The 274,719-nt window shown below is 41.5% G+C and overlaps 20 protein-coding genes across 26 annotated transcripts; 8 read left to right on the forward strand and 12 right to left on the reverse strand.

Moving 5' to 3' along the window:
• The first annotated feature begins 8,220 nt into the window (after window positions 1–8,220).
• Window positions 8,221–11,517, forward strand: natd1 (protein NATD1). Its single transcript, XM_080043333.1, has 3 exons — window positions 8,221–8,344; window positions 9,175–9,293; window positions 9,804–11,517. The coding sequence occupies exons 1-3, from the start codon at window positions 8,236–8,238 to the stop codon at window positions 9,918–9,920; spliced, it is 345 nt and encodes a 114-aa protein (XP_079899459.1). The 5' UTR covers window positions 8,221–8,235; the 3' UTR covers window positions 9,921–11,517.
• An 837-nt stretch (window positions 11,518–12,354) lies between these two features.
• tmem11 (transmembrane protein 11) lies at window positions 12,355–15,054 on the forward strand. Its single transcript, XM_080043462.1, has 3 exons — window positions 12,355–12,379; window positions 12,681–12,850; window positions 14,356–15,054. Exons 2-3 carry the CDS (start codon window positions 12,804–12,806, stop codon window positions 14,876–14,878), a joined length of 570 nt encoding a protein of 189 aa, XP_079899588.1. The 5' UTR covers window positions 12,355–12,379; window positions 12,681–12,803; the 3' UTR covers window positions 14,879–15,054.
• Window positions 15,055–16,924: 1,870 nt separating this feature from the next.
• Window positions 16,925–23,874, forward strand: dhrs7b (dehydrogenase/reductase (SDR family) member 7B). Of its 3 annotated transcripts, XM_080043863.1 has the most exons (7): window positions 16,925–17,002; window positions 17,956–18,145; window positions 18,826–18,944; window positions 19,213–19,423; window positions 19,941–20,033; window positions 20,154–20,306; window positions 20,709–21,829. In XM_080043863.1, exons 2-7 carry the CDS (start codon window positions 17,992–17,994, stop codon window positions 20,912–20,914), a joined length of 936 nt encoding a protein of 311 aa, XP_079899989.1. In that variant the 5' UTR covers window positions 16,925–17,002; window positions 17,956–17,991; the 3' UTR covers window positions 20,915–21,829. The 3 variants fall into 3 exon arrangements, with proteins under 3 accessions (XP_079899989.1, XP_079899988.1, XP_079899990.1); XM_080043862.1 differs by having other exon boundaries at window positions 19,941–20,306; window positions 20,709–23,874; XM_080043864.1 differs by lacking the exon at window positions 16,925–17,002 and having other exon boundaries at window positions 17,978–18,145; window positions 19,941–20,025; window positions 20,709–23,874.
• On the reverse strand, window positions 21,879–42,449 carry cramp1 (cramped chromatin regulator homolog 1). Of its 2 annotated transcripts, none has more exons than XM_080043861.1 (20): window positions 42,362–42,449; window positions 40,172–40,548; window positions 38,209–38,411; window positions 37,500–37,653; window positions 36,977–37,060; window positions 36,729–36,777; window positions 36,297–36,382; window positions 35,637–35,760; window positions 35,011–35,092; window positions 33,565–34,521; window positions 31,974–32,151; window positions 31,100–31,272; window positions 30,494–30,565; window positions 30,244–30,325; window positions 29,895–30,005; window positions 29,131–29,291; window positions 27,245–27,431; window positions 26,668–26,835; window positions 25,635–25,780; window positions 21,879–24,012 (listed from the first exon to the last, which is right to left on the reverse strand). In XM_080043861.1, the coding sequence occupies exons 2-20, from the start codon at window positions 40,545–40,547 to the stop codon at window positions 23,899–23,901; spliced, it is 3,507 nt and encodes a 1,168-aa protein (XP_079899987.1). In that variant the 5' UTR covers window position 40,548; window positions 42,362–42,449; the 3' UTR covers window positions 21,879–23,898. The 2 variants fall into 2 exon arrangements, with proteins under 2 accessions (XP_079899987.1, XP_079899986.1); XM_080043860.1 differs by lacking the exon at window positions 42,362–42,449 and adding an exon at window positions 40,933–41,046.
• Window positions 42,450–43,210: 761 nt separating this feature from the next.
• Window positions 43,211–51,579, forward strand: jpt2 (Jupiter microtubule associated homolog 2). The gene is made up of 5 exons (XM_080044448.1): window positions 43,211–43,358; window positions 44,468–44,625; window positions 45,334–45,476; window positions 49,489–49,525; window positions 49,991–51,579. Exons 1-5 carry the CDS (start codon window positions 43,303–43,305, stop codon window positions 50,287–50,289), a joined length of 693 nt encoding a protein of 230 aa, XP_079900574.1. The 5' UTR covers window positions 43,211–43,302; the 3' UTR covers window positions 50,290–51,579.
• A 6,022-nt stretch (window positions 51,580–57,601) lies between these two features.
• On the forward strand, window positions 57,602–92,947 carry mapk8ip3 (mitogen-activated protein kinase 8 interacting protein 3). Its single transcript, XM_080044128.1, has 31 exons — window positions 57,602–58,189; window positions 62,496–62,616; window positions 64,304–64,374; window positions 65,259–65,338; window positions 67,463–67,517; window positions 68,610–68,832; window positions 68,935–69,037; window positions 70,132–70,250; window positions 71,679–71,690; window positions 74,061–74,118; window positions 76,714–76,866; window positions 77,549–77,609; window positions 78,262–78,413; window positions 78,513–78,569; window positions 79,142–79,312; window positions 80,411–80,537; window positions 81,014–81,064; window positions 81,598–81,687; window positions 82,561–82,710; window positions 83,212–83,377; window positions 84,107–84,307; window positions 84,872–85,049; window positions 85,175–85,288; window positions 85,885–85,965; window positions 86,069–86,136; window positions 86,682–86,830; window positions 86,978–87,149; window positions 87,577–87,690; window positions 89,635–89,799; window positions 90,921–91,067; window positions 91,593–92,947. The coding sequence occupies exons 1-31, from the start codon at window positions 57,884–57,886 to the stop codon at window positions 91,733–91,735; spliced, it is 3,858 nt and encodes a 1,285-aa protein (XP_079900254.1). The 5' UTR covers window positions 57,602–57,883; the 3' UTR covers window positions 91,736–92,947.
• On the reverse strand, window positions 91,006–97,023 carry nme3 (NME/NM23 nucleoside diphosphate kinase 3). 3 transcript variants are annotated; one of them, XM_080044126.1, is made up of 8 exons: window positions 96,944–97,010; window positions 96,791–96,837; window positions 96,466–96,575; window positions 95,754–95,884; window positions 95,032–95,133; window positions 94,513–94,625; window positions 93,791–93,942; window positions 91,006–91,097 (listed from the first exon to the last, which is right to left on the reverse strand). In XM_080044126.1, the coding sequence occupies exons 3-7, from the start codon at window positions 96,545–96,547 to the stop codon at window positions 93,825–93,827; spliced, it is 546 nt and encodes a 181-aa protein (XP_079900252.1). In that variant the 5' UTR covers window positions 96,548–96,575; window positions 96,791–96,837; window positions 96,944–97,010; the 3' UTR covers window positions 91,006–91,097; window positions 93,791–93,824. The 3 variants fall into 3 exon arrangements, with proteins under 3 accessions (XP_079900252.1, XP_079900251.1, XP_079900253.1); XM_080044125.1 differs by lacking the exon at window positions 91,006–91,097 and having other exon boundaries at window positions 93,042–93,942; XM_080044127.1 differs by lacking the exons at window positions 91,006–91,097; window positions 96,466–96,575; window positions 96,791–96,837 and having other exon boundaries at window positions 93,042–93,942; window positions 96,944–97,023.
• A 1,053-nt stretch (window positions 97,024–98,076) lies between these two features.
• On the reverse strand, window positions 98,077–99,820 carry mrps34 (mitochondrial ribosomal protein S34). The gene is made up of 4 exons (XM_080043560.1): window positions 99,761–99,820; window positions 99,291–99,631; window positions 99,077–99,119; window positions 98,077–98,550 (listed from the first exon to the last, which is right to left on the reverse strand). The coding sequence occupies exons 2-4, from the start codon at window positions 99,600–99,602 to the stop codon at window positions 98,255–98,257; spliced, it is 651 nt and encodes a 216-aa protein (XP_079899686.1). The 5' UTR covers window positions 99,603–99,631; window positions 99,761–99,820; the 3' UTR covers window positions 98,077–98,254.
• Window positions 99,821–100,192: 372 nt separating this feature from the next.
• Window positions 100,193–107,671, reverse strand: spsb3a (splA/ryanodine receptor domain and SOCS box containing 3a). The gene is made up of 7 exons (XM_080043814.1): window positions 107,551–107,671; window positions 106,360–106,556; window positions 104,304–104,484; window positions 103,817–104,004; window positions 103,581–103,683; window positions 103,355–103,480; window positions 100,193–102,497 (listed from the first exon to the last, which is right to left on the reverse strand). Exons 2-7 carry the CDS (start codon window positions 106,483–106,485, stop codon window positions 102,088–102,090), a joined length of 1,134 nt encoding a protein of 377 aa, XP_079899940.1. The 5' UTR covers window positions 106,486–106,556; window positions 107,551–107,671; the 3' UTR covers window positions 100,193–102,087.
• Window positions 107,672–111,296: 3,625 nt separating this feature from the next.
• Window positions 111,297–116,795, reverse strand: atp6v0ca (ATPase H+ transporting V0 subunit ca). The gene is made up of 3 exons (XM_080044374.1): window positions 116,574–116,795; window positions 113,651–113,834; window positions 111,297–112,505 (listed from the first exon to the last, which is right to left on the reverse strand). The coding sequence occupies exons 1-3, from the start codon at window positions 116,650–116,652 to the stop codon at window positions 112,301–112,303; spliced, it is 468 nt and encodes a 155-aa protein (XP_079900500.1). The 5' UTR covers window positions 116,653–116,795; the 3' UTR covers window positions 111,297–112,300.
• A 2,368-nt stretch (window positions 116,796–119,163) lies between these two features.
• Window positions 119,164–124,297, reverse strand: ypel3 (yippee-like 3). Its single transcript, XM_080043609.1, has 5 exons — window positions 123,956–124,297; window positions 122,865–122,983; window positions 122,602–122,645; window positions 121,750–121,858; window positions 119,164–120,306 (listed from the first exon to the last, which is right to left on the reverse strand). Exons 1-5 carry the CDS (start codon window positions 124,020–124,022, stop codon window positions 120,217–120,219), a joined length of 429 nt encoding a protein of 142 aa, XP_079899735.1. The 5' UTR covers window positions 124,023–124,297; the 3' UTR covers window positions 119,164–120,216.
• Window positions 124,298–125,736: 1,439 nt separating this feature from the next.
• Window positions 125,737–133,261, reverse strand: gdpd3a (glycerophosphodiester phosphodiesterase domain containing 3a). Its single transcript, XM_080043412.1, has 10 exons — window positions 132,820–133,261; window positions 131,795–131,837; window positions 130,892–131,027; window positions 130,512–130,557; window positions 130,170–130,288; window positions 129,553–129,642; window positions 129,256–129,389; window positions 128,871–128,930; window positions 128,565–128,616; window positions 125,737–126,969 (listed from the first exon to the last, which is right to left on the reverse strand). The coding sequence occupies exons 1-10, from the start codon at window positions 132,956–132,958 to the stop codon at window positions 126,841–126,843; spliced, it is 948 nt and encodes a 315-aa protein (XP_079899538.1). The 5' UTR covers window positions 132,959–133,261; the 3' UTR covers window positions 125,737–126,840.
• A 1,682-nt stretch (window positions 133,262–134,943) lies between these two features.
• mapk3 (mitogen-activated protein kinase 3) lies at window positions 134,944–146,746 on the reverse strand. Its single transcript, XM_080043264.1, has 9 exons — window positions 146,357–146,746; window positions 144,548–144,730; window positions 142,119–142,308; window positions 140,952–141,068; window positions 140,727–140,841; window positions 140,274–140,408; window positions 140,008–140,117; window positions 139,044–139,172; window positions 134,944–138,296 (listed from the first exon to the last, which is right to left on the reverse strand). Exons 1-8 carry the CDS (start codon window positions 146,545–146,547, stop codon window positions 139,053–139,055), a joined length of 1,161 nt encoding a protein of 386 aa, XP_079899390.1. The 5' UTR covers window positions 146,548–146,746; the 3' UTR covers window positions 134,944–138,296; window positions 139,044–139,052.
• Window positions 146,747–147,852: 1,106 nt separating this feature from the next.
• nudt9 (nudix (nucleoside diphosphate linked moiety X)-type motif 9) lies at window positions 147,853–153,282 on the forward strand. Its single transcript, XM_080044508.1, has 8 exons — window positions 147,853–147,994; window positions 148,484–148,771; window positions 148,858–148,947; window positions 149,916–150,002; window positions 150,116–150,227; window positions 150,726–150,872; window positions 150,970–151,054; window positions 151,418–153,282. Exons 1-8 carry the CDS (start codon window positions 147,894–147,896, stop codon window positions 151,561–151,563), a joined length of 1,056 nt encoding a protein of 351 aa, XP_079900634.1. The 5' UTR covers window positions 147,853–147,893; the 3' UTR covers window positions 151,564–153,282.
• A 753-nt stretch (window positions 153,283–154,035) lies between these two features.
• On the forward strand, window positions 154,036–159,514 carry LOC307262459 (uncharacterized protein). Its single transcript, XM_080043345.1, has 12 exons — window positions 154,036–154,274; window positions 154,862–154,973; window positions 155,316–155,409; window positions 155,688–155,742; window positions 156,101–156,241; window positions 156,807–156,967; window positions 157,094–157,192; window positions 157,340–157,485; window positions 157,644–157,815; window positions 157,902–158,014; window positions 158,611–158,695; window positions 158,805–159,514. Exons 1-12 carry the CDS (start codon window positions 154,157–154,159, stop codon window positions 158,862–158,864), a joined length of 1,356 nt encoding a protein of 451 aa, XP_079899471.1. The 5' UTR covers window positions 154,036–154,156; the 3' UTR covers window positions 158,865–159,514.
• Window positions 159,515–161,643: 2,129 nt separating this feature from the next.
• On the forward strand, window positions 161,644–170,565 carry rabep2 (rabaptin, RAB GTPase binding effector protein 2). Its single transcript, XM_080044786.1, has 12 exons — window positions 161,644–161,808; window positions 163,490–163,645; window positions 164,625–164,707; window positions 164,931–165,293; window positions 165,790–165,885; window positions 165,991–166,089; window positions 166,723–166,833; window positions 167,292–167,370; window positions 167,487–167,498; window positions 168,070–168,224; window positions 168,868–168,984; window positions 169,513–170,565. The coding sequence occupies exons 1-12, from the start codon at window positions 161,784–161,786 to the stop codon at window positions 169,615–169,617; spliced, it is 1,401 nt and encodes a 466-aa protein (XP_079900912.1). The 5' UTR covers window positions 161,644–161,783; the 3' UTR covers window positions 169,618–170,565.
• A 401-nt stretch (window positions 170,566–170,966) lies between these two features.
• atp2a1 (ATPase sarcoplasmic/endoplasmic reticulum Ca2+ transporting 1) lies at window positions 170,967–187,845 on the reverse strand. Its single transcript, XM_080043273.1, has 25 exons — window positions 187,754–187,845; window positions 187,523–187,659; window positions 186,407–186,424; window positions 185,800–185,882; window positions 183,594–183,698; window positions 182,053–182,191; window positions 180,658–180,738; window positions 180,476–180,561; window positions 179,723–179,878; window positions 179,410–179,551; window positions 177,959–178,125; window positions 177,776–177,864; window positions 177,567–177,669; window positions 177,327–177,458; window positions 177,030–177,155; window positions 176,220–176,438; window positions 175,971–176,082; window positions 175,634–175,857; window positions 175,298–175,518; window positions 173,860–174,062; window positions 173,672–173,757; window positions 173,410–173,543; window positions 172,650–172,767; window positions 172,231–172,348; window positions 170,967–171,095 (listed from the first exon to the last, which is right to left on the reverse strand). Exons 2-25 carry the CDS (start codon window positions 187,638–187,640, stop codon window positions 171,085–171,087), a joined length of 2,991 nt encoding a protein of 996 aa, XP_079899399.1. The 5' UTR covers window positions 187,641–187,659; window positions 187,754–187,845; the 3' UTR covers window positions 170,967–171,084.
• A 19,038-nt stretch (window positions 187,846–206,883) lies between these two features.
• nherf1b (NHERF family PDZ scaffold protein 1b) lies at window positions 206,884–232,276 on the reverse strand. Its single transcript, XM_080043663.1, has 6 exons — window positions 231,358–232,276; window positions 217,008–217,178; window positions 213,493–213,646; window positions 210,403–210,446; window positions 208,336–208,455; window positions 206,884–208,209 (listed from the first exon to the last, which is right to left on the reverse strand). The coding sequence occupies exons 1-6, from the start codon at window positions 231,979–231,981 to the stop codon at window positions 208,072–208,074; spliced, it is 1,251 nt and encodes a 416-aa protein (XP_079899789.1). The 5' UTR covers window positions 231,982–232,276; the 3' UTR covers window positions 206,884–208,071.
• A 2,207-nt stretch (window positions 232,277–234,483) lies between these two features.
• LOC307263567 (ras-related protein Rab-37-like) lies at window positions 234,484–244,785 on the reverse strand. 2 transcript variants are annotated; one of them, XM_080044746.1, is made up of 9 exons: window positions 244,481–244,785; window positions 243,036–243,146; window positions 240,584–240,625; window positions 239,804–239,870; window positions 239,537–239,589; window positions 239,040–239,105; window positions 237,886–237,942; window positions 237,724–237,800; window positions 234,485–236,493 (listed from the first exon to the last, which is right to left on the reverse strand). In XM_080044746.1, the coding sequence occupies exons 1-9, from the start codon at window positions 244,595–244,597 to the stop codon at window positions 236,388–236,390; spliced, it is 696 nt and encodes a 231-aa protein (XP_079900872.1). In that variant the 5' UTR covers window positions 244,598–244,785; the 3' UTR covers window positions 234,485–236,387. The 2 variants fall into 2 exon arrangements, with proteins under 2 accessions (XP_079900873.1, XP_079900872.1); XM_080044747.1 differs by lacking the exon at window positions 243,036–243,146 and having other exon boundaries at window positions 234,484–236,493.
• An 8,602-nt stretch (window positions 244,786–253,387) lies between these two features.
• xylt2 (xylosyltransferase II) lies at window positions 253,388–268,626 on the reverse strand. Its single transcript, XM_080043645.1, has 11 exons — window positions 268,489–268,626; window positions 263,754–264,291; window positions 262,492–262,667; window positions 260,507–260,709; window positions 259,463–259,543; window positions 259,055–259,271; window positions 258,501–258,677; window positions 257,772–258,028; window positions 257,462–257,657; window positions 256,751–257,084; window positions 253,388–256,381 (listed from the first exon to the last, which is right to left on the reverse strand). Exons 1-11 carry the CDS (start codon window positions 268,618–268,620, stop codon window positions 256,059–256,061), a joined length of 2,634 nt encoding a protein of 877 aa, XP_079899771.1. The 5' UTR covers window positions 268,621–268,626; the 3' UTR covers window positions 253,388–256,058.
• Window positions 268,627–274,719: the final 6,093 nt, after the last annotated feature.

Here is a 274,719-nt window from a genome sequence, read left to right on the forward strand (position 1 = left end):
GAGCTCCTCGCAGACTCTTTCGTAAGCGTGCTCCAGATTGTAGTATTGCGTCTCGTCCGTTTTCAGGCGGCTTTGAAGCCTGCCTACTTCTCCGTCAGCCTCAGATAACTGGTTCTGCAGATCCTGACAGCTACGGTCCAGCTGCTCTCTTTCCTCTTGAAGTTTCTCTACGGCAGACACGGTGCACGCTAGCTCCTCTTGAAGCTGTTGTTGGGCCTTTTCGATTTCCCTGCTCCATGCCTCAGTCTTAATCAGGCTCCCCACCTCCTCTTCAGCCTGGTCCAGTCTCTCCTGGAGGTCTAGGGAGTGTTGCTCGGCCTGTTTCAGGCTTGCAACCAAACGCCTACGTTCACGGTCCTGGCTTTCCTGAAGGAGCGTGAGGTGCTTCTGCAGGCGGGATTCTTTCTGAGCCTGTGCTTCCTGGTGAGCGTGAAGTTGGGTGGTCACCTCTTTGAGATGTTTCTGCAAGCGATCTGCCTCCCCCTGGAGACAGTGCAAACCCTGCAACTCCTGCTGCAGCTTTGTGGATCGCTCCTCAGCCTCCCTCCTGTGCTCCTCGCTGACGCCCAGCTGGGACTTCAGGGAGGCCACGCAGTGCTCCCACTCCAGCCGCTGCTCGTGAAACCACACGCGATCTTGCTCGAGGTGGGCTTGTGCCAGTGCTGTGGCATCACCTGTGACCAGTACCTGCGCTTGCTGAGCCAAGAGGTCAACTCTTCGCCGTAGCTCAGCTTCTCGGGCTTCCTCCTGACTCGTCGTCCGAGCCTCCAGCTCAAGCCGAAGGTCGTGGTTCATCTTCTGCAGCCGCTGTACAGTCGAAGCTTGTCCGGTAGATGAGTTGGAAAGATGATTGTTCTACAACAACAGAGTTAGGTAAGATAAACTATATTTTGCATTGACATTTTAGTGTATCTTTTGCAAATGAACTTTTTCTGTTAGGAGATATTTTTTTGTAAATATACGTGTTAAATCACTTTATATCCAAACAGCAATCAATTAAACAGTATGCACAGTTCCTAAAACAGGTCTCCCAGTCATTGAGCTTTACAGTAATTGCCAGATACATTTTGAGTATCCCGCTCGTTTCTATCCAATCAGGAGACAGAGCGCTATAAAGAGGCAGGTCTCTGTGCCTGTGAACGATGGCTCGCTGCTCTACATCATGGCACCATCGGACGAAAACAACTGCATGTTCATCCGGTGGTGACGTAAGGACAAGAGAGGGGACTGCTAACTGCAGTCACTGACAGCAAGTTAGCTAATCGGACCAAATCACTTACTTCTCCTTTAAGGCGAGACACAAAACTGTAAATTTTGAGATTTTTGTGTATTTTGCTTCCATAACATGTCTTCTTTCATACTGGTGTAAATAAAAGGTCCAACATGTAAATCTAGGTGTTTATATTACATAACTTTCTCTGTTTATATCTGTTTTTTTCCTCCTACACAACCATTTTTTGCCATTATCTCAACTTTTGTTTTTGCTTTCAATACTATGGAGCAACAGTCTCAATTTCTAAAGCACTTACATCAACTTTACATTCCATAATCATTCTTAGCACTATTCTGAAGGTTATTACAGATTTATTTGCTCAGTAGTTTATTTAGGCTGTAGCCAAAATCTTTTCTGTAAAAACTTTGGATACTAATTTGTTGTAAAATAAAATGTAAACATGTAAATTGTACGACAGTGATTTTCACCTAACAACGCCATAGAATACATCCGAGAGCAAAACCAAATGATCTTTTATCCAGTCTTGGACAATGTGCAATGGGGCATGCTTTCAACAACTGAAAATACCGTATCTGCAGATTCATCCTTACCCTCCAATGGCTCTCCCTCTCTTGTTGTAGCTCAGCCTGCAGATTCCTGTTCAGCTGCCGAAGTCGAGACAGTTCCTTCTGTGTTTGTTCCAGCTGTAAATAAATTAAACAAACTTTCATACAAAAACAACATATTCATATTTTTTATATATTCAGGTGAACATGCTTTGCTTAAACAAAACTACACATTTGCATACTTTTGTTTGTCACAGTGTCTGACACCAGATTAAATTGCTTGTTTTTTTTCCTGTTAGTGGCACCACATTAGTTTGGGATGGCAGAAATGTGGAATTACAAACACACATGGTCTCACCTCTTTGACTAGTAGCCCAGTTTTCTGTTGCTCAAAGGGCAGCTTTTCTATCACTTTCGTCCACTCACGGACCTTCAGTTGCTCCTTGCTCTCAGGTAGGATTTTAACTTGTACGTTTGATTTGTCATCAAAACATTCGTCATTTGAAAGCGTTGTTGTGGAAGTAGAGCCGTCACCTCCTGCACCGTCAACACATGATGAAGCATCTGTCTCACCTGCAACACAGAAGGTGAGGCACATAAATGAATTTAGCACAGTGTGAATGTTATCTAATGTAATAAGTATATGCAGAACTGAATAGGATGTAGGAGTAATATATTGAATTAAAGCTAATGCGTAAATTCTTCATATAAATAAATGTCGGTTATATTCACTATTGCTTTAAAAGTACAGGCCACTCATTTAAAAATCAATTATTAAAATAAATCTGTGATGACGTTATTCTTATTTGTCATTTCAATTATTCCCTAGTCTGTGTAGTTGCAACAAGAAGCCTACAGTGTTGACAGGAAGCACCTTCACCCTGGTCCCCGTGCTGTGGAGCAGCGGCGGTGGGAGACGGAGCAGAGGACGGAGAGGGGGAGACGGGGGAGGACAGAGTAGAGGGGGAGCTCATAGACGATGGAGAGCCTTCAGCAGGACTCTGCTCGCTCTCCGGCTGCAGTTCGGTTTCCTGTTCTGTCTGCTGTTGATGTGTTTCCTCTGCAAAGTCGCTGTTTTTCTGCTCATGAAAAAAGCTGTTTGGGTATTCGGCTTCATCCAGATTGTCAGCCGACAGCGGGTCCGGTGGCTGCTCTGATAGGGAGCTGTTAGGAATAATAAAAAATAAACTTCTTTCAAATGAAAAATCATTTTATACTCTGGGTTGTTCCTTTGTGCTCCCATGCATTACTTTACAGTGTGTATGGGGAAATACATATAAAACAAACACCACTCCAATCTTTATGCTTCAAAACAGAGGCTTAAGCATTGTAAAGGAAACCCCCCAGGGAACCAACAAACCTTTTTTTATTGAATGAATGTATACAGCAACAACAACATAAAAAATAACAAAAAGTATCCACAAGTTGTTTACAATAAGAGGATGTCAATATGACTTAGGAGGAACTTGTGTATTCAATAAACCCTAAGTGAGGAAAAATGCAAAATGTCATTGTATTTCAAGTAAAGGAGTTAATCTATGGAACAGCTGTAGTGAGGAATTGAGGACATGTTGTACATGTAAGTTAACAATACTGTTTAAAAATAGTATAGTGAATAATGTGTAGGTAATGACAAAAAAAGAAGAAAAAAGGAGGTTTACGATGATGAATACCTGTGTTTGTCTTGAACTTACTTTGCTTATACAGTATGATCGTTTTTTTTGTTTTTTGTTTTTAAAATATGTTTTTTATAGGAGTAGGCATTATAAGCAACAGCTGGTCATATGGGTTGTTAATAGATTGTATAGCTCAATTGTTGTTGTAGTTGAAGTCAGTCAGTCTGAAATGAACTTCAAACTTCATATACAAAACTATAATTCTGCCACTGGAATGCATTGTATGTACAACCATGTCTGACACCAATCATGCAAGAATTTAATAGTATTTAAATAAAATAAAACAGCTCTGTTTACCTTGAGACGTCAGTAAGACTAGGCCCCACATTTTTCAACACCGCTTGGACCAAGTTGCATTTCATCCCAGAGGTCATCGCACAGAGGGTGGACACTCCGTCTCTGGTCTGTGGGAAAATAAACATAATAAATTACTTTAAATCTTTAAAGATGCACAATAACTTTGGGTGTGTCCAAGAACTTTACTGTTTTTTTAAGATATATTCTCATAACTAAATAAATAAACTTTCCTCACTGGAAAATTGGATCATGTAACACTGTTTGAAATTAGAAAGCTACCTGAAAAGTAACTATATCACCTTTCTTTTTACGAACATAATGCCTCATTGCAGTCTAACTTTTGGTTCCATGTTCCTTCAAATCTTTTTGTTTTCATTTGGTATTATTATTCAATACTAAGAATGACATGTAGAGTATGTTTGGTAAATGAACTGCAGTGTCTGCAAATGTAAACAAATCCTGCACTGAAACTGTATAGTGCACCTTTAAAGTGTGTTGGTTTTAAAAATTGGATTCCAGTTGTATTAATGAACATATACATTTACCCTCAACACAGAGACAAAAGCAGAAAGCTGTCTTGACATCTCTGACATGTGTAGAGCCAATAAGTCCAGACACAGGTTAAAAGTGTGAATATATGTATCCATAAACAAACAATACAAGTAAACGCTAGTACCTGTGTATTTAAGTCGTGGCAATGATGATCACATGCTGTGGTGGAAACCAAAGACACCAGTGGTCTAGAGGAGCTGCTTGTTTTCATATTTTCAGCATCATCACCATGACACTGATCCCTGTAATGATGAACAAAACGGGTTATAACTGGTTGAAATAGCACGAAACACCACACAGAGTAACCACGAAAAAGAAGCCTTTGAAATAGATCAGCAAACCTGAGCTGCTCCTCAGAGGTGGAATTCAGGACTTTCTTTTCAGTGGTCTGTCCTTTTTTCACTTGTGAACATGAACACTTGGGAACCGGATGGTGTAAATCTGTTTCAGAGACAGCAGGACAGAAACAGCAGCTGTATATAAAACAGTTTTAGAAGCCCTTTTAGTGATATTTATCTTGGTTTTATTACATCACCTTTGCTGCGGTGCAACTCAAGAAATAACTAATAAATGGGATCTATTGAAAATACATCACATTTAGATTTACAGTATATAATTATAGGATTTCAGATTGGATAATTATTTTAAGTAACTACAAGGAACTTTTAAATATTTCTGAAAACGGTCTGATTTTTCTTCTGATGATCATACATTATATGAAACAGCAAACGACACCATAAGTGCAAAGAACACTATTTAAATAATCTTTCTAAATGCCTTTGTCCAGGTATGCTCACCCAGGAACAACAGCTGGCGTAATAAAAAAAAACAATATTTCTTTTGTCCAATGGGGGGGTGCAAGAATTAACACAAACTTAATGGTTCCTCGTAGCCACTTTAAGTCAGATAAATATTGTGTAAAAACTTTTGAGAACAACCTCGTAAATAAAAAAAACGAGTGAAGTTACCTTCTCGGCTGGACCTCTGGTCGAGTCTGTTGAGAGAGCGGCTGCTTCTCATGAACGGTGCTGTCGTGAGAGAGGAGGTGTTCAGGGACGAGAAGCTGCGGCTGCTGCAGAGGCGGAATGACGTCCTGGCTGGGCGAGGTGCTTGTTGTCTGGCGCTCTGGTGGCCAACGCTGCCTCGGTTCAGACTGCCACCAGCCTTAGTGCCACCAGCCTTAGTGCCACCAGCCTTAGTGCCACTAGCGGTCAAGTCACTTCCCCTGGGGAGGCTGAGGCTCCTTCCAAAAGCAACATTGGGTTTAGACACACTGCTGCCAGCCTGCTTACCTCCACCGGATGCAGGTGCTGTTACTGCTACTGCCTGTTCCTTTGAGAGACAAAAAAGAAAAGAGAGTGGTCAAGGAAAATCAGTCACAAAAAGACAGTTCTACACATTCTGCAGTTTTGAAGCTGCACCTCTTGTTAACCCAAATCCCAATTTAGACTCTGTGACACTAACAATCTAATCTCCATCGGAGAGAGAACCTTTTTAATCCTTACAAGAACTCTTAATTTGCTTAAGTACCATCTGACCGACACTGTGGTAATGGCCAAACACACACACACACACACACACACACACACACACACACACACACACATACACATGAACACACACGCGTGCGCACACACACACACACACACACACACACACACACACAGACACACACACAGACACACACACACACACACACACACACACACACACACACACACACACACACACACACAAACACTCTCACACATTACACTTAATCACACTTGAGCATTGGAAAGCCATCAGACAGACGGCCTGTCTATTCCAGTTTCAGTATGCAGCCTCACCGACTGCAGAGGTAATCAATCTGTGGCCGGACCACAACACAGAGAATCAATTAGAGGAGGTTTGAAGAGTCCTGACTTGGCAACTTGTGCAGGTTGTACCTCCACTGACTTGATCTTTGGACATTAATGGCTGTATAAATCAAAGCAAATGCATGCACGTCCAGCAATAATACACACCAACTCTGAGGAAATTGTGTCCATGTGAAATGGACAACAGAGAACATTAATATAGTCCAGTCATTTACATATTTGGCCTTAGCTATAATTGTTATAGATTGAGATGGAGATGAAGCACTTCACAGACCCTTTTAAAACAAGATCAGCAAAGGTATTTGCCAGTGAAAAAAATTTAAAATGTAAAACTCATATGAAGCCTTATCCACTTAATATAATCATATATGATTTTCAAAGTGACTGTGGGACTTACCTTTCCTCCTGTCTTCTGGGAAGGCTTTTGGGTCGGAGGGTGTACCAGGGTCTCCTGCCACCTGGTATAGAAAAAGATAAAGATAGTAAAGTAAAAATCATCCAGTCGTCCTTCAGAATTAAAGTGTTGTTAAAGAAAGCAGCAGTGATTATTACTGAATGTGTGTGGGTGGGTGTTACAGAGGACAAGAGATTCAGCCTGATTCAGATGAAGAGCTAAATTAAAGTTATTGATCATTGTTTTTAACTCATTATATCCTTGCCTGACAATGCATCAACCACCTTTGCAAAATCTGCCTTTCAGTGGTTCAGTAACTGATGCAACAAATGGTCATACATACATTATTCAACATGGGCGATGTCCTTTCCTATTGTTGTAACTCATGCATTTGAATAATATTAAGATGTTGTGGTCCCAGCAATGTATCAATTAGTTTGAGTTTCTATGTAAAACAAAACTAATAACATACTGTAGAAAAACAATGCTCTAAGAATAATTATCTTTGTTAACTAGGAAACAGCTATAAGGCTGGCTTACCTTTGCGTCTTGGACATCATATTCAGAAGTTAAATGAAAAAAACCAATAAATGAGAATATTTTGATGAAGTATGAAGACTATTAAGGAGATAATCATTAGAACTTGTGGCGTATGTTGTTATCAATTGACAAAAGAGGTGCGCTCCATCTCACTAGCAAAAACCAGACAGAAGAAATCACTAACAGGTCTTTACATCAGTGTCCTGAAAACACACACACACACACACACACACGCACACACACACACAAAATCCACCACAGAGTTGACAAACTCCATTAGAGTTTTGCAGGATTAGGCCAACAGCTCAACAGGATTACTACTTTGTTATTTTAATGAGCTTGATGAAGGCTACCTGCATACAATGTATCTAGTTACTCCCAATATTTATCCAGTTTATATCAAGACAAAGTGTTCACAGTAATTAACATTAATACAGTCTACAACAAATAGGCCTGCACACAGTCAAGCTGAGAAGTATTTGGTGGCTGACTGTGCATTTGCTCTGCTGGGGACACACAGCGACACAGATGTTGCTGTGCTCCTAAGAGCAATGTCCTCAACTGAACCATCTAAAACAATTTATATCACTTGCCTAGGTAAAATCGCTGCTCTTACTAACACTTAATAAATGATCATGCATTTTGGGTTGAGTGTCAAAAAATAATTAAGATAAATAGGCCTACATTACAGTAAGTCAAATTCCACAAACGGCAAAAAGCCGAACAATTTGCCTTTGATAGGCCTACTGAAATCAGCATTGTCTACCGTTGTTTTACTCAAGTTACGTGGGAGAAACTGCACATGACATTTACAACAACATTACTGTCTTGAATGCAGCATGTTTAGAATTTAGTTTCAATGTTTGATGGTTCCAACTCTAAACAACTCTACACAAACATTCAGACAATGTATGAGATAACTGCATCATACATTTTTCAATCTTTGTTTTCTTCTCTCTGACACGGTGACACCGCCGCCGCAGATTGGCTAAACGTCACGTGACCTCACAGCTGATTTGGCTGTGCCGAAGTGTTTTGCTTTGGCCGTTGGTTTGGTTATTTCATGTAGCCATTTCTGCTTAGCGACGCTGCAGAGTAGCGTAGCTATCCTCGTCTGGGGTGCTGTTCTCAGGCTACTATGGCACAGGCAGCTCAGGTAGCTCAGGCAACTGCCTTCGACGCCAGCAGCTCTCAGATCCAGGTGGAGCACGACAAAAGGCGCCGGCAGTTTGTTATCAGGCTAAATGGTGAGTGCAACATGTAAACATTAGCATAACTAGCTGGCTAATGCTAGCTCAGAGGCTGGTGGGGTTGGTTAGCCTCCCTTGCTGCCAACATCGTCGTCGTGCCCTATTGATAACTCCAGCTGCCATTTCACACACTGGGCGTTTGTTAGTGTCACACAGTGGGACTGTCACGTCTTTTTTTTCCAGCTATTATTTCTTGGCAGGGGCTATAAAGGCCACAGTGCCTTGTAACTTCACCAGCTTTGTTTTTTTTAGCCACGACGAAAACATTTCCTCCTCAAGCAAATTAGCATCCACCCACAATGCACAGTCCTGAACAGCAGCAAAGTGGAGTTCCCTTGTCACAGTTGAGTTGCTTTCCCAAAAATGTACAAGTTATGCTTCGAACACCACTGATTTCTAACCCCATAAAGGCTTTGGATTCTGGTACTTATTTTTTTAAATATTTATTTGTATTACTGTTAGCCCTTTGTTTATTGTTTTGAACCTTTCAAATTACGCATGTCAGCTATGTTACATTTGCCTATCATCTGTAGATTGCAAGCTGCAAGTGCGACTTGATCAATAACTTCGTGAAGTGGACTCACTCCTCTCTAATGACATAATAGTCAATCTAGCAAGGGACTGCATTGCATTTGTGAGGTTTTTGAGTGTTTTGATGGTTGTCAATTGTTACAATGAGCAACTTGTATGAATCTGGCTGTATTAGGTTTACCCAACTAAACATTGAGAGTTGCATGCAAGTATCATCACAAACCCTGGGCGAGCTGTCATCAAGTTTCTGTAATAACAAACATATCACACAACTGATGTTTTTTTCTGCCTCTCAGGATCTCACGACCGTGCAGTTCTTCTGTATGAATACGTCGGGAAGAAGACGGTGGATTTGCAACATACCGAAGTTCCAGATGCTTACAGAGGGAGAGGAATAGCCAAGCACCTGGCCAAGGTAAAACGTGTGTAATTCTGACCAGGTAGATCTGTAGTATGTTCACGTGCACAATTTATTGTTGTGAGCTGTAAATGGAAACAAAAACTGCCATGTGTGTGGTTTATCGGTCACTTTGAATATTAATCATGTTTGTTTTTTTGTTAGGAAACAGTTTTTTTGTTTACATTTGGAACACAGATTGTGCCTTTTCAAATGTTTGATTCAAGAAAGAAAAAAAGCTTTGAATCGGAATATATAGTTAATGGCATCGTGTACACATATCCCAAAATTAGCTGTAGTTGTGCAGAATTTATTATGAAAAGATTACTTCATTTCAATAACCTTACACTTACTTATGTGGTAAACTTACTGAAAAAATTATTCACACAGTTGAATATTGAAGGTACAATTAACATTATAATGAGTGCTTAAATATTGAAATCAATGATTGACCAAACAGTGTTGTCTGATAAAATGTCTTGTCGGAACAATTTAAGGTGTGATTTTTCTGCTTGTGTGTGTTGGCAGGCGGCCATGGATTTTGTTGTGGAAGAGGATCTGAAGGCCCACTTGACCTGCTGGTACATTCAGAAATACGTCAAAGAGAATCCTCAGCCTCAGTACTTTGAACATATTTATCAATGACTGTTAAAACCCGGCTCAGAGAGATGAGAAGGAGACAGAGACTCCGGGGGCGATAAATACCGTGTGGCAATCATGCTTTGGAGGAGTTACAGGCGGCTACACGACAAAGGACCTTCCAGGCATCGTTCAACATGAACTCCAGGGACGACTTAATATCACAGCCAAGACATCCGTGAGCTGAACGGCGGGGTCGACCAGGATTCACACACCCCAGAAAAGAGGAAGTGAACCGCTTAAGTCACAACATGAGCAAATAAACTAAAAAAACCAAAGCTGAAGCCTGTTACCTCGGACAGAGACCTGCACAATGTGTGTATACCCATCAATGACGGGAAGCAAAGAGGTTAGACGTGTAATGAGATGTGTGTCAAATCTTACGTTGCAAATTTTTTCTGCGGTGCTACAAGATGACCGACCTGGGCGATACTTCTCCATGATGGGGTTTTGGACAGAAGCAATGATGGCTTCACTCACGCTCCAACTGTGACGATTTTTATATTTTGGGGCCCCTTTTGATATTCTATACTATAGCTATATGTTATAGTCAGTCAATTTGTTTTGCTTTGCGTTCCCCCTCCTCACAAAATCATGTTTCTTAGGTCTGAAATTCTAATATGGTTGATGTGAATGCTAAACGTGTCTTTCACGATTCTCAAGTGAGTTATTTCTTTCTGGGTTTGCTGGTATTGCCAAGAGGTGTAGGAAATACATATGTGGGTAAAGGTTTTGTTTTTTTAACATTTAGTAACTCTCAATTTGGTTCCACTAGACTTCCATTATTCCCAGTAAAATACATTTATTGTCAATTTTTGGACCCATAAGTTAGTCAAGGGGGCAGGGACTTGTGAACCAAAGAACACAAACTGATGATGTTTGACTCTGGAGGTGCAATTGTGAACATACATTTTCTCCATTATGTTTGTTACAGAAATGCATGTGCATATGTTGGCTCCAGAGCTTGTCACTGTAAGGTACAACCACCTTAGTGTGGACATGCATATCTCCGCTCAAACCAGCATTTTAAAACATCACTGTTGTATTCAGAGAATTCACATTCAGTGGTGTCCACCATCTTTAGTTCCATCATTCAGGAAAATTATGGCTGAAATCTCACACAGTTTTTCTTTTCTTGTCATATGATATGTCATATTGATGTTACCGTCAAGCCTTCTTTTGCCAGCTGGTTTCAAATTGATAAAGGTCATCATAGAAGAGAGCGTTAACCGAAAAGAGAAGTTTTACTGTGGTTTCAATTTTTTGCTGTCGATAAAGTGTTGAGGAGAAACGATACCTCAGGTTTTCCACACATTGTGGCAGGACGTACATCAGCGTGCAGCGCAGACTCTCTACCTGCTTCGATCACATGGAGCTTATAGCAGGAGACCACTTTCCCTTTGTAAAATGTTGATTTACATGACACGCACACACACCTATTGATAGGCCAAGGTGTTCAATGTGTTTTGTCTTTATAATTGTTTTTTCTTGACCAGGTGTGTCAAACTGTACCATTCCTTTTTATATTGGTTTGTGCTTGAGCCTTTTCTTTTCTTTATTTCTTGTTTTCTATAGAAAAATAAATCAATACTCATCACATTAATCATGTCAAAGCATGTATTTATAATCAAACACAGGAAGATGCTTGAATAACCAACTTATGTTAAATACATGTAATGTGTTCCTGGTATTCCCACAATGGACAGATTTAAATCTTGAGTTTGAATACGTTTTTTAAGTCTTGAGAGCAGATGGCTGACAGGTGGAAAATATTTTGATTCACTTAAAAACTCCATACTCAATTTTGGTGCCACCTGGTGGCAGTCTGAAGAATGACTTTACATTTTAAAGCAATGGGTAGGTAGAAAAATTAGCAGAAGTATGATTTCAATAAAATAAAATATGTCACTGAGGAAAAAAAATCTAGTTCGGGTTATGAAACAAGCTTTGTCGATCTATTTGTTCAGCCCTTCTTGTAAAATGTTAAGGGTTGAATGCTCCACAGCATGTATCCTTCATAATACCCCGTGAATAAGGTTTGCAGATGGGTTAATTATTTGATAATCTGACCGAGCAGGGTCCACCAGCAGTAAAATATCACTGATGATGATGAGAAGCGGACTGTCACTATGTGTGCCCACATTTTACCAGCTTCCCATAATAAACTAATACTTGAGGTCCTAAATGGAACTAAAAACTCAAAGCCAAAGATGGCATAGCAGATACACTTTATTGATTGGATTGGTAGCCTAATAATACGTCATGCATGCATGCGTAATTGAGCTCCCAAAAACTACAGCTGGAACTAACAATTGTTGTCACAAGCGCAGGGTTGGTTTCAGCTGATCCGACATTCCTGAACGTGACCAATAGTTGTCACATCCACAGCGCATCAAGTTACTGCACGCAGACAGGCTCATAGTGAACGAGGACACAGAAGCAGAGTGCGCAAGGGCACAACATGGGTGAGTTCCCAGATGTCTACCTCCACAAACTAAAATACCAGGGTATTACAAAACGCCGCGACTGGGAAACAATAATACATACAGGTACTCTTATATGTTGAAGTCAAGGCATGTAATTTATTTGCACATTAATTGTGTCCGTAGCCTAATTATTTGCTGGTCCGTTTAGATATGAAATTGTGTTTTAAACACACATAGCTCCGCTCCTTTGTCATATATTTATTTAGAATATCGTCTGACCTCTCAAACTTCTTTACGCACTATTATAAAACACGTAACGGCATGTACTCTGTCTTTATAGCATCGTGGGAATTGTAGTCCACATTCTTGTCCAAAAGATGCATTGACATCGCTGACACACTACATTACCCAGAAGGCAGGGGAGCTGTCATACGTCAACCGAAATCACGGTTCTATCTCCAACATGGCGTCGCTGGGAAGGAGGCGCGGTGTCCCAGTAAGCAGGGAGAGGTCAGTTACTCCACATCTTGGCCTTTAAACGAACATGTTTTTATGTGATACATCGTGATGTCGATGTCCGCATTCTCCGGATCCTGAGCGTGCATACCGTTAGGGCCTTAAAGTTAAATGCCAACGCGACAAGTGGGAATTTTATCCCATGGTTAGCTCATGTTAGCTGGCTAACGTGCAAAGCTAGCTAACGTTAGCGAGGAAACAAACTAGCTGCTCATGTGATGTTTTGGTTATCTCGCACTAGCCGATTAACTGTAGAAAAAGTCGCGTTTTGCCGTGTGGCGGTGCGAACACTGGTGTGCTGAGTTCACATGCTCCACAGTGCAGGCTCAGCTAACAAGAGCTGTCCGTTGTGTTTTTTCGAGCTACTCTCAAAGTAAAACGCTTCTGAACTTAGCCTCCAACTTTCTACAATGCTGGCGAGTTAGCTAGAGTTCAGTCACTTTGAGACTCAGGTACAGAATGTTCTCTAGACGGTGATTCTAAAATGACTTCACTAGTATCCCATAACATCTTCAAATCCTTTGCCCCCTTTTTCAAGTCCCCGCACTCTTTGATGCTTTTGGTGTTCACCTAGGGGTTGCTTGTCAACAGGAACCTGAAGGCCTCAGTGTCGACACTGATCCACACATATGCGTTTGTCATAGTTGAAGATACTTAACAACAGGGTTCATTGATTGGCAAAATCTTTATTTTTTTACAGGCTTAAAGACGCTATGACCAGTAGGTTATTGTTACTATTATTTTTTTTTCTTTAGGTGCATTCAGAAAACCCTTTGGTCACATATATTTCAAAAGAATCAGGTTGAGACACATTAGGTTTTAGTTTGGCTTTTTAGTTGTGTTTTAAATGACCCGAATAAAATAATAAAACATAGCAAATCGATTGTTTTAAGTAGATCATCTTTGTACGTTTTTTGGTTACAATAACATTTGGGCAATTTTTTTTCTTCTATATTTGTTGTAAAATTAAAATTATTCTTAATTTTCCTTGAGTGACATTTAGGTCTTAATTATAACTTTCCTAATAATGGGAAACATACTGACCTGAGGTTCAACTTAAATATATCACTTTGAAATAATGGAAATGTATACTGTATGTTGAGTTGTATGTAGTGTAAAATTGGGTTTTAAAATGGGGTAGAAATTCTCACCACATGGTTCTAGAAAACATTGAAATCAACTTTTCATAGGGGAATGTATCATTTGAACCAAGAGCTACCAAGATAATGATCGTGGAAGTAGCATGTTACTGTTGAAGTTAATAGAGTATGTACAATGGAGCACTGATTAAAAAAACAAATTATCATTACATCTTAAAAATAATCTCTATTATTGGAGATCTGTGGATAACGATCATTTATGATAGCCTATTTTGCATCCCTGAGAAATGTGTTTTAAAAAGCCTTGTATTGTAGGCTAATAGCTTGCTCTTGTTAATAGTATCAGTATTTCTCTCACTGTTGCTCGCTGTTTTTTTTCTGTTTTTTTTTCTATTTCAGCAACAGGGGAGTGATGGCGGCGACAGACTGCTACATTGTGCACGAGATCTACAATGGGGAGAATGCGCAGGACCAGTTTGAGTACGAGCTGGAGCAGGCACTGGAGGCCCAGTACAAATACATTGTTATCGAGCCCACGCGCATCGGAGACGAGACGGCCCGATGGATTACCGTGGGCAACTGCCTGCACAAGACGGCCGTGTTGTCAGGCACCGCTTGCCTCCTGACGCCACTGTCGCTGCCAATTGAATACTCGCGCTACGTGGCGTTGCCCGCGGGCGCCCTCAGTGTGGCCTGCTCCGCCCTCTATGGCATTTCATGGCAGTTTGACCCCTGCTGCAAGTACCAGGTGGAATACGACAGCCAAAAACTCTCGCGGCTGCCCCTGCATACACTCACGTCCTCGACGCCCGTGGTGTTGGTACGCAGGGATGACGTCCACAGAAAGAGACTCCATAACACGATAGCACTGGCCGCCCTGGCGTATTGTGCCAAGAAGATCTACGAACTCTATGCGGTATGAGTGCACTCTGAAGACGGTTTAAGAACCAACAGAAAAAAAAGGAGAAAAAAAATAAATAAACAAAAAAAAAAAACTATCCACCCCCAGATTTATGTAAAGTGGAAGTCACAATCAGGCCCAGCAGTAAGCTCCACACACATGTGGTGGGTGCTTCCATTATGAACTTTGATCAAAGGGATATAGTTAAAACTAGAAGGAATTGTTTTTTTCCCCTTACATTTCCTTTACTTGTATGTGACAACAAATGGCACACGTATCTTCGGTGTACACCTCGGTCTCCTCTCCTGCGTCCTCCACCTTGCATTCTGGACACAAAAAAAAAGCTAGTGCACAAGTGTATGGCAGCAGCAGCTCCTTCGGACTGAAATGTATCACAGTTGACACCGCCAGACAATGTTTCCAGTACCAAGGTCATTCCCCTTTCCCTCGTAGTTTTACTGTACCCCTTGATGATCAGTACATCACCCTTTCATTAAACATTAGGATGTTTCAAACTCACTTTTTTTCTGTATTTTCTTTTTCTTTTTCTTTTCTTTCATTAAATGGATTCTAAATGATGTCCAGAAAAAAAAGCAAATAGCTACAACTTATTTGAGATTTTGTGTCTTGTTCATGTAGATTTTCTTGTTGAAAGAGTGCAAGTAAGCTCGTATGCGTTAAATGGTCTGGCTCAATGTCCTCTTTTAAAACACTATGAAGATACAGACATTTCACACATGCTTCTAATAATGTATATTACATTATCATTAAGCCGAACCCTCATCATTTAAATTTAAATGTTGACTTTTTTGGAAACTGGATAATAAATACAGAGCAAATTCTAAATTGATACTTTATTGTATATGTTTATCCAGTGGTGCTTGTTATGAGTTGTATCAAATTTGGGTTCCCTGGAGAGATAATATAGGATGTACGAAAATAATTGAATACATTGGAGGAAGAGCTATAATATAGAAAAGACTGGCAAGATTTGAAAAATAAAGTGGCATTCAGATGTGAATTAGTTGGACACAGTATTTGCAGCACAGCCACTCATGTAAAAATAAAATAGTAATAATCTTATTTCAAATGACTTTCCCTCAAACTCTTTCCTTTGAATGCAGGGAATTAGCAACTTAAAAACTCTTTGTGGTACGTCTGTTCATGAAGAGTTTCCTGAAGAGAATTGTGTGTAAATCCCTGAAAAGCTCCATTAAACAATGTATCAGAAATCAATTTCATCTTTTATCTTACTTTAAGGTTTTGAAAACTTTGAACCATTGTTTAAGAAGTGTGATCGCACATTATTCAATCAGACTGTTATGTTATTGTTAGGGTCACAAACACTTCAGTCTATTCTAAAACATTGTACAAGGGGTTAAAATAACTGCAGTAGATCAGATTTTTTATGAACATTTTCAGCAGTTGATATTGATAATGTCAAAGTGTATTGACATTTTAAACAAGGTGTTTTTTCTTCAGTAAATGATGTTTATTTAGATAAAGTGCATAGTTTATTCAATAATTGTGCAGAGTAGGAAAGTAACACCTCAGACAACTGACCAAGTTGCATCAAATGAAATGCAAACAATGCTATTAGTATTTCCTTAATGCGATGAGCAAAGACAGCAACACTGAAGACGTGCTGTTTATCAGCTAGTTTAGGGGAGAAATGCTGCGGTCTTGTGACATCACACAGATACCATTAATTAGGAAGGCTAGTTGACAGGTCTGTATTTCTTTACTGTCAGTCACTGTACCCAGAGTTCTTCCCCCCTCTCCAATACATTTTAGGTCAATTTTTTTATATAATACTCATGCCTAAATTTCACATTCCCAAATGGTCCTGTTTTTGATGAGCAATGAATCTCTTAAAGTTTATTTATCACTTATGTTGTCTTTTACCAGAAGAACAATCACCACTAGCTTGGCAGCAAAGACTTACTTACTGTAGAAACAAACAGTGGGCACATTTTGCACTTGCTTTGCGTACTGATATAACAAAACTCCAACTCCCACAATTCCTAGCGCGTGATACAACCGGAAGTCCTTCGGTTACCAGACAAGTCCGGAGCTGCTCATATCCATGCTCATATCACCCACACGCTCCAGTTTACTACTGCACTGGACAGCAACACAACTCAGGTGAGCTCAATCTACAGACGAAAACTGATGTATGAGTAAGTAGTTTGTTACAATGTGGAAGTTATTTAGCATTAGCGTCCACATCCGTTTACCGTTTCATTCTACACGACCAGCTTACTTGTGCAGTGCCTGCTGAGGTCAATGTGTTTTGTTAATTGTAAGGTAAACTCCTCCTGACATGTAAACTGTTTACATTATCGCCATTGTTATAACACCCGATACTAGTCACTCAATGTAGTTACTTACTAGCACCAAACGCTTATATTTTCAGCATGGTTTCAAGAAACAGATCTATTGTGAGTTGAGTCTCAATTCTTTTTAAATCAGTGTGTAAAGAGAAACTACACTTTCTTCATAAATATGCAGATTTATGCAGCAACTCCAACTGTAGTCAAATTAGATCATAGTGTGGATAACTTGTGGTTCAAGTGTGAAGTTCATGTGAATTCTCTGTTGGGAAAAATCAGCAGCATTCATTGAGGTTATGAAGAGTGGTATAAATGCTTGCTTATCTATGTAGCTACCTGTGAGATCCCTGATACAAAATTAAGACGATATCCAAATTTTGCATGTCGGTATTGGTATGGTACTGACACACACTGTGTGTGTGTTTATGTTTGTGTGCTACTTTGCTGTCAATTGCTTGACATGTAACTGAGACCTGCTTATTAATATTCTGTTGAGCCACTAATTCATTACTTATTTTCATTGATGGAGCTGGACTCGCCTATTTTGGATTGAAGACAAAATTAAGTAGTTTTCTTTGTATGTTGGAAACAGTGTTGACTAGACAGAAAACTACTGGTTGAAAATGTTAACTTTTAACAGACCTTTGTTGGGTGTCTTCTCTGTAAAAGAGCAATGGATTTGATGAATCTTGTGCTACTGCAAGTCAGTAGTTGCAGTCCAGGTAAAACTCTTCCTCAATTAACGTTTTAAACTTGTTTGTGCAGGTAGCTGGTGTGGAGCAGGGAAGTTGATTCTCAACCATGGAGCGTGTCACTGGAGGAGGGCTGCTCCAGCTGCTTTTAGCCAGTGCTGGCGTCTTGCTGCTTTACCGGATACTTGTACGCCTCAGACCGGGAGCCGCCATTCAAGATGCTGTGGTGGTCATTACAGGGGCCAGCTCTGGACTGGGGAAAGGTTGGCCAACCGCTCATAACTTCTTCTCTTCAGTTCAAGCATTGATGTATTCTACAATGAATGAATTATTTTTTCTTAATTTACTTGTCATGGCACTAAGTGACCCATCCCACACGGAATTACATGACACCAACTTAAAAGACATTGATCGACAGCTTCCTGTCTAATATCCACACACAACATTCTCTACTTTGCACCAAATAAAGAGCAGCCACAACACAATAGCGCAACCCCTAAACCGTCCATCTCAAACTCAACATTTCATACATAAAAGAAAACTATTGCCAGTGAACACCCACAGAAATAAAAAAACAAGAAATGTAACTTCCAGACAGAAAGTCATCGATTTAATGACATCTTTCTTTTCGCCCATGCTTGTTATTAAAAGTCTACAAAGAAAAAAAACGTTTCATGTTCAAACAACCACTCTCACAGATCTGTATCCTTCCTCATCTCTTTTACTTCAACTTCAAAATAATTGCAACTTTAAATCGTGATAATATCGATAAAGCAAACATTTAGATTTTGTTGAGATCACATTTGACAAAGTCTATACACGACTCACACTGATTTGCTGCATTTGATTTTACTTGGTACTATTAAGATAACGTGTTAGTCCATAACATGTTTCAGTGTTTGATAATACACCATCAACAAGAGGTGTCTTTTCTCTGTTGCAGAGTGCGCGAGGGTCTTCCATGCTGCTGGAGCACGGCTGGTCCTGTGTGGACGAGATGCAGCCCGTCTGCAGCAGGTGGTGGAGGAGCTTCCGGCTAGTTCAACAGGCTCTGGGAAGCAGGTCTGTTCACTGACCACCAGTGTTCTCTGCACTGTGCCCGTCTGTATATTGTTTTATCTGAAAATTCTGAAGTTTGAAGTGGAAAAGTATCTCTTGTATGAGTTCACATTTTTCACATCCTGTTGTGATTCTGTCCATAATTATGACTTCTCTCTGGGCATTTGAAATATATTTTTTTTCTGAGAACCTGCTACCGTTTCTGTCAACTTCGCTATGCCAGATAATTCATGTTGGGCTCCATTTTGTCTCAATGTTGTTCAACCACCAGACTTACACTCCCAGCACCGTCATTTTTGACCTGGCGGACACAGACACAGTGGACAAAGCTGCAGAGGAGATCCTCAAATGTTACGGACAAGTGGATGTCCTCATTAATAATGCGGGCATCAGTTACCGTGGCAACATACTGGAAACGCAGGTGTCAGTTCAGCGAGATGTTATGGAAACAAATTACTTTGGGCCGATTGCTCTTACTCAAGGTGAGTGGCTGTGCAACTTTGAAACGCTTTTGGGTTCTTGATCTGAAAATGCTTGTTTTTGAATTTTCTTTCGGGAGAATCAGTGAATATTTCGTCATGATCCGCTACCTGTACAAACTGTGTGCGCGCTGAAAGAAAATCCAGTGGTATTACACAGCCTAGGCTCTGTAAATGGGCATGTTGCTACCAAAGGTGGGCCCTCCTTTTTTTCATATCCTTTGTTTACAGATTCTAGGTTGTGTATTAGAACCAGATTTCTTTTCAGTGCATACACACAGTACGGACAGGTAGCCGAGCATGAGATCATCACTGATTTTGACAAAGTGATTTCGTCAACAAGCACTCTCCAGAATGGCAGACTCCACCTTTAATGTTATTTAGCTGTTGCTGTGGTTCCACATAGACATAACAGCTGGATTTTCATGATCATTTTCTGATTTCTCATGAGAGAAAGAACAATATTTTCCGTCCGTCAGGTCTTTCTCCACTCACTCATTCTTCTTCCCTCCCTCCTCAGCTCTCCTGCCCTCCATGGTCGTCCGGCGCAGTGGCCACATCGTTGTCATCAGCAGTGTGCAGGGCAAGATATCCATTCCTTACAGGTCCGCTTGTAAGTTGTCTTCACTCTCTGAATCAAAGCAAACAAATATCCCAGAGGTCCCCCCCCCTCCCCATATGTACACCCAATGGGATTTGAAGCAGGACTCAGATTTGTACACACTGTGTTCAGATGCAGCTTCTAAGCACGCCACCCAGGCCTACTTTGATTGCTTACGGGCTGAGGTGGAGCGCTACGGGATCCCAGTGAGCGTGATCAGCCCCGGCTACATCCGAACCAACCTTTCGCTCAACGCCGTCACGGGGGACGGATCCGCGTATGGAGGTGAGAGAGTGAAAGCAGTGTGTATGTTGCTGTCAGAACATCTTAAATCAGCTCAAATGGAATGAGGCTGAACTAGAACTACTGCCTGGTGGTACAATAGCCAAACAGTGAAAGTACGAAGGTGGTAGGCAATGGTTTAAAGAAGGTGAAGCTCCAGAGTAATACTTATGATCACAGTAACCTTTGACCTCGTAAATCTAGAGTGTGAGTTTGTGCCAAATTGGAGATATTGGTATCTTGAGACATAAGGTCACAGTGACCTTACTACAATAAACTACTTGAACTGTACGATAAGAAAAGGAATACCATCACAGGAACCTAAGTGTTCTTTATTATTTGACCTACTGACTCCCCAGTGTAATTGATGCAACATGTTTTTGTTGTGCAACCCTGCTTTTTTAGTTTTGGATAAAACCACAGCAATGGGTCGAGACCCGCGGGACGTGGCTCTTGAGGTTCTGAAGGCTGTCCGTCAGAGAAGCAAAGATGTTGTATTGGCGGGACCGTTGCCCAATTTGGCCATCTACCTCCGAACAATGTGGCCTGCACTCTTCTTCAAACTCATGTCATCTCGCGCTCGCAAGGAGCACAAGCCCAAAGACCAGTGACGCAGTAGCAGCCAAGGATGAGAAAGGATCACAGTGGAATATAAGAGGATCAATGCATGAACCTGACCGCTTCACATGGTGGCCAATTACAGAGTATGTGAACTGATTTGAGCTCTTCTGTAACACTTTGCCATAGTATGGCTCTTTGCACTGTAAGTCTAGCATCTGAACCAAATTAGAAACCTGTATTGTTGTAACGAGACTCATGGTGAGTGTTTTTATTTTTATTTTACTAACATCTTATTTGCAGAAGCCTGAATGTTATATTAATAATTTAAATGTGGCTATGGCCTGTCAGGTAGGGGTACTGCTTCTCTTATCTCCCTGTCTTCTACTGTCCCATTCATGAAACTGAGCCAAATAAGTCTGCAATACCACATTCGAATGGCATGTAAACATCACACGTATGGGAAATAATTGGATCTACATAAATGCAGGACATGAAAGTTATAGTGTGCACTGTTTTGGCAGAGGATATAGCCACACCACACTAGGGTTTATAAAAGAGAAACAACACTGTCAATGATTATGTATCTTATAGTGAAGTTGTCTGTACCATATGGCACACACACCATACTTGAACATGAGCCTCAAAACAAGGCAATTTTTAAAGATGTGGAGGAAGGAATTTCTGTTCATCTGTCATGAAAACAAAACACATGGTTTTTTTGTTTATATAAATTTGAATTCCTGTTCTTGTCAATAAGTTTTCAACCAGTTTTGTACCTTAAACATCACAAACCCCTAATAGTTCTGCCCTGCACATTATTAACCAAATTAATATAATAATATACTATATTCTATATTGTTTTGATGTCATTTTTCGGTGGAGACTACTTGGTTGGAAATGCGGACACAACTTTAAACTCTTGGTGATAACTTGTAGGCCAAATACTCTCTTTGTAAAAGTTTACACTTGAACTGGTATTTCTGCCTCAAAGTAAACACAATGAATTTTAAAAAGCAGGTTTTATAACTATCTTTATACACAGAATAAAAACACCTTTTACAAACTGAAAACTTTAAACAGGGTTTTTCCTTTTTAGAAGAAATTTTCATATTAAGTTAAAGAAACTTTTTTTTCTGATATGTTAACAATAAATAGTCCAAATAACAATTTACATTATGTAACAAAAGAAAAGTGAATACTGGAATTGACATTTGTACAAAGAAATCCTTCAGCAGAGGAGAAAAAAAAAAAAGTAAGCGTTATCTTCATTGTTATCTAGTGTGCGAAGAGGAATCCTTTTCAAAAACTGAACATAGAAGAAATCACAAGAGCTTTTAAACTGTAAAGTCAAAGCCCCCAAGGTGCTTAAAGGAGAACAGCGTTTTAAATCCCAATTGTGGAATGAAGACAAGAGCTCTCAGACAATTTACACTCATGAGATGAAGCTCACAATACTGCATATCGATGATGCTGGTTGATTGAAAATCAAAGAACATCTGGATGCGACGTGTCTCTGGACTTAACATGGTAATGTGTGTATTTTGCCGTGAACAAACAGTACATCTTAATATTGAAACTGAATGTTAAAATGAAGGTTAAAACAATAACTTAAAAGCTTTAAGTATATCACATACAGAGTGGCGACATTAAAGGGAGGCGGACCATGTTGAGAAACCAATCATGTTGGAATTATTTGTCAGCTTCCACTTCCAGTATCATTAATAGCCAATGGGGATTCATGTTTTAAGCGCAACAAATCACAAGGTTTTACTAGTGATTTAAAGTGACAATGTTATTTTAATCAAATTAAAATAAGTGGAGTGTCAATCATGGCTTTTAGTGTTTGATTAAATTACGTATTTCTGACTGCTTGCTAGTGGAGTTAAAACAGAGTGCGACTCTACTGGGAACTTTCAATGGTACCCAATACCTTTTTAATCGTACTCCGTCAGTGGAAATGCACACTTGGTTGGTCACATTTTGGGATGACGGAATCTCTGCTCAACAAGCAGGAGGGAGAGTGATAAGGTCAATGTTAGTTGTCATAGTAGTTGAGTGATAGGACTCCCATGTAAAAGAAAAGATTTTAAAAAAAAATGTTTTAAATGCAATAACAAACCAACCAGAAGACCATTGCGATCTGCATTATCTCGACGTTCATTAAAAGTGGTAAAAAATTGTATGAAGCGACTGGACACTGAACTCCCAGTAAGAGTTCAATTAAAAGGGCCGGTACTGCAGATGATCACGTCTGAAGAGCTGCCTACAAATGTAGTCAACCAACAAAAAGCTGCCAATTTACGTGAGACCGTAAGAAAAGACAAACCTGATTCCAAACACACACACAATGGAAGGCTGCGTTACCTGAAATGATCGAGCACGTGAAATGAAGGGTCAGAATCGCAGAATTGTACTTCCACCTGCCCCGCTGTGTTGTGCGGAAACTGAATATACTAATAAAAACAACGACATGTCTCACTCTCACCACATTGGACCTCTTTCTCACTGCTGTTATTTTCAAAAATCTCTCACGGCGACTGTTTGCCACCAGCAGGGATCTGAGCTGCACATTTAGGTGGATTTACACATTTTGGGAGTTGATATATGAGAGAGTAGAAGACACAGACACAGACACACACACGTAAAAAAAAAAAAAGATCTGAAAATATTTTTTTCAGATATGGCATAGTATTTTCCTGTACATGAGGTTGTGTTTTGTAAACGCATTTGTTATTTTCTGAAGTGTTTTTAAAGGGGCATTGCACCTTTTATAGAACATTTTGGCGAAACCAACTCTTTTCAAACTCACTTTAAACAATGGTCAAGGTTCACCATTATTATTGCACTTTTATAAAACAGGGCAGGGATGGCTTTGGGGGGGGGGGGGATTGGTCTTTCTGCACGGCCATCTTTTTTTCTCTCCCACAGTGGAAGGGCACGGCGTGGCAACACTTTGGACCGAGGGGAGATACCTCCCCCTCGGGTCACTCAGCAACTGGTGTTCCTCCAGATGGCCCTGGGTCGGCCATCTTGTTCAGGGCGGCGGGATGGAGGGCTCGGTCACGGCCAGCTCCTGTGCAAGGTCATTGAAGCGAGCGATGTAGTCCACGCTGCTCTCGCTCATCATACAGGCAAGCTGAGAGTCCATCTGCAAACACCACCAAAACAGATTTCATTGTACAGTAACATCCTGAACAGCAGCAAAAACAACCTTTCTTGGGACAATTAAAGGGGCACTATGTCACTGAGTGTGTCAGAGAAGTGAACATTTTCTAAAGGTATTATTCTTATAATTGAATAAAGAAAATTGGACACCTTGAACACTGTCTGAAGTTAAAAAACATATTTTAGAAGTGTGTTTAAAATTCATTGTGCTTTGATTTATGAGGATCTGTTATTCAATACTAAGAATTAAATGTAGAGTAAATATGTTTTGTAAATTAACTGCAGGCTCTGCAAATGTAAACAAATCCCCTACCCCTGAAACTACATAGTGCACCTTTAAAGGAATAGTTTGACATTTTGGGAAACAGGCTTAATAGCTTTCTGCTAGAGATTATAAAGAAAACTAGAAAATCCTGCAGAGATTTTAAAAGTACGGGCCCCTGGCGTTGCCCGCCAGCCCCGCATCGGCGGCGCTCCACCCGTCGGCCTGGCTCAAACGCTTCTACGAACCGCCGCTGCGCGCTTTCCAAACTCGAGTCCCAAGTTTCGGCCGATTGAAGGTTGCAGTCGTGGCATATCAGCAACAAAGGCCCATTCATGCAAAGACGTTTTGGCCAAAGACGTTTCTCGAGCTATCTCGCTATTACTTTTTACACGTGTATGTTGGTTCCCTAAGGCCGTGTATAAAATTTGGTGATGATAGGTTGGAAATCCATAAAGGAAATGTCACGTGACTGTTTTTCAGGTTATGCAAATTAGGGTGGGGGGGGGGGGGGAATCATGGCTGACCCCTTTGGTCCGAGAGGCTTTATTGTAGAGCACCATGAGCTGTACATGTGTAAGAAATTTCAAGTCAATCAGAGTTAGGGGGAAAGGGGCGTGGCCTGTCAAACATAGCATTTTTTTATTATGGTTTTCGCCCCTATGGGTTAATCTTGAAAAGCCTGCTACCACACGTGTCCTGCACATATCCAGCAAGTTTTATGATGATAGGACCTATGGTTAATGAGTTATGGCCAGTTAGCTGCTAAGCCCCAAAACTAAGTAAACGTTTTGGTCAATGTTTTTCAAGCTATCCTACTAATCTTTTTCTTCGTGAGAAATTTGTCGATACAGTGAAATTTGAGAAAGTTTTGGTTACAATATGTTTTTCAGTTTATGCTAATTAGCGGAAAGTACCCTCAACTGTACCTGTGTGAGAAATTTCAAGTCAATCGGAGTTACGGTGTGAGGGGCGTGGCCTCTCAAACTTTTTTCAGTCAGGGCTTAATAACAGCGCCTCCTTGTGGAAAATCAAAAAACTGAATAATAGCACACTCTGTGGGGTGGGGACGGTCGTTCTGTGACATTTTTGCATTTCTTAGTGCAACGGTGTAGGAGGAGATAGAGCTAGAAAAAAGGGACGGAAGAGTAATAATAATAGGAAGTATGGTGGATAACAATAACTTAAAAATGTAAAGCTACAGCCACTAAGCTTAGCAAAAAAAAGATCTAGGGAGAAAGAGCTAGTGTCCAAAGATACCAAGATCCTAAAACCTCCTAGTAATGAAATAGTCTGGTCACAACCCCCATGTAAGATTCAAAATAGAATTTTTTTCTTCTTACTTCTGCCACATCAGGAAGGCCACGGGACTGAAAGGAATCATGGGAGTTGCAGTCCAGGAGGCTAGGACCAAGCAAAGCCGTGCCGCTGGAGGGGCCAGAGGGGGTTAGGGTGGTCCGCTTGCCCTTATCAGGAGAGACCATGCTGGCTGGAAGGAAAAGAGAAAAAAAAGACTGAATGAATAGACGGGACAATTTTCATGAGGAGTGAAAACAAAGTTGTCAATGGGACACCGAAAGAGTTCTCTGTGAAGTTTCACTTAAAGCCCCTGCAAACCCATATCCAGAAAATCCTTCTAACTATGTCATTTGGGAGAGTTAGTTGCATGATAGTAAGCGTCTGAAAAGAGTTTGGCATATTTATCAATCCAAATGAAAGATATTATCACTTAAGTTTGATAAGCCTAAAATAAATGTGGCTAGGATGAGGCGGCTATGCTCTGGTTCTTATTAAACAACAGTATTTTGAACATACCTTCATTTTACAAAAACAATGACAGTTGCCAAAGACACAGTCAAACGGACAGTTCAAAAGCATTGTTTTGGAATAAGTTTTACAATATTTATGAACATTTATTTTCAATCAGATTTTTGTTGAACTCTATAGAGACACTATTTTAAGTTTTCAGATGCTTTAAAATAAAATGTGCTACGGGGCGCCCTTAGCTCAGTTGGTAGGGCGTCCCCCCCATGGGCCTCGGCCAGCAGCGGACCCGGGTTTGATTCCAGCCCGCGGTCGTTCTCTGCATGTCACTCCCCTCTCTGCCCCATTTCAACTCTGTCTCTACACTATCAATAAAAGCATAAAAATGCCCAAAAAATATCTTAAAAAAAATAAAAATAAAAAAAATGTGCTACTCATACGTGTCATTTTTACTTGTCTGACACATTTTAAAGAACAATTGTGTTTCGTTTTACAGTCAGTTCGACAAAGCGTTTTCATTGACACAAAAGGGAGGTTCAATAAACCAATTTGAAAATGAAAATTTGTAATGGTACCTGCTTGTATATGATTACGTAAGAGAAAACCACTTACAGAGGAGGCATCCGAGTGTGGAGTCAGATGAGTCGCTGGGGTACCACTGAGGGTCGTGGCTGGGCGAGGGGATCCAGCCTCTGGACGGGCTCACCGATGGAGACGACGCCAACAGTTTGGAGCCGTCGCTGTTGCTCAGTTTGGCTGGGGAGAGAGCAGCCTCCTCGCCTGAAGTTAAAACAGGCAAACAGCCATTAGACCACACACACACACACACACACACACACACACACACACACACACACACACACACACACACACACACACACACACACACACACACACACACACACACACACACACACACACACACACACACACACACACACACACACACACACACACACACACACACACACACACACACACACACACACACACACACACACACACACACCAATATGCCCACTTTCTCATAAATTGAGCTGGTTTGCTTAATGTCCACATATTTCTTCCACTTTCTCGATAAACAAACAGCGCTCCAGTGTAAGCATTTTAATTCACTGCTTTAGGCTTCCAAGTAAATGTTAGCATGTGGGGAGGGGGCATACACACACAAACACACACACACACTCACCATAGTGGGCAGAGTTGATGGCAAGCTCAATGATAGAGTCACTGATGTGTGTCTGACGTTCACCAGGTGCGAGAGCCTCTTCGGGGGGGCCAGGGAGAGAGATGTCCAGGAGCGAGGCCACACTAGGTGGGGAGAGGAGAGAGTCTCCACCCCCGGTCACTCCAGGAGACGGTGGAGGCACACCATTCTGCAATAACAAAAGAGCAAGTGGAACACTTCACTTGGGATGCTTATGATAAAAAGCATTTGCAGACAAAAACGAAAAAACATTACTTTTTCCAGTGTTAGGTCCCATCAAGCAGTTCATTACTGTAGCATTCCTCAATGTAGCAAAGCATTCATTTTTCACTCTGCTTCTCAAACACCAAGTTCAACCAGCACTGATCTGGTGTTCAGTGACCGGGAATGAAAACCGCTGCACTATTTCCCTAATGTCTGACCTAGTGGTTTATTATTAAAAATGAAGCTTTGATTGATGACACTGAGAATCCCCAGATGGAGGCATAGCTGTTAAATGGTCAGTTTTGTTTATTTTAATCTATGTTGGGTAAATATTAGAATCAAACATTTATTTTCCTTTTTGAAATTTAGCAAGATAAAGTTAAATAAATATATAATAGGGAAACTGATGGGCATGGGTTATCCTCTAAAAAAGACTAATTAAAGCAGCTCCGAGTAACATTTAAATATCTTTTAAACAGCCTCATGTTTCCTCTCATAATCATAAATTACCTTTAACAGCAAACGAGACCATCAGTGCAAAGAAAGACGTTTTTATATAGTTTTTATTACTGCGTTTGGTCTGGTCGCACACCCAGTCCGATTTTTGGTTCAGACGTGCATGCTCTATGGTCACATATCCGTATTGGTCGCAGATTTCAGTGTGGCGCAACAACGCGATTTGAGAAGCCTATCCCTCCAGGTGAGGGAAGGGGAGCGGGGGCCTTGTTTGAGACAGTTATTTGTCGTCATAATGACTGATAATGGGGCTGAACCATCAAAGAAAAAAAAGAAAATGCAATGAAGAAAAGCTAAAAGGGAGAGTGATAGGCGGGCGTTGCCAAGCAACGTATACACAATTTCACAGTAGCGAACTAGACTGCAGTGTTTACTCCTAAATGAAGGAGCGATAGCCTACTAAAACAAAGTTTACTTTGCCTCACCAGCATCATCAGATGACCATTATTCATCTGAAATAGTCATTATTTACAACAACATAAACACATTACCTCATCGAGATCCATACTAACTGCCGTTTCTCGTTCATTCGCTTTGTGGGAGGACACGTAATCTTTCAGCTCCGTGAGAGAGAGTAGTTAGGTGACACTGCTGCATCAACTCATTGCAATCAGGTGTGTGTAGCACTGACTGGCATTAGTTGATGCTGTGTCACTAACCACTCTCACGGAGCTGAAAAGAGTCCGGTGCCCTCACACTTTCAACACACGGACATGCACTATATTGCTTCCTGATCATTTGAATCTTGCATTTTGTCCAAAGGGGTCGCCAACGTGCCATGTTACTCGTAGTGGCTTTAATGTGTGCAGTATTATTTTGCTAGGAAATAATGCTCTACTCCATTAAAAAAAATAACACTGACTTTGTGCATGACCAGAGTAATTCACTAATTGTATTAAAAAAGTTAATAGTTACAGTTAGTCTAACGATTTGGATAGGTCAGTTTCTTCATGAACGTATCAGTAGTTGGAGTATTGCCTTGCTCTCGTTAATTAGGACGCATATAAAAGGCACAGTGTTACTCTAAGTACATACGTGCAATAGCCATTTAGCATTTAGCAGACGCTAAACAAATGAGGAAGGTATGTGCACCAAGTCAAACAAAGCGCCTAGTTTGTATCTGTGTGTGTGTGGTGTGTGCTGCTGACCTCTGGGACATTGTGCTGGAGGAGCTGAGAGTCTGTTTCAGCATCAACACCGGGTGTGTGTGTGGCGAGCAGGCTGCCGTTGTCGACGGATGGAGCGCCCAGCTCCAGTCGGGGGCTGCCGGGGATGATGCCTGCAGACTTAGCTGCCAGGTCAATGGCACCTGAAAGAGATTTAACAGTTTAGAAAACACAAGGGATTCATCACATACCTGATGAGCAAATGACAAAGTAAGTGCTTCATTGAGAAGATTAAATACATTTTATTAACAGTAAATCTTATTTCTTCTTCCAAAAGAATTTCAACTTTAAACTTAAAGCAGGGGCAATTTTTTTTTTTTCTTCAAAAAGTTGTTCCTCCAGGAGAGCGAAGCTGGAGGAATGTTTTTCGCCTTGTTACTTGTGCACACGAGAGCTTTGAGCATATTGAGCTTTGAGGATCATGTGGGACTAAAGAAGACGATGATTTGTATTAATTTGAAACTGAAAAACCAGATAATCCTGTGTCTTAAACAATAAAATTACTTATTTTTGGTATTACAAAACATGAAGACTACTTCCTGTTTTTTAGAGCCATCTCAAAAAATATCTGTTTAAAAGCCTAATTAGAATGTCAAATGAAGAAATAAGCATATTTGTATGTGCTAAGGTTTTTTTTTTACTAATACTCAACCTGAAACGTCAAGTTTACAAAACTAATGACATTATACTGTATGTACTTTGAAAAACTTAAAAATGGATGAATAAGAAATAAAAGCAGTACATACTGGAGAGCTGGCTGGCTGCTGCAGAGCTGGACGCTGTCGGAGAAGCTTTGGACAAAGCTGGGCGGGAGGGAGGTACTAGGCGAGTATGGATTGGCCGGAAGGATCCAGTTCCTGACAGGGAGAAACAGGAAATGAGATATTATCAGTTGTTGTTTAAAGGAGAAATAACATACAGTTATGTACAAGGAGCAAATGACATAAGCAGAGTGTAAACCTGTTGATGAAGATCGACTTTTAAGAACAAAGAACCACAAAGTATAAGTTTGACGTTACAATGTAGGGGAAAGTACAGTCATTTCAACATTGTACTGACGGAGTGTACAATAGGATTGTGTTGTATGAAGAGTACCTGTGGCTGAGGAGTTGGAGAGGATGGAGAAGGAGCAGACATGCTGAGGAGTGTCTCCTGTCGTTCTGGGTAGGAGTGTTCGCTGTGTGGACAAAAACAGAAACAGTGGGATTAAATGCACAGTTTGAGGAACTATGTTTCCTCCATATTATTCATCACAGCCCTCTCATTTGTGCAGAAGGCATTACAAAAGGACAGTGCATCAAAGCAACCAAAATGGTGTTGATTGCGATACTGCTGCTCGTCTTACCTGAACTACGAGTGGTTTCCGAAGTTGTCTGTTACGAGGTTTTCTCTGTCTAAGAAAAAGATCAGACTGCATCTGTGATTTAAAAAAAAGAGATGCTGATTAAAATGTTTTCTTCCCCCCATGAACAATTTAAAAGGAATAGTTAAATTTTTTATTTATTTTTAGCTTGTTGCCTCACTCTCGGGTGCAAGACAAGGCAACCTTTATTTGTTTATTCACAACATTAAGTTGCACTCTAATACATACCGGAAATAATCGCAAAGCATGCAGCTAATCGTAAAGGCAGACGTTTTGTTTTGTAAACCTACTGACAGGCCCATCCTCAGTGGTTTGGGCATACAAGTGGTAAATCAAACAAATCACACCATTTAGTGATGATGTGAGTCTCCGATTGATAACCAGCATTTGAGCTAAGCTAACTAGTGATGAGCGACCTTTGCTCATGTCTCCTCCAAAATTGCAGGCACAGTTAAAGGAATGGTTTTCTGTCACCTTGTCTTGAACACGAGAGTGAGGTAAAAGGCTTGAAAAAAAAAAAAAAAAACTATTCCTTTAACAATTAAATCTTTACACAACTGTCTGCTCCTTATTATTGCTCTGTCTTACACTTATAGAGTCGAGCTGTTGTCTGAAGGCCAGCTCGGCTTCCTTGTTGGGGGAAAACATTCGGTTGTGCCGCGTGCTGTTGGGAGGAAGCGTGGTGGGAACTGCAAACACGCCGCCTTCTTGCTCGCCGCCCGCCGTCGAGCCCAGCAGAGAGCGGGGGAGGTTACGTCCGCCTGCAGAGGAGAGGAACCAGGTATAGCAGGAGGGGATTTATTTTGAGAATAATAGCGACGACTGTTTATATGTACTTTTATAACAATACGGTACACAAAATAAATATTTAAACAATCATCTTTGAAGTAGGAAAGATGTTGCACTGCATTAATACTTCCCACAGTAAAGTAAAACTGACAGCAGCACCACATAATCACAAACCCACCAGATCTGTTGAAAGTGGAGCCAGTGATTCTGGTGGAATGCTTGTCGTCAAAAAAAAAGTTTAATCTTAAAATCAGTGAATATCTCTTCTCGATTCGCTACTTGTCTGTACCTGTGTGCTGAAAAACAATCTACTGTTAATACACAGTCTAGACTCTGTAAAATGCTATGTTTCTAGCTACCGTGGGCTGCTTTGTTTACTTTCATTGTTTTCAGAGCATAAGATGTGTATTAATACTGGATTTTTTGTCATCGCAGACACAATATGGAAATGGAGATTAATGACAACAATCGTTCAGCAGTTCAAAAGGACATCTTGTTGATTTGGAAAAAACTGTAAAAACCCAGACAAGTTGTTAAGAAAAAGCTGAACAAGTAGCTACTTTGCTTTAAACCACAGGTCCTATCTTTTTAGGGCATCATCTTTACTGAAGGTGAACACACATCCGGTGCTCTTACAAAGGATTTACAGTACGTGAGAGACACCAACAAGTACCTGAGGCTCCAGCGTTTGGCAGGTGTAGCCTGGCCCCTCGGAGAGAGGCCTGCTGCCGGCCACAGTTGGGGCTGCGGGCGCCTGCTATGGGAGCCTTGCTTGGGGGTGTGAGGGCCTGGCTCTGCTCCTCTTGATTGGTCTTGAGTGGTGATGTGGCAGTGGAGCACAGCTCTGGAGCCTGAAATGAGAAGACACAAAACTGACACCATTTGCTCTATATGTACATTGCATGTACATTGCATGAGCATCTACTGTTGAACATGCCCATGTTTGAATGTTTGCATAACATAGCAATAAATAAAATGTGATGTCCAGAATATGTGTGTACGCAAATACAAGTTAAAAAGGTGCAGTGTGTAATATTGGAATATCAAGTGGTGAACGTTTTAGACTACAACTCTCCCTTGGTAACACCTCCCTTTTGAATAATGGCCTACAAGGACAAGAAGCTAGTTACTCAAGACGGCATCATCCGCCATTGCCTCAAGTCTTTCCACAATATCAAGTGATGAGGAGAAGGTGTTTTTAGTTATTTATTCTATAGTACTTCTTCTACATCTTCCAACAGGTGCATTTCCCCAGGACACTAAAAAACGCATATGGCATTGGCCATTAAGTTTGTCTATTCTGTGCTACTGTAGAAACATGGCAGTGCAACATGGAGGGCGAGACACTCCTATGAAGATAGACATGCTCATTCTAAGGAAATAAATTAAATAACAACTTTTATTTTCAAGTAAGTAAGCGCTTATCATAACATACTCATTAGGGATGCATTAAGCGTCTAATTTTCCCAACGTTTAAGCGGAAGTTTATATTAAGACTAGTCGACCAGTCTATTAAAAAAACGATGAGAAAAGTATGCACAATGTAAACACTTTAGGAGCTCTTCAGCCTTAACATTCTTCTAAACAATTACCAAGCCGTTAATGTAAATACTGTTGTAATGAGCGGTGCGCTGTTTATTATTTATATAATGGCCCATCATCAGACACACTTAACGGATGGATTTACACACAATCAATCGCTCCGTCAAGTTATCCAAGTCAGAGCTTTTTGTATGGGCAGATCGTTTTTTAAGTGTGTTTATAAAGTTTCTTGTTAATCGTTTGTGTAGGCTACTGTTTGCTTATGGCCGGACTGCCGAGTCCTGCTGTGTGTTGTTTAGGGTGCGTCCCCATCGCCGCGCATAAGGCAGCATTAAAACAGCTGACAGGAGGGAAAAAAAATAATAATCACAGCGGGCCTTTAGGCAACAGCCAAGAAAACCTCACCTTTTTATCTCTCTCCCTCTTTTACCAGCCCACACCTATAGGCATACACACACACACACGTTCATTCTCACACATTTTATGTTCAAGTCAAAGTGATGGGCAATAAATTACTAACCGACTAGTATTTCTTGGGCCGGATAGTGAGGCAGCGGTCTTAACGTTTAACCGACTAGTCGATGTGCATCTAAGAATATATATTCCATTTCTACCAAGTCTGTTCTGAAAATGTAATAAGTTCTACACACAGCACTGCACCTTTAAGATTGGTATCTGGCAACAAGATAAAAGCACTGTAAGAAGTAACAGTTAGGACCTACCAAAGGTTTAGGATTGACCTCGGTGGCGACCAGCTTGAGCAGGCAGCGCAGAACTCGCTGTGTCCTGCTGGGATTAGTCTGTGCCGAGGCCTGTCCGTTTTCCTGGTGGTTTGAGGGGACGGCGACGGGCTGCCACTCGTACTCCAGCTGCAGCTTGCCAGGCTTCCCCAGCATCAGGTAGAGCTCGGCCAGGGTGACGTTGTCGGCGTCGCGGGGGCTCCAGCCGTCCTCTCTGATCTGCTCCACGGCCCGCTCTCTGCCCTGCGACAGTCCCTCGTCTGAGCAGGACAGTGAGGCTTTGGCTGGTGGAGTGTGGCCGGCTTCTGGGGAGGAAGTGATGGTGTTCTGCTGCTCCTCTTTGCACTGCTCCGACAAGCTTTCCAAAGTACCGCCGCCGCTGCACCACTTCTCCACGCTTTTGGTCACAACTGCTGAACCACCGACAATGGCCTCCACACCCGGACAAGTTTTGCCCCCCTCAGAGGGCCCCGTTCCAATTCCCTCGTCCACAGTCTGCAGGGAGCACGTAGCGATCGTAACACATGGAAGTTTCTTCTCCTCTGTTCTTGTAGAACTGTCTTGTGAAGGCTCAAGATTGAGGGGCTCAGTTCGACGACTATCCCCCAATAATACAGTCCCTGAAGCACCACCACTAGCAGTAGAAGCAGAAGTGCCTCCCCGTCCAGATTTGATACCGGTCCGAAGTGGCGGAGCCGTGTGAATGCCCAGAATCTGTGCAGCCGGCAGTTCCTTTGCATTGGGCCGGCTCTTGCCACTCTCCAGCCAGTGTACGGTGCAGGAGGCCTTGGAGTGAACCACGCGCGCCACACCGGGCAGCGTGGTCAGAGCGCTGCTCTCGGCCGGGTACAGAAACAACTCCTCCTGACGGGATCTACTGGGACAGGCAGCCCCGGACAGGCCGCTCTCCAAAGCCTCCCTCTCCATCAGACTCTTGAGCTAAAAAGCGTCAATGTCAAGGACCAACAAAAATATTCACTGGTCTAATTCACATTACAAAGACGATTTAAGTACACTACTATTATAGCGATATAATGTATGGGTTATTAGGAGTTGGCTGTATGAAACTTGCTGTATGAACGAGTCATGTAAAAAAAAAATATATATTTTAATGTGTGTTTCTGGTCATATCAGAAGCAAACATTGGATAGTTTCTAAAAAATGTTGGACAGTTTCTAAGATTTTTTTTTGTTTAGTTCACTGCTACACTTAGACAAAACGACTTTGCTTCACAAAGAGCTTTAAAACTGTACACCCATTTTTCTATACTGAAATGCGACCAATACTTATGGTATATTAATAGTCCAAAACAGAGCATGTACCCTTAAACAATGCATCTGGTTCTTCCGATGAAATTTAGAAGTCCATGTCAAATAAAATCTAACTAACTCTGTGAAATTGCTATCCATCCGATGTTTAAAAAGATACAATCCGCTGGTCATGGTAGGCCCACTTCTGTTTCAGATACTCAATGAGGCTGGAGACTTTCCTGTGGAGCTCGACCACCATCCTAGGTTGGAAAAGACACATACGGGATAGTTGTTGATTTATAAGCGTCTGAGGTAAAAAGCAGCACTGCCTGGGTAGTATTGTGTTCATGATCCTGACATATAGCACTGTTATATCTGGACAATCAACTCAAACAATCAAGAAAGTGGACTTCAAAAGTGGAGTCAGCGATTATGGAGAATGCTCCTTTTTTAAAATCAGTGAGTATCTCTTCACGATCTGCTACCAGTGCGTACTGTGTGCACCAGTTTAGAGCCTAGGCTGTGTATTAACACCAGATTTTTTTCAGCGTGCACACACAGTAAAGACAAGGAGAGTATCGTACATTAACGGCTTGGTTATTCACTGATTTGGACAGAAAAAGGGATTTTGTCTCTGTTGTCTCCAGAATCGCTAACTCCACCTCTTATGTTTATAGATTTGAAGCAATTATGAAATTGCTGCTAAATGAATCTCACGCAGTGCCGATTTCTTTTTTAAATGTCTGCTTTAAAGCAAACTATTAAAGACATTCTTGTGATACAGACATAAAAGCCATGCCTGACCTGAGGCGCGGGTTGTGGGCAAGACTCTGAACGCGGGCCCAGGAATGGTTGCTGCGTGGTTGGAGCTCCACGGCAACCTTCAACGGTAGACGCACCGGCTTCTGATCCTCCTCGTCGCTCACTCCTTGCAGGGACACCAAGACAACAGGGTGAGATTAAATTAGAAACGCCAACAGAGCCCTCCAAGGAGAAAAAGGGTCGGGTGTTCTTTGAGGGGCGAGAGCAGACGCCCAGTAGCTGGTAATGTACTGAACCTGAATAGCCACAAAATTACAACGTGAACAATACAATGCAGATGACATTGCAATTTCTGAAGACTTGCTTCATGGAATATCAGGAAACAGGCCAAAACAGTAAGCAAAATGGGTTGTATTGAAGGGGCAACAGGACAAGATCCTTAGCCAAGTTTCTTTTTGTGCAAAACACCGATACAGAACTGGAAACAATCACGAATACATGAAAAAATATGGCAGCCCTACTTCACTTGCTCCCACAGAGTAACCGTGGAAACGCCACTAGCCCACACGCTGCCATTGTTTTTGCCAAAAAATGTATTTAAAAAAAACAGACCCTGTGCCTCGCCATCACCATGTTGTTGTTTTTGTTATTTTAGCACTGATGTTTGTTTACTGTGTATTTTAGCATGTGTCGGGTGCTCACCATCTGGGTCACAAAGTTTTTTCAGTGCACGGCACATGGGCGCTTTGATTCGCAAGTTCCTCCCTTTTGATCGCACAGTGGTGGCCCTGAACAGACAGAACAGAGGAATCTTCAGTGTCAATGATTTTTTTCACAGAGTATGTAATCTTAAAAATAAAACATTTCACAATACAGTTATCATCATGCAGTAAGTAATATATACCATTCTATCTTACAATAGTCCCCTTTATGTATTCTTGATACTACTGCACTTTTCTTGTATTTGGCATGTGTCATCAAGCCATCCCCACAGTACTAATAAAACCAGTCTTCATGCTCAACAATTCAAGGTGTGCGAGTGAAAAGACACACCCTTTGTGTTATTTAGACACAGAAATTGAAAATGGTGTGCGTGGGTATGGATTTTTATTTTTGATCCTACCACCGACTTACCCTTGCTGGATGAGTTCGTTGAGCTTTGCCGCGTTCTTATCATCCATTACTGTGAAAGACAGAACACAAAACCGCCAGAGACGTTTACGTCAACGTCCCTCAAGAGCAGATGTCCCCAATGACTGGGAGCGTGCTGCGTTTAATCACATCCCTTGTGTCTCCCAAAACAAACATCAGAAAAACACACTCACACACTAAACACATCTTAGAAGGCATGCATTGAAAACACATGTACGGCGTCCACTTACAGCCTCCGACTTTTTTGCGGAGCTCGGCATAACAGATAAGGCCGTACAGCTCTTGGGAGGATTTCTTCAGTGCTCTGGAGTATGCTGAAGGAGAGGTGGCAAAAGACACAACAAACGCTGTAACCAGACATGTGTATGCTACATAAAGATAACACTAGAGTGACACTGAGGGTTGTATGTACTGGGAATGGGTTCAAGCTTATCTGGAGAGAGGTTTTTCTTTTAACATGTGTTTTGGTACAAAGTCTCCCTGCCTTCCAACGTAAACATAAACATTCGTTTGGTAATTAATGACAAATATACAGTCCACTATGTAGTACACAGTGGACTAAATACAGAAGGAAACAATCATATTCTCTTGTTTTACAGCAATAATTGGAACTAATAGATAATTGTTTAAAACACATGTTGATGTTGCAAAATAATTATAAAAATACAAACTGGTCTCCTTTCCAACTTTCACAGAGACTCGGTAAGGTCCCCCTTTTTTTCTTGGGGCATCAAAGATAAAGGGGCAGCTCACCGTTGGCAAAGTCAATGTGTTTGGAAATCTTGTGCCAGGTCCGGTAGTAAAAATGGCGGACCTGCTCCTTGTTCTTCACCATGTTGGCTGGCTTGCCTCTTTTCTTGTACTTAATTGCAATGTTGTTCTGGATAGCTTCAAAGTCCTTCCCATACTGGAGACAAGAGGAGCAGAGATGAGAATGGGATATCAAGATATACATGTGAGGAGACATTTTAATAGGTTCTGAGTGTCCTTTGATTTGTTACATAAACAACAATGCCAACAATTGATTGTGAAGGTCACATAGTATGCTAATTTCCAGGTTCAATATTGTAATTCAGTCTGAAACTCTCCGTTTAATATGCTGTCTCTATAAGCCCCGCCTTTAAACTGCCGGTTTGAATCCGACTGCCAGTTAGATTCAGGGGCATCCAAGGGTGTGCTTATCACAGATGGAGGAAAAGCTAAGTTAGGTTGGTAATGAGCGAGTGTGTCTTATCCCCTTGTCACATCATAAGGGGATAGAAATCTGTGTTTTTGAACACAGGTTTTCAAAAAGATGGAGGCGGAGAAAAAGAGAGGGGGTTGTTTTTTTCTCATGCTACTACTCACTCTACATATACGGTGGACACATATTAATGTTGAAAATAGATGAAAGGTGCATTTTGCATACTAGGTGACCTTTAAAGTTTGCGCCACACAGGGTACATGGTTCTACCCTCTTTACCTCATAGAGCCCTTCGAAAAAGCTGTTTTTGTCCTCTGCGCTCCAAGACTCCCACTGCCGACGGGCCCTCTTCTGGTTCCCAGCTTGCTCCTCCTTCTCAGTGGAGCCTTGGCCCTTGGATGCCTTGGACACGCCCCCCGCAGAGCCGGCCACGGGCCCCGACTGTCCCACTGTCCCCTGGGAGGAAGAGCCATTCTCTGCCCCTGTTTTACACAGAGACGGGGAGTCCACAAATCCATCAAAAAAAAAGTATCAGAAGTATAGAAAAAGCCAAATGTTTTGTTGGACCACCCTGTTTTTTGTACAGCATGGGGGAAAGAAAATACTCTTGTCGTTCTGAGGTCTGTGATTTATACAAATACGTGCACACAAAGCAAACCACTGCAAAACCTGCCGAGCTTCCCCCGTCTGTGGTTCAGCTCTGGCAAGGAGGCAGGAAAAGCAATCAGTCCCCACGGCCAGGTCCATAGCAAAAGGGTCCAAAACCAACTCGTGGTGGGGCTCGAGGGCCAAGTTCACCCCAGCACAGTGCACAATGCCAGGAGGCACACACACAAGTAGAGAGGCAGTTCCTGTTGCAGGCAGCCCTACACTATGTTAAGGCAACTACAGAGTTTCAGCCGAGAGAAGGAGTGGCCATGTAAAAATGCTAATCTGTGTGTCGGATAGGCACTAACCTAGAAACGTCTCTTTTAAAATAGATGTGAACCAATATAGCATCAGATCAAAATAAGTAGGGCTTCCTCGGTCAACTGGTCGACACCAGGGCAATCTAAATATACATTTAATGAAACAATCAGTCTCTTCCCCCTTTCCAATCCACCCGTCATACCCATCAGAGCCAAGCAAATCATCTATATACTGTGTCAAGTCTCAATGTTTACTTCTGTCTGATCCGGGTCTGATTAATTTATAAAGACGGTAATGATTAATTTGTAAATCTGTAAGAGAGAAAAAATATCTGAATAATGAAAACACAGGTTTCATTAGCTTTATGTTTTAACCATAGTGAGAATTAATAATCATGCCACGCCTTTGTTTGCTTCTTGTCAGATTTGTGGAGAGAGTCGCCTAATAAATATGGATTTATTGAAAAGCTAATTGTCGTTTAGTGTTTACCATTATTTATTACCAGGATTTGATAATAAGGCAATGTTCCAGTGTGTTTAAAATGCCAGGAAAGTTATTTCTAAAAAGGTGTTTTCAGCTCAAACACATGTGACTATTTCAACTCACTAATGTCAGTGTTACAAATCTGCTGAAAATGAGAATGACCCACTTGCGTCAATATTATCTGTGGTGAGGTTTATGGATACATTTGTATATGATGTGTATTTTTCATTGTTCGTAAATAAGCTCAACACGAACTGTTAGTTTCGCCACTGGCTGGATTTTTGGGTAAATTGAATTACTCGCTGCTGAGGAAAATAAGTCCATCCTGTTCTTTTGTCTATTTCCTTTAAAAAATGTATTAAAAAAACACAAACCAAAAACAAAGGAATAAAATAAAGAACATAAAAGACTGATAAATCAGCCTTCCTGCCCTGTTCTCAGCTTCAAGCAGAAATACTGAAGTCGTAAAAGTGGGGTTTCATTTTCTACTTCACTAAATTGATAACAATCATAACAGCCCCTCTTTTTTGTTTTAGAAAACCCTGGTGGCAACGCTTTAAGAAACTGACACAGAAACAGTAAGTTGTATCTTAATTAAAATGTAAGTTAACTCCTCCATTCCAAACAAATGGTTCACAGGAAGGTGTTGCAACTTTGATGCTGGAGCAGCCAGTAAATCTACAACTCCCAGCCAGCAGCAGCAGACCGCGGGGAGAATTCACATGCGACAACAAAAAAACATTTCACCAGCTCAGCCATCACTGATAAACAAACTGTACACACAATGACACACCTGAGAGCAAGACCCCCTGCTAATCCCATCCCACCTATACACACTTTTCTTTTTTACCTTTAGATTTTGCCCCACCATGTCCATTGATGGTCGAGCCGATGGAATCCTTCCGGATGCGTTTGCTCGGAGGTCGAACGCTTGATCGCAGAAAATGATGCTGGTCGTGACCGGGAGGGTTGGTCTCCGCTGAGGTGAGGGGATGCTGGGTCGGACCTAGCCCGGCTCGGTTCGGCGGAGAGGCGGGCCCCCCCGGAGCTGAACCGGGGCTGAGACCCGTGGCTGATGGATTAAGAATTTCCACTCCGCCGTCTCCCTTTGTACTGCGCTCCTCGCTCGCCTGCTCTCCGCTCTCCTCCTCGTCGCAACCTTCGGGCTTTCTGGACGGATCTGTCCCCCCATCGACACCGATCCCCTCCCGGGAGCCCGGTGTCATGCTGCCAGAACACAATCAAGGAACATTTGTCACATTGGGAGCAAAGCAGTGTGCAAAAATTAACTTCTAAAGACGACGTTCACTGGCTCTCAAACATGGCCGCCGCTGTTTGTTTCAAATCCCCTCTCCAGTCCCGACAAAACAACACAAAATATATGCATTAAACGTCTCGAGATGAATTATGTTCAACAACCGAAATAGTTTGGGAAGTGGCGGCGGCCTTTTACTACGTGTCTCACGGCTCGAATGGGCGAAATTTGAGGTTGAATTTCAACTAAATTTCAAATGCGAGCGCTTTTCAGTTTAGCGCCCTGCAGAAACGACAACGAAACCCCTCGGTGCATTCGACCTCTAAATAAAGTGTTTATTTCAAACCCTACTTTACCCATTTTCGTGCTCTTCCGTAGTGGGCGACGTCTTCTTTCTCTTCACCATGAGTCCGAGCGGTTATATAGGCAAATATGGATAAAATTGAGCATAATAAAAACGAGAGCGTTCTCTCCGCTTTCTGCCCTCTCCTTGCTCTCGCTTCGACTGAGCTGAACTCTCTGCGCAGTTCAACTGTTTTCTATCAGCAACAACATTACTAAATGCTTTATTTTAAAATGAAAAATAAAAAACTATAATGCCACCGACACAGGATATAATTAATGCATGCACTGGAGTAGTATCTGCTATATGGCACGTGTCAGCAGAGCTCAGCTGAATTGATAAGAGTAGATAGTTGTATTAACCTAGTGTGCAAGTGGACTTTGCTTGTCACTACGTCACCATCGCCTGCAGAAAATAATGTCTGCTAATTTCTTATTGAGTGTAGGATTTTTGATTTCATATGCATCCAGGAATGTTAAGGCTTTGTGACAATAACACATTTGCAAACATAACAAACGCCTCTTACAAATAATAAATAAAACGACAAGATCAGGATCAGGCTGTATATACCCGGTGCACATCAGGACAAGTTATACTACTACATTATTAGAACATAGTTATACAATGTAAACATCACAGTATTTATAATATTGTTTTGGCTCTATTGTTACTCACTAACTATTCATTTCTGAATTATCATGGTATTGGCAGAGCAGAATGATGAAAGAAAGAGAAAGCTAAACAAAAGATGAGTTAGACAATTGTAGCTTGAGTATGAAAGTGACGAGGGATGCCCCACTTTCTGCATCTCGAAACAGCAATTCTATTCCTGTTTAGTGTCATCGATTGCGCTTTTAAATCTAAGACTAATTCAATCAGCCACAAAATATATGTGATCTGACAGCAGCAACAACCCGAAACTACTAGTGAAGCTCGTCAATATTCAACGCCCCTCTTTTGAAATGTTACAACCCCAAGTCATTGTAATGATAACAGATTGATGTAACTTCAATTGAATTCATACTCAACCTCAAAATATTGTTTCAGTGTAACTTCAGGTTGATTTAAAATCTCACAGCAACACAATGAAATGCACTGCACAGAGATGACAGAGACAGACTATATCATGTGCAATGTTTCAATCCTAGCAGCCTAGTTATTATTATGGACTGGTCAAGTTCTTCAGACGTGCATGTGCTAAAAGTTAAAGTTATTGATAATAATTGCCTTAAACGTTGTTTTAGTAGGCTGTGTATTACATGTAAACAACAGCAGTCTTCCTACATAACGTGGTGACTAGCATGGCTGCTGTTATTGGTTAGCTAACGTAACGCTGTGGCAGTAAAACAAGCCATAACGTAACCAAACTGCTGGTAACATAATGAGTATTTCCTGCAGAGCCTTAAACAGCTTGTTAGAAGTATAACACTATCGGGACATACCTGAAGTTGAAGCCTGTCGGTGGTATTCCCAATCGAGACACAGGCTAGCATTGCTAGCTGACGGTGGCCGTCCAGCTCGATACCGATGACAGTTCCTGCTGTTCGCTTGTCCACGCGCTTAGGGCACGCCTACGACATCTCGAAAACAAACCCCGTGATTGGTCAGAAATACACGAGGACGACGGTTACAATTTGATTGACAATCGGCTCCGCCAATAGTCAGTAAAAGACATCCAGCGACAGACCAATGGACATTCTCTTCCTGTTCTGCCGTGTAAGGTTCCTGAAAAGTATTTAAAACTTCACTGTCAGTTTCACTCCTCGATTATCTCACCTTTTCAATAAGTGATTTAGCATAATTTAAGCGAAATTTTATTACCACAACAAAGGGATTTGGCGCTCTAAAAATAAGTTCCGCCCAGAAATTGATTGACATGTTGAAGATCATATCAAGAAGAGGTCTTTCCGAGGATGCGCTTGATTTAAATTTTGGCATACACCGAAAACCAGACAACTAGGTGGAGTCAAAATTGGATATTTACGACAGTCAATGACCAACTATGAATACAAGTTAGAATGCACAGCACACACCATCTGTAACAATGGGTGGTTGGATTTAATTGCATCTGCAAATGTTATACGTTTGTGTATTCAGTGCTGTCGTGACCAGAGAACAGTTTAATTTATAAGGCTAGTTAGCATAGATAGTATAGTTAATCTGCTCTGCTGGGATCTCGTGTGCCATTAAACGAGCGCACCGCAACACTCAGCAGACTGGCTGTGGTCCAATTATATTCATATACGTCAAAGCGGGGCGGACCAACATTCTTCACTTTGGAGTTTGGTCGTGCACGCGCAGGCAGAGGAACTCGCGCGGTTAGTCTAGTTGGCAAACTGACGAAGTTGTCTTCGGAAACTTGAAGGCTCAAAACAAAACCACTATGACTTCGACGAACATATTTCAAGGGATGGAAAGTGGTTCAAAACCGAGTTCAAGGTAAAGAATGTGGGGTCGTGTAGCTTTAAATAAAGGGCCTACGATGTCTTATTTCGAATGTAGTAGTCGGCCAGTCAGCTCGTATCTTAATGTAGGTTAACGTTATGTGACAGCAGCTAACATTTGAATTACCAGTGCCTTCAAATATAGTGCTAGTACTCGGCTATCTAATGAGTAAGTTTCGCCAAATATCGGTCTGGTTGCTCCGCTTGAGCTACCTTTGCTCGTGTTGTCTTCAGTTAGCAAACTTGGGAGTGAAGGAGTGGATTAGCTTTTAAGCTAACCGGCCAGGCGTTGTCTGCTGCGCCTGCGGAAGTATGAAAACAGATCATGCTGCTCCTCTTTGTGCCGCTTTGTACTCGCCAACAACGGCGATGTGGCCGCATTGTCCCAGTTAAAGGCGCTTCAGTTTCCTTTGTACTAACACGGAAACGTCTGTTCTTGGACAGCACTGCTTGACAGTGGGTTTCAAACATTCACGTATGTTGCGGCTTTAAATACCGCTATAAATTGAAGCGCATACACACTACTAACTGGAGAGCTTTCAGACGTATGGCGCCATTCACGGTATATAATCAAACAAACCTGTTATTTGGCTGCGTTGGCTGCAGCTGCACTGTACCCTATTTATAGTCAGGTCACCCTTTGTGTGTCGAAGTGCAAAAGATAAAATAGTATTACTATGCTTATTACTGCTTGATTGATATTGGTGTAATCGTGGCAATATTTTTTTTTAACACATTACATATTTCGTAATGTTATTAGCACATTGTGTACAATCGAATTTCTCCCCCTTGGATTAATAAAGCATTTCTGTTACTGAAAATATGATATCATCTCTACAAAAGTGAATATGAACCTCCATCCAATATACATCCAGCCATACATTTGGCAAGGATTAGCCCTCTCTGGTTAATGTTACCCGTTACACATTGAAAATAGTATGTTACAGTGTGTAGATAAAGTGAGATAAATCCTTATTAAATTTGTACAAACCCAGTATTTATATTTAAAGCCTCTCCCACTTGCACAAGATTATTGATTCTAAAGAAACCTGGATGAATAATTCAATTCCTTAAAGTGTTCCTATATTCCCTGGTCTTCTGCAGGGTGTTGCAGCCTCCTGGGGGTGGCTCTAGTAACCTGTTCGGTGGCTACGAAGACGACTCAGCAGCCACAAGAAGACCTCATAAGATGGCCTCTAAAGTGTTTGCCCCACCGGAGGAGGCCCAGAGTGCACCCACTACAAGACGTTCCAATCCTCCAGGTCTGAGCAGCAGTTCAATGGTTTATGACACAGGCAGGCCATTCAAATGGTCTATGTCCAGGGTGTGAAAACTGTTACTATAATGTGATAATCCTTATATAAACACGTTCACTGTTCTCTGCATGTTACCCACCTTCAGATGTTGTGATCTAGCCGAGTATTTTTTCAGTCCAGTCTGCTGTTGAAAAATGGTCTGAGTTTGCAGACAGGGAATGCTGTGTCACCCTCACTGCTTTATCTAACAGTGGCATTAGCATCCCAGAAATGCTCAGTGAATGGCTGCCAGCATAGTATCTGTACTGTATATGGCACTTTCATTTGCTTAGCACATCAATGGCATTTTGAGATAATAGGCATCGGCTGATATCGGCTCTCACAAGGTGGATTAAAAATAATGTCTGTCTGCCGACATTGCAGTCAGAGCCTCGTCAGTGTGGCTGCTTTGGAGCAATGCTAGATATTTTTTTTTACCCAAATAATTAACTTATATTTGTTTCTATTTTAATGATCACACACAGCTGTACAGCAATCCCTTATGGCAATATTTTACAGAGCCAACACCAGGAAATCCCAAGTGTAATGGACAAAGCACATTTTGTATTCAAAATTCAAATATTTTCTGACCAAAACTAAAAGTGACAGATGATGAGTGTGTCTTTATGTCCCAGTTGCATCATGTAACATGCGTCTTGGTAATGCTTTCTGTAGGTGGGAAGAGTAGTGGAATATTTGGGGGACCTGCACCCTCGGCTCAACCACAGAGACCCATACCTCCAGGTGGACCAACCAGCAATATATTCGGGGCGGCATCTGTCCAAAACCCAACCCGAAGCCACCCCAACAAGCCAAAGGTAGGCCATGCTTCTCTCAGTTTTGTCTTGTGTTTTATCTAGTTTTTCCTTATTGTATACAGTTTAACCCATGACTCTTAATGGACACAAACTAACAAGCTTTTAAAGGAATAGTTCATCCCATAGAAGAAAAATCTATTCGTCCACCATAACACCTCATGTATCCTTTATTTGATCCTCGTTTGCCCCTTTAAAGAGGACCTATTATACTACTTTTCTGGTCTTAATTTCTTGTTTTACACTGCTATAGAGCAACCTGACACGAATCACATCACAAAAAACTATGTAGATTTTCGGGAAGCTCTTTCTCTTATTTTGGCGATCCAGCACATCCTGTCAACACTTGAGTGTGTGTGCTTCGGCAATCTCCGCTCCCTCCGCCTGTGCATCGGCCATCTCTGCTACCCTCCCCCCCCCCCTCTTGCAAACCCCACTCCGTTGTGATTGGTTACCTTCCTTCCGGAACACTTTCAGTGGCGGGAAGCGCGAGCATGGACCTATAAAGGCGCGAGGCAGACGCGAACAGGGAAGTGACAGCATTACCATACATGGAAACATCCGCGTGGTCACGTCACAAATTTTTATGCGACGTCACGAATTATGAAAGGGTAGACCGCTTTGAAGACGTGACTTCTCGACTGGCTAGAATAGTGTTTAGTGCTCTGCACAGACACCCCAGACGGTCAGCAGGGAATACGTCGAAATGCATGTAAGTCATTATTTGATAATTTAGTATGGTTAAGCATGACTATGAATCATCATAACAACGTTTATAGGTCATAAAAGTCAAAAAGCATCATAGGTCCTCTTTAAGACTGAAAAAGCACAAACTGTGTCACATACCCGAGTGTATCGATCATTTGTGCAACCAAAGCTGTCTTCATTGCAACGGTCTTACTTACCGTTAGGTAGCTATGGCCTCTTAAGTGGTTTACGCAAAGAACATGTGATGGAACTGTATGAACACGGTGGAACATTTTCTGTTCAGCCATATTAAAGGATGTGTTATTGACCTTAAACGTGTATTTTTAGTAGGGGTGGGGAAAATAATCGATTCTCCGATGCATCGCGATTCTCTCTCGAACTAGTATTTCCTGCGCCACTGCGCATGCATAACACAAAAGTGCAAGTTGTTAAAAGTGGCGACAAAAGGGCTGAGAGCAGCAAACCCATATGACATGCACCGGCTTTGTTTCTGTTTACGTTTTTGTATGAGAGCTGAATTCCAAGCCATACTTTTTGTACCCCAGGTGTAGGTGTTGAAATGACACAGAAAATAATAGAATAGAAATCCTATAGAAACATGATTTACAAGAGTAGAAAGAAAATAAACTGAATCGGTTTAGTTTTTATATACTTCTATATTGTGTTGAAATGCAAGCTGCATTGATTATTGCACTGTTCATAGAAAAGCTTTTTCTCTAATACAATATTAGAGAAGGCAATTCATCTGTTGATTGTATTTAATGATCATCACAAAAGTAGGAAGTGAGTAGCAAACTCAGATGTGTATATAAATATTGGGGATGAGCCCGAATCCGAATATGTATTCGGATAAGCACGGATAATGAGTTAGATACGGATACGGATAATTTCCGAATTGTCCCGTTATTATTCGGGGATTTAAATGTTTTTATATTATGCGCCTAATTGACGCAGCGCGTTCCGCCTCAATGACACAACAGGTAGAATGACACTAACAGCTGTTCTGCGGTGGACACGAGAGGACCGGGCGCGACCCGTGACCCGCGGTCTCTCTCTTTTCATCCACTGATAAACGCAGCACGTTCGCCCTTTCCCTTGAATAGAGGGTTCTACCGGTCACATTCGCTGCCGTTTTTATTTGAGTTTCCTCGTAACCCGCTGCCGTGGCGGAGAAGAGACGAACCGATGGAATATGCTGCACCCCGAGTCACCGTCAGCCTTCCCTGATGTATTTACATTCACTAGGCCTACTGCTTAAACTCTTTCAAACACCACAACGTTTCCATCAAACTAATGCTAAGGACCTGTACTTTTTCAGCTGTCAATCAATGCGTATACGCCTAGGCCTACTTCAGGACCTATACAATAAAATCGGAAACTGCAAACTTAACCCATTAAAATCACATATGGCTTTGTGGAAAGGCTAAGATATCATTTAGGGTTTATGAGATTGGTACGTTGATACAGATTGTTCCTAAATCTTAGTTTAGTAAAACAAATGTAAAAGAAGAGGGAGGGGGAGAGATAGAGATAAAAAAAAAAAATCGTGAAATACAGCTGTATTTCCCCCAGTTAAAGGGAGACCTTAATTAAGTTAAAAGTAAAACACTGGCCCTCATTTACTAATAGTGAGTAGCCTATGCACAGATTTGGGCTGTTATTTATCAATATTTTCGTTCCCTGAATTTCTTCGTATTCTGAGAACAAAGAAGAGAGAGATGAAAAGGTAGAAATGTATCTGACTTTTTGACTTATATGTCAACATTACATCAATGTGATGCTTTGGAGGGACAATTGTCCCTCCAAAGCATTGGCACTAATATTCATTGACAATGAATATTAGTTTAGAAAATCAATTTAGGTGTGACTTCCTTTAATGTAGGCTAATGTAAAAGAAACTTCCGGTATACGCCACGCCCACTTCTTGTTGTGTATCCGGATACAGGGGCACTTTACACGACAACACGAAACGGTGCAAACGCGGAAAAATTCCCGCGGTTGCACTATATAATTTACAGGAAAACAGCAAACGCAGGCATGAAACCGCAGGTTTTTGAGATCACCTCCCAGGGAGGATTTTTTGGAAAACTTAACGGTTTTGGTTTCCTGTAAACACCGAAACCATTTCCCCTGATAACGCTGACGTCACGGCTCCACCCTCACACATGCGTAGTCTATAACATTTGCTGTCAAAATACCCACAAGCGAGTTATAAAGTTAGAAGACGACATGAACGGTGTCTCCACGGCACCATCACTGTGATCAGCGGAGAGTGTCGTGCAGCGCTAAAATATAGGCTAACGCTCGCCAATTTAGTTCAAGCGATTACCGCAGTAAGTTATTGAGACCACCCGCCACTTTGGCTGGGGAAAGATTTGTGCTCTGCCTGTTTTTCTAGCTAAATAAACGTGTGTCACTTCTATATGCCAGGGACACGGCTCTCTACATTAAAAACACTATCAGCGTGCAGCGGTTAAGCTAGCGGCTACTGTTCAACAAAAGGAGCATTAAGGCTACGGCTTCAAAGTAAAAGCATTTCACTGGCTAAACATTAATAGCATTTCACTGGACACACGTGAGTTGACTTTTATTTTGAAGTACGCCTAACAGGAAGGTATCCGCTCACGAAGCCCCTTCACTATCAGCAAGTCTTCTGTTTTTACGAGTTCAATGCGGTGAAATAAGAGGACAGAAAGCTTGTCTTTTACAATATTTGTAACCCCAAGCTTACACCAACCGCTTTATGAACGTTAGTGGCATTAATTTTCGGTTACAGTAAGGTTTTATGCATCAAATTGTACCGGAAGAGCTATCTACTAGGCTGTCACCGCTGACTATTGGCTTGGCACTGCTGCTACAGCGATTTCGGCCCGTTTCCTCTGAAAACTTGTGTACGGGTGAAGATGTCAGATAAATTGTGTCTGAACGGGTTTTTTTTTTTAAACCAAAAACTGGAAAACTGTCACGTTTTCACAGTGTAAAGTGCCCCACAGATACAAATAATTTTGTTGGTTGAACAGATACAGATAATGACGTCCCCGCACACCCCTAATAATTTTTTTTTTTGAAAATCACTCATGGGTATGTACTGTATGTAAAAATAAAAAAATTGCATCGAGATGCATTGATAATCGATTTTGAATCGAATCGTTGACCTCTGAATCGGACTCGAATCGTGAGGTGCCAAGAGATTCCCACCCCTAATTCTTAGTATTCTGAGATTGAAATCTGTGATCAAGAGAGACCTGAGAAGGACTTTCATTCATTGTTTACACTGTAGGAAATCTCTTTTCTTTATGTTTTACAGGACAATCTAAGTGTGAAAGCTGAACCCGAATCACCAGGTGAGATTGTATAAGTAAATTCTTATTTATTTACTACACAGGTTAGACTAATTAGCACAAAGTGCCTTTCTTCTTAATCATTTAGTCCACAGAGTGTTTGATGAAATTTATATTTTAAGTTTTTCAATCATCAGTTCTACTAAAAAATAGCAACTGTTGGTCAAAGGTGAAGTCAGTGATTCTGGAGAACGCTTGTTGTCAAATAATCTTTGGTCAAAATCAGTGAATATCTTCTCACAATATGCTACCTGTCCATAATATATGTGTGCTGAAATAAAATCCAGTGTTAATACACAGCCTATTGGCTAGAGGGCCCACCGCATAGCTAGCAACATGCCCATGTTGCCAGCTACAGGATGTAGTCTCATTCCACTTGTGAAGATGTGATTTCTATTGTGTCACAAATGGAAATATATGGTATTTTTATGGTATTGTAATTATTTATTTATTTATTTTTACTCAAAGCACCCGCAGTCAAGGTTATTAAAGCTGAGGTGAAGGTGGAAGCCGCTGCCCCCCCAGCTCCTGTGCCAGCTAAGGAAGAGCCCCCTGCTGCTGCTGCTGCTGCTGCTGCTGCTGCTACTGCTACGGTGGTTCCTGCCCCAGCTCCAGTGCCTGAGCCGTCTCCTTCTCCCTCTTCCCGTCCACCTGCTGTAGAGCCCGTTGATCTGAAGAACCACGAGCCTCACCTGGGCCCCCTGCCTCGCGCCCACAACAGGGTCCTCAACCCCCCCGGAGGAAAGTCTAGCGTGGTATTCTACTGATCAGCTTGAACACACCACAACTCCTCCAATCTTTTTGTCCATCATTACACTCCTTGTCTGCTCCCCCTGTCAATCTTCTCTCATTCCAACTTCCTTTTCCCCTCCCCTCCCAACGGTTACTTCACCTCTGCATTCAAAACCCAGACCAGGAAATACCACAATTCCTGATCCAATGTGTTATCCTTAACCTCTTGCACTTTTAGCCCTATTTCTGGCTCCACCCATTTCTGTTTCTCCCAATCTGTCATATTCCTCCTCATTGAAACCTGCAGTCATACAATCACCAACTGATCAATCAACAGGCTATCACTTTATTACTTGAACTGTGACACTGATCAATCTCTTAAAGCGGTGACGATTGTCTGTGTTTTAAGCACTTGTACACGTAGTTGGGTTTAAGACACAATTATTTGTCACTTTGTTAGACGGTTTTGCATCTCAAATTGTTTAAGATGTCGGAATTCTTGTGCAAACATTTAGCTTTAAACAGTCATGGATTTAAATGATATTATGGCGTAACAACAAAAAAATGTTGCTCAAAGTTCAGGGTGTTTGTTTTAAACCCTAATGTGTTGGCGTTAGGTCAGGAGGAGGGTGAGTAGATCCTTCACCAACGTAGAATGTTAATCATCAATGTAGAATGTTTCAGTGCCACTTCTTATGCTTTGCCACACCCTTATTTGTTGACCACAATCAAAGCTTTTGTTTGGCCTTCTACCAAAATAATACATGTTAGCCTACAATTAATGACTGTTCAATCAAGTCTTCTATCAGCCTAACTATGTTTTCATCTCTCTTGTCTTCTCAAATTCAACATGTGTAACGTTAATTCTCTGCTGTTAGAGTACAACCTCTGTTGAATGATAAGGAGCCAAATTTTTTTATTTGAAACAAAGACGAATGCGGTTGTTGACTCCCAAAAAATGTTCTGCTTCCTCAAAAAAAAATTCCATTTTGATTTATATGCGATTGTATTGTGCAGGTACTTTTCTGCTTTGTCCTCATTGCTTGCTTTATCCTAGAACATGCCTTTTTATTTTCTTTGCATGGGGTAGGCATCTGTTTATGTTTTAAATTAAAACGGCTCAAGACAAGTGAACTCTGGACAAACGTGTGGCCTACCTGAGTCCAGGTGGGCTAATTGATAATCACCTTTTCACCCACTTCATGACCCACATTCATGTTTATTCTGGTGCCAGCCTGTCCCCTTTGCGTTGATGTGCCTAGCAGGCAATGAGCACTGCAGAATAAAGAAGTCCTGTGTATTGCAATAAAACTGTTGTTTTGCAATTTAGAGTTTGCTTATTTTGTTTACTTTCCAAAGAACATACACACCTTCCTCTCAGAATACATATGATTCGGTAATTATTCATTAAAAGGTGTGTAGTGAGTGAAACACTTTGGAATGTACTTCTTAAAAATAGAAATACCTTGCAAAATGTGTTAATTATGTGTGTGGATCAGTGTAAATGTGACGTACAAACTATGCCTTGTCTGTTCCAGAGTTATAGTGGATTCTTGAATCACTGGGGCTTTTGTCCAGATTTGCCCTTTGGCAGCACAATGTGCAAGCTCAGCTGCTTGTTCCAAATACAAGATGGCCTCCAAGGAAAATTCTGTTTCAGCTTTGCAACTAACTATTAGAAGCTGTGGTCCTATAGCAGCACTACAGTGTGTAAAAGCCTGTGAGACCGTGCAAATAGTGAGATGGGTCCTATTTGAATGGCCACAAAACTATGTCACAAATATAATTTTTTATATTGATAAATAATGATGTGGCTTTGCAATGTATGATACATACGCTTGCAAAATGACTTGGCATCAGTGAGGAACAATGGATGAATGAAATAATGAGGTTTGAGAAATATTGTAGGTAAATACAAAAACTGGTCCACCACAATGACTGTGTATTTGTGTGTGGTATGAGCGCAAACAGACAAGTGACTCAACTGAATAACTACAGACTCATATCACAATACAGATTGGGATGTGTTGCATTTCAGGCAGTAACAACGTTGGGGTAAATTACCAACACTTAACTCACACAATTGGTTTTGTTTATTGTGTCACGTTTGCAGTATCTGTATTAATGTTACTCCAATTATTAAACCAAAAGCTGAAGGTGTTAATATCACTTTATATCTGTCCAGTATAAAGCCAATTTTTGTGCTTCATCATTTAAAACTATCTCCTCTACTCTTCATTTGGTTAGGTTTTTCTGCTGGTTGTAACTTATTACCCAGATAATAATGAATGACAAGATAATGTTTAAATAGCATTTAGTTAGGAACAAAGGAAACCTAGATCCTAAAGTGACCGGGTAAATTCATTGAGATCAGATTTTTCATCTTTTACACGTTAAGAAAACTTAAAGCTTATTTACATGTCAAGACTTGAACTTGGCTCATCATCTGCTTTTGTCCACTCTTGGTGCGATAGCAAGCAGCAGGACGACCCACCTTCTACTGTGAGTATGTAAAGAATCTGAAATATTGTCAGTATTTCACTGCCACCTACTGAATGAGATAGGAAGAACAACCGAAATTTTATGCTGATGAGAAACATGATGAAAATACAAATAGTCTATATTTAAAACCTTGATTTCACTTAAGGTTTGCAATTAATTCTATATATGACTTTGGCTCTGTTGACAAACATATTTTACATTAATTCCCTTTTAGAGTGGCACATTAACCATGTAAGGATTGATAAAACATTGTGAAATACCAGGGACATAAGTGTTAAATATAGAGGTGGTTAAAGATTCATTTGGCTTTAAAGCTGTCTCTGCTTTATGTGGCCAGTTTTTATGCTTCATTGACTGTTTTTTGTCTCCATTGTTAATCCTCTCCACAGCAAACAATAGCCCACGCTACGCCTGTCCGCCTGAAAGAAAGTTCAAGTGAAAGATGTTTGCTCTCAACTCCTTACTTCTTTTTTTTTGTCTGGAACTGTTATTTATGCTCTCCTATCTGTGGGGTCTCAAAAGCTGCAACCAACCAGACTTGTGCATACATTCCCCTACACTACATTCTATATCTGCAAATGGGTAATTGGGTCATTTCACATGAAGTTTACATTTTCTTTTAAAGGATAATGAAATTAAAGTAACTTGTGTAATAAAGCATAAGGATCAAATACATTTTAGAATAAGGATCTGCTTTGAAAGGTGGCTTTGCATTATGTTTATCCAGGCATTTTCACTGGAAGAAGATTTTTCAACTCATCTCATCATTTCAACTTAATTTATTTTGCAGATTCAAGTGCAAAGTCTGACCAAGGAGCCATGTCTGGCTGAATAGAACTTGATCTTCATCCAATCACTGGAAGGTCCCGACGTGGAGGTAAATCTCTTTTTCTGACCATATTTTAAATTGTGTCAAAACTTAGGACGCCATAAATCGAACTGTATGTGCTTCTACATGAGACTGGTGCTTGAGCCACTATTGATCCAAGCAATTTCTATGTTTTTTTCTCTCTCAAGCAGCACTCACTATGGGTATACATATTAATCATGATGGGGTGATTTTCATTATTTACTACAAGAAACCAAACTGAGAAGAGACTTTTTTAGGAACAGAACTATTGACTAATTTCCTCTGTGCTATACATCGACACGTGTTCATATCTGCTTCTCATATGCTGACCCCCCCTTAAAACAAGGCTTTTTAATATGGACCACCAATCCTTTAAAAATCACAACTTTATAACAAGGCCCCTTAGACATTTGTTGATGGCGTTTTCATAAAGTTGGACACAAATGTGTTAAGGTACTTTTAATCTCTCACTTGGGAAATATCATCTTTAATGTTTTTTAACTTTTAACTCTAAAATAATCTTATAATTGTCAATAATCTGTTTTATAAAGTAGGTTGCCGATAGTGACTATTGTTTGTGTGGATGTTGAAGCATTTCATTTCGTTCTGGGAGATTGCCTTGTCATTATTGTTAAACTGTAGCACCAGGTACTGCAAGCGGTTGTGTGGAAAAACTTGGACTTCCTGTTTCAAATTCCAAAATAAAACTCCTTGCAAGCGTTCTACTATTAAGGACGTGTGTGCTTATGGAAATCATGTACAGAGCTATTCTGGATCTCAGCTGGTGTGAAGGCTAAAGTAACCAAAATTAAAATACAGGTCCTTCTCATATAATTAGCATATTGTGATAAAGTTGATTATTTTCCATAATGTAATGATAATAATTGAACTTTCATATATTTTAGATTCATTGCACACCAACTGAAATATTTCAGGTCTTTTGTTGTTTTAATACTGATGATTTTGGCACACAGCTCATGAAAACCCCAAATTCCTATCTCAAAAAATTAGCATATCATGAAAAGGTACTCTAAACGAGCTCTTAACCTAATCATCTGAATCAACTAATTAACTCTAAACACCTGCAAAAGATTCCTGAGGCTTTTAAAAACTCCCAGCCTGGTTCATTACTCAAAACCGCAATCATGGGTAAGACTGCCGACCTGACTGCTGTCCAGAAGGCCATCATTGACACCCTCAAGCAAGAGGGTAAGACACAGAAAGAAATTTCTGAGCGAATAGGCTGTTCCCAGAGTGCTGTATCAAGGCACCTCAGTGGGAAGTCTGTGGGAAGGAAAAAGTGTGGCAGAAAACGCTGCACATCCAGAAGAGGTGACCGGACCCTGAGGAGGATTGTGGAGAAGGGCCGATTCCAGACCTTGGGGGACCTGCGGAAGCAGTGGACTGAGTCTGGAGTAGAAACATCCAGAGCCACCGTGCACAGGCGTGTACAGGAAATGGGCTACAGGTGCCGCATTCCCCAGGTCAAGCCACTTTTGAACCAGAAACAGCGGCAGAAGCGCCTGACCTGGGCTACAGAGAAGCAGTACTGGACTGTTGCTCAGTGGTCCAAAGTACTTTTTTCGGATGAAAGCAAATTTTGCATGTCATTCGGAAATCAAGGTGCCAGAGTCTGGAGGAAGACTGGGGAGAAGGAAATGCCAAAATGCCTGAAGTCCAGTGTCAAGTACCCACAGTCAGTGATGGTCTGGGGTGCCATGTCAGCTGCTGGTGTTGGTCCACTGTGTTTTATCAAAGGCAGGGTCAATGCAGCTAGCTATCAGGAGATTTTGGAGCACTTCATGCCTCCATCTGCTGAAAAGCTTTATGGAGATGAAGATTTCATTTTTCAACAAGACCTGGCACCTGCTCACAGTGCCAAAACCACTGGTAAATGGTTTACTGACCATGGTATTACTGTGCTCAATTGGCCTGCCAACTCTCCTGACCTGAACCCCATAGAGAATCTGTGGGATATTGTGAAGAGGAAGTTGAGAGACACCAGACCCAACACTGTGGATGAGCTTAAGGCCGCTATCGAAGCATCCTGGGCCTCCATAACACCTCAGCAGTGCCACAGGCTGATTGCCTCCATGCCACGCCGCATTGAAGCAGTCATTGCTGCGAAAGGATTCCCGACCAAGTATTGAGTGCATAACTGAACATAATTATTTGAAGGTTGACTTTTTTGTATTAAAAACACTTTTATTTTATTGGTCGGATGAAATATGCGAATTTTTTGAGATAGGGATTTTTGGTTTTTCTTTACTTTTTTGCCAAAATCATCAATATTAAAACAATAAAAGGCTTGAACTACTTCAGTTGTGTGTAATGAATCTAAAATATATGAAAGTGTAATGTTTATCAGTACATTACAGAAAATATTGAACTTTATCACAATATGCTAATTATATGAGAAGGACCTGTATTTGGATCACCATTTAGGGAGACCATATTTACAGGAGATATATCCTCTCAAATAAATAAACATAATGTGAAAAATTTGTTTTAGCGTTAAATACCTGGGGGAATTTTGAATTCTAGATCTCAGTCAATTTAAAATCATGGATATGACAAAGTGGATTTTACATGTGCTTCAGATTGGTTTGGCTTTATAATGATGCTGTATTTTTTCAGACTGTATTTATTATAGAGATGAAAAACTATCATACATCTGTCCGTGCCATTCTTATGAGCACAATATATCATGAACATTTTGAGGGATCTACTTCAAACATTGAACAAATATGATTAGATTAGATTTAAAATGTATTAGATTTTAGAGGTTAAAGTTTAAGGTCATTGTGACCTTATGCCTCATGAACACAATATCTCAAGAACGCTTGAGGGATCTTGGTCAAATTTGGCACAATCTCACACTTGGACTCAAAGTGACACCGGAGATTGTGATTGCAAAATCACTAGTGCGCAGCACGCTTGAAGGGATTTCTTTCTATAATAATATTTTAAACATTTCAACGTAGCAAAGTGGGCAGTGCAGTAATTGAGCAATGCACACAAAAGAGAGAGAGGGTTTCAAATGAACCCGCAGAGGCTGATGTATCCTGCCTTTTAGTCCAGTCATGGGTGAGGCTGAAATACATTATCCACAATGCAAATACTAGCCTGAAAAAGGCCCAAGCCTTTTAAACTTCACACTCAGTTTGTCGCTCAAGTTCTGTTATGAATTGTACTCTACTTAATACTGTTCCAAGACTTTAGAAAGCGCTCCCCAGAGGATCTTATAAATAGGCTATCGTCAGAATGAGAAGTAAGCCTATAGGTTAGGCTAGGCCTACTCCACTGATAGCCTAGTTAATGTGTTACATAGGCCTCATTTTAACGACAATCTATGATATTAAAATATTTGTCAAATTTGAAATTCTCAGATAGGCTATAGTGTGGCTTTATTGTGAAATCTTGGAGCCGACCTCCGGTGTGGCGTGTGTCAGACTTGACGCAGTGGCTCCGCTCGCTCAATGCAGACTGTGTGACGTGAGCCAGAGTCGGTCAGCTGGCTCCTCCATCGGAACAGCAGGGAGAGAGCCTCTCCCATAGGGCGACATCACCATCAACGCCCGAGCGTGGCCGGCAGCAGCAACAGCATCGGCAAGCAGCCCGCTGGAAGGGGGCGACGAAACGAAACATGAGAGAGACGCGCTTATAGAGACCGTGGATCGGGGCGTCGGCGGCGATCTGGAGCGTTCGCTTATTTTTTTATTTATTTACCTAGCCTATTTATTAATTTATTTATTTCCCCTGCCAGTAATGGCTGGGGTCCATGGCTGCGGCTGCTGCTGAGAGGCAGGTGCAATACCATCGACGAAGGCATTTCGCTCCTCGGCATGGACTCTACGAGGGCCGATCCGCTGGATCAGATGCTTTCTGCGGGAGGAGAGCCATAGCCGGGCCGCGTTTGGAGGCGATACAACGGGCTAGAGGAGGAGGGGGGCCTTCTTTACATCCAAATAGGCTATAAGAGCCATATAGCTTATTTCCACTACCGACCTCAAGGTTATGCGCCGTTACACACAGCAACAGCCACTCTTGGTTCAGCAAAAATCCTAGGCTATGTGTTGCTGACAAAAATGGCATAAGTGGTTTTATTAATTTGTGGGAAGGGCTGTGATTGAAGGTCCCACTTTCTTTCCTGCATCTGAGCGGATATAAACCTTGTGACAAACTCGCCTTAAAGGCCTAGAGAAAGAAAGAAAAAAAACAATTTGAGTAGCGCAGCAGCCTCCTCATCTGGGTAAGCAGTTTCGTCGGCTGCCAAGATGATGGAGCTCCAGATAGACGAGGTGGTCTACCAGGACGACTACGGCACGGGCTCCGTCATGTCGGAGCGGGTGTCGGGCCTGGCCAACTCCATCTATCGGGAGTTCGAGCGGCTCATCCGCAGCTACGACGAGGAGGTGGTGAAGGAGCTGATGCCGCTGGTGGTCAACGTGCTGGAGAACCTGGACGCGGTGCTCACCGAGAACCAGGAGCACGAGGTGGAGCTGGAGCTTTTGAAGGAGGACAACGAGCAGCTCATCACCCAGTACGAGCGCGAGAAAGCGCTGAGGAAGCAGGCGGAGGAGGTGAGTGTATAGGCGGATAAATGCATGGCTCCTGCCCGGGCCTCATCACCGCATCATCCCAAGCTTCATCTTCCTTCACTGTCTGTCACGGTGCCTCCTCAAAACATGTGACTCATGTTAGTTATAGGGCCTGTGACATGGAGTTTATTTTTACTCTCACTCAAAGCACTGACATACACAATTTCAACTCTGTATTTTTAAAAGATGTGCAGGTTTCAATCACAGAGTAAATATGTAGTTTACATAAAAACAAAAAGTCCATGCAAGTAAACAGTAGGCCTACTCAAAGGTTAAGCATTTTAAGTTCTACTTTTTACCAGTTCTGCCACTACCAGGCTACTACTAATAGTACTGCATATATGCCCTACCACTAAATTACAACTGGTAACACAGTGATTACTACAGATTTTACTTTCAGGATTACCTCTGTAACTAATACCACTAGCTCATTTACCTGAGCTGCCACAAGTCTCACATGCAAAAACAATACGCAAAACACAGAGTCAGGACATGATAGTGTACACATGTGATGATCAATGGTCAGTTTTGACAGATGAAGGGGTGTAGGCGCGACCATCAGTGGGTGTCACACTCTAAAAACAGGGACACACAACAAAAGTGGACATCAATATGGAGCGATCACATTACCGTCCAAACTCCACCTCCAGCAAATCTTGTTTATGTTTTATCTTTTTCTTTTCCCCATTACGCCCACCACTGTCTTTTTTCCTCTGTCATCATAAAGCAACTCTAATCCTCCTCTCATCCAAAGAGGCCTCAGGATATCACTCGCAGCCTTGCTACTGTCAGCTTAGCTCTGCTTTTAGTCTGTGTCATCATCTGCTTTTGTGTCAGTTAGTCCATTTTCACTCTGAGCTGTTGATCGAGAGAGGACCTGCTGGTTCATAAAACTAGTCAGAATATCAGTGTCGGCATATATAGGCTAGTCTTATTTTGATGACATGCCAGAATAAACTAAAAGCTCTGCATCTTAAAAATGTGTTTGCATTGTAACTTCAAAACGCCAACAGGTGCTGCAGGTAACATAGGCATATTGCTGGTTATAAGAGAGAGGGGAGGGGGGGATCACAATGACTGTAAATCCTTTCAAAATGCACAAGTTAAATTTACTCTGCATATGCGTAACCCATGTAGCTCAGTAAACCAAAACTCTCACTGATGAAACAAGCTTTAAAAGGAGAATATTGGAAATGACATTATTGTGTTGTTATTGTGTTGTTATTGTGTATTGGACCCTTCCTTCCTTTTCTGGTTTATAACACAATTTGGCTGACCGGACTAGAGGCAACTCTACAATTTGCTTCATATTGACCAACCTTGCAAAAATCAATTAGGTTTAAAATTGTTATATTCTTTATCCATGTAAGAATTTTGCTGAGAGCACATGGAATGAAATTTGTGCAGAATCCGTGCCTTGCTGAGTAAAGCTAGCAATTACTGTTTTATCTCACTTTTATTTGTCATCACTTGAATTCACATTGGCCCCCACGCCTATTAAATGTGAAGTTTTGGGCTAATTTATATCTGAAACTTTAATATGTTAAAGTTGTCTTATTTATTGTCAGGTTTATTTAATGTATCTCGATTTTAATTGGTGTTAAGTTTAATTTAGCAGACAGCGAGAAAAGTAAATTTTGATCTCAGATCAAATTAGGTGACAACATTTGATTGGGACAAATAAACAGAGAGAGAGAGAAGTTTTGTCTTTACTAGCAGAGGGGTATAATGGGGGGATGGGATGGTGTGCAAGGGGATGGGGAATCATAGGAAATCAATAGTGCACAGAGCACAGACTGAGGTAGCCTGGCACTGTAACCTGATTTGTGCTTCAGAGGGGCCGAGAAAGAACAAGAGCAAAAACACACTAAAAGAAATGGACGGAGGTTTAGAAAGATGCAGTATGAGGAATACATGCACTGGCCATATCGAAAATGAGAGGAACAAGAGAGATAGAGAGAGAGAGAGAGAGAGAGAGAGAGAGAGAGAGAGAGATAGTTGAGAAGTGAGAATCTCAGAGCCTGAGAAAAACAATAACAACGCCCTCTCGCAACGAGCATAGAGCGGCTCAGATTACAAGGTTATTAGGCTCACGCTAATGGTACACAAAGCCACAACTCCCACCCTGTCTGCTCATGTTAGCCTTCACCAAGACATCCAGAATTACACTTTTAGTAAAGCGAGCTAAACAAATTCAGCCATTTTTCTTGCACATTTTCATCTTTACTGTCTGGTTCGGAGGCCTCCTGCTGGGATGATCCATCCCTTTTGCATCACTTACCGCGCTGATGACACACTCCTCATGGTGTGATGACAGTAAAACATTGATCATGTCTGCCCTTGGCTTTATCAGACCACGCTCTTGTCGCCTTCTCTCTCGGTGTGAGTTGATTTAGTTTGTAGAGAAAAAGCAAAAGCACTGATTTCACACAGTAGCTTCAATCCATGTCTCCTTGCCCTGCAGAACATGGCCACCAATCCGTAGAAACGCTGTCTTAACATATGACCCGACAACTTTTCCTCAAGGTTTTATAAGTTGGGGACATATACAGACATAGTAAAATGCTATTGTGAGATCACTCTCTGTTTAGGTAGTACAAGGTGTAAATAGTTGGACCACAACATCTCTGGTTTGTCAGAGAAATTAATTACAGTAAAGATACTGCTGTTTGCATCAATCATATGACGTTTATGGAGATTGAAGGGGTTAGGCTTCAGATGCAGGTGGAAACTGGGGATAGAGAAGTGCATTATGGCACTGCTACTTTTAAGTTTTAAATGATCGAACATAAATACTCCCGTCCCGACATGAGCAGAAGAAATCTCTGCTTATATGTAGAGAAGAGTTATTCTGAATGTGTGAAGCATTACATTTCAAACACTACAAATCGCACCATGACGTCCCTCCGATATGAACATTAATTGTAATGACGATGGAGAATATAATTGTGTGTATTGTCAGATTTTTTTATTTGATTCATACACAAATTCTCCTTTGATTGGGTTTCGGGTTTAAATCCAACCCGTGGACCCTTACTGCATGTCAATCCCCTTTCTCTCTCTCCATTTCCAATCTACTCTCCCCTCTCAACTGTCAATAAAAGGTTAAAATACCTTAAAATATATATATCATTGATTGAGCCAATAAGAAGAGTAATATATCTTATTATTGGCTAATATACATGCTGTATATGAGATATTTTAGCTTCTTTTTGCACTCAGATAGACAGTAGCTAAAACGACGAAATGGCTCACGTATTATAAATATATGTCCAGAACTCCTAAATGTTGTCCAGTGTTGGATATCAGAACTAGTAGTCGTTTCACAATACTATAGCAATGGCCTCTTTGTGCTGTGCATATCTGCTGCATATTCCTGGTTGCACGGTCTCCTTGCAGTCAGAGGATTACAGTATTAAGCATTCAAGGACTTGCTGCACTGGGATAAGGAAGACATTGTAAACAGCTTTTATAAAAAAAACAAAAAAACAAGCGATGTGAAAGGGAAGCACGTTAGTTCTGTGTTATTGGCTATTCTGGTTCCTCAGTTAATGAGTTTATGTGTACACTGTGGGTTCTGTTTTATTAGGTATTATTGAGCTTTCTGTTAGAGACAAAGGTATTGGAAATAACCCCTGCGTTCCAATACCCATACTTTCAGCTATTTAGTATGGCAGAATTTTTCTTAGGATGTCCCAATTCTTGTAGTCAGATTTAGCATGCTTAAAGATACCCCAATGCCTACTACATCCGCCAGAGATCTTTAGTATTGAAATCAGCATGCTATTTGGGCAATTATGACCCACAATCAAGTGCGCATCGGAAAGGAGCGCACTTGATTGTCCACATCTCCGCATGAATACAACCAGGGATGGGAAGGATATATAAGCAGGAGGCAAGATCAAACTGCCATGTTATGATGAAATAAATAAGTAAAAGTATGTCCCAATTGTGGTATACTGAATACTAACTAGATTATTTTATTGATCAGCTGTTGTATGTAGAATAGAAAAAAGAAAGAGTATGCGATTTGGAATGCAGGAAACATGTTTGTATCATGCAGGTCAGACTGTACAGCTTATCTCAGATTGTCCTTATCGCAGCTGTTTCCTAATTTCAGGACAACGCTGTGTAGTGACCACAAACATAGTAACCTGAGTGTTTCCTTCCATATACATTCCACAAATCCAATACATGTACAATAAATTCAGTATTATTCATTTGTCACTTTAAGCACAGTGTGTGAATGAATTTCCATCCTAATCTTTGCCCGTGTGTCATCTGTCAGAAATTCATTGAATTTGAGGATGCGTTGGAAGCAGAGAAGAAAGACCTGCAGGTGCAGGTGGAGTTTCTAGAGCTGCAGGGGAAACAGCAGGAGCTCAAGACAAAGAACTATAACGACCAGAGTGAGTTGACAGACATCCTCATTTGTGTATTAGACAGATTTTGAGCTTGTGTTGATTGTTGTGTGATGTATTGTCTTTACTTTTGTTATGAATGCTATGTATGTAAGTTTTACCTTTGATGTGTGTTTCATGTTTATGTAATGAAATAATAGAGACCCCAGGAAGAGTAGCTAATGTTTAAGACAGACATAAGTTAATAAGGATCTTAATAAACTAAACTAAACCTAAGCCTAATATACTGCTCGGGCAGTACCAATGGCTTGGCTTCTAAGGAATGTCCCAGGCAGAGCGGAAATCAGGATGTTGTGGTCCGCTTTAATTTCAACTCCATGTCCATTCATTAAAACAATAATTTGAGTTAAAGCAGGAACATTTTTAAATCAACATCCAGCTGTGAGTGAGAAAAGTAAAAGCCTTTACAAAACATGGAACATTATAGCTGAGAACAGTAATATAGTTCCTTTACCTGGAAATTTAGTTTTTAAAATATTTGATTAATTAATGTACAGATCTGCATCTCTGTTTTTGTTTGTGCACACTACAGTACAGGAGGAGCAACACTTCCGCTGAGGAATACATTTCTATTTTATTTCTAATGGGAAGATGGAAAGGGCAGTTGTATTTTTCATGATGCTTTTGAAGATGCTTTTTCTTAGACCCAATATTTGAACATATACAGTCGTTCCTTCAGGTATTAACCATACCCCATCCAATTGTCATCTATTTGTACTTAACTAGCCAAGCCATCCTATTTAATACCCTGGCTCCATCTACACTCAACAAAAATATAAACGCAACACTTTTTTTTTGCTCCCATTTTTCATGAGATGGACTTAAAGATCTAAAATTCATTCCAGATACACAATTGTACCATTTCTCTCAAACATTGTTCACAAATCTGTCTAAATGTGTGCTAGTGAGCACTTCTGCTTTGCTGAGATAATCCATCCCACCTCACAGGTGTGCCACATCAAGATGCTGATCTGACATCATGATTAGTGCACAGGTGTGCCTAAGACTGTCCACAATAAAAGGCCACCCTGAAATGTGCAGTTTTGTCTCACAGCAAAATGCCACAGATGCCACAAGCATTGAGGGAGCGTGCAATTGGCATGCTGACAGCAGGAATGTCAACCAGATCTGTTGCTCGTGCATTGAATGTTCATTTCTCCACCATAAGCCGTCTCCAGCAACTTCGCACAGCCATTGAAGAGGAGTGGACCAACATTCCACAGGCCACAATTGACAATCTGATAAACTCTATGCGAAGAAGATGTGTTGCACTACATGAGGCAAATGGTGGTCACACCAGATACTGACTGGTTCTGAGTCCCCAGACCCCCAATAAAGCAAAAAAATGCACATTTCAGAGTGGCCTTTTATTGTGGACAGTCTAAGGCACACCTGTGCACTAATCATGATGTCAGATCAGCATCTTGATGTGGCACACCTGTGAGGTGGGATGGATTATCTCAGCAAAGCAGAAGTGCTCACTATCACACATTTAGACAGATTTGTGAACAATGTTTGAGAGAAATGGTACTATTGTGTATCTGGAATGAATTTTAGATCTTTAAGTCCATCTCATGAAAAATGGGAGCAAAAACAAAAGTGTTGCGTTTATATTTTTGTTGAGTGTATCTTGCATGTTTGTTGCCTGTTAAACTTGTCTCCCTCTGTCTCTCAGTCACTCGGTTGGAGGAGCGAGAATCCGACATGAAGAAAGAGTATAACGCTCTGCACCAGCGCCACACTGAGGTAAAAGCGACAGTCCCCCGACCTTCCCAAGATAATTTATTAACACATGTATTTCTATAGCTCCAAATACACCAAACATACAAGCCTCGTAGCAACCATTTAAGTCCTTATAACATTCTCAAATAGCCCCTAGGCATTAAGGAAAAATATTGCTGTAAAGGGTCATACCACCGTTCTGCTTTTTTAGACAATTTTCAGATGGTCTAATGCTCTTACAGTGGAGCTTACTATTTCTTCCCATATTATTTTACGTTTGAATGTGGCCATAGGTTTCATCTCATCCGCTTCAATACTTGGCTCTTTTAAATCAGGTCTGAAGACCGTTCTGTTTCCGAATTAACCTGAAATTTTAATTTCTCATTTTGAATTAAATCTTTTTTATTTATTTTTTTGTTGGAATGTGTGCTCTATACTTGATGTATTTTTTTCTTGCTTAAATTCTTTTTTGAATGTGTGCTCTATGCTTGATGTATTTTGTTCTTACTTGATGTATTTTGTTATTGCTTATGTAAAGCACCTTGAATGGCCTTGTGTCCGAAATGTGCTCTAAAAATAAACTTGCCTTGCCTTGCCTTGCCTTATGGATTACCCAACACAATCAACGTTCTGTGAATAAATGAAAACAATGGCTGCCTGGCAACACAAACAAAACACAATTTGAAGTAAATAGATCGCAATATACAAAAGTGCTACTTTATACCTCAGAGATAATATAATCGTTTATCTGATTGTTGTTAAGACTTCCAAATTTTTCCAAATTTGTCATTAAATCTCTGTCATCAAAGCAATCTTCTACATTTTAATCCTGGGGGTATCTCTTGTCCTTGAACATCTTACCCTCTTTTCTCACGTATTTTTCTTTCCCTCACTAATGCTGCTCACAGATGATTCAGACGTACGTTGAGCACATAGAGCGGTCCAAAATGCAGCAGGCAGGGAGCCAATCAGAAGGCACCGGACGAACGTGAGTTGTTTCACGTGTGTGTGTCGGTGCATGTACAGTAAATATGTTTGTGTGCATTTATATCTTTGGAAATCATAACTTTCACCCATCGTCCTGTCGCTAACGTTAAGTGTCGGGCTTTGTCACGTGTCACCACCACCACCACCGTGCTCATTTGTGTTGATGCTGCCGTTTGTTTGTCACGAGCCGCGCTGAGCAGCTGGTGCTACCTACCCACTGACAAGAGAGCAGAGGAAATGTGAAAAGAAAAAAAACTTCAGATGGATGAAGTCTTGTGGGAAATAATGGGGGGGGGGGGAAGAAAAAGTTTATTTATTTGTTCCTTAATTGGCAGACACACAATTCCCTTCTCAGTTATAGGCCTATGAGCATGCAGCAAGGCGAGGAGTGGGACATCTGGTGCAGCTCCTGCAGCGGAACCGCAGATTAGTCGCCTCCCTGCAACATGTTCACTAAACACACAGTGTCTTCCATTTCTATTCAGCTTCACTGTTGATTCAAAAGGCAGACCTAATCCTCCAAATCTTCAACTGTTAGAAATGTCAGGCCGCTGATGGTTTGTGTCCTGATCTATTTTGTTTGTTGTGCATTAAATAGAAGCACCGACAAGGATCACAACATGCATTAGTTTAACTTAAGAAAAAGAAAGTGAAGAATTATAAAGTTGCTTTAAAGCAGCAGTGTGGGTGCGTGTATGTGTGTGTTCATGCGTCACGGCCCGTTCCTGTCTGTTGTCTTTCTCTAATCCGTGTCTGTCTGTCTGTCTGTCTTGCTGGCTTGCTCTCTGTGCTGCTGTGTGCACAGTCAACGCCACACATGGAGGAAAAGGTAAATTCATCACGGTCCCACGACTGCCCTATACCAAACCTACTCCCTAAGCTTCGCCTCCTAAAACCAGCCTGCTTTGACTTAAAATGTGACTTAAGAATTTGCTGACGTCCCCTCCCCATATTTTTGCCGTGCCCCAAAACCCTGTGTAAAAACGTATTCCTTTATGCGTTTGCTTTTTTACCAGTTACTTATGCTTGTGGCAACAATCTCAGAAAGAATGAAAAAAGGAATTGTACAATGTTATCCAGTTTCCCTCATCTACCTTCTCCTCCTTCTACCCTCTTGAGTTGCCAGTTGGTTCCCATGTTTCTCTGTCTGCCTGCTTTTCTTGTCTTATGTGTCCCTCTTCCAAAGTTGAAACAATAGTATAATGCAGAGAGGAAGCAATTATATGGATATGCATCACAATTCTGTAAAGTAGAAGTAGGTTTAGTGCAGTTCTTGTACTTTTTTTGAACAAGTGTATCAACACACAGTATCAATCTGAGCTGAGCATGTCTGATGTTTAGTCAAGTTGCACATACATTTGGATAGATTCATTTGCAGTATGCATGGATAGTTTCTGGCAGTTATGTTTTCATCATACATAATAATTAACTAAATTATTATTAATAAGGAAGCTCACAGGTAAGTGTGTTTGACTTGGTGGACTGAACTGCATGCCACACATTCGCCTAAGAGCCAGAATTGCTCTTTGTTGTAGGTCTTGTAAATTAGACATTAACTCTAAAACAATATATAATTTTTTTAAATATTTAAATATGTAATTTTTAATACACAAGGATGTGGGTTCGATTGCAGGCATTTTCTTTTTCCATCTGGACTTCCTTGTGTTCTCTAAAAAATAGTTTACCTATATTATTCACATTCTCGCAGAGAGTTAGGTTAGAAGTAAACATGAAGCTACAGCCAGCCAGCACCTCTTGCTTAACTTAGCAATGAAGGTAACACAACCCTCGGACATCTTATATTTAAATATATTACTGCAAATACAGAAAGTGTAAAAGCTTTTTTCCCCCATACTTCATGCTAGGGTACGCTAACAGGCTGCTAGCTTAATATTAGCCTTGCAGATATGAGAGCCCATTATCAATGTTCCCATCTAACTCTCAGCAAGAGAGTGAATAAACATATTGCGTATGGTTGTCTTGTGACTTGCTTTTGATGCATGTCACGAAAAGCTTTCAGCCCTGGACGAGGAAAAAGTGATTGAATATAGTAAATGTGAATATTGAATCAGTAGCCAGTCTCACATTAGTTGTTATTCCTCTCTCTCTGTCCCTTTTCTGCCAGCAGCAAAGCGGAGCGCCCGCCGTCATTGAGCCTGTTCCCCGGCGGCGAGGGCATGGTACGTGGGGGTCTCGGGGGGGCTAGGATGCCCGGGAAAGACATCTGGCAGGTCAGCGAGCTGGGCCAGTCTACCTTCTGCTCCGCCTATCAGGTGGGACGGACAGTGGCCTTGTCCTCCTGCACAAAAAAACACACAACTGCAGCCCTGGACGGTGGATGGCGGGAGCAAGCCTTACTGCTGCCTCTTCCAGCAGCTAGCCACCCACCACCCCACTCACGCCTGCTTGTGTCAAAGTTTAGAGAAAACTGATTAATCACTTTAGATCACTTTGAAATCTATCCCTTTATAGTAAGATTTTGTAAGATTTATACTGTATGTTGACTCAAGCAAGCAGGGGGTCCATTAGTTTTTTTCACCCCATGGATTTTTCTTTATAAGTGTGTGATTATTTCACTGTGTGGTCGTGTAGCTTCTACCATGCGTCCTCTTTTTTTTCCACAGTTAAAGCCTGTGCATTTATTAATTGTCATTTTTTAAAATTAGGCTACTCATACAATTTGATGGCATAAAGATTCATATCTGTGAGAGAAATAGCCCAGGTAAGAACAAAAACAGGACAGTGTTGCTTTCTCGTGAAAACATCCTGCGAGTATAAGTGCAACACCTTTGCTGAGAATGAACCCAGGACAAAAAGAATGCATCACATTCGGGTGAAAGGAAAAATTAAGTTCTGATCCATCAAATCAGAAGGTCATCACATGACTCATGGATTTCATGCATCTAGAATTTTTTTTTGACATCACACCAAAGTTGCCCAGAATTAGACTTTACACTTTTAACACATTCCGAATGGAAATCGGGAATCCATGATCAAATTATTTCCAAAATAGCCCAAATATGCATTCAGTTTCACTCATACTGAAGAAATTAAGCCAAATCTAAATGGGACTGTACCAGAAAATATGCAGCTGCTCACAAGAAAGTTACATTATAATTATCTCTATATCTGGTATCAGTATTGCTAGCGGGAGTAAAATAAGTCGCTCAGTTGTAAGAGTACAGAGTCTGTGGCTGACCCTGCCTCCACTATATCATGCTCATATACTGTTGCTGGTTGTCTCTTGCCTCCATACGCCCATACACACAAAGGAGGATGGATCAGAGTCGGACTCAGTGGCGGCCACACCCAGCAGCACGGGCAGCAAGTCCAACACGCCCACCTCCTCCGTCCCCTCCGCCACCGTCACCCCTATCAACGAGGGCTTCCCCCCAAACTCAGACTTCGATGCCAGGCGGGCCGGGAACCGCAGGAAGCGGGACAGCCGTAACATGGAGGTGCAGGTTTCCCAGGAAACGAGGAACGTCAGCATCGGTAAGAGAGGATCTCAACAAATATGTTCTTTGTTTTTTTAACCTTCTAGCGTCTAGCTGAAAATAGGCCCTGGAGTGTTATGTCTCCGCCATGTTTCTCCAGGTATGGGGAGCAGCGACGAGTGGTCCGAGTTTCAGGAGATCATCGATTCGACCCCCGAGCTGGACATGTGTGTGGACCCCCGTGTGTACGGCGGGGGAAACAGGTACAAAGTGTTAAGCGGAAAATGCTGTATCTTCAAAATCACCAGCCTCCTTTCTTAAATTTGCATAATTGAGTCAGGTAATTAAATATATTGAACTCCATGTCTTCATTCAATCTTTGGTGACGTTTGGTCAGAAGATCTTTGAATCTGTCAGCTTCGTTAAAAACTTGAAAATTACGTTTTGAAGTTTTTAATGGATGTCAGAGTTACATATTTGCAGGGCTGCCATAGCAAAGTGCCACATTTTGATTCAATTGAATGAAAATAGACTTCCCTCTCTTATTGATCTAATTGATCTTCATTTGTACTGATACCACAATGTGATGCTGGCTTCTACTAATTGGAGCTGTGTTTACATATTTATTGTTTCTGTGCTGTTTGCCTGGTTGAAAGCCTGAGGACAGAAATGTTGTAATTCACAGTATTAGAAGTGATTGTTGGTGAGTGAGGTGTTGTGGTAGCCTGGAAATCCAGACCCTGATATCTTGAACGATAGAGGGTCTGGCCACGATCAATAGTAATTTCCAACTCAAGGGGCGGCTCCTACTCGTGCATTTCAAATGCCACCGCACGCAGTTGGATAGCACTACAACCAATCAGAGCGATGCACAAGGTGACGTATTAAGCCCCGTTCGTTTAGCGAACAGCTGTTAAACTGTTAAATTAAACGTTTGCCATGGTTGGTCGGCAAAACAGAACATTCCATTTACTTGCTAATGAAAGATTTGATTGCCGTCTTCCAAATCGTAAAGGGCCGAGGCCAAAGCAGTCTCAAACTCACACAACATATCCGCATCCATCTTTGATGTTTACTATCACGGCTTCGACGTCGCATGCACGTCACTGTCGTCATCCGGTTACGTCCGCCCAAGAGCACCATACAAAGGGCTCTGGTGCGCCCATATTAGATAGATAGATTGATAGAACTAATTGAAACGTGAGTCTGGATTTCTGGACTTTCTGAAAAAGCTTCAATGGAGAGTGTCCAGACCAACAGGCGCAGCAAATTTAATTTGCCAGCGCCTAGTGGCAGGTCTGGGAATGCCAGGCTAGTGTTGTGGTTTTCTCTGACAAAAACCTCCCATGTGTTTCAGCCCCTCTCAGGGCATTGTGAACGAGGCCTTCGGCATCAACACCGACTCTCTCTACCACGAGATCAAGGACGCCAAGTCGGACATCATTGGAGATGTGGACGCGGGCGCCGAGCTGCTAGGTACCAACACCACTTTGACTGCAGTTATAGGTCCATTAGTTCAAAGATATAGCGTGCGTCCTTAAAGGTGCACTATGCAGTTTCAGGGGAGGGGATTTGTTTACATTTTCAGAGCCTGCATTCAGTTTACAAAAAATATATTTTCTCTAAATGTAATTTTAGTATTGAAATGTTCTATATCATAAATCAAAATCAAATAATTTTGAGGCACCTGGAACCAAATGTGAGACTAGAATATGTTTGTAAACAAAATTGTGGACCCTGCTGCTGTAAACAGTGTAACAGTGAAATTAATTAATTAATCTTTCCGGTAGCTTTCTAAATTCATAAAGTGTTCCAGGGATCCAATTTTCCTGTGAGGAAGGTTTGTGTATTCAGTTATGAGAAGATACTTTAGAAAATGCTCACTTCTATGACAAAGTTACATAGTGCACCTTTAAAACTTGGCAGTAAAAAATGACACAGGGGGCGCCCTTAGCTCAGTTGGTAGGGCCATGGGCCTCGGCCAGCAGCGGACCCGGGTTCGATTCCAGCCCGCGGTCTATCTCTGCATGTCACTCTCCTCTCTGCCCCATTTAAACTCTGTCTCTACACTATCAATAAAGCATAAAAATGCCAAAAAAAAAAAAAGTGACACACATTTTGCCATGGAACCACTTCGCTGAATGGAGCTCAGCGATATCCTTCTGTTGTGGTTCAGTGGTGAGTATTTCAAATCTGCTGCCCCCTTCAGCGTCTCCGGAGGTGATCACTGCTCACCTTGAGCGGCTGAAAGTTGAAACTTGACACTTGTATTTTTGCCAAAGCATCACTGCAGGGCAGGAGTTCCATGTGTGAGGCTGTGTGAATGTGCCAATGCACCAACTTTCTGTCTCTTTGCATGGCAAGGGCTGGAATACACTCCATGCCAGCAGCAGCTCATCACTGCGTCACCTCCTGAAAAAAAAACATACAATCCCTCGCTGGCTGCACCCCCAACCCCAGCTGCCCATTCATGCAGTGTTACTTTGATCATTCCTTTGGGTTTTCTAGCGTATGTTGTTTTATCTGTTTGACGGTGCAGAGGCATGTTTGATGCAGCCCGTTTCTTAGGTTGTGAGTTTCAAAAGCTTTTCTTTTAGTTGGAATTTTTTGTTGAAAGTTGAGGAATTATTTTGAAAGTTAGATTGAATACATCTAGTTCATTACACTATATTTCATTGTTTATGCTGGTTATTTATTATCTTCTTATCGATCTCTGTTTTGCACCAATACACTTTGGGGGATCTTGTTGACTTTTGTTTATCTTGATTTCCCTAATTGAAACAGGGTTGTTTTGGGGTTTGATTTTGATCGAGAAGAATCAGACAATGGCAGATTTGTCCATTTGTTAACTCACCCATTTCCTTTTTTTCCCTTTTTATGTGCTTCTGCTGGTGGCACCCATAGGCGAGTTCTCAGGTGTGTATCAGAGCATGCGTTGGTTTTTATTTCACTCTCTCTCCTCTCTGATCTCCACAAGCTGCACAGCTAAGACTTTATTTAACCGGTGTATACAAATAAGAAAAGGGGCACATTACTATAGTTTCAATTAGTCATTTGTGATTAATAATGTATCGCTTGGGACTCAGGCCTTTTTTGATGATACTGTAGATGTCCTATATCCACAATTTTTAAAGTCACAGTGAAAGTATTTAGATATTATATTATTATATAGTGATAACCAAAAATCCATCATTCTGCACCCTTTAACTTTTCAGCCAACTGTTTCATAACATTTTTGAAAATTTCGGTCTCAAGTTCAAATAGAAAGTGCATCATTTTATGGAAGTCATTTTTGTTTCACTGGGACTTTAAAATCAGTCATCTGTTTGATCAAAGACATAGTTTCCGTGTCAGACAGAAGCTTCTTCGAATCCAAAATTAATAAATGCTTATCATCAGAGTCCTCTCTTTCTCCTCTCCTCCCTTCCTGCCCTGCCCTTCTCTTTCTTCCTCTCTGATCTGTGGCCTTTCTCTTTTCTCTCTCTTCTTTATTCTTCTCCTTTTGCCTCCAGTCCGTGATGATTTCTTCGGTAAGGCGGCCCTTGCCTACGCTCATGCTCACGTTTGCTTGTTATGTCATCCCCCTGGCCTCCAGCTTTCACATCCTCGTGGTGTACTTATTTTGTGTCCGTTTTATGTGTGGCTTTTATATTTACATTTTGTGCCACCTTTGCTTTTCACAAATCTAATCTTGTAAAAGTAAATTTTACAATAAAGAGCTCTCCATCATGGAACACAGGGGAAAATATAGTTAAAAAAGTGAAATTGCCCTTGAAGGTAAACAAGCAGTGTGGTAAACAGTAGTCGAACAGGAGACAACTTCGATATAGTGTTTAGATGGTTTGTTTACTGGCTACACAACTGCTGTCACGAGAAAACGATAAAGTTAGCTTCGATTTTGTAAATGATAATGAGCAAGAAGAGCCAAAGCAGATGAACAAACTGATGTATCAGAAATATATAGTATGTTCACCAGAAAATAAATCTTAAGACTGCCCTCAAAGGTGTCAGATCAAATATTCCAACATAAACCTTGCGGTTTTCTAATTAAGCAAGAACAACTTTCTGTGTAGCCAACACCAATACCTAGTATTTTTATAACCTCTTGGCTTTTTTTGTCTTTCTTTTGTTTTGTCTTTTGATGTGTTCTCATGTCCAGCCTTTTGCTCTGTGTGGAAATTTCTGCTTACAAAATGTGTGTGCTTGGCTTATGTTGTACAGTGCTTGCTGCTTGCACGTTGAGAGAAAATCAATGAATAACTGGCAATAATTAAGATTGAATAAAAACATTAATAGGTAAAGCATGAGAATAATAATTTGGTTGAGGGATCAACCCCCAATTCTGTATGTGCACTCATGAAGCTGAATGCAATTTTGATTGAATGAACAATTATAATGATTGTATTTGCCAACCCCTCTCAAAGTTAAAAAGTTGCCATGCAAATGCTGTAGCAGTTAAAGATGCTCCAGGACTCCTCCCAAAATATTGAGAAGTCACCTCTTTCTCATTAAAAAACTATTTAGTTTCATGAGTGTTAACACATTTTTCTCTCTGTATTTTTTAAAAACAAAACCTTCTTTTTGACCTGGTTTTGCTCCGCTTGTTAACACAAATAATCTGTCCATTTGTTTTAATATCATTCTTTCAATTATTGAATCTTTGCCTTTTTGCGGAGGATTTTCCATTGTTTGCTCAATAGCAGACACTTAAAGGCCTACTTCACCGGTGGGAATATGAAGGTGTATTGAATTCTGAGATCCTATGTAGTATAAATGTGCAAAAAAAAAAAAAAAATCGGTTCATCCTAGCCTGAGAAAAGGCAGAAAGAGTGTTTTTTTAACCCTATATTAATCTTACTGTGACATCACAGTAAAATAAATATAGGGTTAAAAAAAAATTACTTTGTAAATATTACTGTGATGTCACAGTAGGAGAAATCACAGTAATATTTACAAAGTAAGGTTTTTTTTTAACCCTATATTTATCTTACTGTGATGTCACAGTAAGATTAATATAGGGTTAAAAAAACACTCTTTCTGCCTTTTCTCAGGCTAGGATGAACCAATTTAAATTTTTTTTGCACATTTATACTACATAGGATCTCAGAATTCAATACACCTTCATATTCAAACTGGTGAAGTAGGCCTTTAACCTCGGCTGATCTGAACCGCCGAGATGCCACAGAAGCTCATGGAATTTATTACTATCATAATCAACATGTGAGTTTTTTTAAAAATGTATGGTCAGTGTGAGGAGTAACGGGGACGTGAATGTGCCTGTTTCAGGGATGGGCAAGGAGGTGGAGAACCTGCTGACGGAGAACAAACAGCTCCTAGAGACCAAGTAAGAGACACAGTCAAGGCGATTGTGTCTGCTTTGTTTGCCTTCATCTCTCTTAAGTGTTTAAGCAACTGACAGATTAGTTTTAAATGACTGACTTTTCTCTGTTCAGTAGGGGAGAGTGGGGTAAAGTGAGACACTTTTTACATTTGCTCCCCTCTAAGCGAGCTAAAATGATTTATCAGTCAAATTTACACATTTCCAATTAATTCAGGATGTTTCCTAGCAATGGAAATTATCAGAATGCATTCAGGATGAAGGGCAGTGAAAATATGATTGTTTTAAAAAAAGTTGTCTTGTGTCTCACTTTATCCCAGCTTAGGGGTAAACTGAGACAGACCAGAGAAATCAAGTTGGTAAACTGATCCACTTACTTTTTCCACTCTGGAAAAAAGTTAGAATCCTGACAGCTCGCTTGAAAACCACATATTCCAGAACTAATGACGGACTCATGGGGTTTGGTCAATTAAGCAATTTTTTTTTCTAAACACTTGAAGTAACTCTGATCAAATACAGCATATAATTCATAATGTTTTAATTATCATTTAAATGACAGATAATGACAGTTAAATTAAAACACAGTCTGGGGGTCAGAACACAGGACCCTTAGAGCCAGCTAGTGTCTTGGGGTCAGAGCAAAGGAAAATCAAAACCAGTTAGAACAGCCTGGGACTCAGAACACAGGACTAGACCCACCTGTCATTTTCCATCTTTTGAGTCTTTGATTAATATTTTTCTGCGTTTGTTTTATTGGGATCATTCATTGAATACCTGCCAAACCATGCCCTTGCTGACACCCCTTCAACCATTCAACCCCGTCCTCCGGCCCGCATTGTCTCTATTCAAACTAGTCTCCTTGCTACCCTAAATATAATGGATTCATTAAAAGAGGGCACTGTGTCTCACTTAACCCCACAGCATTTGTCTCACTCTACCCCACCACCACAATTTGAGAGAAAACTACCTCTCTTAGCCAGGGCCGCTGCTACGCTTTTGGGTGCCCTAAGCAGAAATTGTCAGTGATGCCCCCCCCCCCCACCCGCCCCATAAAAAAAAAACACCCAGAAGCTCACGTCCGCAGGGCGCGTGCAAAATTTTTTTGCCCTTGCAAGATCTCTGCGACTGCTTTTTGGCACATTTGCCAGCATTTACTAACAGAAAGAACAGCTTAACTTGTGAAAAAACTGCCTTTGCAAAGGAATTGAGTGATAGGATCATAGACTGATTATGAGATAATGGGCCCCTGGGCTTACACTCTTAAAGGGCCCCCCACTTGTCCCTATCCAGTCAGGTACACTGAATTTTCTACGCGGATACATACAATTAATGGCAAAAACATATTAAGGAAGTCAGTGTTTCCCACAGGATTTTGGGGTATTGTTGGGGGGTGGGTGGAATCTTTTTTACCTTTTTAAAGTAAAATGCATCAATCTGGTGCACTTTGTGAGGAAATTTTAGAGACAAGAGAGATATCAAATCCTGAGATGCAGAAGGAACATTATTTTTCAGATTTTTCTTAAACAGGTAGCACTCTTTACTCTGCAACTGTAAAAACAGTAGATTGGTCTGCAGACCCATGTTCTATGATGGAGGGGCCCATTTCAACAGATAAAGGGTGGATATGAACAATTTAGAATTCACACATATAAAGTTTATTTGTGTATGTGTGAGGGGGCCTTCAACCCCCTTAGACAGAGCTACTAATGCTGTTGTTTTTAACTTGCTTTTGTATTTCTCCCCTACTAGTTGAGGGGCCCATGATGATTTCTATCTTGTTACATTTTAATGAGTATTTATATTTAGGCTATTCCTTTTTGGACCCTGTTATTGACATCAGTGACTGAGCTCTTTGACTATGCAACATGAAAAGTTACTATCAGTATCTCTGGCTAAGGGCCCCCCTGAGCCCTTGGGCCCCTGGGCCTGTGCCCGGTGTGCCTGTGCAGTAATCCACCCCTGGATAGGTTACACAATTAAGAAAAAACAACGATGGGCCTGTTCATAACTAATTTATATATTTTTTGTAATGTAATGATTATCATGAACTTTAAAAAAAAAAAAACTATTTTGGGGGGCCCCCGGACCATCTCTTTTTCCTTTTTAATAAAAAAAAAAAAAAAAAAAGGGTGCCCCCCCCAGGAACTTGGTGCCCTACACAGTCTGCGTACTCTGCGTATAGGGAGCGGCGGCCCTGCTCTTAGCAATTCAGGATAATCTCCCGTTAGCATCATCACATGGTTTCATAGTTCATCAACATATGATAGAAGTTGTTCTACCGGAATCAATTTGCTTTGGCACAACAGTTGATTAAGTTGACAGCAAGAAAATGTACTTTTACATGCAAAAAAATTAATTTTTGTGAAAAAAACATGCTTACAACAGAACAATGAGGTCCTATGCTTCATGGCCAAGGTTGAATGAGAGGGGCTTGAAAACATAATGCTCACATAACCAAAAATGTGTTCCGTTGCCTAGATACAGGGGGCGTCTCACATTACCTCGTTCTCCCCTACATGATTTTCAAATTGTCTGTAATTGTGTGTATAATAATGTCCTTTTCCTACTACCTGCTCTTTCTGCTTCCCTTTTGCTTGACAGAAATGCTCTCAACATTGTGAAGAATGACCTCATTGCCAAAGTGGACGAGCTGTCGGGGGAGCAGGAGTCACTGAGGGAGGAAGTGGAGGCTCTGAGGCAGTCCAAGAACAAAATGGACGCCAGAGTCAAGGAGCTGGAGGAGGAACTCAAGAGGTGAAAACAACTACAATGAAATAAATTTTTTTAAACTCCCTTTTAAATTAGTAATGTAAAGAGAAATACATTTACAAAATGCAAGTTCATTAAATGGCACAGCAGTTAGAAGAGACAATAAGGACATTTTTAACAGCTGACCTGTAATCCAAACCTTAGTGACCAAATGAACCCTGGCAACAGCAGACACAGTAGAAGAGTAAGACAATAGTGTTGAGAAACGCTCACTGTTGATGTGTGCTAACTTGAGAACCTGAGAGGACACTTATGGTCTGAAAAGAGAACAACTTGTTCACTTCTAATTCCTGTTCATTTCCCCGTATTGATCATTCAGTCAGCTTCCCCGGATGAGTGGCAGGTAGATCTCCATGTCTCCCATTCAAACAAAAGCAAAAAGAAGCACACTGTCATGATGCTCTTTTTTCCTAACTTCCTCAGTTGGAACTTGTAAAACTCTCCCGGACGAAGTTCCAGAGTCCCAATAATATATTATTTTTTACAACACACAATAAATCTAAAGGCACATTTTTATGCACTCGATTTGGTGTAGATGGAAAGCAGAGAGAATATGGTACTGGACACTGTCCATCACTTGAACCCACTTCATTAATACAATTTTAAAGCAAAGGTGTGACGTTGTAATAAAGGCTTTGTGATGCTGTTTTTTCCTTACGAACTGCAGGTTAAGAGCAGAGGCTCTCGGTCTCGCGTCTCGGGACTCCAAGGATGAAGGAGTTGATGACGTGAGTAAAAAAAACTGCCTCTGTCTACGTCTGCAGTACTCGTCCTACACATTAAATCAATCTCAATCATAAGCGTTATGTGAGCTTCACACTGTAGAAAGACGTAATTCAAAACTGTGTAATATAAGCTTAGGTTCATCTGCTTTAATCTTTGCTTCATTGAAATACAGGTGTTTGGTTGATGTGGAAAAACACTTTAAAAAACACAACTATAATAATAAAAACAATAATGATACATTATATTTTTATCTCTCTGTAAATGTGTGTGTTTTGGGACCTTGTTTAAAGGTGCAGTATGCAGTTTTAGGTGAGGGACAATTGTTTACATTTGCAAAGCCTGCAGTTAGCTAGTAAAACATAATTTCTCTACCTGTTATTCTTTAGTATTGAATAATAATATCTTATTATTAACACTTTTCTTTGAATCACCTGGAACCAAAATGTAGGACTAGATTCACTAGAATATGTCTGTGAACAAAACAGTGAAACAGTAGGTTTTCAGTCACTCTTTTATATCTTCAAACTGTGTTGGAGGGATCTAACTTTCCTTTTGAGAATATATCTTAGAACATTTTCACTTTTCTGAACCACCTATTGTTACATAATGCACATTTCAATGAAAAAAAATGACTCTATGCTCTGGTGTGCCCAGTTTTCCTCACCCATGCAGGACGGCGACATGACGATGACGCAGCGGCGGCGGTTCACGCGGGTGGAGATGGCCCGCGTGCTGATGGAGAGGAACCAGTACAAAGAGAGACTGATGGAGCTGCAGGAGGCTGTGAGGTGGACAGAGATGATCAGGTTAGTTAGTAGACCAAAAGGAGTTCCTCAACGAGTGTCAATATTAAGGTCTAAATCCAGCTGTTAGCTCTGACCATCACACCGTCTCTCTCCTCTCAGGGCCTCCCGGGAGAGTCCTCAAATATCAGAGAAGAAGAAGTCCACCATCTGGCAGTTGTGAGATTTTTGCTTTTTACTTAACTTGTTTAGCTACCCACTTAAAAAATATTCATAAAAGAATATTAATGTGATGATACTTAAACTACTGATGACAAGATATAAATGCTTTTGACCTGGGGTATGGGTGAGGAAGAATATGTTGTTTTGTTTTGTCCTCATCTTGCAACTTTTGGTTGAATATAAAACAATGGCGGGCATAACACTCAATTGTGTTAACCATGTGCCCCCAAACAATAATTCTTGGTGAATAAAAAAATTAAAAAAGATGTTGGATGAGATCTAATACTGTTAAAATAACGATTTACATTGCCTTTTTTCTTTCCTTTTAAAAACACTAGGCCTACTTTATGTCTGAAGAGAGTATTGCAAACAGATAGAAAATGGACTACATTAATGCCAAGCTTAAAAGAGCGGTGAAATGAGGATCATAGGGTGTGTGTGTGTACGTGTGTGCGTGCGTGCATGCGTATGTGTTTGTCTTGTCTGTTGTGTTTTTTTATGTTTGTAAAAGAAAAAACCTCCCCAAAAGTAAAACCTCCTCATTCTCTTTCTCTCCCTGTGTGCACCAGCTTTGCGCGTCTCTTCAGCTCGTCGGCCAGCCCTCCTCCAGTCAAGCGTCCGTACTGCAGCGTCAACATCCACTACAAGTCTCCCTCTCCGGCCGGCTTCTCCCAGCGACGCAGCCACACCATGTGTCAGATCTCCACCTCCAACCGAACACTGGAGTTCTTCCCAGAAGAGTGAGCAGCCACCGGCTTGATACCTGCACTAAAAACACTAAACCTATGTGTCCTTGTTTGCCTCCCACTGTTTTTGGTCTGAGTTGTCTGGTTGCTTGGTTAGCCTGTGTGGCGGGCTTTTGGAAGTAGAACATTTCCAGCAGGTTCTCAAGTATTCAGCTTTTGGGATTGGTGGCTGGTCAATGCCTTTCTTTTTTTATCTCATTCTGACAAATCTTTTTTTCAAGTGTGATTAAAGGTTCAGTGTGTAAAAAGGGAATTGGAGTTTTTCAGAACAGACTTGGTAGAAATTGAATAATGATATTCATAGGTATGTTTTAATTAGTGAATACTCGCTTGAAAAAAGTATTACCTCAGAATGAGCTTTTTATATCTACATAATAGCGGGGCGTGCCGTCATGTTTCTACAGTATCACAGAACGGACATACTTAGTTCGGCCTTGCGCGTTTTTAGTATGGTTTTTATATACAGTATAGTGGGTGTCCGCCCGAAATGCACGTGGAGGGCGAAGAAGAACTATAGAATAGATAACTAAATATATTTTCACCTTATCACTTGAAATTGTAGAAAAACTTGAGGCAGTGGTGGATGATGCCATCTTTAGTAACTAGCTTCTTGTCCCTAAAGGCCACCGTAGCTTCTCTGAATTCTCCAAACAGGAGGGGTAGGCACGGAGCATTGCAATCTAGAACATTCAACACTAGATGACACCAGAATATGTAACACATTGCACCATTAAAAGAAGTCTTAAGAATATAATCCCATCTAAAGGGTTACCACCTTAAGACCTGTTTTTTTGCACATTGATCTGTTCAGTTTTAGGTGATAAAGAATGTTGATTTTTTTATAGTGTGATAAAACACATTGCTTGGCTTGAGCTGGGTGGGGAAAAGCTTGTAGTTTAACTTAGAAAGTGCTATTGCTTCATTTTCTTGCTTTCCTCTTTAACTCTTCTCTCCATCTTTCGCTGCTGGCTGGCCAGGCTGCTAACGCTTCGCCTCGTTTCTCTCTCTCTCTCTCTTTCTTCCCCCTATCTTCTCCTCTCTCCCTCCCGTTGCTTGCAGACTGGCCAGTAACGGTGTTGCATCTCTCCTTAGCGACTCGGCACTGTTGGCGCGCCGGGAGCAGCGGCGCGAACAGTACCGACAGGTCCGCGAGCACATGCGCCGCGACGACGGCATCATGCAGGCCTGTGGCTGGAGTGTGCCGTCTCGCTTCAAACAGGTTGGCGCACACACACACACACACACACACACACACACACACACACACACACACACACACACACAACCACAAACAAATAACCAGCACCACATGTTCCTCTGGGCCTCCACACACAACTATTGACAATGATGATAACAAACCTTATCCTTTAAATGAAGGTGGATTTAGTCATTCTAGCAAACGTGTGTTGACAAAATCACTTTTTGTTTAAATCTGTGATATTCACTGAGTTTGACAAAAAAGTGATTTTGTCAACAAGCGTTCTCCAGAATCATTGACCTGACCTTTAAACACTCAAGAATAGTATAGATTTCTTAGTCATTCCCTCTTTGATTTCAAGCATGAACATGCTTTCATAGCATCAAAGTAGATTTCTGCTAACTGGCCGACAGACCTAGTGCAGCAGGAAAAAGGCAAATGGGGGAGAGGGCAGAGTGAGTTGGTAGGAAAGTGGCTCTAACTCTGTTCTCCCACAGAATGGTGGACCGACGGAGAGCGCTCAGGACAGCCCGCTGAAGAGACAACAGGCAAGTGAGACCGACAGAGAGTCAGTATGCGCCTTTGTGGCTTTCCCATCCATTTAAACCCTCCCCTTCTTGTGTGTGTTTGCTTATATTTTGTGGCAACATCACATCACATCAAGATATTTCCAGCAAAGCTACAATGCGAGTTTAATAGCAAAAATAAATAAAAATGTATAATAATAAATCATATTACGGTGCCACAATATAAGAGTGGATTCTCTCTAAAACCGCAATTTTGCACCAATATGTACTGCTGCAGACATCAGCAGATATAAATCTGATATGATAGAGAGGCATAGATGGTCCAGAGGCATCCTGGGAAGAAAACGGCAAGGAGAAAGTGATTTTCCTTTAAGGCCTTGTGAATGTATCTATATACTGTACATGGTATATTTGTGTATGGTATATACACAAATATACGCTGAATGTTCTTGTTTTTTATTATCGACCCAGTAACAATTGAGAAGTTATAAATAAATCAGGCAATAACTTACTACATGGCTTGACTCCTGATCTCTTACCACCTGTCACTTTAGCCCACTAACGAGAAGGAAGACAACCGCATGAAGAACGTGCCAGTCCCGGTGTACTGTCGTCCTCTGGTGGAGAAAGATCCCAACAGAAAGGTGAGGAGTTCAGGGGACCACATACTGAAAAAATTGTCTTTTACTTGTTGTAGAGTTTGACAATAAAAAGGCTGTTTTTTTTACATTTTGCTGAGGGAAAATATATGTCTTCTCATGTAAAAATTTAATTGAACACATTTTACCACAAGCATGATGTGTGACCTCACATCTAGTCTTGCAGCATTGGCGCACACACTGACAATGGACCCTTTCATTGCAGTAGGAGACATCGTGTGTCAGGCTGGCTTGTATATTCACAGATTCTTGATTTTCCACTCAGTGAGAAGCAGTAGATATTGAGATGATAATTACTCAAATCTTTAATAAAATAGTTTTTTGATGTTTTTGACAAGCTTTGAAACGGTTTGTGGGAAGAACACATCACACACAAATGATCATACACAGGCCATGCTTTCTTCCAAAGTTAGAAAAATGTTTTGTTCATTTCATGTGAAATGTCTGTGTCTTTGGTTTTAAACATATTAAATATTTCACTGAGGTCTTCCTATGATCAGGATTTAACATCATTTGAATCTGATGGCCGTTTGGAGCAAACCATTAAGAACAAACCTCACCCTCATACCCGTTTCTGAGCTTTAAACTCTTAATAAATAACAACTTAATTTTGTGTTTTCTTTGATGCATATGTAGTCATTAATATTAAATGTCATAGGCACACTATTGCTCGATCAAAGGACACTGGGCTGCTTGGGGGTGACCTCTATTCCTTTTTATTTAAAAAATAATAATGTATTTGTTATTAACATTGTTTTGGGCATTTTGGCAGTCGTGTAAGTCACTCAAAATTGTTCTAGTTGACACTTTTTGATGGTGTGTGTGTGTGTGTGTGTGTGTGTGTGTGCGCGCTCTTAGTTGTGGTGTGCAGCTGGGGTGGACCTGACAGGGTGGAGGGCCAGCAGCCAGGAGCTGCTACCGGCCAAAGCAGCGCTAGGCAGCGGTGACCCCCTGCACGCTGAGGAGAACGGAGCTGACAAGAAGAACAGCTCCCCAGAGAAGAGGAAGGTAGACTTTTAGGACGTTTATCAGTTCATAACATACATCCCGGACTGCTAATTTTGAAAGCTTAACTAGAGGTGAATCAAACAAGTGGAACACTAATAGGTGTTTCCACACCTAAAAATCTGCACCAAGGTCCGAACGGAATATTTTTTTTTATCCACTGTATGGATGGCTGCGTACCCCCATAGGCCGACTGGACATTGATTGGTTTGTAGATGGCCGTGTGTCCGACTTCTATTCGGTGGTATAGCCTTCTAGAGTTTGAATGTATGAACGAAGAAAAATGTAAACAGATTAATTTCCCGCAGCGCTGAATTGTTCAGTCCAGAGGTAGGTTTGAAAGCCCCCATTTTTTCACTTAGACTAAATGGTTAATAAGTGTCCATGGACCATATTTCATTAAAACTACTCAGGGAACATGGAGGACACACTCGAGCCATGTCCGTCCCTATTCATTTAGTTGTCATTTTGTTTAAACCCTGTGGTGTCTCCCCCCCCCCCCAGTCCAAGGAACTCCAGGAAACAGACACCATGAGCAGCCGGGTGTGGATCCTGACCAGCACACACTCTGCCAGCAAGGTGGTCATTATCGACGCCAACCAGCCGGGCTCACTGGTCGACCAGTTCAACGTCTGCAACGCCCACGTGCTATGCATCTCCAGTGTGCCAGGTGAGACGGAAAGGAAAAACAAGTATTTTTGCGGGGGTATTAAAGCCTCTGGAAACCTGGTTCAAAATATTTAAAAAATCCATATTTGAGTTCAAAGTTGGGTGTCTTAATTACTTGTACGACAATCTGATTGAAAATAAATGTTTATAAATATTGGTTAAAAGAACGGCTTTTTTTTTACTATTTCACAGTACTGTGTAGGAGTGGTCTCCATGCCAACAGTGATTGTTTTTATAGAACTTTCGGGCAGACCACTGCCGTGATTAGTTCAAAATACTTTCTGTGTCATAAGAACAAGAGCATAGCCTGCCTCATCTAAACTGAGTTTCTGTGAGATAAATCAAATTTAAATTACATTGTTTTTATACTTTCATAATTCTTATTGATAAATACGCCTAACTCTTTTCAGAGGCTTACTATCATGCAACTATTATTTGGGTTTACAGGGGCTTTAAGTAGGTTGTATGTGTGTGTTAACGTGTGTGTGTGTTAACGTGTATGTGTCTCTCTGTGGTGTGTGTGTGCGTGTGTGTGTGTGTGTGTGTAATTTATGTCCATAATGTTGCCATTAATGTCAGCTTTGCTATTGTTCATCACCAGCAGATATAACAAATCCAGTGTGTGTGTGTGTGTGTGTGTGTGTGTGTGTGTGTGTGTGTGTGTGTGTGTGTGTGCGCGTGCGCGTGCGTGCGTGCGTGCGTGCGTGCGCGTGCGTGTGTTTGTATCCAGCTGCCAGTGAAAGCGACTACCCAGCAGGAGAGATCATATTGGATCCAGGTGACGGTGGAGCAGGCCTAGGGGGCGACGACACCGGCAGCTCCGAGGGCATGTTGGCTGGCATCACTCTGGTCGGCTGTGCCACCAATTGCAGCGTTGCCCGTAGCAACTGCTCCTCACGCACAGACACGCCCATAATGGACAAAGGACAAGGTGGGCACATCCAAAGTTCTTCCTACATCATTTTTCTTACCATCAAAGAAAAAGGCGTGTAACAACATAGTATGTAATCAAATATCAAAATGTGATATATCTTCCACTTGATGCCACAGACACAGGTGTTGTAATTGATCACAAAATGCATAGACATAGTAAAGTTAAGTTCTTTATTGTCACTTAACACAAGCAGATTCACATATGTTTAATCACACCTGTAGCAGTTGGGGTCAAGTGCCTTACTCAAGGACACAATGGTAGAGATGGTGGGCACAGATGTAATACCAGCCACCAGTAGTTTTACAAATTACACCCTCCTGTCCTGTGCCGGGGATCAAACCAGCGACCTCATGTTACTGGTCAGCCCCTCTTTCCCTATTTATTTGTTAAAAAATGTATTGCATTCAGGCTGAATATTACAAAATGTTGCATATTATTATATCATAATGTGAGTGATATTACATAATGAAGTGAAAATGTAGTTTTAATACATAATGCGTTGTTACAAGGAGTCAAGCCATAACAGTTTGTCTATTTATCTCTCCGTTTGTTGCGCTTTAGCCCCCACTGCTCCCCCCATGAATGGTAAGATCCACCCGGCCCAGTCTGCAGAGGAAGCCCTGGAGGCCACAGAGGTTTCTGAGTCTACAGCGGGCCACGCAGAGCTGGGACCTCCGGGGCCGTTCACAGAACACGTGTTCACCGATCCCCAACCTTACAATGCAGACGCCGCAGACAGGTCGGACCTAAGAATATCACCAGGACTGGCCTGAATAAAATTAATGAATGAATACATTTATGACAACCTTTAGTACAGTGCGGAGAAGATGGACACAACTGTTTGTGTCTTGGCTGTCCACGCAGGTGCCAATCCAAAGAGGAAACGTCTCAGCCTTCGGAGTCGGAGGACGGAGGTGAAGAGTCCAAGAACTACACCAGCGTGGCCCCCACTATGTGGCTGGGAGCCCAGAACGGCTGGTAAGTCCCTATGCAGAACCACTCACCACTTTTGCTGAAGCCATACAGTATTTAAAAAAGCACAGGAGCTTATATTTTTATTGTTTAACCTCCAAGAGGTACTTTTAAATGTTTATGAACCAGTCACATTTTTTCCTCTGATGATCATAATTGACCCATAACAGCAAACCGGAGGTCTCATAGGAACTTAGACACCCTGAACATCCTATGTTTATGAACAGTACCATTGTCATATTACCATTATAATCTCACATATAAATACCTTACCTCATTGCGATGCATCCTGTGGTCTCTCCTTCACTCCATTCCAAAACGCCGCCGGCACACGCTTGAAAAACAACTACCTCTTTTGCCAAAAGGTGCCGCAAGAATCCACAAAAACTGACATTTTTCATTAAGCCACTTAAAATAGTTACTTTGCAAGAAAAGAACAGTAGCTAAATGGATAGGAAGACTTCCCAAATGGTGCTTGTATTATCCATCCAAGATCCACACACATAGCAATATATTGATATATCACAACAACCTGCTTCTTTTGAACTCTATGTGCAGTCTGGTTTTGCTCTGGAGTATCTTGACCTCTGTTCTCCCTCAAGGCTCTACGTCCACTCGGCGGTTGGAAACTGGAAGAAGTGCCTCCACTCCATCAAACTCAAAGACTCCGTGCTCAGTCTGGTGTAAGTGGTGGTGACAGTTAAAACACTCAAGTATCACAAGTTCTTTTTCCCAAACCCAATAATTTCTGCTTCTCCAACAGTCTCTGTTCTTACCTAATTGCAGACACGTGAAAGGTCGTGTGTTGGTTGCCCTCGCCGACGGGACCCTCGCCATATTCCACAGAGCAGAGGGTATTTTGGGCATTTTAAATGTTTGTTTTAACAGAGTAGACTTCACACACTTTAAACCGCAAGTCTTTCAGAGAGAAAAAAGATTTTTGCGTCAAGTTCTACACAAATGTACCTGTTTGTAATGGGCAGTTAAAGGTGGAGTCAGTGATTATGGATAATGCTTCTTGTCAAAATCTGTGAATATCTCCTCACGGTCTGTGACCTGTCCGTACTGTGTGTGCGGTAAAAGATCTGGTGTTAATACACAGCCTAGGCTCTGTAAACTGGTATGTAAACAAAGGCCACCGTAGCTAGCAACATGCCTGTTTACAGAGCCTAGGCTGTGTATTAATACTGAATGTTTTTTTTTCAGCGCACACAGGTAGTACAGGTAGCGGATTGTGAGGAGATATTTACTGATTTTGACAACAAGCGTTCTCCAGAATCGCTGGCTTTACCTTTAATTCATACTTTCAGTCTTCAGTTATGTTTAAACAATTAGGGGCTGTAATAAGCTGATATTAATGCGTTATAACTCTGCATTGTGTGTGTGTGCTTGTCGACAGATGGCCCGTGGGATTTGTCCAACTACCACCTGATGGACCTGGGCCGGCCTCATCACTCCATCCGCTGCATGGCCGTGGTCCATGATAAGGTCTGGTGTGGCTACAAGAACAAGATCCACGTCATCCAGCCAAAGAGCATGCAGATAGAGGTGAGTTCTAAATCCACCATCTCGTCATCTCAATAATGTCCAGTTGAAAAAAAAAAGTGCCTCGACAATCAAGAGTTTGTCATTATTTCCACTGACCTGTTTGACTAAAACCACAATGATGAGGTCATGATTTTACCCTCCTTGTAGAAGTCCTTCGATGCCCACCCTCGCAGGGAGAGTCAGGTGCGGCAGCTGGCGTGGATAGGCGACGGCGTGTGGGTGTCCATCCGACTGGACTCCACCCTGCGTCTGTACCACGCACACACACACCAACACCTCCAGGACGTGGACATTGAGCCCTACGTCAGCAAGATGCTGGGTGAGAGCTTGTGTTGTTTGGCTTGTTGAAAGGAGAATCTCATTCTCATCGATGCCCTTAGTCAGTCCACGAGATATCCTCCCTCCAAATTAAAAGGGGAAGTGTCCTCGCAATTTGGCAACCTTTTATTTGGTATCTTCTGGCCAAAGGTTGAAGATAAAGCCTTTTCTCTACTGACTGAAATTCATTTTTTCATTGATTTATTGACGGCTTGTGACCATAATATCATGGTATGGAGAACACACATACAATAATAACAAAACAATGGCGACATTTTTCAAGAAGGCAACTATTTTACCAATAACCTTTGGTCTATCTGACCTCAAAAGTAAAACTAATTTAAACATATAAATGGGCAGTTCACATAATACTTTGGCAGGCACTTTTTTTACTATAATTGATTACATTTACATTCTTACATTCACAGGTACTGGCAAGCTGGGCTTCTCTTTTGTGCGAATCACGGCACTTCTGATCGGTGGAAATCGTCTCTGGGTAGGAACCGGAAACGGAGTGATCATCTCCATTCCGCTGACAGAGAGTAAGTTTCATGAGTTTGAAGTTATGTTGGGCAGCAGTCAGCAATGATATGCAGTTCTTTAACTTTCTTCAAAATCTTCCTTTTTTTCAGGTCTTAAAAAAGAAATGTAATTCCCGGATAACTTTGTTGGTCATGTTTTTGACTTTTTTTTAAATTTAGCTGAAAATGACCTGTCCATACACTGCAGGAAACTTAACAACAGCTTCATAAGAAATACCTTAGCCTGGGCTGACCAATGAGGAGTTATCGGAGCAAAATCCCAAACAGCCTCACACGCTGCTGTGTTGTTTATCTGTGTTCTTCTTGAACTTCCCTATCTTTTTCTTCAACCCTTAACCTTCTGTTTCCCTGCCTGCCTCTTCAGTCAGCGGTTTCAACTCTTTCACAGACAACCTTGGTCATAACTGTTGCTGTCCTTTGCTCTCCTCCCTCCCTCCCTCTCTTTTCCTCTCCTCCTCTTCCTCCCCCTGTAGCGGTGGTCCTTCACCGAGGACAGCTCCTTGGTGTGAGGGGTAAGTGGGAGCGCTCCCTCCCTAACCCTGCTGTTGTGGTCCACCATTTTTCTTTTGCCCCCATCAAATATTCATGTGACGTCCCCCAGAAACGTTCTAATGTCAGCAGGCTAAAGCTACCTGCTTCTCAAAGATTAGTTAAGAGGCATACTGTATATTGATTAGTCGTTTGGCTTTTATCTGTGAGGTCGCCAAAGGTATATTGTGTGTGTGGTTTTTACTTGCTGTCGATCCGAGCAGTGCTTTTTACTCATTGGTTGCTTTGCATGCTGTGTCCATCATGGTGATTTATGGCCTTAAAGGTGAATATTCTCCTCAGGATCCGCTACCTGTCCGTACTGTAGGTGTGCTGGGAAATGGGAAGATGCCTGTGCTAATACACAGCATAGTCCGATCTTGAGGAGATATTCACTCATTTTGACAACAAGGATTCTCCAGAATCGCTGACTTCATCTTTAATTACTTAAAATTGTGTGTACTAGATCCATTGCATGCCAGATAAAAACATTTCTCATTTTAAGTTGATCTGTGGTAATATGTGAATTTTCATTTTATGTATTTTATATATACATTTATGTACATATACAGTATACAGTATATACACAAGGGGTGGGAAAAATAATCGATTTTCCGATTAATCGCGATTCTCTCTCGAACGATTCCGAATCGATTCATAAAAGTTAATAATCGATTTATTTAAAAAAAAACTACTTACTAGTATTTAATATTAGTATTTCCTGCGCCACTGTGCATGCACACCACACAAGTGCGAGTTGTTAAAAGTGGCAACAAAAGGGCTGGGAGCAGCAAACCCATATGACCTGCACTGGCTTTGTGTCTGTTTACGTTTTTGTATGAGAGCTGAATTCCAAGCCATACTTTTTGCACAATGTGTTGAAATGACATAGAAAATAATAGAATAGAAATCCTATAGAAACATGATTCACAAGAGAAAATTAAACTGAATCGGTTTAGTTTTTACATACTTCCATATTGTGTTGAAAGCTGCATTGATTATTGCACTGGTCATAGAAAGTCATATTTGTGACAAGAAAAGCTTTTTCCCTAATACAATATTATAGAAGGTAATTCATCTGTTGATTGTCTTTAATGATCATCACAAAAGTAGGAAGTGATTAGCAAACTCTGAGTAGCAAACTCAGATGTGTATATAAATATATTCTTGAAAATCACACATAGTACGTAAAAAGAAATTGCATCGAGATGCATTGAGAATCGATTTTGAATCGAATCGTTGACCTCGGAATCGCATCGAATCGCGAGGTGCCAAGAGATTCCCACCCCTAATATACACTGTATATATACTGTATATATATATATTGCCTCAGTCATGCTAGCACAAATGATTTGCCGGTAAACATTCCTTCAGGGTTGGTTAGTTATTCTTATTACTTGCTTCCTCACTCCTTAGCCAATAAGGTGTCTCCTACGTCGGCGAGTGGAGTGATCCATGTTTACGGTGACGACACCTCTGAGAGGAGCTCCGGCAGCTTCATCCCCTACTGCTCCATGGCACAGGCCCAGCTCTGTTTCCATGGACACCGCGATGCCGTCAAGTTCTTTGTCTCCGTGCCAGGTAAGCACCAAGCAGATGTGCTCTCTTATTAGTTTAATTTACACAGTAACATCCGTCTTAACCCATATACAAAGACAAATGTCCTAAAAGAGTGCCGTGTAGACTGGCACCAGGCTGACTTAACATCAGTCCAAAGGTAGGCAATTGCCTTGGGTCCCAAGCTACCTAAAGGCCACATAAAATGCATCATAAACATATGTTTATTATTGCTTTTTTCTATTTTGTTGCTCGTTAATTATAACTTTCTAAAAATCTTTTGCAGTAGTTGAATGTGAATTTAGGAATTAGAATTAAATCTTAATGTATTTTTTTCATAATAAAGACATTAGTGAGTACTGTCAATTGGGTAAAAAGTTTTTTGTTCATTTGGCTACATAGTTTTTGGAACTTTCATGCCAATAAAGAAACTTGAATTTGAAGAAAATAAGCTACACAGAGGTCTTTTAATAGGTTGAAAAAGGAGGCAAACAAGGGATGTGGCGGGCCCCATGCCTCAGGCCCCTAAATAACTAAATACACTGATCCCATACTGTTACTAGAATTATTTCATCAAACTACCCAAGTGTTTGAATAATTGAAACTGAGTCAGGCCTTCTTGGAAGCAGGTGAATTTACTTGCAAACAGCATACAAGGGAATCAACAATGTACCTGGCTTGATACATGGTTGAATACATCGAATGAACAGTGTACAGAGATTATATGTAGTGAAATGTGTAGGCGTATACACTCGGTTTGTGTGTCCAGCCCGTTTTGCTGGCGAAAGCAGAAATGTTTTTAATTAGGTAGATATTCCCAGAAATTCATCTCAGCTGGTGTTATCCTTCATACAATGTCTGATAACAGAATATGGGGAGTGAAACTACTGTGCACATGAATGCGTCATACCTCTGTATGGGCCAAAATCCCACCAGGCAGCCTCCCCTCCAAGGCCAAACAACAACTTTGTCCTAAAGTGTAGCAAAAACCCCTTGGAGTTGTCAGGTTTACTGAGACAAAGTTCAATAGGCAGAAAGCATGTATTGTGCATTAAAATATTATACAATCATAAAGCAAACTAAATTCTGTTAACACATACCTAATTTTTGTTTTGTGTGTGTGTGCGTGCGTCCGCACGTGACAGGAAATGTCCTGGCGACTCTAAACGGCAGCGTGCTGGACAGTCCATCCGAGGGGCAGGGATCATCAGCGCCCCAAGAGACGGAGGCCCAGAGTGTTCAAAATGTGTTGGTGCTGAGTGGAGGAGAGGGCTACATCGACTTCCGCATAGGTGAGCGCGGTCACACACCTGTCCGCAAACCTAATGCCAGAAACACACACTCGTATACCGTCTAACTATGTGAATCAAACAAACATTTAAAGCCCATGTAAACCAAAATTGCATGTAATTTAACTAGTAGCATGATAGTAAGCATCTGAAAAGAGTAAGGCATATGTATTCATTTACAGAAATTCGGTTTCGATAGATGAGGTAGGCTATACTCTGGTTCTTATTACACAATAAGTATTTTGAACCAATCACGGCAGTCCCCTGCCCGAACATTCTATAAAAACAATGACTCTTGCCATGGAGACCGTTTGACACAGCCACGCCCACACAGTTCTGTCAAATGGTCTAGACAGTAAGAAAAAGTATGAAGATTTATTTTCAGATTTCATCATATATTGATTTTTACTATTTTAGACCAGGCTTCCAGAGGCTTTAAACATGTACAGTATGGGCCGAGTTAATTGTGATTGAATATTTTTCCAGCATTCATTTATTAATTCATGTACTATTATTTTGAATCACCAGGAGACGGAGAGGACGACGAGACAGAGGAAGGAGAGAGCGCTGTTGCCATCCCTGTCCCCGTGGCTTCACAGATGAAACCTGCTTTGAGCAAAGCCGAGCGCAGCCACATCATCGTCTGGCAGGTGTCTTACATACCAGAGTGACACCTGGATTCTGCTTCAACAACCCCTCACCCAGTTCAGTTCCTTAAATAAATCTCCCCCCTCCCTCCAAAAAAGCTTCCAAGCAACCCCAAACCTTGTAAATCCCCCCCCCCCCAACAGGCTCTAAAACAAAGCCGTGTCCCTGTAACTATTATACCCTAACCCTCCCCACCATGCCCCGTCACCTTGTAACCTCTAATGCCTTGTAAGTACCTCCTATCTGATCTAGTAATCTGCCTGCCATGCTGTTTTGTCCCACCCAGGACATTGTTAACTCTCTTTCTTCATGAGCCTTGTAACCCAGCCTCATAAACTACCTCCCTACCACTGTATCGATCTTATATTCATTCACTGTATCTCCCTATATTTACCTCAATTGTCCCCGCATCTGCCCCAAAGTTACTTCTTCTTCTCCTCCTCCCTCCACTTGGTTTATCTGTGAAAAACTCCACCTAAAAAGCCTAGAGCCCCACCACGCATCAATAATTGTACCAAAAAAAAAAAAGGTACAGGCACTGACTTTAGAAATCAGTCTAATTTTTTTCTAACCGTTCACGCCATGTTAAGGTCCCTGTTTAAATGGAGTTATGGATTTTAAATGTCAGATGTTGATGGATCAACACAGTCTTTCAAGGTGTCTGGGAGTGAACACAATTCCAGTGAGGAGTCTCATTTTGGCTCTAAGATTGTAGTGTATGGTAAACGAGTCGGGGTTTGTAAAAATTCTTAAAGACAAGCGAAGGTACGACGACATGTAAAGAATGAAAAGTTACATTTATGACAGCGCAGACGCCTAGGCTTTTATTTTATTTCGGCTGTTATCTAAAAATGTTTGCATCCAATCATGCAATCTACCGTATTTGAAATGTGTTTATTTTCTACCCTGAAGAAAATTAAAAACCCATATGGGGAGACAATGACTTGGTGTGCGACCCCAGATGGCTGGGTATCCGTTGCGGCTGTCGAATTATTTAAGAATAGGTCAGAAGAGTCGTGCTGGAGTTGCGTGAACGAGGTTATTTAACCGGTAAAAGTGGTTGGGAAATGGTTTGGTGTAAAGCAGTCGGAAGACAGTGACGTGTTGTCATTAATGTGTACAGGGATTATTGTAAATCTCCAGACACACTGAAGCCCATCCTCTTTGTTCAGTATGGAAATTCATGCATCGATTCTCTCTCTGTGTGGATTAAATATTAAACTTATTTGTGTGCTGAAAAAACATGTTGCTGTTGTGTGGACGTCTTATTTTACAAAAGCAAACACAGAAACACAACGATGGACTGATTTTTCAATAGCACTTCATGATGACATTTATTGATTTTGGATGATTATAATACTTTTCATACAGCATAATGGGGTTTTAGAAAAGCTTGAATGTGACATCGTAAAAATGAAATATTTGCAAAAGGTTGTTTCTCTTAAGTTTGTAAACTGTGCAAAATCAGAGCTTTTTACATCTCGAAAGCTTTGACCATACACATTCAAGTAGTCTCAAAGGACGCAACAATCTGTTTTAAACCCTTACAGAATTTCAATTCATATTGTGATGCGGTGTTATTTGGTGATTCATTTTTCGCGGCACATCACCTGTTTACTTCTACAGAAAGTTCCCTGTGTTTTGAACTGAAATGATTGCTTACAGTGGACTTGTATGCAGCTATTTTACTTGTCATTCCCTGATGCACGTTTCAAATCTTAAAACTTGTTTTGCTCCACATTCAAAGCGTATTGCTTAAAAAGTGTGTAAACATGAGCTAGTGTCCTGAACTAAACAAAAAAATAACAAAGAAAAAACTGTAACAGAAGCAAACACTGCCGGATTCCTGATCATCACGTTATTGCTTGTTTTGTGCACGTTGTACCTCATACATCTTTGATAAAAAATACATTTTATTTAATAAAAGAAGAAGCAGCCGGAGATAAAACCTATTCTCCCTCTTGACTAGGAGCTACTAAAGCCCAAACAGCATTCATCTTTGGTATGATGGAATCCGTCTTGTAATGACACTTACTGTATGTAAAAACAAAATTACAAAGAAATGCAGGTTAACCTACTGGACGGTATAGACAGAGCAGCACTTGTGTCCAGTTAGTTGTATATCCAGTGGCTGCTGGCGTCCTCCCAGCAGTGGAGTTCGTCCTGACCAAACCACAGAGAGATTTCCCTCTGGGCGCTCTCCACTGCGTCGCTGCCATGGATCACGTTCCTGAAATACATTTCAAAAAGTTCAGGGAGCTGGTCCATTTTTTGGTTTTCTAAATATACTTAATCATTTTGGACCAGTTAAGGTTCTTTTTTTTTAAGCCCAGTGATTGCAATTCTTTAGATACGAACAGAAGCCGAAATTGCTTGTCCCACGTGGATCAGGTGATATGTCATCACTATATTTAAACCCCCAAAAAATAAAGTCCTGTTGTGTTTCTTTAACTCAGTTGACTGTTGAACCCTGGTTATAAGCTAGAAAAGTAGATTTTCTTTTATGAATTATTCTTGCAAATCAAATATAAGTAATCACAGCTTTCTTTTCCCACAGCTATTCTGACAAGTCACAGTTCAAAACAGAACAGGTGTAAATTAAACTATTCAACGGCTCAATTTAATTTAGCTGCTCTTGATTCAGGGCTCTGCTATTGCTCATGCTGGCTCACTGTCACACTCACTGTCACGTCGCACTTAATGTTATTAGGATCTACGGGTAATCAAATGTTTGCTGTTCTCCCTCACCGTTTCCTTCACAGGAGGAGAGCTGAAACCATAGAGTTATGTTATCTCCTACCTGCTCACTTCTACGCCGTAATCTCCTCGAATGGTTCCGGGCAGCGACTCCAGGGGGTTGGTCTCTCCCAGCATCTTGCGTGCCGTCTTTACCACATCTTGACCCTCCCACACCTGAATGAAAAGAACACAGATATGTATGTGACAACCGCTCGTAGAGCAATATCACAAGATAGTGTCAAAGGGATAGTTCCGTATTTTTGAAGTGTGGTTGTATGAGGTACTTCAGCATAGTCAGTCTGCTACCGTCAGGAGATGGCAGTCAGTGCAGTCATTTTAAGGAGTTTAGGAGGGGTGTTGCTGTCGGCTAGCCCCCTCTGCAACAGTACAATGCGGACTACTGCTACAGTGACGTCTCCCTCCAACTTTTTTAAATTACTGTGCTTGCGTCCATATCCATAAGGTTACACACTAAACTATGCATTAGTACCTCATATGATCCCACTTCCAAAACACAGAAATATTCCTTTAACGCTTGTCCAATGTGTATGCGGGGAAAAGTTTGTGGGATAATTCTCACCATTGCTACGATTGGTCCAGAGCTCATGTAGCTGACCAGTCTCCCGTAGAAAGGCTTACTTCTCAGGCTCCAGTAGTGTTCCCGGAGAAGATCTTCAGAGGCCTTGCACACAATTAAGACACACAGTCATTTAAAGCTCCCATATTATACACTTTTCGGTACTATTATACACCATATTATATGGTCTTAGTGGTCCCTAATACGTTTTTCTTTAATTGTTTGCTGAAAAAAACTTTCAGATAATTTATTGTACTATGCTGATGTTCAGCTAATCTCACAATGGCCTATTTTTTAAAAAGAGCTGCAGCTCCCCTTGTAAATATACAATCTTTGAGCTGCCCCCGCCCCCTGTCCGGAAACGAAGCCAGATACGCCTCGCCCTCTGTCTGTCAGGGTCGTGGACCAATAAGAAATAGGGGTGTGGGCTGCACAGTGGAAGCTTCTGGCTTTCCAGTGTGTGAGGTCAGAAAAGGGGAAAATTCTGACTGGAGTATATTGGGGGGAGGGGTGGGGGTTTCAGAAAGGGGGAGAGTGAGAACAGGAGAGATTGTAATTTTTTAAAATATTTTGGCAGTCTCTAGGCACACCGTGGACCCATGGATATGTTAGAACACATTTAAAAAGTGCATTTAGCATAATATGTGACCTTTAATTCAAATAATAGAAAATATAATTCATGAATATAACAGTCACAATGGGGGAATAAAAAAGGGCCCATATACCTGAACAAGTTTGAGGCCGACCAGTTTGAACCCCTTCCTCTCAAATCGACGCACGATCTCCCCCACCAGTCTCCGATGCACGCCATCAGGTTTCACAGCGAGGAAGGTGCGCTCGTTCACACCGGTCCAGCCTAGAACCACAGAGAACAAGAAATGTTTTTTTTTAATAGCACACACACACACACACACACACACACACACACACACACACACACACACACACACACACACACACACACACACACACACACACACACACACACACACACACACACACACACACACACACACACACACACACACACACACACACACACACACACACACACACACACACACACACACACACACACCCTTGAGCAGCTTGCATCCACCTCTGCAAGCAACTGGGATGCACGGAGTACACAAAACTCACCCAATGTAGCCCTGCATGATCAAGGACAACTCAGACATGAGTGACAGCTGTGTTAACTCTCACAACATGCATACAAGTGTCATCACCACATAGGCCATCACATACAGAACTTCCCATGCAGCAGTGGCCACTGCACATTGCACACACTACATGCTCTACAGGGTTAGTCACCCTCATCCTGTTGAAGTTATATAAATTATAGGGGAACCCGCCTTAATCCTGCACTTAATACTGCACCCTCTGCAACAAACCTCTCAAATTACAGCCTCGAGCGCGGTTAGTTAGTTTTGTCCTCACCAGATTGTCCAATCCGAGCCTGTTTAACCACCAAATGTCCTAGATCACGCACATCTCGCTGTGACCTTTTTCTGGGGCCCATAGCGGCGTTCACGGGCTCCACGTCAATCCTGGCAGCAGCACCAATACATGAGCTATTTTTAGTTTAATGAATCATCAACTTTTTTCCCCCTTATACAGAGCAGCAGCTATAAAACCGCCATGCTGTACTTCACTATAATCTGTTAATGAAAACTGACATTCTGGGTATTAATAGTCTAGCTTCATTGGTTACAACAGCTCTACAGAAGTTAGTTTTGGCGTCACCACACAACGACTATTTCACCTGTGGACTGCGCTCTCCTTGTTGCTAGCCGAGGAAAGCTTCTCCTGCTAACACACACAGAGGAAACTTTCAGCAGCTTATTTATCCGGGGCGGAAATACGAATTGAAACGGCAGCGAGTGACACGTAAAGTGAGAACCCACAGAATACCAACCTGAGTGGAAGAGATATGCGAATACAGACAGAAAGAGGCCGATCATTGTAACACCGGCGGACGGAGCACACTGGAGGAAGCTGAGAATAAGCCTTCTAAGTGTACGTCATCACGCACGCACAAAACGCACGCATGTTGCAGTATGGAAAGCAGCTATACATTTAATTAGTAAACAGGCCTGGTTCATGTGTGTTTTTATTACAGGGGAGTCGTAATACTTTGTATATAATACCAATATAAAACGTTTTTAATGTTAACCAGAGTTTGGAGTAGATCAGTGGTTTTCAAACTGTGGGGCGCGCCCTATGGCAGGGGGGGCGCGGATGAATATGTGAAAAAAAATAAAAAATTAATAAATTTAGTTTGTTTTTTAGCAGTTTGCTCTCATGTGTTCACCTCTTAATCTTGTAAGCTTGTCATTATTCATTCATTTGTTTAATTGCTGATTATTAATGATTGTATTAATCAATTTGTATGCTTGTTGGTTTTTTGCATTGTTGAAAGGAGCCTGAGGCCTAATAATTGAATTGCCAATGACTGCTGCTGTAATTGTTGTGCATATGACAAATAAACCTCTTGAATCCTGAGTTGAGTGTTTAGTAAGTATTCAAATTAACCTTTCATTTATAAAAAGAAAAAACCTTGATTGTGGTATAAGTATTACAGTCAATGCTGATTTATGGACCGATATGCTACACAGCACCACTGAGTGGGCAAAGTAATACATGGCCGAACTAAGCTTGAATAAAGTGCAAAAGTAAACAGCATCTGCCGGTGCAGCAATGAGAAAATCTTAAATTGAGCGTACAATTAAACAGATATTTATCTTTTAGGTAAGCATTTATATACGTGGCGAAAAACCGACTTTCGACTGGCCCCCTCTGCAACAGTGCAATGCTGACTGCTGCTACAGCGACGTCTCCCCTGCAGTCCTTGAAATGACTGTGCTGACTGCCATCTCCATAAGGTAATACACTAACTTTGCATAAATCCGCCATACAACCCCCACTTAAAAAATACTGAACTATCCCTTTAAAAAGGTAATTCGCCTGCAATAACAAAAGAGCATCAAAAAAACACTAATAGCAGCTAAATTACATCACAAATATATTTAATATTTACTTTAACACACACAGATACATATTAAACAGAGAATTCTGCTTCAGATGGAAAAAGCAGAGAACTGATTTGAGTCCAGTATTTAGCAGGACATTGAGGTGAGGTCTTCCAGTGCTGTTGGACTGAAAAAGTTATGACTTCTGTCGACACAGTTTTGGTGCAAAATGTCAGATTAGTGAATGACCACCAGTGTCACACCGCTGTCCCCTCTGTCTGCTCCTGTTGTTCCTGCCTGCGGAAATAGTCTTTGTTGAGTAGGACGTCCCTCTTTAGAGGCAAAGCGGGCTCCTTTGTCATGACGCTGCCCGTTGCCTTCTTGTGCTGGGCCAGCAGCATGGCGCGCACCAGTGGCGGGTAGGAGACGGACCTCACAGGCGGCTCAGGCAGAGGCTCAAAGTCCTTGAACTGCTGCTCCATGTGTTTGGGAACCAGGCGCCAGTCGTGGTACATCACCTTGTCCACCTCCTTCACGTCGCTCTCCTGTTTTCCTGCCGGGCACAAAAACGCAACAAAAAGTCATTACATAGATTTGTGTAGAGAAATAGATATACCTTTTTTTTCCTATAATCGGCGCGTTATTCTTTGTACAGTGATATCTTTCAATCCCTCCTTTTTCACGCTACAGACAGCATTCATGAACAAATCTGAAGTAGTATCTACTTTGTACCTCAGAGGTCAAATAACAATACTGATGAACGTGAATACAAACAGAAAACATAATAGAAAATACAATTTGGTAATAAAAAGTGAAAATGCAAATAATAGCACTAATATTTTTTCAGATTTAATTTATTCAATATATAAATTATATTTTCTGTAAATGTAATAAAGACTCTTGCTGTTTTAAAGGGTTTTCCTTACTACCATGAATACAATTCTGGATTACGATAACAAATAGTATTTGCTTCTTAAACTGACAATAAATAGACTTAATGTTATTTTTTTAATTATATTAAAATAACATGACTTCAATTGTAAAAACACATGGATCAAACAAACCGGGTCCAGTCTTACCTTTGTAGGTGAGGACCCCCCATGCTTTGCCATGGTCCATGTTCTGAAAAAACACAAGGATCAAGAAGTTTATTCGTCATATGCACAACAATAACAGCAGCAGTCGTTGGCAATGAAATGGGAAAATAAATGATATCAGTTATGATATGTAGCCGTTACAGGAGTCCGAAGTTTCCCCATGATGCCACACCAGACTGGACTCTACTCCACTCACCTCGGCCGTGTAGTCCACCTTGACCTTGGTGACCTGCCAGTAGCTGGGCTCCGTGTGCTCCTCCAGCCACGACTTGCGGGTGAAGAGGCGGCCAACTCCGAACAGCCTCATGCCGGCCAGCAGGGTGAAGAGGCGGCTCTCCCTGCGGACGTCTTGCCACGCCAGCACGGGCAGCATCTTCCCCGTAAGCGGCCGCCGCATCGTCTCGTAGTCCAGGGCGAACTTCTGGGACTCCCGCGGCCGAGACTTCAGCTCCCGGTACGCCCGGATCTTCCGAGCCATTTCGGCTATCAGTCGCCTTTTCTTCACCATGGCTGTCCTATGTGTTTGATCACTTTCTCCTGCAAGAGATTAATCAATGTGACACCTTAAAACCGCCTCGTGCTATGACTACGACAACTCCACTTTTATGAATGATTGACACTAGGCCTATGTACTCTGCAAATACAGTATTGAGAATGAAAAAGTACCTGAGTCTGTGATGCAGTAACGATTCCACTTGACCTCCGAAAGCAAGGCACACAACTTCCGCCGACTTGGTACGGCCGCTCACAGCTCCGTGTGAACACGCAAAGGGACATTTGTTCCGCCTAAAATAAATTAGGTAGAAGATTTCATGTAGCTGGCACATCAGGTGCCGAGTTATTAGATAAGAGGGAGTGTAATAAATAACGTGAAGATTTTACACATGATTGTTAAACCATGATTTTTGCTTTTACTTTGGTAAAATAAGGTTTATTGTTTATTGCACTCCAGAAATGTTCAAATTAAAGCACAAATTAAAGCACTTTTGTTGAACACAATAACTTGACATCTTGAAACCAACTGATATTTCTATGGTACCTGTTGCCTGTGGGATAAATAAACACAGCCAATCCTTTTTGCTTATTAAGCATTCATTTTATTTTTCAGCTGAAAATCATGCTGATAAGTTATACAGGGAAAAAGGGTGAGTAAAGGCCTTCAAATACAGTATTATTAGTATGGCATGGTATAGAAGAAACACTTAAAATTTTTCCTATTTACAGAACAATGTTAAGAAAAAGTGCTTGGAGGCATCCATGTAAGACTAATACTGTGAAATAAGACGAACAATACATCTGAAGGACTACAGCTGACCTTTCGGTGGTAACATCTAGATATATAGGGGAAACAACTGACAAGTCAATACACAGGTAGACAGGATTAAGTGAATCATGTCACACTACGCATGACTAACGGAGCATGGTCCTCTGGTACCATCCCCACTGTCAGTGCCTCAGTTATTATGCGTTTCCCTCTGAAAACCCTTATCACATAAGTAGCTTGAGCTTCTATTGCATAGTACCATAAGAACATGATCAGAGACTGGTGACTTAAGCAGCAGTTGGCATACTCTGACACTTTAACACCTGGGTCAAGTTTCTGTGATCATATTGAAACCAATTTCCTGTTTACCACAGCCACCGCTCTACTTTAGTGGGGAAACAAAGAGCTTTTTTACAGGCACCTTTCAGTAGACCCTATAGTGAGAACTTAATGTTAAAGGCCTTGGGGAAAACCAAAAGAACACGCTTGCATAAACAGATCAGTACAAAAAAAGTTTAACATTAAAACTGCTCATAACATCATATTGTCAATCGAAAGGAAATAACTTTTTAAAATTGGAAGTTAAAATGTGCGGCAGTCTCTTCTGAGAGACACACTTGTCTCATGACATTAACACTGAAAAAAGGTTATTTAAGTAACAACGTACACTGCGTATATCTTTAAAAAAAAAGGAAGATGAAATCTTAGTTTTTACAAACAAGTAGCATAAGGTTTCGATAGGACACTGTCAAAAGCTGGTGACAGACGGACGTCACCACAAACGAGAAACAAGAATTATCTGATGAGGAGTCACAGGTGTGGGAGTTGCTTGGAGATGATGGCTGCTCCAAATATACACATACTTTTGTTTTTTTAAGGACTACAAGCTGCACAATACATTCAGGTTCACTCCACCTCCTGCTAACATTTCTTTTCATTTTGCTTTAGAGGTGTAACCTGTGGCTAAGCAATGAGAACTCTTTGACCTATGGCATGTCACTTCCTGTCAACAGATTACTTTGACAATGCATCGATAGCATTTAGGTTAAGAACGATACATTATTTGCATACAAAATTAATAGACAGAAAATATTTAGTAATTTTAACACCCCTATTTTTGCAGATAATCCATAAATCCGGCCATACCTAACTTTTGTGTTTATCCCGTAGCATATGACCAAAGCCCACACGTGCATGGCAAGAAGTTATGCTAGCTGACCAAGTTATAACCACAAATCTTTGCACCTACTATTACTGAAGCTGGTTTGGATACTGAATAATGCATGTCGAGCATGAAGACATCTGAATGGCATGAGACAAGATCACAGTAAAAACGTGCAGGCTAGAATACTGCCGTCACGGTTTTCCGCTTACGTTCGTACCGCTCCGATCCTGGTTCATTTCTTAACTATTGGATAACATGGATGTTAATGAAAGCTTGGGGCAGGAAGGAAACACTAGATTAGATGCCAAAGTAACGTCTGCCAGTGTTTAAAGGTGGAGTCAGCGATTCCGGAGAATGTTTGCTGTCAGCATCACTTTGTCAAAATAAGTGAATATATCTCCTCCCGATCCGCTAATTATCCGTACTGTGCGCAAGCGTTCTCCAGAATTGCTGACTGCACCTCAAAAAAGGAAAGTTTGAGGCAGGTTAGGAAACACTAGATAAAGTTGCCAAGGTTATGTCTGCCAGTGTTTAAGAGGAGGTAGGATTGGTGGGCATGTCCGGTCATGTCCAGCGACATCTCTTCCTCCGACAGGCTTCGGGGTCTGAGGTGCATCCCTCAGAGTCGCTCTCAGAGCAGGACGGTCCGGCCAGGGGGGGGACGGGAGAGCAGGCGGGAAGCTCCGCCCTATCTGGGCTTTCTTCTTCTTCTTCTTCTTCTTCTGTGGTGCCACTATTGAGACTGAGCACCCAGCCCAGTTTGTTGTGGAGCAGCTGTCGGAGGCCCGGCGGCAGTGGCAACACGTCCAGGTTGTCTATACAGTCCGGCAGCAGCTGGCGAAGGCGAGCGCAGCAGAGGTAGAGCAGGGAGGTGGGCGCAGAGCAGGAGCGGATCACCTTCATGCTGCTCTTGGCCGCCGTGGAGCAAGCCATCGGGTAAAACCTCTTATTCTGGAGCTCTGTGGTGGCCACGCCTGGATGGAGAAATGATGAGAAAAGTCCTGTTATAATACCACACTGCGGCCATATGTGTTGAGTTGTGAACACAGATTCATAGAGAAGTATTAAGATTGACCCAGCCAGACCGATATATCGGCCATTTTTTTTATTTTATTTTTTTAAGATATTTTTTGGCATTTTTATGCTTTATTGATAGTGTTGAGACAGAGTTGAAATGGGGCAGAGAGGGGAGCGACATGCAGAGAGCGACCACGGGCTGGAATCGAACCCGGGTCCGCTGCTGGCCGAGGCCCATGGGGGGGACGCCCTACCAATTGAGCTAAGGGCGCCCCCAATATTGGCCAAAATTTGATTGTTTTGCTGATGCACCGGTATTGGTGTGTATAGATAGTATTCATCATTCATTCATATGGCCCTTATTTATTATCTGTATGTATATTTATGTTATACGTTTTGTATTTAATGTAAAGTAGGAACCTGTACCAAGCTGTACTGAAAACAAATTCCACCAGCCTGGCTGTGTGGTCATTAAAAGAATCAATCAATCAATCAATCAATCAATCAATCTTAGAAAGCATTAATTTTTTTTTAATATAAACAAACAAGGGGTTTGGATCAATACCGTTTTTTATGTTAAAAATACTCAGGTCCTTAAAATCGTTTAAGATTCACACAGCGATATCATTATCGGCCCAAAAAATTGAGTATTGAAAGGGTTATGGGGACCAATAGAGCTCTTGTCTAATCAGAAAACAGAACTGATATCAAAAGAGAAAAAAATGTGTCCCAGTGCATCCTTACAAATCAACAAAATAGGAATCAAACTACCAGCTCTGCGGTCAATAGTGTACTTTGCTGGTCCAGCACTAACCTATACACTTGCGATTCTTGAAGAAAGTGAGTGTGCCGTGCCATGTGTCCAGGTGGACTCCAATGATGGAGCCCTGTCCAAAGCGGGAGGAGAAGTTCATCTTGTCTCCTTTATGATGCAACAGGCCTGGCAAAAAGGGAAAACAAGTACAGAACTGAAGTGTGACTCAGACAAGAAGTATTGTGACTAGTTACTGCTACATTATAGCACATTGTGTTAAGCTTACCGGTGTAGGAAAGACCCCAGCTGTCTGTGTCTTTCCCCAACAGACTGCAGAACGTGTGTCTGTATTTGTCTAAGTTGACATCAGAAGTCCCAATGCCAACCATCTGTACAGAAACAAAGAGTTATTAAGACAAATTAACTTCAGCTTTGTCTCAGACAAAACATTTGCTCTAGCTTTGGATGTCTTCAGGAAAGTTATTTTACACATTAAAAGCGGGTGATTATTGGGAGGTTTACCATGTCTGTTCCATACACTGGGGACGTCATCTTTATCTCCCAGAAGTGCTGCCCTTCAGCCAGCTCCTTGGAGCCGCGGATTGCTGCCGTGCCACAGCTGTATTCAGAGTGGAAGTTTACTTTGCGATTGTCACAGCTCAGTAATGTCGCTGTCGATCGGCTGTTGGTGTCCCAAACCCAGTCAAACTCTGAAACATCGGCCCTAAGTCATTAATTGATTCATGGTCAAAAATTGAGTAAGCCAATTAAAGACGGAGTCAGCTTTTCTGGAGAAAGCTTGTTGTCAAAATCACTTTTTGTAAAAATCTCTGATTATAACCCCAAGACCCACTACCTGGCTGTATTTATGTACTGAAAACAAATCTGAGCCTAGGCTGTTTATGAACAGTGGGTTTTTTGTGTGCCAGATTTTGACAAAAAGTGATTTAGACCTCCAATTCTCCAAAATCACTGACTCTGCCTTGAAATGCAGCAGTTTCTACTAGACCTTGGTCATCCTCTCCACAGTGGCAGTCTTTAACCTGGTGGAAAGCTCGCAGACGAGGGTTGTAGCTGGTCTCAGCCTGGGAGTCACAGCCACAGTAGGACTCCCCGGTGACAGGCACAGCACTAGGGACCGGAGGGACCATCACTGTTGAAAAGTCCGCCTCAGAGTCTGAATCACTGTACTGGGGAGCAACAATGTAGAAAGGAAGAACAGGTTTAAAAGTCAGCAGCAACACAGTAATGGTTTCAGTCAGTGCGTTTCCATGGCACAACTAGATTAGATTATCACATATATCGAACTAGACACTCGAACGGACCGTGTCACTTGTCTGAGTTTACATGGCCTTTCAGATATCGGATAAATGTCCAATGCACGGCTGTCTCCACTATGCTAGGTGGCGCTGTAGCCCTTTCAACCATGCTTTCAACAAGTGTTGAAAGAGCCACGTCCGGTTCTCTTCCGTCAATAACCCATGGTGTAGCCATGGGTGTAGCCTATTACGCGCAGGCACACAAGCACAGAACGAGAAGTCCGATAAGCGATGTCCGATCCCTGTATACATGCAGAGAGAATGCCGACTATGAACGAGTTATCTAGGTGTTCTTATCCGACATCTCTTGTCCGTTATTGTGCCGATTTGTGTGCGAAGTAGATCGGATAAAGGTGTTTACATGCAGTTTAAAAGTCCTGTTGAAGTCTTATTCGTTTAGTTACCCGATTATGAGTCTGCATGTAAACGCACTGACTGTTAAAGCGGATACGAGTAACATTTAAATATCTTTTAAACAACCTCATGTTTCCTCTGATAATCATAAATTACCTTTAACAGCAAACGAGACCATCAGTGCAAAGAAAGACGTTTTTATATAGTTTTTATTACTGCTTTTGGTCTGGTCGCACACCCAGTCCGATTTTCGGTTCGCTCGTGCAGGCTCTATGGTCACATATCCGTATTGGTTGCAGATTTCAGTGTGGCGCTGCAACGCGATTTGAGAAGCCTATCCCTCCAGGTGAGGGAAGGGGAGCGGGAGCCTTGTTTGAGACAGTTATTTGTCGTCATAAATGACTGATAACGGGGCTGAACCATCAAAGAAAAAAAAGAGAATGCAATGAAGAAAAGCGAAAAGGGAGAGTGAGTGATAGGCGGGCGGGAGGACGTTGCCAAGCAACGTGTATACAATTTCACGAGAGCGAAACTAGACTGCTAAATGAATGAGCGGTTGGTACTAACACAAAGTTTGCTTTGCTTCACCATCATCAGATAACCATTATCTGAAATAGTCATTATTTACATCAACAACACAAACACATTACCTCATCGTGATCCATAGTCTACTAACTGCCGTCTCTCATTCATTCGCTTTCTGTGAGGACACAGCTCCGTGAGAGAGAGAGTAGTTAGGTGACGCTGCTGAATCAACTCATTGCAAGCAGGTGTGTGTACTGACTGGCATTAGTTGATGCAGTGTCAAAACCACTCTCACGGAGCCGAAAAGAGTCCTCACACTTTCAACACACGAACATGCACTATATTGCGCCCTTCTCAGTCCACGCTCACGCGCCTGGCACGAGCATTTGCGACAGCGGGCGTCGTAAAAATACTACCGCTTTTGTCCAAAGGGGACGCCAACGTGCCATCTTACTCGTAGTGCCTTTAAAGGCTGCTGTTAACACCATCATAGGGCCTTGGATTGGAAGATGTAGGAAAAATGCAGACGCTACATTGTTCCTTTCTGTGGTTAAAAAAAGTGATTGTTTCTGATATAAAGCATGCGATTAAGTAATACTTTATCTTCAAGTATAAGACATCAGCAAAAACAAACGGATACTGTTTATTATCTCCAAAGGCAGATAAGAGACTTGAGGTTTCGTAATGTTGTCTTGTAATGATGACAAGAAACAATTCTCTTCTGCCTGGGGTGTAAAATGTAGGTTGTCATCATATAACACAAAAACAAAATCATACATGTCCACACCAAAGTCACGTCATATCTGTTCAGAGCTTTCTGTCGAGGGGCAAACTACAGCCCTCCCCCACTGTATGCTTACTGCTTACCTCTAGTCGGTCATAGTTCCAATCTTCACTTTCAGAAGCCAACACTAGAGCCCGAGCATCAGCATCGCGCCGGATCCCACCCCAGACATATCGCCATGCTCGACTGTTCCTGCTGCGCCTGGACATGGCCGCAGCAGCAGCAGCAGCAGCAGCAGCGACTTAGAAGCAGGTGCATCAGATGAGCATCAGTCCAGCTGCTAAGATACAAAACCACAACACAATTATCTTGAGAACCATACACACTAGACTAGAGGACTTCTGTGGCGGTTCACCTTAAGCCAGCTTCTTACAGTTCTGCATGTAGCTTTCTGCATGGTTGGGCATGTCCTCTGAATCATTCGCATGACACACTTCGTTCGGTTATATGTACTTTAGGGATGTAAATATACTTTTAATCAACCGTAATTTGAAATGAATTGAAAACAGTTCATTAGAGAGTGTGGTGAATTTCCACTATCGAGAAATACAACAATTTAATATCCTCACAAAAGTGACTTGAACAGGCTAAAATACAGCCCTAAATTGGATTTCTGATTTATATATATTTATTTATTTAACATTGTTCAGTTTCCCCGCTGTAAGGGATTGTTTGGTTGTTTTTCATAAAAGAAAGAAAAAGATGTTGACTTACATTGAAGAATATTATCTTATCGTCCCATGCACTAATACACTACTTTCCAACCAGCAACATTCACTACTATCCTGGATCAGCCTAATTAAGCAATATTATCATTACATTGTATATCCCCAGTCGAGAAAAATCGATATTGACATTTACACACACCATCCTGACAACTTAACCAAACACTACGTTACTGGTTCTAGTCTTCAACGTATTGCAATCATCAGTCAAATGGTATTATGTTTTGACGTGTGTGATGCTGTTTTCTTATGCTACCCAGCCGAGCTAACAGGCGCAGCTATCGCTAGCCACATAGCTATTATTCATGTTAGCGGGTTTAAAAAAAACAAGGTCAAATCAAGACAGTCTGCTGGTTATACGTGTGACAATATTATAATGCACCGCTCGATAACGTTGACTACAATGGGTTCACGTTTTATTAGCCGTATAGAGAGAAAAGTGGGACTGGACGCAGACCAGCTGATGCACATTCATGAAGTAGCTAACTAGCTTCCATTAGCTGCGTGATTCTATCAGCGCTGGATAAAAAAACAACTCTTTAACGTTACCTGTGCCTGTTGTTCACGAGCAGCATTCGCGGAGATACAACGAACGAGAAAGTTGTTCCTCGAAGGCGCCTATGCTGGATAGTTAGGGCCAAGACCATTAAGCTCAGCTTCCTCTTCCCATGACCTACTTTACATGAGCGTAAATAATAACAAGGCGGTCTCTCTGTGACTGCGTGAGTAACTCATGGACCTATAAAGAAACTGCACAGGATCCATCACAGCAAGTTTACAGCCACAGCTGCAGGAACTAGTTTTATTCAGTGGGCGAATAAGTACTTAGATAAGGCAACAGTTGCACCAGTACCACTCGTAAGTATAGGTAACATCGCTAAATGAACCCAATGGAGGATCAGCAAAATAATAATACTCATAATTTCAGTATAAAAATATGCAGTTACATAAAATTACGTTAAATTAAATTAAACGTTAAAAACGTTACATTAAAAAATGTAACTGGATAAAACACAGAAGTAGGCTATTTATAATTAGATAGGTTCCTAGTTTTTTCTTAAAGTCGGAGTCAGGACTGAAATTAAGATGACTGTATTTTTTCCTTCATCATTTACATCAGGTAGCATTGGAAATGTACCTTACTAAAACATGTTCATACTTGACTGCTGGTATACTGTTGCCCTTTTTTCAAGGCAAACTTATTATGAAGAATGGCCTTTGTCTGTGGTTAAAGGCATAGCTACTGTAATTTAACATCATGCATACACATAACTATACTGTTATATAATTTGGATCATGTTACACTTCATATATAATATAGGCCTGTACTGATGTAGCCTACTACAGATTGCATTATATTGAATTCTTGCAATTATTTTTATTAAAGCTGTTATTTCTTGATAACAACTCAATCAACACATTATCTCGATACGATATTATTAACTCATGATAGTATCATAACAGGAATGTAGGAGCCCATAAAAGACGTGCTTGCAACTATATGAATGAACTTATCTTGAGAAAACAAAAGGCCTTTTCTTGAGATCATTTATTGTTATAATAATATAAATCTCTTTTTTTTAATAATACGTCACCTCGTGTATTGCTCCGATTGGTCGTAGTGCTATCCAATTGCGTGCAGTGGTATTTGAAATGCACGGAGTTGGGGAGTTCTATCGATCGTGGCCAGACCCTATATCGTTCTAGATGTTGGTCTGGATTTCAAGGCTAACACTATGCATTTGAATAAAAAAATAATAATTATAGAGGTGGTGTGTTTATCTGCACTTAAAATATGCATAGTCAACTAAAGCCAATTCATTATCTTGTGATGTATCGAATACAAAGCAGTGTTTATGGTGATGAGAAAGCAAGAAGTTATCATCTTGTGGTTATGATGAGAAAGCAAAAAGTTATTTGTTCTCAGGCCCGGTTCTAGAAAGTCAGACTTGGGTGGGCCTGTAGACATTTTAGGTGGGCACACTTTTCAGGGAGAGCGAAGATGCGAGCGCGCGCAGAGCCGAATTTTTTTGCCCTTATAAGATCTCTGCGTCTGCTTTTTGGCACATTTACTGTGAATTGTGTAGAACACAATATGCAAATACACTTTGAGTGCTGCTGTGTGGGAGATTTGATTCTTGCATGTTTTTTTTTCCAAAATGTTTATGAATAACATATAATATACATTATATACAACATAATGTATCTATTTTTCTTAATCGCAGTATTAACTGTAGGCAGCCTGAGCTGATTGAAGAGAAAGCTTTGGGACTGGGCAACCTGGATGGTGGTAGTCCAGAGCTATATACTACACACACTACTTTCCACTATTGCCTCTGATTTCTAGCTGGGTTAAGATAGTAGCCACCTGAGGTCACGACCTTGCTAGGGGGGTCCGGGGGTATGCCCCCCCGGGAGATTTTTTTTTACCTTTTTAAAGTGAAATGCATGAATCTGGTGCACTTTGAGAGGAAGATTAAGAGGCTAAATCTGAGGAATTTTGTGTGAACAAATAATTTGGAGACACTGGGTCGGATGAATTAGAAGCTATTGAAGAAAGACACATGGATTTTCCATAGAAATATACATTTGAAATAAAATATTATGCAGGGTCCTCTAGGATGGGCTTGGTGCTCTTTTTCTTTTACGGGACATATTTTTCTGTAATATGATGAATTAATTTAAATGCAGTGAGAGGAACGAAGCAGAAGAACTCTGTTGTCCAGTTATCTTATTTTCCACAGACGAGGCTGAAATAGGCTATAGACTACAGTATACACAGTGCATGGGCAACTGAGGGCAGCCCCATTTTCAAATATTTTTAAATAAACTCAATACACACTGTGCACGCCATGGACTTGAACGTGACGTGATCAGTTAACCTCGGATTACCTCCTAGATGAACTGATTCAATTATTAAGCTAATAACTATCTACCAAAACATTGTATTCCTTTTATTGTATGATAATTTACATTTACATAATATGATGTTGATATCAAACACACAAACTCGGGACCCTAAGCAACCGCTCATTTCGCTTATGCCTCGGGCCGGCTCTGCTGAGAAGTGACCACTATAAGCGGGTGGGTAACTTGGAGGCAGACTGTCCTGCCCACCCAATAATACAATTAGAAACAATGCATGGTAATGGTATATTCTTTAGTATTAATTAATTGTCTGAATTTTATTTGACATTTTCTTGGACAGCGAATGAACAGGTCCGTCCGATAGTGGGTCTGGACTTCCACCTAAAAAAAAAATAATATTTTTTTTTTTGTGATTGGGTGGGCACAGCCCACATTTGGGTGGGCACGGCCCACCCTGGCCCCTTTCTACTGCCGGCCCTGTTTGTTCTTAGCTTCCGTACATACAGTACATGTTTGGTTTGACTGTTGATTCAAATTAACATACATTGAACTTGTTTGCACACGCAAAGGCTGTTTTTTGTTTAGTTGATCTGATGGGATACATGTAAAACGTGCTACAGGCAATTTGTACCTCTTACAGTTACAGTGCCTTCAGTTTTGTTGATCCTTCTTATTTTTAGCCTTCAAAGATTCAAGGAATCACAACTCTGTCAGGTTAAGAATATCTGTAAAATTCAGTTCAACCTGATTTTGTCCTTAAGGTGCTCCCTACCTGAACACTAGGCTTTTGCAACACTTCATTGACCAAAGTGTTCGGATCCCAAACCCATTGTTTTATGAATTGATTTATGAAGAGGGAAAAACGGGTTACAATTTTGCATTAAAGAGGCAGTGAAGGAGATGGATAATATTCACTAATGGGCACCAAGAGGATTGTTGTAAAGCCAGTTCCCAATGCTCATAAGACCCTTTTTTTGGGGGGGGTTACACATAGCTAGGAATGAAATACGTAGGCCTACTGTATTTTATTACCGATCTGTCCTAACTGCCTTGTATTTAAAAGGTGATCTGAGGAACTATCAGATTTTGTTAATTCTTGCACCCCCTTTGGACAAAAGCGGTACTGTTTTTACCACTCCAGCTGTTGTTCCTGGGTGAGCATTCCCATGAAAAAGGCATTTAAAAACAAACAAACAAAAAAAACAGCATTCTTTGCACTGACAGTCTCCTTTGCTGTTACATGTCATTTATGTTCAGAGGAAAAATTAAGACTGTTTCAGAAATATTAAGAAGTTCCTCGTAGCACCTTTAATTTACAAATGTAAGTAACCATTCAGACACTATGCAAGTCTTAACATCCCTGGTCATATAACTTCAGTCATCCCAGTAATATCAGAACAAAAAAAGGCTCAGCAACAATGTTCTGGAGGAGGTTGAATTTTATTTGGAAATCTGACAGGCATGGCTGAACAGTGAGCTCTCACCTTTAACAAAACCAACACAAAAATCAAGACAGCAGCACTACAGGTAAACAATACTAGTTTTTGAGAATGTAATATTAAACATAAACCCACTTGCACACATTATGCACTCAGGTCATTCACACAGACAGACACACACACACACACACACACACACAGTCAACTCCCATGTCAACATGTGGACATCCTCCATTATTAAATCACACTACATCCAGAGGAATTCCAAGCACTTAGAACAATTACCCACAGTGCAATTAATCTATCTATACACATATAATTTATATATTTTAATGTATATAGGGTATTCAATAAACAGTATTCCATTTAGACAGTTTTAAGTCAATTTCCATAACTTTCATAAATAGTGAAAACAAAAAAATATACGTCTTGTTCGGTCCTCACCACTGTGATTAAAAAAATGGTCCCAGAAAAGAACATTGAACAAATAAAAACACTAATGTGCACGATTCTTCAGCAGTCTCGAAAATAGGAGCATGATCAAAACCACCAACGAAAAAACAAAACATAAAAAGGAGGGGGAAATGGATAGAGGGATTAAACGTTGATACTCACACTCACAGCACAGACTGGTTACTACATTTACAGGGGGGTGGGGGGACTCTGGAGCACTGTACAGGGTTAAGATCACACAACGAACCAAGCAGACTGTCCACACATCATCCCACAACAACCAATTACATCTTCATGCCCGTTCAGTACGCACAGGACCTGACACAACTGGATGGCTTTTTAAACAATATGGATAGATCACACCTACTGGGGAGGGACACAAGTCAAAAAACGCCCAACGTGTTTTCAGTCGCCATCCCGTCCTGTCAGACCCACGGTGGGGTTGTAATGGAAGTTGGTGAAAATCTCCTATTTTTTTTGTTCTTGCTGCTTTTTGATGTGGAATGAATGGAGATGGTGTTCAGTGATGCGCGGACGCTTTATTTTGTAGATAGGATGAGGGCCACGATGAGGCCGTAGAGCCCCAGCACCTCGGCAAAGATCAGGATGAGGATCATGCCAACAAAGAGCCGGGGCTGCTGGGCCGTGCCTCGGACGCCGGCGTCGCCCACGATGCCGATGGCGAACCCGGCAGCCAGACCGCTCAGGCCAACGCTCAGACCAGCACCAAGATGCAGGAAACTCCTATTTGGAAAAGAAATGCAGAACAGAGTTGAGTAATTGTACTAGGTGATACGGTCTGAAATGTAAAGCAACCATGAAGCGTTGGTATATCTGGGTAACTGCTGCACCGATAATCTGATTAATTAGTTAAAGCTATAGTGTGTATTTTTCATATAAATAAATGACAGTTACATTCAAGCCATCGCCAAACGAGTTGACACAAAGTTGATAAAGCTTTTCAGCTCCTCAACACAATTTCTCAGTATGGTGTTCACAAACTTGTGTGTCACCCCGACACTAGCGCAGGAGCTCAGAAAAATCCCAATAAATGTTTAAGTTGTTTATTTTAATGCTAAGATATGACCTGGACATACAGCAGAAGGTATAAAATCCATGTGCTATCACTGAAGGCTTACCCCATGTAGGTGTGCCGACAGTGTTGTTAGTACTTAGAATTTCTCATTGGGGCAAAAGAGGTAACAGGCTATAGCTTTAAATTTTAAATGTGTTGAAATTGACGATACAAGAGACCAAAATCAGGCTCCGCTTTTCTGTATCAATTATTTGGCTTTAAAGAAACATTAAAGCCATGTATTCAGTCATATCTTGGCAACAAAACACTATGAATTCTTGAAACATAAAGAGTACAGATGGACAGCAGAGAAGGAGATGAGGATGCGTGAGTGGTCAAACCTACAGAGGGTGTGTGTTTGACATAGTACCGTGCCCAAGCACGCTTGACGGCTCAAGTCTAGTTTGTTTGACTAGTGTGAGTGCTTTGTACTGCGCTCAGGCAAGGTACACTTTTTTGGCCCTGGCACAGTTAGAAGAGGTGTGCTTTGGCAGGGTACGGATCAAAACGTATGAGCATAGCTGGCAGTCCTGGCCAGCATGGGAGAGGGGGACAGTCTTGCTTAAGCACGGCACAGATCAAACAGGAAAAGTGTGATTGCGCCCTAAATTTGCAGTCTTAATATTAGCAGTGAGGGCTGCCAGGTGGCCTTGTAGTTAAGACCCATACCTTTTGGTTTGATTCTGTGTTTGTCCCACCCCTTCCTCTTTCAAATAGATACGGAATGAAATGTTTCTCAATTAACACAGATGACGAGAGCAGAAATAATGTGGAAACGTACTAAATGCGTTCTTATATCAGCGCTTGATCTTACTTGTAGAGGGTGACTCTCTCAGAGATGTTGTTTGCTATCAGCACGGCCACCACCAGCCCGTAGATGGCTATGATGCCAGCCATGACCACGGGGATGATGGACTTCATGATGAGCTCCGGTCGCATCACCGACATGGCGGCGATGCCCGTGCCGCTCTTCGCCGTCCCATACGCTGCTCCTAATGCTGAGTGACAGAGGAGAGAGAGACAGTTCCTGTTCATTCACTGGAACAGTGCAGTCAGCGTTTCATTCTTCACATACAAATGATTCAAATCAAACAACATATGGATTCAGATGGGAGATGTGCAAGACTGAGAAATCTGTTGATCGATTGCAGTTGTGAGCAATGAAACAATACAACATATTTCCGACAGCCAGTTCTCTTCCGACCTAGTCTGGCTACGCCCGCCCACCTACTTCCGCCCAAATTTCATTTTCCCTTCAGTAGTCAGTCTGGGGATGGGGCGTATTAGTGGGATTTTGCTTGAACAAATTTCTGAGTGTCCAATCAGCGAACAGACGAAGTGGCTGAGAACGATGACGTTGAAGTCGCGCTTGAGTTTCAGTTGAATGCTGCGTTCCTTTATACTCGGAAATTTCCGACTTGGTAGTTCCGAGTTCCGACCTGTCTGTGTTCCAGTGCATCTGCTCGGGAAAGTATGGACGCCTACAACTTTCTCATCCAAATAACTTAACATTAGGCTCTAGCGAGTTACCGTTGCCAGGTACCGGTAGATCCATAGACTACAATATGTAGTGAAGTCGGAAATTTCTGAGTTCCCTGTACAACTGGAACGCACCGTCAGAAGCCGACCAAACGTTATGCAATTGGTTGGCTGATCCAGAGTGGCACTGGACAGATTTAATAGTTTTAAACTTCAACAGACACCCGCCTCCAAGTGAATGAACGTTTGCCAATTACAGCAGTTCCAGACCTTCTGTACAAATGAAATGAATTACGATGGTCTGGTAGCACCAGGCTACTTCCGACCGGCAATAAATAAGAAAAATTAAAGCATTGCATAAAAAAGGAGGCGTAAGCAGCAGTGCTTCCCTGAAAGATATTCTAAAAAAGGGATGGCTGCACTCTGTAGCATTTGAAACCCCATATAACCCAGGCCACTTCAATACGTCATAATAAACTGTTTTCATGGCCTTCTCTGCTCTACTGTCACCACATGTTTCGCTGATGTATGGTCTGCTCGTCATTGAGTTGTAATTTTAACTGCTCATCAATGGTCACTGCAGGCATGTTTATAGCTTGGGTTTGTTCAGTATGAAAAAAGAAAAAAAGACTAGAATAATGAAAATCCACATGAATTTTACAATGTTCGTTTTTTGTTGATATAAGGCAGCCAGTTAATCACTTCCACCCCTATTCCAACAAGCAACAGGACATCACATGAGGGGGGCTCGTCCCCTAAAAAGGTTAAAGGTTCCTCTGCACACATTTAATTGATTCAGATGGTTGACCAACATTAGCGCTCATTGACAATTTTCACTTGCAGTCTCACTGGGTTGGTTCTTATGACACGTTTGCAAATGTCCTGGCCAAAATTTGCCGGGAGCTTGCATATATGTCTCGCGAACGTCTGGCGAGCGTCGCACGGACGGAATGTCAGTCTAATTTTTGTCTCAAATCAGTTGCAATTTAGTTAAATATGTCGCCAAACTGTCTCACATTTCTCACACTTTCTGATTCGCGGAAACTAAATTGAGAAGGGTTTGCGATGCGTTCGAGACACCTGCGACGACTCAGATTATTTTGGGAGAACATTTGTCGCACAATTTTTTTTTAACATGTTCAAAATTCAAGCGACTACGTCATCACGTCGTAATCCGATACATATAAGATGCATAGTTTCTGTTTTAATAATGATTTTCTTATGAGTTATTGTTCCTTTAAGTTCAAATCTGTCAACATCTTTCCAGATTTAACAGTTTTTTTAAATGTCAAATTTATTCTTCATTTGATTTCCACTTGATTCTGGCCATTGTACTTCCTGTCATTGTATTTCATCTTTATTCTCAAAACATTTTTTTCTCAGAGCAAATGAGAAGAAAATTTCTCTCCAGTTCATCTCCATATTATTAACTATCTCAAACTAAGAGAGCCAACGGGCACTCACACAATGGACAGACTCCACACCTGGTTGCATCAAATCAATGATTTTCCACATGATGGAGACAGTCATGTGCATATGCAGGAACTGACATCACCTGATTTACCTACTTACCCCCCCCCCCCCCCCCATGTAAGAGCTTAAATGTGCAGTCTGTATTGGGGTGTATTAACGTCCTCTGAGTCAGACTGGGTGTATCCACTTGCCCCCCGCCTCTATGCTGTTAAACAGGGATGAATGAGTGGTTGGATGGATCTTCCCTTTACATTTGACGCTGGTGTTGAGGCCTTTGACGCTGGCCCTTTCAGTTGATTACAACGAATGGGACGCGTCCACGGCAAGAATCGTATTTAATCTTAAGACATATCTGAAGATGAATGTGACGTAAGAAAAAAAAAGCTTATTTGTGACCGATTAGAGATGGCAGTGAGTGTATGCGTCACTGACCAGCACCAGGAAACAGCGTTTAAGCTATGATACGACATACATCACATAAACGGGTTCGTGCGGGAGGTAGCTAGCTAGCAACAATGTTAGCTGTGTGAGGATGCTAGTGGTCAGCAGCTTGATGTCGGTGCAAACCTTCCAACCCTCCTCCTCTACCTCGCATTACTGGCAGGTGTGCGCGAGCCGTGACCGACTCATGAAACACCTTTTTTCTTCTCCCAAAGACAAGCCGCGTGCTGACGTTCTTCTATATATATATAAATATGGTATATGTTCGCTTAACATCTGGCTAAGCTAATGCGTCGTTAGCGTGTCAAGGTGTCAGATGGAGGAGCTTTGGTGCTGGTAGTTACCGCTGAAGACCATGGCCGCAGAGGCTCCCATCACAGCGAAGAAAGGCGCGTACTCGGGGCTCTCCTCAGTAGAAGACATTCTCGCACTTTTCTCGGGGCGATAAAGCTAAAAGGAAGGCTTTTCTTTGTTTCAGGCGTTTACTCTTTTCCCCACCGTCAGCTTTTGGCCAGGTTGAAACGCTGAAAGGAGGGAGAGGGCGAGAGCGTAGCTGCTGAGAGAGATCACCGGTGGCATAGAAGAGGAAAATGGCGAAACGGAAAAAGTCACATGACTCAACCATCTCGGACGAATCCATGTGTGCGGAGGCGGGGGTGCGCGACACAAACAGCCTTGGAATATTTCACATATTCTGTTTGTTGCACCGTGAAATAACTCATGGAAAATAATCTCACTGAATTTCCGATACTATTATTGGTTGTGTCAGTTGGTAATATCACAATACGTGATATGGGTAATGTGTACAGTGCTTGAGTATTGTGGTATGTTCTGCTGCAAGTGCACCGACTGCAGTTGAAACGCTAGTTGTCACTACACGCTGGCGTATCAATTATTTAGTGTAAAATAATAACATAGTATAATTAACAATGAACTGTTTGCTCTGTGACATGAAAAATACAACAACAAATAAACAGAGTGATGTTGAGGCGACCAGAGAGCGCAGTCACACAGTGTCCATAGTCAACTGTGTGTCAAGGTGACTCTACTTAAAATGGGTGTTTCTTTAATGTCAACTTGAACGTTTTACCACAGGACATTTTTATGTCTATACATTTACTGGTTTGTATTTTGACCTTTGTTGCACAATTTATTTCCCCAAAGTATATTGAAACTATTTCTCCCACAGCCTCCCTCAGTGAGCTTGATATTTCTCATTATGATGTGTGATAAAGCCTAGGCTACTCTGAAATTTATAGTCGGATTTGTTTGTGTTTAAGGATTTCATGATATTTGTCTTAGGCTGTAAAAATTAATCTCCCTGACCCAGATTGTGTCAGTTTTCATTTTTCAAATTAATCTCATATTGAATAGATGTGTTGGTGAAAACTTTTCTTACACATAAAAAACATTTACAATAATAAAACTGAGAGATTACTGCGAAAGTAATCATCATCCCAACATATTTAAAAATATTCTTTCACATTTTGAAAAGACAAACAAGCATTTTCCTACAACACAGACTTTACAGTGCAGCCTACTTAGTCCAAATAGAATACCAAAGCACATCATTGCAGTAGGCTATATTGATACTCGTCCAACTTTAAATGTGTATGTTTCATAGGTTTTGAGATCTCTGCCGTTTTTAAGCAAAAACAAAGGCTACATTTTGAATTACTGTTTCTGCAGACTATTTCAATGATTTCACAATACTAACACTCAGCATCACTTTTAAATTAGAAGAATTTGTCTCAGTATAGTCTGACAGGAAAGGTTTCAATACCCTCCCAGCTACTTCCACAATTTAGGAGGGATATTATAAATGATCAAAGATTATCAACTACTCCATTTCAATGTTCCAGAACTTCCAGTTGATGTTGTGGTATGTACTGGGGGAAAACACTTACTGCCACTAGTCATATTTAAGCAGACCTTGTATAAATGCTGCAACATATTGAGGATGTTTATTAACAATAGACTTTTCAGGAATACCAAGTTAAAGCGGAGCAGACTATATGCACTTTTTCAGCAGCTGAAAAATGTTCACATGACTGTCAGCAGCCTCTCCTGCACTTTCATGTGACCCGTCTGTGATGTAATAATCTTTTGGTTACACCAACAGAATATGTATTCACTTTAAGAGATACAAATCTGTTTTTTGTGCTTTGCCAATTGGGGTTGATTATTACAGTAATCAAACTGGCAGTGATCTATTTTTTATTCTTTGTCCAGGTCACGAAAAGAGCCTTTTTCTTTTTATCTGCAATTTTTATTATTTTTAGTGTAGATAAAAGTGCATTTCTCAGCTGATGGACTGGATTTCAGACCACATTCACAGATTAATGAAAAACTACCTTGAGTCAAAAATAATTAAAAAATATACATAAATAACAACCAGTTACATTTGACCTTGGTAACAGTGTCAGAATTATGCAAGTATGTAGTAATATTAGAATTATAAAAACCACAAGTGTGCTAATCAATCAAACACTATAAATGTTTATGTAGTGTTTAATTTGAATTGTTTAAAAAAATAAATTATTTTAAAACAGACCCTCAGTGTTATTATGCAGAGTACCAATGTTTGGGGAAATGAAATGTAACCAGCTGTGTCAAGCACCTTGATATATACAGTAGTAAATATAGAGCTGCCAGTTTATGAGGTATAGCGGAAACAATCTATTTAAGTCAATTTCAAAGAACTTAAACTGAACTGCGATAAATCTTTCATAGAGGTTGTAATGTTCTGCTGTCGTTAAGACTTGCATGTTGTGTTTATGCTTTAACGAGAAATTACTTTTCTCAAGCATTTACATTATTTTAAATTATGTTATTTATTCCCAGAAATTACTGTGTTCTGGGACTCAGAGGCAAGAATACAGATAAACACAATTATCACAAACAAAAGGAAACAGCTACACGGGTTACAGACTCGCTGTATTTTTAATGAAAGGTTAGGTTAAAATAATACACTTTAATGAAAGAAGCAGACAGTAAAAATCACCATAAATATGCTACATAATCCTAAACACGCTTTGCTCTAACACGCTTGAGTAAATGTATCTGTAATGGCGACTCAGTGTTAGGCTTTACACAAACACATGTAGGATAGATCTCATCAGCATTGAGTAAAAAGTGAAGATATCCCAACTGTGCCGTGGAAACTCTACACTCACACACACGCAATCACACACGCGCACTCACACTCTAAAATGTGTACCTACAAGCAGAAGACACTCATACTCCAGATTTAAGAATTCTTGCAGGACACTTTAGCGGGCTTTAACATTACTAATTCAACATCCTGATTGACTTTGGCAGAGCATGAACAAATGTTACTTATCTTACCATAAAAAACATGATTTCACTTATAAAAAAAAAATAAACAAAAAAAACCTGTCCCACTGCTCTAAGCATTCCCACACCCTTGCATCACTAAAAAAAAATCTACGGGTCAAACAGGCCCAAATACTTAACTCAGTTTGGGCCAGATATGTCTAAATGTGCACCTTAAAGTCAAAAGGAAAACCCAAGAATCTGCAGCCGATGTGTAAGGTCAGAATATTTGACTTGCACTGGCCCCGCCCCCCGATGGAGCGAGACCGCCCGGTGGTCGCTGATGAGGTCTTCATCACTCAAACACGCTTTTAAAATCCAACGCACGCACGTGCCTCTGCGACTACATCTCCCAGTCTTTCACACACACAAACCCTACAGTCATTCAGTCCATGTCCCCAGCACAACTAGCAATTGGGATAGCCATAATCAGCAAATGTGTTGTTGTGGTCGCTGGAGAAACACGAAGAAGAACAGAAGATAAGGCGTCACATGCTATTCTTGGCAAAGCCGTACGAAGTGAAAGGGTGGCACAGCGATGGCTCGTACGCGGGATGGAGGAAGCTACACTGGAACCCTTTTGAAGACGAGGAAGGGTTGCAACTTTTTTTTGTTGAAAAAGTCATGAAGAAAGATGAAGATTTTTCACTCTCAATCCCAGCCGTTGTCCTTTATCATGTGGGAGAGCTCGATGATGAACTTCCCCTCCTTGTACTTCTGACTCAGCTCAAAGGCTTGTTCCTGTAGACAGGAGGATCATACGTGTTAATTTCTAAAACATTTTATTTATTTAATAAAAAGGTATTTTAAAAAAGGTAGTTTTTAAATTTTGATACTGTGTGGCTAAATGATCACTTGTAATTTGTGGCATCTACGCATGTATTTTTTCCAATAAGAGTATGAGAAAGAAAAGACTGAATGAATCTGTAGTGTGGTTCACATCGCTAACAGTGGAAAGTACTGCCAATGTATTTATGCTCGTGCATTAGAGGGTTACAGTAGTTTCTGACTCTCTACACCTAGTCGCTGTAGCTGCACTGTAGCGGATGTTTGCCTGCTCAAACAAGGCAATAACACATGCTTGTATTGCTGCTATGACGACACCATGTGAGGACTGAAGGAACTGTAATTGATCAGCTTGTGTTTTTCTCCTACATGTTTATGATGCCGGTGGAAGTTGAAGAAAAGAGCATTCCAAATCTCGTGCGCTCTCTTTTTTCTATTCTACATACTACAGATGATCATAACAATATCTAGTTAGCATGCAGAAGGCATACAATTGGGACATATTTGTTATTTTTTATTTCATCATAACATCGCGTCTTGACCTTGCCTCTTGTTTATGTATCTGTCGCATTGCTGGTTGTTTTCACTCAGGGCTCAGTCAATGTGATGTCACTTCCGCTGTGCACTAGGTTGTGGGTCAGAATCGCCCAAAAAGCATACTGATTTCCATACTAAAAATCAGGACCGGATGTGGTAGGTCATCCAGGTATTTTCAAGCATGCCGCATCTGATCACAAGAAGTGGGACATCCTAAATCCTTTTCTATCATACTTAATAGCAGGGAAGTATTGGATCACAGTATTAGTATCTCAATCTCCACTGCAAACTTCCTTTGCACTGTTTTCCATCATTGTTAATGAATAAAAGAAAGTAAACTGCAACACAGCAGTGGTCCCCTACTAGGTACCAAAACAATGCAAGATAGAAATAAGCTGGATGTCCCTCCAGTTTTCATCTCAAGTTTCAGGGGTGCAACTGACGGGCTACGTGGAAAAATAAACCTACACAATAGGTACCTTTATTAAAAAGGTGGAGACAGCAATTATGGAGAATACTTGTTTTACAAAATCATTGAATATCTCCTCACAATCTGCTATCTGTATATACACATATATACTGTGTGCACTAAAAAAAAACACAGTAACACAACACAGGCTTTGTAAACGGGAATGTTGTTAGCTACGGTGGGCCCTTTTTGTTTGAAAAGCCTTTTTTTACATACCAGTTTACAGAGCCTAGTCTGCGTATCAATTTTCCAGCGCACACACAGTACAGACAGGGAACAGATCGTGAGGAGATATCCACTGATTTTTGACTAAAAGTTATAATGACAACAAGCTTTTCCAGAATCACTGACTCCATCTTTAACATTGTCAGGGAGAGGGGAGGGGTACTTACATATTTCCAGCCCAGCGTAGTGTGACAGTTTTCACAGTAGATGTCGGCCACTGCGTGAAGTCCTGTGAGCAGCAGCCTCTCCTCCGCGGGGCCACAGCCGACGTTCACACTGAAACCAAACACAGTGCTGTCAACACAGGGCTTCACAGTAGTTAACCTACTGTCCTTATCATGAGGACAGCCTCAACAGTAAAGGCATTACTGTACTGTCCTGAATCACCATCAAGTCTTTTTTTTAAAAAGGGAAAAATAAAGAAAGTTACGTTACGAAACAGTGATTGAGGATGCCTTTCCACAAAAGCATTCAGAACAGAGCTTTCCCTGAACAGTTCAAAGTTTAAATTGAATAAAAGCGGATAACATTATATTGAGTCAAAAAGTGTTAGTTATTTAATGTGCTCACAGAAAGCCTGTGTCTTTCTGACCCACTAACCCAGTAGGAGGGAGCATAACTAAAGTGAACACAGCCAACTTCAAGGTCCACTCCAGAGCAAATCAAATTTGCTGTTGACAGTGTGGTTTGTGCAAACACGTCTGATACTGGGAATTTGTTTTCAGAGAGAACTAGGCTAATTTAAGAACTGATGTGTTTATAGATTCACCAACTTTTTATTTTGCTTCAAAAGACGCACAGAGAAAATAAGACAAGCGGCCATTAAACTGAAAAATATGTGATAACAAAGAAAGGTCAATACAAAGGAGCACTTAAGAGATGTGTTTTATTCTTGTAATCTGCCTACAGTGATTATGGAGATTAAAATAAAACCTGTAACCTTAGATAAGCTGCATGTTCTGTTCAATTTGCAGCTATACATTAAGGAATGTATTAATATTTCAAAATAAAATACTCACACAGAGTTGAAGAGGTAGGCTCGGCCCTGACTGCCCTGGAAAGACTGGGAGACGCGTAAAAATGAAATCAGATTAGAAAATATCAAGATAGTGATACTCATTGTCATTTTTCCCCAGATGTGTAGAACATTTCCAATACTTTTTTCTAACATTGTCCAACTCAATTGTTTTGTGTCACTCCAGTTTTTCAAGCTGAGCTACTTCTGTATGAGACTCCAGACATGATCAAGAGAACCACAAAGAGTGGCGGCGGGCGGACTCACCTTAGAGATGAGATCGTCATGGTTGGCGAGGTGGGCTCGGCAGTGCACACAGCTGTAGCGACGGTGGCACGAGTCCAGGTAAGCCTGGAACGTCTTGGCCTTGGTCAGCTTCACCATGTCTGAAGAGGAAGCGGGTGGAAGGAAGCAGGACGCTGTTATGTCTGTGCTGTGCATGAGTAAGTCATGAAGGCATACAGGCTTCATGACTTCCTGTTTTTCAAGGATTTTTTGTTGTTGTTGAATTCTCACTTGAAGAAGTTGAGGAAAGCCATGAGACAGGCAGATTTCCCATCTGTTTTTTTAACACAATGAGACCTACATGTTAATGACTTTGCTGGTTACAGCTTTAAAAATCCTCATTATGGGAAAGGGAATGATAAGCAAAACTTGATGGATTAAAAACAAGGCCCATTTCCACTAGGGGAAGAAAAAGTTAATAGCTACTACTACTACCACAGAACTTTAACTTTTAGGATAAACAACATGTTTGACTTAGTAGTATCTAATAATTTAGACTTCGTTTTGACTAGTTTCGTAGCATTACCATTGTTAGACAACGACTATTTAGATTTTTTATCGTCATTTGAGCATTTTTATTATCCTGGGAGAAATTTGCTTCCATAGATTCTCCATCTATGATATAAATAACTGAATAACTGCTGTAATCATTTATCTTCTAATTGTCACTGTGTGGAGAGTGAGACACATGCTTTGTTTCTAAAAAAAAAAAATTAAACAAATGCCACCAGACATGTTGGGGCACAGTTTCCTTCCTGGTTCATGATAGTTTGCACAAACAATTCCTCCCTTCATTACATGCAATCAAATTCGAGCCCCTGCAACGTGTACTGCGCCATTTGCACAGTCCAAACACTGGGTGAACGTTCTTCAGTTGCTGGATAATGTCACACAAGCCCCACGCGCACAGGCGCACACACACGGCCTGATACATCTGTCAGCTGCAACAGAAATGTAACACTGACCTAGCTCACGGGTTAGCTCGCGCGCTAGCTTCGCCGTCACAACAAACCGCAGCTAGCTCTTACGCATTGCAGGATATTCCCCATTATTGTGTGTATGTGTCGACTCACCTGATAATACAGAAGCTCCTTTCGGTCTACAAGGCGGACCAATATGCGAATGACAGCCGAAAACCATCCGATTAAAAGCAGGGAAATGTGTGGTCGGCTCGGTCCCAACAGTGGAGCACGCGCTGTCTGCTCGGACAATAAAGACAAACGCGGACAGCCTGTGGTCGTTGCAGCGGAGCCCTCGTTTTTACACGCGTCTCCTTTGTTTTGAATCAGAAGCAGCTTTTTTCGTAACGTTCCCTTCACGGCCTTCCTCTAAGAATTAGGAGATGGAATCCGACAATGCTGGCAAGTTGACAGGACGATGTCCGTGCTGCGGCCCCGGCCCGGAGAAAAATGTGTTTTGTTTATGAAAACACGCAGAGGAGGAAGTCTGAGGAGTGCAAAACAAATCCCCGTCGACCAATGGGAGCTGGAGGGGTGACGTTTAGAATGTGGGTCAGCCAATCAGATTCGACTTCACATCAGACCCTTCATGGCTATCGGTTTGATTGTTGTTCTAGTTTTATAAATGCTGTAAGGAGGTTATCATTATTTCCTGCCGGTCGATTTGGGATAAAGGTCCTTCAGACTGTCTCGAAACCGATCACACGTACACAGTGTATTGATCCAGTTGTAACAGGGTTATTTTCTAAGTTTTAAAGACCTATTAATATCCCTGGGCGGTTTGTTTTTGTGGTTTCTTTGATTTATTTGCACTGCTGACTTGAAGGTGTGTGTTTGTTTTCCTCCAGTGTGCACTGTATGTTGTGTGCCGGTGTTACACCGTAGCTAAGAAGTCCAAATTCCCCCCAGCAAGGCACCATTACACAAGACATTTCAATAACACACAAACAAAGTCTGCAAATGATTCTCACATTCTTACAAAAAAAAAAAAAACACAACCAAGTTCATATTTTACTGATACATTAACATAACCCAGTATGCATTTGATCTTACAACATTATGGCCTGTGTTATCAATAGTAGCTACAGCTGTTGTTGTATAACCACAACAGCCTAATTTCTTTCCTGGGTCACCTATTCAAACATTTGGATTGGATCTACTGTATTAAAGACCTCCGTCTGCTCTGATCCACTTAGGCTATATTCCATTAACTCAGTTGTCAAGCAGCCAATCAGGTCAGAAAAATACAGCCTTTGTTCCACCAACAGACTGGTTGATTATTATCAAAGCAGTGTGGCTGGACTTTGGCCGTAGCCTGGGAAAACAAGGAGACAGGTGACGCTTACTGCACACACCTCTGTTTTTATTTGCTTGTATACTAGATGGTCAAAATTATAAAATGCACATGCACAACAGAGACTAGATATTAGTAACACTGTACTACATAGATGTAATTTGCACATATATTTGCACACCATACTTGCACATATTTATCTTTTTATATTTGTTTGTTGAAAATGTTTTATTTATATTATCTCAAACTTGCCTTTATGCTCTTTCCTGAACTGATGTTATATATGTTTATGTGTATTTGCTTGTGTGTGCAACATCCACTCAAAGCAATTTGTGTGTGTGTGTGTGTGTGTGTGTGTGTGTGTGTGTATGTGTGTGTGTGTGTGTGTGTGTGTGTGTGTGTGTCTGTGTGTGTCTGTGTGTGTGAAAATTCCTTGCAATAAACCTATTCTGATTCTGATTTGCAGCACCAATCAGTGTGTCTTTTCATTTCTTTAATGTCCAACTACACATCTGTGTTCTTTTCATCTTAACCATAACATTTCATCTCAACCATTTGAGGCCAATGTTTAAAAGAAAACTAAAAGAAAACAAACAGTGGGTCTGTTAAAAAAAACGTTTTTATTAATACCCCAAGGAAATTAAGTGGGGATATAAAAGGGTTAACCATAAAAAGAGAATATAAAAGCAGAACTCCTGGAATGAATTTTTCCAAATAAGTTATTTAAATTGAATTTACTTCATCCAATAAAATTATGTCAGCAGACAGAACATCAGACACACTCAACAAAAAATCACTCTGTTATCATTAAATGGGAAGTCAGTTGACTCCTGCGGGTTAAATATTGTCTACAGCTACACACCCTGGACCATTGGACCATCCTCTCACCACTTTCTCACAGACTGAAATAAAACAAAGCTCAGGGCGGATCAAAAAACTCAAACATTGCCACTATTTCACTTCTTTTGAAACCTGACAAAGACTACCAGCCAGCTCCCCGTTCCATTTCACTCATCAACAAATATGTAAAAATCATTAGTGAGGCTCAAGCACGCAGATTATGAAAAGAGATTCCTTCCATAATCCATCTAGATTAAATGGGTTTTATTAAAGGTAGACACTCTGCAATAATACACACAGCAGTTCCATTGAATACAATCTTAGTCTCTCCAGCAAAAAGAAAGCCACATAGTCTCCTTCCATGCAGAATTAGATTTTGTAATGGGAATTTAGTTTTTTCTCACATTAAAGAAATTTGGCAAGAAAAAAGGACAGTTCTTGTAAAAACTAGATCAAACTCATTCCCTCAACAGCTGGAATGTGGCAGCAGAAGCACATACCGCCACCTATTCCATGATTTACTTCACCCCACCACTCTGTCAAACAATACTGGTGTGGCGACATGGACAAGGGCAGGGAACCCCTTTTATGAGGGCCATACCCTCAACAGACAAAACAACTGGAAAGAAAAGAAACGTATCTACAATAGGAAAACTTGCTCATACGGAAAGACCGTTCTCCTAAATTGTTGTTACACCTTTGTTTGTCTATTCTATCCAATGTGTCACCTTTTTGCACTGATACAGGAAGAAGTCAGTGATTGATTATGTAAACACTGACTGGGCTGCATATGTGTTGCAGATAACTCAGTGATAAGGTAAAAGATGAAAGGGCTGAGGTTCGTTTCACTTTCATGTTTCGGGGGTCAATCCTGACACCTGTTTCTGTGGAGGTAGCTAGACAGTAGAGTCGGGTAGTCACTCATCACCCCCGTGGCCCCCACTTCGAGTGCAGCCTTCATGTCTTCCTCTCGGTTGCACACAAACAAATGCACCTGCAATTACAGAAAGATACCAAGCAACTGTGATGATCTGTCGGTTGGTGTCCCTGGAGATCCCCTCAAAAGACATAATTAAAGGAATAGTCAATTTTTTTTTGTAGTTTGTTGCCTCACTCTCGGGTTCAAGACAAGGCGACAGAAACCATTCTTTAACTGTCAGAGCATGATTGAAGGAGACATGGGCAAAGGTCGCTCATGGCTATATGTAGCTTATCACAAATAAGTTTTACAAAATCACTAAAATGTCATGTGTGCTTGTTGACACTTGTTTATTGACCATGTTATGTTGTGCTCTATATTTTTTACACTTTGTAATACAATTTTATTTCACCAATATTTGTGATAAGCTAAGCTATTTAGCAATTAGGGACCTTTGCTCATTTCTTCTTCAAAAATGCGTACACAGTTAAAGGAATGGTTTCTGTCGCCTTGTATTTTGCTTTATTACCATTGAAATACATTATATATTTTAATGGTTTGGTTGCTTTGGTTCGTTCTGAGCTACAGCACGTAGCCTGACCATAAATTACACTAAGATATGAAGGTTAAGGTTAAGGTTCAACTTTATTGTTCCCGTGGGGAAATTTGTCTTGGGCACAGTGCATCATTGTTTTCATAACATACTTCACAGAGAGTACAGCAGAACAAAAACAAACAGACAAACTAACATTTTAACATCGACAACATAGAGCTTGATTGAGACTAAGTTAAATTGTACTTTGCTGTATTGCTTAGAAATGTACAGTAAGGGGATACAGTGCAAGTGTTAATATTGTATATGTATTGCACATTGCCCTATTTAACTAGAACTTGTGGATAAAGTGCTTAGTGCTAATGTGCTCACCTATTTATTGCACAATATTTTATTGCACATCGTTCGTCAGCTTAATGGAGGCTGGGACAAATGATAATTTAAGGCAGTTAGATATAACTGTCAACATACTGCAGACATCAGCATGAAAGACCAGGGCGCTATGGATTAGACTACAGTGTGGAAAAATAGTTGATATGGCAAAACATAAAGGCATTAATATACTGCTATTAAGAATTTTACCAATGCCAGGGTAGCGTTCTGTTACATTACTGAAATATAAAGTATACTGCACGCACATAAACAATGGATTTATACAGTGATTTGAAACAGTGTCCATTATTTTATGTTAGATTCCTTGCTATTAGAGATAAAAGTTTTTGATTAGTTTTTTTTTCACTACAATTCCTTATTTTACACAATACTCTCTTTTTTTCCTGAAGGGGAGGGAACCTTACCACTGTGTGTACATGGAAGGGCTTTTCTTGGTCACCGGTTTACTCAGAATTTCTCACAAGTGTACAAATGAGATGAGGCCTTCAGCAGCTGACAAGGCTGCGGCATATGACTTCAATTGTTTTAATGCTCACTGCTTGACTATGGTGGATGACCTCACCCCTGCATAGATTACTCACTTCAGGACAGAGGTGATGCATTCAAGGTGCTGTGAGCATTTTACTGTTGGTCTGGGGTGTACAATTTTTCTACATATTGTGTTTCCAATTTTTTTTGTCTAAACTTTTCTTTCTTTGATCTTGTTTTCTATCTTTTTCCATACCTGAATTCCACGGGCTGCGAGGTGGTTAAAAAGACTCTTCCTCATTGTAACTCTGGAATGACAGCATGGATGAACATTTCAATATTTTTAGACAAACAACAGTGAAAACTTTGTACCCCACATGTTGTAACTGCATGAACACGACACAACTTGTATTCTGGATGTCATTTTCTCAGTAAGGCTTTCAGTGAAATAATTTCTCTTTTAAATGTTTGGCAACTCATAAACATTTTAGATTTCCACACACCAAAAAAAGTTGGTTGTAAAAGGAAGGCTAGAGGATGCCCACTTGGAAACTGTACTCACTTTTCTAACAGACAAAGTACCAGCCAGTTCCTCAGGATGCGTTTCTCAGGAATGAATGTCCTTCAGCACACACAGAGAGAAACAACAGACACGTACTGTGACACAATATTAACTATTATATATAACTATTTTTGTATTGTCATTGACATTTTTATATCTTAGATTCTCTCATGTGTTCTTCTATATTTTTTTTTGGTTTGTTGCATTGTTGGAGGAAGCTGTGGATTTAAGAATTTCAATGCCAAAAACTGCGCAAGTATTTGTCGTGCATATGCCAAACAAATAATTGTAAAACTTGAAAGTGTTAACAGCTTGCTGGCATTTATGATTGTATAATGATGATGCCATGGCCTCAACATGTTTGTACACAGGCCAACAGCCACACCTGTTGATGATGCGTGGCAGGTAGAACTGCAGCAAACTCTCTCCCAGTGGCACAAAGGGCAGCAGGCCAGTGTAGAAGAGAAGCAGAAGCAGCGCACCTCGTTTCATGGTGAAGCTGTATGGCATGGAGCCATTCTGAGAGCAAGCAGAAAGACAGCTTTTTATGACATGGTTTACTGTTTTAGATCTAAGATCAAGCAGTCGAAACAATTTAGAAAGGGGTAACAAGATGTGACACTGTGTGTAAAAGCTTTACTAAGTAACTTTGTTTCCCCCTGGTGGGTGTTTTATGTAGTACCGTTTCTTGGCACTCCTTCATGATCCCGGAGTCAACAGTGGCCCAAACAGTGATATCCTCCCTGTTGTAGCGTTTGATCAGGTTGGACACCTGTAAATGGACAAGAGAGGGGCAATAGATGAAGATGTGAAGAACTGACACGGCTTAAAGGTGTATTGAATTGAATTGAAATCAGCGAGCAAAATCGAGTACTTTTACAAACATGACATTCACGGTGCACAACATGGGCAGTGAATGCATAATTATAAATGAAGTGTACATAATATTCAAAACAACTCGACCTAGGTTAAAGGTGGGGTCAGCGATTCTAGAGAAAACAAATCTAGTGTTAATACACAACCTAGGCTCTGTAAACGGACATGGTGCTATAGCTACAGTGGGCCCCCTATTGTTTACATACCCATTTTTTCAGAGCCAGCCCACACACACACACACACACTGTACAGACAGGTAGCGAATCATGAGGAGATATTCGCAGATTTTGACATAAAGTGAATTTAACAAGCATTCTCCAGAATCACTGAATCCACCTTTAATACGTAAATATGAATTTTTAGAATTTTGGAGATTATTTCATTTACCAGTGAAAAGTGCTGAAGTGTTTTTTCTCTCTCTACCTTATCTATCATCTGTTTGTTGTTTTCTTTGATCTCAACGCTGACAGGTATCGAGGGGAACTTCACGAACACGTCTTCCAGCAGAGCGAACTTCCTGTCTGCACCGCTGCTGTAGTGACCTGGAGGAGGGACACACACACACACACACACACACACACACACACACACACACACACACACACACACACACACACACACACACACACACACACACACACACACACACACACACACACACACACACACACACACACACACACACACACACACACACACACTCTTATTCATTAGATGGCTGTTTATTAACCACAATAATTAGATAGTTCATGGAGGAGCTCTTACCTGCATAAAATGTCACCGCCAGTCTTTCCTTGTACAGAGGCAAATCCTAAAAGAGTTGAAAGCAGATGCACGGAGACGTTAAAGTTACATCATCATTATATAAGATTGTGATCACCATTACGGGCCAAGTATTAGGCAAACCGCACTGAAAACAAACACTGATGTAAAAGATGTAGTTCCGGGTGCAGTAACTTAATATTTTGCAGCTATTTTTGAACATTGCAATAAAACTAGAGCATATGGGGCTAGATTTATTTGACAAGCATTATGTAATGACTATTTGTATATGTTTAAGCCCAATAGGGTGGGCTGATAAAAAGACTCCAAAAAAATCCACCAGTGTTTGGCCTGACCTTTTGACCTATTCATCCTACCCATACCTTTAGATTGAGTGAGGAGATGGTGGCGTCGTGGCCTGTCTGCCTCAGCAGGTTCTCATCGTGTGACACCACCAGGTGTCCGTCGCGAGTCATGTGACAGTCCAGCTCCAGCATCTGTGTGCCCTGTTCTACTGCACTGGAGACACGGAGGGAGGAAAGAATAGAAAAAAACATGCATGTGATGCTTTAGCAGTGAGAGAGCTTTTAATTGAACTGTGAGACAGCTGTTGGCCAATCTCTAAAAAGGTTCACTATGTAACTTTGGGTGTGTCAGAGAAGTGAACATTTTCGAAGGTTTATTCTCATAACTGAAAAAAAAAACTTTCCTCACCAGGAAAATTGGAACAATGTTTGAAGTTAGAAAGCTACTTTAAAAGTAGTTTAAAAGTTTAAACATTGCACAGTTGTTGTTTACAGCAGCATGGCCCGCAGTTTTGTTCACAAACATATTCTATTCTTACGTTTGGGTGTGGCAAAATAACTATTTGAATCTAAAATTAAAGAACTATTCAACCGCCCTAGTATTACATGTAGGGAAAATATGCTTTGTAAACCAACTACACACTCTGCAAATGCAAAAGTTTGCATCATCACTCAGTTTTACGCCTTATTAGAAAGGATAGATAGAATCAGAGTCAATTAGAAGGTGCTCGGTTGGTCACAGGCAGCATCCCTGAGACTGTTTAAGCGATGCTTTTGAAAAAAAAGGGGAAAATGTGCAATATGTTCATGTATGTCTTCATACACATTCAGAGAGACTGTGAGAAGCTGATAAATGGCAATAGTAAAAAAAACACAGTTTTTGGCCTGGGGCTGAAAGGCTTTGAAGTGAATACAATCCTTTTATCTCACCGCTGTTCTGAGAGCAGCAGCAGTAGCTCACCGCTCGAGATCTGTACTCACTTTGTGAACGCAGCCATTGTGCTTTCTATCCTCTCTCCACATCCTGCAACAGAGACACACTTAGTTGCACTGGGACAAACTTTTGTCGCATCCAATACTTTTCTGAGAATACTACACAGTCAATAGTAAAACCTATACAATTGGCTGTAAAGTGTAGTCAGATTCAAACTGTTGACTTGTATTTCAGTAGACCCCCTGAGACACAGAATTAGCCCTAACTTGATGAGGTTAGCAATCAGATATTTGCATCTCTTTTCGGTTGCACTGAAGAAAGGTTTGGGACACTTGGGTGTCGATGGATGAAATATTTATTGAAGCTCAGCCAAGGAGCAATTCAAGTGAAACAAAGTGTATTGGCACCCAATTCTTGAGATCAGTGTTTTAACTTTGTGCCAAGCAAGATTCAATGACACTTTCGTTTTACAAGTATCCGAATAAGGATATTCTAAGCATGAATAACCATTCTATTGCATCCGAAATCACAAACAAGTAACTATGGTAATCTTAATCTGTACTCAACACACACTCTATGGAACCTTTAAGGGGGGCCAGGCTTGGGAACCAAGCATATCAATGTTTTGGGAAAGAGCTGAACTGATAACCACTAAGACCTTGGTTTCTAGGGAGATTACTTACTATCTGTACAGCTGACCTGACAGTGCCTTCTAACAGGAGACAATGGACAGCCACATAAAACAAGATTACCTCAAGTAAATTATTAATATTTACTAAGATAAAGAAGGAAATTCCATAACATTGTCAACATGATGCTTGTTATATTGACTTTTTATATTTTCCCGCGGGTTTTCAACAAACCTGAGAGAAAAAACTAACTAAACAGTTATTTACAAATTACCTTACTGTATATAGCATTAACTAAGCATTAATGTACCCTTACTGTACAGTTTTAATAGGAAAATATTATATGTTACCTTGTAAATCACCAGAAGCACAATGGAATATTAAAAATAGCCATATAAGATCTCTCCATATACCTCCCATTCAGTAATCCTGAGCAGACTCACCTCCTCTGTGTGAGATGTGTGTGCTGTAAAAGGCTGTGCGTTTCTTCTTGTGGAGAACCAGGGGGTTCTTCAGCAGGTAGACCGAGGCGAGAGTGTATCCACCCAGAGCCGGGAGGACAAAGTACAGAAAAGCGCTCATCCCTTCCCCTGTGAATACGTCCCTACTGCAAGATCCCACCACTGATGTTGGGACAAAATCAATTGAAGCTATTGATAAAGATATCTAGATCTTTTAAGTTTCCCAAAGAAAAGTGAACCGATTGACACGAAGACAAACTGCTCCCGAGCTACTTTACCTGGAATTTTTGAAAAAACTGGTCGGACTGGTATTTCCTAAGAAAGCGTAACTTCTTACTCACTCTGAGTGAAGGCACCTAAAGCCTTTGGACCTGTACAATATAAGTTAATGAAATACCAGCTCATTGACCATGAGCTCACCTCACCTCACCACCCACTCTCTCTCTCTCAGTGGCCTCTCCCCTGGGCAAGGCTATTTCACTCTCTTTACTCTGCTTTTGTTCGATGGTACAATGCGCGTGTGTAACACCTGGGCACTAAATGTCTGCCAACACTTGCCAACACTTTCTTTAATCCTGCTTAATTGATTGGATTGTTTGGTCGGCTCGGCTGTCAGTGTTTGTGTGTGTTCATAAATCAACCTCATATGATGACATGCAGGTGGTATGAAGTGTCACGTTCAGATTTATTGTGACATAGTTTGTAGCTGATGTTTTGGGAGCAGCTCTCTTTAGCCTGTGTATATTTGACAAAGGTGAGGGCGTCCGGAGGAGATATGTCAACTCAAATCTGACCCCTGACGCCAGAAATATGGGAACAACTGCATGTCCAGAGAGGAAAGCATGCTCCCTATACATACAATACAAAGTCAGCAGAGTGTATTACTGCATTGTTCAGCTTCAAAAACAAAGCTGGAATGTGACAGTGCAAAAAAGGTGGAGCCCGCTGAAATGTTACAACAAGCCTGGTTCCCACCAGAATAGATGTTATGGGTCTATTCACGGCAGTGCATTGCAGTGCGACTTTCCAGCATTTTCTTACGTTTGCAGGTGTCTCCCTTTGACTAATCCTAGTCACTTTCCATTTTCCAAACAGATCATGCACCATTGTTTGACTACCTTTTTCTTTTCCAGAAGTTGTCATAGATTTTTAACTTTTAAATGAGACATTCTTGCTGTCATATCTTTATGGGGATGTTGGGGTACCAACCCAGTATCACGGCAAAGCGTGTACGGTGAGGACGAGTTTAGACACGAAAGCCCTGAAGCAAATAATCTTTCATGGTTAGATGCTGCCAAGTTATCACCCTCGGGCTGTTATATTTCAGATCAGTCTGCAGAGTAAGGCCACTTTTAATTTAGCTCACAAGATAGTCAGTCAAGCTATACAGATTTATATTTTGCCTGAAAAGTTTGCCTCCCTGCCTCCAGGCTAGCGTAGAACTAGGAGTCAGTGACACCTGATAATCAGTGGTTCCATTGGCAAGACATCTGTTGTCTCATGTAACTCTAACCTGACATGTTAAAGATGCCACAGCATCTACAACTCAGCTGTGTCACATCCATAGATGGTATATAAAATCACATCATGTATTCAGTAATGAATGAATTTTAAAAAGTAGTTGTTTTACTCCTCTTTGTGGTCGCTTTGGGTCTTTTTGTGGTAATTAAGCATTTATTACAATTGTTTCGAGTCTTTTTTTTTAATTTATTTTTGTTATTACGTGTCTCATTGCGGTTGGTTTGTGTTTTTGTCATTTTTAGGTAGTTCTGCATCTCTTTGTTGTGGTTTAGTGTCTGTTATCGTTTTGCGAGTCTTTGCAGTAATTTGACTGTCCCACAAGAAACGTTCACTTCCCAGCAAAATGTTGTGATACTGCTTTGTCAGCTTATCCACTTATGTATCTGGTAGGAGGGCAACACTAGACAGCTATGGATTACTTTACAGGTCTACTTGAAGTCTGATTGTTAGTTATAGGTCTAAGACAAAGTCAAAGTGTCTTTGTGAAATGGTTAACTGCAGTCTAATGACTGAATGTAAAAGGTGCTGAAAGTATCATGGAAGGGAGAACAATAAACACAAGAAAAAAGCATCCACAAACAGCTGTAACAGTATCAGGAAATTTTATTTAATTATATGTATATAATTCTGTTTCTTTGTTAATCGTTTAATTCATAATACCCATAGAATATACAGACTATAACCCTCAATAACTCATATCTCTTTGACAATCTACTTAAATCTTCTTTTAAAATAATTCCTCACAAGATCCTGGAGTGGAAATCAAAAAAAAAAAAAGTGCCAGAAAGATTGAAAACACTGCCAATAATAATAACCACGCCCATAAGAGAAATAAGGAAGAAAGAAAAATACAGATAAAATTAAAAACATCCTAATAATAAAAAAAATAATAATCATACTTTAACTCCCTTTTATGTAAAAAAAGAAAAGAAAACAACAACTCACCAATATACCAACAATAGCAATAATAAGAAAGAACAGCCATTTAAAAATAACAATATATGGAGACAGGCCCCATGACAGACAGGCCCCTTAGACTCGTCGATACTGCGTGAATGTATAATGGTGTGTTTAAGTGCAACTTTTCACAAACACACAGTTACTCTCCTCAGAAAGGGATAGAGGAAGTGTGTGTGTGTGTGTGCGTGTGTCAGGAGGATTGCAAAATGTGGTCCTCTAGGTTCGTTCCCATGGTTACCCATTGAGATGTTTGGTCTGGTGGCAGGTTGGAGGGGGGAAAAAAACACCCAAAAAAAAGCAAGCAGGGCCTTATTGACTGTTGATCAAATATACATACAAAATACCTGTGTCACACACACAAAATGATAAGTCTCACTGATGATGTAAAAGCACAGGTAAATGCAGAGAGCGCCCCAGCTGTTAGGCTCACACACATACACAGAAAGAGTCTTGGCTTTATGTTACTGAGGAGCAGATACACACACGCACAGACATAAATTACTGCCTTAATTAATACACACTCACACACAAAACTTAAAGCTGAACAAGGAGGATGTGAGACGGGTGGGGGGGAGAGAGAGCGTGGCTGAAAAGACAAAGTGCAGGCGTGCTGATTGAGTTATGTGATTGGAGCGAGTGTCTTGCTCGGTTTTTGACCATACGTGATCCATGATCCAGGCAATGATTTTTCTGAGGAGAAGGGTATTACCAAATATAGGTGAGGAGGAGGAGGGAGGCAGCCCTTTGAGTAAAGCGTGGCGAGAGTTGGGAGAGGTTTGAACAAAAAAACGGATGAATATCACCACGTGCACCGAAAAATCTCACACCTGATGGCTATGGCTTTGGAGGAAAAACAGCCCACAATAACGTGACTAGAGAAACAAATAAAAAATAAAATAAAGTTGCTGCTATAGGGCAAGTTCAGTGTGTGAGCGCTACAGATCCAGGTCTATCTGCATCACAGGCCTGCCCCTGAGAGAGAAGAGATCCAGTGCATGTGTTGGTCCATTTGTTTTGTTTTTTGGGAATTGGGGGGGAGAGTCATCTACTGGTTCTTCAGGCAGAAATGAGCGCAGACTGAGCAGTGATGAGTACGATCACATCCAGAACGACGAGGAGAAGCAGACATCAACAATGGACGCAGACATAACATACACACACACACACACACAAAGCCTACTCCGATGAGAAAAACTAAAAACAGGAATGAGCGCTAAATCACCCACACTGAAGAATTAACATCCATTACGTCAACAGGGAGAGCAGGGGAAAACACAAGAGGGAAAAAAGAGAGAGCGCAAAAAATAAAAAAAACAGACTAACTGGGATATTGTTTTGCACAGCCATGAAGGGATGGCTGTTTCACATGTGCAGCACTAAGGTTTTTACTATTATGTTGCCACATCAGGGGCCCCGAGTTCATGAATTTTAAATGGTGTTCGGTCCAACTCCCAAACTTGGGGAATTAAGTATCTGATGTATTGCACCTTCGAAGACGGAAGTGCCTGAAAACCAGACAAATATGGATGCCTCAGATCAACCAAAGATTGAACATAACAAACATAGGAATCTCATAGTTTTCATGGAGGAGCTGTTCCTGTGAAAATGCAACTGGCCTGACGTTAAGGTGTGGTGACAGACTCCGGAAAATGATAACAGTTTAATCTTACATTTTGGGAATCAAAAAGGAGCTGAGGGACCACAGAGGGCCAGTAGACTACGTACATATGTATGTAATGGGATATAGGAATGTGATACTGACACTGGATCAGCTACTTGATGTTGGTTGTATTTCATGCAAAAAGGGGGCAAATATGGACGTTGAGGTGACGATATACCAATTGTCTTACATCAGTATTTGGGTTGCCCTCTGTTTCTGCATTTCGAAAAGAAATTCCAATGCAGTTCCTGATCCATTCAATTTCTGCACGTTTTATCTCGGATGTTCTTAAAAATGGTGCTTTTAGGCTTTATTGTTTTGATTGAATGCACATTTATAGAAAGTTCAATTCCATGCCTTTTGCAAATTTTTCCCAATCTTGTGGGGGCCTCCTAAATATAAAATGGTATGGTTTATCTGCCCTTGGTTACAAGTTATAGGTCAAGAAATGTATTCTGGGTACAAGTCAAAATACTACAATAGATATTCCTTTAGTTGCTCCCAAGTCAGGTTTCCTGCATCTCTCTGCCACTTTGGTTAATTTCAGGAATGCATGCATTCATATGATCATCATACAGTTTGTCTGTTTTTGTTAGAAAAACATGCCAGTATAAACATTGAAGGTTTGTCTCAAAAGTGTTCAAAAAAAAGAAAAAGACTTGCTAATATACCCCCCCCCCCGCCCAAAAAAAATTTACAGACACTACTGAACTGATCAAAAATAAAAATAAAATAAAAACAACAAAAACCTGTGACAAGCACGCTTTATATTACGTATATACATACACACACACACCCGATTAGCATCCCCGTACTTTTAGCCCTCGATATATATATTTTTTTCCAGGTTGTAATTAACATGGAGCAAGACAAAGAGAGTTATGGTGTTGGTTAATACAGTAGTATGTGCTTATATGAGAGCGAAAAAGAGAGAGGAGAGCTTAGATAGACAGATGGACAGATGGGTCGGCAGAAGGTGCAGGAGAGGAGAAAAGGGGAGAGTCACTGTAGATGAGGACAGGATGAGGCAGGATGTTGGAACGGGAAAACTAAACGTGAGGCGAGGAGGGACAAAACGGAAACAGTACGACAGACCCTACCGCCCCATCCAGCCACAGGAATAGAAATTTAAAAAAAAAGTTTAACTTAGCTCTCTTGCAGTAGAAATGGAAAGATAAGCAGTTAAATGTTCATATTTCTTGGTTTCTCTTTTTTCGTTGGTTTCTTGAAGATTTGCATTTTTTCTTTTTCTTTTTTGAGAAGGTCATTTGGGATCGTCTTGTTCCAAGCCTCCGTGTGGCTTTGTCACTCTTTAGGGCTAAAAGAAGAAAAAAAAGGAAAGAAGAAAACACACTTAGTGCCTCTTGGATATAAGATTTCAGTCCAACTTCCATTTGGACAAGATCTGACCTGTCATGTGTTAAGACGTGAGGATGAAGGAGAGACCAGAAATGTTCATTTCAGCCACATATTGAAGAAAAGTGGCTTTGCTGAATCACATATGAACGATAGTGACTACAGGAGATATCTGCTGTGGTAAGGTAGTGAGGGAGATGGGGATCAACGTTTGTACTCTTTGATACAACAGTAAGAGAAATTAATTTATAAATCGTATGTAGTTGTTTTTCCAGACTTATTCACTGGTTACATGAAATATTATACAGGACATTAAGTGTGTTTACTAGTCAATTTCACACTGAAGTTGGTCTTAGTAATTAAACAACATCCAGTTTATCTGAAAACTGCTTCCCAGATACACTAGTTGTCAAAATAACTTTTTGTCAAAATCAGTGAATATCTACGGGCATGTTCCTAGCTTCGGTGGGCCCCCTTTGTTTACATACCCGTATACAGAGCCTAGGCAGTGTATTTACACCAGACAAGTAGCGGACTTTGAGGAGATATTCACTGACAAAGTGATTTGACAACAAGCCTTCTGCAGAATCACTGGCATCCACCTATAACTACATAAAGATGGCATGTCTTCAAAAACATAAATTTCACGTTTTAATTTGCAACCCTGCGTTGATGTGACCGTGTGTTTGGGTGCGAGGTTGCCCTCTACCTGTGTGTCTCAGGATCCCTGGTAGTTTTTCTCAAAACGAAGTGTTTCCTCGTAGATCAGTTCCTTCAGCTTCTCCTTGGGAAGGTCGTCCAGTTCCATGGAGAAAGTGAAGGGCTCCTCTGCTACTGGCTACGCACAGAACACACACATAGTAGACACTTTCAACTTAAGCTTAGAATTTAGGTCCCTCTTATTTAACTTGAAAAATAAAGGCCTTATTGGCAAAAAGAAAGTGATGTGTGTTATACTGCTGCAACATGCTGCACATGGTTCTTAAAACTATAAAGAAGGTGGCTGCAGCATATGTCCCAAAGGTAGTGGGTTCAAATAATTAAAGAGATTAATAAATTAAAAGCCTGGCGAGGGTAAGTACAAGTCTACAGTGTGATCATGACACAACCAAAGTAAAACTGCAGTTCAAAGGAGGCTGCAGTTTCACACAAACTGCTGTAGAGGCATGTAACAGCTATGAGTAAAAAGAAAAAATTAAAAAAGAAAAAAAGTGTTTAGTTATTACGCTCTTTTATTAACCCCCTAACCCTGTCCCAAGCGAAGGGGAAAACCATAGTATGTTGATTGCATTCCCAAGGAAGCTAAGAGGCTTCCAAGCACAAAGCTGAAAAAGGCTTACAGTTAAATCTTGGCTTGTGGTTGAAAACAATGACGAACATGCCCACTGCGTGTCTGAATAAGCCTTTCTGCTTTGGCAGATCCCCCCACCCTCCATATAGCACAGCCCAGTTAAAATATTGATGAGCGTACTCTTTCCACTTTAGCTTTTAGAAAACTTAGATTTTTCAGCACAAAACATTACTTCACTTGGGCTTTGTGTAATTTCTTTGCAGGTTTTTCAACTTGTCCAACTTTATACAAATTGAAATGTGATTTTTGTTTAGTGCTGCAGCAACAGCAGCCAAATGAGTAAAATAAGCGCTTGAAATGACGGCTGTGTGTGTGTTCGTACCTCATCTGTGGGATCGTAGTACTGCTCCAGGTAAGGATGGGCCAGGGCCTCCTCCACGCTGATGCGCTTGATGGGGTTAAAGGTCAACATGCGGCCCAGCAGGTCCAAAGCTGCGTGCAAATTATGAAATACAAACTTATTTTATCTCACGGTCTAAATGTTTTTTGGACTGATAGTGAAACAACCAGAAATGTAAAGATATTTTGAAATATACAGTATCTGGAGTTGATATCTTTGTTATTTTAAAGGCATACGTCAACCCTTACCTTTGGAGTCCACTGGAACTCCGAAGACCTTCTCCCAGGGGACCTTGGCCTTTTCAGGCAGGGACTGCAGGTAGTTCCTGGCCTTCATGTTGATAATGCAGTTCAGATCGTCCGGAGTTGGAGAGCCCAGCACGTCTGCAGGCAGAGATAGAGGGAAGGGGACATCATTCAATATGTCGACTCAACTGATGGCTTATGGGGCAGATGTGGCCGTTATCTAATCTCAGTCCAGTTTTTATTGCCGTTTTTGTTAACAGAAAAACTGCACAAGCTCAGTTTTCAATAGGATAAGTAACTTGAGGAAAGAATACCATAACGGTTATAGATGCACATGCTTTTTAAACTGGTTGTTATTTAAAGGATAAAGTACTAAAAAAAACACAAGAAAAACAGAGTGGATTCCAACATGGATGATCATCTTCAACTAACTTTACAAAAATAACATTGTCTCACTCAGTATGTGGTTGAGCTGGTCCAGGTAGTGTTTCCCAGGGAAGAGAGGCTTGTTGGACAACATCTCGGCCAGGATGCAGCCCACCGACCAGATGTCGATGGACTTGGAGTAGCCCTGAGTCACAAACACACATGAAGCGCAAAGGAATAAGAGACCATCCAGTCAAACACAGAATCCACTTCGCTCACTCACTCACTCACTCACTCCCACACACAGACACCCACCTTTGAGTTGAGCATGATTTCTGGAGCCCTGTACCAACGCGTGGCCACATACTCAGTCAGGAAACCTGTGTGGTCGTGCTCTGGGTCGGCTATCCGCGCCAGGCCAAAGTCACAGATCTGAGGGCGACACAATAATCTTTTATTTTCACATTATTATCACTTTATTTGCTTTTGTTCGCGGTCTAGAACCAATTATTTTGACTTTCAGCGTTACATTTCATGTTATATAAGGAAAAAACACATTATGGTTAAAACTCACAGGCATTACGTGATAAGGTTTGATTTTGATTTCTTGAGCTTTTCACTTTTTTTATTTCTCAAATTGTTCTCACATGATCAACTAATCCAGGGACTTAAGATACAGTACATACACTCAAGAACAAAGTGGGATCAGGAAAGAGAGACGCAGATTTGTTTGGCCAAAAGTAGAATAGAATTAGAAACAGTAAAGCCAATTTATATACAACAGGACACCGGAGGAGGCGTAAATAGGGCTCATCTGGCTGCCGTGAAAATCTTAAAAAAGGCTTCAGAACAGAATATTTCTAGACTAAAAGCCTGTATCATTTAAAGAGAGGCAACCATTTGACAGGGCTTTGGCGAGAAAGGAAGGGTCAGCCCTACACAGATTCAACATTCCTGAGATTCCTTTATCAAACGTGGTGGTCGAGAGCTGGTGCAACCTGCCACTGGTAACAAATCGATGTCATAAAAATAAGCACTCAAGACCTTAAAAGGTGGAGTCAATGATTCAGGAGAATGTTGGTTGTCAAAATAATTTCTTCTCGTCAAAATCATTGAATACCTCCACACAATCCGCTACCTGTGTCCATACTGTGTGCGCAATTAAAAAATAAATCCAGTGTTATTACACAGCCTAGACTCTGTAAACGGGCACGTTGTTAGCTATGGTGGACGCCCATTGTTTACATTCCAGATTCCAGAGCCTAGGCTGTGCATTAACACATTGTGAGGATATATTCATTGATTTTGACAACAAGCTTTCTCCAGAATCACTGAGTCCACCTTTAATGCACCATGTAGGAATAAGGGAATATCTTCTTATAGAACTTTTAAATTACATTTTACAACAACATTATGACCAATTTCCACTATCCAATCACCAAAATCTGACAAAATAGATGCAGTTGTGCAGTGTGTGTGTACCTTGAGGTCGCAGGTGGTGTTGATGAGCAGGTTGGAGGGCTTGAGGTCGCGGTGCAACACGTTGGCTGAGTGAATGTACTTGAGGCCTCTCAGGATCTGGTAGAGGAAATAGCAGACGTGGTCGTTGCTCAGCTTCTGGCTCTTGAGCAGCTTGTACAGGTCGGTCTCCATCAGAGTCTGCACAATGTAGCTGGAGGTAGGCGCCGGTCAAGGGGGAACCACAACAACTTTTGTTCGGACGGAAATCTCTCAACGACAATTGGACAGATCAAACCGTTTCAGGAGGGACATTAATTCTCAATTCAATAAGGATGAATCCCTTACTGACTTTGTCGACCTCTTGACTTTTCGCCTCTCACGTTTGTAGTTTAGAGCAACATGTCTCTGTACGATATCCGCATGGATTGCCATAACAGCTGAAGAAGCTTAGTACCTCCTCAGAATGAAGTGTGATGACTTTGGTGATCCTGACTTCTTTCCGCAATTCCAAAGTGTTTTTTTCTCTGATTAAAGCTACAGTGTGTAACTTATTCATATAAATGAATACCGGGTACATTCAAGCCATCGCCAAATGGTTTGATACAAAGTCGATTAAGAATACCAGCTCCACAAAACGCTCTCTGTATTTCTCAGTATGGCAGCATTCACAAACTGGTGTCGCCCCTGACACTGGAACAGGAGCTCAAGAAGCGGAAAAAAAATGTTTCAGTGGTACTGAAAAAACCTGGATGTACAGCAGAAGGTATAAAATCCATGCAAGATCACTGAAGACTTACGTCATGTAGATGCGCCGACAGTGTTTTTCTAATTACTCAGAATTCCTTATGGGGCAACAGAAGTTACGCACTAAAGCTTCAATAACAGAACGCCTTCAAAGTTAATGACACTCCCATTAGCCTTTCTTTAAGATCTATACTAAAGAGCAAATGTTAGCATTCCTAAACGCTAATCTAAAATGGTGGACATGATAAACGTACCTGTCAATCATCGACCGAGTAGCATTGTAATTGTCAGCATGTTGAGCTCAAAGCACCACAGAGTGTGCACTGTGCTAGCGGCTGAGCTACTCGGAGAAGGTTTTGGTGCCCTCCCTGATGAGGATTCATCACAACGTCAGCAAACACACAATACAACAGAGTGGAGCAACTACAGAGGTCAAAGACGAAAACCAGAAAATACAAAAAAAAACAAGGACATCACACATTTCCTTTCTGTTTTTCAGCACACAAAGCATCTTCTCACAAGAGAGAAACTGTTGGTGCAGCAGCAGCTCAGTGACCAGCCGAGCCCACTGCTAGATGCTCTTTAACTAATCACTGCTGTCTCCAGCTGTCTGAAAGGAAATATTGAATCAATACTAGCCAAATAGATAAACAGTAAAGATGAGATTAAATGAACGCAGTTCAGAGTTAACATCAACGTTTATGCCTAGATATCAGGGCACTTCTTACATCTCTAGAATATAGTAAAGTATCTAAATTACACAATGCAATTAAAAAAAACTAAACTCACAATGTACTTGCTAGAGTTTGAAAAATAATACAATTTTTATTGATTATTTCCGTTTCAAATTTAGCCTAAATGATACTTGTCCAGAGAGAGCCTTCAAAAAGCAATTGACTGATTGATTGTAAAACACCCTAACCCAATAGACTCAAACTTTCTCTCCTCGTTAACCAAACTTCTAGGTCTGCAGCAAGAGTACATAGGCTAAAAGCTGGATTAATCACACGCACACACACACACAAACAACTCCTTGTCGTTGGGTCAGGTATAAGCTCACCATGGCCTCACAGCAGCATTCTTAACTAAAAAAAACTGCACTAATAAAATTCTCCCTTTAAAAAGTAATTGTGCGCAGTTTTGTTACGGGTTCATTAAATACAACATGGACAAATATTTTAATTAACACCTTTGGAGTGTTACTTAAAGCTATAGTGTGTAACTTCTGTCACCCCCAAGAGGAATTCTGATTAATTACAACAACACTGTCCGTCCATTTTACATGAGGTAAGCCTTCTGTGATCGCCAATGGATTTGGAACCTTTTGCTGTACGTCCAGGTTTTTTCTTAGGAGTAGAATCAACAACTGAAACATTTCTTGGGATTTTTCTGACCTGCTGCGCTAGTGTCGGGGGGCAACACCAGTTTGTTAACGCTGCCATACTGAAAAATACAAAGAGTGTTGTGGAGCAGATAGGCTTGATCAACTTTGTGTCAACTCGTTTGGCAAAGGCTTGATTGTAACCAACATTGATCGATATGAAAAAGTCACGCACTATAGCTTTATGCTAAAGGTAGCAGAAAATATATACAAGTATTACTTTTTCATGTGTAAAATAATTTGAATGCTATCAAATAGCTTGATTCAGTCTAAGTTTTCGGGGGGAAGCAGCAACACATGGCACGACCAGCAATCAAAAGGATACACATCCCTCATGTTGTCAATGTGCCGGGCCCGGAGAATATCATTGATGCCGATGATGTTCTCATGGTGGAAGCGCAGCAGGATCTTGATTTCTCTCAGTGTGCGCTGGCAGTATGTCTGGTGCTCAAACGGGCTGATTTTCTTGATGGCTACGCGCTGGTTCGTCACGTGGTCCAGAGCGGAGCTGGATTGGGGCGGATGCAAAAAAAAGAAGAAGGAAACAAAAGGTTTCAGATTACACACACACACACAATGACGGTATCAGGGCCTGCTGGGCAAATGTACCAAGCTCCAGAAGGGCGTTGCAGACAGTCTCCATTACCAAGATAATAATAATATGTTTATTGGGTATAGCACCATTCACAGAAATAAAATTCACAAAGTGCACTGTGACTGTATTTTGTTGTTGTTGCCATGCTATGGTGTTATACAGTGTATGTAGGTGCAGGCCTGAGTGTAGTGGCAGTGTCAGTCTGAAAAGGTGTGTTTCTGGGGGACCATTGAGCTCACTCTTAGTCCTTCCATGGAGGTTTGGGGTCCAAATGATTGAAACCCCATCAGTGATGATCGCACAATGAGCCTTTGTGGAGGCCGGGGGATCAAATCTAAGTTTGTACATAAAGCTTCTCACCCTCAACAGGAACAGCAGTTACATCACATCTTTCCTAGTTGGTGAGAACGTTCTCTTATTGCACAACAAACTGCATAAAACTGGGCATGTTCCCACGCCTCTGTAGCTCCTTCAGTTGCATGAACAAGTCAAGTGCACTGGATAGATTGAACACACAATGCTTCAAATCACATAACTGACAAAACGTCTACACACCAGGATGACATGCAAAAACATACAGCTATTTAAGATTACAGCATCAACACCCTTATTGGCTTCCCATTCGCTATGTCAACTGGTGGGTGTTGGCAATGTTTACAAACAGCAAATGCTGCGACAGTGGAGTCACATGACCACGGCGATGACACAAACAAAACCGCCGTGTGCAGCTCTCTTTATAGGTCCATGGTGTGCAGCTGTCACATAGTGTTGTTGTGAGGACGACAGTGATCTATTCTACACCCAGTGCCATTGTTGCAGTGGTTCGTTGTGAGGTGGGCCCCAAGATCTTGTGCTGCCATCCACTCTGCACGAACACGCAGCGCCGTCACATCTCATCGCGTTCACGGTGCAGCCTCGACAGCCGTGACTTGGCATGGGTATCAACACAGTGCAACAGGGTTTGTTCCTAAACGCGTCCACACAAGCCTGTGGAACCCACAAGAAGACGAGGAAAAGGGCCTAGGCAGATAAATCCGACAGGCATCCTCTGCAGCAAGCAAACAAGCTCTGCTGCAGGCGAAGTGTTTAATAGTGTTTATCAGTTTTCAAGGGAACACGAGTATGATAGATTGTGAGACTGAGGCCGGATGTTATAATGTAAGAAAATGGCCGTAGCGTCTAATTAACTCGACTATGCGGTCAAATGCAGTCTGCAGCAGATTTTTCATCGGATATCAGCAAAGTACGTCCTGCGCAATCACTCCCAGTCTTGTTTCCTGTAAAAGCTCATAGCCACGCCTGTAGCTCGTCAGCTAACCTGCTGCTAACCACAACACGAGCTGTCTTAAGCTGAATTCAACAATGTCTTTCAATACACAAACATCACGATTGCTCTTCACATTTACGTTTTGACGCTAGTTGAATACAGCAGCTCCGGTTAGCGGGCTAACAGTACTTTGCTAACAAACAGCTTAATGATAGCTCCCTCTTTAGATTTCTCCGCTAGCCCAACAAGAAACAACAAGCACATTAACTCACCAAACCATTCCGTAAGCCCCTTCCCCGATGTAGTTGAGGTTCGTGTAGCGGGGGCCCACGTCGAAAAGCTGGCCCTTCACGGACTCGGTCTTAATGGTTCCCGGAGCTGGTGGGGCCACCGTGCCAGTCGACCCAGCAGAGGAGTTGGAGCCTTCGGCCCCGGCCGCTGCGGTGCTGCTCGAATCCGCCATTCTTCCTCCAAAACCAGCGATGTCAAGATGTTTGACCGAAGACCGCTGCTCTCTGTACGGCGGGGCAACGATTGTCCGAGGGAGGTATCGTCAGTCACAGACTTTTCGCCGAGCGGTTTGTTTAATTCACGGAGCGTATGAGCAACTCGTCCAAGGCCCTCGAGATCTCTCTACTACCGGAGTGCAAATGGATTTCGTGCGCGAGCGTGGATTTGGTCGCAGCAGCAGTGAGCGTAAATGCGCGTGCCAAATTACGGTAATACAGGTGCGTTCGATATCCACACTAGAGCGACTTTGTTTGGGCGGAGTCATGCTATTTTGACTGAGGCCCCGCCTGTTCTGCCGTACTGTTGAAGCGAAACAAGTGCGACTTGCGAAATCAAATTAATTCTGATAAACAAGCAGCAGCCACGGGTGGGTTTTCCAGAATGTGTTGAATGTTGCCTGCCTGTTATGGCCATATACTGTAGGTTATGACAACAATATTATACTTGATTACCAAACTGTAAATGTATCAATATTTTATTTATTTGTAGCCTACATCTATTCACCCTGTGCACTATGAGCTTTGACTTGTTGGCGCCAACTAACGTTATGTCAGAGTACTGAACCGCCTTAACATGGATTTTTGTGCTGCTTGTGTTTTAGACATATTCAGTTTAATCTATGATGTGGTTAAAGGCCTGTATGCGTCACATTTAGACTGTACACCAATAAGCATTACAGCACAATATTGGTGGATATTTAAAAAAATATATCAACTAGTTGGTTGTAGGCCTAGCATAATAGCCTTCGACCACTATTGTCATATCAAATAAACACTCGACCATATTTTTTCATATAGGTGATGATCTTAAACGATATTTTCTTCAACATATTACAGATTTGAAAGTTTCCCTCTCAGCTTAAAATACAACTGAGTCTTTCATAATTCATACTCATTTACATGAGTAGGAGGAGTATTGGTTTAAAATCAAATATAGGCTATACTAAGCAGTTCAATTATAGGCCTACACTTAGGCTATTCAAAATACAAAACAACAACAATAAAACATGGCAGAGTTTAACGTTTGTAATAAACTAAAAATATATAGCAAATTCAATATACTTGCATAGGCTATCTTTTAACCTTAATTTCGGTGTATTTGTCTGTAAGAGACATTCATCACCAAATAATAGTCTACTTTGATGAATATTTTCTCCATGGAAACGAGTGCGACCGCCAGTATATGTCCATGATGACCACACCTCTTTTGCAGACGTCATGCACGGTACACTTCCTGGTTGCTCTGCGCTGCACGCCTAGGCCTAGGTGCTTGCTGGGCTGGCTGTGCTGTCTTCAAGGAATGGTTCACTTCCTTCTGCGACGGGACTGGATCGGCCGAATTCGTCTAGCGCTTACTCTCCTCGGTCTCCCGTGTACCGTGTGCATCCGCAGCGGTGTCAGGTTGGGTCAAAGAATAGCCTATCTATAAACACTGGAAGCCAGTTGCATTTTGACAGTAGGCTAGACTGGAGAGGACAGTTTTGGATTCAAGCTTACTGCACTCGAAAGTAAGGCAGTGGCTATTTCTGTTAAAGCAACATAAATAAATACATAACCATTAGTTTAACTTCAAACTAAATAATTCAGTTTTACAGAATCTTAGGCATTTTTATGAAGATCATAGATGTATTGCAGTGTAACAGTAGCTTTCATTCTGTTGTCATGATGCCATTCCACTGCCGGTGTCTTGACTCTTGTAGCCTATATGTTTGGTTTCCTCTTGACTACATGTTTTGTCAATGTAAGAAAGCATAGGCTATGAAAGCCTATTCCCTTATGATTTGTAATGAGTCAGAAGGGCATTTGAGGTGACAACGCTGTTGCAGTGATGGCACAGCACGGCTTACTTACCAGATTTCTCATCATGTTTCACATTTCTTCCCCATGCAGGCCAGCCTTCTCCTGCTCACCTTCCCATCCCTTCAGAACCAGCCTAGCCATCAGACCCATCAGTGCCAGCTGCTGTAACCTTTACATGACCAGCGTCCCTATTGCGACAATGCCCTCCCTGCCTCACGTCAAGTCCAGATGCCCAGAATACCCGGGTTCCAAAATCAAACGCTTCCCCGTGCCCGAGGACCAGCTGGACTGGAGTCTGAACTGGCCACAGTACAATCCAGTCAGCTACACGGCCCCCGCAGTGCTGGGGAAGCCAGCATGGGCAGATCCTGAGATTGGGTGAGCGACGCACACTTAAAGGTGGAGTCAGTGATCCTGGATGAATCCCTGTTGACAAAATCACCTTTTGCTGCTTGTTCCCGCAGCTCTTTCTCTCCACAGTTCAACACTGTGGATGGAGCTGTAGACAGGGCCAGCTTTGAGGGCAGCTACAAGACGGAGAAGGGAGAGCCACTGTAAGTTTTCCAGATCAAAAGGAAGAATGGTTCTTTAAAGGGTTACCATGACATTTAGACAACATTATTGCGATTGTGGTAGACATTTGATATATTACCTTGTGAGAAATAAGAAGAACAAAACTCAACTGAGTTTCAAGTATTTTAATAAAAAAGGAACAGAAACAACTGTTCAGCTGAGCAGGGTGAGACTTCCTTCACCAAGAGTTGGTTCAAAAGTCTGACAACATTCTATTGCCATCCATAATATTTACAAAGGGGCTTAATCAATGAGTTCACTCACTCAGGAAACAAGAATAAAGACCCAAAAAAGTTCAAACCTGCATGTGATGATTTTTAAACCTTTATGTGTAGAAAAATAAATTTCTTACGTTACTCCAACCTATAACAGTATACAGGGGTAATTGTTCCTCAAAGGGATCTGTGGTATTAGCACATTAAAGGTGCACTGTGTAACTTTTGGGTGTGTCAGAGAAGTGAACATTTTCCAAGGTATATTCATATAACTGAATAGATAACCTTTCCTCACAGGAAAATTGGACCTTGAAACACTGTTTGAAGTTAGAAAGTTACCTGACAATTTACTGTTTCGCTGTAGTTGTTTACAGCAGCAGGGCTTATATTTATTTTTAAAACATATTTTAGTCTTACGTTTGGTTCCAAGTGCCTCAAAATTATTTTGTTTTGATTTATGATCATTTAATTATTCAATTATAAGAATTACTTGAAGAGAAAAATATATTTTGTAAGCTAACTGCAGGCTCTGCAAATGTAAACAAAACCCCCCTCCCCTGAAACTGCATAGTGCACCTTTTTCATTGTAATTATTTAATTAAATGTTTTTAAAATTGTTTTCTGAAGTCTTAATACGAATGCATGTCAGGACAGCTGGCCAGAGCAGAGCTGCAAGTGATCTTCTAGGAAGAGCTCATGAATACATTTTCAAAATTCACTTTTTCCTCATTTAGAAATCCCCGTGGACGTACAGGGTTGACTGGCAGGGGTCTACTTGGGCGATGGGGACCCAATCATGCGGCAGATCCCATTGTCACCAGGTGAGCTTTTTCTTTACTTGCTCTTTGTTTTCTTAAGTTAGATAAAGAGTGATTCTAAAACATTGCTGTTTCTTTTCTTTTTTAAACGCCTGACCCACATTACTGTTTGGCAGATGGAAAGTGGATGCCAAAGGAGCAAAGGTGCATCACCCAGTCTCCAAACGGCCTATCCTGCAGTTTGTGTCAATCAAGAGAAAGGACTGTGGGGAGTGGGCAATTCCAGGGGTTGGTGGCTTTGCTATTTGTTTTTTTAAAGGAGTAGTTCAAATTGTGTTATTTTAAGCTTGTTGCCTCACTTTAGATTTCAAGGCAAGGCGACAAAAAACATTCCTTTAACTGTGCATGCATTTTTTAAGGAGACATGGGTCCCTCATCACTTATTAGCCTAGCTCAAATACTGGTTATCAATGGGAAGTATTAGCCTAGCTCAAATACTGGTTATCAATGGGAAGTATTAGCCAGCCTCCACCGTCAGTCTGAAGAAAAATTAAACAAAAAAATGCACTAAAAGTTAAAGGAATGGTTTCTTCCGCCTTGTTTTTAATACAAGAGTGTTACAAGCTAACAATACTTATTTTTTAACTATTCCTTTAAGCTTTATTATTCAGGACGGTTGTTTTCTACTCTGTTGTCGCTCTCCACTGAATTGAAGACACGGACGGCTTTGAGTGGTTCTGGGAGTGTTATATGTATTTGTGTGCATGCATGAAATTGTTTTTGTAGGGGATGGTGGACCCAGGGGAGCAGGTCTCTGTCACGCTGCAGCGGGAATTCTCCGAAGAGGCGCTGAACTCGTTGACAGTGCCACCAGCGGAGCGAGCGAAAATCCACGAACGCATCACCATGCTCTTCAAGTCGCCAGGATTTCAGGTCCGCAAACGGCGCCCACTCGCTTGTTCACCGTCGTGTAGTTGCTTGTATGAGGAAAACTAAAATTTCTTTTTTTCTTTCTCTCTCTCTCCTTCAGGTCTATCAAGGCTACGTGGATGATCCGAGAAACACAGACAATGCTTGGATGGAGACGGTCGCTGTCAACTTTCACGATGAATCAGGTATTCATAAGTATGCTTTAATAAGTGTATAATTCCTTAAAATTAAAAAAAAAATAGCAGAAGACAAAGCTACACAAAATCGGGATTAACGACAGCTTCAAACATGCCATCTTTAAAAAACTATCTTCTTGTCCTTGAAGGCCACCGTAGCTTCTGTACATTCTCTGAAAGGGAGCATTGCGATCTAGAATCTCATCACTTGTTGCAGCTAAATACTCCTATATTACACACTGTACCTTTTTTAAGAGGTCACTACTTAAAGCGTTTTATTTTGAGACGAGCCCCTTGCACGGCCAGTTGTAGCCCTAAACAACAAATGGCGTTTCTCTCAGGGCAATGACACATCTCGGTTGTTTTTCGCAGGCAACAGTGTGAGCGAGCTGCCGCTGCAAGCTGGCGACGATGCAGGACAAGTCCAATGGGTGGACGTTGACTGCTCCTGCGCCCTCTACGCAAGTCATTCCCATTTCCTGGAGCTGGTTGCCAAAGAGAGGAAAGCCCACTGGTAACAGCAAGACCAAAGACGCTATCCTGACCTAATGACGAAGGAAACATTAAGAGCCTTATCCTCTCTCTCTGCCTTTAGGATGCATGACAGCATAACCTGATGTGAATCTTATACCACCTTACCAATCTAAAAGATAATAATAATCGTGAATCTCATTGACTTGACACTCATATGTATGTGCACTATATACCGACGCTGTGACTATGTTTAGGTTTTACACCAATATAGCAGAACTTATGACAGAAATTAAACTAGCAGGAAAAGGGCCACCGATTAAAAAGAATGTTAGAGCTGCTGTTTGACAGCCAGAAATGTATATTGTGATTTTTGACTGAATTCTTGGAAGAAACTGAGACAGTGAAATGCAAGACGCTGCGGCTCAGCGACATACTCAGCCAAAAGACAAAGCTGACCACATTATTATTTTTTTTTTGCACATATAATGGTAATTTATTCAACTCTGTACTAACAAGGATCACACTTAGCCAGCGTGATCAGGTAAGAACCAACGGGGGGGGGGGGGCGGGGTCAAAATGAAAAAAAGAGTAGGCTCACTTTGATCTGTATATGTGAATAGAAAATGAAGAAGTGCTACTTGAGAGCATGTTCTCAAGTGGTAACAGACGGTGGAAGCAAATGGCCGTTTTCACACAACAGCCTGCCTTCACCGAAAAAGCCTCCGCAAGCCGTATATGTCATCCCTTATTGCTGCAAGCTGTACTTAATGATGCATGGAAGGATTGAGGATTGCACCTGTTAGGATTTAAGATGCAAACGCTCACACATAGACGCTTGTGTCACCAAAAGGCAGCCAACCACAGGCAAACAAGCTTGAATTTGCTTCACTAATAAGAGATAGCTGCACACATTTGTGTTTTCTTTTTGGGCTTACTTTGTAGATTTCATAAGAAACTATAGGAATATTCGTGGTGCCAATAAAGTAGTGAGGATTGCACCTTATCATTTATGGGAACAGGAGATGCATTTGTTTGTAATTAGGTTTATTAAGTGCTAACCTTTTTATAAGAATCACTTCATTGATTTAGGTCCACATTGGTCCAAGGAGGCGCCACAAATCCTTTTTATTTGCTATCACCGCGTCTCAGTCTGCAACATATGCCTGCTTGCCATCATATTCAATTGTGCGAAGGCACCAGCACTGTTCAAACACTTACTATACCACACTAGTGCATTACATTGCACAATCCTAACAATCATTACACCTATGCAGACTTCCAGTTCTCCCAGGCCGATTACCAGCTTGGAGAATTTACTGAAACGGCAGTAAAAGCATTTGAGTTTGCAGGAAGGGAGACTTTAATTTCCCGTCCAGCTTTCCCCACTTGCACTGTTCAAACTGGCAACCTGCCAGTCACACAATCCACTAACCTTTGCCTTCAAAGGTTCTGATTGATTTGTATTTTTTTATTCCCTTAATGGGATTTTGGCCTGTGGTTAGTAGAAGAAAATAAAGAATAAATAAATAAATGTCCGGGTTTATGTCAGTTGCGTTTCCCTTTATGCAATGCAATTTGTTAAACAAATAAACTTTTCATCTGCAAATAAAAACTATGGAACATTCTGTTATTATTGTAAGTGCAATGAGGCTGCTCTTTTCACAAGTTGGAAGCAGCCAGGCCATAAGACTTTCCATAAGCTACCTTTTTATAATGGGTGGTATAATCATTACCTAAATTGAGTATAATGTATTCTGAGTGGCCTTGAACCACATCTCCTCACTCAAGACAGCCGCAGGCTGAAGTGCATTAGTATTGCAAGTATAAATTCAATATGACAGGAGGACAACTCAGTAATACAGAAATGAACTGTCTCAACTGTTTCATATAAACGCTTGTAAAAAAGACTGTGGGGTCTAAAATCAAATAAAATGTATTGCATTTGTGCTGCAGTTGTTTGTCAGTCTTTATACAAGTGAAATTGCACCCTCTCCACATCATTTATAAATGTAGTCTAACATATGTAGTGTTCAAAGGTCCTTTATTGTCATATTCACAACAATTACTAGAGGATTTTTTGTAGTCATTGAGATGATTAGTTCGCAGGCTCTCTTCAACAGTGCTTTGCAAAATGAAAGAAAATCACAAAAGCGGAAAACACTATCAAAGACATAATAGTGCAAGGTTTAGTACATATTAAAAAAATGCAATACAATAAAATATAGGCTGTCAGGTAGGCTAACGTGTTTACCTTTTATGATAAGAATGTATCGGATTCTGCAAGAAAAATACCATTTATAATTTATAAAAACATAATTAAAAAAAAATTGTATGCAGTAATCTTTATTCCCCACACTTAGGGATTGGCTGTTTTGCAGAAGAACATGCCGATCAAGCACACGTATGACACGACATTTATCCAACGGGAGAACTACCTTACCCAGAAGCCTGTGCGACATAAGCCGGTCAAGCTGACGACGTGGCCTAGGTACGTCTCCCGTCGTTTCAACGTACGGACCGGGGCGATTCAAACGAGACGAGACCGGCTTTTGTTCGCAGCTCAGTTCAGCGAGTAGTAAAACTTTGGATGCTCGTATAAGTCTCTCTCCATACGTTTGATATCCTTGCTGTGTAAAAATGTCCGGGAAAATCAAGAGCAGAAGCGTCGCAAACGCAGAATCGATATCTGGCGGAGTGTCCTGCGACGAGCGCATCCTGCGGGACTGTCATCAACTGTACACGGAGCCAGACAGCGGTGAGTTGGCGGACGCACCTTTTTGTTGGACTCAATTGATTCAACCCCTCCATGGAAACCGCCCCCCCATCCGATAATAAAGTGGAGCTAGTTGGTTGACCGGGGGCTAGCTAGCTAACTTAAAAAGTGGACGTTATACCCCTATGGTTATCCCTTGTGGAGTTGGCTAACCGTTAGCTAGCTAGTAGGCGAGGATGTTGGCATTTGGCTGACGTTGCGCGTGCCCGAGTTCAAGCAGCTATGTACATCTTTGGCAGGTAGTTAAATAATGATGATTCAGCTACACAGGTACACAGCTATCATAATGTAGCTCTTAGTAATGGTGTATGTGGTGTCAGCTTATAGTATGAGACAGCTGAGTTAAACTCTAAACTGTCTTAAATTGTGCAGCAATTTCTAAAATATATTCAATGCGTTCCTAGAACTCCCATTGAAATGTCTGTGGCCATTCGCCAGCTCCTGCTCACACATGTAGCAGTGTAACTCTTGACTGTCTGCAGCCACAGTATAGCTGGATAGATGCATCCTTGTTGTTGCACCTGTGGTTTTAATGTGATTGTTTTGACTGTGTTCTTTGTTTGGTTCAGGGTTGGTCTCTGTTGCCGAATCTGTTGGTGTGAAGTTGCTGGCGCCCAGGAAAAAGATCACTGTGCTTCTGATTGGAAACCACTCTGCTGGGAAAAGCTCCTTCATCAACTGGTAAATACAGTATATGTTTAGTCACATGGGCATGTCCCAGGGGACATAACAGACAGCATGTATGTCTGCTCAAGGTCAAACCACTCAACGTTTAGCAAACGAAGAGAGTGCTGAATGCATCACAATAAAGCAGGAACTGCACGTAACAGAAAAAAAGTGTTGAAAAGTTATAATGACTGCCCACCACACCTAGTCTAAACTAAACTGGTTCACTTTTCTTTGTGTCTGCAGCATTATGTTACATGATCCCTCGTTTGCCCAGTTTTGACAATTAGGTGAAATTTTAATAGTCTGTCATCTGAAAGTTTTTGTTATGCTTTTTATAATTTTTTTTCCTGTCAGGTATGTGGAGGAGCACATCCAGCGCACTGGAGTGGCTATTGAGACCCAAGGCTTCAGCTTTGTGACCAGTGGACGCAAGAGAGAATCTCTCACAGTGAGTGCTACAAAACAAAAACAACTAGGTGCCATTTATTTCAAAACAGACATATATTTTGTCCAGGAAGAAATAAGTATGTGAATTTCATTGTGATCCTCATATGTAAGGCACGCCAGCATTAACTATTATCACTATAAGTCACAATGTCCATTGCCAACTTTCCCTTTCGAATTCATTCCCCATGAGAATGACACATTACATTTTCTTTAAATTAGTTCCTTTCAAGGGATTTTCTTTGGAATTGACCCAACTGATCTGGGTTTGTTTTTCTATAGGGAAATGCCACCCTGCATCTGTATCCACACTTCAAGCCTCTACAACAGTTCAAAGGTGAGATTTTAGCTCAAATCACAATCCTCTCCCGTTTGAGCCACAATGACGCACTTTGTCTCCTTTCAGGCTGCTGCCACGCTGATCCACTTGCAAAATTCCCAGCATTGTTGATGGGGAGATTTGCCATGTGAAATTCACTTGGACACAGTTTGTCTGCTGTAGTGACAAAACGGGTCGATCAGTGTGTGACAGCAGCCTCACACACACAGCCATGATAAAAACGGACTCAGGTTATTGTGCTGCAGTGTTGTTAGATATACATAGTGGATCTTATTTTATGGAGCTGCAGTCCAATGTCTTATTTATTAATGTTAAGACACGTTTTTCTCCAACATTCTCGCAATGTCCCCCCCAGGTGTTACAGAGTATTTGAACACAGAGATCTGCACATCGCGACAGAAACGGTTCAGCCTGGTGACATTTGTGGATTCTCCAGGGTTGGTGGATGGCGATATGAAGTATCCCTTCGCTGTGGATGAAGTTATCCTGTGGCTGGGTGCGTTGCCCCTAACTGACCTTGTCTTTTGCCCTACTATAATTATGAAGGTGCCCCTAAGGCCTATGTCTCAGCTGATGTTGTGTGAGTTATTTTAAATGATCCTGAAACATAAAGTAAAAAGAAAAAAAAAATGGGAATACTAGACCTCAGATAACCTTGTTTCATTATAATTCTATGAAGAAGGCTTTCCTTTCATTCAGGTAAAAATATTTACTATACCTTTTTGTTTAAGAGGATACCCAAAGGTCCTTTAATATCATAATGGTCGTTGGCATTACTTATTCTGACACAGTTCTTGTGCCATAACTGAGCTTTTTCCATGTGAACAACTGGTCTTAACCACCAACTGTTGATCATCTTTTAGTAGAAACAGTGAGATGCAAATGTTGCATGATACTAAAAAGCATGTTTTGAGGAGGAAGCAAGTCCTTAAAGCTTCATAAAATCCTTCAGTTTTAGTTTAAAGAATATCACTTAGAGGCATTTGAACTAATATGTCATCCAAAACAGGGAGTCCGAAATGCTGAGTAAAAATAATGGTCCTTTTCTCCTTCACCCTCAGGTGATCTCGTTGACCTGATCCTGGTTTTCTTCGACCCCATGGGTCAGGCTCTGTGTAAGCGCACCCTCAACATCGTGGAGAGTCTGAATGAGAAACATGGGGATCGGCTGCATTTTTACCTGAGCAAAGCTGATGAGGCAGGAGGGGAGTCAGACAGACAGGTAAAACACAGCAATCTCTCGGTTGGAAAAAGCCTGAGTTTTGAGAACTTCATAATTCTTCATAAAGTGGAAGAAAAAACAGTGTTCAATCGCCTTTCTTTCTCTTTTTGTCACTGGCCGTTTCAGAGGGTAATGATGCAAATCGTACAGGAGCTCTGCAAGCGGCCCGGCCTCAACAAATGTGGTTTCGACATGCCCACCATCTTTATCCCGAATCCAAATAAAGTAAGGGGTTTTCATTCACTTTCATTGAGTTCTAGGTGATAGTACACCTACACTCATGCCTTTAATACATACACGTTTTCTTTGCATATAGTTCCAGTTATTTTTAAAGATTGTAATAGCCTATATCAACTTTATCTCTTCTTTCAGCCGAGTCGCTGTGTCAACCAGATTGAGGAGGTGTGTCGCACCGTGGAGAAAACTATTAACCAAACCGTCCAAAACACACTCAACTCCCTAGAGAAGGACTGTGAGCTTATCAGTGAGGCCATTACCGATACACTCTTTGAAGACAGGTAAGACTTACACAAATGAAGTACTCCGTTTTGATTGTGGTTGAGGTCACTTGTGTCATTAACTCAGATTCATTCATAAAGAAAGTCAAGTGCAGATAATTTCACGTCAGACACAGTAGCTTCAGTCGTCGAATAAACTTGTTCCTCTGCTCTCACAGACAGACGAGTGCAAGTAACCGCCGTGCGCGCTGTAAGGGCTGCTTGTTGACCCTGCTGGGCTTCAGCGTGCCCATGGCTCTGATGGCCCTGCTGTTTGTAGGCGCTATGTCCAAGGAACTGTTGGAGATGGCTCTGGGCCGCGAGGGCAAGGAGACGCTCACACTCTACCTGGTGAGCGTTCACACTGCATTGACATAGTTGTAGCATAGTCTTGCATAATGAAGTTCCTAATCTTTAGTTTGTCATGTAATCCACAGACCCCCGTAGTGCAAGTGTTTGACTCCCTGTCCTGGGAGCAGCAGCTGTACGGCTGTGGAGGACTGGTCCTTCTGTCCTTCCTCCTGCTCGTCATCTCACGCTTCGCCTTCAGGTAAGCAGAGAATATCTCACACATAATCTGTAGCTATGGTTACTAATAGTGGGCATTTCCTTGCACCGAATATTTAATACAATACATTCAAAATGACTGTTGTCAATATCAGTGAATATCTTCTTACAATCCATTAACTGTGTGCGCTTAAAGAAAAAATCCAGTGTAAATACACAGCCTAGGCTCTGTAAACAGGCATGTTGTTATCTACGGTGGGCCGTTTGTTAACATACCGGTGTACAGAGCCTAGGCTGTGTTTTAACAACCAATTTTCTTTTCAGCGCACACACAGTACTGACAGGTAGCGGTTCGTGAGGAGATATTCACTGATTTTGATAAAGTGATTTTGACAACAAGCATCTTTAATTGAAAATTTAAATAATAGTTGCAGTTTTGAACACTCACTATGTTTTGTACTTCTAGTTTCTATACTTCTTTGAGTATGTATTTCTGACACTTTCCACAATTGAGAACATGATCCGTATGTGACACTGATTATGGGCTCGTTGACGTTCAAATCCCAAGTTCTCACTTTAGCTCAAACGTTAATATGAAATTCTTAAACCATTGACGCTCTTTCCTTCAACTCTTTGCAGGACTCGACCGACTCTGTCAGGCAAACAGAAGAAGCAGCTGCAGGAGAAGCTGGAGTATGTTCAGGAGGTGGTCAAGTCCAAAAAGGTATCGTGTGTGTGTGTGTGTCTGACACTGACCCTGAAATGGTCCTGGCAATAAAAAATAAAGGCAGTATCATGGTGTTTTTAACTAAATCTGTCCTATCCCCTTCTAGAAAAAGCTGTATGAAGAATACCTTCGCCAGAGTGTCAGCGATCACGACATGGACTTGTAAAGAGAGACTGGCGCATACGCAACGTCTCAGCATCCCCCCCCACACCGACTGAACTTTAGGACCAAATGAAGTGTAAAGCACTGCCAATGTTTTCACACCAGCAGTCCCATCGCTCTATACTGTATCTCCATTAAAGTTTATACGCACACGGTACACTCATAAAAGAAAACCATACAAGTTCTGGTGCTTTGAGTAACTGTAAAGCCTTTTTTTATGTATTAAATGGCATTACCTCTGAAAAAAAATTATTACACCACACTTACCTGCCCAGAAGGCGGGTTCGGTCCCATGGCTTTTGTTACTGATGACTGGTTTGTCGTGAGCATTTATATACATGTATTCTCTCCGTGCCTCTGCTCCACTCAAAAGTATCCAGGTTCGTACCACTTGAAGATATTTGCAAACTATTTATAATATTGCTTTATCAGAGACAATTGTATTTTTGGTCAAACGGCATATAGCACTGTTTTACATGAGTCACTTTGTATTTGTTTGTTTTTTTGGATGGCATTCTCCAGTATTTTGTACACTACTTTGACTGCTCGATGTCATGAAGTTACAGTTTTGGTTACTCGTCAAATCATGGATGGGAGTGTTTAATATTAATGTGTAGAATATTTCATTATTCACTTAAAATAAAATAACCAGCAATCAAACAATGGAACTTTTAGTATTTTCCTGTTCTACATTGTGTGACCATGTTTTTAATTACTCTACTTATATACAATAACAAATTATGTTCTATATATTGGTTGAGGAGGCTTCTTGTTGATATTAACCTGATGGTAGTTGTTTATCTGCATTTAAAAATGAAAGACTAATTTGTAACTATATAAAAATACAGAAACGTGTGTGAGGTTTGGGAGAGACTATGGCATATTTTCTTCTCCACTTGTATTCTCTGCTTTTTAAAATGTCTTATTGCCCTCTTTGACTGCGAATAGATAAGACAGAGGCAGGATGCCAGCCATTTCTAGGTATTGAATTTCTAGATGAGGAAAAGAAAATCGAAGAGAGGCATGTAAGAATATGAGGGATCGAAAGTTGAGTTGGATCAATACTATGACTAGAGTCACAGCAGAGTTTTTTTTATTGGTGAGAGGAAAGTCAGTTTTTTCAGAACATGTAGTTTTCTTATGGGAAAACACAGGAAACTATAAAACATGTGTTTTTCAAGCAAAAGGAAGCAGATACCAAAAGACCAAACAGCAAAACTGCTGCTGATAAAACAGTTTCCTACTTCCAAGGTTAATATCAAGCTTAAATATTAAACATATATGTGAATTAGATAGTTTATTAATGAACTTAAATATTTTCCTCATAAAATTGATGATCAAGCAAAACATGAAAGGTTATCGAGTCCTGTCTATCCTGCACATACACACCATGATTACATGACCTTTTCTCAGTGAAGGACTTCATATCATCATATTGTGCATTATGAAAAGTGTCCTCGCTACAGAGGTCCCCTCTGCTGTAGTACACCCAGCAGTATCTTTTACTATGAACCTGCCTGGCTTCCTGCACACAGCTCCTTCAATCACAAAGTTGTGTAGAGATGATTAAAGAGCAAGATAAGAAAATCCATGAATTTATTAAGTAATTTTTTTAATTGAAAATTGTTTTGGGCCCTTTTGTTTGCAAATGGCAACTGTGTTGGAACAGTAACTTCCAAAGAGTAACATTGTAAGTGTTCGGAACACAGTCTGAACATACATTTAAGAGCTAGGTTAAGAAATTAATGTGGAGAAAAAATCAATATACAACTTCAAATTTCCCAGATGCATTTAGGCTTCAAAGGACTGTTAGTACCAGTATTCCTCCACCAGAGGGTATTCTTATTTAAAGGGGGCATACATCCCTCTCTTATGATGATGAAGATAACATGATCAGATATATGATAAGATAAAACATTTGATTAATATAAATGTCACAACAAATTAGTTTAATAAAAAAGATGATGCTACAATTCCTAGGGTCATTTCTGTGATTAAAGCTATAGTGCGTAACGTCTGCCGCCCCCATGAGGAATTCTCACTAATTACAGCTGTAATTACACTGTCAGCGCATCTAGCCTACATGAGTTGAGATCATGGGTAAGCCTTCGGTGGTCGCATATTAAATTGCATTACATTAATTTATATAAAAAAATTACGCACTTGCTTTAAGGCAAAGATGTGACTATAACGTGTTTTGATTCACCAAACAGGAGGCCTGACTTGACACTGAAGCTTTCGACAAGTCCTTAAAAAGCAAAAAAATCCAATAATCTATATTTTAGGCCTTTAAATGTCTAAAAGTGTATTAAATACTATTTTTAAGGGGTCTTTAAAAATGGTTTGGATTGTGAAGATAATGTTACTTTTATAAAGCATCTTTAAATTGAGTGCCTGTATGTGTTTTTTGGGGAGAAAATGTTCAAGTTATTGATCACACTGTAGAAAACCAACAAAGAATTCATGTAGAATGTGAATTGATTCATTCACTTTCCAAAGTAGGCCTAATTCTGCTAGGATTCTGGGATTTTTTGCTAGTATGGGCCTGATTGATATGCGTCTTAAATTGCCTTCATAATAGTCTTTAAATGTGTTTTAAAAAGTCCTGTTACAGTCCAGGGAGTGAAAACCTGTGCTCCCATTCAATGGACGTATTACTTCTTCTTGGGGCTTACGGGCTTACCTTTGGAAAGTTGAACGCTGAGCAAACAGGGAAAGGCCTGTCGATAACAGGAAGGAGGTTGACGCGATTTCCGCAGGCTCGGACCGGGGAAAGTTGTTTCCTGAAGTTGACACTAACAGTGGATCATTTCCACACCGAAAACCCGGCGCTTTCTCTACAAAAATGACTGCGGCAGGTATCTTTTGGGACTTTTCATAGACATTATTTCATAGACGTTTCCTTCTACAGGCGGACCTGAGGATGAGCTCCAAGGGTGAACACATAGGTAACAAAATAACTTCAAATTACTTCACGTCCAACGGGGTTTGAGAGGAGATACGGACATATTTACGACACGAAAGCAGTTTAGTTGTATCAACACTAAGGTTATCTTGTTGTTTGTCACCAACTGGACATTAACAATGTTGATGTAAGGGTCAGAGAACTGATAACCGGCCTGTTAGCATCGTTCACTATAGTAATGAACGGTGCTCTGCTAGCCGCTAACTAGCTAACTAATGCTTTATTACTTATATACAAACTAGGGTCCCGGGACCTCTTTAGACTACTGAAGTGGGTCCACTGGTCTTGTTCAAAGTGAGATTTAATTTGACTGAATACTGTACATAAAGTTAATGTGAAAGTAGTTCTGCTTCCCTTCTGATTCTACCATCCTTAGCTCAATGTAGCCTAAAGTCTCATCTGTCAATTAGCCTGATACAGTCTATGCATCTGTCACAACAAACTTGTCTCTAGCTTCACGTGATGTTGATTTGTAAGAGAAACCCCGTGTTGCTTGCAGGACAACTTCGGGTCCCTGAACATGGATGGAGATGTTTCAAACTGGAGCAACAAGTGGCTCTGTAAAGTTTTCCAAACACAATAAGACAAATGACAGTTAATAAAATGGATTCTGACAGCTCAAACAACATACTCAATCTATCATTATCTCATTGATTATAACTTATAAACCCATGGTTTTAAACTAATGACATGTTTCAGAAGAGACAGACTTCTGTTTTTCTGCTCCGTAACTTTACTCTACCCTTCACCACATCCCCAATTAAGTCTGTTGAATGGAGTCTGTTTAAAAAAAAATCATAGGCATCATGGGACTATATGGAATGATATTATCTCTATAATCATCTAAATGTCTAAAACTCTTAAAATGGCTCCTAAATATAGATGCATTATTTTACCTTACATACAAAATGAAATTGTATTGCATCACAGATGGTATACATAGTTACATACATAATAATTTTTCTGTGGAAAAACAAACAAATCTTAAAACATATTTTAGCTGTGGGGGAAACAATGGATTTAAGATGCACAGATCCACTTCCATTTGTATTCCTATCCCTGGATTTGGATATCTGCCAATATTGATATTGATTCTGACACCAGAGATCTTTTTTTCCTGAATATTATTCTTGGTGTTGGTGTTGATGTTATGTGTAGGGTTACATTAAGCTGAAGTAAACCACACAGCACTTCATATTCAAAGAGCAATACATATTAAAAGACACATCAAATACAGTGTATTCCAAAAAAGGCATTTGAACTGTTTTGAATTGTTTCTATACATGAGTTCAAAAGTAGAATGGCATTTCAGGGCAATGGGAAATTGACAACTCGTTGATAAGAATTTCAAACTGAATACTTGAAAAAAAAGGTGCAAGAACTTTGCAGAGAAATACGTAAATACACTTTAAAAAACAGTATAAAATAAATTAGAAACTACAATGTCTACTTTAAATGGACATTTCAGTATTTTATCACCTTGTTGGTGACAAACAGAGGGATTAACTCATCAATACTTTTCTACATATTGGATTGTAAGGTCATAAGTCTAACCTGTATGTTTAAAGGATTTGTATCCATCCACTGTTTCCCTTGTGTGATTCATCCCTACTGGCGCACACGTGGAAGGCAAAAGTACAGTAACCTGTTTATTATTTTTTCAGAGGCGAGCCTTCAGGCCCAGCTAGCCGAGTACCGAGCACAGGCTGAACACTGGCAGGGCGTGGCGACGATCTGTGAACTTAACAAACAGGAGGAACTGGCAGAGCTGCAAAAACAATATGATCAAGAGATCCAGTCCCTTCAGGAGGCTCTCAGAGGTCAGTGTTTGTGTGTGTCTGGCTGAGTTTTTACATGTTCTAATGTCACATAAAGAGTAGTATTAATGCTAAGTAGTTTTTGTTTGTTGATAAATAAATCAGAGCTTTATAATTGGAGGTTGTGTGTGTGTTACATCTAAAATGTTAGAGTTTGTAACATAAATGGCTGTAAGTAAGTCAGAGATAAAAGTCTCATTGTTGGTTTAGACACACGAGAAAGACTCGTATGTACAATTCATATCTAGATGGCAAACCTCTCAACTGGATATGTTTTTAATGATAAACACCTGTTACAGAGAAGGTGTTTTTACACTTCCTTTAAGGAAAACGTTGCAATTCTTTTTAACATGGAACTAAACTGCTTGGGATTCACTTTCATTTCCTGCTTGTGAAGTTTCTAATCTGGTCCTCCTAATGACTATACTAATATAGATTACCCTGTTGACTATCAATCAGTAGTATTATTTTAACATTTGATACAAAGCTGAGAATGAGTGGACTAAAATGTTGGTATGTTTGGATTTCCATGAGGTATAAGGTCAGGTATTTAAACAGTTTCTCTCGTAGGGTGAGATATGCTCCTTGAAAACATATTTGAAACAGTTATATAGTTAAAAATCTTGCTAATAAAATTGATGCGATAGGCTTATAAATAGCGTTCTTGTTTATCGGACTTAAAGGTGGAGTCAGCAATTCTGGAGAATGCTTGTTGTCAAAATCAATGAATATCTCCTTGCGTTGCGCTAACTGTCCGTACTGTGTGTGTGCTGAAAAAAAATCTGGGGTTGATACACAGCCTAGGCTCTGTAAACTGGTATGTAAACAAAGGGTATACAACAAAGGTTGCCCACCTTAGCTAGCAACATGCCTAGTGTATTAACACTGGATTTGTTTTCAGCACACACATTATCGACAGATAGCACACACAAGGAGATATTCACTGGTCCCCAATATATAATCTTTTTTTTTGTGTTTCCAGAGACGGCAGATCAGTACGAGGCCAGGATATCCGTCCTTCAGTCTCAGCCTGTGGAGTGGAGGAGAGCCAGTGGACAGAACATGGTCAGTCAAAAAAAATTCTAAATAGTTTCCAATAACACCTCGTTGACTTTTTATTTTCTGCTTAACATTTGCCTATTGTTTAAACAATGTAATTGGAAGTCTCTAGAAATCTGTAAAGTAGAGTACGCCTAGTTAGTTGTTTATTTTATTTAGTCTTTTTTTCAGTTGTGTGTGTGTGTATGTTCTCTTAATCTTAAGCATTTGTTTACCCTCACCTTTTCAGATCAGTGGAAGGAAAGGCAGGAGTGACGCAGAAGTCTCCATCAATGACAGCACGACACAGATGACCAACAGCCAGACAGAGGCTGAGGCCAGGAGGCACAACCAAGCATCGGAGCTGGAAGGGGGGATGGACGGAGAAGGGGCGCAGCTGACGGCGGAGGGATATTTTTCACTGCGACAGTGCGATTCGGCCTCACTCTCCTCCTTCTCTTTAGACACGCCCTCTCTGCCCAGGAAAGTGCACGCTCAGGAAGACACAGACTCTCTGGTTTCCACGGGAACGCTGGTGCCCGAAGCCATCTACCTGCCGCCGGCTGGACACCGGCTGGTCACCCACGGCGACTGGGATTCCCTCAATGCTCAGGTACGGGATTCTCAACTTTGACATCTGTTAAAAAGGTCAGGTTTCACATTTTCATTGAAAGCCGTCTTTTGTTACACTAGGCCTTCTGTACCATTCCCCACGTACGTTTGCCCCCTAAAGTCTAGTTCGTTTGACCAGTGTGAGTACGCCGTTCCGTATTCAAGCACGGTACACTTCCTTGACCCTAGGACTGAACCCAATACGTCCAAGCATGCAACAATGGACATTTAAAAAAAAAATTGCAGAATGGTTTGCGTTGGTTGGATGGGGAAGTGGAACGTTTGCTGCAAATTTGGCCGAATGGGGGACAATAGTGCGAATGAGGCAACTAGGCTGAGTGTGAGTGCGTCCTAAAACTACTTGACGAAAGGTAGTTTTAAGCTGATTTTGTATTTAAGAAAGGTCACGCCATCTTTACACTCCAATCAGTGCAGTTTTAATTTATTGAATTTTTCAGGCTTCTCCATTGACAAATGATGAACGTTGTGTTGGACAGGTGTCAGAGCTGCGGGGGGAGCTGAGTCGGCTGTATGCGGAGAAAGAGGAGCTGGAGAAAGAGCTGGATACACAGACCAACCACACACATAAACAGGTGAGCGGCACTGCTGTATACGGAGTGAGCCAGTCCACACAAGCACAGCGGATATGATGTGTGAAAAACCTACATACATGTTAATCTGTTTGTTTGTTTGTTTAGGTATCAATGCTTCAGTCTCAGGTCCACACTTCAGAGGGCCTCCTCCAGGATCTGCAGAAATCTTTTAGCCAATCACAGAATGCGGTTCAGAGTCGTCTGGTGAGCGATGAGAAAACAACTGTAAAATGTGATATTAAAGCAGGTTAGCGTAGCAAGAGTGGAAACAGCTAGCTCTGTCTACAGCTCCCACCATGACCTCTAAAGCTGTTTTCCTATTACCGGTACTTTGTATTTTTATGTTGTGACACAGTTTTTATGCTAAGCTAAGCTAACTAAAGCTTGCTTTACATATGTAAGATCCCTGTTTATATTTTCATCTAAATCTGCAAAAACAAGAGAATTCCTCACATTTTTTATTTTATTTAATTTTTTCAAGAAAAAAGGAAACGTGTCACGAACAAAAATTAGGTAGCACGTTTTTGATTTTGTTTTTGCCCTAAATGTGCAGCCCGAGTGAATGATTCTTCACTCATCCGTCACACGGATAAGCCGACATTAGTCACTGAAACCCTTAGGCAAATTTGTACTATTACCCATAAGGTTTTTGCGTACCAGACCAGTACAATTAATGAACACATTATTTAACACATTCGAATTCTGTTTGTTGAATGAGACACAGTGAGTAAACTTATTCAACTCATTAGTATCATCCAAAAGCAGCTAAACTAAAAAGGATGTGTCTTGATGTTTTGAGTCTTGATGTTAACATTTTGCATGTGTGTGTGTGTCCAGGCAGAGCTGTCCTTTTCCCAGAGGAAGATGTGCAGTGAGCTGTCCAGACTGAAAGGAGAGGAGGTTGAGGACGAGGCACCGGACTCAGGCTCGTTCCCAGCAACACTGCAGGTCTGACCGCTGTTTCTTAATCCAGTTTCTAAATAACCCAACATTTACAACTTGTTATAAAGCACAAAATGAATACAGTTGACATGTTTCACAGCCAGTTTCTTGAGAATTCTAGTTTCACACTGCATACTTAAGGGAACAGAAACCTGTGAAAAGCTTTTTATTTGACTTCCCTTTTTTGTTTGTTCTTTCTTTAATTTTGGATAGTTGTCGGGATGACTAGAAGTGGTTTAAATTAAAAGACTCGCATATTGATTGCGTTTATGTTAAGATTTTGTTCTTTGTTATCAATGCCTTGTCTCTAGAAGTATTTGGACCATCTGTTAGTTTAAACGGTTTATTTGGTTCCTTTTTTTCATTTGAAAAGTCTTGCAGGCCGGGTGGTCAGATAGTGTTTTTAGCAGAAAGTGTATGCGTATCTCTTTTGTAGTGTTAAAGCGTTGAACTCTAACCTGCAGGGGGCGCACAGTGAGGAGCGTCTCCGCATTGAGATTGTCAACCTGAGGGAGGAACTGGACACACGCACAGAGGAGAACGGTCTGTGGAGCAAGTTTTTAATGAGAGCAGGTTTCCAATACTGACTGTCTTGACACTGAAACTTTTTTTATTCTCTCTCTTCCCCGCCCGCTCCACCCCGAAACTACTGTCCTCAGACGTTTTAGGAGGTGAGTGACCGGCTCATGCCTTATTTAAAGCCTCTGGCAAGCTGGGCTTAAATAGTAAAAATCAATATATGATACTCAAAGTTGGATGTCTTAATGAGCTTTTACAAAAATGTGATAAATATTCACAAATGTTATCAAATTTAGTTTAAAAAGCTTACATACTGTCTTCTCTACCGTTTCACTGGTCTGTGTGGGCGTGGCTGTATCCAACTGTCTCCATGGCAACAGTCATTGTTTTTCGTAGACCGTTCGGGCAGAGAACTGCCATGATTGGTTCAAAACACTTACTGTGTCATAAGAACGAGATCATAGCCTGCCTCATCTAAACAGAATTGCTCTAAAGTGTATCAAATTTAAATGACATGAATGATAAATTTGCCAAACTCTTTTCAGATGATTACTATCATGCAACTAACTCCCCAAATGACATAGTTACAACAGTTTTGTGGATTTGGGTTTACAAGGGCTTTAAAGCCTGGTAATCCATTAAGCAGGTCTTGTGATCCGTGTGGTGATCAAGCACCTTGCATAAACCTTTAAGCAGCCTTTGTTTTGTGGTTGCTGTGTGCAGTGCAGCTGTCCAGTCTGAAGACGGAGACCGAGAGGATCCAGGCCCAGAGGGAGCAGCTGCAGGCAGAACTGCTGGCCTTCCGCACTGAAGTGGAAGCCCTGCGGGTGGCGCTGTCTCATGTGCAGGGCACCAACAAGGCCCTCAGTACAGATAAAGTAAATACAACTTCTCTGCTCACACAGTTAACTGCTGTCTGTGACGGCTAAATCGCTGTCAATTGTACATAGGATGAATCCTGTCAAGCTGCTCTCTTTCTCAAGAATGATTATCCTGATTATTTTCATTTAGTTTCATTAGTTTCTAGGAATTAACTAAACGTTTACTTCCACTATAAATACAACAGCGACTTGAGACAGCTAAAAGAAAATGGGTTTAAGTAAGATTTAAATTATGTTTCTTTGTTTATAATATTATTTTTCCCTGGCATTTTGTCCACAATAACCATTCCACTTAAATTTGACTGTGACTAGACTTGACTTCTTCTCTAAATAGTTGTTTCAGTCTCTACTGTCTGCCCCCTACATTCGCACCAGAGTCACCCAGGAACTCGGGAAGTAACGTGAAATCGGAAATTAAAAACTATTCGGCCAGTTACATAAATATGGTATAGCAGTCAATAAAGACAAATTCCTGTTACGTTGTACAGATTTAAGTGTATATTATTGATAGTCTAAAATAGTGAAATACGTTGTTGTTTGTTGCATTGTCATTGGTACTACCACTAGGAGTGGCCAAAGTAATACATTTTCTAAAACCCCAAACTTTTTCTGACTGTTAACTTTCCTGTGTTGCTGTCAGGCCGCCCTGAAGCAGCAGTGTCTGGAGATGAGGAGCCAGGTGATCAGTCTGCGCTCTCAGGTTGACACCAGCCAGACGGTGCAGATGGACTTTGTCCAGCTCTCCCAGTCGCTACAGGTAAGAAGTGACTGGACACTTGTCTGGAATTGTCTTGAGTGATGGTTAAAATAAAAACTGTGAAAGAAAGTGGTAAACTTTTCTTGCACTTTAATCAGTTCCACACGTTTTGTGGTACTCCACCATCTCCAAAACTTAGAATATTGTCGAAAAGTTAATTAAAAAAAGTTAAACTTTCATATATTCTAGATTCATTCCACAAAGTGAAATATGTTATGCCTTTCTTGTGGTTTAATGTTGATGATTACAGCTTACAGCTCCATGAAAGAAAAAAAATCCAGTATCTCAGAATATTAGAATATTACATAAAACCAGTCAACAAAGGATTTATAATACTGAAATGTCGACCTTGTGAAAACTATGTTTATTCTAGATTAATTTCACTTTATGTGTAAGGAAATCTAAATGGAAGTTTCACTTTTTGAATGAAATTAAAGAAAGAAATGAACTTTTCATAGATATCCAATTTTTTTTAGATGCACCTGTATATACAGTATAACTGACAAATCCCCCATGGCCCCCTTTCAGATGAAGCTGGAGATGATTCGACAGGCCGAGACTCTTGAACAAGTCAAAGGAATCCTGGAAGAAGGACTCAGTGAAGCTAGTTCCTCGCCTGCAGACGCCTCGTGAGTTACAGAGAGTCACATTAGAACCAAAGAACACAGAGACCAAGATGAAACGTGACCAATAAGGGCCAACCAGCCATTGCCACATGAAATACTGGGAAATACCACTGGGATCATCACAGCTGGTGCTGCTAACACTTGTAACACTGGAAGGATGCTCCTAAAGAGACACTGTTTTTCTGTTGGTTTCAGAGCCGATGGGTTAGTGTCAATGAATGAAAGGCTATTGATTGGTGACCAAAGTTATTTTTGATAAACCACTAATGCTTTCTGGACACTTAAAACATTTTTCCTACATCCTGCAACCAGTATACAGTTTTTTCCTCTTCTAATACTTATGTAAATACATTCCTTTGATACAACTGACAAGACTACAGCAAAACACTCCACAGACGACCAACACTGTATCAGTAACTAAACGTTAATTTTCCCATGCAAACATCTTGTCATCTTTGAGTAGAAAGACCTCTGAAAGCAAAGGATCACAGTGCAATAATTAATAATGAAGTGATACAAAGTAGAAACTCTCCCTAATTTACTGCATTTCAGATACATTTATTTTATCCTAAGCATTAATTTGTTGTCTTTTTGTTTTAGCTTAGCACCGTTAACTACTCCTGTTCTTACTACAACCAAGAGATTTTAGACTTCCAGCATATTTATGATTGTTAGGGAAGAAGCTAATATGTAAAAAAATCAATGAAGGAATGTGAATGTGTAACATCTTGTCTGTCTGTTCTGTGTTAATACATATTGAAAAGAAAAGAGTGGCTGTTACATGTTTTATCCTTCAACCTTCATTCAAGTTCATTATTCAATTTTAAATAATTTATTAAAACAGGATTTTTTTTAATAGACTGCATAGTTTCAAATGAACCAAATTCAACTTAACCTACTTGAAATATCAAGTCTGAAAGGCAAAAAAACACCTGAATAATGAAAATGAATTAACTTCATCCAGAGGATACACTGTAGTATTACATATTTGTTACTGAGTTTTAATAATTGCTGTAGCCATCTTACGTATGCACCAGCTGCAGGAAACCAAACTACATGCATAAACCTACATGATTTGTCAATATGCTGAGTAAACGGGTTGAATGCTAAGGCAACATAGCTATAGATAACAGAACCTCGATTTAGACCCATCAAGTTGCAGGTAAACATCTGTTAATAGCAAAATTATATGCAACAACATTGAATTGGAAGCTGACAATTTATTTAATACATATCTTTATTTTTTAAGAATAGAATCAACACAGAATAGTTTTAATAACTCTCATCTATATATTAGCTTCAGTATCATACACAGAAAAAATATTTTGCAGCTTCTTTTTTTTTAACGTATTTTCCAATGGCTTTTGTGTTTGTTGTCATGCCACTTGATGTGGCTGTCGGCGGCTCTCTGTCAGTGCGAGCGCTCAGCCTTTTCTCTCCATCGCCTGTCTTAGCTCCACGTTGCACTTCACATCTAGACTTTCCCTGGATAGGAAAACACAAGCATGTCAGATGTAAGGTTATAACTGAATGCTTGGATTGAAATGAAAAATATATGTATTTATTCTATTTAAACTCAGAAGAAATATCCCCACCTTGTAACAGTGTGTCATGTGAGAAGATAAATGAAATGATGCATACATTTTTTTATGTGAGCGTCCTCACAATGTAGCATACACGGTGTGTTTGAGCTAATGCAACATAATCCGGCCGCATTTTGGTTGTGTTTCACATTGTTACCAAAATGTAAAAAAATTCAGAGCACAAGGCCCACTCCAAGTGTGCAAACCAACATTTGACTATTTCTTCTTTCAGAGGACCCACATGTTACTTTAAGACATGAGCTTAAGTAACACTAGGCAAGATTTTTCCATGATAAAAAAACAGCTGCGCAAGTATTATGTAAGATCAGATGCACAGTATCTAAATGAGTCCAGAAAGCTTTGTTAGTCAGTGAAGAAACCAAAACACACACACACACTCATAATGGACACTGTCCCTTTGACATGTACTGTATAATACCCAGAATTAAACTTCCGAAACGTGCACAATGCAGAGGGCTTCAACATTCAGCGTGTGTCAGGGGAATACCTTCTTTTGTTACAGGGGTATGAAGGAGGGGGGAACAGGTTTAGGCTGGATTGTCAGAGAGGGCAAGAGCATCCAAGGAGAGGAATATTAGATACATGTCAGAGTGAATACAGATTAGAGATAAGGGAGTGTGGGGGTCATTTAAACTGTGGCAGGAAGAGGGAAGAGATGTTAAAATAACACATTTAAAGACATTTAATAACATTCCACTAATCAATTACATATTACTTGAAAATCCATAAAATAAATAGCCATTGGTGACACAAATTCAGGGTTAAATGTTAAAATCTTTTGTTTAGTGTGATTCTGGGTACAAGGACAAGTGAGAAAGTGACACATTTAAAAATGTATTTGACCAATTTAATGTAGCCTTGTGTTAATGGATAAATAAAGAAACATAACTTTCCACAGAGTCCTAAACACTTCAATAGTAACGTGACCAGCGTGTCGTGGTAACCCAAAACCATGAACATCACATGGATATGATGAAGGGAAACGTGTGGCGAATAGGATCGCTTGTTGAACTTACCTTCTAGATAATTGCGAGCCACAAACTTAAGAACCTCGTCAATGAGGATGACGGGGAAGGAGAGCTTCAGCACCATCATCCACTTCTCCACATTCAAGTGAGTGAGCTTGAAGATCATCTGCGGAGGAGAGCAGTGGCCCACGTTAGTGCTGGCAAAACAGCTGATACTATTAACATACAGTAAGTGCCAATGTGACTATGAATTTCCCCTTTTTGATGCATTCAACACTCTTTAAGTAGTTCACAAAGGTAGGTATCTGGTTGATCGGGTGCTACCTCTATGGGTAATATGGGGCAACTCAACTGTCGTCTGTACTGTAAGTATTTCAAGCAATGAGAATGAGAGAGCTAAACATGGAGGTTGCAGTGTGAGGGAGGAGTGGAGAGAGATGGATTTTTGTGCAGGAGGCTAGACTCACGGGCAGGGGGTCGACGTAGATGATCATGAAGTGGAGGGACATGGAGAGGGTCATGGCGGCCACCAGCCACATGTTGCTCCAGGGAGGCATGCGCACCAGGGACTGGTTCTCAGACAAGCTGGGGGGAGGAAGGAGGGGTAGGGGTTGAAAGGGGAGGTGGGAGGGGTACGTTAATGCAGACTGAAAAAAAATAGTTTTTATGTTGAGGCGAATGTAGGAAAAAAGTGTGTGGAGAATAAAGGTGAGCTCTGACAATTATACGGTGAATATTAAGGAAAATGTGCTAAACTAGCTTTCCAAACAACATTTCAGCACTGAAGAAACTCTACATTTAGCATGTGCTCATATCAGAAACATGATGAATGTAATACCAATCGCCTGATATTTTGCATCTACTGTATATTCATTCGTTATTTTCGTTAAAAAAAAATAAGAAAATGAACTAAGGAAATCACTTCATTTAAGCAGTTGTGTGTGACAACAAAAAGTATTCAGACACTTTAAAAATAAAAGCAATACCACAGTGTAAAAGTATAAGGGATGTCCAGCATTAAGAATGCTACTTGATTCAAAGTAATTTTTTTAAATATTAGCAACATGCCCATGTCAGTGCTATTCTATTATATTAGAGTACTTGCGTTATTAATACTGAATTACATTGTAAGCAGTGTTTTAGAATGGTAGACCACTTTTTAAATACTGATTGCTCATTATATGGCTGCACTTTTAAATATTGCCCTATGAGTTCACAATATCAGACCTGTTCAGAGCGTTGGCCATCTCGATGGTGACCAGCACGGACAGAGCCATGGTCATTGGAGGACACGCCTCAAACACTTCACAGTGGACTCCTTCAAAGTCCTCGTTGTCAGGGCTGCACTGCATGAAGTGTGACTAACAGAGAAGATAGAAACAAAAGTTCTGAGATCCCTCCAAGAACAGTGTATATGCAGGCCACTGTGAGACAGGGGTTCCGCAGATGCATGAGTTGTAGGAAAAGGTTCACAATGTTAAATACTAACCAGCTGGTAGAAGGAGACCTCTGGACCATCGTCACTGTACAGGAACCACCAGGCAGCTGCTGCGACAGTTGCAGCACCAACATAACCTGGAAGACATGGCAACAACATAATGTCGATCTGATTTGATCCGTAAGTATGAGACATTTTCAAAACACTTAAGTAAGAAGAAAAGCTGTAACAAAAAGTACCTCCAATGGCCATATATCTGAAGAAGAGCCAGCCAGAGATGAGGGGCTCTTTGGCTTTACGGGGTGCTTTGCCCATGATGTCCAGGTCAGGGGGGTTGAAGCCCAGTGCCGTGGCAGGCAGACCATCAGTCACAAGGTTGACCCACAGCAGTTGGACGGGGATCAGTGCCTCGGGCAGACCAAGGGCAGCGGTCAGGAAGATGCTGGAAGAGTGAGAACGGGAAATCATTTACATATAGCTTTGACACAGCCCCCTTTCTTGTGTCTATTGTTCAAATCAAAGACTTGCATCCCAGTCCAAATGCGACTGGATAAGGATGTTATTGATTACGGCGCGTTCATGCAATATTGTAGGGATTCATTAGGGCCATTCATTTCTACAGGGGCAGCAAGGAATAAGGAAAAGCACCTGAATGGTCCTTTGATGGAAAGGAATCACCAAGAAACTCACCAGCTACTATGGCAAGTTTCTTGTATCCCCTGTAGTTTATTTTTTATTTTTATTTATTTTTTATAATTATTTTAATTTTATTTTTAACAAGCAAACAAACAAGAAAAAAATCCGGCCAAGATTTTCAGTGTTGAAAACAGCATCCTATTTGGGTGATTCTGACCCATAATCCAATTTGCATGTGACATGACGTCACATCGACAGAGCCTCCATATGAAAACAAACGGGGATGCAACGGATAGGAAAGCAAGAGGCAAGATCAAGGCGTGATGTTATGATGAAATAAATAAGTAAAAGTATGTCCCAATTGTAGCATACTGCATCCTAACTAGATTATTTTTATCGTCAGATGTAGTATGTAGAATAGAAAAAAGAAAGAGTATGCGATTCGGAACGCAGGGAATGTAATTCTATGGTCACATAATATTTAATTAGTTCTTTCCAGCTTTTTAATGTAGGTCCTTATAAAAAAGGGAATCAAACCTAATCTGCCATCCCAAAGGGTACCTTACACCCTCGGAATTCAGAAAAATAAACAGCTCAGCTGATAGTTAATAGTTGATATCCATTCTTGGATTTAATTCCATCCTTTGTTCACTTTCACTTACAATGCCAAAAGGAATGCATGAGAGAGTGTTGAGAGACACACTTCACACACACTGGTCAGAGAAGTCCGAATAAAATTTATGTAATTTATCTCTTGTAGTATATTCTTGTTATCAATGTATATTGTATTAACCTAAGATTTTCATTTGTGGTAATGTTATTTGTGAGACACAAGCATTTCTTCCATTTTATGTTGGCTTCTTTAAATTGGAGATCTTTATTCCATTTATCATAGAGCTTATGCATGAGTAGTGTTTAGATTGTTCTAAGGTGTGGGTTTCTCATGTGACCCCTCGTGGTGGCCTTGACCCTAAAGTTCGTCTTGTGTTCGATAGTTATTATCAGACCTCATCTCCACTGACAAGTGTATTGTGCACTTACCAGACTACCTCGCCTACATTGGAGGAGATGAGGTATCGAATGAACTGCTTCATGTTGTTGTAAATGGCTCTGCCCTCCTCAACGGCGGACACAATGGAAGCGAAGTTGTCGTCAGCCAGGACCATCTCAGAGGCAGACTTGGCAACGGCAGTGCCAGAGCCCATGGCGATGCCAATCTCCGCCTTCTTCAAGGCGGGGGCATCGTTCACTCCGTCACCAGTCTTGGTGAAGGGTAGAGGGAATTTTAAGAAGAAAACATAATGTTTTGATCTGGGGTGAGTTATTGTATTTGCTTATCTACAATTAAAGTAAAATGGTTTTCGTTCTTCCTCTCACCATGGCAGTAATCTCATCCATGCCTTGCAGAAACTCAACGATCTTAGACTTGTGGGAAGGTTCCACTCTTGCAAAACAGCAACCATTTTTGACGGCCTTCTTCTGATCATATAGAGAGAGGTCATCAAACTCACGACCGGTGAAGGCCTTGCCATTTACGTCCTCCTCCTCGCTGAAGATGCCAATACGACGGCAGATGGCTACAGCTGTGCCTTTGTTGTCACCTGGGGGTGGGGGACAACAATTTGGATTTAATAGTTTCTTTAAGTCTTTGCTCAATTTTTAACTAACTAACTAACAATTAAGTATTATAATAAAGTATAATTTGTATACTGACCTGTGATCATGATGACACGAATGCCAGCATCCCTGCACAGCTGAATGGAACCCATAACTTCCTTACGAGGAGGGTCGAGCATGCCAACACAGCCCACAAAGGTCAAGTCAGTCTTGATGGAAAAAGAAAGCAAAACGTTAAGTGTTGTTTGTGAGGCACCAGGAAGTTATTGTATGTTTGTACAATGTTCTATCTGTAGTTTCTTTAATTTCTGCCCTGATGTATCTTCATCTGCCCTCAGTCACCTACCTCGTAGTCAATAAACTTGGTAGCGTCCTCTAGGTTCATCTGTTCCTTCCTCATTGGTGAGTCATGGGTGGCCAGTGCCAGACAGCGGAGGGTGTCGCGCCCAGTGCCCCACTCCTTGATGACTGACAGGATGTTGTCTTTGACTGGGCCAGTCAGAGGTACACGGGTGGTGCCCACACGAACGTATGTGCAACGGTCAATGACACCTTCTGGAGCACCCTGATGAAGCAGTTAATACACCGTACAACATCAGTCCCAACATAGGATTTGTACAATAGATGACTTGACTGACTTTTACCATTTATGCTTTTCATACCAAATTTAGAAGCTTTATCTGGCAACGAATTTGGTTTATTATGGCATAGTGGCATGTTAGTTGGTCGGTCCAACACTTTTGTCCAGACTAAAATATCTCTACAACTATTGAATCTGATATTTGGTTCAGACATTCCTGTCCTGCTCATCACGTCAACATTTTGCTATAACTGTTTTGTATGGTTAAATTACATATGCATCTGCTCCACATGTACTTTATGTTCAGGTCTGAATAGCAAATGTTTGCATGCTTACACATTTAAGTAAGATATTGCCAGAATTCCTTTGCATTATTATGTTAGCATTGTCATTTTGGGCATGTTAGCATGCTAACATTAGCATTCAGCTCAACACCCTGCTATGCCCAACTACATCCTCACAGAAGCACTATCATGGCTTGAGCCTCTTGAAGTCTTGTTCAGAACAAGCCTCAGCTAGGTTATTATTGCTTTATTTAGCATTATGTGCACTGTATGTCTTGTGTCACATGCTCACTTTGATAAACATCTTGTTTCCGACTGGGGCTTTGGCGGATTTAGCGGGAGAGCAGTAAACTGACATGGACTTTCTGTCTCTGGAGAACTCCAGGGTGAACTCCTTCTTCATCAGCTGCTTGATCACCTGTTTGAAAATGGAGGAAATGATGGTGAACCAGAGGTAATGGATCAAAAATCAACATACATGTATAATTCAGCCCTGTTCATGGGCTGGTAGTGCCAACAACAACACTAAAATGTATCCGTAGTATAAGAGAACACATTACATTCTTTATGAAATATTTTTTAGACTTACACTACAGCAAGTGTTTGCCCTTTCGACCTTGGACAGGCCACGCGTTTCAGTGTTGAACACATTCATCTTCTCCACCAAACAGGACAGGGCTGTTTCAGTTGCCTCACCCACTTTCTCATAAATGGCTTTGGTCTACATCATGGAGAATCAAGACAGAAAACCAAAGTACATATTAATTTAGTGATGTTTTGCATGTAATATAATGTTACAAACACAACATTTCCAGAATGCTCTGCAAACCTCGTTGTAGTCCAGAGAGGAGTCATTGCACAGAGCGCAAATGGTAGCCAGCTCGACCAATCCGTCATACTGTCCGCACTTCTGAAGACTGCCATTCCTTGTACTGGAAAAAGATAGACAAAATTGTTTAGTCAATATTCTGTCGCTCAAGAATGGGTTATGGTGTTTATGTCTGTATCAAATTAACTTTGAACTCTTGTGACACTCACACTTCTCCCTCTGGGGTGTACTTTGAGCCTGAGATTTCGAACTGACCGAGGGAAACGTTATCACCGTCCACTTTATCAATGATGAACATCTGCAAGGAAACATGACGAACACGATAAATGTTGAAAATTAATGTGAGTATATGTTGTGCATGTGTGAACTCATTCCTCTGCGTAGGAACCTACCTTAGTTACACACATCTGGTTGGTGGTGAGGGTACCGGTCTTGTCGGAGCAGATGACTGAGGTGCAGCCCAGGGTCTCAACAGAGGGCAGGCTTCTGACGATGGCGTTCTTCTTGGCCATACGACGTGTTCCCAGAGCCAGGCAGGTGGTGATTACGGCTGGCAGCCCTGTGAAGGAACGAAAAGAAGTAACAAATGAAATCAACAGGAACTTCTTTAGCCAAACAACCAGCTGGTGACAAGAAAGAATGATCCAACATGTCTGTTCAGAACGACATGGACTTTCGGGCCTCTGCTGCTGGGCAGGTTGACAAAAAGGGGGTCCCTTGACAGCCCGAAACACATGAGCTGGAGCACACCCAAACTTCAGTGTTCTCCAAGATATTCCTGTCGGAGGGGGCTGCTGTAAGCCACTCAGTCATATCTGTGTTCAGATTCTTGGAAAATATCTTCTCTGACAAAGTTGCAGAGAAGGTCTGGAGAGTGTCCAGTTTAGTGACATTATTATGGCATCTGTTTATGCGGATGATGTTATTCTTTTGGCATCATCACAATGTGGTCTTTGGTGGGCATTGGCAGCATTTGAAGCTTACTGTGGTATTACAGGGGGAGGGGGAATGTGAGCGCCTCCCAAAATCTCAGACTGTCGCTGTCTCAGAAAATTAACTCAGTTGCAAGTGTAGGAGGTTGAGTTTTATTAAGGGTATTTATCACAACCAGTTGGATCTAAGGACAGAGCTGAGTAACAATATAACTTCTTGACTTCTTTCCAACTTTTATCTATTCTTGGATTCGGGTAGTGACCGATAAAATCAGACCAGAAAACAAAATGTGTTTGGCGTCCTGTCTGCGTCCAGTTCTTCATGTTAAGAGGTGCCACAAACTCCTTAAGGAATGTTCAATCAATCACAATCTCAAATGTCAACGGGGCAGATATCCCAGTCCAGACCATAACACACAGACATACATATTCCGCCTGGCATGAGAGTACTGTGAAAGGTGTGGAAGAGAAACCTACTGGAAAAAAGGGCTGTCTGGACTGTTCTGTGTGCCGTCAACAAAAAACACCAAAAGCCAATAAAATAAAGATTGTACTATATAGATATATTCTTTAGGGGCTTCAAAACATAAACCAACATTATAATGATCAGGATCAACAAAACTGGGAAGTTCACACCTTGAGGATAGTCCCTCTTATCCATGATGATAGTAAAGGATCCATTTATTTAATATTGCACGCAAAAAAAAAAAAAATCGATGCAGCATAACCAGTGATACCGTCTTCTTTATTCCACACATTTTTCTTCCTTGTCAAAACCTGGTGCCTACATTGCCCACAATGCAATATGACTGCTGACATTTTTATAATAGAAGCTGCCGTGTCATATGAAAGAGACACTCAAGATGATAATCTTATTTGGCAATGACTGAAGGTTGCTCCAAGGGGCTTACCTTCAGGGATGGCAGCCACAGCCAAAGCCACAGCGATCTTGAAATAGTAGATAGCACCACGGAACCAGGAACCTCCATGGACGGGGTCATTGAAATGACCAATGTTGATCATCCACACAGCCACACAAATGAGTGAGATGACCTGGAGGACATACAGTCAGAGGGAGGTATGAAACACTAGTTGTAGCTTTGTTCTATATTCTTTTATTTTTGTATCTTAATGTATTCAAAACTGTATTAGATCTTTAATTGTTCCCAAACAAATAAATAAAAACACTTTCAGAAGGCGTTTTCGTCTATCTGCCTCACCCACCTTGGAAAGCTGCTCTCCGAACTCATCCAGTTTCGCCTGCAGCGGGGTCTTCTCCTGCTCTGTGGCAGCCATCTGGTCACGAATCTTACCGATCTCAGTGGCCACGCCAGTCGCAACTGCAACACCAGTGGCTCTTCCTGCAGCAATATTGGTGCCCTGAACAAACAGAGTTTAAGAGAGAGGGAGAACAACTTTAAAACGTTTGAATAAGTGTACCAATCAGACGGAAATATTTTAACAACTATCGATAGATTGCCATTAAACTATTGAAAACATGACTTTTCCTCTATCGCCACAATGCAAAATGAGATGTATCCAAGACTTAAGTTTATGTCCAAATAACAACAAAACTAATGACATTCCCATCAGCTTCAACTGTGCTATGTGTTTAGTGCTTATCTAAGCAATTATCACAATGCATTCAAACTACATTAATGAACATGTTAAATATTATATCTGCTAAACATCAGCATATCAGCACTGACCCAGTAAGCCATGATAGTGTGACAGTGAACCACTATTTAATAATTTTACCCCTGTATTGATAGGCCTTTCTCTCGAAAGGCCTATCAATGTAGCACAGAGGATGCAACATGACTTAGCCTGCTTGCTCACCTTAATTGAACAGAGCAATCATCAATGTTATCAGTTAAACCTGGGCTTCATCTGCTATGACAAGTGCAAAAATCTCATTTGGTGGAGGAGGGAGCGGGGGCAAGGTGAGTTTGCCAGGTTTGATATAAACAGACTCACACAGAACAGCATGTTCTTCTTATCCTGGTTGACGGCCCGGAGGTCCGGGACGGCATCTGTGTGCTTGATCACGCTGACGGACTCACCTACAGGAGACACACGTTTTTAGTGGGGTGGTCAGACAAGGAAGAAGAAATCGAAATCTTTTTTTTTTGTCTGTCCGTCAATCTCGTAACACGTACCAGTAAGAATGGACTGGTCCACACGCAGGGTGGTGGATTTGATGGAGATTAGCCTGATATCTGCTGGCACTTTGTCACCAACTAGTGTCCACACATACACAAGGAAACAGACAAAAACATAAGTAAGACTCCTTAATATGGCCCTTTTAATTTAACTTATGTACAAAAGCTTCATATCAATCTGATTGCCGCATTATAGTGTGTTCGAGAGGGGTGGGGGTGGGGGGGGGATGGTGGGCTTGGTTGATTGGCTGGTTTTAGCACTCTAGATGGGTACTGTTGTTATTGAAAACTGAAACCACATTCATAGACACATGGAGAGAGACCTTGGGGAGATCATGAAATGAAATGAACAGGTGTACTGCAAACAAAGGGACAGGGAGAGACAGAGGAGCGAGTCTGGCCGTCGATATTAAGTGTATTTTTACTCAAGCTTCTTTTTTTTCTTCCCGCTGCAAGTTCCTTCAGTTTCCCTCCACCCCCTTTTTTTCTGTCACTGCCTTAAATGGCCCGTGTTCCTTCTCAAGGACATCAGGAGCCATGAACACGTGCATGGAAACTCCTTTGAAGTACACAAGCCGAGTAGATATAGGACACTCGGAAGCTTGATTTCTTTCTTTGTGGATAAATCAGGATTAAAGAGATAACTGTGGAAACTGCACCTACTTTTATGCTTTCTAGTGCATTTGTTCAGATAACTTTCTTCTCGGGCTTGGAGACTTGGACATTACGACTATATTTTGTACTGACTGAGTTGTCAAAACCCTTGCCATCTCCACTCAAGGTTGAGAAGTCTTTGATAAGCCCTAGCCACAAGCTTTGGCTTAAAATGAGTACGTGCTAAATAGTTACAGTGAATATAATCATATTCTTGGTATGTAGATTCACAATTCCATTCATTGTACGCAAGATGTGTTGCTCAAGACGTCAAGATTTGAGTACTCAATCTCCTACCTTAAAAAGGCACGGACTAGCATTGCATTGTTTTCCAAGAGTGTACATTAAAATAGTTTTGTATGAAGAATTGGAAATCAACACTCTCTCCTCTCCCGTGTTACACCACTTAAAGGACACAACACCTGGACATGCAGTCCTTCATTGTTTAGGGGATTGTCTCAGTAAGTTGACCTTTAACCTGACCTGTACTGCTCTGTTGAATATTGCTTTGTGCCGTAGAGCAATTTTATATGCACTTGAAGGTTCTGAAATTACAGAATTTTAATTGTTATTTAACCAGCTCAGATGGACTGAACTGTGATTATAGATATATCTGACCATGGGGATAACTGTTGCATTCACATTGCTATACATCTGAAGTGTTTTCAGTGGCTGACTGGTCTTTGAATGCATGTGGCAGGTAAAGCAATGAAAAGAAAGCCCTCTGGGTTATCTTACCAGAAACCTCCACCACATCACCAGGAACAAGCTCCCTGGCCTTGATTCTCTGCACACTCTTTCTGTCTGAGCGGTAAACTTTGGCAATCTCAGGCTCATACTCCTTCAGAGCCTCAATGGCACTCTCTGCATTGCGCTCCTGGTAGAAAAAAAGACATGCAGAAACAAAACATACACTCTGGTCATTTTAGTGCCATGAGTTCCCTGATTATGACAACTGTCAGTGCCTCTTGTGTCCTGGAGTATGGAACTCCTTTGGAGTTATGCATTATGGCACAATTAGACTGTCAATGTTATTAGGAAGCACTAAAACCACTTAATTTCATTGGGATTTATGAACTGAACAATCAATACTATGCAATACCTTTCCAGCGATGCATGGCTATCGAGACTACCCATGTTGTTAATGAATTAGTTACAAAATGATTACCATTGGTCATGTATGAAGTTGCATATGATCATATTCCGGGGGTTTCCCTTTATTTTGTCTCTGTAAGGTCATAATAAAAGGTAAAAGCATCTTCTAAAGTCTACTAAAGTCTAAAGTCTACTTTTAGATGAATATACTTATATTTTGCAAGAAGGTTTTGCCAGGTGAAAATGTTTTAAACTGTAAATGTGGTGAAACTGTGACCATTAATATCTCAAACTGATTCCAAGTAATTTCCCTAATAACATGAACACATCACTTAAATTAAATAAGATTAGAGTTTAAGGAAGTTGGACATTAAGCAGAACATCAGATGTGTTTGCAGTATGAGGGGTCTGTCTGTCTGTCTGTCTGTCTGTCTGTCTGTCTGTCTGTCTGTCTGCCTGTCTGTCTGTCTGTCTGTCTGTCTGTCTGTCTGTCTGTCTGTCTGTCTGTCTGTCTGTCTGTCTGTCTGTCTGTCTGTCTGTCTGTCTGTCTGTCTGTCTGTCTATCTGCTCAACAACAATGATGGGAGAATCCAAACAGGCATTCAGTTCACTCAGCGGTTTCCTCCAAGGCTGCCCCTTGACTGCCTGAAAGTGTTAAGCCCGACGCACGCTGGCCACACACACTCTCCCCATTCTCTCATACAGCCCCCTCCCCACCCCACCCCCCCATTTGTGAATCCTTGTGCATAGTTTCCAAATGACTGCCAATACACACACGCACACCAGGCCTGTGGTAACCTGATCATCCCTATGTATTTTTTACTGTGGATTATAAGGGAACAGACTTTATTGTGAGGAGGACAGCCCACCCCCTGTCCCCTCCCCTCCTTCTTTGTTGGCTTAACCTTTCACCTTTTCACCTCCTACTGACGTCAGGCCTTTGGATCTGGATTCTAGCTGCTCTGGAGTGTGTGCTGGGCGTAAAGGACACAAGCTGCGACCTGAGCGGGGCCGCCACCCTGCATGATTTATTGTGTGAGAATGTTACTGTTAAGTATGAGAGTCTATTTAGGTGTGTGTAAAAGACAGCAATCAGGGGAAGCTATGTGTCCTTGTGATTGAAATTGTTCCTATGTGTGTGTGCGTGCATGTGTGTGTGTGTGGGTGTTTGTGCGCTCACTGACCTGCCACACTCCGACAATAGCATTGGCAATGAGGATGAGGAGGATGACCAAGGGCTCGACAAAGGCAGTGATAGTTTCATCACCTTCCTCGAACAAGGCCAGCACCTGATAGAGAAAACACACATATACAAATGCAAATGTGAACAAAAATTTAATTTTACTTTACCTATGATTTCCATTTCCAGAATTGAGCCCCTGAAATTCATAGGTTTTTACAATCATTAGGGCTGCAACTAACTATTTTCAATATCATTTGATATGTCAAATTATTTTCATGATAAATCTCAGTTATCCTATTTGTTTAAACATTGTGGCACAGTGGGTCTGTTTGAGTTGAAAAGGTTAACCTGTTGATAATGAACTGCTGACTTAATTTTGAGTAAGCATGTGTGTTGTTGCTGGGGGTGACATTGTTGAACATAAGCATATATTGGCTTCATATCACAGTTATGAACCATCACTGGACCAAATGTCATTTCACTTTGTCTCTTATGACGTCATGTGTGTGAAACCTCTTCCCCTGCATGTGACCCTTTCCCAAAAGTTATAGTCCGTTCACGTGTGGGCCCTTGTGAGCTCGAGGTCCTATGTTACTGACACAGGTCTGTTACGGAAAGGCTTCGTGTTGACATTGACACAGATTAGTTGCAGGCCAGCGAAGCACAGAGCTGAACAGAGAGAGAGAGAGAGGGAAAGAGAGAAGAGAAGAGCCGCATCCTCCTCTCATATAGTATTTAGATTTTTTTTGTCTCCTTTTCATCTCCCATGTTTTATCTCTACCATATACCCAGAAATAGGCTTGTTCTGTACAAAGACCCGATCGATCTCCAGAACAGGTCTGCGAACCTGTCAACACGCCACAGTGGCATGGCATTCCTGTGTGTATGAATAGGGCGACCATGTATTCGCAGTATTTAGTGCTCTCTCTTTTAGAAACAATATACGACTATGAATCTATTGCTATCGTTTGTCATGTAACAAACAATGCCATTGTGCAATCCAATCCCCCACTCCCTCCCTCCTCTCTGTCTAACACTCTCTCCTGCTGCTGCAAGCCATCCCTCGTTCCTTCCATCCCTGGCCTTTGTCCAAGGATACAGTTTCTGGTTCTGGCTTGAGACTTTCTTAAAATAAAGCTCCTACAATGCATATGTGCGCACACACACACACACACACACACATACACACACACACACACACACACACACACACACACACACACACACACACACACACACACACACACACACACACACACACACACACACACACACACACACACACACACACACACACAGAGCCATCAGGCCTTCTAAGGCCATAGTGACTGACAGCTGTGTGCATGGTGGCCAGAGGGCAGAGATTGGGGGATTAAGACAATGTGTCCAGCACGACTCTCCTCCACAAACTGTTTTGGAGAGAGCTACGGGTGAAGTCGAGAGAGGGATTCCTTTTGTAAATGAGAGTGACACTGGCCCAAATGTAATTTAATAACTCAGCCATGTTTGCGCTTGTGTTTGTCGGCCCCGTGTTCGCCAGCATGTGAAATCACAAAGAAAACAAACAAAGGTTCCGAGAAGATGAAGCTTTGCACCTCCTTGTGTCACTGTCAGGTTCTTTTTTTGTCCCTGAACGCATTTGTTATTGCCTATCTTGTTCCTTGATTTACTATCACTATCGATGTAGTGGTTTAAGATCTGTTTGCGAGGTACAAACTTTCTTTGGTTACCAAGAATCAAATATAAAATAATTTATAGAATAATAATAATCTATTCCAATAATGTCATAATTAAATAGGATTTTGTGTCAGATTAGAGAATTGGGGATAGTTAAAAAAATTAAAAATGCTGCCATAAATCCAGGACGAGGTTATAGATATATAACTGTATAATAAGTGATTATTATCAAAATCAAGCAATTATTTGAAAAAACACAGATATTACAAACTGTCAATCGGACTTGAGAGTTGTGTTGTTTGGACTCTTTTGGGATCACATAATGTGAAATAGGAAGGTACTTTGTTAGTGCTCAAATGTGTAACACCTATGATCCTTGAACATATTATGTTCTAAAAACCTCTGCAGGCTCCTTGCATGTGCATACTGTGCCACATATCTTACTCTGTGCAAAGCAAAGCATAGCACTCAGTGGATATTACAAATACAAATGCATTGTATCAGGTGAGGGGTAAAGTGAGCAAACTCACAAAAGAGATGCAGGCTGCCAGCAGTAAGATCCTGACCAAGAGGTCCTCAAACTGTTCCACCACCAACTCCCAGATACTCTTACCTGTTCAAACAAATACATAACAATCACATACAGTATTCAAGTGTGTGTGGCCATTTGTGTTATTCCTTGCTGTATATTATCGTATTTTGATACATGTATTTAATAAATGGTTGTGCAATGGAAGAAAAATCTTGATTTTGCATGCTAGGTGGATTAAGGGTTAAGTATGACACATATTGATTGTGTTGAAAACCATGGATAAAAATGGGGTAAAGAAGGATTACATTTCTTTAAACAACCCCACTTTTTTATATATCTGCCTCTTCAATCATTTGTAAAAGGCAGGAGTTATACATTATCATTCCATTACATTATTAGTAGTTTGAGGCACTATAAATATCTCCAAGCCCATGAGAGCAAGAAGCCCAGTGACAGGTGATAAATGAGCGAGTTGTCATCACAGGAAGTGAGGGGAACAGGTGTGTCCGGGTGGCACAACGTTAAAAGATTGCACTCTGATCTGCGGCTGGACATGTGAGTCAAACAGGAGTTATTGAAAAAGCAGGTGCTTAAAGTGGACTCACCCTCCTCCGCTGGCAGCTCTGTAGGTGAAGACAGACAGACAAGGATTAATGCCAACGATGCACGCCACATTTTGCTGCAACATTTTCAGCTTTATGACACATTTACAGGCAAAATACAAACAAACTGAATATCACAGTGACTGGATTCTCACAGCCACGCCTGAAATGAGCTATTGTTTCATGTTAAACAGCAGCTGGTTGGTTCGGGCCTACTTGTCCCTCTGCCAGTTTACGAGACTGATAGAGTGACTTTAGTAACTGACCTTTATCACCTTTGCCCTAATCTCTCTGTTACTCTAGTCTACTGTTACTCCATCAACAACCATTTGACGCAGAAACGCTGTAACCTGTTGAGCTCGATGTAATGCAAATATAGGAAGGTAAAATGCTTCTCCCAATATCCGTGCAGACATATGTCATAGAAGGAAAAGAATAGGTGTAATTATTAACATTAACAGCTGCTCTGTTCCATATCTCTGAGGTGTCCCAATAACAAGTCAATGGACCAGAGCCATTTATAATGACTTTAATGACACCTGTGCTTCCCCTGCTTTAACCAGTTTAAATAGCCTAATGGGACACAGGTGTTTTCTTAGATGGAGCCCAAAGGATGAAGATATAAATCTGAACTCCAAGTCCACTTACAAGCATTGTTGAGGCAGCTGCATTTCTCATCCTTCCTCAGAGAAGCTGTGAGATGCAGTTTGGAGACACGTAAGTAGGTTGACCTTGAGTGTATGTGTCATGCTCACTCAAGTTTCAAAATAAACCATACATAAAGAATCTTCAATCCAAACTAAAGCCAATAGCAATTGTTAGAAACCTGAAACTCTAAAGCACCTGCTCCACAAATCATCACTCCCCCTTTGTGCCACGGAGATGCTTTCCCTTAATTAGACCACCAATCGAATTGTCGCAAACCAGTGCCCGGTTCAGGTGTCAGCTATCGCACTAAAATTCTCCCCCTTCACCTTTGAGGTCGGTTTATATCCTGCTAAACCCCTGATTTCCATCGTCCAATGCTCTATCCGTTCCTCCATCCATCCATCCATCCATCCATCCATCCATCCATCCATCCATCCATCCATCCATTCTTTTCCTATTACTCCCGCTCACCGTTGTAGCCATACTTGTCCAGGTTCTTCTTAACCTGCTCGGGTGAGAGGCCGATTTCTTCATTGACACCAAAGTGGGACAGAACGTCCGGGGACTCTTTGCTGTGTGCGTTCTCCATCCTCACTGAAACGGAGAGGCTTCAGGACAAAGGGATACAAAAAACATTCATATCAGTCTGAATGGCCTGGACACTGAAACTTAAAAAAAACAATTGAAGCTATGATGACCCACCACTTTCTTGAAGTGTGATAACGGGATTAAAAAACTGGCAACCCCCCTGCGTTCACACTCTACCCCCTCTCTCTCTCGCTCTTCCTCTGGGCTGTTGCTCTCCTCTAGGAGCCCTGGACTGACAGAAAGTGCAACCCGGCAAACTGTCCTGAAAAGTTTTATACAGATGAAAAAGTGGCCTCATTGGTGCTTGCTCACCATGCTCTCGGCCCCCATTGGCTGAGAATGTCAAAACTAGGTGGGCAGGGATGGTCCTGTGGTAAAGAATAGGCAGGGGGGTTGGGGGGAGGGGGGGGGGGGTGAGAGAGGGCAACAACTGCAGAGGGGTCTGCTGCCCCACGGCAAGCTGGACACAAGATGTGCATGAAAGAACGTGGTCACGACAATGAGGAATAGCAGTGTAAATGCTTTCTGAATAAGAAAGTAGGGGACACTGACAAACACATGACAGAAGACCACTTTGTGCATTTGTGGGGAAATGTTTGTGGACACGTTGACACTTAAAAATGTCTTAACATGGTCTCCTGGGTATTAGGTGCAGCGGAGTTTTCGTTATATACTGTTCATGAATTAAAGTCCTGTATCAGTGTTGACAGAACATTTCTCAATAGATTTTTATTTACCTAAAAAAGTGGTGAAAAGTAACTAAGTGCACTGACTGAAGTAATGCACTTTATGCACTACATCTCTATAGCTATAGTTTTTTTAGTTTTTAATTGTCACTCATTGTTATTTTACAAATTATGAATTAAAAAGCATATGTTAAACCTGCAGTGTGTAGAATTTTGAGTTTTATTTTCTAGCAGATTTTGTAGAAAGTAATCATAATATCCATAAGTACATTTAGTTTAGTGCATAATGGCTGAATTTTTTTTTTTTTATTATTATTTTTTCCCTTATTTTGGACCAAGGCCTAGTGCCGCCATCTTGAAAGTGTCATAGTTGGAATGTCATCGGGTGCATTGTTTAAAATTTAGAATTGTTCTTGTCCTTGAAGGCCACTGTAGCTTCTGTTACTATTCGAAAGGGTTGGGGTTACCCAGGGAGTGTTGCATTCTAGAACTTTGTAGAACTTTCTTGATGATGTCATATTACACACTGCACCTTTAAGCTCTCACAATACAAACATTGTTATATGTTAATCAAGTGGTTGCCAGTGTTTTTGGTTCATGTCCCCCTTGTCACATTTCATCTTTATGAGTTGTTGGCAGCTTCTCTCTAACTTCTTGCATGGTTTAATTTAAATAACTCTTCGGGGCCAAATAAGAAAATAATCCCACATTTCACAAAACCAACCAAGATTAGAGAAAAATTTGAAATGTGAAAACAGCTTTCTGTGAAATAACTTTTGTGCTTTGTTGTCTATTGAACTTGGCCCTCTAGTTTGGGAGCTACTGGAATAAACTGGCAAAATGGTTATCGTCTATCCTCTTCTTCAGTAAGATATCGAAGCGTTTATGCACTTTATTACAATCTAATGATGTATCCATCATCATCCGTTTATTCTAGTTCGGATTACCCCAGACTTCCCTTTCCCAGGCCACATCGACCAGCTCTGACAGGGAGAGCCAAAGGCTTTCTCAGGCCAATGTGGAGATATAATCTCTCCACCTAGTCCTGGGTCTTCCACGAGGCCTCCTCCCAGCTGGACATGCCTGGAACTCTGTAATAAATGCCCCAACCACCTCAACTTGCTTCCGATCCAGTGAGGGCTGATGTTTACAGACCGATGATGCCATCAGGACCACATCATCTGCAAAAAGCATTAGTGAAATCCTCTGCTCTCAGGGGAGAGTGAAGGATAGAGATAATGTCCTCATAAGTACACACACACACAGACACAAAGACAACAGGGTAGAGAGAAGAGGAGTGAAGAGAGTTTCATAGAAAGGGAGAGGTATCTATAAACAGCATATGATTTCAATTCACCTTAGCCCCATTTATTACCGTTGAAAGCATATATCCTCTACATATAGTAGATAAAGTAAGACAAGAACAACTGTTACCTGCTGTGTAGTCTCCGTTACCTTGGGTCCTGTCGTCACATCCCGTGATGCCACGTCACATGACATAGCAGAGAGTGTGAAATGTATGACCAATGTAGCTATCATGTAGCTATGGCAGAAACTTGCTATGAACACATCACACTTTTCATCACCTTTGAAGATCATATGGCTAACTTATGAGCAAAGAGTCTTTTATTTATTCGGGGACTGCCCATAATTCCGAAGGCCCATTATTCTGACAGCTAAATAGTCCCCAAAATATTTCCCATTGGACCAAAAGGCCGATGGTCCGTTATCGCAAAAATACACACACTCCTGGAGTTTTTTACCCTTAATATTTAATGTATTTTGACTTGCAAATCATGTGACTGTGTTTAGGCAAAGCATTGCACAAGTAAAAGTAAAGCCACACAAATCTCTTTCAACACGAAAATACAAATCCAACGTTGGGTTTTGTTTTCGGGATAACGGCCTGTCGGACAACAGACCTTTCGGTCCAGTGGGAAATATGTGGGACAATTAGAATAATCAGCCATTATGGCATGGCACCATTTAGTCATACTACAATAACGGAACAACATTATTATTCCTTTGGTGTTGTATTTCAGACCTGAACTGATTAATGTAACTTCCATATACACTCTGTTTTTGAGCTCCACCACCTCCTGAGGGAAATATCTGTCTCTTTAGAAGCTAAATGCTGCACCAAGTTCACCAGCCTGTCTGCATGTGAAAACTGTGCTATGAGAGCTGGGAGAGAATCGTCAATGAACCCTTTAAGTAGTCATTTCTCAATTTTTGTACTCATATCTTCAATTCCGATCAGCTGAAAAACATTTTACATGTTAATGTCCATAGAATATAATATAATGGCTTTTTCTTGTTCTCAATCTCAATGTTTATTTAAAGAACTTTGAAAAATAAATAAAAATTAAAGATTTATTGGAACACATTGCAGAGCCTGAATGTGTATACATCCCATTCATGTTGTGTATCTGTGCACTCAGTATGGTGTACTCAGTGAGAAACCAGTGGAACACAGAGAAGCAGATCGGTCTTTGTCTGAATCATCCTTCACCAGCCTTTTACTCATTCCTGATTTTAACTCTCTTAAGGTCAAACACTTCTTTCTCTCAATTTTCTCTTCATTTTCTTTGCTCCTGTGTCCATGCAGGCTAGCATCTCCTCTGCTGTGTGTTTCCCCCTCTGACACTGCTGTTGTTGGCCGCCTGCAGCAGTGCAAAGCTCAAGGTGGCTCACTGACATTTAGCTCAATCTCCCTTTGGGATCGGGTTACTGCGGCTCATCCTAAGCACTGTGCTCTAATGCTCATAAACGCAGCAGTGATAATACTGCATAACACACACACACACACACACACACACACACACACACACACACACACACACACACACACACACACACACACACACACACACACACAGACACACACACACACACGCACACACCGTTGCACAGTTCTGGAAACACTAGTCTGGAGTCCTTACTAAGAAAGAATAATTAGTTGGGTATCGTATCATGCATATCACGTTATCTTCACCGATTAGTAACAGGCAGATTAAAGGATATTTTGCTGAAAATACCCCCTTTACCAAAGTTACACTATAAATGGAACTAATCTCCCTTCCTTAACATCAACAAAAATATATCTATTGAGGGGGTTTATTAGACAAACATTATGCCTCCATTATTAAAACAATTAGCTTTGCTTGGCTAACCTTATTCTGACTTTGATGAAGGGATTGTGTCATTAGTTGGCAGCTCTACCTATAAGTTCATGTATTCAAGGAGCTATCTCTCACCAAGGGTTGACATGTAATGTTTCCTGTTGTGATTGTTGACTTTAGGATATTTAAGTCCTGGGGATATCACAGACCAGGGAGAGGACACAGTACTCCTAAAACAGGATGTCCTCTGCTGTTGACCAATCATACTTTTTTTCATAAATCAGAGCTAAAAAAATCAGTATGCTTTCTGAACCTGCTCATTATTTAGTCTTTTTTCAATAAAACCAAATATGGTCGAAACTATTAAATTTTTTTTTACATGACCTGTTAGTCAGACTGCTACACATGTCACCTTCGCCAGAAACTTACATAAACAATTACTTTAATAAATCGATTCATCTGCAGATTCATTCTGTAATAATCAATATATAACCTATTTAAACCTGAAACATGACCTTTTGTGAACATTTGAGATGATTGTTCTCTTGATTGACTTCTGTATGGCAACACACAGAAAACAACACAACAATATATTGCAGTTGCCGTAAACCTGTTTTCACCCCTTTTTTCATGTTTTCATGTTGAGCATTTGGTATGGTTTTTTTTCACCGATCAGCAGAAAAAGACCATTTAATATCAAAGTGAAAACAGATTATACAGCTATAAAGTGATCTAAATTAATTTAAAATATCCAATAAAACATATTAGTTTGCATAAAGAATTACCTCTTTTAATTAAGGAGAAGTAAGTGATATGGTCCTTTTAGCTAACTTCTTGTCAGTGTCTACAGTTAGCAGTCCCCTTCCTCGTCCCTACATCACCACCAGATGAACATAGCCAATTGACTTCAGAAGTCAATAAGATGCTTAAAAGGTTGAGATACAGCTACATATATTTATGCTACAACAGGTGATCTGGATTTGTCAGATTATCTGACAAACGGAGATCACCTGTTGTAGCATAAATACAGTATATGTAGCTGTATCTCAACCTTTTAACTTGGACATTTCTGTTTAAAAAAAGGCACATTAAATCTAGCGACTCAATGTCTAATGACAGTAACACATGAACATTTGAATACTTTTCATAGGAACTGAATGTCTGACCGTAAGCACATTGTGTATCACTGTAATAAAACATAAACTATGGAAGATTTTGCTTCCAACAAGTTTCAGCTCTTAAGTACACAGTTGAAATAAGAAATTCAAGGACTTCTTGACTGTTACTTGATTGTCATCTTCCTGAGTTTTGACGGTGTCCCTTCTGATCAACATTATTACAGTAGGGGAGAGTGGCCTAAGTTGTGCAACTTTTCACTCAAAGTGACTTTAAAGTAAGGCCTTGACAGTAAAGTCTCCAACTCAAATATGTACATATATTTCAGGGTGTTGTGCATCCCTGGCAATAAAAACTTTGGATCTGGAATAAACTGTTGAAGAAATATAGCTTTCGGAAAAAAAGTTGTCTTGATGCACAACTTGCCCCCGGTGTGGTGTAAGTTGTGCGGTTGGAGAGAATACCATGGGGTGAATTGTGCCATTGATATATATCTCATAAACTGTAATGCAAGACAAATCCATTAGACAATCACTTATTTAAGGTGTATTTAAAGTAAATAAAGTAAATAGTTGACAAAGATTGAAGGACAATTTTCTTAAACAAGGCCTAGCAGATCTAATGGTTTTACCTGCAAAGCTCACAATGACAAAGTCACCATCATCATCTTTCTGGCCATCTGAACTCTCATCAGTGGTGTCGTTAAGTGGAATTGAGATGTCACTCTCTTCTGAGCTACTGTAGACAATCACTTTCTTTTGGTGACCAGCGTATACAGCCATGCCACTGGCACAACTCTCAGAAATGTACTTTGCACTAGTTGCTCCGTGCTTGTGGAACCAACTGCCACCTGACAAATGTGATTCCCCTACATTTCTGCCTTTAAATCAAGGCTCAAAACTAGAGGTGGGCATAGATTAATTTTTTTAATCTAGATTAATCTAGATTAATTTTGAAATTAATCTAGATTAATCTAGATTAAAATGGCTCATTTGAATTCATTCATAATATGCGTGTGCTCCCTAAATAATGACTCAAAGTAAGTCTTTGAGAACGTGTTTCTCAAGCCAGGTGGCGCATCAGACCAGGGGCTCATCTCCTGTTTCCAACATGCATCACAAACTGCTTAAGGAAGCTGTTCTACTATGATAATTGGTGATGAAAATAAATAATGTTCAACAAGATGTACTTGTGTTTACAAACTGTTTATTCAGTTAAACATGAACTTTGAACTGTAGGCCATAAGAGGTAACGATGAATTGTTTAGGGCTGCAACTAACGATTATTTCAATAATCGATTAATCGGTCGATTATTTTTTCGATTAATCGATGAATCGGATAAAAAAAATAAACATTTGTAAATGCTGCATCTTTATTCAAAAACTGAACATTACTTCAAATTCACAGTGCACACTGAAGTGTCAAAACACCAGGTTATTGCTCCAACGTCCCGGAACTATTAAAAGTAATATTAAATGATAAAAAATTAATAATAAACTTAACTGGGATAACACAAAAAAAAACATACAATGTATGATATACATTTATACAGTATAAGGGATGTCCATGGTAAACCAGTCAACTGATAATATTTTTAACCGGTAAATACTAACGGTTAAAAAAATTAAATCATCTTAATTTCTCTCAGATGACAGGAGAGTTAATTTGTATTGATATTGATACCATTTTCAAGACTCCTTAACGATCCAAGTCTTTATTGATATCAAAATTGATAATTTTCTATTATTTTGTTGAAATAGAACTTGTATTATTGCTTTAATTGCTGATATGATCATAGCTCTAGATAGGACATTAAACAGGGTCATAATTCCATCTTTACTATCTATTTTATCTTGCTGGGAAAACAAGTTTCGCCAAAATCTCAAATTTCTTTTTTTTTGTGTTGCATTTGAACACATCAATCATATTACTGAGCCGGCCTGAACACATCACAGTTGACATGTTTGCTACTTTTTTTAAGCTAACTAGCTTTATATCCTTCCGATTTTAACATGGATTTAAAATCTGGATCACTATTTTTAACTGACGGGACTTTCTACACCGTTCGGTTGTATGATTACTGCCGCTGCATTGAATGACTGTTGATGCGCCGATGCCGATTCTCCGAGCACGTCTGCACACCGTCTGCAGCAGCAGCTGACAGAGTTTTTTTGGACTAGACGGATACTGAGTTGATGGAGTTTTTTTTTAACCCAAAGAAAGCAAAGGTACAACACTTTTATATAGGCCTGCAGTCCAGTGTTAGATATGACCAAAATACAAGCTGTGGCCGCTCACACTATAGCTTTCCCGCACGTGAAGCGAGCCTTCACGTGCGGAAGGGGGTTCACCCCGACGGCGAACAGCATCTCCCCTGAGCCGAACAGGAGGTGGAATTAAGAGATTAACGGCGATATTTTTTTTATCGCCCGATAAGAGTTTGGCGTTAACGCCGTTATCGGCCCACCACTACTCAAAACCCATATGTACACCCTGGTGTTTCCTCCCCATTAACTATCTTACCTCTGCAATCTGTGTTTATGTGGATGTATGGGCTTTACGTCTTTTATTTTGGTTATTGTTATTTTACCTTCATTGTTTACCTACTGAATGCACTATGTACATCACTTTGGACAGTGCAAACTGTCATAAATGTGATTTTATAAATACATTTTACTTACTTACTTACTTATAACTCACCCAGGCCCTTTGGCACAAATCACCCTAATCCCAGAAATTTGGATAATAAGCATGATGCAGCAATTTAGGGCTGACATCGTGCTAACTGCATAGACTCAAAATGTAGCATACCAAAGCACTAAAACATGTGTCAAATGTTTTCAAACTTGTCTATAAATGTTCAGACACAATAATCAAAAAACCTTGATCATGGAAATTTTACTTTGAAAGGCAAAACACAGTTTTTTTAGCTTAAATGTGCTTATATCTTATTCCTTGTGTCTCCCTTCTTTACAGGATGAGTCAAATGGATGGCTCTTCTTAAATATGTGGTCACATTTCCAATTTCTTCCACGGTTTTCTAGAAACAAGGGGTGGCACAACTTCCAAAATGCACAACTTAGGCCACTCTCCCCTATTTGGATAATGATTTGGAGGTGGGGCGGGGACACGTTCAGAAGTGATGTAACGAGTTTGTGCGAGGCCTTGTTGGCAGGTGGATGGCGTGGGAGCTGCTTATCACTGTGAAAAATATAGGAAGCACTTTAAGGTAGGAGGGCGAGTGCCAGGAGTAGCAGCGGAACAAGCAGTGGTGCATTTATGTGTCTGTGATTGTGATTGTGTGTGTTTCTGTTGATAGGTATAGTGCATATACTGATTTGTATTATTAGCTGAGGCAGGCAGCTGGGGTTTGAAGTGCCCCACTGTAACTGTACCTTTAGCAGCAGTTGTGCTCCTCTGGTATAAATAGTGCAGTGGGCGTGTAGGCAGGCAGTCATGACACAATGGCAACATTTCTGTGTTCTTTCAGGGAGGTTTGAGAATGTGACACCCTGCCCCCCCTAGATGCTGCACTTTAGGCTTGAAGGTTACATCAAGGTAGAGATGAGTGTTTACTTGCACTGCAGTAATCAGATTAATATCCTGTTTCACCATGTTGGATCAGGAGATTGATACAACTCTGGTCCCTGTACAATGAAAATGAAGCTACTGCCAGAAGTCTGTTAGCTTAGCTTAGCACAAATACCTTAAATTGGGGGAAACTGTTAGCATGGCTCTGTGTAAAGATAGGCTGATTGCCTGGCAAATGCTGCTCACTGTCATTTTTACACTTCAGATTTTTGAAACACAATATTGTGTGTTAATCCGTGAGCCATATAGGCACTGACAGGGCATAATACTTTTGGTTAGAGCCGTGGCTATATGTTTTTATGCTAAGCTAACTGACTGTAGCATCTCAGGTATTTTACAGACATAAGAGTGAAAGCCTATCAATCTTCTCATCTAAGTCTCGGCAAGAAAAGCATATAGGCTGTGGTGACACTGGTAGGGCCGTCATCCACTGGGTTGCAGGGTCAGGTCGGGTCGTTGTTTCGATACCACGTCTGACACTGAACCCCAAATTGCTCCCGACGGTTAGCTTGTGCCCTTTACCATTTATCTCCCCCGCGAGATTTCTCATCTGTGCACGAAAGAAGCGTTGGTAACACTTTGCTACTTACTAATTACTTTCTCAGCATCCCCTGCCCCGTCTTAATTAGTTAATCACATAATGACCAAAAAAGGCACTTTGTAGTTTTACTAATCAGTAATAAGTTTTTATGTGCATACAAATCAATGGTCAGTGATGATCATTAAAGTCTTCCACTATCTGCCCTCCATTAGCATGATTAGCTATTGCTAATAGTTCATTCCAAAAATGTTAGTTTGAGGTCACAATATAGGTGAGGGAGCAAATTGAGTTTAGTGTGTTCCAGTCACTCAAACTCTGTCTCATTGTAACTGTGCTCTTGTATTTATTGTGTACCAGTTTGGATGTGTGAAGATAACTCTTCTATCTGTCCCAGCGGCACATTAATCCTGTCCTCTCCTGCACCCACTTCATCACCTTGCTGCCACGTGCCGGGAGGCCCCCCCAAAAGTATCCCTGGAAGTTAACCAAGGCCAGACTTTCTCTTAAGTGAGTGTGTCCCTGAGAACCTAAAGTGAGGACACCCTCCAGGCTCTCGTGTTGCTGTTATGTCACCAAATCTTAGATGGAGACTCCACACACAAACACATACACACCTCCCCCCTCCTCCTCTTAGTATTCCCTTCCCTCTGGTCCAAGGAGAGACTACCAACTGATAAAGAGCCACTTCCTCCTTTGCACTCCAGGCTCTCGTGTTGCTCTGTTATGTCACCAAATCTTAGATGGAGACTCCACACACACACACACACACACACACCTATATATACACACTGTGTTATTGTTTTGTTTACAGAGGCAAGTCCAGCCTTTTCAGACCGATGACATCATTACATGACTCAGTTCCAGCTTATACACTGCTTATAATATTATACATTTAAAGGCATTAATTCAGCAAAATAATGATATTTCACAAATAGTCCTCAACCTCCCGAGAGGACCTTTTAATTGGAATGTTTGCTGTATAAACAAGTGCTGTTCACACTCACAGAACATGCTTTGAAATTGTAGTGAAGTTGCCAAAATTTTCAGATAACTGAAAGCTACTATTGTAAACAATGAGGTCATAAGATCTTTTTTCTGGAGGTTTTGGCTTAGGCATTATTTCCTGAATGTTATCATTTGGCAGTATGGTCATGATTTCAAAATATAATTTTGATAATGGAAAAGTGAAATGAATACATAAGGTAGGAAAAAAATCAAAACATTAAGTAACACAGTTTAAGTGAATCTATTGAAAAAATTGCAGCCAATACAGAACAAGTGCTATTGTTTAATAATTTTAAGTGTAAATTATGCTTTAATCTGCACGTCTTGCTATATGATTTGTGTAAAATCATCTGACAGGCATATGGGCTTTTAAGTTTGAAGATTCCTTAATGAACCTTCATTTTCTAAGAATTGTTGCAGAAAATGCTTATGCAAATGAGACAATGAACACGTGCCCATTGTGTTTGTCTCTCTGTGTGTGTTAGTTAGTTTGTTTGTGTGTGTGTGTGTGTGTGTGTGTGTGTGTGTGTGTGTGTGTGTGTGTGTGTGTGTGTGTGTGTGTGTGTGTGTGTGTGTTATGAAACCCCTCCGCTCCATGGTGCATCTCTCTAGCTGGAGGAGTTTGTCATTCTCAGAGCTTCAGAGTATATTTAACCCTGTGGCTCCCCTGCCGGATGGCCCCGCCATATAGGGGCCTGAGCAAGGCCAGGCCGGGAACACAGGGCTGGAGAGACAGCAGCGTTGACATGATGATGGATGAGTGTTGAGCAAGATCTTGGGAGTCCACTGTGGAAAAGTAGGCAGAGGTGGAGGTTGTGGAGGACAGAAGAGCTCAGTGGCGGCAGTGTTTATCACCCTCTTTGCCTGTTTTTATTGACTAGCTGTAGCATACTCTTTATACGACCCTGTGCCATCTCTTTGGGCAGATTAAAGGATGAAAAAAGGACTGCAGGTTCAATTGTCTTACATCTGATTGGTGGCTTTTATTAACCAAACATAAATTGGCATGGCACCAACCCAACCCCGCCCACAAAAGCCTGTCAGAAGCCGTTCGCATAATAGCTGCAGGCCTTAGTCATGAAAAACAAGTGCAGCAGCAGCCATGTGAGAGAATACAGAAATGTGACCTTGCAGACACAAGTGTCAACATTTCTGAGCATGTCACAGTGTGTTCAAGTGTGTGTGAAACAGACAGACAGACAGACAAACAGACAGACAGACAGACAGACAGACACAGAGTTTATGGCATGCATCAGACAGGTGTGTATAAGTGTGACGTGCACATGCAAGGGTGTGTATGTGTGACAGGTGTTCAGCTAGAATGGTGCTAAGCTTTAAGTGCTGTCCCCCCAACCCAAGCCCTATTCCTGGGTTATACAGGCACACACATGCACTCACACATAAATGCACTCACACACACACACACACACACACACACACACACACACACACACACACCAATAGTGAGCATCAATAGGAGGATACATTAATTGTCAGGTAAAGTGGTAATTAGTGTTTGGAGCTACTATTGTTTTTCAATAATTTTCTGTCTGAATGTACACCATACCTCTCCAGGAACCATCACCTTATTGTGGTGGAGAGGTTTGTGTGTCCCTATGAACCTGAGGGCTGTGATGTCTGGAGCGTAGTGCTCCTGGTAGGGTCTCCCAAGGTAAATTGGTCTCCGACGAAGGGACCCACTAAGAATGGTTCCAAAACACCTAATTGACAATCCAGGAAGAAGAAGCGTGACCCAGCAGGTGGGCCCGCCTGCGTGCACAGCCCGAAAGAATGACGTGGCATCATCCTCTTCTCCGTCCTGTGGACCCACCATCCACGAGAAGAACCGCTGGGTTCGGGTGAGCTGCCACACGGATGGCAGTAAAGGTCAGGGGCCTTGATGGACCAGACCCAGTCAGCAAAGGCTGGTTCGTGGAACATCACCTCTCTAAATTTTGTGTCTAAAACTTTTATTTAATCTTTTAATTATGCTTATTGTAGTTGAAAGTGCAATACCTTGCAGCCTATAGCACCGCTCTTAAGGGAACATAGCTGTGGGCCTGCCTGTCCCGTGAAATTCAATTTGCAGGAAAGGAATGAGCAAAGGGTAGTTGTCCATATTCATAAATCTCTGTCATTATCTTTCTGACCATACTGAACACACCCTCTCTGAAGGTCCATTATATGGCTGGGTCTAATAGCCTACTGTCCAATGCCTTTTTACAATGCAATGTAAAAAGGCCAACTCTGAAGTGGGCCTTTTTCACACACACACATTGCTTTTGTTCACTACTGGACTATTGAGGACAGATTGTTTCCAAGATTACTGAAACTTTTGAGTGCTTAATCTGCCACTGTTATCATTGTAAACGGCAAGTAAAAATGGGAATGGATGACAGTTGTAGCAACAGTACCTAAGGGAGCTAAGACTTAGTGGATGGTCAATTGGATAGGTGTGTAGCATCTTTCAAAAAGGTGAAACACAACGATAGACAGTTAATATTTTAATCTAAGAACATTGTACAGTTTTCACCTTTGTTTTTATTTGTTTCCATACAAAAAACGTTTACTGTCATTTAATAGTACCCTAACCGTGACAACGGATATAGATCAAATATTTATGTAGAACTATTCAGATTCTGTTTTGTAAAAGCAGGTTTAACAGATCTCATGAACCAATGACAGATGGCTCAAGGTGTACGCCACCTAACAGTGGTAGCAGGGTCTCTCAGTGTGTCACAGTGTGCGTACATGCAGTCAGATTGTAGCAGTCTGGGGAGAATAGCTGAGGGCAGGGCTACTGGATGGCAACCCTGGGGCCCATAAATCACCAGCAGTATGCATGGAGCTCGAATACCGCCCCAGAGCTGGAACCAAAAGAGCCAAGTGCTGAAAGAGGAGCCAAATAAATAATATAGCACTGCGTCCATCACTGGAACAATTATGTGGGGGAGCCTGTGATGAGCAGAAAGCAATGTCAAAGGCCTTTAAGGAAAACAAATACATTTAATATTTTATTGCTACAATATGTCATTTTTGCAAGTGTATTCCATGGTTAGCGCTTTTATGATACTTAAAAAGAGGTATTTGTCAATGCTGTATGCATTTAGTCTGGGCCTGGAAAATGAATGTAATTGACTGTAAGGGGTCATGGCTACAAAGGACCGCAAAAATAGTTAGCTGAACAGAAGGTCTCATTTCTCCAGAGCCAGTTGACAACACTTCCTATTAATAGTGAGGATTGTCCTTGGGTATTTTTATAAAAGGAGATGGGGTGTGTTTATGCGTGTGCCAGCATGAGGAAAGTAAGGTGGAAGGGGATGAAGTTTTCTCGGAGAAGACGGGCAGAAAAGAGCTCGTATTACAGCAGCCGTACGCACACCTCTAATGCTAATGCGTCAGACATAGCCTTCCCTCATTGTTATCACTTTCTCCAAATCTTCTCCTGCATCCCTCTGTGTACACTTCATGTCACTTATTCCATGTATTTCATTTTCCCCACAGTCTTTTTTACACATTCACATTCACACACAGACACAGAAACAGACACAGACACACACCCACACACACACACACACACACACACACACACACACACACACACACACACACACACACACACACACACACACACACACACACACACACACAACCAGAGTCTATTTTTAGCGTGCTGTGGGGTTTTAAGGTAGATTTGTGTCAACCCCTTGTCTCACCCCAGCTCCAGGCCTTACAAGGACCCATAGCCACACACGGTCTCCCAGCAACCAGTCGTGTTTGCGTCTAAGCTGTGAAGGTCCAGCGCACGACCCACACATGCCCTTCATCATCTTAATCATCATAATCTTTCAGGTCTTTTGTGCTAATGCAGAACAAAGGAGAGAAGTGAAGTTGCTTACATTGCTGTGTAAGAATCTGCCGAGATGTAAAAACAACGTTGTGAAATTTTATATTGTTCTTGCATATTGAAAAATGCAAAAAAGTTACACAGTTTTTTGTTTATCACATCTCACATAGAAAAACAGAAAAATTGTTACACAAGGTTGATCTGTTGTTACAAATGCACTTTTGTTAATGTTTGCAATGAGTTGCTAGAATGGAGAAAGCCCAGTGAGCAACTGCTAATTAGGTAATTAGATTTGGTATAGCACTCCTATAACGCTGTTGGATTCACGATGGACATTTAAAAATATATAAAGAATTTTCATTTAGCACTACAGTACGCAATGTCTTTAAATATTTGGCCAATTTTAAGATAAAAGTGGAATATCTCTCACGTTGTGGATATTATTGTGAAGAGTATGCATATGATTTAACTATGCACTGGGCTGCACAGAAGGAAGAATTAGTCCAACCCTCTGGATATAGCATCATTTCTCACTGATCAGCTGGAGGAGTAAAGTGATGACAGCGGATTGCGAAAAGGCCATTAATAGAGATAATTACATTCCTTGCCTTCATTTGTACAATATAGGGGATTAATTGCCCCCAAAAGACAAACTGTTATTTAATCCTGTGTTAAATTGAATCATCATTATCTCTACACACAGCTTTGAAGTTATTTTAACACTCACATTTTCCAATCATCCTCCTTACAATTTACCATCACAATCACACTGCGGTGTAAAAGCCAATTATATCCACCATCATAATTTTTGTGGTCTTTCTATGCCGAGTCACCATTTCACCCCGTTTCCCCCTGATGTCCGTCAATGTCGTGAAGCCCAATTATGCTAATTATCCCACTGAGACACAGAGTGAGCAGCACAGAGTATGACAGGGAGCTGTGGTAACGATGGCAGGCCTGGAAGGAGAGTGGAGGAGCAGAAAGGTCGGGGCCATTAGCAAGAGACAGCTGCTGGAGACAGAGTGACATGTAGGAGGACACAGCACCCCACGGCAGCCACTGTGCTGTGTGAGGAGGCTGATATCACAATGATATTTTGCATGAATGGGGTCAGATCGTTAGAATTATAATTTAGTTAAATTAAGGCCTCTGGGTCGAAATGTTTTGGTTACAACAAAAGACCAAATCCATTGAGACCAAGGTCTCATTTTCGATGACACCCTGTTTTCATACAGTTAGTCTAAAGTAATAATAAACAAAACATATAGTATACACTAAATATTGAAACCGATACAAAGCAGTTACAGCCCTTTGCATGTGTTTTAAGTTAACTGAAATGCAAAAGATTGTTTTACATACACAACACTTTTGAGGCGTTCCCCTTTTACATTTTTCAATCTTAACATAGTTGATACAAATGTTTGAATGAGCCATTTTTGCTGTGGTAGAAGTGCATTATAGAGAGCAGAACAAATTTGTTGCACTGCTTCCTTTAAAAAAATATATTTCTGGGTGTTCTTACCTTTATTTGATAGATCAGTGCAGAGTGGAGATGGGGAGAGAGAAGGGGACTGAGATGCAACAAAGGTCAACCGCTGCAATCTAACTGGTGAAGTCGCGATTGAATGGCATACCCTGTAACCACCGGCTCAATGCTCACTCACACTCTAAACCAGCAATAACTTATGTTTGGCTTCTTGGGGGCAACAGTAGAACAAGCTGTAAACACAACACTCATACTTCTTGTTAGCAAACAGTTTCTTATTTGCACATCCTTTCACATCCAACAGGACTGTCTTCCTGTAATTCCGTTTTTGTTGTCCACCAACTCTTTGGCTATGTTCACAAATCATTAACTTGATTTATGTCGATAGTTAGCCTGCTTTCGGTGTAGGAACGGGTGTGTGAATGGTAACGTGTAAATGGGAACAGGTCTCCCTTGCAAAAGAGTCTCTGGTCTCAATGGGATTTACCTGTATTAAATAAAGGTTAAAAATAAAATTTTTAAATTATATGACTGAACCAGTTACCGAAATAAAACTGATGCGATGTGTGACCAATATATTACATATGTCTTATGCTGCATATTGTGCTCAACATTCATTTATGGAAGTTATGAGATCCTTTCTAGGGGAATATCACACCCCCACACACACAAAAGTCATGTTACCATCAGCTCCACAAAAGTTAAATTTGTTTTTATCAAATGTAGTGGTTCACATAATGGAGACTTGCATTTTGTCCCCAAAAGGAAGGTGAGTCCCCGCAATGTGTTTACACATATGTCCTCACAACGGCCCTCATTTATCAATTTTGCGTGGAAACTGGTGCAGATTCTGGCGCAAATACCTCCCTACGCCAGGTATCGCGTGGGATTTATCAAACAGGCGTATCTCGCCAATCTCAGCGTACGCCAGGCCATTATTGATAAATGCGGCGGATGAAAACTAGCGTATCACGCCCCTATATTTTCTCAGTTTAGAGGCCTCGCCCAGAGGTTTTACGACATGGATATGCGCAATACGGCACTTCCCTGAAGTAGAAATTGACAGAATAACAGCGAAAGTAGAAAAAAAAGAGTTTCATTTCGGAGCATTAGCCTACAAGCAGCATCAAAGAACGACAGAAGGCAGCAGTTAGGAAGGAAATAACTGCTGCGGTCAACAGCGTTGGTGTTGACTCAAAATCGCCACTAAAAAAAGCGTGTTGCTGTTCTGAAATGCAACCAAATGGGGGTGCGGGGCTGCGGGCATAATATAAGTGGTGGAGGAGAAAAAGACGCACCAACTGTCCGATAATGGTCCCCATAAAATAAATACAGGTCTGCAGAGATTTGAATGATTAGAATGTATTGGCCCTTTTAGATAGCACTATTCAAAAGGGTTTTAAAAACTAAAAATAACACATTTAGCGTTTTACTGTAGGACAGCATGCGCTTGGCAGGAGTGGTCAGCCCGGCCGTCAGCTGCACAAGCCGACCCGGCAGCGATCAGCTGTGAGAGCGCCCACCGTCCTGCTCCACCAGCAGATAGGAACAACGTGCCGGTTAACGGTGGAAATAAATCGCTCGCTTTAGCATTAATGACACATTAAAAGAGGAACTAACATCTACAAAGTGCGTCAAATAAATAAAATGTTAAGCTGAATGTTGTGCCTTGTATTTTTTTGTATCATAAAGAGCAGTGTGTCTACTACATATTTAATACTTAGGCTAACATTTTGAATGAATGCAGCCCCCGTGCCTCAGTGTCCCCCCAGCTGCTCTAAGACGGAGACAACTGCCCTTTCGCAGTCGGGTCAATATCCCTGTAGGGTGCCTTTTGGTGTCCCATGCACAAACTAGTGAATTACTGTCTTAATTTAGCTTAAAAATAATATGAAAGAGGTTTGTTGTACTGGACAATGGTTTTCTATCCTTGACAAAACATTATTTGGCTCTTCAGATACATATTTTAGATTTTATTCAGTTTTGTAAAAGAGGATATGTGCTATTTTCCCTTGTCCCTCGCAGTGTCCATTAATTTACAATTCAAGTAAAATGTGGTCTAATCATACAAATTATATATTTTTTTCATACAATTATATACAATAGTAATAATATTCAACTAAGGTGTATTTATAATTTGAACACACATTTCTCATTTTAATTTATTTAAAAAAAAGAAGATGTTTGTTTGTGTCCCTTAACAATTGTCCACCCTGTCATGTTGGAGAATCCGTCCAATTAAGAAAAGGTCATCCACTCCAGGAACACCACAACACCAGTGATTAATGCATTTCATTGATGGGGAATGTAAAAGGCTGAGTTTAGTGTTTAGATTACTTTCCTACATACACATTTTCTTTGTAAAAGTTTGCTTACAGGTTTGTCCGAAGCTTAACATGTCCACCCTGTCGGCATGAAATACACCATAACTGTTGATAATTCAATAGTTTAAAAATGTGTATGTTTAACTATAGACATTTCTCTTCAACAACCATACCAGCCAGTTATACAATCTTAGTTAGTTGTTAGCTTACATGCAAATTTAAGATCAAAATGTCCACCCTGTCATCATCCTCAATTGTCCACCCTGTCATGTCTTGCATTGGGTAAAGTGGCGACAGGGTGGACATTCCCATGACAGGGTGGACATTTCAATCATTTTAAATGGGAATTGTAAATGATGATACATGCAAGACAATTGTGTGGACACAAACACATATACAAGCTAGGTCATTATTCTATATTATTGCTTATTCCTGGTTGGATCTCACTGTATCATTGCCTTTATCATTTGGTCACATTGAATTATTGCAATTTGCACAAATTGCTCGCAGTCATGTGATTGTCCACCCTGTCATCTTGACATTTTTAGATTAAAAATCAGTCATACTGTAAAATATAATAATATTTAATCTAGTGTATAACAGCTAAGTGAGGGATGGGATAATGTGCACAAAAAAAACCTAACAAAATATCACATTTACTTTCCAAATCAAAGAAATCCATGTGCGACTTGTGTGTGTTTCTTTGAAAACGAAGGGATCACATACATTAAAAAAATAATAATTATAATATGAAATCAAACAATGTCCTTGTGTAGGAAAGGGACATCATATATTTTATAAAATGTAGTTTTCATCTTAAAATTCAAATAAAAAACATATTTAGCAGTAATGTACATTTCCACGACAGGGTGGACATATCTTACACTCATTCCTCTGAAAACAGGTCATAATTAACTAAAAATAGGTGTGGGAGCTCCGTAAATATATATTTAGACAACTTCAGAGTCGACTATTTATGATAAAGCATAAAGGATATGGAAATTTAGGACTAAAATGTTCAAGTATTGTGAGGGTGGAAAGGCACCCTACAGCGATATTGACCCAGTCCCATGCAGCTCCTAAGTGGCCGGTGTGCGCACTATTGAATCAGCTCTCCTACTCAGTTGCACACCATAAGCTGCTAATTTTTAAGTGATTAATATCTTTATTTTGGTCTTATTTGCACTGCATTTGTATTATCTTCTAATAATTGTCCAACAAAGTCATCGGCTACCCGTCACAGCCTGTCCAAGCTGTTTTCAAATTTGCGTACACGAGCTGAGAGCTGGCGTGGGATTTGAGCGTACCCTACGCTCACGTCCATATTGATAAATGCCGAGATTTGCGTGGAAATGTACGTACACCCATTTTTCTGGTCTACGCAAGATTGATAAATGAGGGCCAACATGAGTAATACAAGTATACGCACACACACACACAAAGGTGTTGGCCCAAATTTCTCCAAAACACCAGCAAAAAAAAACATCACTGGATAATGTTGATGTGGTGAACAATTTAATACAGTATATAAATCACTTACTGCATGCTACAAAAAAACTCATAATAAAATTCAATCATTCATTTTCGAAAATGCAAGGAATCTAAAAGAAGCACTGATAAATTATCTAAAAGTTAAACTGTTATTGTTGTTTAAGACATTGATAGAAATGTTGAAAAATCTCACAGAGTATGTCTCCGGGAGCAATACAAATATTACACTTGCTCAAAATGTGCACAAAGGAGTCATTCACAGAGGACATGGTGGCAAAGCCAGGATGTTATAAGTTACTAGTAATAAGCTGTTTTTCACATTTTATAAAATAATGAAATGTATCATGTATTTGGACAAAGTATGGATACACACGGTCAAGATAAACTCATTTTCATTTCAGAGTGGAATTTATGTCAAAAGTGTAAAAATATACATGACATATGATAGGCTATATATAGTATATATACAATATAAGAGAACTCACTTTAAAACACAGTTTCTTTCCAGTTTAAAGCCATCAGAAAACACTCTCATGTTAGAAATATTTTTATGAGAAAAGTAACCTTATTTAGGAATGATATATTTAAAAAAAAAATCACAATAAGGGCTTGGATATGTAATCTGTAATCTACAAAAAAAAATGAAAATAAATCTCATGAAATAAATGACCTGAAAGTGAATTTCCCTCCTGTCCTGTTTCAGACGTTTGATCCCTACATATTATAACAACAAGATAAATAGAGATATACAACAAGCTGATTGTCTGGCTGGTTTTTACATGTCTGGTCCCATAGTATTTTCTAACTGAAGACACTTTACATGTTTTAAATGTACAAGAGTAGGCGGGTCATCAAACTAAGGGTGGCTATCAAACCACTCCTTGTTTCCTCGGGAACCAGACTCTGGCCAGCAGGTACTGTCAGGGTCCACTCAAACACACACTAGAACCCACATTGTCAACGTGGTCCAGATCCTTATCATTCGCATTTGCGTCTCTCTTGTTGGTAGCACATTATACATATACAGTATAATATCTGGATTATAATAACATGAAGAGTATAAGACGAATACTATATATTTTTACAGATCGGCGAGAATTTGTCTGTGGACAATAGTTAGACTGCTCTTTTTTTTTAGTGTCATGGCATTTGGAAAATGTCTTTCTGATGGAAGAATCAATAGAAAATGTGTGTGTGTGAGAGGTGAGATGAGCTGAGGAGCCCTATAGGTTGCTGAAGAGTTCATTTTTCTTGGTCCAGTCCATGGGCGGGGCTCTCTTGTTGGAGCGTTTCTGGTGGGCGAGCTCTTTGACCTGCTGCAGCGACAGGTTGAGCGCTGGGATGGCATCCTTGATAAAACCCTGGAAAAAAAAATGGCGTTACAAAACAAAAAGTTATTCGGCACTATGTTTTTTTCTTTTTCTTTTCTTAAATGTTTCTTTTACATAGCATAACGTCATTGTGCTGAGTATTTTTCTGTGACGCACCTCAGGTGGGGTGTTCGTGGGCGGGGTCGTGAGCGAGGCATTGGACGAGGCGTTGGATGGAGAAGGACTGACTGACAGCGTTGAGTCCCTCTCTGCCTCCTTGGCCCCTCTGCCGTTCACCTGGGGACACGAACACGCATCAGCATCACTTTATTCTATATACAGTGACAACTTATCAAATATATTGACACCTTATTTCCCACAAGAACTGAGCTAAAAGAGAGTAACGTTTCAACAAGTGTGTGTGTGTGTGTGTGTGTGTGTGTGTGTGTGTGTTTTCAGCTTTGGTGCAGTACCAAGCTGTAACACAGGGAGGCAGCCTTGGATTTGAGTTGCTTTTTTCTACCAAGCAACTTGAACTTTTTTAGAAGCGCCTATGAAATTACATCAACAGACACTTTTTAACATACTCATCTAATAACTCATTAGTTTTAGAAAAAATATTGTAAAGCATACGTGAAAAATTATGCCTGCGTTTAAAGCAAGATTAAATAAATGTTCTGATTCTACCTCCTGCATCTCTTCCTGGTAGAATTTTTGTTGTGCTCATTATTTTGTAGCACTTTAAATGAGCTGAACTACTGCAGGACAAGGTATTCTAATCCCTGCAGTTTTAATTTAATGACAATTATTAGTGTCTCAAGCACACTGAAAGCAAGCGAAGAACATTAATTTACACTCAAGGATTTTAACCCACTTCAGCCCAACACTTTTTAAAGGCCTCATCTGTTACCTTACAGATGACCCCTCACTCTCTCCCTCTTCCTCCCAGCTTTTAGCCAGCGTCCTTTACGCAACAATACGTGTATGTTTGTAACTTCACTGCGGCACACACAGTCCCTGAGTAATGGTAAGCCCAGGTCAGGCTATATTTTGCATATATAACCCTGATACATAAATGTATCAGGGTTGATAGTAGACACTAGATAGTGTGTCCACCTGAAAACTAGACAAAAAGCATTCCTGTAACGCCGCCATCAACCAAGGAAGAGGTTAGAAAAGCACAGCAAAAGTTTACCATATTTTTGTTGGAAGAGAAAATCGATTTCACTCATGTTTGTACAGTAATTATGAAGCTTCAGCCAGCAGCTGTTAAGCTTAGCTTAGCATTAAGACTGGACAAAAAATGGTTAAACATCTAGCCTGTCTATGTCCAAAGGGTACACAATTTTCCGCATGCCAGCAACTTTAAGGCTCATTGATTAACCTGTCATTTGGATTGTTCAGTGTTTTAAAGGGGAAGACTATTGCTTGGCCGGGAGCCTAACTTCCTGGCTTTTCTAGAGACTGTTCAGTACCAAGAAGTATCCTGTCACATAAACCTCCTGTAAAAGGGCAGATTTGTGGTTTTTATTTTCAAACTATTTCTTCAATTGTGTGATTGTGTGCCTTGCTTCCCTCAACGTGTGGGCCTATCACTGGGATTAGACATTATGAAATAACTCTAGCATGATTAAGATGAAACTGCGTCATTCAGTCACTCTTTAACTCAAAAGTGTCTTGTTTGAATATGCACCTATTGTACACTGTGGGTTGAGCCACTTTATATAATGGATGATTTGTATATTTACACAATCCGTCCTTGGTCAAACACTTTCAGATAATTCACAGTTAATGGAGTACTGCTGCCTGGGTGTGGCTTTTCCACAATGCACCACACAATGACTGCCAGAAGGTTGAGACAATCACAGGAAAGTCCGCTTGGCGCACGTCTGTATGTCTGACTAATTACTCACCTCACCAGCGGCTCAAACATCAGATGTTGCAAACCAAACCTTAGAAAAAACTATTGTGTGTCACTCTCTAACACTGTTGACCTTGGCCTACGAGGAGCTACACTGTATTTTTCTAAGGCAGAAGGCTGAAATGTAACCGTCTTTCTCTCTATACCAGGAAGGAGAGGGAGGAAGTTGCCTCTGTGCCTCCGACAGCTCCTCACATACTTCAAAAAGAAAATCCCACATTTGGCTTTCCCCTATAAGAGGATTAATCCTATCCAAATGATATGCTATTTAAAGAAAAGCGTCATCCTGCATGTGTCGCTGACATAGGCTATATTTGCCTTACCTTCTCCTCCATCCCTCCATTAATGACAGGCTCGGGCAGCGGACCTGTAGGAATAAACAGAAAACGACAAACCAGTCACACACAGACTCCACTAATACGACTCTCTCTGCCTGTCTGTCAGGACCGATGACATGTCATGATGCCTGCAGTCCCCTCGCTCTGGTACCATCAGAGCAGCTGCTGGATCAAGAGTCCTCTCTGCAGCTCACCTTTCATTTCACCAACGCCTACTCTATTACATAGCACAGGTATGAGCAGATCATCTATTATTCACACACATGGTTCATCTTCTACTCCCATGGTCTCCTACTACAGGTTCCCCTTCCTCCTCCTCCTCCAATGAATCCCTCCACTTGATCAGATAGCTGTATAGTGGAACGAGGTGAGACACGGCAGGCAAAATGTTTTTTTTTGTTTTTTCAAGCACTTACATCAACTAAACTTTCCATAATCGTTACAGATTACATTAAAGAGGGGTTTGTTCGTATGTTGTTCTAATTTATGATACTTTTTGTTCTTCAAACCGTAGTGAAAATGCATTTTTACGACCAGTACATAGTATTTATTTTGCTTTATTTAATGAAAAAGGGATGCATCCAAAATCTTTTTCTGTAAAAGCTTTGGACACTAATATGTTGTAAAAATCAAATAAAGATTTGAACTCTGGCTTTATCCAACATATTATGTTCATTTCTGAATAACACTGTAAAACTAAAAATATTGTTTAAATGTAAGTAATCCAATGGCAAAGTCTCCATGATGATATCTTTACGTCAATTTATTTTTTACCGGATTCACCTGCCTGTGTCTCGCCTTAAAAAGTGTGCTTACGTTCCCATGTAGTTTTAAAACAGACGTCACGTCTGAGAAGCAGTTACTGGCATGTGTCAGGAATCATCACACAGGTCCGACCCATCCCTTACCTTCCATCTCTCTGATCGTCCACACGGAAAAAAAAGAAAAAAGAAACCTAATGATGATTAAGATTGGCGATGCCAGCTGGTCCTTCAGAGTTAATCTGAGATTTGAGTCCTCCTTTGGTCTTCTGTGTGTGTATGTGTGTGTTTTTGTGTTTGTCCCCCCTCTCCAAGACCTGAAACAGCTCCAGCTCCTGAGGCTAAGAGGCCACTTGGAGTGAGCACCTTGGAAACCAACAAAGCTGCCAGCTAGAGAGAGAGAGTGTGTGTACGTGGATGGATGGATGGGTGGGTGTGTGTGTTGAAGTTAAGAGTCATGAGGGCAGGTGTGCTCTGAGTGGGCAGCATAATGTGAAGTGCGGGCAGTTACCTGGGAAACACCTCCCAAGGAATCTTTCGCACTGTTGTTGTACATTATTATTTTTAACCGGAACACCGGAGTCCAGGAAACCGTGAAGCAATGAATCATTAGCTTATCACTCGATGATGGCCATTCAGTTATCTTTCTGCATTTTCTGTTTGTGTTATACTTCAACTCCAGTACATGTCAGAGACTGTGTGGCCAATTCTTGTGTTTCTTTATGTTTTATATGTCCAGCAAAATGTGCTTAGACCCAAAACCAGAGGGAAAATAAACAGGGAACACTTCCCTATTGTCAGGCAGTTTATAGGCAAAACTTGTGAAATGAGTCGTGAAAAGACAGAGTAGATTAATTGAAAAAGAAAATAATCAGTAGTTGCAGCCAGTCGAAATTGGCTTTGCCTTCACTGGCTTCATTAACAATCTACAAATGTTGTTAATGGTACACTATGTATTGGTATTTCATCCACCCTCATTTACTAATAATCATGGGATTATTTAAAAAAATCCATCTGTTGCCATTACATGTTTACATAATGGGTCTCATAGTACAGTCACACCACGCACACACACACACACACACACCACCTGCCTAGGCATATGTGGAGGGACAGCCCGTCCATATCACAAACTGTACTATGGCTCCCTCTAGCGGCTGGGGTAGTAAGGCCGGTCGACCAAAGTCAAGTCAAAGTGCCTGAGAAAGGCAACTATTAGTCCACCTAATGCCTACCAGTCTCTGTGACCTTATTGGATAGAGGGGAAGGTGAAGTGATAACACTGCAATTAAATCAATCAATCAATCAATCAATCAATCAATCAATCAATCAATCAATCAATCAATCAATCAATCAATCAATCAATCAATCAATCAATCAATCAATCAATCCTTTTATTAATCTTATAAAAATAAGCAGTTTGATAAAAGAAGTTGGGCCAGTGGTCCTTTTATTAAACCTTTTCTGGAGCTTTTAATCATAACCAGTGACCTTCACAAGCTGCTAAAGGAGTTAAAAACCCATGTGTTGCCATAGCACTACTATCTCAAACTTAGGCCAAACTATACATAACTAAACCATCTCCATGACAACTAACAAAAATAGCCATCCTAAAAAATGAGATGCAGTTGAAAGGTCCAGGAAATTGAGAAATCTTGACCTTGTTCAAATTGTTATTTATTCGGTCAAACTATCCAAATATTTCTTGTGATAATTTCAAGTTATTGGTGTCAGTTGCAATTTAAAATGACAGTTTAATGTGTGTTTGTGTGTGAGAGAGCAAAAAAGAAATCTGCGTTGAGCCACCTCACGAACAAAGCTCTTTCTCAATCCATCTCAGATATCTCTGATCTGATCTACTAATGTCTAAAAGATTAAGTTTCTCCACAGGGCATCAGCATGAGGTGTATGTGTGTGTGTTTGTGTATGTGTGTTTGCGTGTGTGTGTGTGCGTGTGTGCGTGTGTGTGTGTGTGTGTGTGTGTGTGTGTGTGTGTGTGTGTGTGTGTGTGTGTGTGTGTGTGCAGGAAGTGGCCCAGTATCTCAGGCTCTTTCTGGGTATCTTGGCAGAGAGAAAAAGAAGGAAAAGTAAGAAGGGGGCCATGAAGGTGAAGAGAGGGGAAAACAGCCAAGACAATGTGGGACAGACAGACTTTGAATCTGCTGGAGGAACGGAGAAGGAGGCAGCGTTTAGTGTCAATGACACGTTTTTTTGACGACAGTGAACAAGAAGCCAAACATAACAAAGCTAATTGAAGCCATCCAGGCAAACTTTGGTCTGAAAAGTAGCTTGTACTGCCTGTCTGTCTGCTCACCGGTGAGGTGGTCTGACGTTGGGGCCACTCTGCACCTCTTGAAGAAGGCGTCTGTGTCGGCGTCCACCACCAGCATCCGGGCCACCATCCCACCTGCTTTAATGGCAGCGACCACATCCGAATGAGTCTTCCCTTCCACCGACACACCGTTCACCTGGGGAGAAAAACACACACTGTGACTTTAAATCCTTGAAAAAAAATGTTGAAAGTTGCTCTTGTTACTGTTTTTTTGGGAGCACAGGGGGTGGAGGTTTGAGGGGGGGGGGGGCTGTCTTGTCTTTGTTCCCACAGAACAAACTGTTTTTTTTTTATCACTGTCAGGATTTGGTTCTCAGTGTTTGTCTGCCAGAGGCTCCGGGGCAGGAAATCCTGCGCGTCCTCACACAGATGCACGTACTGCACACACACACATACACATTCTTCAAACCACTACGGTACAAAACAAGCGTCGCAATGAGCCCAATAGCCTGACATTTTTTTTCTTTGGTGCCTATTTTGACGTTTGAATCAATCATCTAAAAGGTGAAGTCAGAGATTCTGGAGAAAGCGTACTGTGGTAATCACTATTTGTCAAAAATCTGTGAATATCTCCTCACGATCACGGTCCATAATGTGTGTGCTCTGAAAAAAAATCAAGTGTTAATAAATACACAGCATAGGATCTGTAAACTGCTCTTTAAACAAAGGATATGTAAACAAAGTAGCTAGCAACATGCCTGTTTACAGAGCATAGTGTATTAACATCAGATTAGTTTTCAGCACACACACGGTACATACAGGTAGCGTATCGTGAGGATAAATTCACTGAAATTGACAACAAGGGTTCTCCAGAATTGCTGACTCATGTAATACTGGACTGTGCGTGACACTGTGACAGCTGTACTTTCTCTCTAGGATACAGTAACACGTCAGGTGGCTCCCTGCAAACACCAGCTGAGTGCTTTGGGATAAGAAAATCACCATGGGAAAGCATGTGAGAAATGTCTCGAAGGGTGTGTGTGTGTGTGTGTGTGTGTGTGTGTGTGTGTGTGTGTGTGTGTGTGTGTGTGTGTTTAGGTCATAGGGTGGACCTGCATGTCTAAGCCAGTCCCACAGAGGAAGCTGGACAATAGCTGCTTGGCCAGTAACAGCAGCAACAATGGCTGTCCACTCCCCACAAAGCCCCGCTCCTCAGTGGGTGGTGTGGCTGTCTGGGGCCCTTTTGGGGGGGGGGGGACTGAAAACCCCTCGCTAGACTCTCACACAGACCTGCACCTCTGTCCTCCATCTAGCCCCCCTGCTCCTTTGATTATTCAGATATCGCTTTTACAAATCATTCATTCCCTCTGCAACTCTTTTTTTTTAAAGCTAATTATTTGTTAAATTTTTTTTATTCTCAACATAACGTGGTTTTAATGCTAAATGTACACACAGTATGATAATAATATAAGCTATATCTCATAGAGTAATCATACTATGTATCACTTATTACTTACGACAACCTGCTCATAACCAACTGCTCCTATAGTTGGATTATAAAGTTGGTTGAATGGATTGAATTGTATTGAATTCCTTTTTTATGTCAGTCCTCTAGCTCTTACACTTTCCGCCCAGTTGTTCACGTCCGAGCGTTGAGCTGCTCAAATGTTATTCGATGGGGGAGTGAAGGGAGGCGCGCATGATCACCCACATCTGTGAGACACGTCGCTGCTCTGATTTGAGGGTGTTTAGCAAAAATGTATCACATTGAATGAGTCAGAGAGGTTCATGGTGAGTTGCTTCTGCACCTGCTGGACTTACGTAATAAGTGGAAGTAAGGTTTTGTGGTTGTAATATCTATCAGAGGACAAGAGAAACAGATATGTGGTCTATAGCTATTTGTGGAGCTTAGGGGTGCACTATGTAACTTTGGGTTTGTCAGAGAAGTGAATATTTTGTAACGGAATCAACTAACTTTAATCACAGGAAAATGGATCCCTGGAACTCTGTTTGAAGTTAGACATCTATACCTGAAAAGCAGCATGGCACATAGTTTTGTTTACAAACATATTCTAGTCTTACATTTGGTTCCAGGTGCCTCAAAATAATGAATTTTTTATTGATGAATATAAAATTATTCAATACTAAGAATTACATGTAGAGTAAGGAGTTAAGAGTTAGATAGAGTTAGGTAAACTAATTGCAGGCTCTGCAAATGTAAACAATCCCCCCTACCCTGAAACTGCATAGTGCACCTTTAACAACTCAACAAAATCCACTTTTATCAAACACACTTAAAGAGAATGCTTTTTTTTTAGTTGAAATGGGGCAGAGAGGGGAGTGACATGCAGAGAACGACCGCGGGCTGGAATCGAACCCGGGTCCGCTGCTGGCCGAGGCCCAAGCGGGGGACGCCCTACCAACTGAGCTAAGGGCGCCCCAAAGAGAATACTTTTCACCGGATTTGTACCATGCATAGTTTATTTTGAGCACCCTTCACTGCATTTAGAAATTGCAGTAATTCCCATTGTTGTTGTTTTTTTATACTCCCTATAGTCTAGTGTACATTTGTAAAGACAAAGGAGGAGGGCAGAGCAGACCCCAGTGGAGTAGAATATTGACCTCTGAAATGCAGTGGAGTAGAAGTATAAAGTAGCATGGGATCGCAGATCTGTACTCTAGTAAAGTCTTTATAACCAACCAATACTTAACAAAACTTGAGCCCATCTAACTTCTACTTTCTTACTGTTATATATTTCCCCGTCAAACACTATAAAATGTCCTTATTATATATTTTGATTTAATATAATACACAGGGGAACGTTCACACCATATAACTATGAAATCAATAAGCGGAGCTCGAAAGCATCAAAATAAAATAAAATCATTATTTTGTCATAGAAACGTTTGTCTCTATGTAGGAGAGGCCTGATTACGCACCAAACCATTCTTCTCTATTTTTATCCAAGCAAAAAAATACTCTGCGGGCCGTCTAGAGCGGAAGTACAGCAGACTAATCAGGATGCAGAATTTTTGATACATATTTCTGTGTTACTTCCCATAAAGATCACTCGCTAAGTCTTGGTCTTATCAGACCAACATGTGGCGCTAAACCATCTTACCAGGACAATAATAATTTCCCAGAACGTCCCTCTTATCACAACTTTTATAAAGGTGCACTATGTAACTGTGGGTGTGTCAGAGAGGTGAAACAATTTTTAAAGTAACTTTTCATAACTGATTAAACAAACTTTCCTCACAGGAAAATTGGATCCCCGGAACACTGTTTGAGGTTAGAAAACTACATGACAAGTTACTGTTTCACTATTGTTGTTTACAACAGCTGGGCCCACAGTTTTGATTACAAACATATTTCTTGTCTAACGTTTGGCTCCAGGTGCCTCAAAATAATTTGGTTTTGATTTATGATGATTTACTTATTCTATACAAAGGAGTATATTATGTACAATAAATATGTTTTGTAAGCTAACTGCAGGCTCTGCTAAATGTAAACAAACCCCCCCTCCCCTGAAAATGCACAGTGCACCTTTAAGTACCTGTACTATCCTGTCCTTGGGCAGCAGGCCTGCCCTCTCTGCTGGAGAGTCTTCGTCCACAGCTCGGATGTATTGGCCCGGCCGCGCCCGCTCGCTGTGCAGGTTGAAGCCATATCCGTTCTGCCCGCGCTGGATCACACAGAGACGTGGCCGCAGCTCAGGGCACACCTCCTGCAAAACATAAAAGGTGTTAAGGCAAGTGTGTCAGTTAACATGCGTCAACAGAGCAAAACAACATTCTCTAAATAAAAATACCTCCACCATGGGTGTCTGTTCGGGGAGAACAAGAGGCACAAAGATGACGGAGAGCTCCAGCGAGTCGTTAACCTTGAATATGAAGCCCAGGTTGAACATACAGGTGGCTGCAGCATGCTGATGTGTTGTGCGCCGTGTTTTTTAACAATCGTGGGTAAAGTTAAGCTGCCGTTTGGCTCCACGTGACTCTAAAAACAGCTCGCCAGGAAGGAAGAGGGCCTCGGAGGCATGTGATTGGAGGGTCTTGCTGTGAAGGCTGAAGAAGGCTTGGGGAGATTTTTTGGGGAGGGGGTTAGATTTGTCTTGGCGGGGCTTCGAGGAAAGGGACCAGTTCCGGTGCAGTCCACTCCAGGCTCCAAGGAGGACAATGGAAGCTGGGTGTTGACCTCTGAATCTGCCTCCTCCCTCCCCTCGCCCCAACCCATCCAAGCAATGCTCTGGGATGGCAGGAAGAGTTGGAGCTGTATTGTCATTCAGGAAAAAAACAAAAAACTCTAGCTCAAACCAATAGCCTCCCTTCCGCTGTATGGATGAAGCACTTTCTTTATTTAGATTGAATGGCTTTGTCATTAAACAGGTCAAGACAGGGCTTCTGGAGCTCAGTAGAGACACCAGCACTGGTCAGGATAAACTTTGTCATTGTGACCATGCTTGACCCGACACTCCCTCCACATCAGAGAAGGCTGTTGCGCTCCGGCCTTCTGTCAATTCAACAAACAATGAACAACCTCTATAAATAAGTCAGTGCCACTGACTCACTCTACACAGAAAGTACTGGCAGAACACTGATGGATTTAAGCTACTTAAAGACACATCACAGGACACACACGATCTGCGCCCAGTTACATTAATAACCGAGGCGGACTGACTCAACATTTTTCTCTCACATACAACACCAATACGACACCAGCACTGACTGATCGTCACTTCACTCGATTACGTAAGACAATTGTTCTGAGCTGACACCCCCCACCCACCTCCGCTAAGAATTAACTTTCCTTTTACCCAGTGAAGCACCTGGCACTAACAAGGCTTTTCCGGCGGGTCACCCTTGGTACCATTTCCAGGAATAACATCAGCTCGTTGTGAGGACAATATAGTATTTCCAAACACAATACATGGAATTAATAAGTGAACACACTGCACTTTGTACTTTGTTGGCTCCATAGGAGAAGTAGTGGAACTTTTAAACTTAGAACTCATGTGGCTTTAGAGCAGTCAACTGCACAGGTGATCTGTAACTACGATAGGACACTTTAAGGACACCTAAATCAGAAAAGCCTTTCTTTAAAGGGAGTGAGACATATTGGGAAATACACTTGAAATACAGTTTTACGCTAGCTTGTAAGCTGTAAGTCTGGTGAACGTTGTTAATCATCATCTAGCTCAAAACATGAAATGTCGAAGTTTTACTTTACACTCCTGTCATTTCACCATAATGTCTACATATCTTGCATCTCACTGTCACACATTTCTTCAGATGTGATACTTTAAATGTCACGCCATTCTGTCCTCATCAGCAATGCAGAGTGGTCCTCTGTGTGTGTGTGTGTGTGTGTGTGTGTGTGTGTGTGTGTGTGTGTGTGTGTGTGGGTGTGTGTGTGTGAGCGTGTGTGTGCTTGTGTGCTTGCTGAACATGTATCCTGCCGATCAGAATGTGCACCTGATGAGAGCCCTGTGCAGAGCTTCATCACAATAGGAACTGATTACGCAGAAGTGGTTTCCTTTGATTGAGTGTTCCTACCCTCTCAACTAGTGCTACACCCAAGCTCCAAACAAAACCACCTCCCCTTTGCAAGATCTATTAATGTTAAAGAAGCGAGCCAAAGTAAAGACCAAACAGAAAAGTGCAATCTTTTTCTATCTTTTTCTTTAGCACGTACATGGATGGTTTCACAAATTGATGTTTGAACTTTTCTTATAATTACTGACCTTCCCTCCTCTGAGCGTTGGAATTAACCAACAGGTACTTTCTTCCGTCTACTTTTATATTACGGCAGAGTAAAGCAGCATTTACATAACATTTGGTGCGTGCCAGAAATTCTATAACTTCTTATTCCGAGTTTTTTTCTTTTATGAAAGAACAAGCAAAAATGTAGGGAACTTTCAATCCCTGCAAAGCACTATCCATAACTTATAATTATCCAGCTTATGTGTGCCCAGTGTTGGACACTCAAAAGGAAGCATATGGGGGTTCTGGCTAATGTTTGGAGTCCCTGCACCAGAGAGAGAGAGAGAGGGGGTGAGAGAAGGCCCTGGCAGGGACAACAGAGGAGGGTTTGTGTCAGGGAGGAGTGGAGGGCTGAAGAATTTCCACGTGGAGCTGAAATCCTTGGAATCTGCTGAACACGCACGAGCCGGTGAGGGGGAACCGAGGATTCGTCACACACCCGTCAATACGCTGCTGTACTTTGCTCACGTCGCTTGTGAACCGTGAATACAATATAACATCTCCATAACGTTACAGATAACACAGGCTGTCCGCAGGAACATTCGTGGGACGTTCTGTGAGTTGGGAACTGATATCACGTTAACTCCTCCACGTACATTCAACCGTGGCTCGTGGCTTAAAACAGAGTGGCACACTGAGAGGCCTTATCTGTCGTTCCTCTAACGTACACTGCAAGTACAACTAAATGTTGTTCCAGCTTAATTCAGGAACATTGGTACTTTACTTATCCCCGTAAAACAATCAGCAAGAACATGATACGCGGAAGGTCACATGTCAGTTCTCCAAATGATGGAACAAGGTTTGACCGACCATCAAGCTCAATATTTGATCACTTTTAGTGTAACTATAAGATCTCCATCAACAATGTTTTGTGTGAAATGTTCCCCTCGGATCAGAAAAAAACTAACACACTCTCTCTCCATGACACAAACTTTCCTTTGAGCAGGGAAGTGTTTAACAGGAAGTGTTGACACATCTTCCCTTCAATATGCTTCCCTCTTCACTGCCTCAACTTCCTGTCATGAAAGAGAAATCAATACACAAATGAACCAAAAGTTTTCGGTATGCACAAAAAAAAATGCACCATGGTGGGGAAGTATAGTTAAAATAAACAGAAGAGGATGAACTATATCCAGAGAGCAGGGAATGAACTAACTGTATCTGATGACTAATTTAAAAAAAGAAGAGAGGCATCAACAAGCCTCGGTATGAGCTGATTTTGACAAAAAGGGTTTTGGATTCATATGACTTTAACCATTAATGGTTGTTAAGATTCTTAGAGAGATTAAAAAGTTCCTTAAATGTGTACTAAAGTACTTGACTATTTACAGGCCACCACTGACTATTACTGACTTTGGTGGATACAAGGTAAAGTAACACTGAGCAGTACACATAAAGTGAAACCACATTCTGTAAAGTAGAAAATAGAATTACATCATTACTGTGTCCACTTAGACTCTATTGTCCTAACTTCACTCTAATCGGCTTAAGCCTCTTTTCATGTCTGAGTGTAGTTTCTGTCTTCGCTGCTACTTCAGAGGGATTTGGCAACGACAAAGAAGCAATTGCTTTGAATACCAATCAGACCAAAACAATACCAGGACCCATGTTAACATTCTCAAAACACACGGCTGCCTTGTAAATTGCATCGCATCTGCTAACTACTCTATTTCATGTAGTTAACAACATTCTCAATGAATAAACGATATTTCACATATTACAGAGATACATCAAGAGACTCCAGACGCGCTCTGTGTGCGGAGAATCAAGCACAATTATTATAATTCATTCATCCAAAAGTGGACCTCATGGTGCCACTGCAGGAAAAGAAAGAGATTCCCCCAAATCAACAGGATTGACCCTCCGGGGAACACGACCACCTGCACAACATTTTATTGCAATCCATCCAAAAGTTGTCAAGATATTTCAGTCTGTGCAAATGCCACCCCTAGGGTCATGTTAAAAAAAAAGATTAAATGTCAGCATGTACGTGTAGGCTATATTCCCCCTCACAAAGAGCACCGGAGCACAGAGAACATGCTGTTGTCTCCAAGGTACCCACAGGTGAGTGTTTTGGCAGATTGATTGATTAGCATATTTGGAAACCATCAAATGCAACCAACTACCTCCATAATACCTATCAATCATGTCTAACACCCACTGCCAGAGCCAGTGGAGATTTGCATCTGCCAGCCTCTCCTGCTGAGGAGCGCTGTAGCCGCCAGCCATTCAGTCTCATGGCATGGAGGGAACATTCTGTGTGTGTGTGTGTGTGTGTGTGTGTGTGTGTGTGTGTGTGTGTGTGTGTGTGTGTGTGTGTGTGTGTGTGTGTGTGTGTGTGTGTGTGTGTGTGTGTGTGTGTGTGTGTGTGTGTGTGTGTGAAGGATTTGTGTGAGAAAAGAGATGCCAGCGGCCGCAGCTCTGCCACACAGCCTGCCAGTTCCTTCATATTTTCCCTGTGCTTTTCCAGCGGACTGACGATGTGTGACATGACAACAGGCCTTAATAAAGCAACACACATGCAGTACAGCTTAGGAGTGTAGTGTGTGTTACTGTAGGCTTGTGTCATTTCTGCACAGCTCTGACTGTCTGACTGCTTATTTTTTGTTTCTCATACTCAATACAAAAATAAAAGCTCACAAGTTGAAATGTCCTGTAATTACATAAACACCTCACACTGACACATTTCCACTGCTTTTCTTCATTTCCAAAACGGCTTGCTTTTCTTTCAGGCCAGTCAGGTAAAAACTCCCGAGTCCTGCAAATCATCACCTCGAACCTGTCACAGTCAGCTGATCTGTGCGTGCAGATAGGTCATCCAAAACAGCCTTTCTTTCATCTCTACGTATTGCTCTCTCTCTCTCTCTCTTTCTCTCTTTCTTTATCCTTCTGCTGTTTACTTCACCCCCTGCCGCTCTAATAAGAGAGGGCAGTTCTCCCATGAGTTTGGCCCCTTTGATCAGCATAAAAGAAAAAACGGCCAAGTGACACACTGCCAGGCTCCATGGTTACTCAGTGACATGACGAAAACCCGCTGGCCTCCCTGTGCCTTGTGATTGTCATGTGTAATGTTTGACGGAGATTAACAGCCTCTGGGACGGACTTCACTAATGATTTCAACCTGAACGCGTCAACCTGGTTCCTTTTTTACCTAGCATACAACAAGGTTTATTACTCTCGGAGTGTACAGAGCGCACCACTCTCTCAGGCAGGACGGGGTTTTGGATTTCAAGTTGGACTGTTGAAACCAGCTGCAAAGCAGGCGGTGGGAGGGAACAAAGCCCCCTACTGTCCCCCCCTCCCACCATCCATTTGAGGATGGGACAAACTGGCTCTGCAAAAGACACTAAAGAAAAGGTTCTGCTGAGGGTTCCCATTACAAGAAACTCTTTAGGACAAAAAGGCCCTGAAAATAGAAGAGTAATGTCAGTCAGCACAGCAGGGATACAGGCACTGATAAGGCCAAAGGGAGTGGTCTTCTTGATTACCAGAATGGACATTGGCCTTAAGATCTTTGCAAACGCAGGTTCTGCTTTTACTCGAGTGTCTTCTGCATTTTTCGCCTGTCCGCCCAGCTTGCCTTCCCTTTTTTCTTTTCTTTAAAAAAAATTCCTAATTGAACGCCCACCACAAAGCAAGCAGTCAACAAGTTTTATCTCTTCGTCCAGTCTTCCTGTCCTTGACCCTCCACCCTTGCAGATCCAAAACCCTAAACGATAGCATGAGCTTGACAACCTCCATACCTTCCCACGTTGGTACGCTGCACCGTTAGTGTTTCATCATTGGTTATTGCTCTCCTTCTGTTGTTGGGATTTTCTACATTTCCATAAATGGTTCTCCACAATCACCCGGCCACTGTTTCCGGCTTTTAGTTGTGTGGGCAGTAAAGACGGCAAAGGCCTTAGCAGTGGGCAAGAGATTGAGAGTTCCCACTCAGAAAGAAGTCATGCCCTTTACTCATAACGTGCCTTGCGGTTGTGTTGCATTATTGAATGTTCCTCTAATCTTTTTTCTCATTGAGTGACTGGAAATTGCATTTCGCCCCCCCCCCCCCAAGTGCATGCAAAATGTAAAATGAGGATTTGCCTCTCTTTGTAGCTAGATAGGATATATCTCAACATCACACACACATATTACAGACATAAATAAAGCCTTGGGTCACCAACAAAAGTAGCAATTTGGCTGCTTCATGAAAAGGGAAGGAATCACTGAAGTTTTGGCAGTCCCTTCTCAGGTTATACATGAATATCTGAACCAAATTGGCAGTCTGTGCGATAGTTGTTGAGACATTTCAAGACCAAATGTCAACCTAATGGTGGTGCAAGAAGAAGAGACAGGGGATAACTAAAGTCCATGATACATCCAGTGGGGAATATTAATGTATGTTCAAAACTTGAACACTATTCATCCTAAAGTGATTGAGATATTTCCGTCTGGACCGAATTTGTGGACGAACTGAAATGGTCGACAAAATACTGTCACACAAGATAACAAGAGTGTCCAAGAAGAGAAAAAAACGTATTAACAGTGGATTGGAATTGTATTTGTATTTTGGGATCCATTCTTTCTTCATTTCCTGGAGTTTGGTACCGTTCAATGGGCAAGAAGACATTCATTTTTTTCAGTCAATGTATGTATGGCGTCTCTGTCTTGTAACGGTGGGAAGGGAGGTGGACATGGCGGGGGGAGTGGGGGGGGTGAGTCTATTTTCAGGGCGAACAGCGAGTCATTTCCCCCTCCACCCCCCTCCGGCAGGGCGCGGCTCCTCCGGCTCATTGTCCGGCCTAGGGGTGGTGAACCTTCAGCAGAACGCCAGAGGGAAATGGAATGTGGCATTGTGGAGTCTGGGTACAGTATCCCATGTAGGGACCCAATCACACAGCGACCCCACCACCACCCACACACAAACACACACATGGGTTCAGGGGTTCAGGTTCAAACCCATGACCTGGGCCACAGTGTTCTGTGTGCTGTGGGGACGGGACAGTGGTGCTGTTGTTTATGACTGACAGCCAAGAAGTTTTAGAGAGAGCATTCGTGCTTTGATTTTGCAAATATGACTTTTAAAACTGTGTGCGAATCACCCACCATTGATTATTTGTTCCATCCATAATCAATAGAGGGATGTAATGTTCTATTGGGTTGTGCTAGAATGGGTGTCCCTTTGTTTCTAGTTCATGACTGCCTGACATTTGAACAATGGTATGTATAGGCTTATTTTTTCCCAAATAAGTAGTAAATAGTTCAAAAGCGTTTAAGGTTACAGACCGACCTTTGTTGCATGCCCTCTGCACTGTTCTCTCATTTCCTGCTCCATTGTCTGCTAATAAAAATACCAAAAACCTGCCCCACAAATATTTACAATTCTCTACACTCTTTGGGTCAGACACTGTTTCAACTCTTTCTTAAACAGTTAATGTAATGGTTTGTGCATGAACGACGGTCGTGCATAACTCTGCCGATACTCACTATCTTTGTTGGCAATTTTTTTTTGATTGTATTGTATCATGAGTTACTCCGGGATTCCCGCCCGTAATGCACACAAAAACAGCTACTCCAGTGAAAGCCGCTGGACAAGAGACGTGTGTGTAACATGTAAATAATGCCAGTGTCTGGTGACGGTTAATAAAACACAGAGTGAGCACATAGCGATAACTAAATAAAGAGAATGGGGCCATTGCATGAGGCTGCTTAGAAATATGGAGAGTGGGTTTGGTGTATATATTCATTGTTACCTTTTCCTGATCTTAATGGCTATATATTTCTGTAGTACACACTTTTATATTGAGAGCATTAAACTACATTTAACTGCCACAGTGAAGAACATGAATGTCAATGATGCATTTCGCTGTGATATTTGGTGTAGGCAGTATCACTCAGTAGGGGTGGGCGGTATGAATAAAATATTTCTATTACAGCACATGTATTTTTTTCACTGTGATATAGATATCCAGTCTCTGATGGGAAGTTGTTGTCCTAACACCCAGCTGTTGCAAAACACATTTTGAGATTTCCCTTTTAGTTTCTCATAAGCAAACAGGCACAGGGAAAAAAGTTACTTTCACAAATGCACAAACCTATGAGTAGAAACACACTGACGCCCCCACACACTGTCTTATCATGGGCACCGTTTCCCATTACACGCAGCATGACAATCAACAAAGAGCCAGGAGAGGGAAAGCCGGTGCCTCCCAAACTTTCTCAAATGCACGTCATGCAAACACACATGCAAACACACACACACACACACACACACACACACACACACACACACACACACACACACACACACACACACACACACACACACACACACACACACACACACACACACACACACACACACACACACACACACACACACACACACACACACACACACACACACACACACACACACACACACACACACACACACACACACACACAAAACAAATTTAAAGTACGGCAAATCCCCAGCACTGAATCAGCAAATGCTAAGGGAGCGTGTGGCCGGCTGCTTCAGGGTGAATCATGGAGACAACAAGCTCAAATGGCCCGCACTCCCATTACCCAAACAAAGCATGAACAATACCTGGCTTTGTCGCAGTGGCTTTAATGAAAGCGAAATACGGCCGGAGATACTATTGACTTGAACCACGATATAGTGTCTGTAACTGAAACAAGGAATGGCTGTTTAACCAGCGTCTGAGTCACTTCACTATGTCATACTGTATAGGAGTGTGACAGTGAGACAGGCAAAACTTTCAAAATCGCAAACTTTCTTTGTTCTATTCTACATACTACATCTGACCATAAAAAGAATCTTAGCATGCTTTAGGCATACAATTCGGACATACTTTTTAACTTAATTATTTCATCGTAACATGACACCTTGATCTTGCCTCTAGCTTTTATATCCGTCACATCCCTGGTTGTTTTCATACAGTGGTTCCGTTGATGTGATGTCACTTCTGGTGTGCACTGGATTGTGGGTCAGAATCACCCAAATAGCATGCTGTTTTCAACACAAATAAATCTCGGCTGTATCTAGCAGACATCCAGGTATTTTTAAGCATACTAAATCTGACCACAAGAATTGGAACATCCTAAATCTTTTTTCTACCATACTAAATAGCAGAAAGTATGGGTATTGGAACGCAGCCATATTCATTAACCTTTGAGCATGTACTTCATTCTTGGAGGGTGGGGGGTGGGGAGAGGGAGTCTTCCTACCGACAACAATGACAGGAAACCAGCGCAAACGTCCCGGGGTCTGCGCACAGGCCAAGACTCCCAGAAACAGCAGCAGGCATCCAGAGGACACACCCTGCCTTGACCATCCTGGCTCAAACAGTCACTCTAGGTGTGGCTATTTCTGCCTCTGATGCACGACAAATGAATCCAAAAAGGTGACGTTTTATTCTATTAACAGAAAATTCGTATCCACAGGCTATTCCTGAATGCATTGCATCAGATGTGAAGTGAATGTGGACTCGAGGAAAGTAAACCCCTAAAACCGTGAGTAAATCTGCTTGACATACTGTATGCACAGCGACGCTATTCTGAGGAATAAGGTACTGTACATGGACAGGACATAGGAATTTCACACGGAAGTGACGTTACCCTCCCATGTGCCTTAAATTAGAGAGACAGATAATGAAACCCCATTCCGGCTAATGGTCAAAAAAGGTATTTGAATGCCCTAACTGTAAAAAAACACATCAGAGTTTGTGACAGGTGACACACACATGTTTTCTTAGGTCACTTTTGGGGACTTACCATAGACACGTTCATTTTATGTGCCTAGCCTTAACCCCAAACTATTAAGCCTTGACCCCAAAATCTGCGTTTTACCAATTGGGGACTTGGCTTTTGTCTTTTTTCCCCCAGTTGCGCAGGCCGTCCCTAATCAACTGATCTTGAGTATTGTGTGGGTCCCCCAAAAGAAACTTAAATCAGAAACACACACACACAGCGACTGGACTGTTAAAGCGATCTACAGGCGGCTCCGAAAAGCCAATTAAGAAGACCATTGTCAGTCCATGCACTGAAGGCTATACAGTGGAGCGTATACAAATATAGAGCGAATACACCCACTCGACAGCTTGAGGATGATTTGTTTAGGGAAAGCACGTCGCAGCACGGAGTCGAAGGACTGCATGAAAACCTATGAGAAGCCAAGCCATGAGTGGTGGAAGCAATTTGAAGGCTTCAAGGTCTTGTATAAGCAGCGCTTTAAATTACTGTGCAAATTATAGGCTGAGATTATAGGGGATGAGCGACAACCAACGTAATGTCGCCTTCTTGTCTGATTTCAGACCTCGGCAGTGCGAGTGTCCTCTATCTAGAGACATCAAACACAGCCATACTAACCTACGAGGAGATTATACACACACTATTTGAACACTTGCCAGTTTACTATGCAGATCTCATTCAGCCGTGGTCAATTTCACCCAACACAAGCGTTCTTCCTCTCATGTAATTAGTGTAAACCTTAGCAGCCTTGTAAAAGCAGTCAGCAGTGATTATGGAAGACTCCCAAAAACCTCTCACTCTCCTCACACTCTGTTCAGTCTGAATGAATCACTGGAGAAAGAGCAAAAGTGTGAATGTGATGACGGACCTTCATTTTTCATTGGTTTCACTGGGAAATCATCACCGATTTTGAAGAGTTTAAGTGATTTTCATTTCTTACAGAATGATCAACAAATCTAGTGTGTGGATAATTTGCTTTTCATCAGTGCGGATGAAAACTTTAGTATTTTTAGACAAACATTTAGTTGTTTGTCATTTACCCACAGTCCTTGTTTTGTATAAAAACGTGTTCAAATGTGAATGTAAAGCTAACATGAGCCTTCGGATGGTCAAATGAGGTAGGTATTTCCAAAATGTTGTCTTTTTGGGAAAAGAGGGCTCCACTGATTCTTTTCCCTGCCGATACCAAAACTCAGGCTATCTATTCATACCGGTGACTGATCGAACTGCAGTGTGTTTTTCCCCCCAACTTTTAAAATCTGAGTAGCACACTGCATGGATCTCATTGGAAATTGCGCTTCGGCGCTGTAAACTGACTGAAATAATGTAAATGAAAAACTAAAAAAAGTAAAGACAGACAACACAGCCCCTGTTCCTGGATTAGCTACATAAGTCATATGAGCTAAGAGGGAGAATCCACTGCAGAGTAAAACATTTTTACTGCCTGGTAAACAACAAAACGACCTTTGGAACCCATGATGTGTTTTTTTCATATGTGTGTGTTTTGTTCCGTGGTGACGACAGCAGCTCCTATTTTTCTTCCCCTGGACCACGATCCATGTTTGGCTCTTCAGCACCACTAGCTCCATTTTTTTTCTCTTAGTGCCAGACCCTGCATCCCTGTCTCACTTTGGTCTACCACCATCCTCACACATACATAGACGCACGCGGCATCATCATAACCATGGCAACCTGGTTCAAGGCTCCTCGTTTATCAGGAGAAGGTGTCGCAATCTCGACACCTCTTTAGTGTCGTTACACAGAAGAGGCCAGACAGGCAGAGTGCGGACGTCAGTGCGACTGATGGACCAACGCTGCCTGTCTGTCTTCCAAGGCTGTACATTAGTGTGTTTGTGAGTTTGAGCTCTGTGTGTGTGTGTGTGTGTGTGTGTGTGTGTGTGTGTGTGTGTGTGTGTGTGTGTGTGTGTGTGTGTGTGTGTGTGTGTGTGTGTGTGTGTGTGTGTGTGTGTGTGTGTGTGTGTGTCATTGGCAGGAACACAAGGCTCGGGCACAGGAATGCCGGACAGGATGTAGGGGAGAAAATTCCAGAAAGAGTGGAGTGAAGGCAAAAAAAACACACCCTGAGGTGACTGTAACATAGAGACACGGCAGACTCTAAACTGCGTCCCTTCAGTCCAATTTACACATTGACACTCTTAGCTGTATCTTCTGTCCCTAACTAAGTAACTTCCTCCTGGGTTTGTGAACGCACCATACAAATAATTACGTGAGCTTTGCCAGATTTCTTGCTCAACAAATCAATGTCTGGGAGGCTGTTGCAATTAAAAAAATCAGAGTAGTCATTATGAAAAGCGCACTATTGTTTGTTTCAATGGCACTTTCCTCTGGGTTGCGTGCCAGTCTGAATTGCACTGCTGCAGCTCCATTAAGCCATCTGCAAAGAGTATCAAGAGCAAACACAGGAACAATCGATGTATATTCCTAGAGCAAACAACACAACCCAGCAGTGCTCAAGTGTGGGCGGGATGAAAAAAGAAATAGGAAAAAAGGTAGGCCTATTATAAATACCAGAAACATAACTCTGAAATGCCCTGGTTATGTGTAAGTTTTTATTACACTGCTGTTTTAAAATAAAATAAAAAACGTTCTACGAAAAATGTCAAAACATGACAACTTGACATTACAGGGGAAGCAGATAGCCTGTCTCTGTGCAAGGTACTAAAAGTCTTGCTAACAGCAACTCTGAAGCTCAATAATAACTTAGTTATATTGCATCTTGTTTGTAAAGTAGATACAATTGTTTTACAAGGGATCATTAATGGTGCACAATGTAATTTTGGATGTGTCAAAGAAGTGAATTTTTTTTGAAGGTATATTCTCATAACTGAATAAACAAGCTCACGTGATCACAGGAAATTGGATCCCTGGTACCCTGAAGTAAGAAAGCTACCCGAAAATGTCCTTTTTTATTGTTGTTGTTTACAGCAGCATGCAGGCAGGGCCCACAGTTTTGTTCAGAAACACATTCAAGTCTTACATTTGGTTCCAGGTGCCTAAAAATACATTTGTCTTGATTTATGATGATAGAAATATTAAATGATAAGAATTGCATGTAGAGAAAAATGTTTAATGTAACTAACGGAAGGCTCAGCAAATGTAAAAAATAAATAAAAATCCCCCTCCACCAAAACTACATAGTGCAACTTTAATGTGATATTGAACAGCAGGTTATGATCCTGCCGTCTACACTAAAAATCATACGAATGCCAGAAGGGAGACTACCTGCCATTACATGGACAGAAAAACAGATGCAGCTGTTTACGATGCTATTAGACACTGACAAGACAGAGTGACATGGAGAAGGGACAGGAAAGGAGCACAGCAGGCTTGTCTTTATGTCTCTCCGCACACTATGTCCTCTTCTCTGACATCAACGGCTATGTACCGAGGAAGAGGAGGAGAGCTGGACACAGACAGAAACAAACAGCCACTGGTGGTAAACAGTAAGGGGGGCACACAGATGTTCCAAACTGGAGGGCCCTGCTTCTCATCAAGTGCTTTTTAATGAACCCTGGTCCACACACACACACGCACGCACGCACACACACACACACACACACACACACACACACGCACCCACGCACGCACGCACGCACACACGCACACACACACACACACACACACACACACACACACACACACAAACCTAAACTGAGTCAAAGGCAGATAAAAAGGGGCATACACAGCAACAAGTGGCCACTGCTTGGATTGAGATGTGTTTTGGTCACTTTCTATACGACATACAAGGCCATGTATTGCACCTTGGTGTGGTGACACAATAAGTTACCTTGGGGAAAAAAAGGTAGAGCAACAGATTCAATAGACTGACATGCGTTAGTTTAGTGCGAAAAACCACAACCAAGTTGTTTTGTCCTCTCGCTGTCCACAGCTGACCAGCCTGGTCCTACCAGACCATGTACTTCATTTCATTTGTACAGAACGTCTGAAATCGCTCAATTGACAAATGTTAACTCACTTGAAGGCGGGTGGGTGTCTCTTGAAGTTTAAAACTATTGGATCTGCCACTATGGTGTGCATTTTTCTACTACATCAGAGGGGCATTTGGGCGTGTTTCAAAACTAATATTCATCCAATGCACAAAAATAATCTTTAAAAAAACAAAACTAAAAACTCTTCAACCTAATTTCACACACGCACACGCACACACACACACGCACAGGCCTCCAGTCCAGACCCCTGTTGGGCCCCACATTTGTTCACGTTGATGGGGCTGCCCTTTTTAAAATGTTATCGCCCCTGGCCCTTTGGAGTGTCTGTGCATGACCCTGCTGTGCTGAAAAAATTAATTTGTATTTGACTGAAATCACTTTTTTGGCAGGACACCTGTGCACAGATCATGAGTTGTTCAACTGTGTGTGGACTCACCTTGTCAGAGTTGATGCTCAGCTTCTTCTCGAGCTGCCTGTGGATTCCACCGTTGCTCTCTGGGACCGGCGTGGACTCCCTGGGTGTCCCCTCTTCCTCCTCCTCCTCTTCCTCCTCTTGCTGCTCTTGTTCCACTTCTATTTCCTCCCCCTTCATCTCCTTCTCTTCCTCTTCCTCCACCTCTTCCCTCTTGCTGTCCCTCTCATCCCGATCGTCCATCACTTCCACATCCCCCACAACTTCCCCCTCCTCTTCTTCCTCCTCTTCCTCGTCGAAGGGCAACGGGACCCCATCGTGGACGTACTCCCTCAGACACTTCATGTTGTGCTTCTTCAGCAGCTGCTCCGTGTCCGGGTCAACCACCACCAGCTCCAGGCGGCCCACGGTGGCTCGTATCCGGGACACGACCTGTTGGTGGCTCTCGTTCTCCACGTCGTCTCCGTTCACGAACACCAGGCGGTCCCCCGCGTTCAGCCCCGAGGTCTCCGCCGGGCTGTCGGGCTCCACCAGCCGGATGAACTGGCCCGTCTTGCCCTTCTCCCCGTGGAGGTGGAAGCCGTAGCCGTTGTCCCCCTTGTCAAGCGTGCACAGCCGGGGCCGCAGATACTGGCTTTTGCTCGGCATGGCTCTGCTCTGCTCGCCTTCACAGCACAACCTGTTGCTTCGTTCACCGTGGAAGTGACTGGATTAGAACAGTTGCACGGTATGCTCCTGAGGATGGGGGCGTGTTGTGAAAAATAATGAGTGGGACCCCTTTAATAAATAAATATATAAACAGGCTAAATAAAAACACCGAGCAGCCCCCGCTCTGTTGGGGAGATCGGTCCGTGAGAAGAAGCGGTGATGGTGTTATAAGTCTACGTTCACAGACCCGAGTCCTTGTCCGATGAAATCCTGCGCGCTGCAGTAACTGGCTGACTGAGGGCCCTGACCCGGGGACTGGACTCTGGCTAGTTGAACTCGCTCTCTTTCACTGCAGCGACTACACAAAAAGTGTTGTGGGGGAAGCCACTCAGGAAGAGGGAGGTGCGTTCAAGGAGCAGCCCAGCTGGCAGAGCAGGGGAGGGAAGGATGGAGGAGAGGACGCAAACCGAGGGCAGTCCAGTAGAGAAACACACGGTGAAGATGTTTGGATGGAGATTGCACACATAGGAACTCCCTCTTCAAATTGGTTGAGTTGTTTTGCACATCATATTTTACTGTGGTAGCCTAGGTCCTATCACCGTTGGCCTTTTTTGTGTTTAATTTTACATTTTTCTTTGAACTCCTATCATGTATCCTGCCCGCTATTAACAATACAGGATTGCCTTCCAGTGGTGGAATTATTTATTACTGCAGGCCTATTCATTTTTTAGGTAGGCTAGGAATGGCTTCTTCTCAGGGTTGACGTTGATCTCAGAGAAAATTAGTGTAGGACCACTTCACTTAATTTATCTAACAACTTTAGTTGAAAGTTACTTTACAAATTAAGATGTTTGCACACAAAACGTGACTAAATAGGAGTAGGCCTAAAGCTGAGACAACTCAATGATTTAATCAATTAGTGGATTGTTATTTGCATGGTTGATCGACATACACTTGAGGACTTTTAATTGCAGAGTATTTTCACCATATGAAAGTCTATCAAAATGTTTAGTTTTTGGTGAATAATCTGAAAACTTCCTCCATCACTGCTATTATGGGACAGTTTTAACTTTGCACATACATTATTACTTACACTGGAACGCATTTTAGAGCAATTGTACCCACTTGTACACCTTACCTCCATTCTGTCTTTCTGTACACACGTTTCATTCATGTAGTGTATTTATTCTATATACTCCCAGCTATTAAGTGTTGCTATATGAATTATATTTTCATAGGAATATTCACTATCCATCCATCTCTGTGTATCTAGATAATTTGGCATTACATTCATCTCAGTAATGTGATTTTCTTCAATATTGAATTCAACTGTCATTATCAGTGGTTTGAGTATGCCAAATAAGTCTTCTTCAGATCATAGATTATTGTAGCAGTAATGATTAGCGTCATATTTTAAACTTTATAGTCTTGTAGGGCCAGTTGAGCCCCTCAGGCCATTCAGGGAAATGAGTAGGACGACTGTAAAAGTAGAGCCCGGTAACTTTGGGGGAGGATTTGACATTTTCAGCTGAGAGTGCTTCCAGGCCTGATAAGAGGACAGAGACAGGATCTCTCATCACCCTCCAACCTGGAGATTTAAAGCTGCAGGAGCATCAGAACTGATAACTGCAGCATGTTAAGATGTTGACTTAAGGTAAAGGTGGAGTGAGTGATTCTGGAGAATGCTTTTTGTCAAAATCCACTTTTTTGTAAAACTCAGAGAATAGATCTCCTCATGATCCGCTACATGTCCATACTGTGTGTGCGCGCTGAACAAAATCAAGTGTTGAAACACAGCCTAGGCTCTGTAAACTAATAAGTAAACAAAGGGTATGTTTACAAAGTGGGCCCACTGTAGCCAACCAAATGCCCTTTTACAGAGCCGTGTAAACGGGCAAGCTGTGTATTATTTTTAGCAGACACACAGTACGGACATGTAGCGGATTGTGAGGATATTCACTGATTTTGACAGTAATTGATTTGGACAACAAGCAATCTACTGATTCGCTGACTCCACCTTTAATGAGAAGTCATGCAAATAACCACTTGAGTCTATTCACAGTGAAGGAAAGAAAATGTTCAGGCCCCATACAACATCTGGAGTGTGATGTGCATTCAGGTGTACAGCCCAGGTCAGTACATTGAATCATCAGATTATTTAATGACCACTAACACATACAACCTCAATGCAACCACCTTATTAACATAAATATCATGATGCTACACACTACAGATGTTCCTCTGTCTATAGTGACACAAAACAGAAAAAAAGCACCGACATGTGTGCTGAGCTGGTTTAATTGATACAACATTGTAAGCAGGGCAGCTGCTGCCACACAGTGGCTCATTAACCTCAGCACATCCCTCTACTCCGTGATTACTCCCACCATTTCCCTCCAGAACCCCAACACACACACACACACACAAGACACACTGACGAAACTGACGGCAATAAAACAACACCACATACAGTACAAAATATATATTTTATATATATATATATATAATATGACAACAAAGCACTTTTCCATGGCACTTTGTGATCACCGTGACACCTCAAAAGAGGGACAAATGTGACATAGAGCAGTTTTCAACAAGCAAAACATTCATAATGACCATTGTACAAAGAAACCAGTTACACGATGAGGCGTGTGAACAAATACAACTTTCGGTACAACATCCATCGCTAAGTTAGACACAACAGGGTTTGGGAGGGGCTGTGTGTGCATCTCTGTGTGAGTGAGAAGAAGGCCAAAAGCATGCTGAGGAATCTCTAACTAAAATAATAAGTGTGCAGCGGGGCGACCCTTCAGCACATTTACATGTACAGTACTTTAAAAGTGATCTATTGTAAGTTTCACTGGCCCTGAATTGAATGTGCAGACTGACACACAGTAGGCGAGTGCGCCCTCAAACTGTTGGCTTTATTCTATCTAACAGCAGTACAGATGGGAACAAAAGGGACCCTTTTAAGCTACAATCTGACTGTGACGCTGAAGTCCACTTCTCAAAAGACTACAATTATGTCGTTATGATGATAGTGACTGTAAGGCCAACAGGAATCCAGTTCACAACCATGTTCAACTGGGATGAACACAAACTAAGAGCTGCATGGCAAAATGCTATATCCACGTCAACAGTCATATCGATTGTTTGTATGAAACTGTCATTTATCAGGAGTAAGGCCTGCAAACTCTAGTGGGATGATAAATGTGACAACTCTGAAAATAGGGCAGATTCTTGAAGCTATTGGTGTGTTGCATTTGCAGCAGAGCGCAATGACGCTAACAACAGACATCAAACAGTCCTACCATAATCAAAGAAGAAGTTACACACTAAAATAGTCTTAATGGGAGCATAAGTACATAGGCTCTTGTTGGCATAAGACGTCAATACAGGCAATTTCTCAGACAAAACACACATTTTGTGTAAAAAGTGCTTTTCCTGCTAATAAATACAAGTGAGCAGTAAATTGGATGTGCCGAATACTGTTGCTCGTCCCTGAACGTGACGAATAAGGTAAAGCTGTAAGGTTTATATTGTATTTTTTGCCCCAAAGTATATGTTAAAGGTAGACCACTGCGAATATGATACAGCCGCTGGTCGCCAAGAAACAAAGTGGTACAAGGAGAATATTTATTTCTGTGCAGTGGGAGGGAGCTTAACGAGCTTCACAATCTCAGGCTGACGGACAGTGATGTAGCCCGTGAACAGCATGGCTGCGACTGGAGAGCCTGCTCTGCTACAACAGGAACCCACATAGTGAGGGCATAAATGTGCTTCTAGTGAACGTCAAAAGCTGACGGTATAGCTTCTCATGGCTTGTTGGCTCTTTGTCGCTATCTCACTCCTAACTATTTCTGGGAGGGCGGGGTCACAGCAGAAATTTGAGAGGGTGTAGTTACCCTTTAAGTGCAATATTTCTGCCCAGGTGGAGTGCAGACCCCCTCACCCCCCCCACACACACACACCCCAAAATGACCAACACCCCTTCGGGTATACGTGAATCACAATGGGGGGGGGGGGGCAATACTTTTAATCCAAGTTTGTAGCCATTGTTTTTGTCCCTGCAGATGGATATAGCATTTTCAGATTGTAACTCCTGACTTGTAGTTTTTCCATACAACTGTCACCACAAAAGACCACATAACATCTCTACGCATGACACAAAGGAGATTTTTTTTAAATTCACATTTGTAGATGGCAGGCCAATCCAGATTCAACTTCAGTTTGGCTGAAAAAATTCCAGCGGGGAGAAGGCGAAAAAGTTGGCTTCTCTCAAAGATTGGTGCTGGGATTGGCATTTAGCAAGAGAGCTGACATTTTGACCCCCCCACTCCACCCCACAACTCTATATCTCTCTCTTTCTCTATCTCTCCATCTGCCACTCTCTGCATTGTGATCAGCTAGACCAGGCTACAGCAGCCCGATTTCTGCTTCTGAGACTCAATGTAGTCGTGTATTTGGAACTTGGGCTCGTTGGGCTGCTGTGTCGCTCTGTGCTTCAGCTCCCTGTATAAAAGAGAGAGAGAGAGAGACAGACAGACAGAATTAAAAGACAAGTGAAGTTACATGTACAGGGGGTGAGGGTGTGGGAAGCAGCACAGACAGGCTGAGCAAAATCAAGAAAATGAAAAAAGGACGAGAAAAGAAAGAGCTTGATCGAGGGGGAGAAACTTCCGTCTGCACTTAAGTGTAATCAAAACGCCTCCGGCATGAATCATTTAAATCTTAACTGGCACTCAAAATACCCATCGCACACAGCAAATCACCAACATTATTCCTTCACCGCGCGGAGAACATGCTGAGCAAACAGTCAGGCTTAATAGGAATCTGCTACAATTTTCCTGCCATTCAATGAGAAAAAGGTGTGCAGCACACAAGGAAGTCATTAAAAAAAAGATAAATTACACAGCCAATCTCTGCGATCCACGGGTGAGCTTCAAACATACACAATCCAATTATGACGAGTCAACAGGAACAAATTATACAAATCGCCATAAAATCCATTATAGTCAAAGAAATGTGTAAAAAAAACACTGTGCTTTATGCGTGGCGCCGGTTAAAACTCAAACCCTTTATGTGGCACATCTGTTTTTATTATTCCAGAAGCTAAACCAAAACCAATTGTCGAAACATACTGTACATTTTCTGACTGCAGAGGACTATTTAAAAAGGAGATGTGGCTTTTGAAGCATGAACGATGTGTGAGAATTGAACATTTTTAAATAAAGAACTACCATCTGTAATGTGCTGCTATGACAATGTACAGACTTCACATCATATTTCAGAACCTGGCTGCAGGCATTAGTTCCCTTCTCCAACATAAGAAAATTAAATGTCTAATATTTGTTCTTGGAGATGAATATCAGACTTATAAAGAGAGTAACAGCTGAGCTATTCATAATCCTTCGTCCATTGCTGGTATTAAAGGTGGAGTCAGTGATTCTGGAGAACACTTGTTGTGAAGATGTTTTTTGTAGAAATCAGTGAACATCTTCTCCAGATCGCTACCTGTCTGTACTGTGTGTGGGCTGGAATGAAATATGGTGTTAATGCATATCCTAGGCTCTGTAAACGGGTATGTTAACGAAGGATATGTAAACAAAGGTGACCACCAAAGCTAGCAACATGCCCGTTGAGTTGATATTCACTGATTTTGAACAAAAAGTGATTTTGACAACAAGCATTCTCTAGAATTGCTGACTGCACCTTTAATGCGAAGTCATCCATTAAACTTACTTTGCTATGGCGAGAAAGGACAGCTCCACATTGGCTCCTGTCTTGGCGCTGGTCTCCATAAACGGCACACCATATTCCTAAAACGAGATGGCACATTAGCATAACAAGTGGACTGGTCTGCTGTTGACTATTATGTGACCTTTCTGTTCCATCCCCTTTTACCTTGGCCAGCTTCTCTCCTTCCTCCATTTTCACTGCCCGCTCTGCCGCCATGTCTGACTGTGAGACAGAAAGAAGTGGGAAGAGAATTCAATACATACACAGTGGAGGTGAGTGAGTGAGGGGGGTTCACAGATGCACCAAGCTATTAGCTACAGTGATGCAGTATTGAGTCAGCCCGCCTTATCTGCTGAGCCGGAGCTCCTTCAGACTGATGAGATGTCACACACACCACCTCCAGCAATAGAGCACACAGAGCTGACTGATACAGCCAGTCCTACTGCAAATGATGTGAGCTGCCTCCGTTTGACATCTGTGACCCTGGAGAAGGGCTGAGTCCTCTCTGAGCCACCAGAGGGAGCTTCTTGATGTATTCAGAGCGATGACTGGTTGCAATGAGACCGCAAAATGTCAGTTTTTCCCGCCGGCAAAGACAGACAGACAGACGGCAGCAGTGTGGAGGAAATGGTTTTCTATGCGACGGAGGAGGCTGATTACTAAGTTCTGTGGCACGTTTTTCAATGTATCCTTCCCCACTCATTATAATCTATCTACATTGAGATCATTGAGGGGTAACCCCGTTCAAATGTAAGTTAAAAAAACAAAAACAAAAAAAAACACCAAAAACAATGCAGAGTAAAAATTAGTACAACAAAAATTAGTATAAACAAAGTAACGTCCCCCAACAAGATGATAAAAAGAACCAAAACTATGAAATAGTAGAAACAAAACATTACAAATTCAACATTGAAAATACTAAGCCAAAGACATACTAAGAAAGTAGACTGTAAAATGGCAACAATAAAAATTTGTAAAATACAGTTATTAAAACTGTTGCAGGAAGAGTTTTTCAGATTGAAGATAAAAATATGAAAGTGTTTTTTTACAGCAGGGATGTTCTAACCACAAACCAACATTGCAAATTAAGAACATACATGATCGGATGCACACTATCCCAGATTAAGTCTGCGTCTCACTTGTAAATGTTAAAGTAAAGCGAGGGAGAGTCACACTTATGCATGTGCAGCACGGCGGAGGCTTTTAAGCGTCCGCGTGTCTGTCTGAGTGTGATAAGAGGGTGCTTAAAATTGTGCTAAGGGACCAGATATCCTCCTGATCTTTTTATGTAACACAAAAAAAAAAAAAGCTTCTCTCACCTTGTTGCCGAGCAACATGATGACCACATCCTTCTGGGCATACTCGTGTATTTCAGTCAGCCAGGCCTTTTGAATAGTATAAAAGACAATACAGATTCAAGAAGGGAGGAGAGGGAGAGAGAATGGTCCATAAAGCAAAAGGGACACCACCACTCAGATACATTGCATTTTCTCTCTCCTCCTCAGCTGTGTATTAGTGCCGTCCTCCCATCAATCATGATCAGACTGAGACACTCATATCCTCTCCAACACTTTTATTGCTTTTCATTATTGAAAGTGGGAACTGTGAATAGTGAAGCAAACGATAACATCACATAGTTTTCATGGATGGGCTGTGAGAAAATGCTGGGGGGGGGCTTATTGTACTTTGCATGTTAATAGACAGGCTTCACCGTTCAGCTGGAGAGGGTTTAGGGATAGAAAATTAATAGAGAGAGAGAGACAGAGAGACAGACAGAGAGAAGGTGGGAGGAAAGAGTAATTTGAGACAATCTTACCCGGATATTGTCAAAAGACGACTTGCTGGTGATATCATATAGCAGAAGCAAAGCTGTAAGAATAGACAAATAAGGCAAAAACTTTGGTTGCACCTTCATTGTTGTCTTATGTAACATGACATCAACATTACACACCTACTCACACTTTCTATGCACACCTGTTCCACACACACACAGAGACAGAGAGAGAGACAGAGAGAGAGAGAGGGAGAGAGAGAGAGAGAGAGAGAGAGCATGAGGAAGTGAAGTATAGAAAGTAAAGGTTACCCTGGGCATCTCTGTAGTAGGCGTGTGTTACGCTGCGGAATCTCTCTTGGCCGGCCGTGTCCCAGATCTGCGTAAAACAAACCACATAATTACACAGCGGCGTGGGAAAACTGCACATCCTGAACAATCCTCGCAGCAAAATCCTCCTCAGCCAACAACAAACATACCATTTTACTGCCCTACAAAGCCAGAAATACTCCAACTATTTAACTTTTTTTTTTCTGTTTCCTTTATTTGAAATTCAAAACGTCTGATGAATACATTTAAAAACATACACAATAGGCCTCATACTGCACAAAGCCATAATGCAGGGTCTAAACTGTTATATAAACGCTTTAAAGCATTATGGTGTTAGATGCATCAGCCTGGAAACTTTCAACCCTTTTCTCTCAACTCGAGCTGTTCTACTGCTCGCTGCCTCTCTTTGTATGTTATATAGACTTCTAGTTGGTAGATTTGAAATAAATCAAAAGATATTATCATGCATGTGCAAGAAAAGGAAAGCTGAGGATTTACTCGAGCTGGCAGAGCGATTTTTAATTTTGGCACTCAGAGTTGAAGGAACAGGTTATGATGATAAATGGGTTTGTCCCATTAACAGCTTCTTGCTGGCTCAGGGATTTTTGATTGTATTGGCAAACGCAAAAAAACAATGACAGACAGGTGAGTGTAATACATTATCTGGGTCAACCATAATTTGTAAATTGCTTGTCAGATTTAGTTTTGACTTGAATGTAGACAACGCCAGTTTTTAAAGATATACAAAGTGCATGTTCTCACCTGGAGTTTGACTTTCAGGTTGTCGACTTCCACCACTTTATTCTGCAGACAGAAAGGCAGAGCGGTGAGACACACGGACAATCTCTGGCATATGCTAAGAAGAAACTGAACAGAAAAAACTGCTCAGAAATGAATGAGTAAAAAATCCCAGCGGGGCTAAAAAAAATAACGAAATAAAAGCTCAGAGACACAGCATGTGCCATAAAGAAACAAGACGACTAAAAAGTGGCTTTTGAATGTTGGCGGAGAAAGTCATTTGCAACACCCACACAATAACAAGGTCTTGGGATTAGACTTAATTACACAACAGCGGAGAAAGTCGACTGGCAACCTAACAACTGACTCCCCCGTTAATTTCCTGCAGCACCGTAGGGGTGCCCTCTGATTTCCTGCAGAGAAAAAAAAGATTGTCCCAAAATAGTTAAGGCACCCGCAGGCTTAAAACAGTTCAATAAAAAGCTAAATAAATCCTGAATGGAAGAAGGAATAAAGAAATAAAAGGAAGGTAACATGCAGTGTTTTGACAGGCATGCACTAACGTGCAAGGTCAAAAAAACAGGTTCTCCAACGGTCTGTTGCATGCACTTAAAGGTGGAGTCAACGATTCTGTAGAATGCCTGTTGTCAAAATCACTTCATATAATAATCAGTGAATATCTCCTCATACCTTCTACTGGTATGTTAACGAAAGGGTATGTAAACAAAGAGGCCTACTGTAGCTAGCAACATGCCCGTATACAGAGCCTGGGCTGTGTATTAACACTGGATTTTTTTCACTGCACACACTGTATGGACAGGTGACTGATTTTGACATCAAGCGTTCCCCAGAATCACCGGCTCCTCCTTTAAGGGAGTATTTTTAAATTTTTCTTAGGTTACCATGACCTAGTACTAGAACAAAGCAGGTCACAGCCGTGTCTACCTTGCGCAGCAAAAACCACAAGAGAGAGAGAGACAGACAGACAGACAGACAGACAGACAGACATTACAAACAGACATTACAGACAGACAGACAGAGATAGAGAGAGAGAGGCTGAGATGGAGGAAGTGTGTCTAGCAGAATGCTCTGCAGCACTTCCTCCCTTGCTTAATAACTTCTTATCAGTGACAGGTCATCACAAACAGGCCTTGCCTTTCCTGTGAATGCACACAACTCCCCCTCCGGATATGCAGAAAAGAGCTGCACTGAAACAGTATAAAACCTCTGCTATGTGTGTCACTGGCAGCTCAATCCGCCACCTGCCTTGGCAGAATGGACATGGTTCAACCCCTGCATTAGTTGCCATGGGTTTCCATGTTTTCCCCCCCAATTATATGACGTTAGAGGAGCCTGCATGCTGAGTAACTGCTACAAGGAAGCGCGCCGAAAATAGACCGGCCATGTTACAAGCTGCCACAACATCAGTGTGCCTGCAAGCCTAACCATGCACCACCTTAACACATTGACTCAACTGTCTCTCTCTCTTGGATGACTCTCGTCTCTAAGCGGCTTTGCCCCTTTTCATGTAGACAAGGAGGAAAACATAACAAAAGAGGCTGATTGCTTCCATTAACAGCCTGCATTCTTGTGAATGACTATAGCGTGGCACTTTTTTTCCACGTGTAAAACCAGTGTCAAGGTCCCTATTTAACACATTTTATGAATGAATACAGTAGGCTACTGGCTGCAGTGGCCTACTTGTTGCTTTTGCCTGAGTGGCGGTAGAGGAAAATGTTTCCCCGCCGCTAAATAGACAACGTCAATATATCTGACAAGACATCCATTATGCTCCCCTGATGTTGTCTGCACCGCACTTCACTCTGGCTAATGCACCCCCCCCCCCCTTCTTGACTGGCCATTAGTGTAGATTGTTTTGCTGTGTGATTGTAGGGAAGGGAAGGAGGTTGAGGACACAACTAAGTCTATTTTCCCAGTAAAGGTAAATGCACAGTAGAAAAGCTGCTCCAAAATCAAAGTGTCAATGTGTGGGTCCGCCTGAGCTGGGCCTGTCAGCAGTGTGACTCCTCCAGGAGCGTGTTGAGCAGCAACCAATCTATGCATGAGACAGGGACATGGGCCGGCATCTGCTAAGACAGTTATCAAGCCATCCGCTGTGCGCCTACGCAAGCACAAGTGCTCCGCATGAACTTTACTGATAGGTGGGAGGATTTGTACATTTGGTGCCATCATCCAAGAGTGGTGAAGTGTTGTGTTGCTGCGATGAGGTGATAATTGGGCCACCGTCACTCAAAACAAGTGGGTCCGTGACCGTCTCTTCCTTGCTGCTTTAGTAAATAATACAGTATTTGGTTGTTTTTCCGATGCAAAGAAATATGTCCTCATAAGAGCATAGCAAGGACACAGCCCAGATGGAAAAAAAAAACATGAATGGCTCACACAGAAATAGGCCTAACTAAACAACATAATGAGTCTAGTTTTTTTTCTTCTTACAGCAGTTGCATCTCTCTCTCACCCTAAAGTCTATTCCAACAGTGGCTATGAAGTTGCCTCCAAGAAATGCCCCGTCTTTAAAGCGCACCAGGACACACGTCTTCCCCACGGACGAGTCTCCCAACAGCATCACCTGGAGAGGGACGACAGGTTACAGCTGGCCAAAATATATATGACCGATGGCCTATTAAAAGCTGTACAAATTGAATGAAGAAATATTTCTCACAGGCAAAATATTTCACAACTGGCTTCATGATATTTGAGTCGGATGATGATATTGTGTGCAAACGTCTTAAAGGCTTTCTGTGCAGGTCTCATTAAAAGGTGGAGTGAGAGATTCTGGAGAACGATTGTTGTCATAGTCAAAATCAGTGAATATCTCCTCACAATCCGCGCTACCTGTGAGTATTGTGTGTGCGCTGAAAACAATGTATGTACGTATGTAAACGAAGGGGCCCACCATAGTTACAGAAACATGCCCGTTTACAGAGCCTAGGCTGTGTATTAACACTCAATTATTTTCAGTGTGCACACTGAAAAAATCGTGATCGTGAGGAGATATTCACAGATTTTGGAAAAAAAAGTGATTTTGACATCAAGCATTCTACAGAATGACTGACTCCACCTTTAACATTACGTGGCCGACACATCTACAGTGAGGACAGTGTTGTGATCCACTGTTGACCAAGCTGCCACCAACATGTGACGCCCCACGGGGAGAGAGAGAGAGGGGGATATTTAATCAAGATGTTTAGACAAATGCCATTTTGACTCTCATCATTTGTCAGTGTGCCCCACATCTCCAAAAGACCAATCAATAGAGCTACAACAACAGGATGTACAATTATAGAAGGAAGACGTCCGGCAGCATGTGATGTAAACCTTACAGGCTGTTTAAACAGTGAGTCATAGCTACACAGTGTGTGCCAGATAATCATGCAATCAAACTCCAATTTAACTTTTGCCTTTTGTGTTTAACTGAAACGGTAGCAGGTGTGCCCCAGTTTGCAGCTTTTCTAAATATTTAATGGGAGAGCTCATAAGAAGCAACAAGTACACCCTCGGCAAATATTTGCACATCAGAGAGGGTGGATGAAGCGACCTCCAGAGATTTACAGGCTCAGAGAGACTTAGTAATGCAAATGGAAGCACCGGGTCGATGACTTAATTGGTGTCTGCTGTACAATCAGTAAAACATGGCCTGTTTTAACAAGGAGAATGCATTTCAAGTTAGATTGATAGTTAACGGATTTATCCTGTTTGAATAATTAATTGTTTTATTATAAGCCCTCCAGGTGTGAGGAGTCAATATGCAATGCATGTTTTGTTGTTGCAGGTGCACCCAGTTGTGTCAAAGCTTCAGTGTATACGCTACACGTCGCAGACACCTGTTCCACCAGTATAGCAACACAAAGAAAAAATAAAGAAAAAACAACAACACGCATGGGAAAGACGGAAATCACAAACCTTGAAGGCAATATCATAATACTCGTTGATAGAAGCGCATCTCTCCAACACATAGGATTTTGTTTGGGTTCCGTTTTGAGTCGGATTGTCCTTCAACGATGTCTTTCTTGCAGACATCGCAAAGCAAAGAAGAACAGGACAGAATGGCTTAAGTGACGGCAGTAAAAAAAAAAATCCCAGGCTATCTCCGAGATATGTCCAAGAAGAAAAAAGACGCGCACGGTGTCCGCTCAGTCTCGGTCTCCGCCAGCAGTCTCCAGCTTCCCTGCTCGTATTACTACGTGTGTGTGGCAGCAGCGTTGAAAAGGGAGAGAGAGAGAGAGAGAGAGAGAGAGAGAGAGAGAGAGAGAGAGAGAGAGAAAAAACACACCTTAATATCTCGCTGCCTAAAGACGGAAGCAACGATCAAAACTTAAGAAAGAATGAAAGAAAAAAAAAGAAAAACAAAACGATCAGTTGCTGTTGCGGTGGCGGCGCTCCTTAAGCACAGAGCGGTCGAGAGAGCAGTGATGACAAACAGGCGGAAACATTGCTCGGGTTTCGCAGAGCGGAATCGCGCGTCCTGGCGTGGGAAGATGATGGTTAACTGAGCATCTGGATATGTGGGGGGACGTTGACTCCACACGCAGCCCCAATAACACGGCGTTTTTCGCTCCTTATTATTAGCAGGTCTTTTTCAGGCTGCTGACAATTGACTGTCAGGCTGACAATTGACTGTCCCCCAAAAAAGAGCTGCGGGGGCCGTGGGTCACTCACTCGCTCCATGGCGCTGGTATAGTGTCTGACTCATCCCTCCACAGGTGGTGCTCAATAATTGAGAGGGGTCAGAGAGGTGATGATAGGAGAGAGAGCCCAAGGCATCACATTTAAGTTAAATGCATTGATGTTTAGGCCAATATAACGTGAATGTCCTCCGGGCAGGAGGATGCAATTACCTCTTCGTCAGGGTGAGATCGTGCGTAAAATGGTGCACAAAAAAGGCGTCCAATAATTTTTCTTTCTCAAAAAATTTATCAATGTAAAAAATGCTGACAAGACCACCATCTTATATATAGCCACAGAGTAGTTCCCATCATTTGGTATACAATCCAGTTATTGTCATCCTGACATGGCATGCAAATAAACAAATGTCCAACTCTATCATATTGTCAAGGAACAGATCATATAAATAATCCCCCAAATCACTTCTTCATATGATAATCAGCATGTGATAGCCTATACATGTCTACGATGGTTTTCACTGAGACTCAAGTCTGAGCAGGACTCTATTTGGGTTTCCCTGCGGTGTTTTGTCTCCCCCCAGTGTCCAAGTCAAGAGGAGGAGCGTCTACTGTATGATGAGTCATGAACTATTGACACTCAAGTCAGGGATCCTTTAAGTTAAGTAATGTACACCCTCACCCCCTCAGACACGGGCAGAATTACACAACCTTCAGTGGTAGATTTAAATTCTGAATGGGGTCGAGACATCCTTGGATGTGCTGCAAGTTCCCATGTGTGTGTGTGTTTGTGTGTCTTTTTTTAGACCGCTTCAATTATTTACTTATAAGTCCTAAGCAAGCAGCGAGGAGAGGTGCATCTAAAAATGTCTCTTAATATAAAATGCGAGAAGGGATTCCAGAATCAAAAGCACTGACTGGATACGTTTTCACCTTGTCAGCATTCAAGGCAGCGCATTAGTCCATTTGCAAGCGCTGTCTGTCTTCCCCCCTTGACTTTAAACCCATTTGACATAAAGCAGGAGCAGTGTTATTTTTTCTCCCCTCGTCATCCATTTTTCCTCCAGGGTTATTTTTTTTTCTTCTTCACTCAACCTTGAATCACACACCATCAAAAGACCTATGCTAATGCGAAATGGCAAAACCAATTTCAGATTTCTTCACAGACACTTCAGGCCTCCTCCAAGCTTCCAGTGGCACCGACACACATACAAAGTCCCCACTGTCAAAACTGAAAGATATAAGCCACACGTCATTCCTGTATTCTTCCTCTTCTATTTATGTGACAATGCATAAAATCCCTCTCGTCTAAAACAGCCTGCCTATACAGCGACATCCATTAGCAGTGCACTCTCTTTACAGCAATGCAAGCACTGGCATCATTAGCCATAACAATAATGCCCCCGGCCCGCACAGGTTGTTGTATTGTTCTAGAGAACGCCATTGATTCATGCTGCACTTCACATAAATACACATACACGCAAGCATGCACGCACACACATGCACACACACACACACACACACACACACACACACACACACACACACACACACACACACACACACACACACACACACACACACACACACACACACACACACACACACACACACACACACACACACAAATAAAGAGACAGAAAATATACAGTGCAAACACCAAGGGACTGTGGACTCACTGTGAAACCAATTCCGACAGTGGAGGTGAAAGACCCCAGCAGGAACTTGCCCTGGTCGTACTGGACCAGCAGAGAAGTCTTGCCCACTCCGCTGTCTCCCACCAGGATCGTCTGCATGGAGAGAGAGAGAGAGAGAGAGAGAGAGAGAGAGAGAGAGAGAGAGAGAGATAAAGAAAGTCATGTAAGCCCCTTTTACACAGAGATTGCGGCATATTGACGGAACAACATCACTCCAATATGCCGGCTTTGCTTGCTTCTGTGTTATTTACACAGAACCAAGCAACGCCGGCCTGCTGGCGCATCAGTAGCCCCTTTTACACAGCGTTCCGGAATGAAAGAGGTGCTTGTAAACAGCGCCAGGTGTGACGTAAACATTTAGCGCCGCGCCGGTCAGCTGCTTTACAACAACAACACTGGCTGGTGAATTGAGAGCAGAAGTGCTGGAGCTTGCAGTAAGAGGGCCGTATTTTACTGTCCCCACGATGTGCCAGTTGATCTCGCTACGCGCTGAGTCCAACATCACTGGGACTGTTAACCGAACTGACAAAATCAATCCGCTCACTGCTTCACCTCTGTGTCTGGGTTTGTGTGACATGTTGGCTGTGAGCGATTCTCTTTGTGATGGCAGTTCTCTGCCATTCAGACATAGCCTACACATACACATACACAGTGTGTGAAGTCACGTTACTGTAGACAGAAATAAAGTGTGGATATACGCTCAGACGTAAGGATAATAATAGCGGCGGCGATCCGGTCGCAGACTAGCTTAGCATAGCAATAGCTTTCCCACTTCATTGTACAACTTTACCCGGGCAGAAATAGACTCATAAACTCTGCAAAATGAAGCGCGGGGGTTTGGATTGAGCAGCGGACCTTATGACCAGCTAGATTATACGCCGTTCCTTTTATTTGGTGATTTTTACGGGACATCAGGCCGCCGTGGTTAATGTTAAACACACGTCCTTCAACTGCTAACATGGTCGCATGTTTAGAACGTAGGCTATGGAACGTCAAACGCCCCCCTGTTCCGCAACAACAAGCTGGCCGCATTTAAACAGAGAGGCGGAACTGATTGTGTCGGGAATCTTACTACCCCCCGAGGTAGTAAAATTCCCGGAACAATCTCTCGCACCTTTCTTCCCTCGTTCCGCAACGGTCGCATAAATACAGCAGGGCGGAGGGCCGAAATTCCATCATATTCCCGGCTTTCACTGGCTGTGTAAAAGGGGCTATAGAAACGCAGCATTACTGCCCAAGTCCACTCCACTGCTGCTGAGGCCAGTAAGCTGCGTGGACACATGGTGTAGGTTACTGTACATGTTCATCTGTTGTTCGGCCAAGGCTCTGCATTTTGTGATGCAATGTGATGGCTGGAATGTGGCTCACTGCATCCAGGAGGGAAGGGGCAATGTGCAATGGTGAACTGTGAGTAATACTGGTGTGCATATGTGTGTGTGTACTTGTACATCCATCTTTGTGGGGACCAACTTGAGTTCTTGACCCAAGGTGTGAGGACATTTTGGCCGGTCCTCACTTTGAGACAGACCTTCAGAGGGTTGTTTGAGGGTTCAGACTTGGTCTTCAGGTTCATGTTAGAATAAGGCTTAGGTAAGGGTTAATGTAAGGGTTGGGATTAGGCAATCAGCTGTGTTGGATAAGGTAAGGCGAACAAGGGTCCTCACAAAGATAGAGGTACACATTTGTGTGTGTGTGTGTGTGTGTGTGTGTGTGTGTGTGTGTGTGTGTGTGTGTGTGTGTGTGTGTGTGTGTGTGTGTGTGTGTGTGTGTGTGTGTGTGTGTGTGTGTGTGTGTGTGTGTGTGTGGTAAGGCCTGAAACTGTGCCACTGGAAGAGAATATGTTCTGCTGCTTTGTGGTTGCACGCACAAGGGGAAGAAGCTCTAACCAGAACAACATACAGCATAACAATATAATATCAAATCAGTGATCCCAGGCCCTGTTTGCATATGACCTAGTAAGGGCTAAATCATCAAATATTTATCAAAAAAAGCAAAACTGTTTTTTTTTTGTGTGTGTGTTTTTTAATATGCCCTTCAGATTCACATAATTGTGACACTTCCAACGGGCGCAACCCCTGAGTACAACAGCAACAGTAAGTACTATAGAAAGTTAAATAATACGTCAGTATCCTGAATCTATGTGGTGGTGTAATCAAAGGGTGCCTCTTCTGAAAAACAAGTGCTTTCACACTTGATACTTCAACTGCATTTAGCTGATCATACTTGCAGAACATCAACTTGTAACACGATTCAGTATTTTTGTTGATACTTTTTACTTCAGCGAAAAGTCTGGGTGTTTGTTCCTTCTCCACTGCTCACCGAAACACAACATCATAGCTCACACACATAAAAAACACAGATATCACATGGTGGTGTGATAACCATCAGCTCTCGTTGCAGAGGGTCATGCGTCACCCCAGCAGGCATCGGCTGAACGGACACTTCAGTGCCGGACTTATAGGCATCAATCAGGCCAGTCGCCATGGTTATCGTCTCATTGGGAGCTATTCCAGCCTGTTGACATTCATCACCCTCCTCCTCCTCCTTTGCTCCTGCAGGCTGGCGGCCCTGCTGCCTGCCTCTCATCTGCACTCTCAAAGAGCCAACATACTGAACAGCATGACACTCTAAATCACCCGCATCCACAAGTTCTGCACATTTCAAAAGGTCACGAAAGTTTGAGAAGATATATACAGGACGGAAATCCAGGGACTTTCTTTCTTCCTGGTTCTGGGTGTTTGCAGGACTCTCTTTGAAGATTCAGCCATCTCAAAAAGTTCAATTAAAAAAGTTGCATTAAGCAGTTTTTAGGGGAGAGGGATTTGTTTACGTTAGCACAGCTGGTAGTCAGTTAACAAAACATACTGTATTAACTCTACATGTAATTCTTAGGATTGCATAATTCTATCAGGAATCAAAACAACATTATTTAGAGGAACCTGGAACTAAACATAAGACTAGAATAGGTTGTTTATAATAATATATGTGAAGAACACTGTGGACCCTGATGCTGTAAACAACTAGCCTGGAAGTCCAGACCTGCCGCTGGCAAATTTAAATTTGCTCAGAATGTTGGTCTGGACAGATCCATTGAAGCTCATTAACTATGTTGGAAAATTCTGACTTACCAATCAAATCGTTTTGTCTGATATGGGCGGGCCAGAGCACTATGTATGGTGCTCTGGGGTGGAGCGGACGTAACCGGATGATGACAGTGCTGTTCGTGCGCCGTCAAAGCTGTGCTAGGACACAACAAAGATGGATGCGGATACGTTGTTTGAGTTTGAAATGGCTTTGGGCTTGAAACTTAACGATTAGGAAGACGGCACTCAAATCTTTCAATAGCAAGAAAGAAGAATTTCCTGTTTTGCCAACCGACCACGGCAAAAGTTTAATTTAAACAGTTAAATGAACAGGGCTTAATACGTCACCTTGTTCATTGCTCTGATTGGTCGTAGTGCTATCCTATTGCTTGCAGTGGTATTTGAAATGCCCGTGTAGGTGCCACCCCTTGGGATGGTCTATTGATCGTGGTCCGACCCTATATCCTTCTAGATGTGGGTCTGGATTTCCAGGCTAGTAAACAAAAACAGTGAAAGAATAACTTAAGGGATTCAATTCTGAGGAAAGTTTCTTTATTCAGTAATGAGAATGTAGAAACAATGTAACTTATCTGACACAGACACCCAAAGTTACATAGTGCACCTTTAAAGCAACATTTTTACTGCAATTCCCGATTGAAAGCTTCAGGAAATCAGAAGGCAGACGGTGACCTTTTCAAACGAAGCCTGCAGCATATAAATAATCTTTATATAGGACGGCGTCCTTTTGTTTTTGATTAACCAGCAGTCAGACTTGTCTTCGGAGCTGGACTACAGACGTACCTCCAGGGCATGAGTGGGTACGTACAAGCACAGATTGGCCCTCAGGTCCAGAAGATGGCGACCAGAGGCGAGCTGCTGTGTGTGGATGATTCACTTGGTTGAAGGGGGACGTTTTGCAGTGTTTAGCCAGCCAGGTGTGAAATCAACAAATTACTATTTCATGCCTCCCTCATCAAATTTTGATGCTGGCGCTTAAAAAACATTCTCAGGACAGATGCTGCCGGGAACAGAGGAAAAGAGCTGCAGCGTCGCACAGGGGTGGAGGGGTGGGGGCTGGGGGGCGAGACGGCAGTTTATCTCCAGGAGGCACATAGGAAATGTGTGTGTGTGTGTACTTGTACATCAATCTTTGTGAGGACCTAGAGTTTTTGAACAGAGAAGTGAGGACATTTTTGAAAAGTCAGGACACACAAAAGCTAGGAGGCACAAAGGAGATAAGTGCATTTATGGAGAGTGTGTGTGCTGTATTTAGGGGCCCTATGCCAGATGTTGAGATGCTAAGTGCATCTCCATGGCAACGTGAGATGTCTCCGAGTTGTTAGGGTACATCAAGCACGCCTGCCCCAGAGATGTATCGTGATGAGATAGTTACCATGACGCGACTCGTATGCAGTATGTTAGTGTCCACTGAGTCCAGCAGAAGTATAGGACAGGAATTTATAAGTGTTGAGCTTCTGCCTGCTCCTTCTCCCTGCTTTGTGTTTAATTTTGTTATCTGTGATCCCCCCCCCTTTTTTTCTTCTTTTTTAGTATGTTGATTGTTCAAGATAAAAAAAAATCTACTCAAATCAAATCAAGTACCTATTGTTAGGGAAATCATGATGGCCAGTTGATTAGGCCTACCGGTACTAACATCACAGAAGCGTGCACCTAAAATAACATGTATTTGCCAGTATTTCAAATTGTTTGGTACTTTTCCTAGGGTATGCAAACATGTAAAGTATACCTGCCCATAATGTTTAGCCTAGTTTGTTCACAGTTTCGGGATGAATTACAGGCCCTCACTCAGCTGCACATTATTTCAATATAAATTAATCCAAACGCAAATAGTCATTTAAGAACATGTCGGGCTTGTCTTGAACATGAACAGTCTCTACCAGAGAGAGAGAACAAGCAGTGCCTTGGCTCTTATCTTTCCCCACCAGAAGGTGACTTATTCAGCAGACGTCTTTTAAACGCTGATTACTTCACTACTCAGCCTTCACATTAAGAATAATAATTGAGCCGGGACGTTTTGCAAGAGAACCTTGCTCTTGTCTCACAAAGGGTACGTGTTTGTTTATCACAGTGTGTCCTTAAAGAAATGTCTTATTTCTCCTTGAGAGGGCTTTTTCTAGCGCTTATAAGTTTGTTGGGTTCTTAAAAAACTGATAGGCCGATTTGGCACATATTTGAGCGTGCAAGATGCGGAGGAGATTGTTTGAGGCACATAAACACACACAATGCAGTTCTCATTTCACTAATACCGAACAGCAGAGTTATTGAGGGTTTTGAAGATTATGAAGGGATCAGAAACATCAAAATAGCTTCAGGGTTAAAACAGTGTATATGCAGAAGTCTGTATCTTTACTGTATTTAAGAAATAAATAAAAAATTGAGATCAGGATTGAGCTCTCACCAGATAAATCTGTGCGCGTATCTCTCCACATGGTGTGAAGATAACAGTAGAGTAGATAACAGTGAAGCTAATTCAGATGGGGATTTAAATGTGATGATAAAGAATTTCCTAGACTCTCCCCCATCTCTGTAGAGAAACACATCATAATAAAGATAACCTGTAAAAACGGGTTTACTATTCTAAAAGAAATGAAGGAACATATGTTTAAAAAAACATTTACCGAGGTTTACTTTGAAAGTGGGATTCAGAAATGCATTTGTTTTTAATATAGGCTACATGTGAAGTTCCCAAAATGGACCCCTGACATTATGAGAAGTTAAAATCACTTTGATCTGCTCTGCCAAAAGGTTGGGGAACCAGTTTGTTTTTCAATATGAAATAAAAACATGAATAAGCAATACAATAAGCAGTACTCCGCTTATAAGGCATTAAGAAATCAACAGTGAAAAATTTTAATCTTTAAAAAAATAAAAATTGTTGGCTAACTTTTTACACATTTCATTCATGGGACTTTTTCTTTCCATATTATCGTCTTTTTTAATGAATATGGAACACTTATTGTTCATATTTAATCCTTTACATATATAACTTGTTGAAGCAGAAGTTCTCACCTTGTGCGTCAGGGCTTCATTATAAGGAAAGGTGTGGGATGTGGGGGTGTGTCCATCCTCCGAGTTGTAGGCGCTGTCCGGGGTAACCAGACTCCGCTGCTCCTGCCTTCCGTATGTATCCCCGGTGCCATCCATCCCGTCTGCTTCTGCTTTAACCTAAACAAACTAAGCATGTAAACTTCCTCTCCTTCAGTTTTATCCGCGTTGTCTTTTCCTGTCGCGCCCCCCCGCATGGTCAACCCCCCTTCCCCCCTTTCCCTCGCATGCCTCCTGTTTACTTCCTGGGCAAAATACCTGTGGTTAGGCAGGCACAACAATTCAAGTGACTAAATATATATATGGAAGAGTACAGGTTACGAGACAAAAAAAACAAGGGGGGGTAGTTTATAGTATTTATGAAGTGAAATTGCTACAAGGAAATGACAAGAAGTGTTCAGCACCATGGAGAGCGCCTTCCTCTCCTCATAAACATCAGATTTAAAGGGGAAACCTAAAGGATGGACCAGGTGAAAACAGTCAAAAAGTGGCTTTGACATAGTTGAATATAAAAAATAACAAACAAACAAATAGTGATTACCTTTATGCCGCAATATTGTAGATTATGTTAAAGATGAGAGCATGAAAGCAGTCATTCAAGAGTTTTAGTTTTATTGTCATTATTCAGGATGACTATCCCTTTGAGCTTTCCCAGAGGCAAACAGGGACAGGCTGAAGGTCCCCGCTCATATCAGGTCTACAAAACCAAAAAACTAAAACAGATCTACTGTAAACGACAATGAAAATATGGGACAGTAAAAGACAGCCTAGGTAGACAGCAGTTTTTGCTTTAACAGTTTTAACAGAGCACTGGAGATGAACGGACAACATACACACACTTCCTTTTAAACGGAATATAAAAATAACATCTGTTACGCCCATTACCCACTTTGTTATCAATAAAACCAGGGCTTCACTGAAGCAACTGTGCTATGCAGGGTAAACAAGGTCACTTGAAACCTCATAAAAAAGGTGGCCAACTATTATAGAAGAACATAAAACTAAGTAAAAGAAAAAAAATTGCAAACTAAGACACAGGCTTTCACTCTCCTCTGAAAAGGCATTCACTGCAAACCTGTGGGTGTTTTATCCCGTAGTAAACAATTCATCTTCACCTCTAAATAAAAGGCATCTTAGACTCTCTTAATACAATTAAAAACAACACAAAAAACAGTGTACTGATTACATTTTTGGTTGGCGTACTTAACAGTTGAAATGAAATGCACCCTTGGGAAATGAAACGTGAGCAATAACCCACCTGTCAGGCAAACATAGCAATAATACTGCACATGAACTAGTACACGTGGGGTAAAGCATATCGTGTCTAACCGAGATTACAGTTTACAATTCTCGCATTTAGAAGAAAAAGCTGGACACTTTGCGAAATCACGCTTAATAGCTGTCTTGTCGAGAGTTCGCCAGATTTAAAGATCTATACCACTTTCATTAACATGTTAAATATCGCTTGTTTATCTGTAGAAAAACTGTCAGAACAATATATCTATGTGCTGTGTCGGATTATTGTTATTCCTTAGCCAGGCAACCAGCAGAAACTCCAGTAAGTAAATAACCAGTAAATAGTCTTTCAAATGACCATCTATAAAATGGCAAATAATAGTATTTTCCCATTTTGTTGTCAAAAAAGCAAGTGAGCTGTAGAGGTGATTATAGGTTGGTTTTATAACCTTTGAAGCCTGGCTAGTGGTTTAGCTCTGTTTTAAGTCTTTAAGCTAAGCTAAATTAGCTAAGAAGCTTGATTTTTACCAAAAAAACAGAAATTGCTGGTGCCATCATCTCATTTAACTCTCAACAAGAAAGTAAATAAATGTGCTTCACCAATCTATTCTTCAACCTATTAGGTTGTCTGTAGTGATGAATTCTGGAGCCAAAGAGCCAAATCCACCTTAACTAAAGGGGCTTCTTCCTCACTAGTTCCGGATGTTTTAACCGTATAAACGCTCTCTCTTAGGCAGGTGGAGTCCCTTGATGATTTGAGTTGACAATTATCCGTCATCCATTTCACAGGAATTATGAAACATAACTATACTATCAGCGGCCATGATGCTGCAGCTGTCTAGGCACTTCCTTTGAAAAAGAAAAAAACTGAAGAGAGTGGCTTCATTTTTTTTGCAACAATGGACGTCAACCCTTGACATCCTTTTCAGGGAACTAACAGACAAAACAAAGACATAAAAAAAGAATCACATTTGTAAATGACACTATAAACAATTAAAATAAAATAAGACTAAACTTACAAACCCACAGTCTCTTTTCTCATTCTATGACCCTAACACAGGTTAGAGTATTTAGTGATTTGTCTGTGCAGTTTTTACCTTAAGATTCTATTGAAAAAGGAAAGACAAGTGATGCCACCTTCCCCATGACTTTTTAAACTTCTACTCGTCGTCACACTGTAACCAAGTGACCTCTGTGTAACATTATAGTCTTACAGTAAAGTGCACTTCATCCGTCTGCTCCGTATGCTTACATATTTATGCTTCAAAATAAGCACAATGATTTGATTCCCAGGTTCCACCACTCTGCCTTGAAATGAAGATAGAACACACAGCAAAGGAGCCTGCTTCCTGGTGCTTTCACAGCAAGAGGAAAGTCTGACACCTGTGTGCCCATACAGAGTTATTTTACCCCTGACAGACCCAGACTGAAAACCTGTACCCCAGCAAAAAATAACAATAAGTATGGCATTCGTGGAACTGTTCAGGAAACAATGCCACACAAGTGTCTGTGCTTGCAAAACTTCTATGTGCAAAAATCTCCTGCGGTCATATCCCTCCTCATTGATTCAAGTCTGTGTTACCCACTTTACTGGACTCCTCAGTGCTGGGAGGAAGTCTTCTTGTTGTTTATGTGCCCTTGAGCTCTGAGACCATATATCTGGGTTCACACACACACACACACACAGGTTTTCTTAAAAAGAGCTCTCCAGTGCAGCTCTTTTTTTTCTGTGTTATGTGCTGAAGTTTACAGTCTTCTCCACTCTTTATAAAAGGGGCTACCTAATGCGGCCGTCGCTTTTAACCGGGCCCAGTTCAGACTTGGGGTCCGGGGATAGAGAGCTCCAGGAGGTTTTGGAGCAAAGTCTCACAGCGGGGCAGGATGAAGTCTGTGTGGAGCATATGTGACCCATGACCCAGAAGTTAGTGACACTGCTGTCCACCCAGGCCTCCAGGGGCTGCCCCTCCAGCTGGGCCTTCCACTGCGCCTCCTGCATAGCTGGCTCCTGGGGCAGCAGCTTGAGCACCGAGCTCAGCTGCTGGAAGCTCTGCTCCAGGTACAGGTTCCCTGGAGGGCCCGAATGGAGCCAGCTGTCCTCCTCTGCAAGCGGCACATTTAGATTTTTTTTTTGCAGACACAAAGAAAAAAATTGAAAAGGGTGAAATTAGATTATTTTTAAAAGATGAGACAAAACTTCACAGATGAGTTATCACATGTTAAAAGGTGCACTATGCAGTTTCAGAGGAGGGGGATTTGGATTTGCTTTTTCAGAGCCTGCAGTTAGTTTACAAAAATGAAACCACTACACCACGAGTGCCCTCCCCCTTTAATGTACTTATTTGTATTGAATTATTCTATCAGCATAAATCACAACACAACTATTTTGAGGAACAAACGTAAGGCTAGAATATGTTTCTCAATGTTTTAACCGAAATAATGAAAATCTAATGCTCTGAAACTAGGTCTCACCTTTGTGCAGTGGCTCCTTGTTTTTAAAGGTTAAGGGCATGACCAGAAAGCGGACCTCGGCCACGCGCTCCCACTGTTTCAACACCCGTACCGTCCAGGTCCCGGGCCGTAGGGGGCGCTGCAGTGGGGGTTTGTACTGGGTGTACTCTGCATCCACGTCCACCGTGATGTCATAAGACGCCGCCACCACCAGAGCCGGGTCGATCCACACAATGGTGGCCGTGAGGTTGGGACCGCGGGCCCACTTCTGCACCGCCAGTGGTTCATTCAAAGGGCCGATAACCCCGCCAAAGTTACGGAAGATTCTTTCTTTGGGATCCCACTCTGTGCCGATCTGCCGGGGGAGCAAGACAAAAGGGGGAATCACAGTCTGCTGCATCGTGAAATAATAATGGGTTACGTGACAAAATTCAAGTCTCCTGTTTTAACACTTGCATATCTTTATTTTCATATCTTATTTGAGTGCAAGGTGAGAGATTACGTAAGCACGTCAGGGCACTATCTCTCCTCCCTATACTAACAATCAAACTTCAACGTTCAGTTTTGGTACGATCTAGCCTCGATAAAACCTTCCCCATTTTTTCATATCTGGATGAAAATCTCCATGTACGGCAGTTTTTCTTAAAGTTAACTTAACTTTAAAGTTTGCATGGGACGTACACTTCCAAGATAATGAAGATTGCTGTTCTTTAAAACAAGGAGCACGCTTACTTCCAGATTCTTCAGCCTTTCAAAATCCTTGAGGTTTGACTCGAGTACAAGCGATGTTTGGGGCACGGCCCAAACCTCCAGCGTCTCCCTGACCTTTGAAGCCACAGATTGCACTTCCTGACGCACCAGGTAGCCTTGGAAATGGTCGTCGTAAAAGTACACGTGAACTGATAGAGGGAAGCCTACTGGTTCCAACCTGCAATGGGTGAAAAAATGTATATATACTGTTTATATTAAAACATAAGAGATGAAATGATGTGGTTATTTCTATTCAGCAAAGATGTACATGTGTTAAAAAGCGCGTGCTGACCTGCAGGCCTCCAAGTTGCTCTGAGTCGTCCCCAGATTCTTGATGCCCAGACGAAAGAAAGAAGTGTAAGCGGTGAGAGCGACGTCGCTGAGTGAGCCCACACCATCAGACTGTTCAAACAGGCTCTCCCAGTACGCTTTGAGAGCCACGGTGCCCGGAGCATACTGGCCGTACAGATGAGTGTCCAGGATGTCTATGGCCTCCTGGTTAACTGAGGATTCAAACTTGCGGGCGAAGAATGTCGGACGGGTCAATTGCTGTGGTTTGGGAAAAAATTAGCAAAAATAACAGAAATAAGCCTTTGAACAAAACTAGCCCGAGGGGGCTCCTAGTTAAATTGAAGACTTCTTTTATACATTTCTAATGCCATCTAAAATGAAATTTAATGAAAACGTCAAGGCCACACTGACAAAAGTAGGAAGGATATAATTGAAATTGTGACGCATTTTAAGGTACTTTTAATAAAGATTAATTGTAAAATCACATCGATAAACCGTAACAACAGCTTTGTGAAGTGTGTGAATACCCTTAATATCAAAATCAAGAAAGGCATCGAAACATGTAAGACCTTTGTAAAGGAAGTTCAATACTTTGAAGGTGAAATTCAATACTTTTAAGGCCTTATTTGGAGATTTTAGATTCAATGTTTTTTAAAACCATTTCGGGAACCTGCCAGCTGACATGAGAGCCTTGGGAACAAAAAGCTAGCCTGTCCTGCAGCTAACTCACCTGGATGCGGATGAGGTCTTGCGGTTTGAAATCGTTGGGGGAGCAGCCGCACCAGTCCACAATGTGCTTGTACTGGCATTTACAGCCCAGCTTACGGTTCCAGTTGGTGACGCGCAGGTTGTTGTCCACCAGAGTGTCACACATGTGACTGTTCCCGAGCACCGTATGGAAGAAGGACTGGGGAGGAAAGAGTAAATACATCATTCCTGCTTCTTTGGTGTGCAAGTGCAATATAACAAAAGCTGTGTAGTTAAGTGTGAGAGAAACGCGTCTGTAAACTGTCAGACACATGTCTAAACAGTGAAAAGGTCACTCCTCTGTAGCTCCAAACAACAGGGAACGAACAACTGCGGCTCCTCTTGAGACATTAAACCAAAACAGTCTGATAAATTCTAGTGAAGCCCACCCCTCATCTGGCACCTCTGCTGCACACTAAAGTACGACACGTCTCATATATCTCGGCTGCTACTATGCTATTCTGACTTGGCAGTGGAGGGGCGAGCATGAGACAGACTTAGTATATCTGATAAACAGTGCTCCTAAGGCTTACTTACCTCAGCGGGGAGAAGAGCGTAGGTATAGAACTGCTTCAGCCCCTTCACCAGCTCATCCTGCGAGTCCATGACGTATTGCACGAAGCGGCGGGTGAGGGAGAACCAATCGGAGCCGCCGGAGACCTCAAGGCCTTCTGGGATGTTGCGTTCGCCCAGGCGCCACATGTGGTTGTCACACTCGTGGAAGAGACGGTCGAGGCCCTGCTTCTTGATAAACCTTCGACACAAAGCACGGTTTCAGATTGTGGTGCGGTTTGTACCATTCAGTAAGAAATGATCAAACCAAAGCATTTTGTCTGAGATGCTGATTGATGTTTGTCAAAATATGTGTTAGTATCACTTCAATTTAAAGTGTGGGGGGGAAAGACAAAAGAAAAAGTTTGGATTAAATGATTAAAAGCTACTCACCGGGCATTCTCTCTGCCGTGGGACTTGAGGAAGTTCTTGTCTCTTTGCTGCGACAGGAAGGACACCAGTTCATCGTTGGTCCTGCAGGAGGGAGGGGGTTCAGTTTAGCAATGAAAAGAAGAAGGGTAAGATAGAGAAAGAAAGGGATTTTTGATTAATGTTTAATCAATTTTAAAATCAAAATTAATTTCATTCAACGTGATAAGAAAATCGCAAAAGCTGCGCTTAGAATATCCAGCTCATCTAAGCCAGAGTCTTAACTGCCCTGGGAATGGTTTTACAAATTCATCCTGTGCTCTTTGTGAGACAGTCATGCTCACAAAACAAAAGTGCTGTGCTCCTTGTTTACCTTGTTGATGCAAGTGTACTGACAAAACGCTCCAGTAATAGAAGTGATGCCCAGCCTAGTAAAGGATATACTATTTTAGAGTTGTTTACCATTGTTACTTTGTATGAAAAAGGCCCATGAAGGCGCCATGGAAAGCAATAACGCAATTACGCCCTAATTTTCAATACAATTCTTTGGAAATAAAATGCTGATAATATACATGACTGAACTATGAGCTACTTTGACGAGATTCTGTTTACACAAACACAAACAATCCAAGCTGAGATGGTTTTTAGTCCAGCATCTGCTTCGATAGAAGTTCAAATTGGAGTGGGCCCAGAAAAACTTAATCGGTTAGGGAGAGAACTATTTACTGCCAGCTCTGTGATTCACTGACCAAAGAAATCCATTTTATGCTGCTGCTACCAGACTACTCTTCAATGCTTTGGCTTCTAGTTAATAATTTTGCTGTAAATGTGATTTGTGTATGTCACTGTAGGTCAGCATGGGAATAAAACCTCTATGCGTCATTGAAAAATGAGGCCAGCAATGAAAAGGACAATCAAGATATAATCACCAGTATTTGCACTGTATTTTACACTGGAAAGGACCTTCTAACTTCATGTTAAAGGTTGAAAAATCTGCTGCTGTGCGACAAAAGAAGTGGAATAATAATAATGATCATAATAATATTTGGCGTTATTCTGGTGACTAACCTGGTGGGGAAATCTGTTGCACTGAGATTGATGAAATAGTCCCACTTCCAGTCGAGCATGGAGAGCAGGTCCTGCATGCTGCGTAGGTAGGCCTTCAGTAGGCTGGCTCCGCCCCAGATGGTCACCATCCGCCATGGCATGGCTCGTATGTTTGGGTACAGCTGGGCTATCTGCAGCACCTCACGATGCAAGTAGTTGGATCGCTGGAGAATTTCAAAGGCAGAGAGGGTCCAGATTAGTTAAAAGTGTCTTCCTTCTATTCCCTCCTAAACTTTGATCCCTGCTTGAGTATCTTGCAATGCGCAGTTTGTGTTTGACACTTTAAGAAGCATCTTTCAAGCTTCCAGCAGAGACATTTAAAGTGGCAAGAGAGATAAAGCTACGAGTGAGTGAGTACGTGTGACCATTCAAAAGTCCTTTTTAAATCAACATTTGAGCTGAGTTCTGAATGAACAACTTAATAACAGGCAGAACATTTCCAAATAAACACAGCTAATAAAAAGGTTCTGAAGTGATAACCGGGTAGTTTAAAAGAAAAAGACACTATTGAAATCAATTGTTTAGGAACACAAAGTCCAATTGTGTTCAGTGGAGCACAAATGGTCAGCAATTGTATTTACATTCAAAGTGGACATTCAGTACCATCTTTAGTACAATCTGTGGATCATATGTTTGTGCTCATGAAGGGGAACGGCAACAGAGTGACTCAGAAACTCAGTCGTCGCAGTATAAAAAATACAAGGATGGGTGATGGAGTGCAGAGGAGCTGGTGGACTGATTCCAGTACAACCCGCCTTGTTTTACAGCCTCATCTTTCAAACAGGCTTTTTTGCCTCAGAGATAGATGAGGTTGGCTTGACTGTCTCATTCACCCTCCCTCCCTCCCTCCCCCCCACCGTCTCCTGGCAGCAGAACAGAGCAACTCGGCCGGGACCCCACCACCTTTTTCCGGCTACACAGGTGCACTGACAACAGGCACCTGCTCCTCTGCCGTCTGCACTATAAAGCACACCTGAAGTGTCTGCCACAGTATCCTCGGTCAGCTATCTCTGTGTTTTTCATGCATAAAGACATTTTTGGCGCCCCTATTATTTGGGAATTCATTAAACTAAAAAAACAAGTAAAACACCTGTATTTATATATTTGTCCCCTGCTTTCCAACTGCACAAGAGAGAGCAGACTTTTCCTTAAGACTTGACTCTATCCAGGCTAATCCCCTTTACCACAGTGCGAGACCCGTGGGATAAATTTAACCCTCCATAATTCAAGACGACCGAACCCGTAGAAGCATTTGTGAGCACAGCGTAGCGAGCACCAAGGACTAATACATAAAGAACATGTAAATAACATCCAACAAAAAAAGAAAGGTTCACCTTTTTTTTTTTTTTCATGGAATTAAAAATGTGTAGGTTCATTTTAAATAAATAAAAATGTGGTGTTCAACAAATCTTGTTTGATTGTTTTTGTTTGGAATTTACATTTTAGAATTTCAGATTTCAGAATTTTCTTTTGGAGTAAGAATAGTTTATTGTTTTGGTTCATAAAATAGTAGTGTCTAAATTAATAATTGGTATAATAAGTTGAAGCTTTAGCCTACAACTTTTGGGTAAAATTTTGTATTTTTTTTCATGTGTTTCCCCCCCCCTTTGAAGTCAAATGCCCGTGTTTTTTATTAGTATATGGATTCCTGATGTAAATCCGTTTTTATATGGCCCTAAATACATTTTCTTACTTCTATTATCCCTACTGCGCAGTGTGCGCACAGAGCTATACTCTTCAATGTTGAGCCTAAGCAATAATAAAAACAATACTGGAATGCAGTATCGATTCGCCAGCAGAACAATTTCCCGGTTAGTACAAGTACAATAATGAATTATTTGGATATTTCTGTCATGATGATCCATGCAGAATGATGCTAGCCAAAGACAAGTGTGATGCCGTCATGTGCTTGTAACAGAGAATGTATGGCAGCCAAAGCCACTAACCTTGTCCACGTGGATGTAGTAATAATGGTCTCGGTGATATATGGCTTTGATGAGACGCTTGAGCTGCCGTACAGCTCTGCCGTGGACCATCAGAACAAAGACCACTCTGACGGGGTTCTCCACTTTAGACAGGCTGTTGCCCAGCTCGCCAGCGGCCTGGACCTGATATGATACACCTGGAACAGAGAGAGAGAGAGACATCAAGGACTCACTCAACTCTTGGCCTTGGTTATTGTGCTAAAACAACAAAGCTTTCCACACACACACACACAAGTACAAGAGTGCAGCCAAGTGTGTTCACTGGAATGCACAAACAAACCATTGGACAAACCGTTGCACTACACTACAGTTGTGCAGTATAGTTTTTTACACATGGATCCCTCTGGATTAGATGTTGTGTTTTTGGTATTTTACTAGAACAAATCCAATTGACTTCCAAAAAGATCTCTTGCAGGTTATACTGTAACCTCCGTAAACCCAAATCCACAAAATCCTTTCTAACTATGTAATTTGTGGAGTTATGGCGCTTTTCCACCGCACATGTAGCTCTACTCGACTCAACTCGACTTAACTCAACTTGGTTTGGTAGCAGCACGGGTCGTTTTCCACTGCAAATAGTACCTCCTGAACATGGGCGGGGTCGTCATACAAAGGAGCCAAGTAGCAAAGCAGAAATTACGAGCAGTTGTTGTACTTTTAACTGAACCAACCGCCAAAACACAGATGGAAAATGTTTAAGAAATACCCCCCTTGTATCTGTTTGCTAAAAGAAGTAGAAGAATATTGCGATGGGCCATTAAAAGGGAGGATTGGTCGGCCACTCAGTCAGCTGTAGGGAATCCGGGATGCGTCACGTACATCCCGATGCTCGTAAATACAAGCATCATAGTTGTCTGTTTTGCGCTTGTTTCAGGATACGTGTTTGCAAATGCAAAATAAGTATTTAGAACCAATCACAACAGTTCTCTGCCCCGAACAATGACTGCTGCCATAGAGATCGTTTGATACAGCCACTCCCACAGAGTCCTGTCAAATGGTCTAGACAGTAAAAAAAAACATTACATTAATATTTGTGAACATTTGTTTTCAATACTATTTTTGTAAAAGCCTATTGAGAAACCCAACTTTGATATCAGACTGATTTTTTTTTATTTAAATTTTTTTCACCTTTTACTATTTTAGACCAGGTTTTTCCAGAGGCTTTTAAAGTATCCTCCCTGTAAATCTATGCTCATGTTAAAGGGTCTCTCCACTCCACTCACCGAGCTGGGGGCAGAACTGAGGCAGTGCGTCGGGCATGAGCTGGCCGGCCTGATGCTGACACACGATGTTGGCGATCTCCTGCCTGCACTGCTGGGAGCTGGCGCGGTGCAGGGCCGACAGCGCGTCCTTGCCCATGATGTCACACTTGGGCACAAAGTCGCTGCTGGAGGCCGGTTGGTGCGCCGCCCCATCCACGCTGCCCGGCTCGCCCTGTACGGCGGCAGCAGCAGCAGCAGCAGACAGCTTGGCCGGCCCCTCCATGCTGAAGTTACGGCTGCTGGACGGCTCGTTGAGGAGAACCAGGCCGCCGTTCATTGCGCCTCCAGTCGGTGGAAGCCTGACGTTGGGCTTCTCCTCCCTGCGGCTGGTCCCTCTCCTCAGGGCGCTGGAGGCCGTGCCCCCGGTCCTCTCCAGCTTGGGGCTCCATCTTCCCTTGTTCCGCCCAGGCAGCGAGCGCTGTCTGTCCCACGTGGCCGGGTCTCTCTTGGGGTCATGGCTGTTGTTGTCGGGCAGCTTGTTAGACCGCCGTGTTTTCCTCTGAGGAGAGAGAGACAGAGAGAGATAGGGATGTTACATTTGAATTGACATAACATGGTAACAAATCTAACAAAAAGAAAATGGCAGTAGAAAAAAAAGAGAGAAAAAAAAGAAAAATCAAACTGCTTGGGGAAATGCATTCATAAAATGAATGTATCTATTCATCATTATCCCAGATTTGCTGCCAGTCATTTGGTGCAAACATTTGGACAAACGAGGCGTTGATTCCCAATCCAAGAGTGACATAAGGTAAACAAAGACGGCGACCAAGACAACAGCCAAAACAAACCCAGAGGGAAGGATGTGTTTACTCTTTGGTTTTGCTTTTTTCAATTTGAGCTGATCTGGATTTTCTTTGGCTGAGCCACTGCCTGTTGTGGAGCTAATCTTCAAAAAGCACAGTTCTGGAGAGGGGACACAGACACATAATGTATCCAGTGATTCACTGTAGAGACCTCAAAAAACCTCTGCCTGCACCCTCTAGCAGAAAGCATGCGTACACACACACACACACACACACACACACACACACACACACACACACACACACACACACACACACACACACACACACACACACACACACACACACACACACACACACACACACACACACACACACACACACACACACACACACTACATAATGCCACATAATATAAATAAAAGCTAGGTTTGTCTTTTCAACATATCACAGTAATGACGTCAGGACCTAGTGTTGGACACGACACAACCATCACTAATCTGGCTCCCAACAGTTTCAATGTCCCATGAGTATAATATAATTTCAATGCAAAAGGATGGAGAGAATATGTCTTTCTGGAGCACAAATCGTACCTCCAAAAATGGAGGCTTTCTATGAAGAAAAAAAAACAGACCTTAAGCCATTTCTGCAAATGCTATAGCCAGCCAGCATCACAGTCACAGCTTGCACCAAAAAAAAGCCTGTCAAAATGTGCTCAAGTTTGGGAAAGAGGAGGAGTGAGTGGGCTGAGAACTCTCTGCCTGTCAGGCTATGTGACAGCACAATGACACGCCGACAGCCTGCAGACGATGAGAATAGAAGAGGATAATAATAATATACTGACAGTAAAGCAATTTCAGACCAACACAGAACAGTCAGCTACTGATTGCCCAATGCACTCTCAAGCCATTACAGTAAGAGGCATTGTAGAGACTGGCTGTAACTTGTATACCAGTCACTGCAGTGCTGGCCTCTGCCACTGAACTGGAGTTGATGAACCTGGTTATTTCCAGCTTATGGCAGAAACACGAGGTCCTTAATGTTGCCTTAACAAGAACAAAACCCTGGTTCCTTTGAAGGGTTAAATGCCCGTTTACAATATGTAACACGTACAGTATGTTTAACACTGGATTTTTTCTTCAGCGCCCACAGTACGGACAGATAGCGGTCTTAGCGGATAGTGAGGAGATATTCACTGATTTTGACAAATTAATTTTGCATCAGCGTTCTGAATCGCTGACTCCACTTTTAAAGGATTACACCCGATTCACACAGCTTCACCTCTCTTAACACATTTCTTGTAGTAAATGCGGACTGAGTTTTGATTCTACTCTGAATTTGGTTCAAAGGCAAATTGCAGTAGCACAGGAGATCACAGTTAAGAGTTTGGTTCATATTTCTATTTATTTTAATTATTATTAATCATGATAAAAAAAAGTATCTTCTCAACAACTAAGTCCTGTTAAATTTTAGAAGAATTCTCAGAATAGATAGTTAAACAGCGAAAGTGAATTTATTCCCTTCTATTCCGGCTCATGGCTGCAAAATTGATAAACACTTAGTGCCTTTTTGTCAGCTTGACAAAAGACACTTCTGACTTTTTCCTCATCAAGACTGAGGGTTCTTGCACCAAAGGAGAAGTTTCCATTTTTTCTTATCGCTCCTTTTCACAGCTTTTAATTAGCGCCATCGTTGTCAAAAAGAACGTACTGATTCAAAAGGCGAGCCGGGCGGCCCCTCTTTACTTTCCAATTAAAAGCTGAGCGAAACCATATCAGCGTCGCCATCTGCTGAAGTGGGAAACAGCAGCAGCAAGAACTCAGCTCTGTGGGAGAGCGCAGGGGAGAAGCAAAGATGACAGATTTCTTCGTGTGTCCTCATGACCCGTTCCCTCTTCTGCACAACATCCCACTGCTTAGAGGTGAAGAGGAGATGATTGAAAAGGCATACTACGGCTGTAACGTGAGTCCAACATGTAGTGACATTTGCATAGAGGTCTGCCAACGTGGCTGCATGTCAGGGTGAGCTGTGTTCTAAGCAGCGGCTGGTATCGCGTTTCTGAAGCTAGAGTTCACGATGGATAAACCGGTCCACCTTTCAACTTTAAACAAGCAATGAGGAACTCCATTAGCAATCGGAATCAATCAATAAAAAGTGACAGAGGCAGTCTTTGCGTTCCGCATCATCGCATATTCTTTGTTTTTACTACTCTTCATACTGAAACTGACCATAAAAAGGTATGTTGTTTTGCATTGGACCACATGTACAAGGTCATCCAAAATCTTTTTCTACCATACTAAATAGCAGGAAAATATGGGTATTGGAATGCAGCCAGTGCCTAGTTGTGTTAAGATTGTAGATTTGTGCATACGTGTGCTCCTTCACAGTCCTGCAGGGGCGACAGGTAACCACAATCCCCTCCATACATTCCTGTGTCTGTACCTTTGCTGCAGCATGTTTAGGCCTGAATTCACCTGATGGAAATAACAGAATGCCTGGAGGAGGCTCATAATGCAAACAGCAGGTGATGGAAGTCAAAAGGAGCGTTGCGATTGCATTGGTACAATGAATGGCAACGTTTCCCCTTTCTACATCCTAGTTCCCTCAACAAGACGTTTGTGGTTTCTCGCTTAATAAACTTGTTGATCGCTGTCTGTCTTCTCATTGCAAATTCTAATTTGGTATTTAAGTTGTTTATTTGTGTCTTAGCCCTCCTTCCCTTCCTAAGTGGCTGATGTCGCTTGTCAGGCCAACAACATTGTAAATAAGAATGTGTTCCTAATGACTTGCCTGTATAAATAAAGGTGAAATAAATCAAAAATTAGTCAGCCTCAAAGTGTATCCAGAAGAAACGGATCACTTCATTTAGGCTGCAACGAAACAGACACCTACTGAGAAAATTAACTCTGTGCTTTAGCATACAGTTAAGTGAATCATTCTACTTCTTTGTCTTTCTGTCTGATCCCTCCTTTTTTCCCCTGGGTCAATCTTATTCCCTCCACCTGCCCATTTAGCTGCATGAGTATAGCACGCTATCCACACGCCTATCAAGTCAGGAGAGATAAGAGACACAGCAGCACCTCAAGTTTCAGCTAACATTCCTGTGGTTCTCTTCTACAGTCCTCTACGGGTCACATCTGTTAACAGCTCCCCTAACCTGCCTCCAGCCAGGTGTGCGCGAGGGGGACAAGCTTCCCACGGTGGACTTGCCTGGCCGATGTTCAAATGAACTGTTTGAGAGGCATACAGTATGGGGGGAGGGCAGTCTGCTCTTCTTCTTTATCCCCTTGGATATGGCTCCCTGTCTGGGTGTCTTGGTTTGATTCAAAAGGGCTCAGTGACGGTCAGGGAGATACATAAGCCTCGGGTGGATAGATATCAGTGTAATGAAATATATCTAATAATAAATCAGACGTCGAATACCTCGGGAAAGTTATGACACGATCCAGCTGAGCTCACACTTTCAGCGGAGTCCTTTCACATGTTCCCCACAAGTTGCATCACTTCACAGACATCCTCTAACTCTGTCATGGTGAAATGGGGGTTGCTGAAGTGTTAAGTCGATCTGCCCATCGTCACATTTTCCTTAACACCAGCACCGGTGACTCCAAATGAAATGTTGTGACCATCCGCTACTCGAACAACTTAAAAAACTGTCACACACAACGACTACTGTCAGTAATGTCATGGTTACCAACATGTCACACGGTGTGTAGTGAACTGTATTCGTCAGTGACAGACAGATAAAAACAGCACGGCAGGTCCGGTTGTAGTAAAATGTTTCAGGGGCAGCTCCTGTTCACTTACCACTACTCACTTTTAGCTAGCGTCAGCCTACTGTACCATATCAACACAGCGCGAGCTATGCACCGCGCTAACAGGCTAGCTCTACAATTTAAACCACTGAATAGGGAAAGCCGAGCCGGGATGTAAGCTGACGGACTGTTGCATACCTCTGCCTCGCCTTCCTCCAGACTTCGCAGACTCCATACCACCAGCCCCTGGACCAGGAGGATAGTTAATGCGGCGGCAATGGCTAGTTTGTATCGGCGGAGGAGCTTCTGCACCCGAGCGCTGGCCACCATTTTTTCGACTCCCAGTCGATGAGGCGCGCGCGCATCCGGGCGCATTCTGAGCTGTGCGCGCACACGCGACTTTCTCGCCATCCTCATCAGGTTGTTGCTAAGTCTGTCTCAAGACTGATACACTCCTAGAGTGTTGCTATTCTACGGTGTGTTTTTGTATGAAATAACATTGTAAGATTTTAGTAATTTGTGTTGCTCCTTTTCCATAGTTTAGACTCACAGCTCTCTTTCGCCAGGTGTAGGTTGCCCACCTTTAACCCAGATGATCCCAACAGTGGTGCAATGTAAGTAGCTTACATTTACTCAAGTAGGCTAGGCTACTTACTTGACTTAACACAGATGTAGGCCTACCTCTAGGCTGCTTTACAACATTGTATTTTACTTCCACTATAGGCCTGTTAGGCTAGGCTACATCTCTAATAGGTAAGGCAAGTCTTCTCATTCCTCTCCGTTGCAAAACATGTCTCCAAGGGTTCAATGTGGTGATTATGAATTAGAATTTTACTTATAATTCTTCTACTTCATAAACTAAAAATTCAGTTGGCTGGAAAATGCTTCGCCACAAAGCTGAAAACAGGTCTGACCTTAATAGGCCATCTTGGTGGAAGACTAAAGGACAGAGACACTACCAAAATGAATGATCTCATAAAGTATGATTCAATGCTGCAAACTAGGCCTACCAAACAATAGACTTTTACTTGTAGTGGTGTATTTTCAAAGTGGTCTACTTTTATTTGTAAGTGAAGGACCTGAATTCGTCTTTCACCAGCTATTCCCAACCCAACTTATTTTTCAGATCTAGCTTTTTTCCTGTTGAAACTTATTCATTCATTAACAATTAACATGTATATATATAGATATAACATGCATGGACATTTTCAAGCTCTTAATCTATAAATAATAATCTCATTACATCCTAATTAGCCTACTTATCCAGAGTTCAGATCAAGGTAATTTCCTTCTTTCTGCTTCCACAAACAGCATCACATCCCCCACTGGGTATACATGCCCCATACAGTATAATTCAGACATATATTGGGACTGTTTTTACGATAAAACATTCTGTCTGTAGCCTAAATAAAACTAAGTTTATATGCCCATGTGTATATGCCTAGTAAATATAATATATAAAGTAAATATATAGCCTATATATTGTTTAAATATGTCTTGTTCTGGTTTTTTATTATTGTTGTTTTTGTTCTTTTAACTATGCCCTGTAAGGTGACCTTGGGTGCTTTGAAAGGCGCCCTCAAATAAAATGAATAATAATAATAATAATAATAATAATAATAATAATAATAATAATAATTATTATTATTATTATTATTATTATTATTATTATTATTATTATTATTATTATTATTATTATTATTATTATTATTATTATTATAGCCTATATATTTTTTATATATTTATTTATTTATTGTGAGGCTGTTCTTATCAGTGAATCAAACCATCAGTTGTGTTCTTGAGCTTTTGAATTTAGGACATGCAGCTAAATAACTGAAGCCCACATTTTACTTTTTCCCACATGCATCAAAACAGGCTCAGAGGGTTAATCTGAAGTGTTACCACGGAGTGCCATTTTCTCCAGTAGCCTATATCTTCAATAGCCTAATTATTAGAAATGTTATAGACCTATTGTCATGAGCAGGTATAGTAGGCTATCAGTGCCTCATGCCATGAATATGGCAGGTTCTTTACAATATCCTTACACTTGTCTACATAGTCAAGGACAGGTCATGGCCACTTTGGATCGAAATAGAATAAACAAACAAATCAGAGACATCTTCCTGTCACAGCATGTCCTCTGAATGTAGAGCAGATCTGCAGTGCTTGAGATTCTACCCAAAACAAACAAACAAAAAGCTCACATTTAAAGAGTATGGATTGGCATTTTGAATTGAAAAAGAAGACATATTTTGTTTCATAGTCTCCTCCCATGAATACTAATGCTACATTCTTTGTCATCTCAGGACGGGACCCCCCCACTGTCACCAGGGAAACCGGACTCCAGCTCTGGCATTCAGTGTGTTAACCTACTGGTCTGGATGGATTAATTATAGACGGCCTATAGCCGGTGACTGCATGCCTGTCTGTAATCTCAGTAGCGCATACAGCATATCTAGAGGAATATCGGTTAGAGTTTGCTATTACGCATGGATATAAAGTCACAGTGCTGTTTCTGGGAGTCCCCTTTTCGGAGTCAAAAAAAATCTCCTTTTTTGTTCATCAAGAGGAACCATGTCAATTAGTGATACAATTGTCGGACTTTAGTTGCAGACAGTGCCACTTTTTGCACCAAACACAGCTGCTATATTTTTTTAAATCATAACTTTTTGCCTATTTAGCCTATTATTTTTTTATTGTCATTATATATTTACTTTTTACCAAACACTACTGCTGCCGTCCAGCATGGAGCCAGAGCGACGTCTCGCGGTCGGGTGGGAGAGGAGAGGGCGTCAGATAGTATATCCAAGCGGATGAGAGAGTTTTGATCACCACTTTGCAGAGCGCATATATCTGTGAACCGTCCCGGCGGCACCGAATGAGCGATGAAGAGGAGGGTCAACAGAGCCGACGGCGGGCTCCCTCGTGTATTTTTTTCTTTCTCTCGTGTTGTTGTAAGAAGATGAGAGCCTTCGCGTTGAGCCTGGTGAGCTCGGGAGGATTTCTGAAGGGAACGTTAACAGTTTACACGGAAGAAATGTCCACAACTGCAAGTCCAACCATCCCCTCCTCACTGCTGACACCGGACCAACTCACAATGGTTGCTGCGTCCTGTAAGTGAAACCTTCATTTAAACTGCTGATTCTGCTATACACAGATCTGAGATATTCCTGGATATATTGTTCTTAACTTAGGCTACTTATTAATCTAAACATGTTGCATCATTGTGTGTGTTGTTGGTTGCACAATTTTTTTTTCTTGTTCCACATGTGTTGACAGAAGATAGTACCTTAATCAATGTACTTAAAGCTCCAAACCTCATTTGCATTTAAGGATGGAATTAGTCCATTATTATTAGTTATTTTATTGTGAAGCTTCTGCCATTGTTTTTGGCTAGACAGGCAGGGCAATGGAGATCATTTGCACCTTTTTAAGTGTTCCAGTTGTAGAGACAGGCTGTCAATCAAAGTTGTTCAAAGTCAATCAACTATAGCCTACTACACTCAGCCCAGCAGCTCACATATTTAAAGTATTCTGAAACAGTTTATTTTTTTGTTGTTGTATGGTTTCACAGATGTTAACACATTGTATGTTTTTAACTGTTGGTTACAAAACATTTTCTTTTTCTCCTGCAGTTTCTTCTCTGGTGTTCTTTGTTGTGATTGTGGTGCTGCTGTCCATTATTTACCACAAGGATCCTCAGTGCTGCAAGCGCCGCTCCTATCAGGGCCCACACGCTGATATGGTAAGCCCCCTCACAATCCAAACCAGAAGGTGGAAAAAGTGTCTTTATTTATTTTTTTATAGTGACCCCATGGCACAATTTTTTAGATCAGACTTGGCCTCGGAGGAACCATGTCCAATTTAATTTGCATGGATGTGGGGGTGGGGGGGGAAAAGGGACCAGAATAAACGTGATATGATCACAGACGAATTAGCTGCTCTCCAGAAGAATCTCTTAAGGGGCCTGGTCTCACATTAACTCAAATGGATGTTGGCAGAATTTGCACTCACCCACACATATTGATGCGAGTTAAGTGTAATCACGAAATCAGTGCGAATCTGATTTCTAACATAAGCGAAGCAAAAAACAACCTCATCGTTAAGGTTTATGGGGGTGTGTGTGTGACACTTTATGTCAACATTCATCTAATGTTTTGAATAGAAGCTGTATCTCCCAACAGCAGAGATGTCCCTATCTACTAAAGATAACTGCTCGAATGACGGTGTAAAGCTGCAGGCGACAGTGCAGGATGAGGATGAGGTGAAAAGAAAACAATCCGCTGAGGTAACTTTTTGATTGGTTGTGCCGTTTTGTTCCGCTTCCTCTTCCTGGCTATTTTAACACCTCTGTTAAATCCCAGGGGAGAAGTTTTGCGTTGTTATCTTCGGGTTGCATGGACACGACTCGTAATCCCCCCCACCACTCTCCCCTCAACAGACAGGAAGCTCTGTCATGCTGTGGTTAATAGGGTAGATTTGTTGTAGATCTGGTGTCCTGTTTGAGGAACTAACATAGCGTTTCACTGATACAAACAAGGTGATATGCTGATAAGTATGTTAAAGTACACATAATGGTCTGTATATTGAAGTTCCAGAGTTTAGTTTTAGTTTTTCATGAGATGGTTACTATATTTAAAGGGATAGGTCAGTATGTTTGAAGTGGGCATGTATGAGGTACTTATGCATAGTTAGTCTGTTACCTTGTGGAGATTGCGATCAGTGCAGTCACTAGAAGGAGTTTAGGTGAGATGTCGCTGTCGCAGAAGTTAGCCTTGTATTGTTGCAGACAGGACCACAAGAAAAAGTTTTTTTCTCCACAAATGCATACATAAAAAATAAATATCCCTTCAACACACACTAACCGATAACTATGCCTAAGTACCCCATAAAACCCCACTTAAAAAATACTGAACTATCCCTTTAAAACAAATTCTTCCATGTAGGTGATGTACTGTATGCGATTGAAAAAAGGGTCTTTTTTGTTTTTATTATAAGGACACAGAAAGTGAAGGTTAGTCATTCCTCAAGGGGGATCAACACACACACAAGCACTCTCTCATTGTGTTGCTGTGGGACATTTCCATGTCTTCAACTTCATAGTCGCATACCTTTCCCCTGCTTCAGCTTGCAGCATGAATAGTGGGCAGAGCCCGCGGTGGGTGTTGGGGACACAAGGGAAACAATGGCTCTCCTTTAGGTTGCGGCGTTGAAAAAGGCACGCTGCGGCTGGGGTTCCTCCCCCGACTTCAACACTGATTTTACACGGTTGTGCTTTTTCACACTGGCTGAATCAATGGCTGGGGGGACAAAAGGACAAGTCTCCTTTTTTTCCTTCTTTCCTGAGGACGTTTCTCTTTTTTGCCTCTTAAAAGTACAAACCAGTGAGGGCAAAGTGACCTTTGACATCACCTTCTTGGAGTCGACTCTCTCTCTCTGTCAAATGATGTGAGGGGTTGTGGCAAAGGTCATCAGCATGTGTCACTCTAAGTGTGAGTGATGTCATTGTTTGAGCAGGCCTTGGGAAAAATGATAAATCTAATATTTTAGTACCGCTCGCTGTTTATTGCGCACGCTGAACTCCCACAGAGAGCATCTTACATTGCGAAGGCAGTAAACGATCTAAATCTCAGTCAGGCAACAAATTGACTTTTGTTGTAACGCCCGGCCCCCAAATGACATAAGAGGCCATAATGTGCATCGGAGTGTGCTCGTTAAGAGGTACCTGTTGCTGTTACAAGGGGGAAAGAGGGACCCTGAAAAGACCACACGGTGTGGTATGTTGCCTAGGGACCCTGATGACACAGTAGGACCACATTGTTCTCCACACAAAGGAGACACATTTAGACCCCAAAGGCAATTACCTAGTTTTCCTGGCTTTTTTTTCTCTCCAGGATTTGGGCAGCAGATACAGTGGGACCCTGGCAGGTATTGTGTTAGAAGGGGGTGGGAGGGGGAGGAGGAACGGAAATCAGAGGGTGTTCCTCTTATTGATTAGATAATTTATGGTATTGCCAAACTAGCAAGTTGTCTACAGTGATTAAACAAGGCATGAAAATTGCTCAATTGGGCTGAAATGAGATTGAGAAATAGATTTTGGACGAATTGTAGTGTTCAACAGACAGGTCATCATGGATCCATCGTGTAGAGCATCCGGTTTAAAAATGTCACACTCGTAAAAAGGAGAACCGTAAATTGAATGTTTCTGCACTGCAAATCGTTAAGGCAAAACTTCTTGTTCTTCGCCATAGATTATTCTTATTATACATTCATATATATTCAGTATAACAAGTTGCAGCTCAGGCTACACATATGCAAGAAATAAATCAAAAGCGTGGCTATTCAAACTGCCAGCCAGACAGCGTATGTAGAATCCTATGACTGGTAATATTATTAGTATCTGACTTGCACCAAGCTGCAACGCACACT

Source organism: Ammodytes marinus (genome assembly GCF_949987685.1).
Source record: "Ammodytes marinus genome assembly, chromosome: 16".
Taxonomy (NCBI): Eukaryota; Metazoa; Chordata; class Actinopteri; order Uranoscopiformes; family Ammodytidae; genus Ammodytes; species Ammodytes marinus.

Bases quoted from the DNA above. Each gene is read 5' to 3' on its own strand.
- natd1 (XM_080043333.1), top strand. From the start codon at position 8,236: ATGGCACAGGCAGCTCAGGTAGCTCAGGCAACTGCCTTCGACGCCAGC. The intron at 8,345-9,174 runs GTGAGTGCAACA...TCTGCCTCTCAG, and splicing joins GTTTGTTATCAGGCTAAATG to GATCTCACGACCGTGCAGTT. The intron at 9,294-9,803 runs GTAAAACGTGTG...GTGTGTTGGCAG, and splicing joins TAGCCAAGCACCTGGCCAAG to GCGGCCATGGATTTTGTTGT.
- tmem11 (XM_080043462.1), top strand. From the start codon at position 12,804: ATGGCGTCGCTGGGAAGGAGGCGCGGTGTCCCAGTAAGCAGGGAGAG. The intron at 12,851-14,355 runs GTCAGTTACTCC...TTTCTATTTCAG, and splicing joins GTCCCAGTAAGCAGGGAGAG to CAACAGGGGAGTGATGGCGG.
- dhrs7b (XM_080043862.1), top strand. From the start codon at position 17,992: ATGGAGCGTGTCACTGGAGGAGGGCTGCTCCAGCTGCTTTTAGCCAGT. The intron at 18,945-19,212 runs GTCTGTTCACTG...TTCAACCACCAG, and splicing joins CAACAGGCTCTGGGAAGCAG to ACTTACACTCCCAGCACCGT. The intron at 19,424-19,940 runs GTGAGTGGCTGT...CTCCCTCCTCAG, and splicing joins GCCGATTGCTCTTACTCAAG to CTCTCCTGCCCTCCATGGTC.
- cramp1 (XM_080043860.1), bottom strand. From the start codon at position 40,982: ATGGTGAAGAGAAAGAAGACGTCGCCCACTACGGAAGAGCACGAAAAT. The intron at 32,152-33,564 runs GTAGGTCCTAAC...TTCTCATTTCAG, and splicing joins AGGTCAATCCTAAACCTTTG to GCTCCAGAGCTGTGCTCCAC. The intron at 25,781-26,667 runs GTAAGTGGTTTT...TTTTCCTTCCAG, and splicing joins CACACTCGGATGCCTCCTCT to CCAGCATGGTCTCTCCTGAT.
- jpt2 (XM_080044448.1), top strand. From the start codon at position 43,303: ATGACTTCGACGAACATATTTCAAGGGATGGAAAGTGGTTCAAAACCG. The intron at 43,359-44,467 runs GTAAAGAATGTG...GGTCTTCTGCAG, and splicing joins GGTTCAAAACCGAGTTCAAG to GGTGTTGCAGCCTCCTGGGG. The intron at 45,477-49,488 runs GTAGGCCATGCT...TATGTTTTACAG, and splicing joins GCCACCCCAACAAGCCAAAG to GACAATCTAAGTGTGAAAGC.
- mapk8ip3 (XM_080044128.1), top strand. From the start codon at position 57,884: ATGATGGAGCTCCAGATAGACGAGGTGGTCTACCAGGACGACTACGGC. The intron at 76,867-77,548 runs GTGAAAACAACT...TACGAACTGCAG, and splicing joins CTGGAGGAGGAACTCAAGAG to GTTAAGAGCAGAGGCTCTCG. The intron at 87,150-87,576 runs GTGAGAGCTTGT...TTACATTCACAG, and splicing joins CTACGTCAGCAAGATGCTGG to GTACTGGCAAGCTGGGCTTC.
- nme3 (XM_080044126.1), bottom strand. From the start codon at position 96,547: ATGGGCCCCAGAAAAAGGTCACAGCGAGATGTGCGTGATCTAGGACAT. The intron at 94,626-95,031 runs GTGAGAATTATC...CTTTTCATTCAG, and splicing joins CTGGACCAATCGTAGCAATG to GTGTGGGAGGGTCAAGATGT. The intron at 93,943-94,512 runs GTAGGAGATAAC...AATGTATTTCAG, and splicing joins TACGGCGTAGAAGTGAGCAG to GAACGTGATCCATGGCAGCG.
- mrps34 (XM_080043560.1), bottom strand. From the start codon at position 99,602: ATGGTGAAGAAAAGGCGACTGATAGCCGAAATGGCTCGGAAGATCCGG. The intron at 99,120-99,290 runs GTGAGTGGAGTA...GTGTTTTTTCAG, and splicing joins AGGTGGACTACACGGCCGAG to AACATGGACCATGGCAAAGC. The intron at 98,551-99,076 runs GTAAGACTGGAC...TGTGCCCGGCAG, and splicing joins GGGGGTCCTCACCTACAAAG to GAAAACAGGAGAGCGACGTG.
- spsb3a (XM_080043814.1), bottom strand. From the start codon at position 106,485: ATGTCCAGGCGCAGCAGGAACAGTCGAGCATGGCGATATGTCTGGGGT. The intron at 103,481-103,580 runs GTAAGCTTAACA...CCTTTTTGCCAG, and splicing joins CTGGGGTCTTTCCTACACCG to GCCTGTTGCATCATAAAGGA. The intron at 102,498-103,354 runs GTTAGTGCTGGA...TTCTCCATCCAG, and splicing joins CAAGAATCGCAAGTGTATAG to GCGTGGCCACCACAGAGCTC.
- atp6v0ca (XM_080044374.1), bottom strand. From the start codon at position 116,652: ATGTCTTCTACTGAGGAGAGCCCCGAGTACGCGCCTTTCTTCGCTGTG. The intron at 113,835-116,573 runs GTAACTACCAGC...TCTGTCACTCAG, and splicing joins TGCGGCCATGGTCTTCAGCG to CATTAGGAGCAGCGTATGGG. The intron at 112,506-113,650 runs GTAAGATCAAGC...TTTTCCAAATAG, and splicing joins GAGAGAGTCACCCTCTACAA to GAGTTTCCTGCATCTTGGTG.
- ypel3 (XM_080043609.1), bottom strand. From the start codon at position 124,022: ATGGTTTTCGGCTGTCATTCGCATATTGGTCCGCCTTGTAGACCGAAA. The intron at 122,984-123,955 runs GTGAGTCGACAC...CTTCCTCTTCAG, and splicing joins AGGAGCTTCTGTATTATCAG to ACATGGTGAAGCTGACCAAG. The intron at 121,859-122,601 runs GTGAGTATTTTA...GTTTGGTTTCAG, and splicing joins GCCTACCTCTTCAACTCTGT to TGTGAACGTCGGCTGTGGCC.
- gdpd3a (XM_080043412.1), bottom strand. From the start codon at position 132,958: ATGAGCGCTTTTCTGTACTTTGTCCTCCCGGCTCTGGGTGGATACACT. The intron at 128,931-129,255 runs GTGTGGCTGTTG...TGTGTGCTGAAG, and splicing joins CTGCCACGCATCATCAACAG to GACATTCATTCCTGAGAAAC. The intron at 128,617-128,870 runs GTGAGTACAGTT...CTGTCATTCCAG, and splicing joins GTACTTTGTCTGTTAGAAAA to AGTTACAATGAGGAAGAGTC.
- mapk3 (XM_080043264.1), bottom strand. From the start codon at position 146,547: ATGGCGGATTCGAGCAGCACCGCAGCGGCCGGGGCCGAAGGCTCCAAC. The intron at 144,731-146,356 runs GTGAGTTAATGT...GCCCCAATCCAG, and splicing joins GGGGCTTACGGAATGGTTTG to CTCCGCTCTGGACCACGTGA. The intron at 142,309-144,547 runs GTATCCTTTTGA...GCCTACCTCCAG, and splicing joins ATTGACAACATGAGGGATGT to CTACATTGTGCAGACTCTGA.
- nudt9 (XM_080044508.1), top strand. From the start codon at position 147,894: ATGGTTCACTTCCTTCTGCGACGGGACTGGATCGGCCGAATTCGTCTA. The intron at 148,772-148,857 runs GTGAGCGACGCA...TTGTTCCCGCAG, and splicing joins TGGGCAGATCCTGAGATTGG to CTCTTTCTCTCCACAGTTCA. The intron at 148,948-149,915 runs GTAAGTTTTCCA...TTCCTCATTTAG, and splicing joins ACGGAGAAGGGAGAGCCACT to AAATCCCCGTGGACGTACAG.
- LOC307262459 (XM_080043345.1), top strand. From the start codon at position 154,157: ATGTCCGGGAAAATCAAGAGCAGAAGCGTCGCAAACGCAGAATCGATA. The intron at 154,275-154,861 runs GTGAGTTGGCGG...TGTTTGGTTCAG, and splicing joins GTACACGGAGCCAGACAGCG to GGTTGGTCTCTGTTGCCGAA. The intron at 155,743-156,100 runs GTGAGATTTTAG...TGTCCCCCCCAG, and splicing joins GCCTCTACAACAGTTCAAAG to GTGTTACAGAGTATTTGAAC.
- rabep2 (XM_080044786.1), top strand. From the start codon at position 161,784: ATGAGCTCCAAGGGTGAACACATAG. The intron at 166,834-167,291 runs GTCTGACCGCTG...TCTAACCTGCAG, and splicing joins CGTTCCCAGCAACACTGCAG to GGGGCGCACAGTGAGGAGCG. The intron at 168,985-169,512 runs GTAAGAAGTGAC...GCCCCCTTTCAG, and splicing joins AGCTCTCCCAGTCGCTACAG to ATGAAGCTGGAGATGATTCG.
- atp2a1 (XM_080043273.1), bottom strand. From the start codon at position 187,640: ATGGAGAACGCACACAGCAAAGAGTCCCCGGACGTTCTGTCCCACTTT. The intron at 177,670-177,775 runs GTGAGTGTCACA...ATCTTTTTCCAG, and splicing joins TACACCCCAGAGGGAGAAGT to TACAAGGAATGGCAGTCTTC. The intron at 173,758-173,859 runs GTACTTTTTGTT...CATGTCTTCCAG, and splicing joins CAGATATATGGCCATTGGAG to GTTATGTTGGTGCTGCAACT.
- nherf1b (XM_080043663.1), bottom strand. From the start codon at position 231,981: ATGCCGAGCAAAAGCCAGTATCTGCGGCCCCGGCTGTGCACGCTTGAC. The intron at 210,447-213,492 runs GTGAGCAGACAG...TTATTCCTACAG, and splicing joins AACGTCAGACCACCTCACCG to GTCCGCTGCCCGAGCCTGTC. The intron at 208,456-210,402 runs GTAAGGCAAATA...TCGTGTCCCCAG, and splicing joins ATGGAGGGATGGAGGAGAAG to GTGAACGGCAGAGGGGCCAA.
- LOC307263567 (XM_080044746.1), bottom strand. From the start codon at position 244,597: ATGTCTGCAAGAAAGACATCGTTGAAGGACAATCCGACTCAAAACGGA. The intron at 239,590-239,803 runs GTAACCTTTACT...CTATTCTTACAG, and splicing joins CTACTACAGAGATGCCCAGG to CTTTGCTTCTGCTATATGAT. The intron at 239,106-239,536 runs GTAAGATTGTCT...ACTATTCAAAAG, and splicing joins CGTCTTTTGACAATATCCGG to GCCTGGCTGACTGAAATACA.
- xylt2 (XM_080043645.1), bottom strand. From the start codon at position 268,620: ATGGTGGCCAGCGCTCGGGTGCAGAAGCTCCTCCGCCGATACAAACTA. The intron at 260,710-262,491 runs GTTAGTGGCTTT...GAAATTCTCCAG, and splicing joins ACTACATCCACGTGGACAAG to CGATCCAACTACTTGCATCG. The intron at 259,272-259,462 runs GTGAGTAGCTTT...TTTGTGTCGAAG, and splicing joins CACGGCAGAGAGAATGCCCG to GTTTATCAAGAAGCAGGGCC.